Consider the following 288,358-nt stretch of genomic DNA (forward strand, 5'->3'; position numbering starts at 1 on the left):
ACCTTGCTGATAGAAGAAGATATGCCTGCGTGTTGCGGGAGGGAAATTACTGGAAGGAAATGTAGTCCAGGTTTGGAATCCGAAAGTCCCCCTTCATTGTAAGAGCAAAACATTAAAGAAGATTTTATGGCCAAAACAACAGCGATTCATTGTTGAATTTTAAACAAAGTAGGCGAGCCAAAATGAAATAATTCGGGTTTGCGTTTCACATCAAATTTGTGACATCTAGAGCTATTTTAGTGTGTGTATATATTTGTAGAAGATTTTAAATCTGGTTAGTTCATACAGCTAACATTCCATTTTAATTTCTAAGTAATATTTTCTACCCATACAGTTCTATTTTAATAGCTTTGATTCTAACTTCTTTATTTTTCATAAAATAAATCCCAGGCTCTGAGAAATACAGCTGACAACTAAAAATAAAGCGAATGTAAAAATTGTTGTCTACACTTGGGGGGAAAAACATCATAGATTTCCAGATAAAAGTGTGTGTGTTTATTAAAATCATTAAAAATAATCCTTACATGTGTATAAATCATGTAGTTCTCTATACATTTAGTTTGCTAAAGCTGCTTAAAATAGATTTTCAAGGCTTTTAGCACATAACAGCAATTGTAAAACCTCCCCCTAGAATTTTTTATTGAAGCTTTACTGAAATTCCAGTGTAGAAATATTCCATTATATGACTAAAGCTAACATACATCTGCTACTTATGAATATTCTATTATAATACACTTAAAAACTAGCAAGTCTATCAACTCCTACACTTGCTGTGGAAACAGGTGTTGAGATTTCACACTCATTTTAATCAAATTAGAAGCAGTTTATCTTTTGATTTTTGCTAAGTTAGCAAAACAATGAATTCAATGAGACTTCTGAGTAAGAATGACATAGTTAATTTATTAATCTAATTACAAAATTCAATGCTACACAACTAGATCTTTAAAAAGTAGGATGTAAAAAGTAAAGCACATACAAGCAGGGATTCAGATGTATTTATTTATCATAGAATCATAGAGTTGGAATAGACAAGGGCCATCGAGTCCAACCCCCTGCCAAGCAGGAAAACCCATCAGAGCACTCCTGACATATGGTTGTCAAGCCTCTGCTTAAAGACCTCCAAAGAAGGAGACTCCACCACACTCCTTGGCAGCAAATTCCACTGTCGAACAGCTCTTACTGTCAGGAAGTTCTTCCTAATGTTTAGGTGGAATCTTCTTTCTTGTAGTTTGGATCCATTGCTCCGTGTCCGCTTCTCTGGAGCAGCAGAAAACAACCTTGCTCCCTCCTCTATATGACATCCTTTTATATATTTGAACATGGCTATCATATCACCCCTTAACCTCCTCTTCTCCAGGCTAAACATGCCCAGCTCCCTTAGCCATTCCTCATAAGGCATCGTTTCCAGGCCTTTTACCATTTTGGTTGCCCTCCTCTGGACACTTTCCAGAGGAGGTATATAAGGTATATACATTTTTTTAAAAACTATTTTTAGTTGCCTCATTTAAAAGCATCATAATTATGGCATGCAAGTTGGCATTTAGTGTGATTTCAAAAATAATGAAGAAAAATTAAATTCTTTGAAACTTCCACAAGACTATGACTGCATATGACTCAACAAGAAAACAAAGTAAATTTTTGCTCACTTTTAAGTAAACAGGGGAAACGACCAGCATAAAACTCTGCATGGAATAAAACAACAAATGTTAAGCAACATTTTCATTTTTTTAAAGAGCTCACAGTTACTTTTGAAGCTTCAATAAAAATTAGATTTCTCAAAGGAACTTTTCCCCAGATCAACCAATCAGTGTGCAAATGCAAGGAGAATAAAGGGGCTCAAAACACACTGACATCCAAAGGCTTAGGAAGTGATAAATTTAAAACAGAAGAAACAGCCAATCAAAACCTTTTCATCACTACTAATAAAAAGTTAACAATTGTTGAAAATATTGTGTACATGTACATTGTCAGCTTTGTTGAAACAAAATACTTGAGAAAAACAGGAAATAAAAGGGTAAAAATAATTTAAAAATTATTGGCTTTGAAAGGTTGATTATAGTAAAGTTTTAGTTTGAGGAACATCTATTATCATTTATATACTACACTAAAAATATGAAATTTTAAAGAAAAAAGTGTATTTATATTATCTGTAAAAACGATTTAAAACTGATCTTTCACAACATGTGAAATAGTTATTTAGTAAGAGTTTGAACCCCTTAGGCTACAATTTCTCAAGTATGTAAAAAGATTTTAGTCCCTTAGGCTACAATTTCTCAAGTGTGTAAAAATATTTGAGTCCCCTGTGTTGGGACTTCTGAATTTTGAATCCCTCAGTTTCACTAAAGTACAAGATCACCAGCTTCTCTAAGATGTCTGACATCCTTACAGATCTTGTAGATTTTTAAAGAAACAAATTAACCCACAAAAAACTTAAGTTTAAAACATAAAGACCCACAAATAAACTTGAGGAATGAAAAAAGTTTTCTAATCATTATTATAAGAATAGCTTCAGGTACTGTAATTATATCTTATCTTACTATTTACTAATTATGGGCCACTATTCTTGCAACAAAGAGACTACAAAAATATTTTATATCAAGCAGAGGAAATAAAGGTTGGTTTTCTGCAACTATGTTTAAATTTAATCCATGTAGTGTGACACTAAGCAAATTTGCTGAAGTTTCAGTGTATTAATTGGAACTGATATCAATATGTATGCTTAGAATCACAGTGCTAGCAGAAGTGTATTTTTGCCCATCACTATTGCTTTTATCACACTCAGCCTGAAAAAGTTCATTTGCTATCAATAGAATCTTATAGATGTATTAATAAATGCACTACAGAAAACAATTGCAGATCTGCTAGGGAAAAATCCTGGTGCACTTCAGTACTGTACTTTATTTTGATAACTTGTGTTTTAGTTCAGTAATGGTCCAGTTTGAATGTTTACAGCTTCAACCTATAGTATCTTTAAACAACTGTCAGCTAGCACAACTTTTCACAAAATAAATGAAAATATTAAATAGCAGGTGAAATCATACTGACGCGTTGAAGTATAGAATTTTCCATCCCCAGTACCTATGAAACTCTCCCCTTTCCCAACATTTAAGGCAACAGCTTTTATCCCTTTGCAAACCACTAGAAAATTGCTGGGGGGTCTTTTGCTTAATAATGTTTTTTTAAAATTTGTTGTTCTACAAAACACATTTTAATGAGTATATGCAACTATGTAATGCAACCATGGTCATAACCACGATTACACAACCCTAGCCCTCTGATCCCAGCTATCAGAGGGGAAGAAATGAATGAACTGTCAAGGCTAAGTACAGATATTCTGTTCTGTAGCCTTTTTGAGGACCAGCAAAATGGAGCTCCTCAACCATCAGTGGTGCACAGACCTCACCCTGAAAATCTCTTAAGTAGCTTCTTTTTTTTTTACCTGAAAGAATCAAATATGTTCAATTCAGAAAAGTTGTAGAAAGCCCACGTTTCCCACAGCTGGAAAATTTATTACATAAGGAACTAAAATTGAGAAATTGGGAAGGGGTGCAGCACCTCCAGGTAAGTCAGGGAGATACTTCCTGCCTGAAGCGCTGGTGAGCTGCTGTCAATCAGCACAGACAATACGCAGTTAGATGGACCAGTGGCCTGACTCAGTACAATAAAGTTGATTTAAAACACTGGAAATTACATTTAGAGTAGAATATAAGTTAATGAACGTTTTGCTAAGAAGTCAAACACGGTCATTTCTCTCCAACACCGAAACTGCTACCTGTCACCTGCTTAATCTGTCATTTGATACACTGTTGCAAACTTTTAAGAGTTTTATTAGCATCATGGCATGTCCGGCTCCTCTCACCCTCCTAACCAACACGTGAAAAACTGCAGGTACAGGTATTAACAGGTTGCAAACGCTTTAAATATTTCCGCCAATATGATGCACCTTGGTGGTCCTAATAATAATTATAATCACACAAATCCGTAGGTTTTGCAATAAGCCGCCGCCGCTATTCCTCCGTCTTGCCCTTCTTTTTACTAGAATACAATCTCCCGCATAAGCGCTGCCCTCCTTACCGACCCAGCCTGGGCATCTTTTACTTGGAAGTAAGGCCCGCGGCGGACTTCAATGCCACTTACTCCCAAGTAAAGGCGCAGCTGCTTCTCGCCACGTTCCTGTCCGGGCCGCCGGGCGATGCCCGAGCCACAGGTCCGCCTCCCTCCTCCCGGCAGCTGAAGTTCTGCTGCGAGACGGAGCATCGCCGGGCGCGATCCCTGCAGCCGCCGGCGGACACCGGGAGCAACCAAGGCGGCGGCGCGGGGCTCCTCGGCTCGCTCTTCCGCAGCCTCGACCCGCCGGGCACCTGTTCCGAGCGCGGCCGCGGCGGCAGCAACGCTTCCTCCTCCCGCGCGGCTGGCCGGACTGCTGCGGCTGCGGTGGCGGCGGTAGGGCGGAGAGCAGCGGCGCCTGTGCGCGGCGCTGGGTCGGGCCCAGCGGAGCCGGGGCGGCCGCAGAGCAGGCCTGGCTGGGCAGCAGCCTGGGCCCTGGGCTGGCTGGGCCGCTGGGGCTCCGCCTCCTCCTCCGCCGCCTCCCCTGCAGACGAGCCGCGAGTCGTGGCAGGCGAGCGGGCGGCGCCACCTCGCGCGGGACCCGCCGCCCCGTCCTCTCCCTCCGCCTCTTCCGCCCGCGGCCTCGGAGCAGCCCGGGAGGCCCGCTTGGGCCTGGCGGCGGGCAGGCGCGCCTCCTCAGGCCGGGCGCTCCGGGGAAGGATGGAGGGCCCGCCCGGGGAAGAAGGGAAGAGCGAGACAGAGAGAGAATGGCTTCTCCGGGGCGCCCCCCCCCCCAACGCCCAGTTTGGCTTTGTTTGCGTGACGCGCCGGTCTGGCGAGGGAGGCGCTTCTCGGCTCCCGCCCCCCTCTCCGCCCCCCCCCCCCGCATTTGGGGTCAGGGGCAGCCGGGCAGCAAGATTGTCCATCGCCCCCCCCCCCCGCCCGCCCCCGTGCCGGCATCTTCCCGGCCTTTGGAAAAGCTGCTCAGCGTAGGGCATTCATCTCGCGTTTTAAAGTACTGCATTTGAAGAAGGCTTGTTGCCTTCTCCTCCTCCTTTTCCTTCTCCTCCCCGAATTTGTTTCTCTTGCTTTTCTTCATAGTCAGGTTGGTTACCTTTTCTCTATGCGTGCATTTTTAGTTTGTAAGCCTTTGTGCAGGGACTTGTGTTCATTGCATGTGAGCGGCTTGGGGAGCTGGTTTTGACTGCAGAGCAGGATACAAATGCTCTGAACAATGGATAAATAAATGAGTCGTGAGAATGTGGGACCCAAGGCTTGCCTCTCTCCACCGCACACACGCACACTTTCACCCCAGCAGGCAGTGAGAAACCATGCAGACATTTATAGGGCTTACTCTCTGTCCATGTGCTACCCATTCATGTCTGCGTATGCGTATGAGAGAGAGGTTCAAGTGGACATTGTCCTTCAGGCTCGTGGAAGAGGCAAAGCCTATTGTTGTAAACCAACTGGCAATAAATACTAAAAGATTCAGCAAGTAATAGAGCTTTTAAGCCATTCATCTTAAGGCACGTTAATATTTACTTACAATAACTTATAAAGCGAGGGTGGAGAATTCTTTTTTTCTCCTTTGGGAAAACAGCAAATAATAATTACTTTATTAAGTGTATTATAAGTTCTGAATTATAAATACATTAAGATACATATTGTAAGGGGGACACGGGTGGCGCTGTGGGTAAAAGCCTCAGCGCCTAGGGCTTGCCGATCGAAAGGTCGGCGGTTCGAATCCCCGCGGCGGGGTGCGCTCCCGTTGTTCGGTCCCAGCGCCTGCCAACCTAGCAGTTCGAAAGCACCCCTGGGTGCAAGTAGATAAATAGGGACCGCTTTCTAGCGGGAAGGTAAACTGCGTTTCCGTGTGCTGCGCTGGCTCGCCAGATGCAGCTTGTCACGCTTGCCACGTGACCCGGAAGTGTCTCCGGACAGCGCTGGCCCCCGGCCTCTTGAGTGAGATGGGCGCACAACCCTAGAGTCTGTCAAGACTGGCCCGTACGGGCAGGGGTACCTTTACCTTTTTACATATTGTAAAGCCTAGGAAGATAGTGGCATCTCCTGAAGCTCTGGCTAGTCATAGTCAGTTTAAGAATTGGATCCACTATCTAACAGGGGCAATTTTACTATATCCGTGAAGAGGGAATCAGGCGAAGACACACACATGCCTCATCGGGCAGGTCAAATATACAATCAAAGAGAAATATCCCCAATTATAAATCTGTTTTACATTGCCTGCCCCCTCCCCCATTCTCTCATTCCTCTATATACTCACACACTCTTTCAACTTAGCAGACTCTCTTAACTGCCTAAAGCATATTTCCTCAACTGTCTCAGAATACTGCTGTCAGTCACTTAAAGTTCTCCACCAACGTTCTAGTAGTAGCACATTACATGCAATTTTGCCCTTGTTTTCAGTTTTCCTAAGCATGCCCAGATATAGGTCTCTTTCTTCCTGTGTGCTGAGAAAGGAGCAGTTAACATGTCCATATAGTGGTGCTACCTTGGCCACATTTTGGATTGAGGATCTATATGGATGCATGGTCACAACTGGAAAATGATCAAAATGTAGTTTGAGCACAAATATATGGATTCTGATACCTAAAAGTTTGGAGAAGGTCAGGACACAAGCTAAATGTTGTATTTGCTCTGTAATTGCCACAAATGTTGGGTAGGCCAGCAGATCCTCTCTCATGAGTTTTGTTCCATCCATCAAGCTAGTAGCATCTACCATATTACGCTCTTTAATTTGGATTAGTTAACATGGAATAAATGTTATTGAGTCTGATTTTACCATCCCTGACACACATTATTATACACGTTAGGGTTCTTTCTCATGGTTGCTTAAGAACACAATAATTTCCTTGCTGGATACAACCAAATTGTCTACCCAGAGAGGTTCAGAGCATAAAGACATTGTTCCTCATTTCCCTTGGACATTCCCTTGGTTCAGTATGTATCTGAATCTGCTGGGTAATATTACATGAAATTAGGTTTGGAAACCATCCATTGTATGTTTCTCCATTTCAGCCAGTCCAGACCTTGCAGTATTGATGGTCACATGGTGGAGAACATCATAGAATAGAATCATAGAATCATAGAGTTGGAATAGACCACAAGGGCCATCGAGTCCAACCCCCTGCCAAGCAGGAAACACCATCAGAGCACTCCTGACATATGGTTGTCAAGCCTCTGCTTAAAGACCTCCAAAGAAGGAGATAGAAGTGTATCCCCAAATGTTATGTTCTGTAACATACAACACATAATACAGACAATATCCGTCCTGTTTTGAAAAGCTATAGGTTGCTTAACAGCCAAAGGCCTGATTGAAGAGGTAGGTTTCACCTGAAGTGTAAAGATATCTAGTAAATGGACCATGTGAGCCTCCCACAAATGAGGAACCACCACAGAAATAGCTATAATAACACTCATCATGTGCTAATAAATAAGCAAAATACCTCTCAGCATCTCCTACCTCTTGCATTACAAATCACTATCGGATATATTTGATTTGTATTATTAGCATGAAACAATGGGAAGAACCTGCTCTGTCTCTATCCCTAGAGGATCTTGGCATGTAGTCATAGAATCAGAATCATAGAGTTGGAAGGGACCATGAGGGTCATCTAATCCAACCAGAAACTGAACACACAGCCTCCCATTTAGTCCAAAACCACACCATGCCCTGCTTAGCTTTGCAAATGTGCCAGCGGTTTTGCTGCTGCACCACTAGGAGGACAGAAAGGGATGAACACACATCTCCAAGCCTAAAAGGGAGAAATATCTATTTTATTTGGGAAACTTGGATACATTCCTTCAATGATTGTTTCCAAAGGTGTTGGGATATATTTATTGGAGGAGTCTGTTCCTTTTTAAAAAAGTTTCCTACAGTTTCCTTCAAACACAATGGGGTAGTTCAAATTTCAGCATTAAATTTCAGAACTAAGCTGTTCTTAAACCAAGGTACCGCTGCAGTTTTGTTCCTAAACACCACATGGCCCCAAACCAGTTGCAGTGCTGAGTGCTTCTTTTCAGAATTCCAGCACCTCCATTCTTTCTTCTCTGTTCCTGGTGTTCCTCTGCTCCGTTTGGTATCCAGGGCCCACTGAAGGTGCTCCGTCCTTGTTTGCAAGTTTTTGGGGTTTCCCCCTCCATTCCAGCCTCCGCCCCCTGCCCCCATTTTGTATTTCTTGGTATGAATGCGCATAAGCTTTAATTTCTGTGATCATTCTTTGGTTTCATTCCTAGGAACACTTAAGAAGTGGTTATCCTTACCCTTTATGGTTTTTCTCTTCCCCCCCTTCCACTCCCCTTGGTTTATTTCCTTATTGTTATTGTCACATATATTGTATATTTATGCTGTGAACCACCCTAAGATCTACAGATGAAGGACGGTAAACAAATTTAAACCAATCAACCAACCTTCTGCCAGCATTTCTAAACATTCCATGCCATGGAGTTCTTATGGGGCCACCCCCTCCATTTTTATTTGGCAAAAATGTGAGACTCTGCAAACTTTGTGGCCTGCTAATGCCTCGCTCTTGTGGGTGAGTAGGTGGTGTGACTTTGACCTGGGACAAATTGAATCAGAATGCCGATAAAATGTTAGAATGAATCCCTGGCGTTTGTATACTACCTGAAGGTGCAATTGTGTGAGCTGAAATAAATAAATATTAGTATCAATGACAGGAATCTTTGCTCTGACTCTTGTTTCTTGTGCAGTTTAAAAAAGTGAAAGTTTAAGATGTCCAACCAGTCTGCATTCAAGTCAACAGCTTTTGGGGTGCCCTGGTTTTTCCTTATTGAAATATGGCAACCCTACTTCTGCATGCAACTGAGTGCGTAATTTGGCCTAGAAGGAGATCTGAGGGGGCTATTTAAGCAGTTTTACCTTTGCTGCAACTTGAGAGGAATGGGGGATTTTTGACTGGATGCTGGGAGCTGCTGCTTTTTCCCAGTGCAGCTCTCCAACCTGCAATAGAGGTATTACATTGAATACACAATCTTTCAGTCCAAGCTGCAATGTGTGGATAAAGGCAATGGATTTTATTCTTAGGTTGAGTTTTAGCTCAACTCTCAACTTGCAGCCGGGGTCTAATCCTTCTGGATAATGCTACTCAGAACCTGATCTTCAGACTACAATACAGAACTGCCATAAGTCACTCTCCTCCAGCCACAGCCCCTTCCAACCTGCAACGTGGAGAATGGACTGCACTTGCTTTGGAATTTTATTTGCAATGTTATCTTTAAATGTTTTTAAAAGAACAAAAACTAAGGTAGAAAAAGCAGGGACATTTGTTTTTGCTGCCACTTTTTTTGGCTATTTATTTATTTATTTATTTATATATTGCGGATGTGGATGGCACTACCCTGGCTACTTTTAAAACCTTGGCTTTCTCTATTGATTTCTATAGGCAGCTCTCACTTCTGCCCCTGGAGACATTAAAAATAGCTTCTCAGTGTGAATAAGGAAATGACCTCTCCAGAGATGAGATGGTACTCTCATCCCTCTTTGAGAGGCATCTCCTGGGGCTTTGAAATCGCCCAGGGAGCCTCAGCGGATAGGGAAGGCTCATCACTGCAGACCTGCTGAATGTGTTGGTGGCTGGAAGTACCTATCAGGGTGCTGGGCACAGGGGTGATAGCCAAAGTGCTCAAGTTCCCATCTATGCTGAGGCCAAGCTAAGTGCTTTCTGTGTATGCAGAGTGCCCTTTCCCCCATCGCAAGTTCCTTCCTGTGGGCTTTGAGTGTGGGCGACGTGAGACCCGAGAGCTACTATACCCACATCAGAACAAAATGCACTCTTCCCTTTCAGAAACTGGAAATATATTTAGAAATAAAACAGACTGTTTGTACTACCCTCTAGTGGTGACTCAAAGTCATTTGCGCTATTAAAAATATTACAACTCAAGTCTTTTTGCTTTTCCTGTTGAAAAGCAATCTCCAGCCCCAGCTTCACATTCTGTCAAGATTTCATAATAGCTCTGTTGTAGTTCCAGCTCCAGTTCCTCCTCTAGTTCCTTGCCTCCACTCACATGGAAAGGGCTTCCAGGGAGGGTGGCACAAGAAGGGCGCAACAGCCATGCACCCATGGGTGGAACCATGGGGGGGGGCAGGGAGGGGCAGCTGCCCCCCCTAAATAAAAAAAATCAATAAAAAATACATAGCAAACTGAGGTTCTCTGCCCCCTAACAAAAGGCCTGCCCTCCCTAACAAAAATCCTAGCTATGCCCATGCATGCATCCCTCAATCCCAGCTGGCGAGTCTGGGATCGAAGGGTGCACAGCTGCCACATCCCCATGCTGCCCCTCCCAAGCAGCCTTGCAAGGATGGGGTCCAGGGAGGGTGGCGCGAGAAGGTAAAACAACCATGTGTTGTCAGCTGACCGCCTACTCGGGGGGGAGCCTGGGCAGCCAACGTGGCACTTGGCAGGCTCAAAGCAGGCACCCCCATGCTAATGTGCCAGCCAGAGGCGTAGCTAGGGGGTGGGGGTCACTGGGCGCCACACCACGGGGGCCGGCACTTACCGTGGGGCCTGCAGCGTGCCTGAGCCACATGTCTCTCCTGGGAGCAATGTGGTGGCTTGGGCGCCTCCAGGCTCTGCACTGCCGGAAATGGCAGCGTGGGGCTTGCATCTGCCCACCGCCTCTCCCTCAGCCGCCCTACAGTTGAGGGGGAGGCAGTGGGGAGGCGCTGTGCAGTGTGCCTTGCTTTGTCACTACCGGGACTTGGGAGTTTCCCTGAGGTGGGCCTGTGGCAGATCTCTGTCTGAGTAGTGGGATCAGTTTTCAGAACTTGGACGAAGAAAGCAGGAAAACATTGATCCATCATGTGATTTGCACAGCTCACATGTGGGCAGTCTGTGACCTGGGGCCACAACCAGCCCACAATATCATTCCATGCAGCCTCCGGCCCTTCTGAAGAGGCCACGTACCTCCATCCTACCCCGATTCCTTCCTACCTGTTTGTTTCCTCCTTTTCTCAAGGCGTCTTAAAGTGTCCTTTCCTTTCCTCTATCATTTCAGAACAATTGGAAGGGGCAGCATTTTTGTGAACAATTTACGTCACAATCATGTCTCAATTGCACCATACCCTCCAACATCCTCCTGGTCAAAATTGGGATACTCATGTTTTTTGGTCCTGAGCTCTTGCAGGGGTCAGGTGACTCTCTCAAGAGTGCGAGAACAAAACACAAGAGTTTTTTGCCTCGGCCAGCTGATATGTACCACAGCACCAGGTGAAAAAGAGAGGACATGCTGGGATGACTTCCATAATTCTAGGATGTCCCACTTAAATTGGGACGGTTGAGAGGTATGTTTTACTGGTCATCGAAGCAGCTTCACTCCCAGCTGTTTGAGAACAAATTAATATCCTTCTCTCTGTGTGTGTGACATTAAAGTTCCTTCATTTCCAGTACAGTAGCTGTATTGATCTACTTTCTTTTTTAATACTCTTGAGCACGCAACCACAGAGTCATCCGCAACTGGACCAAACGGTCAGGGGTAACTTTACTTTACTTTAAGCTTATCTAAGAGTAATCCCATCAAACCCAGCCAGTCTTACTTCTAGATGTACATGGATGGGGTTGGGAATGTTTTGTTTATTTATTTCATAAAAGTTATACACTGCTTGATCATAAAAAACAAACAAACACAAAGTGATTTACAAAAAGGTAAAATAGTAAAATCAAGAAAAAATTACTATCCTACTTAAAAACATACAAAACTTAAAATACTGAAACAGATTAAAATTATCTCAACTTTCTAAGTATCTGGGTAGGCTTGTTCAAACAAGAACGCTTTAAGCAGGCAGAAGAAGAAGAAGAAGAAGAAGAAGAAGAAGAAGAAGAAGAAGAAGAAGAAGAAGAAGAAGAAGAAGATTTGATATCCCGCTTTATCACTACCTGAAGGAGTCTCAAAGCGGCTCACATTCTCCTTTCCCTTCCTCCCTCACAACAAACACTCTGTGAGGTGAGTGGGGCTGAGAGACTTCAGAGAAGTGTGACTGGCCCAAGGTCACCCAGCAGCTGCAGGTGGAGGAGCGGAGACTCGAACCCAGTTCACCAGATTATGAGGCTACTGCTCCTAACCACTACACCACACTGGCTCTCAGTACAGTGAGGGTGCCAGCTTGATTTCAATAGGCAGTGAGTTCCAAAGTGCAGGTGCTGCCACACCAAACAAGCATGTTCTTACAAATGCAGAACGTGTGGCCAATTCTGCTGATTGGAGCAGTTGTGTGGGCAGATGTGGGATAAGGCAATCTTGGTCCAAAGTTGTTAAGGGCTTCATATGCTAATAGTAACACCTTGAACTTGGCCCAGTAGCAAAACAGCAATGAGTGCAGATCTCTGAGCACAGGTGTTATATGGAGGCAAGGCCTCACTCCTGTCAGCAATGGCGCTGCAGCATTCTGCACTAGCTACAGCAAAGCTTTGCAAACTGTGTGTCGCGACACATTAGTGTGTCAGCCACAGTGTGTAGGTGTGTCACGTGAACGCTTCCCGCACTCCTCCCAGGGCTGGAAAAGGGTTAGTTTAACCTCTGGTTTGCTAGTAAAACTGAATTACTGTGTCGTGAAATGATGCGTGTCTAAAAAGTGTGTCACCAGCATGAAAAGTTTGGAAAGCTCAACTACATCCTCCAGATCAAGTGCAAGGGAAGCCCCACACAGAGAGCACTGCAGTAATCTAATCTTGAAGTAATGAGTGCATGAACTACTGTGGCCCAGGAATGATCATAGCTGTTGAACCAGTATGACTGCAGAGTGAAGCAGTCAAGGTGTCAATGGGGGACTGTGAAAAGTTGTAACTATTTGTGGACAACATCCCTGCAACATCCCTGCTAGACAGGTGTATTCAGCTCTGGCAGAAGAGAGGTGTGACCTCTCTATTTAGGCATGATGGAGGGCAAGAGAAACTGGGCAATCTTAAAGGGGCAGGCTAAGGTAAAGGTAAAGGTACCCCTGCCCGTACGGGCCAGTCTTGACAGACTGTAGGGTTGTGCGCCCATCTCACTTAAGAGGCTGGGGGCCAGCGCTGTCTGGAGACACTTCCGGGTCATGTGGCCAGTGTGACAAAGCTGCATCCGGCAAGCCAGCGCAGCACAAGGAACGCCGTTTACCTTCCCGCCAGTAAGTGGTCCCTATTTATCTACTTGCACCCGGGAGTGCTTTCGAACTGCTAGGTTGGCAGGCGCTAGGACTGAGCAACGGGAGCGCACCCCGCTGTGGGGATTCGAACCGTTGACCTTTCGATCGGCAAGCCCTAGGCGCTGAGGCTTTTACCCACAGCGCCACCCGCGTCCCATAAAGGGGCAGGCTAACGCAGAGCAAAACTGTGACACAAGCCCCACTTCAGTTATTTCACTGCAATATATTTTGAACCTCCTCACTCCCTTCCTGAAAACAAACACAGCAGATGTTTGAATCTGAAATGTAGAGTTGTGTCTGGAATGTGCTTGTTTCCTTCAAGTAGATGTCTTCAGCGTAGACGTCCTGCTGCTGTGTTCTGCACGTATTCTGCCTCTTGAAAATGGGTGGGGTTTCAGCAGAATTCCCACCCAGAAACACAGAACATATCCTGAGCAAGCCTTTCAGAGATAGCCAGTTTGGTGCTTCCAGTTGGTGGGGATTCCCACCTTTTCTGTTTATTCCTTATTTAAATTATTCAAAAATATGAGCAGCAACCAAGAAAATAATGCTTAATAATAAAGATTTTTTTAAATCGCCAAGTGTGTGACATTGATAATTATAATGTGCACAACTTTATAATGCAACCAAATATAAACCCTTTTGATATCACATTACATTTTTCTTTGTTTTGTATGCTGCAGGTTTCCATTCCGGACTGGAGAATACGGCGTCTTGTGAACTTAGGGAAAACACTTCTTATAGATCATTAGACAGCCCAATTTCATGGGTGTGCTTCCATGACTTTTCTCTTACTGACCCCATTTGTTTTTATATACAATAAAGTGATACCAATTAGCTGTTAACATGTCTGCTTTTCCCTCTTCAGGACCCAGCATTTTTGAGTAACTCTCATCCTTTTGCTCAGGAGCAAAGAAAACTGAAAGATGTGACCTTCAGCACTTTTTTTTAAAGGCATGACTGTACTTTTATAGCCATGTCAAGAAATGTGAGTCTTGCCACACATGAAGTTATCTTAATGAGAAAATTTGCAAAGATAATTGTGTGCATTATAACACAGCTCTGCACCCTCATAATTAATTATTAGATCAGGGTCTTTCTGTATGGTGGACGTGGATGTGTATTTTAATTAATTGAAAGGTTTTGAGTCATTGGAGGAGGGCAGTGTGGGTTCATTAATTTAGCTTATTTTTAGTTGATTTTTAGTTAATATTGTTTTACAGATTATAAATATAATATTGTTTTACAGATTATAAATACATTATTGATCTGTTAATCATATAATATGGCATGCTGTAAGTGTGATGTTCAGCTTATTTTTAGTTACTGGTTTGTTAAAAGTGTTTTATTGATTGCAATTGTTTTACTGATGATTTATGCTATACTTGTGTGGTGTTCTACTATCTTAGGTGGGGTTTTTTTAATTGTTTGCAAGCCGCTTTGGGATTCTGTTGGCACTTTTGCATGGCTGGAATGTGTCCTTGAGCAGCAATAATGCCTTTTATTGCCTGGATGGTGAGTTTTGTGTGCGTAGCAACCGCTGACCTTTGTGTGACTGGAGAGCGGCATAGAGAAATACAGTGACTCGAGCGGAATCTGCAAGCTTGGCTACCCGCGATGCTTGCCAGCCTCTTGTCTGCTTCTGCCTACTGAGAACAAGGCAAACATTGCTGGGTGAGTGGAGCAGCCGGAGCTGCGCAGACCAGCAGGGGAGCTGTCCAGCAAAATCCAGAGCTGAGTTAGCGAGGCTATGCAAGCAGCTTACCTGTTACAGAGCTGTCACAGTAGCAACTAACAGAAGCTCAGGGCTGCGTAGCAGTCGCAGCTCTTTCCCCAATGCGGCACCCTCAAGCGAGGAAGGGAAGCCTCAGGTTGCTAAAGGAACACTGCATTATTGGTGCTCAAGAAAACTCGGAAGTCTCAAATGAACAAGAACACTCTTGGTTTAAATTTAGGCAAGTTGGTTCATTTATTGCAAAAGGTATTATTAAACAGCAAGTAAATGAAAACTAATGCCATTTGAACACCTAGCACATAGTCTTAATGATAAAAGAGAGGTCACTCACGTTTATAAATATTTACAGAATTAGTCACAGATTATCTAATACTGTAGTTTTCAAACTTTTTTTCCCCCTGGGCCACACTTTCAGAATAAAAATTTGCTCATGTCACACCAGTTTTTTTTATTGATAAGAAATACATCAGAAAACAAAAAAGAAAGAACTCCTAGCAGTGCCTGTTTTATAACATAGAACACAGCTGCTTTAGAATATGATCATGGGACATTCAGAAAGTATAAAACAATGCAACTACAAAAGAACATTAATCATTCCCAAAATATAAATGAGCCTCTTACATATTTACCTTTAGTATGTATACAGACTCAATGTGAGATGTGAGCTTGCTTTTGCTGGGTAATCTTATTTATATTAGGTCTAATTTGAGACAAACAACACAAATAAACCTTTCTCTTTTCTGATCTTTCATATTTGTTAGAGTTGAAGATCCCTGTTCACAATACGTCGTGGAACAATATGCTGTTGAAGAAAAGTGTGTATGCTGTCCCCCCCCCCTCTGTGTAATATGTTGATACTATGTTTAAAAGTTTATTTGATTGTTTCTGCCAGTCTTGCCATCCTCTCCTGCTACACCCTTTGAGAACCACTGATCTAACAGGATTACAAAACTGTTGGGGAAAGTGTTTGGGTTATGGCCTGTTTATTGAGCATTTATCCTGATTTGTTTGTGGAGTTATCCAACACTTTCCATTGAATTTTCCTGTCACTTTCCCAATTACTAAAAGCTCAATCTTTTTTGAATGTGGTTTTCTTGTGCAAGATCTCAAAATTTCTCCAGAGAGTAGTTTAGGGACCAGAAGTTTATTTTGCTACCTGATCACACTTCTGCATAGACACTGGGGCTCTGCTGTGAAGCTGGCATTACTAAGTGATAAGGGATTTCCCTTACAGACCACTGTTGGGAAGTATTACACTATTCAGACACCTTTTAAACCCCTCAGATGAATTGGGATAATTTTAAAAAATGGATGGTAGCCAACTAAGTCATTCTCAGGGCAGGCCCACTGAAATCAGTGAACTCAAGTTAGTCAGGACTTCCTTAAGTTCACTGGCTTTAGTGGGTCTGCTCTGACTTTGACTTAGTCAGAAACAACCCCCTACCTTTTAAACTAGATTGGATCTCCAGGAGGTTCACCACTTGGCAATCCTTGATATATTGGATGTTAAGTTTGCTTGGATGAGATGCTAGCAGTGCTGCCAGCCTTTTCATTTCTCTGCACCTGTTCACATTCTGATCCCTGACTGTGGAGATCACTCAACCAATTGCCTTTTTGGGGGACCTAGTATTAGCTTTTTATTCTATGAAAAACAGGTTATCATGGTCAAAAAATTGAAGGCTATTTCAATTTAAAGTTTCCAGAAGGGTGTGTATGTTAATCTCTTGCAGCAAGGTCATCAAAGAGTATTGTGGCATCTTAAAAACTAACAAACATATTACCATGCCATAAGCTTTTGTGGACTGCAGTCAGTTTCATCAGTTCACACCACCAGGCACCTGCAGCTCAAAATAACGCTTCATACATCTGATGGATTGCAGTCCAAGAAAGCTGTATAAACGTGTAACGTTTTAGGTTCTGCAAAACTCCATGAAGTTTTTGGATTAAAAGTGTTTCACAATCAACTGGTACTATTAAACTACAACTTATGTACTTATAAATGTCTTACTCATCCTTCACCATAACATAAGGTCACTTACAGCAATAGAGAACAAAACCATAAAAACAGATTAAATGGTTGCATTTATAAAACAAGCAAAACTGTTCGAACAACAGCAAAAGAGATGGGTCCCACAAAACCAAATACTTTCAACATCAAAGGCCACGGTAAAGAGGGGTGCCTTCAGCCTATGGAGAACCTTGTGCCATGCAGGTGCTAGACACACCTTTGTGGGGAAGTGGTTCCGCAATTTAGGGGTTGCCACAGAGCAAGTCCTCTCCCTGATTTCCATTCCCCACATTTCTGAGTGTGGCAGAACTACCAAGAAAGCCCCATCTGGGTATCTTAACCCCTAAGAAGGTTGGTAGACAGTATTTCAGGTATTTGGGGCCTAAGTCATTTTAGGGCTTCATATTTTCACATAAGAGCATCAAAACAGATTCTGAAGCAATTAAGAAGTTACCTTTTCTTGGATCACTCCTGTTGATAGGATGATCTCTCAGCATCTTTCTCCCTTTGAATCTCTCTGAGGTCTTCATTCAGCAAGCAGAGATGTATGTTTCTTTTACTGCTGGCAGTGCTTCTAATCTAAATTCAACCTAAGTGTCTGGAGACCCAACCAAACCAGCAGAACCCTGCATTCCATTCTCGGTGTGGCTTGGTATGTTGAGCACTGGAATCGTTCTGAGACAAGGATGTCCCCATTTTGAGATATCCTAATAGTCAGAGGCTCTTGGGCAATGAAGGGAGGCAGTGCCAGCTTTCTCAGAAGCCAGTAGCATGCCTTGGCCTGTGTCCCTTTTGGGTGCTTCCAGGTTGGTGCTTCCTGTGGGATCAGGGTTCCTCATGCACAAATCTTTCTTCCTTCGGTTTTTATTTTGCAGAGTCCACATGACATTGCTGGCATCAGAATGCCAGCCTGCATCACCCCCTCCCCCTAAATCTGGGCTGGGCAGCCCAAGACATTTTGGCGCCTGAGGCAAATCACCAGGGAAGAAGGACTGAGCGAAGATCTACATCAAAGGCCATTGCAGGGGCACACACTCTGCACAGGCTCAGTGGAAGCAGCGCCCAGGAGGCAGCCCCCACAATTTCCTCCCTGGGAGTGGGAGGAGGCTGGCAGCATCTCCTAATCATTGAGCATGGGTGGGGTGGGGTGGGGGCAGTCTCCAAGGAGCACATCAGGGCTTCATGGTGGGCCTGGTCTGGGTTTACTCTTTCCAGGGGAACTCCCATAAACATTTTTTAAAAAGATAAAAATAAATAAGACCTGTTGCCAACCTCCCTTCGCGACAGGTTCAAGGCTGGTCCTCGAACTCCCAAAGTACCCCGCTGGGTTGTCATTCTCTGGTCGATCAGGACAGAAACCCAAGAGAATCTTCGCTCGCCCGCAACAGATGCGGACACGCGGGATCCTTTCTCGCGCGCTTGGAAGGAAAAGCCCCGCGCTGCCCACCTCGCCCCGCCAGCGGCTGCCTGCCGCCCCCTCCCGAGGCCTCTGCGGGGGCTGCCGAGCCGCGGAAGAGGCGCCCGCCGAGGAGAGACGGCGAAGGCTGGCCCGGACCCCGGGGGGCTCTCGCGCCGCCGGAGCAGCGACGTCCGCCGACCCCTGCGGGCTTCCCTACCTGGGCTTTCCTACCTGGCGGGGAGGTGTCCACCGAGGGGGCGCCCGCGGAATCCCCGCGGAGGGAGGCGCGCGCGGGGGGGGGGCTGGTGGGGCGGAGATGGGGTAGGCGCGCCCTCCGCCGCCTTGGCGCCCGGCTCTCGCTCCCCTGCCCCGCCGCCGCCCTCCTCCTCCTCCTCCTCCTCCTCCTCCTCTGGCGCGGGAGCCCCGAGGGCAGGGGCGTGGGATCCGCGGCCCCCTCGCCGCTGCTGGCCGGTCCCCCCCCATCTTACGCCGCTTCCGGTTCTGGCGCTGGAGCCGCGGCGGCGGCGGCGGCGTCCCCCCATGGCCTGGCCAGATGCGGCAGGTCTGCTGCTGCTGCCTCGCGGTGCGGCGCCTGGGCGGCGGCGGCGACGACCGACGGCTCAGTGCGGCAGCAGCGGCGGGGCGCGCAGGAGCAGCTGGGCGCGGCGCGGCAGCGGCTGGCGAGGAGGAGGAGGAGGAGCGGCGGCCTGGTGCGCGGGCGGCGGCTCCGGGGCTGCCTCGGCATGCGGCGGGCTGCGACGGCGGCGCCCGGCTTGTGCGTGCTGCTCTTCGGCGTGTCGCTGGCCTGCTACTCGCCCAGCCTGCGCTCGGTGCAGGACCAGGCGTACTCGGCGGCCGTGGTGCTGGAGGGCAAGGTGCAGGCGCTGCCCGCCTCCGCCGCCCCGACGGGCAACGGGAGCCGGGCCGAGGAGGGCGCCGAGGGCCCCCCGCCGCCGCCGCCGGGCATCCTGGTGAAGGTGCTGGACCTCTGGCCCCTCAACAGCGGCGGCCTGCAGCGGGAGCAGCTCATCCGCGTGGGCTCCGCGCCCGCGCCCTGCTCCAAAGTCAAGCGCAACCACCGCTACATCTTCTTCCTGGAGCCCACCGAGCAGCCGCTCGTCTTCAAGACCTCCTTCGCCCCGCTCGACACCAGCGGCAAGAACCTCAAGAAGGACGTGGGCCGCATCCTGTGCGCCGACTGCGGTGAGCCCTCGAGGGGGGCGTGTGGCCCAGGGAGGGGGCGGCAGGTGCCCGACGGCCCGGGAGGCTCCCTGCGCAAGGCCGGCTATTTCGGCGCTCCTCTGCAGTGCTGCATTGGCGAGCGGGGCGCAGGCTGGGAGGGCGCCCGGCGCCTGTCGGGGCCTCGGCCTTCTGGGAGGGGGCGCCCTGAACCCCGCTGCTGTGCTTGAGGGGGCGGGTCGGGGTGGAGAAGGAGGCCGGGGGCGCTGCTGCCCGCCTTGCCCCGGGCTCCCCTCTTGCCGCAGGCTGCGCTCCATTGTGTAAGGCATCGCCAGCAGCAACTTTCTTATGTAAACAACGCCCCCCCCCCCTCTGCTCCCCCATCCCTGGGTGTTAAATGGCTCCATTTGTTGCTTTGAGCCGCTTCTCATTTCTCCAGAGAAAACAGCTGGCCTGGGGCAGCCGGTGGCCCCGTCTTTTGCGGGGAAATCCTTTGCGCCGTCTTTCTTTCTGGGCGGAAAAGGGCGCTTCTTGGGGTGCGTGCTTCCGCTGCAGATGCTGGTTTGCCGCTCTGGAGTTGGTGTGGCCCCGGGTTTTGCAGATTTTATGCTGCATTTCACAGGAAAGTTTGGATCTTGTCAGGAACCACGTTTCTTTTGCTTGTGAGGCTGGCAGGGCAGATGCTGGCTCCTCTCACTGAAGAGCGAAGAGGTCTCCCTGCTGGGTGCGGGCGATTAAGGGGATACAACTAAGGTCTTGTTGCACCCCACCCCCTTAGGGTCAAGGAAGCGCCGGAGTTAGGGCCACAGCAGATGCTTAGATCCAGCCTGATGAGGTTTTTTAAGCAACCGGGCATTGTGGACTTCCACATTTGGTTAGATAGAACATCAGCACCGGTGGAGTGGGGCTTTAACCCCTTTCACTCCTTGCTTTTCCTTCTCTAACTCTGAAATGATGTCCTCTAGCTGATGCATTGCATGCCTGTGGCAGACAGAAACAGTTCCTAATGCAGATAATTTATAAACTGCAGAACATTAGAACGTTCTTCCCAAGTAAAAGCCCTCTGTGCTTTCCATAGCCTCCTTTTCATCCTAATTATTTTTGTGTGCTTCCCTTTAGGGGTTTTTCTTTTTTCAAGATAAAAAGTGTATATTTAAAATGATCATCTGGAAAATGAAGCAGTGGTTCATATTTGTATTTTTGGGTGGCCTGTTTTACTGTGTGGTTCCAGTAATGATTGTGGTGTGAGCTGACTGACCGTAGGTTGGCAGATTTTTCTGGACTATCTAACCCCAGAAGCTCAAGGCAGTTGAAATAACAGAAGCTCCTAAGTAATGGATTGTACAACTCGGTTACACTGACATATTCTAAAGCTATAAGTCTATGCATACTTAGTTGAGACGGTAAGCTCTACTGAACAAAGTGCGTCTTACTTCCACGTAAACATGCATTGGCTAGTTTGGATTGGATGGCTGATTTAGCTTCATTCTCTTTTAACCTAAGGATAATAGAGCATTATTCCAGTAAAGTAACGGGCTGGACTGTTTATGATTATTGCTGCTTCCTGAAATTTAACTATGACTTTTCAGTACTTATAACTAATATTGTTCAAAGTGATTAACACCCACAGTCTCCATAATTTCTCTCCCCTGAATATCTTTGCTATTATGAAATTTCAACATACACTCTCATGAATAATACAGAATTCCCCGGGGACAATCTTTATAACATAAAGAATGTATGAGCTAGCTGCTCTAATTGACAGCACATGGGCATTCATTGGGCTAATTGGATCATTTATTCATTAAGAGCATTGTAGCATGCCAGTCATACAGATGTATGAAATAAAAGTTCTCCTCACCCTTTTTCACCTATATACTTCCCGAGTTAGTACTTTGCCATACAAGAGAACTGATAATAGCAATTAAGATGGTTCTTCACTTAATAATGATTTTTAAAAGTTCCTTTGGAGTTTCAGTTGCCAGCAAGGAATGAAGGTGAATATTAATACCCCTTGCTTTTTCCTGTAAGACCTATTGCCGTCCTTAAGAGTCGTCAACAAGCTCATCACAGCCATCTGCCATTCCCACCCCCCTCTGAGTAATACCCCTCCCCACCTTCTCACTATATAGAAGGATCTGGCAACTTCTGTTTCAGTGTATCTGAAGAAGTGTGCATGCACACGAAAGCTCATACCAAGAACTAACTTAGTTGGTCTTTAAGGTGCTACTGGAAGGATTTTTTTTTGTTTTGACTATGGCAGACCAACACGGCTACCCATCTGCAACTATTAATACTCTGAAGCTGATGAATTGTCCATTAGAGACAGAAGTCATATATGTGAATGTTTCGGTTCCCAGATATAAGTTTTGGCTCTGGTTATCTGATTGTTTGGTTTTGCTCTCTGTGACAGAGAAGGAATGTTGAAGTCCAGCATTTCCCATCGGGATCTGTGGCAAGCTTTTATAACTGGAAATGGTTGAACTACAGCAGGTACCCTGAGAATAATCTTCACTCCTCTTTTCCCATGCTTCTGATTAGCTGAAAGTTTGGCATATCCCTCTGCTCATTCACAAAAATGCAGCAGATAAAATTAAGAAAGCCAGTGATAGATTAATTTAAGAGGACTAAAAATTGGGGGACGCACCACCAGCTAACATATTTTTTTCTCTTATATTAGGAAAAGGCCTCATCCTATGCATTTTTAAACTGAGAAATCACAAGTTAATTCTGTGAAAAGGGCTCAGTGTAAAAGGAAGTTTATTTCTGCACTTTAACGGTTTGAAGGAATGCCTTCTAGCTAAAACACTCTGTGGGGTTATCAGGAGCACTTTCTCAGCACAGCCATGGTGCAGATTACAACATCTTGCACTTCATTATAAGGTGAATTGCTGTAATGAGCTTCTTCTCTACCCTTGAACCAGTGGAGTGATGTTCACAGATGCCTATAATTCTGTCCTGCACGGGACTGGACCTCCTCAGAAGTCATGGGATGTAGGATACATTGCTCATTTGAACATTGTTCTGGATCCCACAATCTTCTTGTGCCAGGACGAAGACATGTTCTGCTATTATATTAAATGATGCCATTATAAAATAATTGGTGTATTTGGATGTTTTGAATGCCCACAGCTCTGCTTATAGTGTTAACCTATTTACTGTGCTGTCAACATTTATGGTCTCCTTTCTTGGCTGGGGCCTGAGGCTTTCACAGGTAACACTCAATGCAGGACCATGGTCAGCTCACCATGGAATGGGGTAGGGCCAGGCTGGCTGCAAGCAGAGCAGGACCATGGTCAGCTCAGTGTGGAGCTCAGAGTCATGGCACTCAAGAGCTAGTGTTCCTCAAGCAATCATCTGGAGTCAGTGGAGAGCTTTCCTCAGTCTCTGCTCTCCAGATGTTTTCTGCCCATGGTCAGAGATGATGGGAGTGGTAGCTAAAACAATGTGGAGAACACCTGGTTGGGAGAAGACTGTTTCAAGTAGTTTTGCTGTCAGATTGGTGTTTGAAGCCCCCCTTCCCCACGCTGGGGGAATTGTTGGTGCTTAAAATAGCTGTTCCCTGTTCCTCAGGTGCTGCCTCTTATAGAGCCGGGCAGGTCATTGCCCCTGGAGGTAGTGTGATAGGGAGCTGCCCCTGGGAAAGAGTTGGAGGAGAAAGGTACAGACTGCTTGCTATGGCTAGGCAGGTGAAGACATTGCTGGCTTCTGGGATTTTTTCTCTCCTGGAAGTTGCTAGGAGGCTTAGGGTCTTCTAGGGAACTTTCCAGGACCTTCCTCTGTTCCAACTCCTGGGCCATAGCATCATGAACTCTGCTATGTGCAGCCTTTGTGTCCAAAGTGTTGAGTAGTGCTCAAGCAAACTCACAAGAATCTTTATTGCCTGGGATTTTTCTTGTAAAATGTTACAAAGCAATGTTGAGCAGACCCCAGGGGAGATCATGTATTCCTAGAGAGAATTGGGGATGGGTAGTATAGTTTTGATCCAGGGCTAAGTCACCTTTTATGGTCTGGCTTCATTTCAGGTCCTAGACTATAGTATGTTACATTCGGCCATTCTGCTTCTTGTCTGTCACGGTGACATGCAGAGGGAAGGCATGCGTATTTGAGGTACATAGAGGTGATGCTATGTGCTTCTGCATTTTGTGCGCCAGTGATTTTTGTGCTCCAGGTTTGACAAGAGCCCCACAGGAAGGTCTCAGAAGATCTTGCTGGAACCCACAAGCCACTGTAGCCACTTCCCTTGACTTCTCAGGCTGCAAGGATGCCAGTGGGTGGCATTGACACATGCCACTTTGCCCCCATGATTGAGGGGGCTGTGCGATGTCAACACGCCAAGTGCACACGCCCTGTGGCATGCATGCATGACATCAGCATGCCCTGCGGCATGCTTGCACCATGTGTGCATGGCAGGGCATGTTGGCGTGTCATGCAGATGTCCTGTGGCTTGCGTGCGAGATACGCGCATGCCCCACGGCATGTTTGTACCACAGAACTTTGAGGTGGCCCAGCCCCTTCATTGAATTTTTTTTTTTTTTTGTCATGCATGCCTTTGCATGGGTGGGTGGGTGTGCCTGTAGAGTCGCCCCTTGCCGCCTGCCTCAGTCTGCCTCACGGACAAGCTAGGCCCGCTAGTGCTGCTTTCTCTGCCTGTGTTTGCATTGGTGGAAAAGTGGGGTTTGGAGGGGATGATACACTTGCAGATTATCTGTTGGCTGCAGGGTCTCTTTTTGCTTGGCTTGGTTTTGCTCTTACAGTTTTGTGGCGCCTCTTCCCTCCTCCCTCACCCACTCAGCAGCCTTTTGATTTAAGATGCTTTTGAAGCAGTCAGGAGAAACAATATATTGTTATCCCTGTATTTTTGAGATTATTGCTGCTGCTGGGGCATGTATATGTGGGCAGAGCTGTGAAGGGAGGGGGAGGGCTCTGTGAAGCCTTTCACAAACACACCTGTTTTCCAGTTTTAATTTTTGGGTGAAGGAGAGGGTAGTTTGCAAGGAGCTACCTGAATTCTTTCACATTTTACCTTTTTATTTCCTTCAGTGATGAGGGCGAGCGGACATTCAGAAGACAATCACACATGTGTCTTTAAAACTTTCCCCAAGGGATAAAAGAGAAATATAATGCACCTTTCATTCAAGGCACTGAAGGTGCTCTACAGAACCCCTCCCCCCTTCCCTGGTTCATTCTCATGACAACCTGTGAGGGAGGATGCGCCAAGAGAGCTTGACTGGCCCAAGATCACCCAGGGAGCTTCCTGGCTGAGGGGGCGGGGTTTGAAGCTGGGTCCCCCCAGTCCGAGTCCAGCACTCTAACCACTACACCACACTGGCTCTCAAAGGTATCCAAAGAAACCCTACAGATACTCTCTAAACTGCCCCTCCCTACCACTCTAGGGGGGAATTATTTGTGTCATCTTCAAGCCAGACACCGAGAGCAATGAAAATATTCAGAGAAGTGATGTGATAAAGTCACCCTGGACAATTAAAAAAAAAAAGGGGGGGGTGTTACATGTATACCTTGCGAGTCCCATTGCCTTCTAAGGGAGAGGCAGATGACAAAACACACAAGGAACTGTCTTCCTCTTTAATTGTGTTCTGCCAACATTGAAAACATTTATTTTTAAACAAACTGGGCTGCAGGCGAGGTGTGGGACAGCTTGATCACCATGCATTTGGGGGCCAGGATAGGGATTTAATGTCGCCCCCAAAGTGACAAGTTCACAGGGTTGTTGAACCTGTGCCCTCAGCAGCAACCCTTGGGCTCTCCCTTTAGTTGACAGGAGGAGCCTTGGGGAGCTGGCAACATGAAACGAGGCCATAAAAGCTGTGGTGGCAGCCAGCCAGGGCCGGCCCACCCAAGAGGCAAGCTGAGGGGACCGCTTTGTGGCAGGATCCACAGGGGCAGTGTTGATCTTCCCTTTTCCTTTGTTCCTGATATTGATATTCACCCCCCCCCCCTTCCCTGGTGGGGAAGGGGGAGTGTGCCATTTTGTGGCTTGCCTCAGGTGCCAAAATGTCTTTTGCTGGCCCTGCAACCAGCTGTGTTTGCCTCATGGATAGTTTGAAACAGATCAGGAGCTAACATATCAGAATAAATTTACAAAAGCCTACATGCCCAGGATACTTCATACTATATGAGAGGGAAAGTTTAGAAAGGTTAAAGTTTTGGAAGAATTGTGAAATGTATTAAATATTAGACCTTTTAGGAGTTGTGACTAATTCTGTGTGGAAATCTGTAGCCTGATGATGCCACCTATCCAGTCAGCAGAAATCTTTAACAATTCCTCTAGCCAGTTAATCAATTGAGCGTTACAGTCCTTTACTTCCCTCCACAACAATTACCCAAATCCTTTATGTTTTTAAATAATGCCTCTAGAGCCTGTTTTTGACTGGAAGCTCCTCCCTGGTTTCATGTTCTCCTGAAAGATTATTGTTCCTACTGGTACCAGAAATATCATTATCTGGAAATATTAATTTGTTGTAGGTGGCAACCCTCTGGAGAAGACTGGGGGGGGGGTGGAGGGAGGAGGAGAGGAAGAAGCTCTGTCACATCTACTGGTGTGATGTTGGATCTTGCCCAATATTTCACAGGCACCTCATGTAGCCATCCTCTAGGCCAGAGGTGGCCTGGCCATTTCTGGCCTGTGCTCCAAATTCCCCCTTGGGCAATGCTCCAGGGGCCTTTTGCCAGCAGAGAGTGTGGCCAGACCATACTTTCCCATGCACATAGACAACATGTGCTGGGCACACAGCCACCCCTCCTCAGATGATCACTTGAGCAAATGATTGATCAGATGCCTAAGGAGTTTTTCATCCCCATTTGGGTTCTAGTGTAGGAGAAGAGGCAATAACTGTGCCACTTTTTAATATATATTTACTATTACCCCACCTTTTTCCCTGACAGGGACTCAAGGCGGCTTACAGACAAAAATATCAGCAACTAAAAACATTGGGGAAATAAACAGTTATTTAAAACTATTAATTAAACATTGATTGAATTAAAACTATATAAAGTATTAAAAACACAAGGGTAATTACAATAAAAACAGCACAGCACTAGCCCTTTCATTAAAACTTTCTATGTGTGGTTCCAAAGACAAAGGTGAAATGCCCAACACGGGTTGGATTTTCCTTTTAAAAATATTTAATTTCTCTGAGTACATGCTTACATCAAAAATTAAAAGACAGTTACACAAGCAACTTCTGATTCCCAAGCTGACAGGTGAATAGCTAGGCCCTTCTTCTGACATGCTCCCTAAGTGTTAAAATTAGATCTGGTCCTTTTATCTTGACCTGCAGATATTTTTCCTCTTTAGAGCATGTCTAAAGTGTCAGTGATCTTGTTTATATATAATGCTAAACCATAGTTTAGTGTTATGTATGTGAGCCCCTAGAGCAGCTGCAAGGAGGTGGCTGTAAGCATTCATTTCTGTTCTCAACTAGCCACAACAGAGCTTTCCAAACTTTTCAAGTTGGTGACACAGTTTGTGGACATGTTTTGCAACACAATAATTCAGTTTTGCATCATTTCGCAACACAGTAATTCAGTTTTACTAGCAAACCAGAGGTTAGGAGAGCAGGGAATGTTTATGTGACACACCTGCACACTGCAGCTGACACACTAACGTGTTGCAACATACAGTTTGGAAAGTTCTGAGCCACAACATGACATTTTAACTGAACTGGGAAATGTGGTTAGAATAAACCAGGGCTTTTTTCCCCAGCCGGAACTCAGGTGGACGCTATTGGCATTTTAAGAGAACAAGGGAGGCATTCATGGTGAGTCCCGGCCCCTCTTTTTCTAGAAAAATAGCACTAGTTTAAACTGTGCTTTATCTGAACAAACCAGGGTCAGGAACTGTAGTTTGATCTTTGTTCAGATAACCATGGTTTAAATTAACTGCAGTGACGCTGAAGACGAAAGCTGATGCTTCCAATCTTGTGGTTGTGCTGGAAGAGGAGCAGGGAACACACAAATGGACACCCGGTAGCACTCTGCTGAGGGACAGCCTTCTCCGAGGGCAGAATAAACGGACTGCCCCAGGCAGCAGATGCTGAGGGCAGTGGTAGCCATCTCCCAGGCTGCTCCTTCTGAGCCCTCTAGCCGTTCTTACTTGTTGCTTGCCTGGGCTGCTTGGTTGCTTTGCCTGTCATGGAAAACAGCAGGCAATGCCCCTTGCTGAGTAAGCAGCCCTCCCTTCCCACCCCACCCCCTCCAGCAGGCCTTGCTCTGCTCACACAGTGCATTGTGATGCCACTGCATTGCAGCATTTGATGAAGCAGCAGCAAGCAGGGGCCAGGCAGTGCCTGGGTGTCTCACTCGTCACGGGGGGAGGAACAGGCTTCTCCCCTCTTGATGGGGTTGCCTGTTTCTAATTTGGTGGAAAGTTGTATTTTTTTTTATACATATAATCCTGTGCCAGGGATGTAGGCTTAGCTTCAGTCAGGGTGGATGAAGCAACTTAGTCCACTTCAAATCATAATTGCAAGGAAAAATAGCTTCCAATCTGATTGGCTGTTTCAAGCAGAAATACTGTAGGTTGGTCAGTTGGAGATTATTGGTTTGGCAGCACACTTTTCCTCTCTGTTGCTCTGGCCTCTCGGATTCCCTGTACTTCTGTGACATGTGGCTGTGGTTTCTGCCTCATGAGAGTTTGTAGGCAGGATTTCTGCTGAGACTAAATTTAACTTTCCTAGCAAATGCTGTCCATGTTGCAGATGGATGATGCACCGTAAATTGAGAAGTGGAAGGCCTTTTGTAGCACTGCGTATTATCTATATTGCTTTGCAAAAACTGTATTTTCATTGTATATTATTTGCTTTTATTAGAACTAGAAAACATGCTTTGTTAGAGAAAAATGACTGAGTTGAGTTTCCAGAACCTTCACATCAGCTACAGGTGAGAGAGATAGGAAAGACCAAAAGAAAAAAAACCTTCTGAAATATAAATGTTGCTTTGAAAAGAATTGGAAAAGTCTTCTTGACCTTTTTCAGAATGTGGAATATAGACAACTGAATAACAGCTTCTGAAAGACACAAAGTGACAGGGACCCAAGTGGAACAAAATAAAAAAAATTGGATAATTACAATACACATAGACAGCTAAAAATGAAAGCACATGTGGATATATGTGTATAAATTAAAGCATTACAAAACACAAATACAAAATTTTCCAAGCTGTAGCTGCTATATAACAAAACAAATAAGTTCTTCAACACTGCAGATAATAATTGATTCAGTCTCCAAGATTGCATCTCATTTCCTACTTGTTCTGATCAGATTGGATAATTGTTCATGAATGGCAGACATTAATCCCCAAGTTATGTTTGTACTGTACATCTATGCCAGGGGTCTGCAACCTTTAAGACAAAAAGAGCCACTTGGACCCGTTTCCGAAGAAAAAAAAAAGGGAGCCGCAAAACCATTGCGACATTTAAAGCATGTGTGCCGCTGCCCTCCGATCTGACAGCGGGCGGGAAGGTGACGTCGGGACGGTGCGTGACTAACGCACGCACCGCCCCCATGCAAAGTCACAGCCAGTACAGTGCCTGCCACAGTGGGGAGTGTCGGGGTGCACAATGCGCCTCCTCCCCTCGCTAGTATCTGCCCCGGAGCCACGGCAAAGGTGTAAAAGAGCCACATGTTGCTGACCCCTGATCTATGCAGTCCATTTTCTTCACTTGCCTGTTGCAGGAGTGAAGATCTTCAGTAGTTCTGTCTGGTTATGGTGATGGTTGCCTTGCAGTCACAAAAATGGGGTGACTACTTTTGCACTGTCACCTGTAACTGCTCTTGGTTCCAAAATGAGTGAAAACCAACCATGGCTGCAGCAACTGAAGTCTGGGGAACAGAACTGGAGTTTCAGGGAGGTTTGGCACGAGGAGGCAAGCCCTCCCCCTTCTATTTTGGCAAAAGCAAACTCAAAACCTGAATGCCAGTTCACCTTAGCATGCGGTTCTTGTCCTTTGGCAGCTGAATCAGCAGTATTGATGCTGGTGGTTTTTTGGTTTTTTTTGCTGTAAATTCATTGCTATACCGAAAGGAGCTGACAATGACTTGCTAAAAGATAGGGCATGCGGGGGGGGGGGGGGACATGGCAAAGAAGTGGATCTGGTTTGAACAATCTCCTCCTCCTGTCACTATGCAGACTTTAAAATGTAGTACATTATATTGAAAAGGGGTGCGGGTGGCACTGTGGGTTAAACCACTGAGCCTAGGGCTTGCCGATCGGAAGGTCGGTGGTTCGAATCCCCGCAACAGGGTGAGCTCCCGTTGCTCCTGCCAACTTAGCAGTTCAAAAGCACATCAAAGTGCAAGTAGATAAATAGGTACCGCTCCAGCGGGAAGGTAAACGGCGTTTCCGTGCGCTGCTCTGGTTCGCTAGAAGCGGCTTAGTCATGCTGGCCACATGACTCCCTCGGCCAATAAAGCGAGATGAGCGCCGCAACCCCAGAGTCGTCCGTGACTGGACCTAATGGTCAGGGTCCTTTACCTTTTACATTATATTGATACTGTCCTGCATCAACTTCTTGTCTTGCTGTGGAGATGATGGAAGTGTGACTTCCTGTATCTAGCTTTAATTTTGGAATCAGAGCAGTGCCATTAATAGATTAAGTAGTGGCATTACAGGCCCTCTTATATTCCTTCTTGACTTGGAGGAGCTAACGAGGTGAGGACCAGGCTGGATCTGGAAGGTTCTTCTCTGAGGAGCTGCTGTTCTGCATTTCGTCATGTGGAGCAGTGGTTAGCAGTTCTTCACAGAAGGTTCTTGACTGTGGGACTGTGCCTATGTCATTCACCACATGGGACCAAGGTCAGCAGTCCTTGACAATGGAGGATTCTGGAAGTCCTTTTGCTGTGGTGGTCTGTTTTGTCATGGTTGTCAGTGTCATTTTGATTTAAATACACTGTCCACAGTTTTCCTATCAGGACATATTCTCAGGATATTCAGACACCCATCTTTGACACCCAGGCAAATGAGAAGCATGTCTAGAAGGCCGTGGAGGTGTAGCCAGGTTTAGAGCCGCAGGCGGGACGCCACTCGTTAAGCCACACACATCCTAAGCCACTGACAGGAACTATCAAGAGAGACAAAGGGAAATAAAAACGTGGAAGAAATATGAGCTGACTCCTGCTCAAGCTGCACATTACAATCAGTTGTAGGATCCTTCCTCCACCCCATATTATTTATTCACTCGTATTTATTTAATGCATTTATACCTATTTTGCAGGGAATTCTGCCCTTGTGAGGAGGCTCGTAGAAAATGTTTAAAACATAAAAACACATTAGCAGAAAATAAGTAATAAAATACAAGCCCATAATTAAAAGCCATCACCACAGGCCAGTATAATAATATATAATGCAACTCAAAATATGAAAGCTTGAGGCAATTTCTTTTTCATGCACAGAAAATGGATTCAACATGGTCCTGCGCAATGCAGAACAAACTTTACAGTATGTGATGGACGTAAGAAGAAGAAAAGACTTGTGGGACTTGCAGTACAGTGTTGCATCTAGTTGGGCCTTTGTGTTTGTGCTCAATCTTGAGTCAGTTGGTTCTTCCCACTCACAGGACCTGCATTCTGTTCCTCTAATGTGCAGAGCTACTCTGGCAAGTTTTGCTTCTGGTAAAGAGGCAGGCTGGCATTTCACACATCAATTGGTGCCATGGAGAACCTTCTCTGTACAGTTTCAATTTTCCTATCAGCTACATGTCTCCTTTTCTTCTCCTTTCTCCACTTTCATTTCTTTAATTTTTTTTGTTTTCATTTAAAAAAAAGTTTTTATTTCATTTTAATACACCACATACAAAAAGAAAATATAAAGATACAAAAATATCCATCACCTCCTAACAGCTAAGAAAGAAAGAAGAAAATGAAAATAAAAAACAGCAACAACACCAATACATTGAATATTACTCACAATACATTTAACATAAAAATGACTTTTTCCTATAAAAAGCTGACTTCCCATCTACTCCTTACTTCTGTTTCTCATCCATTGTTCACTGCCATATTATAGCATATTTTGGCTTTAATGTTATTTATTCTATCCTAGGTTTTCTATCCTTTTCATTTCTTTAGTCCCCTGTTATCTCCTTTTGCACTTCCTTATGTCAGTCTTTGTGTGTTTATTTTTTCCCTGTCAAATCACATACTGATTGGCAGTGGCCTTTTGTTTTAAGAGCGCCTGAAAACAACCTCAGGGATCAAACAGCCCTTGTGTCCCAGCTGGATCACTGAGACCATCCGCAGGAGCATCGCTGGTGGTTCCCTGAGTTGGCCAGGCTCATTTGACAGCAACAAGAAACCAAGCCTGTGGTGTCATCAGCCCAGGCCTGTGCAATCCTCTGCCAAGAGAGATTCAGCAGGCGCCTTCTGTGCCAACTTTTAAACACCTGCTGGAAACATTTCTACTCTGCCAGGCCTAGACAGGCAATTAAGAGTACATCCTTCCACAATGGTTCATTGATGCCTGTATTTAACTTTTTTAATGGGTTTTAGTGTATGGTTTTATTTTATTGCTGTAAACTGCTTTGATTTTTTAAAAATGATGCAGTGGTATACAATTAAATTAATTAATTAATTAAGGCAGCAAGCTTAATGCACATGCCTGCTGATGTTGCTGTGCTGGGAAGGGTCGCAGTGCCACAGATTGACTCTCTTTGGGGGGGGGGCACACTGTGGGAATGGGCTTTGCTAGCTGCCAGTTCCATGACCCAGCTTGACCCTGGTTCCAGTTTCCACCCTACTGTTCATTCCAGCTGGATACCTTCCCAGCACTGACCCACATGGAAAAGAAAGGAGCTTGTGGAACGGAAGTGCCTGAACTAAAGGAACGAGGGGGCATGTGAGTCAGGATGGTGGAAGGAGCTGGGCCTTTGCACTCAGGCTGAGCCCTAACACTGGATGTTCAGATGCCGCGTGTAGAAGGGAGAGAACTCTGAAGTGACAGGGAAGTGATACTGAGACGGTATCTCAGCTGTGCTAAATGTTGTCATGGCAACCTGTGCCATGGAGGGTGGAGGCTTACATGATAGCAGCTTTTTCAGTACAGAAGCCTTGTCTGGGTTGACACACTGTTCCATTTCTCCACACCAGAACTCAACTTTTTAAAAGTTTGTAGAACAATGGATTACAGTCCATTCTTAGAGCACTCCTTACAATACAGTGGTACCTCCAGTTACGAACTCAACCCGAAACTGCTCATAACATGAGGCGCATTTTGCTAATGGCGCCTCCTGTTGCTGCTGCGCTGCCGGCACGCAACTTCCGTTTGCATTCTGGGGCAAAGGCCACAACCGGGAGCATCTACTTCTGAGTTAGCGGAGCTTGTAACCCCCAGCGTTCGCAAGGGGGACGGTACGTAACACAAGTTTCCACTGTACTGAAGACCGTTTCAGATGTTAAGGTCAGCAGAGGGGGCCTTCTTAGTAGTTCCTATGAAGTTTGGGGTGGCAGCAGCCCAGGAGAGCACATTCTGTGTGGCAGTCCCCAAGTTGTTTTCTCACTTCCACAACTTGGGGGAAGGCGCCCTTAATGTGCAGCTTTTGTAATATGTTGAAGACTACCCTTTTTAGGATAGTTTTGATACCTGAGAGATATATTTTCAGGACCCACCCTATTCCTGTTTCTAATGTTCAATTCTGCTGGTGTAGAGTGGGCACAGAATTTCAACACCTGGAACTGCCTCAATATAGCTGCCCACCTCCTTTGCTGGGCTCCGTTGAAAACAGCTTCTACAGGCAAATTAGGAAGTGACCTTTTCAGACAACAGAATGATTCTTCTTTTCTTATCTCTGCAACTGCAATCTCCTGGGTGATGTGAACACCATTAGGCAGTAAATGCACATGTGTACTCCATCCGTTTCCCTCCCTCCCACCCCCATTGTGTGGCCCCGGGTGCTGGCAACCCAAGCTATGCCACTGCCTGGGACTGCTGGTGAAAGGAAGGTAATACAAACACAAGCCACAGCCATAACCTCCTTCTTCCTCTTCCTCCTCTTATTGAAGATCATGGAACCATGGAATTGTAGAGTTGGAAGGGAGTCATTGAGAGTCATCTAGTCCAACCCCCTGCAGTGCAAGAATCTCAACTAAAGTATCAATGACAGATGGCCATCAAACCACTGCTTAAAAACCAAAGGAGAAGCCCCCACCTTCCAAGGGCAGTGGTGAATTTGAGTACTATAGTGCCCTGTGCAAGCCCAAAATTTGCCGCGCCCCTCCAGCCCTCATGTTGCCTTCTCAAATACAGGTAAGGAGGCATCCAGCTTTGGTAAGGAAGCGTAAGGGCTCTGGCAGGGTCCTAAAGCCCTCCACTTCCTTCCCAAAGCTGGGAAAGTGCTAACTAGGCTTTGGGAAGAATGAAGGAGGACTCTAGGACCCTGCCAGAGCCCTCACACCTTCCTTGCACTTTGCTTACCAGGCCCTCTCAGCACCCAATACATGCACACTGTTCACACAGCCCTAAATCTGTCCCTGCTGAGGGAGACAGTTCCACTGTTGAAAAGCTCTGACTGTCAGGAAATTCTTCCTGATGTTTAGTCAGAACCTCTTTTCTTGTAACATGGACCCACTGGCTCCAGCCCTACCTTCCAGAGCAGGAGAAAACAAGCTTGCGCCATCTTCCATGTGACAGCCCTTAAGGTATTTGTAGATGACTATCATATCTCCTCTTTTCCAGGCTAAACATACCCAACTCCTTCAAGTGCTCCTCATAAGGCTTACTTTCCAGACTCTGGATTATCTTGGTTGCCGTCCTCTGCACACGTTCCAGCTTGTCAACATCCTCTTAAATTGTGGTGCCCAAAACTGGACACAGTATTCCAGGTGTGGTCTGACCAAGGCAGAATAGAGTGGGACTATTACTTAACTTGATCTGGACACTGTAGCCTAGAATAGCATTAGCTCTTTTTTTGTTACAAGTATGGCAGCTTAGCTTCTAATTTCCTTAGAGAACTGATAGTTCAGGCTGAGCTGTCTTATTCAGGAGGAACCCAGAATAAAGGCTTCAGAAACATTCTGAAGTAAATAACTAATACAGAACGCTAAGAGTAACCAGTAGCTACAAACTGAGGGAGGTGAAAAAAATCCCCTGGTTGTTTTCCTGGGGGCCTTGTTCTCCCATTCTCAATTGTCTGCTCCTCCTTTTGCTTCCATGATGTAGCTGACAGAAACCCAAGCAGTCTTGGGTACTGTACTCAATGGAAGGTTGTCTGGGTAACACGGCTCATTCTCCTCCATTCCCCAGAAAAGAAGGAAATATGACTGAATGGTACACACTCTGTCCCTAGAGGAAGTGCAAAGTGTTTTTGTTGCACACTTTCAGATCATACATGTGTGCAAGTGCGTTTCACAGGTAAGGAACGGAGGGGAGGTTAGTTTCCTGCTGATGGAATATTTCAGCTGAAGCTTCTCTTTGGACACCCCAAGGTTATTGGCTTCCCAGTGAATAGGAAAGGCACTCTTCCCACACCAGCACTGTCACACAGCACTGAAGTTTCCCTTATTCAGTTTATGGCTTCTCTTTATCTTTCCTTTGTACACATGTGATGTTATGGTTCCCACATCCTGTGTTTTCTACCCTGAGATTCCTGAACAGGTGGGAATGTGCACAACATGTCCCCCATTTTGTAGACCGAACACATGCCTGCTCTTTGAGGGTTGCTTCTGCAAAGGGAAAATAAATGCAAAATGAAAATAGCCTTCTGGATCAGCTTTATTGTATGACATGCCCAGAGCAAGAACCAAACCAAGGGCTTTCCTCCCTGCAGCCGATTTGCGTTCAGTGACTTCGCTGCATGACAGACATGCCACCTCCTTAGCCCTGGCTTGAGTGCCTTACGTAGGAGAGTTCTTCTAATATGTTCCTTCCTGGCAGATTGTTGGGTCTGATGATTCTGTAGCCGCTCTTTCAGATTTGACCAGTATAAAATAAGCAACGCATAAGCGGCACACAAAACACTACCAAACCATTCTATGTTCTAAATCTTATATTAATAATCCAAAAATTGAGAGAGCTATGTACAAGATCTACTACAGAAGCCACAAACAGAAAACTCATTCAACTTGTGTCCAAAAGGAAGATTCAGTCTTTAAAGTTCCTTTAGCCAGGCTCCTGCAGATATCAACAAAGGTAAGTTTGATCAAACGAAGTGTCGGCGATGTTGCGCTCAAGGGTTAGATATCAACGAGGCTAAGTTTGATCAAACAAAGTGTCGGTGATGTTACGCACAAGAGTTAGACAGGGTGCCGGCGTTTGTCCCCTGTTTCGCCCATGAAGAGTCTCAGGCTTCTTCAGTAAAAACTCTCTCATGGTTTTGATATATTTATAAACATTCAAGTACATATATTACATTTCTTCTTAGATTAAGTTACAAAATTTAGTTTATTTCTTCAGGAAATTCTCCCTCAAGATTTTGGTGTGTTTACGTACATTCAACTTCATATGCTAAGTTCTTTCTTGACTTAAGCATATATTCATTTACTAAGCAAAATTTACTGTGTTTGGATCAGATATCAAATTTACTGTGTTTGGATCAGCTTATGTGCTGCTTATTTTATACTGGTCTACTATGAGAATTGGCAGCACAGGTTCATTTCTTTAGCTCTTTCAGATTTGGCATGTGCTTTCCATCCTGCTCCTAATATGAAGGGATGAAGTGACAGCTCTGAGGCTCACCTGTCAGGGTCTGCAAGGGCCCACCTGGTCCTGCATTTACCCGCAGGGCAAGGAAAAGAGCCTCTGCCCCTCGGCACTGATGTCCAACCTAGGCTGGCAGGCCCCAGCTCTTGCTGCTTCCATTCCTCCCTGCTTTCATAGATCTCTCCTTGTGCTAGGTAAAAAATAAGCCATTGAAGGAACTTGGCATGGGATGGCTGGAGTGGTATTCAGAGGACAAGGAGTTGCTCGGACAAGGTATTAAAAAGCAACACCTGACAATCAAATTGCTTTGCTGTACGGAGCAATCTGCTCAATGTTCTTTTGATTTTTTAGGTAAAGGGGGCAACTGAGCTAGGTCATTCGTGCCCTCTGGCTCAATTCTTGCCTCAGAGCAGGCACGAGTCTTGTTCCATTTTTGCAAGATTTTGCTGGGCTAACCACGGAAAAATGAAGCACACTTTAGAGAACTCTGCTCCGGCAACTTTCAGGTTTGTCTATAGTGATACATCATATTGGGGTGGGGGCATACTCTCCAAGTGTCCTGATTCTCCAGGGACAGTCCTAGAATTACAAAAGCCACCCCAGTTTCTGATTTAATCCCGGAATCTCCTGGTTTTCCCTTTTCCTCCCCTCCTCATCTTGATTAAAAGAGGTGGAGAGATGAGACACTCCAGCTCCTGTCCTTTTTGGAAACAGGAGACTTTGCTGTGTATAGGTGCAAAAACTGAGTCCTGTTTATACAAAAATAAAATACCTGCACCAAATGAAGGAAACGGTGAAACTGCCATACGAAGCCCTTCCTATAATTTTGAAGGAAAATGTAACCAATTCACTTTAAATTCTTCAGCAGCCAGCCATTTTTAAGGAAATGTGTGGAGTGTTTATTTTTTTATTGTAACTGGAGCCTTACACTACAAGCCTTTACCTGTCTACTCAGAAGTAAGTCCCACTGTATTCAATGGAGCTTACTCCCAGGTAACTGGGTAAAGACTGTGCAGCCTTACACTGTAATCCTAAGCATTTTTACGCAGAACTAAGTCCTACTGAGTTCAATAGGATTAACTCTCTGGTATATTCCTGATCATTCATATCGTTATCCCGTCTTTTTCCCTGACAGGGACTCAAGGCAGCTTACAGGTAAAATTTTGTTTCATTCCATCGATCTGTTGATAGTGTTGTACATGATCTCTCCCCTCACACATTTTCCCTTTACAACAACCCTGTGAGGTAGGTTAGGCAGGCAGGTGGTAATTGGATCAAGGTGAGCGATGTATGTGGGTACATGATGTCTATGTGCGTGGCAGATCAAACGCAGGAGAAGCTTCCTGATGGTAGAATAGAATGTCCCTATTTTCATCAGAGAAATGTTGGCAGGTATGGGTTGGGGACAAGGGTGTTTTGCCTTTTCGAAACTGCATTGGTGGTTATGAAATACTCTCCGCAGAAAGCCTTGCCTGGTGCCAAGCTTGATGTAGTTTTGTTGTCATGCCAAAGCCTTTTCATTCTCCCAGGCCTTTTAATTGTGAACTTCAATTTCTCATTATTATGGGATTTTATATCCTGCTCTGCCATCTACTGGTTTAACCTTTTATTGTTGTTGTTTTACATTTTCAACAGTGGTATTATTACATCTTTATCTGCATTGTAAAACTTCCGTAGGAGCTTTTTTTTTAAGGCAGTTTATATAAATATATTTCTAAATAAAATGCTCTGAAGTGGCTTGTCATCATAAAAATAATACTTGAATTATAACACAACAAAATGACTGTTCTGATTACGTATCAGCACTAGGTGGCAGTGTTGCGCTCACCCATTTTGACAAAGCTGGTTATCCTCCAACCAGTGTCCGCAGGGCGAACCCATTGGCTCTCCCATCTGCTCTCTCTGAAATAAATGGGAACAGGTTTGCCACACTGCAGAGTTTCTGTGTCTTCCCCCTCCTTTTTGAAGTGCCCCAGTTCACTTACAACATGAAGATACCATCAGTCAACAGCTATTTTAATTAAACTGTCTTCAGTTGGCTCTTCAGTTAGCCCAGTCCTATAATTAAAGGGAATTTAATAAACACTACAAAGCCTATTTAATTTTTCTGTCTCTGAAACTAAAGATGAACTTTCCCGACCTGCGATGAGCTGAGAAGCTGGCACCCCCCATTCCCACGTCTTGTTGCTTCTGCCGCCCCCCCCCCCCCCCGCCTCATGGAGCTCAGGTGGAAGTAGAGAAGCCTGTTGTTTTCCTCTTGCCCAGGGCTGTGGCTCTGGATGGCAGAAGTCAGGCGCAAGGCAAGGAGGGCGCGCAATGTTTTTCATTGCAGACATCCTCTTTACTCAGTCTGGCCCTGAGGGGTGCTTGCACTGAAACTTTCCCAGATTATCATGCCAGCCCAGATAGCCTCCCTTGTTGTGGCTGGGCTGCTTCTCTAGAAGGAAGGCCACATTTTCCAAGCACTGGATATGCTGAGGGGAGCTGTGACTCTGTTCACAGATAGGGCATCCATTGCTACCTGTAGATCAGGGGTCCCCAAACTAAGGTCCGCGGGCCATATAAGGCCCGAGGGACTCATTTATCCAGCCTGCGGCAACCCCCGCCGCCCACTAACGCTACCCTCTCTTACCGGCACTGCGCTGTGCGGCTGCCCACTTCTGGGTCAGAGGTGCACCAGAAATAGCTTGTGTGCATGCGCAAGTGTTATTTCCGGTGCATATCTGGGTCAGAGGAAGCCCGTGCACATGTGCACAAGCTATTTCTGGTGCTCCTCCGACCCAGAAGTGCGCCGGAAATAGTGTGTGCACACTCATATGGGCACGCCCTCCACCCCGCCCTCCGGCCCACCATACGATTGGTGCTGGAGACACCGGCCTGAGGTGCAGTAAGCTTGCTGACCCCTCCTGTAGATGCTATGCCCTGACATCTTGTCTGCAGAGGGAAGTGGCCAGAGACAGATTTAGGGGCACAGAGTCTTGGGGGTGTTGCCAAGGGTGCAACAAGTATACTTTAGAACAGAGCATGAGAGGAGCAGGGGGCAATGTTGGCGTCGCACAGGGGGCTGCTGAAATCTGAGACCCCAACATCTGTCACTTAAGTGGTTCCTTATTATCATAGAATCATAGAATCATAGAATCATAGAGTTGGAAGAGACCACAAGGGCCATCGAGTCCAACCCCCTGCCAAGCAGGAAACACCATCAGAGCACTCCTGACATATGGTTGTCAAGCCTCTGCTTAAAGACCTCCAAAGAAGGAGACTCCACCACACTCCTTGGCAGCAAATTCCACTGTCAAACAGCTCTTTCTGTCAGGAAGTTCTTCCTAATGTTTAGGTGGAATCTTCTTTCTTGTAGTTTGGATCCATTGCTCCGTGTCCGCTTCTCTGGAGCAGCAGAAAACAGCCTTTCTCCCTCCTCTATGTGACATCCTTTTATATATTTGAACATGGCTATCATATCACCCCTTAACCTCCTCTTCTCCAGGCTAAACATGCCCAGCTCCCTTAGCCGTTCCTCATAAGGCATCGTTTCCAGGCCTTTGACCATTTTGGTTGCCCTCCTCTGGACACGTTCCAGTTTGTCCGTGTCCTTCTTGAACTGTGGTGCCCAAAACTGGACACAGTACTCCAGGTGAGGTCTGACCAGAGCAGAATACAGTGGCACTATTACTTCCCTTGATCTAGATGCTATACTCCTATTGATGCAGCCCAGAATTGCATTGGCTTTTTTAGCTGCCGCGTCACACTGTTGGCTCATGTCAAGTTTGTGGTCAACCAAGACTCCTAGATCCTTTTCACATGTACTGCTCTCAAGCCAGGTGTCGCCCATCTTGTATTTTTGCCTCTCATTTTTTTTGCCCAAGTGCAATACTTTACATTTCTCCCTGTTAAAGTTCATCTTGTTTGTTTTGGCCCAGTTCGCTAATCTGTCAAGGTCGTTTTGAAGTGTGATCCTGTCCTCTGGGGTGTTAGCCACCCCTCCCAGTTTGGTGTCATCTGCAAATTTGATCAGGATGCCCTTGAGTCCATCATCCAAGTCGTTGATAAAGATGTTGAATAAGACCGGGCCCAAGACAGAACCCTGTGGCACCCCACTAGTCACTCTTCTCCAGGATGAAGAGGAACCATTGATGAGCACCCTTTGGGTTCGGTCAGTCAGCCAGTTACAAACCCACTGAGTGGTAGCATAGTCAAGACCGCATTTTACCAGCTTTTTTACAAGAATATCAGCACATATGAGATACAAGAATATTAGCACATATGTAGCTGCTTCTTGCGTCATAACATACATGCAGCCTCAAACCAATCGATCAGTTCAAGTTCTGTGGTTCTATTAAAAATAGACTCCTCAACTTTTTAAAAAAGACCCCTCTGTATCAGCGTGGTATGACTGATTCGGTGATTCTGTGTTAACACTACTAGAAATAAGAGTGCAGGTCTTCATACTATGCAGACATATGAAATCTTGATAGTTTCAAACCATAGTATCTTGAATAATCATTTTCAGGCTGCTTCTGGTCATCCACTCCCCAACTATGTTATTTTGTTTCCTCATTATTGTTCTTTTACACCTGTACCTGAGTTAGAGGAGGGAGGGGGCTGCCCTTTTTTCTTTTATTTTGGGGGCTGCATTGTTGTTCTGTTTGTTTTCTATGTGTTTTTTTCTTGATATTCAGTAGAGATCTCTCTTTAAAAAAAATAGACCCCTGCAATTACTGAAGAACAGTCCCTCGACTGTTTTGAGGTGTTTTGTTTCTTAGCTGAGTCAGTTGGGCTTCTTCTGGAGTCAGAATGTAGGGATGTCACCGATTTGTACCCACACCAAATAAAATTGAGACGAGACATTTGTCATAGTGCAGACTATGGGCTGTATTCAACCAAATAATTGTACAAGTGGAATGACTTCCACTTGTGCAATAGAACTCCCCACTCGCCTTGTCATTCCTACATCTGCTCCTCAGGGTTGGGAGAAAATCCAGAACCAGTTTTGGGTGGAGTGGGGGGGGCAGGCGAAGTCCCATTTCACAAAGCATATCATCCAGCATGCAGAGTTCAGGCGCCCCACCAACTCCTGTACCCGGCCATGTGGTTTTGTGTCTGCCACATCTGCAGTGCAGCTCAGTTCTCTACAGGGAGTCTACAGTATCTTCAAATCCTCAAGAACAGGAGGCTCCCATTTGTTTCCCCCCTCGCCCGAGAAATGCCAAGTTCTTCTGGCAGTTGGCCAGATTCCCTCCTTAGTGTTTGGCATTGCCAGTAGGTCCTGCAAATAATAATTTTTTAAACCCTCAAAGTAGCAGGCTCTGCTGCGTAAGACTGGCTCAGCTCTGTTCTGGAAAAACACGACAGTATGCCTTAAAAAATAATTAGAAATCTGTAATTTATTAATTGACAGATTCATCTGGTGATTAGTCAATTATTATTTTTCTTACCAAAGTTGCTATGTGTGTGTGTCCATATAGCAATATGTATCATGACACTTTATAAAGGAGATATCCAGTCCCCTCAAATACTGAAATGCTTGCTTTTGCATGAATTTCTTCCACTCACTCATTTGGTGTGAACCTGCAAGATTTCTCATTTTCTCAGCCTTCTGATCTTTGGAGAGATTATTGTTTTTTGTTTTTAGTCAGAAACTGGGCACCAGTCCTGTTGGCATTCTGGATAGCAGGCAGCAATAGTGAATGCCAATAGTGTTCTATTTCTTACTCAGTTTATTCATTTTTCATCGATGCACAATGCTTACTTTTAACTTCTGTCTCTACTACCTTTTATGTAAATATAAGATACTTTTATGATTTTGTTTTATTTTAAATGTGGCATCATTTGCTTAAATTGCACATTGACATACACCAAACACAGTTTTGCTATGTTTTTGCACATTGGATGCATCAGATCTCCGAAAACCATCACTAAAATTGTTAAGTAATATATCTTTGTAGACTAAAATTTTATTAACCAATATTTAATCTCCCTACTTCAGACCAGGAATGAGCAACATTTAGATCTTGGCCTGATTCCATTCAGGTGGGGGAGCCCAGAGGACAGAAGTAGGGGGAATTGGGGGAGGAGCCCAAACAGTGATGGAAGAATGTGTGTGAATGTGCAGGATGGGGGGGGGGAAGCCCTCTGGAAATAGACACCCGCCCCTCTCCAGTGGGGGTGGGAGAGAGAGGAGGGGTGTCAGAGAGGGGAAAGGGGGTGACAGGTCCCCACAATTGACTTTGTCTCTGCTCACTGCCAGGATGTGACCCCAACAGAGTATGCTCAAGGGAATGTAGCCCTCAGTGGATTCCACCCCCCACACCAAATTTAGACATTTAACATAAGGTTGCCAGATTTTTTTCAAAGAATCCAGGGACACTTTTTTTTTTGAAAAGAGAAAAAAAGGTTGTTTTTTTTTAAAAAGTTTTTTTAAATAAAAAACTTAAGAAGTAATATCCTTCCTCTGGGCCCCGGCCTGCTCTCTTGGAGCGCTAGCCACCATGGAGTAGGCTTGGGTTGTACCTGGGCTCAGCCACGTGTCCTTGCCCTCTTTTTTCTCCTTCCTCTTTCTCTCTCTTCCTTCTCCTCTCCTCCTTCTCTCTGTGTTGGCTCTGGGGTTTTCCTGGCCCCGGAGCACCACTGGGCAGTCGGCTGGGTGGCCGGTCGCTCTCGCTTCCGGCTCAATTTGGGTTGTGGGGGAGGGGGTCCAGCGGTTCCCCCTCGGCAGTGGCAGTGGCAGTCTCAGCAGCCCAGAACCAGCCTGGTAGTGCAGTTGGCTCTGGCTGGCTTCAGGAGCTGCTCGCTGCCATGGCGCCCGCCATTTTGCCTCACCGGAAGTCCCCACATGTATGATGTGTCTTGTGCCATTGAACCAATCACACAACATTCATTCCCTACTAGTAAATCTACAACACTTAAAATATAAATCCAGGGACATTAAATGAAATCCGGTGAAATTCTGGGGACGGATTTTGTCCGGGGACAGATTTGTAAATCCGGGGACTGTCCCCGAGAAATGGGGACGTCTGGTAACATGCAACTGCTTTGGATATGTGAGGACAAGGAGAGCCAGTAGGCCCTTTGGGCTTGACTTTGATCCAGAAAACAGTTCTGTGTAGGAAAGGTCCTGGAACACAGCATTTTCTGTGGCTGCATGTTAGATCTTCATGGCTCAAGATTTCCAAGAGATCTTCTTCAATTCACAGGGCTTTCTAAATGTGAAGCAATCCTCATAGTAATACATAGCTTTCCTTACTGTCTCACCTATAAGTAACAGTCATCCTAGCCTTGGAATTCAGGAAAGTTTCTCTCAGACATGTGCTGAGATGGCTGGTATCAGACACAGGTTGTAAACTAAATTTGGCAGGGGCCATAAACCTCTTTCTTTTAGGAAGACGAAGAGGCGTCTGGTGTCAGGCTGACACAAACCATTTGACTGGGAACCGATTCCATCCTCCATAGGCAGGTCCTTATAGCTGCATTAAAATACAGAATGGCTGATAACAGGCCCTGTTAATGTTTATTGGCACTTGGTTTTCCTTTGCACCTCTCCTCAGACAGATTTGGGGGTTTCCCCACTGGGTGCCATGAGCCTATCAGCAAGTTCAAGCTTGCATGGAGTGCAAGGTCTTTGCTACCCTTTGGAATGTGAAGCTCTAGTGACACAGCTTTAGCTCTGGCCTCCCTCATTCTGCAGACACTTTAATTTTTTGTTAATCAAGCCCCCTTTTCGGCTGGAGGGAAGTGTTTCAAATGGAAAGGGCCACTGAAAGAATTTTGCATGTCATACTACTGACTTCAGAATTTTCATTTCCCACTATATATGCATGGTTTGTTATTATAGAAATTCCCTCTGGCTCGGTTTGACAAGGAAGCAGGCAAAAAAAAGAAAAAATGGAGGGTAGTTAGAACTGAAATTAAGCCTGTTGACTGAGGGAGGGCAAAGAGCAGGGAAACTGGTTGTGCCATTTGCTAACCAGCCTGGGACTCTTGGTTCAGTTCCATGCTTCATTTTGGATAGCCACTGCCATACCTGGGAAATCACAAACCCTCAGTGCACCTCAATGTGAGGGTTATGGAGACTTTTCTCTTTGGGGTTGTCAAGGCAAAGCAGAAACACCCATAATCTGCTTGAGGCACATAAATTAATTAAATCTAAATTCAGATGACAGAAATGTAGGTATGGTTGGATCATAGCCTAGTGTCTGAAGACCATCTAGTCTAAGCAACAGGAATAAGAAATGGGGCTAAAGGAGCCTTTCAGATTTGGCTTCTAGAACTTCTACATATTGCAATAATGCTTGCATCATTTGCAATAAGGAAACTGCTCTGAAAGCTCTTATGGTGCCTACCAATCAGCATGTTTGATAAATGTGGACTTCTGGTGCTCATTAATGGTTTGGACAAGCAGTCAGCATAGCTCTGGAGGGGTCAGTAGAGTATTCTCCTTTCTGCAATGGACAACATTTCCATAAACCAATGGCAATTTGTTTTTGTCATTTATTAAATTGAATCAAAGTGCTGAAGTTATGCAGACCATAGCAAGTGTTTATATTGGACGGCATTCTGCAGATGCCTGAACCTACGGTTGTCAACTGTACAAGGAATTTTGCTTGAGTAAGAATTAGGATCAGAGCCTTCAAGGTTTTTCATGAACCTCTGACATACCTCTGAACTCTCCTGTTCATTTTTCTCTTCCTTCGCTATAGGCGGGTGTTAGATTGCTCAATAAAGCAAGATGTAACTGCCTTGATGAAAGGAACAGAACTTAGGATTTTAATATTATTCTTCCCTAATCTGTGCACTCAGTAGAAACAAAGCAAACTCAGTTTGGACAAAAATGTGGTGCTAGGTACAATAAGACATGTGCATGCTGATTGTTCTTTAATTTTGATATTCTAAGAAATAATTCTTACATTGATGGGGAGTTTCCACACCAGTATGGTATACTCCTGGTGGCTCTTGCACAGTGATTTCCTTGGGGTAGTTGCAACATGTCTGTAAGAAGCATTTTCTGCCACACATTTGTGGGGGCAGGTGGTCAGGATGGTGAAGGTGGCCTCAGAATTGAATGCGCTGGGTCCCCCTTCACAACCTCCAGCCCCAGCTATAGCTGGGAAGGGACACGTCCTTGTCAGAATTCTTTCCCAGTCATTCCAAAGCTGTTTCTCTTACAGTACTCAGTGAAGTGACTCCCCCTTGAAACATTCCCTCACAGCCTGCCATATTGTTTACTTCAGGCAGCTGCTACTGTCTCATAATGACCTATTTCAGAAGTGAGAGAATAAAACCTTCACGTTAAGAGGCATTGAGAACCTCTGGCTCAGTTAATCTCCCAAGCATGCCAATTAGCTCAGAAAGGGCAGGGGTTAAGCACATGTGTTTACACAGCACCTCCAAGAATTCTGTCCACATAGTCAAGTTGTACAAAGTGAAATGCATTCATGAAAACTTGATAAAAATGATCCAGAGTACCATCCAGAAGCAATTCACCCTGGAGTCCGAGACAGAATGAGCATAAGCAATTGATCTGCGAAATGTCATGCAAACTGCTCATACTGAGTACTGAACTCCTCAGGGGGCAGAATGTAACAAGCCTCCTCACCAGTTGAAGTAATTTGCAGAACAGATGTTGCGCAGAAGCAGCGATGGCAAAAACAGAAAAGGACCAGAGGATGGTCTTGCCACACCAACGCTCCGGCTGCCTTCCTTGCCGCTGCATCACTTTCAGCTCCCCAAAGAACCATGGAACTGACCATGGGCGTGGCCAGGATTTTTTTTTGGGGGGGCAGGCTTTTTGTGGGGGGGGGGGCAGAACCACAGTTTGCTATGTATTTTTATTGATTTTTATTAATTTAAGGGGACAGCTGCCCTTCCCTGCCCGCCCTTGGCTACGCCCATGGAATGGACTGACTGAACTTGAGTATGCAGGAGAGCATTTGGGAGTGATCTTGCCAACCACCCGGGTCATTTCTCTACCCTAGAGTTGGCCAGAGCTTCAGCAGAGCCCCCAGCCCAGGCAATGCGAAGCTTCATCAGTCTCCCAACCGAGTGGAAGTCATTTCATGTATTTGTCCATGAAAGGAACTATTTTAATTATTATCCAAATGGAGTCATTGAGGGGCAGGGAGAGGCAGCAATCCCATAGGATTGTTTCTAGCCTTTCCTGGCTCCCACTCATGGACAGTACTCAGACTCTCACCTTGGTTTTTGCCAAAAGCTTTATTCCAAAAATCACCACACCGCCCGAACATACACCAGGCTGCAGATTGCATAGATCAGGTTCAGATGTACATATAGTGCTCTAAGGTACATGGCTAGGGATGAATGAAGAGCGGCATGGGCAGAGCCATTCGCATGGTGATTGTCCCAAGCAGCAGGTGTTCCTGAGCATAGACTGGGTCTGCTGCTGCCATCACAGTCAACACTGTGATGGAGGAAGAGACAACGTGGCCCACTCATTGCCCGATTTGGTCTCAGGTGCCTCCCCAGGGAGTGCATCGCTGACAGGAGGCTGTGCTCAGGCAGCTCTTCCACCACAGTAGGAGCATTCAGTGGCAATGAGGTGGGAGCCCTCCAGAAAAGCCCACTTGGTCCATCCCCAGGTGAGCATCCAGGTGAGTGCCTTCCAGACCAGCAGGCTCCATGTTCTGGCCCCAATCCTCCCCAGCCTCTAACCAGCCCTGCCAAGAAGTCTTCATGACGCACAAACCTTTTATAAAAGAATGGAAATGGTTTCTTGAGTATTAACAAACAAATTGGAAACAGATAAGAAAATTGGCAGGATTGTTGCAATAACCTGCAGTTTTATAAGAGTATAGTTTTAAAGTAGATGAATGAGTAAGTTAAGTTAATTTGGAATATGCAGAAAATATAAAAAATAAATTTAAGGAACCGCAGAAAGAGGGGGAAGGAAGTTGAGTTTTGAAATGTTAAAATGATTGTAAAATTATTGAAATGTGTATAAACTGATAATAATAAAAAAGAAGTCTCTGTGACAAATGTATTTTCTACTTCAATAGTGATCCTGTTTGAGGTGCCAGGATGAAGGGTAGTATACAAATTTAACGAATAAATTAATTTTAAAATGTTACTGGCAGAAGTGCCTCTCCATTGCACAGGTGGCAAACCACCTGGATAGAAAGCAGCCACTTCTAACTGCATCTTTAACACGTGTAGGAATGTCATGGTAAGAGGCTTTGGGCATCTTCAAGCTTGCTGAAGGTGTCTCACTGCCTGCCTTGAGGAGAAAGCAGGTGCAGACCATGAAATAGTGTTACCGCCAAACGAAGAGGATTACAGAGCACATAATAACCAGGTGACAGGGGAAGGGGGAAATGGTGTGGAGAACCATCTGCAGCAGCTTCCTAATTTCTGTGGTTTTAAGCTTGTTTGATGTCATAATTGTATGCATTGAAACTGTTTAGTTAAGAGTTGTTAACATGTTGCTCTAGTTTTGAGAGTACAGCGGTACCTCTGGTTACAGACGCTTCAGGTTACAGACTCCGCTAACCCAGAAATAGTACCTTGGGTTAAGAACTTTGCTTCAGGATGAGAACAGAAATTGCACAGCAGTGGGATGCCCCATTAGCTAAAGTGGTGCTTCAGGTTAAGAACAGTTCCAGGTTAAGAACGGACCTCCAGAACGAATTAAGTTCTTAACCTGAGGTACCACTGTACTGAAGCCATTCCAGTTTAAAATCCTCATCAAGTAAAACGTTTACTGAAACAATGATTATTGAGCTGGGATAGCTCAGTCATTAGAGCATGTGAGTTAATCTTAGGGTTGTGGGTTCAACCCCACATTGGGCAACGGATTCCTGCTCTGCAGGGGGTTGGACTGGATGGCGCTCTTGGTCCCTCCCAACTCAACAATTCTGTGGTTCTGTGACTTCTCTTTGTGTGAATTCCTGGATTTCTGCTTCTTCTGGAAAACTGGTAGATCAGCCTTCCAACAGAGGGCCATGCTTCCTAAACACTGCACTCATGTGCTCAGAAGGCACCATTCCAGCATGTCAGAACCACCATGGCAAGGGAGTGTATTGGTGTGGAGAGGAAGTTCACCTTTTGGTTAGAGTCCTGCTGAAGAATGAAGCAGTGGGTTGGATAAGAGACAGTGCTCCTCTGCCCATTACCACTGTTTTCAGACACTTAACTCATGTTCTGTGGTGAGAAGAGCATCGCAGAATCTCAATTAAAGCATGCAAAGCATGAGGGTTTTTTTTTAGAGCAATGTACTGATGGAATGACTGAGTGCCACGTAAAAGAAAGCCTCCAAATTTCAAGCTCTTGTGCTGGCCATGGGTCATGGGAGGGAACCCCAGCTGCATGAACCGGAGACCACATGGGCCACAAGGTAGGTTAATTTGTTTTCTTATGGCTAAAGCCAGGAGTTCTTCAAAGTCCACCTCCCACCTCCACACTTAGATACCTTTGAAGATTTAAAAATAACATACAATATCAAGTTCTTACTCAAGATGCTTTTCTGTTCTGTCCACTGGCCAGTGTGAATTATTGCTCGGCTGCTTGACCTGTGCAACACCACCCCACGTTTTTCAGACTTTGCCACCATTCCCAAAGCGAAGTTGCTGGTGAACCTTCAGATGAATGTGGCGGAGCCAGCAAGTGAGGAGGAAGAGGAAGAGGAAGAGGAAGAGGAAGAGGAAGAGGAGGCCAACAATTCCCACCTGAGTGAAAATGATATTCATGTGAATGGAAATGGAGGTTTGTATGTAGCTGCCTTTGGACAGGTAGATGAAGATAATGCCTTTTGTAAAGGGAAGTTCTGTACTGTACACTGGTCCTTCACAAGTACATCATAGTGCAAAGCAACGATATGAAATACAAGCACTATTCAGTAGTAAATATCTTGACATATTTTTAGGTTATCAAGACCATGGGCTACAGAACTGAACGGAGCTGTGCAGACAGAGCCTCTAACAGGCGCACTAGAAGGAGTTCTGGCAACTGCTGTTGTCATGGAGAAAAACATGACTGAAATGTATGTGAGAATCATCAGAGACGCACCATTACACGCTCTGTTGCACCTACAAATTATGCTTATTAACTGATATTTTTCATTGTATTATAGTGATGAAGGTTTTTGATGTCATGGACTCTGCGTAAGGATATCTTGGAGCTGTGCGAAGATCTGAGCATTTTGGAGTCAAGATGGAGTTCAAGAGCAATAGACGGCTGTTGCAATTCTATTTCGTTCCAACTTGCGTACTACACAGTGTCCCGCAGTGCAGTTTTAATGCTGCTGCTTTCTACATCAAAGTGTGACTCTTTGACATCACCTGTTCCACAGGTGTGCCAAATAACAGCAGGTTTTATTTACAAAAATTGTAAGTGCTGTCTTACTGTTAATGTAGCAGTCATTAAAAATAGTCAACATTTGAGGGATTTTTTTATTTGAACCCCACTTTTTGATATGCATTGAACACATTTCTAAAAAACATTGCTGAAATGCTATCTATTGCTGTGGCATAAAATGGATTCCACAATGTTCTCCCTGGCACTAATGTCTAATTGTTTATTAGCACAATTTTAATAGTACAAAGCAAACCCCTCTACATCTCTTAGAGGACACATTGGGAGTCAAAAGTAAAATAAAAAAACAAACCAAAACATTAATCTGTCATCAAAACCCATTAGGAAGTACAGTTGTACCTTGGTTGTCAAACGGAATCTATTCTGGAAGTCGGTTCGACTCCCGGAACCGTTCAAAAACAATCGGAAGCCTCATCAGACATTTGGGTTCCAAAGAACGTTCGCCAACTGGAACACTCACTTCCAGGTTTGCAGCATTTGGGAGTCAAAACGTTTGAGTCACAAGTTTTTCAGGATCCAAGGCACGACTGTATCAAAATTCAAGTCCACAAGGTTCATAGCAGCCAGAAAGTTTTGTATGCTGCTGGTATATGCGTTTGTATTTCATCTTTGCTTACGTAAACAGCATTAATCAGATGTAGGTCATTTGTTAATTTTTCCAGCAAAGCAACTTGCCAAACCGTCTTGTACCAATTAGCTAACATGGCACCATTTAGAGGATTGAGCAATGTTCCGCCATTCAGACTGGAAAACAACAGCAAACAGAAATCCCCTGTTTATTTTTCTTCCCTTTTCTTGATTTTTAATGTAAAATTTTCTGTGCTTAAACAGAAATATTTATTTTAGAAAGGGAAGCTTAACTCCTGGAAGTTAATAATATGTACAAAGTTGATTATGATCAAAGTTTACTTTTTGTTTTCTATGAAACTAGAAACAAAAAATAAAAGAAACATTAGAATTTTCAAAAATAATTTATTATTATTAATATTTTTTTTATTATTGCAAGTTTACACATCGAGTGCAGACCTGAAATTAAAAGGAAACAAGCTCGCTCCCTCCTCCACGTGACGGCCCTTTAGATATTTGAAAATAGCTATCATATCTCCTCTCAGTCTCCTCTCTTCCAGGCTAAACATACCTAACTCCCTCAACCATTCCTCATAAGGCTTAGTTTCCAGACCCTTGATCATCTTGGTTGCCCTCCTCTGCACACATTCCATCTTGTCAACATCCTTAATTTGTGGTGCCCAGAATTGGACACAGTATTCCAAGTGTGGTCTAACCAAGGCAGAATAGAGCGGGACTATTCTGGACACTATACTCCTGTCGATGCAGCCTAGAATAGCATTAGCGATTGTGATTTTTATCTTATGAACTGCCCTGAGACCTCTGGGTATATACAAATGTAAATTTTCATCATCACACTGTTGACTCATGTTAAGCTTGTGGTCTTCTAAGACCACAAGATCCTTTTCACATGTACTACTAAGAAGACCTCATGTCTTCAAGATTATAAACACCATCTCCAACTCCTTGAAAGATTCCATCAACAGTGTCTCCGAAAATTTACTTGGGAAAACAGGCGAACTAATACCAGTATACTGGAAGAAGCAAAGATCACCAGTGTTGAAGCAATGATTCTTCGACATCAACTTTATTGGACTGGTCATGTTGTGTAGATGCCTGATTATCGTCTTCCAAAGCAACTACTCTATTTTGAACTTAAAAATGGAAAGCGTAATGGTCAACATAAGAGGTTTAAAGACTGTCTCAAGGCAAATTTTAAAAAACGTAGTATAAACACAAAAAAATGGGAAACACTGGCCTGCGAGTGCTCCAATTGGAGGACAGCCTTTACCAAAGGTGTCATGGGCTTTGAAGACATTCAAACTCAGGACGCAAGGGAGAAACATGCTAAGAGGAAGGCACGCTTGGCAAATCCACACTGTGATCAACTCCCACCCGGAAACCAATGTCCCCACTGTGGAAGGACGTGTGGATCCAGAATTGGCCTCCACAGTCACTTACGGACTCATTGTTAAAACCGTGTTTATGGAAGACAATCTTACTTGGCTTCAAGTGATCACCAAAGAAGAAGAAGAAGAAGAAGAAGAAGAATGGAAGAAGACACTCAATTTCTACAAATATATATTTATATACCAGTATTTATTGTTTTGGGCTCAGTTATTCATGTTTCTAATTTCTGCCTTGTGATAGGGAAATGCCAGATATGTTTTGAGACCTCAGCTAACTGCAAATTAATAGTGGCCCTGAGATATCAATGAGAGCAGGATGATGAGTTGCCTTCCAGGATACAGCCAACTTGCCCTTCCAGGCTGGTCTCTCACCACTTCCATCTTCAAACACAGTGAAGATCTTACCCACGTGGAACATGCAAGGTCAAATGCTGATAGCTAAGGAACATTGCTGTCTTGATGGACAGTTACCACATTTCTTTCTCATTTGTCTTGATTAATTAACAGCACACAGGAACAAGCAGGCTTCAAAACTTTCTTGTTGTTGGCTGGTCCCAAATTCGTAAATGACACAAAACTTCAGCTTTTATTTATTTAAATTTTTAGAATATACACCATACTTTTCACCACATGTCTCAAAGCAGCTTACAAAAAAGGAAACTTTAGTTTTCCTTGTCCAAAGCAAGGAAAAATGCGTTTTTGGGCAGGGTCAGTATTCCTCCCTCCTGGGTGAAGTCCTATCTGTCATGACTCTAATCCAGCAGCGTTTAGATGCTATTCTCAGCCTGGAATTTTTAAAAGCCTTTAAGTCCAATTCAACAAACTACGAACACTGCAAAGTAGAGAAGTTAGAATTATTTCTACCTTTTTGGATATATTTTTTTAAAGTTTTACGCTGTGGGAGAGTAAAAATGGGCAAACTGTTTTGGGGTACATGCTTGCAGCTGGTAGCTGGACAATTTTCTTCTTCTTATCTGCTGACCGTCACTGTTCTCTCCCACAATGCCCCCAGAATGAGGTTACTTCAAGGCACAGCAACATGGTCCCAAAGGGTTTTGAGGGGGAGATAAATGGTAAATATGCCCCTGAAACTGCTTGAAGACTCTGTCAGTACACCTTTCAACCAATGTCAGCGACTGGGCTCAATAACTGGTTCTGCCCCGACTGGGCTAGGCCACTGGAGCTCATTCAGAGACCTTCCAATCCTGGAAAACAGGTCTCAGTGCACTGGACTCACAACTGTGCATTGTGAGCACCAGACTCAGCAGAGTATAAATAACGCGGAAGCTAGCTGTGAAGCATAACTCCTTTTATTTCTAATTTGTTGTTGTTGTTTAGTCGTTTAGTTGTGTCCGACTCTTCATGACCCCCTGGACCAGAGCACGACAGGCACTTCTGTCTTCCACTGCCTCCCACAGTTTGGTCAAACTCGTGCTGGTAGCTTCGAGAACACTATCCAACCATCTCGTCCTCTGTCATCCCCTTCTCCTTGTGCCCTCCATCTTTCCCAACATCAGGATCTTTTCCAGGGAGTCTTCTCTTCTCATGAGGTGGCTAAAGTCTTGGAGCCTCAGCTTCATGATCTGTCCTTCCAGCGAGCACTCAGGGCTGATTTCCTTAAGAATGGATAGGTTTGATCTTCTTGCAGTCCATGGGACTCTCAAGAGTCTCCTCCAGCACCAGAATTCAAAAGCATCAATTTTTCGGCGATCAGCCTTCTTTATGGTCCAGCTCTCACTTCCATACATCATTACTGGGAAAACCATAGCTTTTACTATATGGACCTTTGTTGGCAAGGTGATGTCTCTACTATTTCTAATAGCTACTACAAACTAAAGAACTACCGGCTTGCATGAGTGTTACATCTCCCACTCAGCCATCTAGTCACTACATAGATAAGACTCTCTCCACACACAGAGTCAGGCAGGCAGTCAGGAGCGGAAGAGTAGAAGAGTAGTTTCTGCCTCCTCCTTTCTCAAAACATCAGATCAGGAGATTCTTGCAATGGGAGGGGATGAAAATATCAACACTCTCCACACCCCATTTGAGGCTTGAGTTCTATATTTAGTGTGGAAAATACCTATTAGATAGTTAATATTTTCACCTCCCAATCACATACTGACTCAATTTCAAAACTGCATCATTTTAGTAAAGACACTGGAAGAGATTCTTGCTACTACAGTACCAAACATTGCTGATACAGCAAAACCTTTGTGGATGCCTGTCAGGGCTGCCTCAGGTCCCAGCTCACAAGAGACCAACGCCAAGTCCAGTTTATATACAAAAATGTTTATTGAAGTTCATTGTACGCTCGGCAGCCGAGGCGCGCAGCCCCACGTCTGTTACGCTTAGACCGCTGAAGTCCCCTCTGAGTCAGTCCCTCCTCTGCACCAGTTTAAGAGGGCTGTGCTGCTCCACCTCTTCCTTTCCTTCCTTTTCCGCAGGGTCTTCCTGCCCCCTGGGGTTTCGCCCCTCCTGGATCCCCCTGACGCGGAATCCCCAGACAGCTCTTCCCCCCTCCTGCGTGCTTTGGGACCTGGCTCCTCCTCCGGGCTCCCTGTGCTTCCGCGCGCCTCCACATTTGAACTTGGCGCGCGTTCGCAACCTCTCACCTTCCTCTTGACAGTTACACTACTCCCTGCACTACTCCCCTCCCTTTCCGGGAGGATGTCTTGCTCCGATCTCCCCTCCCTCTCTGCTTTCGGACCTGCTTCTCCTGTCACTCTGGAATCTCCACCCCCTTCACTGCGCTCTGGCGGAGAAGCCGGTCCCGACTCCCAGCTCCCACTTTGGGTTCCCCCGCTGGTCCCCTGCTCCTGACGAGTCCCCCCTGTGACTCCCCTTGGCCTGACCACAGGCGCCCCCTTCTGGGAATCCTCCGACTCACTTGAAAGACTCATGGAATCCCTCAAGTCATCGTCATCCTCTTCCTCGCTGCCCTGGGATTCTCCCCCCTCGCTCTCTGTCTCCTCCCTCACCTGTGCCTCTGTCCCTGAACCCCTGACAATGCCATTCTCCTTTACATCACATTCTGTAGCAGTGAATGCCACTTTATGGCTACAAAATATGGTGAGGAGGACACCATGTAATGATGGATAAACTCCCCTTGGCTCAGTCTGAAATTGGCTTGGCACCCAGAATGTTGAAATATCTGTGACTTGTAACCAGAGTTGCCATGTTGACGGCATCCTTTCATTACATAATATTAAATTGTTCCTAAATGAAATAAAACAAATCCATCCTGGAAACGAATCAGAGCTCAGGCAGAGCTAAGCAAAGCTCCTTTGTCGTCACCAAGTGCGATCTTTTATAGGCTCCATAAAACTCCAGAGCACCAGAGGAAAGGGAGACGTGCAGCCCTCAAACTGACTGACCCCTAAGTGACTTACATTTTATACAAAGATATTTCATACGTACTCTCTGTCAGCCTTCCCTTTCTTCCAGACGTGCCTAGCCCTTTTCAGTCTGAGGGCTGCATGGTGGGCCTGGCCAATTCACATTCTAGCGCATGTGGAAAGGCAACACACACAGCCCTTCCATGCTCCCCAGGGCCACTGTGGTGTGCTTGCAGCAGTGCCCCTTCAGTCCCCTTTCCCTTTCATTTTAAAAGGGCAAAAGTCTTGGTCCTAAGCATTTTGCCTGGCCATCCTGCCTGACCCAGGCTACCTCCACTGCTCCTTTAAAGCTGCTAAAGGTTCCTTCTGGCTGCACTTAATTTTGTTTTCCTGGAACAGTCATATCACATCAAGCCTCACTGAGTGCCATGAGGAGGAAAATCACTTCCACTCCACTGTTCAGATGATGCCTCTAAAGAGGGCATCCTTTCCCTCACTATAAAGGTGCTGAGATGTTTAAATCTCTCTGCCCAGCCCAGCACTATGACGTGCTCTTCTTCTTCCTCCTCTTCTTCATGGAGGAGAGAACCTCTCACCTGCTCCGCTGTTTCCTGAATTGACTTGGAACAGGATGATTTCTTGGCTTATTAGGTGTGTGGTGGTGTACAGGTTGCTGCAAATGCACCGTGTCTCAGGACATGGAAGAGACAGTGGCATGGTTCACACGTAATGCTAAGCCAAACCATGGTTTATCTTGAATAAGCAAATGTGCGGGTTCCAGGCTGAAGGTGAGAGTGCAGTATTCCTCAGCCAGTCCTGCTGCCACCCCACTGCCTAGGGCGAAGTCGCGGCTTGGCTTGGAGACAGGTTTGAAGGTGATTTGCTAAACAACAGGCAGCAATACAGTAGTACCATTATGCAGGCTTACTTGGAAGTAACTTCCACAGAGTTCAATGAAACCTACTTCCAGTGGTATGCATATAATTACTAAGGAAGGCTGCTGTTGTGTTTCTGAGTGATGTCACCAAGACAACCAGTTTTAGGAACTGAGCATCACAGTCTGGAATGAAACTATGAAACTACATCAACTGTTCAAACGACCCACCTTGGCAGCGGATCAATGATAACTGTTTCACCGCCTTGCCTGCCGGGCAGACTTAAGCACAGAGACCTGATGAGGTTCCCTGTAGTTCTCTTTGGTTTAATTACCTAAATAACAGCGCACAACAGATGTTTGTGTGTAAAGTCTCTTGCCATTCTAATGGGGCAGCTGTGATATAATACAAGAGGGGGGCAGAGGCTTGGCTCCTCGGCTGGTGGACTTGGCTGAGCAGCCCGGATGTCACAGACAGGCTGAGGAGCAAAGGGGAGGTGAGTATCAGGGAGCCCAGTGTTGTGAAATGGTTAGGAAAGGTTAGGTAAAGCAGGGAGAGCCCTGGGGCAAAAAGGACAGCACTTTTAAACAAAGTCTGGCAGAGAACGCAGGGAGAGCTGCAAAAGGAGGAGCTGGTGGGTGGGTCAGGAGAAGCGGCCGGGGGGGGGGGAGGCTTCTGAAAAATATACCATTTACTTTAATTTCAGACTGATATTTTTGAAGCCACAAAAACACTTTGAGTGAATCATTTGTCACTGTATGTTGCATGCAATAGTATCTTGGGGACCCCTCTTGGATTCTGGGGTTGTTGTTTAGTCGTTTAGTCGTGTCCGACTCTTTGTGACCCCCTGGACCAGAACATGCCAGGCACCCCTGTCTTCCACTGCCTCCCGCAGTTTGGTCAAACTCATGCTGGTAGCTTCAAGAACACTGTCCCACCATCTCGTCCTCTGTCGTCCCCTTCTCCTTGTACCCTCCATCTTTCCCAACATCGGGGTCTTTTCCAGGGAGTCTTCTCTTCTCATGAGGTGGCCAAGGTATTGGAGCCTCAGCTTCAGGATGTTTTGATCTTCTTGCAGTCCATGGGACTCTCAAGAGTCTCCTCCAGCACCATAATCCACCTGGAGCAGGAACAGGCAAACCACTCCAGTATCCCTGCCAAGAAAATTCCATGGACTCTGGGGTAGAGGTTATAACTGAGGTTATAATTGAGGTCTTTTGACCAAGCTAACATGGGCAGGCTCAGCAGCCAGCATCGTTGCAGGAAGCACAACTGAATCTTAACAACTTTTTGGCAACACTGACATACCTGCTCTTGGGAGCTGCTCCAAATTTATGCTTAAATTTCTAATTGCACCTGTAGATCAGCCAAGCCTTGTGTTAACTCTTCCTGTGTAATTTTTATTGATGTTCCTTTGCTGGCGCCAGGCTGTCCCTGTTCCGCTAGGCTTAGATGATTCCTTCAGGAACCCAGCTTGGCAAGACATGGAGCATAATGAAATGCCCAAGGGACTCTGTAGCACTCTTGCTTGGGGAGGCGGAGCTGCTCTATGTGGGAGGCTCTGCTGCGGAAAAGAAGGGAGGATAAACCTGGGGAAGATGGAGCGAAAATCCTTGTTGTGCCTTTCTGCGTGCACTCCAGGGGTGGGAACAGTTTTCTGTCTCCCTTGACGTCTCTCTGGCTGTCAAGCATTAAGTGCAAAACACTGTATCCATGAAACATACACTCCTTTTTATGAGTTGCATGACTCCTTACTCAGAGGACCCCTGACTTCTAGGTGGCATCCTTAAAATAAAACTGTGTTCTGTGCAGTTCTGCAAAATTTATGCAGTATCTCCCACTCCAAACCCTTTTGGACATGTCATAATCTTCCTGAAAATGATGAAGGCTTCATTTATTTCAGTTTGCCTTCTCCATTTGCACTCATTTAAACAAAGATGAGTTGAAATCTAGGACACATCTTGCATCTAGGGGACAAAGAACTGCATGTCTGAGCAGAATGTCATCCTAGCTCCTCCCCTGGCAATAGCAGACCCTCCAAGTGTCCCTATTTTCCAGGGACAGTCCTGTATTTACAGAAGCCGTCCCAGTTTCTGATTCGGTCCTGGAATGTCCTGCTTTTCCTTAGGGTGTCCTTATTTTCATTGGAGAAATGTTGGAGGGTATGGTAGGATGTCCGTATTTTCATAGGAGAAGTGGGATGGGATGGAGTTATGTGACCCTCAAGTCAAGGAGATAAGCAACTACACAACATTTAGAAGACATCTGAAGGCAACTCAACACACATCCCTCTATTTCCTACTTAGAGTAGTTCTTTTACATTTATGTAGTTATGCATTTTGGGCAGTATCCAACTAACACGTTGTGTAAGTGCAAGTATTTATGCTTGTGCAACAGAGCACCCTCCCACCTTTTCATTCTCTCTAGCGTTCTGTGTCTTCCCCAAATCTGCTTGGGGTGTTGTGTTGGGGGAACTCCTAGAACAGATTTAGCAGGCATGCAGGGGAGGAAGAGAATTGCATCAGAGAAATACTTGCACTGGCGGGACCTATGAGTTGGGTACCTCTTTGTTTGTGTGCCACCTGCTTACCAGAAATTGTCGAGAAAAACAATATGTGTTGATTTACCAGATGTCATGCCAGAACTACTATACAATTATTTTATTTATTTTATTAATTCAGCAATATTGATGATTGTAGAAAAAATTCTAAGCAGTTTACAAGAAGTATTAAGATTATAAATAAAAAATTAAAAACTTTTAAAAATAATTAAAATTATCAGTAAAAGAGAATAAAACACACCAACATATATGTGTCTGGATAGGCTCGCTTAAATAAAAATGTTTTAAGCAGGCAGCAGAAACAGAACAGCAAAGGCACCTTCCTGATGTCAGTTCCTGTGTGTATGGGCTACCAGACCAAAATATCCATTTATTACAATTGTGTAGGATTGTGTAGCACTTGTAGCAGTGCCAGTTCCACAGTTAAACAATCCTGGGCACTGCAGTTTACCCCTCGCAGAGTTACAATGCCCGGCAACCCTTAACAAACAACAGTGCCCAGAATTCTTCAATGCAAAAAATGTGCTTTGAATGTGCTTTAAAGGTGTACACAGGTGTACACAGCTTAGATTTGGGTAGCCAACATCTGAGCTCTTGTGTGGAGGGACACTCTGCAATGATTGAAAGGCTTGAAGAATATTTTGACACTCAGATTGGTACCACCATGAGTTGTCATGCTCCGTAACAAAGTTGATGTTACTTAGCTGTCAGGCCTTCACAGTTATGGAGCATATGTATTTAGGCATAGCATTATGTGCTGTTTAATTACATAGCATTAAATGATGTTTTGCTTCTGGAACTCTCTCCTCAGAGATGGGACCAAGTATTTTTTAGAAATTTGCTTGTGTCTCATACTTTATTATTTATCCAGGGCTTTTCACCCACATTTAGGGATAAATTGTTCTTTAGGAGCCTGTTTTGCTGTTTTTAGTGGGCTGGGGCCCAGGTACTGCACAAGGCATATACAGCCTTTCCTCTTGTTGCCGTGTTGTTCGAAAGACTCTGTTGCAACTGTGAGCTAGGTCCATCTGTAGTAGGGTTGCCATATTTCAAAAATTAAAAACCAGGGCACCCTGAACGTTGCTGAACTTTTTTTAAAACACACACACACACAACACATGCAATTTTTTGATTGACTTGTCAATGATCCATGACAAAGCACCGCCTTTCAGAAATCCCCCCTGGACTGCGCCATAATCTTCAGTATCAAAGCATACATTTTCCAGAGTTCTCTGGAAAGAGCTCTGTGAGGGCAGTAGGGGTCTCCTAACATCTCTCAGAACCCTTAACAACTACAGCTCCCAGGATTCTTAGAGGGAAGCCAAGGCTATTCAAAGTGATATGATACTGCTTTAGAGATGGGGTACTGGACTCCAGCGTGATGATCACAGATGCTACAACTCACTTCTCTTGGCTTCTTTCCTTCCTTCCTTCTTTCCTTCCTTCCTAATATGCCATTAGTGGCAAGAAAACTGCTATCTATAATTGATTGTTTCTCCAGCCTCAGAATACATTTTTCCAAATATTCTTTTGTTATGAACTGTTGTAAGGAATGGAAGTACAAAACATGTACCAAAATACACCACAGTCCTAGTTTCTGACCCCGAATCTCCCTGTCCACAGCTCAGCCATTCTAGCCATGAAGCCACAAGGGAGATGAGCTGAAGGACGCCTTTCCTTTAGCTTGTCCTCTTCTTTCCTACTTGGATAAGTTAAGTGCTGGCATTGACAAGACTTGTTGACTATGGGGCATGTGGGGAGGGCACAGAGTCCATGATCCCTTTTTCTTGAAAAGTACTAAGCATTGCCAGAAACAATTTCCCCCCCAGACTTTTCCGCCACCATCAAAGAAGTTATTTCACAACTTATGTCAATCACAGCTTTTTCTCTTTGTTTGTTTGTGTGTGTAAACATTTGCTCCCCTGTTCTTCCTCCTAGAAACTTCTATATTCTTCCCCCACCCACTCCTGTGCCCCATTTTGACCTGCCTGTCCTTGTGCCAAGGACAAGACTCAGCCTTGCTCCAAGAGCCATATATCTTGCTTGAGTCAGGGCAGACCCAGGCAGCTGTTTCCCTGACCTGGGGAGGCATAGCCCAATGAAGGTTGAAAAGCCCCAGATCAAGCTACTCTTCTTGGAAAAGAACCAAGTCAAGGGGTGGGGTGAGGTGCTGGAACTTGGCTCAGATCTCAGGCTCGGGACTCGTTCTGGGAAGGGATTACTCGCGGATGGCACCCGTATGCTTGCGTAGCCTTACATGCCTTCATGTCAGGAGTATTATAAACATCCTTTTCCATGCCCCCCCCCCCATGTTTTGCTCTGGATGATGCTGGCTGAAGATGTCCACGGTGGGCTGGGTTCTTTCAAAGTAAGCTGGCTGGCGTTGCCAAACAGCTGCTTTGTGTCTGCAGCTCATTGGAGTAGCAGGACTTGTGCTTTCAGCGGCTGACAGGTCTTGGTTAACAACTCCCTTCTTCTTTTGTAAAAATGGGTTGCACAGCAGCAAGTTTAGGCATGACCCATATTTTGAAAGAGGGATTTTTTTTTGTTTCTCCTGCAGTTTCATGAGAAAATCCCACTCTGAGTCAATAAACATAGAGGCTTATTTTCTGCGCAAGGAGGCAGGAAGTTTGTGTTGTGTGGGTGTGTATGTATATAGAATATGGATGGGTACATCTGCATTGCAAAGGGTACTTACAGGGACCTCCAGGCTTACATAAAATTAATCTGGGATTATTTTTCTGAAAGATACACAGCACCTCAGTGTCCTGCCTCATCAGTACAATTGTGCTCTTTAAAGCAAATGTAATTTGGGTGCAGCACATAGACAAGGAATCACTTTTTAATACTGTATTTGTAACCTAGCCTTTTAAAAGGGGAGATTAATATTTATCTTCACAACAATGGATGGGACATTGGAATCTCTCCTTGTGTAGATGAGTAACCAGTTATCACCTATAAGTCCTATGTTTTTGAAATTTGGGGGAATGGCAACTCTACAGTTCTGACTCTATGACATGGCCAGGTCCCTAGCGTCTCTAGCTAAAATGGTCTCAGATATCAGGGTAGCGGGGAAATGCTGGATAGCTGCTGCTGGACAGTACAGACAATACCCAGCTAGATGAAATCATTGTTTGACTCGATATAAGGCAGTTCTCTTTGTACATACAAACTCAGGTCCTCAACATGGGTGTAGCCGGGGAGGGGGGGTGGCGGCAGGGGCAGCTGCCCCCCTAAATCAAGTAAATAAATTAAAATACTTAACTATAAGTAGAAATAATCAGAATATTTGAAATGTTTTGACAGATTTTTCTGAGCACTTGGGGTCAAAAGAAAGTAATCTAAAACAACTGTTGTTGAGACATTTCATTCTGAATCTGCTAGACAGAACCAGACAGAGGATGATGACAGGGGGGTGTTCTGCCCCCCCCCCCCCCGATAAATCCTGGCTACACCCATGGTCTCCAAGATCTAAATTCAGCACTGTCCCTGCTGACAACAAGGCCTAAAAATAAATGAAAATTTGAAAAAGAAGTCATGTATAGATTCCACCAAGTAATTAACTGTGTAAGAGCAATGCGATCAAAACCTGGCAGAAGATCTGATTTGAATCCCAGTAACTGCATACTAAAACAGCCACCAGCAAAGAAAGCTTGATAAAAACCACATGTTTCATCCCAGTGGTGATGCTAATCATGCTCATACATTGCTATTTTAGTGTCCAGAATGTTTCATGTTCGTCACACCAGTAATTTTATGACAGTTTTCCCCAACTCCCTGGATCCTTTTGACTGGAGCTCCTACCAGCCAAAGCCACCATAGCTATACTAGGGGGAGTTGATGGAGGCTGTAGCCCACAGCATCTGGGGGCTGCCAGGGTGGGGAGGGCTGCTTTATAAAAACCCAGTAATGAATATATGTTCATACATTTGCATAGAAGACTGCAGCCCAAGGTATCGTGCTAGGCATGTTCATGTCAAGGAATCTCCACTGCTCTCTCCATGTTTGTTTGGCAGTTGCAGCACCCTTAGAGTTGCCAGTTCTCAATGCTAAAAGTAAAACTAGAAGCTAGAGGAAAGGCTGTATATGCCTTGTGTGGCCTTTGGAACAGCAAGTACTTTGAAGCAAAGAACCTTCTCTGGGATCAGAGAGAGATGCTTACTCACAACAAGTGTGTATAGTATATACCGTAGTAGTATAAGTTTGTGTGTGCCAAGTAAAAGTGAACTCTGCTAAACAACTGTTTAAGCTAAACTGCTTGACTGAAGGTCATTTGAGGGTGAGGATCCTGCCCCATTGGTAAGGTCCAGTTCGGGAAGTGCAGTCACTGGGGGTATTGATCTGGAGGCCTTGAGCGCAGGAGGACTGTGGTGGTTGTACCCAGTTTCAGTGGTGACATGGTCCAGATCTGGCATCTATGCAGATTGTGCTATTTGCTCTTGGTTCCACTGACCTCCTGCTCTCCAGGTTGGTGTTGAAGTCATTGCTAGATGTCTGAGTCACGACACCAGTTGCCACACTGTAGCAGGTGCAAGAGCACAGGTGAGTTCAGGTGCACTCCCATGCTGCAAACCTGATCCCTCTGGGGAGTGAAACTGTCTAGAAGAGGCAAGTACACACCTCTTGAATTTTTAGGTGCTTAAAAATAAACATCAACTGAAACTCATGCATGCAGTTTCAACTGGATGATGCTTTGTATAGCTCTAGATTGGATTTGAAATCAATAGTGGCTTCTGTTGTTTCATAACATGAGCTTTCAAGAGTATTCTAAGCAAATCCAAAATTTGGCATCTCTGTAGAAAATAATGGTTTCAACAGCACCTGGCACTCCTGTTATCTTCTAGCATCCTGCATTCAAACTGGTAGTATGGCTGTTGATGAAAACCTACAAGCATGACTAAGCACTGAGATAACACTAGGTGCACCATCGGGGGGGGGGGCAGCTGAGGGGCCAAGCCCCCCCATTTTTTCAAGGATGGGGCAAGGACCCCTAATATCCTGCGGCCTGTGGCAGGCCTTCCCACTGCCCCATTGGGCCGACCTGTGGCAATGGCAGTCCCCACTGGGCTTTCCCATGGTCATGATGGGCCCTGTCTAGCCTCCCCACAGCTGTGGTGGGCCTCATGGCATCCTCCAGCCATGTGAGAGCACACACATGCATGCTGCCCCCCCAAGTTGGGTGGCACCTGGCACTTATGGAGAACACAGAACCTGTTAGGCATCCTGCAACTTTTGAAAATCTGCATATAAATGCATGAATGAAAACTCATTCTGTTTTGTGTGTGCTAACAGAATCATGATCACTAGCACCAATACAAGTCTGCCATGCCTTATAGATTCGTTTGCAGGCTACCTTATTTCTCCAAGACCTACAGTGGAGTGCTGGGACCACAACAGGGCAGGGAGGATGTGTTCTTACACCCCTAAGGCCCTCCAAAATAAATAGCCTCTTCTGTCAATAGGATGAAAAATGTAATCAAAACCTGATGGGAAAATTGAGAGCTTTGATACACTGAAGTCTGTTTGAATCCCTGTTCTCAAACTCGCATCACACCAGTCTAAATTTCTGCAGGGCCCTGTGCGAGGTGACTTAGCCCTGCCTTAAAACATGCTTGACACATCCTGCCCAAACAGCATGGTATTTAGAAAGGGAAAACAGAGCCCTAAAAGCACTTTCAGGTCCAAGTGAAGCACAATTAAGGTGTAAAAGGGCCTGCCTGTTACGTTCCTCTGCCACCCACACATAAATAGCTCCAAGGAGCATTTGGTCACATAACCACTAGGTTTGCAAAGGCCAGTTCTCATGTAGGAACATGCAGAAGAATTTGCATGAGGAAATTAGGCAACAAGCGATGAGGATCACCTTTGTTTTCCTGCTGCTGCTGCTGCTGAAGTCTGCCCTGCACTTCTACTCTAAGCCCTGCCAACTGTCCATTATGTGGAGCATCCGTAGTGAAGACAGAGATACAGAGAAGGCAGAGGAGACTGAACTTAAGAAAACACCTCTTTCTGACAGATTCACACTCAGATAAAGAGGGATGGCAAATACAAACAGAAGTGCAAAAAGAAAAACTAACTGCTAAAATAGTAAAGGTTCTATGCATAGGAGCCAACTCCTAGGGGCTGAGGTTCAGCCCCCCAATGAAATATTTGAGAGGGCTGCCCCCCCCAAGGTTGTTGGGCATTGCCACTCAGACTACATGTGCTGCATCTCATGATCAATTAGGCGGGGCGGGGCTTACCTGCCCCCCTATTTTATTCAAGTTCCAATGCAAATGGATGGTGAAGTTTGAGTACACAATCCTAAATCAGATGCTGACACTAGAGCTGTTCTCATCTTCCTGCATGTTTGGGACCTTTGTCTGTAAAAGTGTGTATGCAGTTTTTTGCAAAGTGGATCCCAATGACTGAAAACAGCTGCACAGATCTGAACCATTGTTCCTTATTACACTCACAGCTTGCTTAACTGTGCAACTTGAGTGACACTTGAGTCACTCCTATTTCTTTCTATGCCATTGATAATCTTCACAGACCTACTTTGAGATGCCTATCTGTAATTTATAATCTGTGACTTTCACTTCAAGACTGGAATTTCATTGATATCTGCAGCACCCTGTTACTGATTTTAGTCTGCACTGAAAAGGAGACACAGCAACCAAGAGTTTTGCAAGCTGCAACTTGTCTGATTCCCCAGCAGTGAGAGTTTTGTTATGAATGAACTGCATGTAATTGAATGGTACAGGATCATTAATTAGGTGTTGGTGCTAAATAATGAAACTACTTGAAAGATCCCAAGGGGTGCATGGGCAATAGTCCTTAGCCTTTCCAGTATGTACAAGAGAAAGCAACAGAGTCAAGTTTATGTAAAATAACATGGTCTCATGACGCATGGCTGTAAAAGTTTTTTTGCAGATAAAGTTGCTCAGATTCAGAAAGAGGTAGACTCCACCGTGGGAGCAGGACCGGGGCTGGAGAGTGCTAGAATCCTGTCTAGTCAAGTTGCATGGGATCAGTTCTAATCTGTTACCTCTGAGGATGTGGACAGGCTGATTGGACGAGTGAAACTGACCACTTGTCTCCTTGATCCTTACCCATCCTGGCTCATAAAAGGGAGCTGGGAAGGGCTGGGCGATGGGCTCTGCAGGGTGGTGAATGTTTCTCTCTGTGCGGGAGTCTTCCCAGACCCACTTAAAGAAGTGGTTATTAAACTTAATAACCCATCTTAAAAAAACCCATCTTTGGACCCGGCCAATATGGCCAGCTATTGCCCAGTCCCAAATCTTCCATTCTTGGACAAGATGATTGAGTGGGTGGTTGCTAAACAACTTCAGGCACACCTGGAGGATGCAGACCATTTGGATCCTTTCCATTTGGGATTCAGGCCTCATCATGGACTGAGAGTGCCTTGGTCGCGCTGGTGGATGATCTCCGGTGGGCTAGGAACAGAGGTGAGAGTTGTTTCCTAGTTCTGCTGGATCTCTCACTGGCCTTTGATACCATTGACCATGACATCCTTCTGGACCATCTAGAGGGGCTGGGAGCTGGGGGCACTGTTATGCAGTGATTCCGTTCCTTCCTCCTGGGCTGTGCCCAGAAAGTGGTGTGGGGGATGAGTGTTCAGACCCCTGGGCTTTCACCTGTGGGGTGCCTCAGGGTCCCATCCTTTCCCTAATGCTTTTCAACATCTACATGAAGCCACTGGGAGAGATTGTCAGGGGGGTTGGGCTGGGTGTTCAACAGTATGCGGATAATTCCCAGCTCTATTTCTCCTTCAAATCTGAACCAATGAGGGCAGTGAAGGTCCTGTGTGAGTGTTTGGAGGATGGATGGAGACTAACAGATTGAGGTCAAATCCTGACTAGACAGAAGTACTGTTTTGGGGGGACAGGGGGCAGGTGGGTGTGGAGGACTCCCTGGTTCTAAATGGGGTAACTGTGCCCCTGAAGGACCAGGTGCACAGCCTGGGAGTCATTTTGGACCCACAGCTGTCCATGAAGGCGCAGGTCAATTCTGTGTCCAGGGCAGCTGTCTACCAGCTCCATCTGCTATGCGGCTGAGACCCTACCTGCCTGTCACCAGAATGGTGCATGCTCTGGTTATCTCCCGCTTGGACTACTGCAATGTTATCTACGTGGGGCTACCTTTGAAGGTGACTCAGAAACTACAGCTAATTCAGAATGTGGCAGCTAGACTGGTGACTGGGAGTGGCCACTGGGACCATATAACATCGATCCTAAAGGATCCTCACTGGCTCCCAGACTTTTAGAAGACATCTGAAGGCAGGCCTGCATTGGGAGGTTGAAATATACACGGAGTCCTGTAGTGATTTCATGCTCTTTATTGCAGCTTGTAAAACAGTGAATGAATTGCCCCCCCCCCCCCACCTCAGGCTTTTATATGCATTATTTACACAATGAGTCCTGTCTGGTTGGCTGATTCTGCTTCCCTCCTGGAGCCTGATTGGTCTTTTCCTGCAGGCCAATCAGTTGTTGCATTCTAGGATCCTACTTGCCTAGTGTTCTAGGATCCAAGCTTAGTACATAACAGAGGTCTTTAATGCTTGGTGTTTTTATTATGTTTTTTTAATATGCTATAAGCTGCCCAGAGTGGCTGGGGAAACCCAGCCAGATAGGCAGGGTATAAATAATACAATTATTATTATTACATGACTCATGATATAGTGAACAAATTCTTCACCAGATTTGCATTAAAATGCAAAGGGAGTCAGGGATGCTGTAAATGTGTATAACTTGCACAGTAGAATGCACGTGTGTATTGTATACATATTGCAGCTTGGGTGAATTAGATTGAAAGAATAAGTTTCTGGAGTTCAAAGGCTTTATTCATGCAGGAACTGTTTATAGAATGAGTGGAGATGAGAGAAAGATATTGCCAGTATCTTGTCTGGAAAGAACACTGAAAAAATGGCTCCGCTTTTAGGGGTGGAGTTAAGTTAGACAAAGCAAAGACTACAAGCAAGTGCTGGCTAGATTGCTAGATAAGCAGTGTCCTCTTGTGGTTTAAATTAATTCATGCATGAACTACAAACTCAGATGAAAGAAATGCATTGACTTTACTCTAACATATGTAAGCTACTGGGAGACTGTTTTTGCATTTTCAAGATACAGCATGCAGCCACATGCAAATGTACAAAACCATTTTGACTAGAGGTTGCAGTAGGAGAGAAGCAGCATCTGTGGCATGGTGTACCTTTCACCCGCTGAGACTGATGTGTCACCTGCAAACCTCTTCCGGATAGATAGCCTTCTCATAGGTATCCATGCTGTGAAGGTCCAGATTGGACAACTGCAGTGCATTGTATGTGGGACTGCCTCTAAAATTGCCAGGAAACTGCAGTTTCACCCCAAATTCAGCTGTGATCAACTGGGACTGATCAACAGGAATATATTATGCTAGTTCTTCAACAGCTATGTTGGCTGCTGCGCCATTTCTGAGAAAATTTTAAATTGCTGGTGTTCGCCTTCAAAGCCCTGCATAGTTTGAGACTCAGGTATTGTTTATTTATTTATTAAATTTCTTTACTGCCCTTCATCTGAGCATCACAGGGTGGTTTACAGCATCCTTCAGGTATCTGCTCCCACCTGACAGGGCCCATTGCAGCTGCAGGAGGGCTCAACAAGACCCACTGTGGGCTTGAGAAGGCCTCCTTGAAAATTTTGGGGGGCCTCAGCCCCCCCCCCCATGGCATCCCTTCAGAAGATTATCCTTGCCAAGACAAGCTGTGTGAGAGGCAGGAGTTGCTAAGAGTCCACTGCAACAGCTGAAAGCTTGTTCCCATCTCCTAGCACTGCAGAGTCTCAAGTGATCAGCAACAGACACTAAATTCCTACCTAGAATTTTAGAATTCCTGCTCCCCTAATACAGACCTGGAAGTCAATGGAAAGGTGGTCAGGAGCTATTCAGGCTTTTTCAGAACTCAGAAAAGCACATACAGTAGAGGCATACTTTATCTCACCTGGCAAAGGTGCAGCTTGGATACATAAGGTGAGAGGAGACAAACCTGACTAACAGAATATGTTGAGGAAACCCACCCTTTGTCGAGGGGGAAATGTTCTTTGAAGTAGAAAGGTGTCACAACCCTATCTTGGTGAAAGATCAATCTTTTGAAATTCCAGTTCTAACAATGAATTAAGTTAATTTGCTGCTTAACCCGGAGGGGGGTCAGGGAGGGATGGGCTGGCTGAGCATTATTCACACCATCAGCAAATATTGCCATGGATACTGAGTCAGATGCCTGGAAGGAAAGCTTCTACTTGGTTATAAGCAAAAGTATAGAATAGGCGATACTAATTTCAGTTGATGTTGAGGAAAGATAGTGTACATTTACTACGGCAGGTTCAGAATGCTTATCCTTGCCTTATTAATCCAAGGAGAAAACCCACAGAGACAGGGCAGGTTTGGGGTTTTTTAAAATAGGTGCAGTGGTTTTGGCAAAGGGGCCCTATTCCAACAATTACTAGCTATCATGTCTAGCCAGAATTTACACTGACATGTGCTGACGGATTTTGTAGCAGAAGGCAAATTCATATGGTTTGGGCACCAGGTACCTTAAGGATGGCTTTCTCCCAAATGAACCTGCCTGCCAGGTGAGGTTATTATTAGCTGAGGGCAGCCTTCCTTGGGGCACGTTACCGGGCCCAAAGGACTGGCTGGTAGTGGTGGTGGAGGTGGAAGCTTCAAGTTGGTGGGGCTCCTCAGGGCAGCATTGACAGCAGCAGCAGCCCAGTCCCAGGCAGAAGGCCCTCTTACAGCAGTGGTGGCAGCTGTCAGCATCAGAATCCACTGCAGGACATTAAGGGTGTATGGGACGCGTGGAGAGGTGTGATGGGTGGTGGATGGATGGATGGATGGGAGGTCAATGTTCTCTAGAATGTTTTCTAATGCTTAACACTATGCACAGCTTAATATATCTGCAGGAAATTACCTATGTGCACACCCCTAAATTGAACATCCTACCCCCACCTGGAGATCCACTAGCCAGATACAGCAGTGTCGCTCCATATTTAATACTTCGGGGAACTAGTAAGGTCAAATGTTGATAATATTGTAACGCAGGAAATGTATACAGTTCACCCACCACTCTCCTCTGCGATGGACCACCCATCCCTGGAGATGGATAGATCCACATGGTTTCCAGAACTCCTTAGTGGGTTTTGTAGAAGATCAAGGCAACAGCTCTGTTGCTGCTCTAGTGGTGGTTTGGAACAGGAGGAGGACTAGGGTAATTGAGGGGATCATTTGATGGTGCCCTCTTCTCCCACCTCACAGGACTGTTCCAAAATGTCTCCCCCCAGTTTGCCCCGAGGCAGGGAAAGCTGTGTTGGTTGACCTTGCTTACGAAGTATGGTGAGTTTGGGAAGCTTCCTTCTTTGGAGGGGAGGGTGAGCAATGTACTTAGCCAACCCCATCAGCCAGTAAGAGCATGAGCTCTGCTGGCAGGGACATGACTAAGCAGGAGCTGCCCCCGAAATGCTCCACAAAGCGCATAATTATAACGTTTGGAGTCTGGGAATTAGTTTTGACCCAGCCCTGGGTTTTTTTGTTTTGTTTTTTACAAGCATGTTGCTGCACTGGGAGCTTTCTGTCAGTTTCACTTGCTGTGCAGGACCTGCCCCTTCCTGAACACAGAGGACCTTACAATGCCAGTGCATGCTTTCATAACCTCCAGGCTTGATTATTATAATGCACTCTACAGCCGGCTGTCCTTGAAGCTTCCCTTCGTGCAAATGCTGCTGCACACCTTATGGATGAGAGCCATCACAAACACATTCAGCTGGTTGTGTTCCAACGGCACTTACTGCATACAAATCGGATTTGATTCAAGGTGCTGATGCTCACCTATCTCTGGGTGATGCCTCTAGATTGTTCCCCTGTCAATCCCTCCTTCCCCAGGCCCTGCTTTGAATGCCAGCTTTACTCAGTGAGATGCAGGCTTTGGGGCTGTGTACATAGTCCTGTTTACTCTGCACCCAGTGCACTCCCACCACAGGTGAGTCGCAATCCTGCAATGTAGTTTCTTAAGAAATACTGTGTTTTGATGCCAATTTCCTCCATCCAGTTTTGATCTGATTTGAAAACGTAAGCCATAGGAAGACATCCATGCTCCCTCTCTGGTATGGACAGACTGTGGGCAACTCAGAAACAAATCAAGCCGTATTGGCGTGTACAGCAATGTGCAAATGTGATTTGAGACGCAGAGCAGGGTGGGGTGAATGACCTTCCTGCATTTTAAGCTGGTAAGGGGCACACTGCCTTTGAGTCAACTTCCCCAGGCTGTGGGGTGAAGGGCCCACAGAGCTTCACAATTTCCCATCACTACAGACCTTCCAGATGGGGTGCAAAACACACCCCTTCTTTGGGGCATTCAGGTCAGCTGGATAGTTTGCCTTTTCAGCGCTGTTTTTAAATTATTATTTTTTGGGTATCTGTTTCATTCATTTTGCCTTTTTCATGCTGCCTGAAAAAGGCAAACAAATTATTTTAATTATAAATGACAAACTGGAATATCAAGCGCCTGTATTTTCTGCAAGGCAACCCTCAGTACAGTATCGATAAGGAGGGGCAAAGTTTTGCATCTGGTGCGGTGGAGAGTGGCTGTGAAATGCTAGCGCCATTTTCTTTTTCCAGTTCGGCACCATTTCCTGGTTTGCTTTGGGCTAGGGAGACCATATGCACTACTTTGCAGGTAACAGCCGCCAATTTGAAAGGCTGTCAGAGAAAAAGACCCCTGTTTGTAGGGCTGTCTGCTCCAGGTCTGGTTTGAAGCGAAAGAAGCCTGGGCTGGGCTCGAAGGTTCCCTTCCACAGTTGGCACCTCTCCAGAGGACTGAGAAGGGGCAAAGGCCACTTTGCCATAGCCTTCCCACTACAGTGACTTGTATGCATTGAAATTACTGTATTCAGAATCTTAATTAATTATAATAAATTATACCTATACATACACATTTGCACCTCCAAATCTGTGTACTTTTTCACTATGTGTAAGTGGCCTCTTTATTTTAGGGGCCAGTAAATGAGACGCTCTTAGATTACGCAGAGAAAAGTTTATCACTTGAGGGAAAATGCCTGGGAGAAGAACCAAGAATGCGTTAAAAGGAAAGGCTGTTGTGGGACAGGTCTTCCTGCACTGAGGGCCCCCATTTTGGGAGAGGCCATTCAGAAATGTAATTGCTTCAGGGCACTTCCTATATCACCTGTGGGTCTTGTGTATATCATTCTGTGGCACACAGGCCATAGAAGGAACAGAGCATAGAGGGGAGCCCTGAGTTCTCGCTGCTTCCCCTATCTTTTTAAAAAATATATATATATTTATTAAAGTTTTCAAAATATTACAAAAAGAAAAAAGAAAAAGAGAAAATACAAAGTAAAAACAGTTCAATCTTTCCGTATCTTATCTTTCATTTGCTTGTTCCCCAGACCTCCTCACACCTCCCTTTTTTGTATTCCAGTTCAATTAGTTGGTTCAGCAAATCCTTTCCCTCTTTGTTTTTATCCTAATCTTTAATCTTAATATATTATAACTTTAGATTATCACCTGTTAATAATCCATTTTTTCATATTCCTTATAGCATTATAGCTAAAAACCACTTAACTTCTTATCCAACATCATTCTAACATTCATTAATTTTACAGTATTTCTGTAAGTAGACTTTAAACTTTTTCCAATCTTCTTCCACCGACTCTTCTCCCTGGTCTCGGATTCTGCCGGTCATTTCCACCAGTTCCATATAGTCCATCACCTTCATCTGCCATTCTTCCAGGGTGGGTAGATCTTGTGTCTTCCAATACTTTGCAATAAGTATTCTTGCTGCTGTTGTGGCATACATAAAGAAAGTTCTATCCTTCTTTGGCACCAATTGGCCGACGATGCCCAGGAGAAAGGCCTCTGGTTTCTTCAGAAAGGTATATTTAAATACCTTTTTCATTTCATTATATATCATCTCCCAGAAGGCCTTAATCTTTGGGCATGTCCACCAAAGGTGAAAGAATGTACCTTCAGTTTCTTTACATTTCCAACATTTATTATCGGGCAAATGATAGATTTTTGCAAGCTTGACTGGAGTCATGTACCACCTGTATATCATTTTCATAATATTCTCTCTTAAGGCTCGCCGCTTCCCCTATCAAACCTGCAGTATTTAAAGTGAGCCGCTCACGACACAGGAAGAGTTCCGACAGTGCTGGCCACCTAATTTCCCAGGCCCCCCAGGCCACAGAGCCCAGGCCCTATCCCCATGGGATCCTGCGGCCACTTAGGCTTGCTTCATTACTCCATTGTCAGTTCTTCTCTCTGCAGACCTTCGTTCCTTTTCAATTCCTTCACACCCAGCCCTGCCTGCCTGCCTGCCTGCCTGCGGTCCCTGGCACTTCTGTCAGACAGCTGGGGGATATGAATAGAAATAGTTAAAAACCGCACTTCTCCACCCAGAAGTGGGTGTTGCCTGTGTGAGAAAACAGTATAAGAACAGTAGGAAGTTTCAGCTGGTGAGAAAAACCTTGAAGCAGCACTGCTGGGGCATTTACATCTGGCAGGAGTTGCCTTTTCCTTGGGACTGTAAATATACTGCCTGTGCAGGATGTCCGAGAAGAAGAGGAAGGGCAGAGGAAGGGGCAGAAAGAACAAAGAAGGGGGGACAGAGGAAAAAGAAGCAGGCCCCACAGAAGGTACTTTCCATTTTTAGCACATTTTACTGCATCTGAACAAGAGAGCTTCTGAGCTAATGCAAATGTACCAAGATACGGTTTCTGTCTCCTTCAGAAATACATTCCTGAACTATTTAAAAATAGCAACAAAAAACTAATCTCAGCAGGAATCAAGGCAGGGTGTTTTCTGGAAATATCCATGGTCACGACTCATAAAGTGCTGATGTGCTGATTAGAACGTTTCATGCAAATAGGCTTTTTCTTGTGTAACATCCAGAAATTCCCTGGTGTAGCAGCCAAAGAAAAAGAGAGTGTTTTTGGGAGACAGAAGCAGTAACAGACCAAACATGACCCAAGTAACTACTGTTGTCAATGCAATTGTTTTCACAAACGATGTGCTTACTATAATTCTAAATGCTTTGGTGTAATCATTATAACTCCAGATTGTTCTGATCTGGTAATTTACTGGTGCTGCTATCAGATGTTGACTGTCAATTAGTGGGCTAAAGCGGCAAGAGGGTTGTGCGTTCACTGAACGTTTCCAGTGATGCAGAGAGAACAGTTGTGCAGTTTTAATGCTTCCTTTTTTGCCACAAAAAAGCAGAGCAACAGGTTGTATGGTTCAACAATGCCAGTTTATTTAGAAGGAAAATTTAAATTAGTAAAGATGCAGCAACAAGCCTCTCTCCATCTCTCGCCACACACTTGAGTGATGATTTCTTGAAGCAATGTATCTGTCTGCTGATCTATCAATCTAATCATCTGTCTACACACACAGAAAACAACAATATTATATTGGAATGGTGAAATAGTTTATTAATCTCCATTGTTGCTATATTTTTAACTTTCCATTCTTACAAATAGTTGCATTTGCAAGCACACATGGTCCTCCCTATTGTATCACAACATCTCTATGGTAGGTTTGGCTGAGAGAGAGTAACTGTCCTGGGATTACTGAGTAGGCTTCATGACTGAGCTGGGGCCATGAAGCAGTCATGCTCCTTGGGGTCTCAAATTTCAACAGCACCTTGTGTGATGAACCCCCTTTTTTCTAGAAGTAAAGTACTGGTTGTGGCATCCCCTGTGTCCCCCATCCCAGGCTTCAGGCTCAGTGTGACTAAACTGGTTGCGCTCCCCAAATCCGCCTCTGTACGAAGTTGGATCTTCCTCGTTTTGAGTTCAAGACTGTATCTGCCACACCGCACTGCCTCTCTATTTTATATTTCTAAGCTCTCATCAGGTCATGTCTTAGTGAGCTCCTGTATGAGCCCCTTTGCTTTAACTCCCAATGCATAGATGCCTTTAGACGGTTGCTCACGTCCACGTTCCTGCTCTTGTTTCACTGAGGCTGGAGAAGTGTAAGGGCAGTAATAGTAGCCAAATGGCATGTGCTATAGGAGAATAATAGACACACCTTAGCAGCTGTGAGTGTGAAATATGTGAAACCTCCCCCCAGTTCTCAGCCTCCCGCCCCCACATGGTGTTCATAAAACATCAAACTTCCAGAGCACTAGATTTTGTGTCATGCACTTCAGAATTCTGGGAGTGAGAATACTGTATTATGAATAATCTAAATGCCCTTTAGCAAAGGGAGGTGGTTTTTATTTTTAAAAAAAGAGGATCAGCAGCTGTGCTAATGCCTAAAGTGGAGGCAGAGAGCAGACATTTATCAGCTGCAGAGGTGACTGGATTAGATGAAGGGCAGCGTGCCATTCTTTGTCTCCAAAGGAGCTGTGCCTTCCCTCTGCAGGCATCAAGAGCGTGATTAGAAGGAAGAGACAACGAAACATCTAACTCTGGGTAAACTAGATATTTTAAAGGTGGGGAGCGCCTTCTTCTTCTTCTTCTTTTAAGGAGAACTACCTTGTTTTGCATTTTTAGAATTCTCAGTCCCCTCGAGTGTGCTGTTGTTTGATGAAAGTCCCTCTGCATGTGGATCATTTGGTAAAAAACAGATTATCTGCATTTATTTCCCTCTCCCCAGCATGAAAATATTTCTTTTCCTTGCCAAAGAGTGAACACCTGGAGGAGTGGAGAGTTTTGAAGGCTGCATATACAGGAGTGCAATAGGCACAAAAGGCCAAGCATCCCTGATCAGATATTCACAGAATATTGCCACCTCTAGCCCCCAACTAAAGCCACTCCAACCATGATCAATGATCTATAGTCCACTATGGACACTGAAACTCCCCCCTCACAGGCCTTGCTTGCAGACAGCCCCCTAAAGAAAGCTACTGATTAGCTGGTCACATGCCTAGGCCCATGTCGTCCGCATCTCTGCTTAGGCCATGCTGTCCCGGGACCTATTCATGTCAGTCACAACATCCAGCTCATAAATATGACTGTTTTTTCATTTACTTTCAACTCCACCATTTTATGATTCTTTGAACATTCAAAGAGGCCACAAGGCGCTTCTTCTGAGAGCCACATGCCAGTGGAGGGTAGCGCTTGTGGGGAAAGTGGGTGGGGCCAGTTGGAAAAGTGGGTGGAGCAATTGCATTTGACACACATTTCTCTATTCCCATTGACTGGTGAGGCTCGCTGACCTCCCGGAAAAGCAAAAAAATGACCTTTTCCTGTTAGGCAAAGATCATAAGTCGACCTGGATGATCGCCAGATTCTATGTTCAGATCTGTAGGCGCAGACCACCCTGCAACCCAAACTAGTTCATTAAGAAAATCCCCAAACTCGGTTCCATGGGTGACTCTGGGTCATCTCTCTGTGGTAGCTTCTCTTAAAGTTTTAAGTGACTCTACGCTTATCACATTTATAAATTTTAAATTTATTGTTGTACAGTACATTGTTTTAAATGTTTGCTTTCCTTCTGGGATTGTACCCCCAAGTGTGTTTTATAAGCTGGTCTCCGACCGTAATACATCTATCTATCTATCTATCTATCTATCTATCTATCTATCTATCATCTATCTATCTATCTATCTATCTATCATCTATCTATCTATCTATCATCTATCTATATCTATCTATCTATCTATCATCTATCTATCTATCTATCTATCTATCATCTATCATCTATCTATCTATCTATCTATCTATCTATCTATCTATCATCTATCTATCTATCTATCTATCTATCTATCTATCATCTATCTATCTATCTATCTATCATCTATCTATCATCTATCATCTATCTATCTATCATCTATCTATCTATCTATCTATCTATCATCTATCTATCTATCTATCAATCATCTATCTATCTATCTATCATCTATCTATCTCTATCTATCTATCTATCTATCTATCATCTATCTATCTATCTATCTATCTATCTATCTATCTATCTATCTATCATCATCTATCTATCTATCTATCTATCTATCTATCTATCTATCTATCTATATCTATCTCTATCATCTATCTATCTATCTATCTATCTATCTCTATCTATCTATCTATCTATCTATCTATCTATCTATCTATCTATCTATCTATCATCTATCTATCTATCATCTATCTATCTATCTATCATCTATCTCTATCTCTATCATCTATCTATCTATCATCTATCTATCTATCTATCATCTATCTATCTATCTATCATCTATCTATATCTATCTATCATCTATCCTCTACCCGGGCATTTTAAGCTTGTGCCAATCAAGGGCACATTCCAGCCAGGCAAAAGCACTCCAGCAGGATGTGAAACAGGGCCAGTGGCCTGGCGAGAAGGTGTGGGGGTGCTGAGCAGAGCCCTGAGGATCGGGTAGAATCACTGCAACAATTTTATATTTATTTAAGTTTTAAAATAATGATCGCTACCCTTATTTTTTCACTTCATTTGCTTCTAATCTCAGTGATTAAACACACACCCAAACACCAACCATATGTATGTATCTATGTATATGTACGTTATCTATCTGGTAACTTAGGATAGCACTTCTGATGAAATGGACTCCAGGCCCAGGCCCTCCCAAGTGTCCCTGTTTTCCAGGGACATCCTTGATTTAGAGAAGCCATCTCAGTTTCTGATATCATCCCAGAATGTCCTACTTTTCCTTAGGATAGCCAAATTTTCATTGGAGAAATGTTGGAAGGTATGGAATTATGCAACCCCCGAGCAGTCTGAAGGCTGTCCTGTGTAGGGAAGGCCTTTTTTTAAGGTTTAATGTTTTATTATGTTTTTATATATGCTGGAAGCTGCCCAGAGTGGCTGGGGCAACACAGTAAGATGTGTCGGGCATAAATAGTAAAATTATCAGTATGGAAAGGGACGTCCCTATTTTCACCAGAGAAATGTATGCAGTCCATGAAAACTTGCCCCATAAATGTGTTCGTCTTTAAGGCACCACAAGCTTAGTTAATTGTTTTTGTTTGCAGAAGATCTCTCCGATCCTTTTCAGGGAGAATATCCTTCAGCCTTTGCGTTATGTTGCTAGATTAACCAATGTGGTTTATACAGGTAACATGTTTAGTTCCCATCTTTTATTCTGTCACTTGGAGCAGGGCCCGCTTTCCTTTCTGGCTGACAGGCACTCGCGTTCTCTTCCTTGAGCAAAGCAGCCTTTTGATCTTTTTATGCCTGAAACAAAACTTAAAAATTACATCCTCCTGCTCTGAAGCTTCCTTTTTTTTTTGTTTAAGTGGCGCATACATTGTTTCATCATCATGTTATTTCATGGAAATGCTGGTGTAGCCTAATAACTGCTGGCTTTAATTTGAATGCTAGATGTTTAGTGCCTAGGAGCAAAGGTGTTCCATAGTTACTGTTATGTACTGAAGTTCTCACCCTGGGCCAGCAGGGGGATACTGTAGATAGTTATGCAAATGAAGGATCGAAAGTGACGTTCAGTGATTGGATAGTTTTAGAAAGTTGCAACAGTTACGTTGTTCTGGAGCTCTATATAAGCAGGCTGACTGAGCTCCTCAGTTCAGTTCTGTTCTGGCATCTGAATAAAGAAGAGCTGTTTGAAGAATCGCTGTGTTGTCTGATATGTTCACCCACAACTTAACAGTTACTGATAGACTTTTCCTCCATTGATTCCACCAACTCTTTTTGGTCCTTAAGAATAAAAAACTCCCAAATGCCTGTTGCTTTCAAGTTTGCCAGAACTTTTCATGTGCCTCATTTTGGAACATTTTGGCAGCGCCTAATAAAGGTGTTTCCTAACCCTTCCAACTGTACAATTCTATTATTATAACTGGGGATTCTGGAGTTTTGGTCATTTTAGTACTTCTTTGTATTGTTTTCCAGCTCTATTATACCCTTTTTGAGAGCAAAACTGTACATAGTGTTATGAGTTTGGGAGAGGGGAGTAGGCAGAGACCCGTCTGAACCCCGGATCCAGCAAGTGTTAAAAGCTCACCAAGCCTTCTAATTCTGGGAACTAGCCATACTAGCTTCCTGGTGAGAGGATGAGGGTTTAAGGGGCCTGGTGCGAGACGGCAATTGGGTTGGGTCCCCTCCCTCAAGTGAAAAAAACAGAGTTGAGTTCAGTGGCGTAGCGTGGGTTGTCAGCACCCGGGGCAAGGCAAGTAATTTGCGCCCCCTAACCCGTGGATTTGCGCCCCCTAACCCGTGGATTTGCTCTAACCCCAGATGTTGCGCCCGGTGCGGCCGGCCCCCCCTGCACCCCCACGCTACGCCACTGGTTGAGTTTGGCCAGTGAGGTGACCTAGATGTAAAGCAGCAAGTTGGAGAAAGAGAGTAAAAGCTGAGAGCAATGTTTGCTTTCGGTTTGAATCCAAGGCTGTGGCTGTGGAAGAAAAAAACCGTTCGGGGGTTTTAATGCTGCGAACCCCTCCATCACAGGCTCAGGTTGTAGATACGTGTAAATAAACCATATAGCATACAGACACCACAGCATCCGCTGTGCCACAGACTCTGAGTAAATGCCTGGAACCCCTGGAATCTCACACCACTCAGAGACTGGGCAACAATATTTCCCCATGTGATTCTATAATGGCATTGTGACAATGGCCGCATCATTTTCAAACAACTTCCTAAATCTGAACTATTTTCACTGCCACAGAACACTGAGTTTTTAAGTGAGCTTTCCACGATGACTGCAAGATCTCTTTTCTAAATGGCCACCACCAAACTAGTCCCCAAGCATGTCCACCTCTAAACTTCATCCAGAGTACTCTAGTAAAACAGAACCAAAAGCAAAGAACATTGCCTGGTGTTGTTAGCAAGATCAATATCTTATTTACCCTCATCCAGACAGATTTTTCATCTTCACTCTGGTGTGAATTTAACATTTATAGGAATGTGTATGTTAAATCCACAGCCTGTGGGAATGTAAGAATACAGCCTTGTTTAAACAAGACTGTGGGTGGTGATCTATCTTATGTGGTGTTATGTGGCATTTCCGTGTGCTCTGGCTTCCATCACGGTGTCCCGTTGTGCCAGAAGCGGTTTAGGCCTGCTGGCCACATTACCCGGAAAGCAGTCTATCGACAAACGCCGGCTTCCTCTGCCTGAAGCCAGATGAGCGCCGCACCCAATAGTCAATTTTGACTGGACTTCACCGCCCCGGGGTCCTTTACCTATTTACCTTTAAATATTTTCCAGGGAAAACATCATGCTTGGGGAAGTTGAAGACACTGATGCATTTTTGTACAAGCAAAAAATGGGTGTTTGCCTGTGCGCACACAGGCAAATTAAAAATGAATAAATCAGTATCTGAAGGGTGCAGCTAATAAGGAAATGAGCCAACCTTCTAGAGAGACAAGAGCTGATAATAATCACTCAAATACTTTTGAAGGGAGGAAATAGTGAAATGTGTTAGAAGTGGCATTTCTTAATCTAAGCAAATTGCCTGTACTTAGAGTGCTCTAGCTCCCATATTGTTGAGATTATTGTATTTTTGTTTAAATAGATCTTTTGCATTTTGTGTCATGAAATGGTGAGGTTTATTTTAATGGACAGTGCTTGTAAATTACAGTCCTCCTAGATTCGAACAAAACGCCAGACTGGTGGGCCATAATGCTCCGTGTGCTTTCAATGCTACCACCATTTTTTGTTTTTTTAAAAAAGCAAGAGGAAATATCTGCAAGAGTGCCTCCTCCCCTCCGTTGCCAGTCAGGATGTTATGATCTGCAGGAAAGGCTCCTGTTATTGTGCCAACTGCCTTGGAGGTGCTGGGAGGTGCCCAGGAGAGAACCTCTGTCATGCTCCTCCTCAGCGGGAGAACTCCCTTCCTGTGGAGACGCACCAGGTGCCACATCTTTACAGCTTCAGGCAGTTACTGAAGACACGCCTCTTTTCCTGGGCCTTGGGCAGTTAAACTATTGCTGCCAGGGCCTCCCTGTGGCTTGGTTGATATGAGTTGTATTTTGGAGTGGGGCTTTTGTTTTTATCTATTTGTATCTATTTGTATTGTATTTTCTTTTTCTGTAGCTTATGAAGGACAGGTAACAAATATAACTACAGTGGTACGCCGGATTCCTGGGCCTTGGGCAGTTAAACTATTGCTGCCAGTGCAATAGTTTAGGTTCAGGTTAATAGTTTAGGTTCAGGTTATAGTTCAGGTTATATACGCTTCAGGTTACAGATTCCGCTAACCCAGAAATAGTACCTTGGGTTAAGAACTTTGCTTCAGGATGAGAACAGAAATTGTGCTCTGGCGGCATGGCGGCAGCAGGAGGTCCCATTAGCTGAAGTGGTGCTTCAGGTTAAGAACAGTTTCAGGTTAAGAACTGACCTCTGGAAGTACTTAACCTGAGGTACCACTGTAATAATAATAATAATAACAACAACAATAGCAGTAGTAGTGTGTGTGTGTGTGTGTGTGTGAGAGAGAGAGAGAGAGAGAGAGAGAGAGGCTAAAGGTGCAACTGAAAAGGTTGGGCACAGCTGTTTTAGGATGAGTGGACATTACTACCTTTGCTCACATCCATCCTTTGCTGTTAAAATCACCATCACCATCATTTTTACTCCACCTTTTTCTCCAAGGAGCTGAAAGTGGTGTACATGGTTCTCCCCATCTCAATTAATCCTAACAACCCTGCGAGGTCGATTAGGCTTACGCTTGCATCTCCTTTTCCTTTCTACCCTTCTCATAATTTAGATTGTTAAGTTCCTTGGTGAAAGAACTAGCAACCAGTGCAGATCTCTGAGCCCGGGTTTTATATGCTAGCCAGGCCTCGCTCCTGCCAGCAATCATACTGCAGCATTCTGCACTAACTGCAGCTTCCGGATCAAGTGCAAGGGAGGCCTCAGATAGAGCGCCTTGCAGTATCCAGTCTTGAAGGAATGGCCCTAGCAGCTGAACCATGCCCTTTCCCAGGATACTCTATTTGTCTCCGGGAGACCTTTTTCTAAGTTTTCATTGAGCTGTTCCTCCTCCCCATCTTCCACCCTTTAGAGTGTTGTCTGGCCCTCTTTGGAAAAAGTTTGGACGCCACTGTTTTAGAGTGTAATAATGAAGAGCCCATAGTGGATAAAGTCTGTGGGAAGCGGACCAGGTTCAAAAAGCTGTCTGGGGCTGAAGCTCACTAAGGGAAGGCAGTCTGTGTTTTATCTCCTGCGTTTCACTAGAGTCTGAAGTACAGTAATCCCAGTCTAGGCTTCATACACAGTTTTGTGGGCTAGTGCCCGAGGCAATTGGATTTCTGGTGGGCTTTGCTCATGCCTAATGTGAATTAGAGTTTGTTCTGAATAAAATGGTTTAGGCATCCTTTGTGTAAACAAAAGAACACGTCTTACACATACCTTGCTCACCATCTTGAGCAAGACACTCAGCTTAACCTTCCCTGCAAGGTTGTTTGAAAGAATGAATAAATTAGAACCAGTGAAGGCGGTGAAGGTCCTGTGTGAGTGCCTGGAGGTGGTTGGAGGATGGATGGCGGATAACAGATTGAGGTTGAATCCTGACAAGACAGAAGTACTGTTTTTGGGGGACAGGGAGCGGGTTGGTGTGGGGGATTCCCTGGTCTTGAATGGGGTAACTGTGCCCCTGAAGGACCAGGTGCGCAGCCTGGGAGTCATTTTGGACTCACAGCTGTCCATGGAGGCGCAGGTTAACTCTGTGTCCAGGGCAGCTGTCTACCAACTCCACGCAGGCTAAGACCCTACCTGCCCGCGAACTGTCTCGCCAGAGTGGTGCATACTCTAGTTATCTCACGCTTGGACTACTGCAACGCGCTCTACGTGGGGCTACCTTTGAAGGTGACCCGGAAACTGCAATTAATCCAGAACACGGCAGCTAGACTGGTGACTGGGAGTGGCCGCCGGGACCACATAACACCGGTTCTGAGAGATCTGCATTGGCTCCCAGTACGTTTCCGAGCACAATTCAAAGTGTTGGTGCTGACCTTTAAAGCCCTAAACGGCCTCGGTCCTGTATACCTGAAGGAGCGTCTCCACCCCCATCGATCCAGCGCCGAGGGCCTTCTGGCGGTTCCCTCATTGCAAGAGGTGAGGCTACAGGGAACCAGACAGAGGGCCTTCTCGGTAGTGGCGCCCGCCCTGTGGAACGCCCTCCCATCAGATGTCAAAGAGATAAATAATTACCTGACATTCAGAAGACATCTTAAGGCAGCCCTGTTCAGGGAAGTTTTTAATATGTAACGCTGTACTGTTTCTAACACTGATTGGGAGCTGCCCAGAGTGGCTGGGGAAACTCAGCCAGATGGGTGGGGTATAAATAATAAATAATAATAATAATAATAATAATAATAATAATAATAATAATTATTATTATTATTATTATTATTATTATTATTATTATTATTATTAGGATTCATTCTAGTGTGATCCTTGAAAGTGTGAGAAACTACAGGAGACTTGTAAAGGCTCTTGTGGTTGTGTGCCTAATGTCTGGTGGGCCTTTGTGGGTCAAAGGAGACCGGCGCCTGTTGGAGAACCATTCTAGATGTGGCCCCGGGGCAGTTGCATTTGTTGTGCCCACATGTCTGCTCTGTTCCTGTATAAAGCAAGGGGGTAAGGGAGTTTCTAATGAAAACAAACAAAAGGGGCACACAGGTGATGGGAATACCATGAGAATGGAGCAGAAATGTGAATAAGCAAACATGCCCACATCTATCATGCCTAGATCCATCCTGATTTTCTGGTTGTTGCTCAAATGGCTCTTTGCTCCCCCCCCCCACCTCATTTGTTTCTTTAATTTCACAGCATTTATTTACATAGAACTTCAGAATGCCCAGATTGCTTCATATTCGTTTCCTTGTTGCATCCATTTCAACTGCTGTGGAAAGTAGGTCGGAATTATTATTTCCATAATGCAGATAGAAGAGGCAGGATGAGGCAGAATTGGCTGCCTTAGGACTCACTTCACGGCAGAGGCATGATTCAGATTCGGAAAGACTTCACTTTCTTTCTTAGCTACTGTGCAACTTAGCTCTCTAGAATCTTGAATTTGACTTAAGTGAGGCTGGAATGACAATGCCAGATTAGGCTTGAAGATTCCTCAGGGTACTGATGACAGGATTCAGAAGGTTAAAGGAGCTTTAAGATGATCTACACTTTTGTTGATCTTCTGATACCTGCATTATGGATTTCTTTTGCCTGCAGGCTGAATATGAGGAATGTAGCTACATTTTACTGTGAAGCGGAAATGATATTTTACTGTCAAGTTTTTACGATTCTGTACATGTGCCTGGACTAGAGTTTCCCTGACAAGCAAATTTAATCTCTAAAATAAAATTTCAGGTTGCTTCTAGTAGAAATTCTGCATCAGATACCAACCATGGATTCAGAACAATAAGGGGAACCTGCTCAAGATCCAGGAGTAGTCATTTGGGCTAAAAACTATTACATGAAAAGTATGGTAATAACATAGACCAGGCTTCCTCAAACTCGGCCCTCCAGATGTTTTTTGCCTACAACTCCCATGATCCCTAGCCAGCTGAACCAGTGGTCAGGGATGATGGGAATTGTAGTCTCAAAACATCTGGAGGGCCGAGTATGAGGAAGCCTGAGCTAGGATGTGTAGTGCCTGTTCCTTCTCTTGTGTTTGGGTGCTTCAGTGACCCATCTCACTGCTATCATGTAGGGGCTGGCAGGTGAAGGTGTATATGGCTGGAGCGTACCAAAGGATCAAGACTCTTTTCGGTTCATTGGAGAGATGCTTATGCCTCCCTGTTCAAAATCCACTGACCATTGTGTAGCAACCTTTTTTATTTTGGGAGAAGCACTGGAAGAATGTGGGAAGTCTACATGTCCCCTTGTTATTTTCCCAAGAGGAATAGGGAGCTTTGTCATTGGCAGAGATCTTTCCTTACATAGCTCTCACACAAGTTTCTAGTCCTGGTCATCGCTATGCAGGCTGACGGAATTTGGAAACAAATAGTTACAGAAGATGTTACGGCGCTGGTGAAGAGTTGGTTTGGCTTTGCTGCAACCAGATCAGTAGCAGCTAGTGGTAGGGGCATGTTTCAGCCTGATCACCTTCAAAAGTTGTTAGATAATTTATTAGATAATTTTTCATATTCTTTGGTTTGTTTTTGACGTTTGTTTTGTTATGTTATTGCTCACGGCTTTGGGCTTCCTTTTGGAAAAGCAGTGAACAAACATGAAATGAAAAGCTCGCTGAGTTCCTCTTTTTTTACATAATAGGGAAACTAACCTAAAAAGGAAAGCATGGGCTGGGATGAAGCAGATGGGTGCTGTTCAGAAGAAGTGAGTCAGCCATGGTATGCTTTGCCTCGGGCCCTGAGAAACAAAGGCAGGTCCGGAATAGGAGCATGTTGAGAACGTGGGTGCAACTGTTTGGATAGAAATGAGAAATAGGATCAGTCAGGTTTTTTTAAAAAAGCATTTCCTAACTGACATAGCAATCTTATACAGTAAGCCTGCAACTTACGCAACTTACGTGTGCACCTCTGAGCTTTATGCATGTGGCAGCAAATAAATAAATTGGAAGGGAGTGGAGCATCCAGAAATAATGGCTTTGGCAATCCTCCCTGCCATTTGAACCCAATGGGTTTTGACTTGACGCAATTTTGCCTTTAGGCAGGATCCCTGGAATGTAAACCCTGTGTAAGCTGCGGGCTTTGTGTACTGCCATCGCAACAGGGCCAGAGATAAACCCCTGTGACGTCACTGGACCGGGCACCATATCCAAAGTGCGCCAAGTTCAGGAGGTGGAAAATAGGAGAGTGGAAAATTCTTGTCTGCTGATGTTACTTTAAAGTTGCAATGTTTTGGCTTTTGGAGTGGTAGGATTCAGAGACAAAGGATATTTTTTTTTTGGGGGGGGGGGCGGAGCGGAGGATAAATGTTGGGTGCTTCCAGACTGTTGCTATTTGGGGGTGGGACTCAAATCACATACTGGCAAATTCAGTTTCTGCAATCAAAGTTGATTTGGAGCTCTTGAACAGGCAACCCAATTCTCCACAAAATTTGACTTTTTAAAATAAGAAAAGTGACACGGAAATGTACTAGAAAGTGTGCTTGATGCAACATCATAAATCATCTATGCAAACAAACAAATTAGAGTGAATATGCAATAAGCAGGTTATCTGGAAGCAACTTTCGTTCATTTTAAAGGACTTCTTTCCCTCACTTTCTCCTCTAGCTCCCTCTGCTGATTCTTGTTTACAATACTTTTCCTTCCTTCAGTTTCATGCCATTGCCACCTTTCCAGGCAGCATAGTCAGGTTTTGCTGGGAGTTTTCTCTTAAGGTAAGAACATAAACATAAGAGCATAAGGAGAGCCTGCTGGCCCACCTAGTCCAGCATCCTGTTCTCACAGTGGCCAACCAGAGGATGGTGGGAAACCAGCAAGCAGCACAGGAGCAAAAGAGCCCTCTCCCTTCCTGGCCTTATGTCAGAGCCCCTTGGTGCCAGGGCCGTTTCCATGACTAGCACTGCTAGCTGCTGCCCAGCCATCTCCAGATGACCCCTCACATGGCCCTGGGCTCAGGCTGGGATTCCAAGATTGTAAGATGATGCTTTGGAATTGCTCGCCTAGCAGGTATACTTAGCAAAAGCAGTTTAGTTTATTCAAAGACCTAATGAGGAGAATGGAAATGTCTGCCAGTAGTCATCAAGTGCTTCCCTTAGGAAATGAAAAAAAAGGGTCTCGTGGTTTCCTTGGCCTCTGCCAGCAGAGATCCGAGTGAGACGGTGCTGTTTTCCAAGGAAGTCTGGGCATCTTCACACAAAATGGAATATAAGCTGCCTAAAGCACGAAGCATATTAGACTCCATATTACGTTATGTATTTTATGGGAATTCAGAGTCCATAATTACCTGCTAATGGGTTCCAGCAGGACTGGGATATGTCTGGGTAAGTTTAATATCTAGCTATTCTCCCCTGTGAACTTAGACTGGATGTTTTGGCACATATGTTAATAGGAATGGAAGGAGGTGGCATTCATCCCGCACATGATGTACTCACTTCCTTCACTCAGACAAATAGAGAAGGTAGCTATCCATTCCTCCACCGACAGTCTTATCTGCAGAAACACTAGTTTCTGGACCCAAATGATACTGATTAAGTTAGACCCAGTGTGAAGGAAACCCTGTTCCAAAAATTTCCAAGTAAAGTTTTATTGGCCCTCTAGCTTAAATCTACACAGCAATCTATCTCAATGTATTATTATTATTATTATTATTATTATTATTATTATTATTATTATTATTTCCTTTGTGTTCTAGATGAAAAGGTATAAGCCAAAATGCGAACTCCCCTAAACAGCATGTGTGTGTCTGTGTAAAATCCCACCTTTTTCACTTCACTACAGGTTTACAAGTTTTGTGAAATTTCTCTTGACACATGAATTACCTCCCATTTGTAGTTTACATATCAAAAGAGAAGGCAACTTTGCGACCGAAGGATAAATTTCTCCATTGGCACACAGCCGTTATCTCAACGATTGAAGATGTGTTTCCTTGTTGAAGATGTGTTTCCTTGTAAGATATGTTACAATGGGAGCCTGCCGATTGTAAAACATGTCATGGTAGGGGCCCCCAACCTATATGGGCCAGTGGACACATTTCGAGGAAGTACAATTGGTGCCAGTCGCAAGATGACTGCCAAGGAGACATGGCATAACACAAAATGCTGCCACATCTAGAAGCAGAAACAGACACACAAGCACCAAATGGTGCAGGCCTGTCTCTCCATCAATGCTCAATCACAGAGAGCGCTTTCTGCCTCTCCTCTGTTGGGGACAGATGGAGGGGTAAGTGTCTGATCCTAGCGTCTAGTGAAATCTGGGCGTGTTTTCAAAGGGGATGTTCAATGTAGGAGAGGCTGAGCCAGTGGAAACAGAAACTGAGCAGGGAGAGAAAACACTCTCATGCACATTGAATTTTTGAGGAGATACTTACTTGGACCTTTTGTGGGCACCGTATTGGGGGCCCCTTTTGGATATGCTCATAGCCAGGGCTTCTTTTGAGGTGGCATGTTCCAGTATGCCATAACGCCAGCTCTTTTTTCCTTGCCTGCTGCCACGGCCGCTTCCCATGAGACACTTTGGCGCGACTCTTTTACAATAGCCAAAGCGCCTTCCAGGAAGGGGCTGCCAATCATAAAAAGATTGTGCCAGAGCAGTGGCAGTGGGGGGTGAGTGCGACCAGGCAAATGGCGGCGCGATGGGTGGGCGTGGTGCATGCCAGCACCTTTGTTCATAGAGATAAAGCACTGCTCATAGCATTCTTAACAGGCAATAATTCATAGACAAAATCTATTGACTGAGAAAGAGATTAAAATAATAAACTGCTTATCATTAGCAGAGAAAAGCGACGTTTGATAGCTGTTCTTCATTATGGATCAAATCTTTCATGCTTGCAGCTGCACATGAGTGTTCTGGATGTAGCAATAGGCTTCCAAATGGTTTCAGTGCATTTCAGTTGGGAACTATGCTCATTTCTAGGTATCATGTGTTGTTAATGGGGAACAATGCTAATATTGTTACAATGGAGAGAGAGAGAGAGAGAGAGAGAGAGAGAGAGAGAGAGAGAGAGGAGAACCACCTTCTCTTCATTTCTTTATAAGTGGATTGCAGTATCAGCTTTTATTTACCACTGTTGATTCACCCAGCCACTGCCACCAAATATCTGTACTATATTGCTTACGAATGCCTTATAGCTATATCCCAGTAGCATTAATTTAGATATAGTAAACCAGCCAGACATACTTTATAATTAAATAAAAGTAATGATATTTATTTATAGTAATTTATAAAGGTAAAATAAGATAAACATTCTACTTGAATTATCTACTGTCTCTTTAAAAGCTTGTACTTTGGTCAGTGGAATGGGCACTACTGCAGGTGCCACATAATACCTGTTCTGCATTAGTAAGAACTTGTTTGTTTAGTGTGGCAGTACTTAAACTTTGGAACTCCCTGCCTATTGATATCAAGCAGGTGCCTTCTCTGTATTTTTTGCTGTCGCTTGAGACTCAGGTGGTGTGGAGTGCCTTCCATCAGTTTGGGCTGGTGGCCCAGCTGTGCCCCATCTGTTGTTGTCTATGCTCTGGTAACCTTCAGGTTAGATTACTGCAACACATAGGGCTGTCTCCAAAGATGGTTCAGAAATTTGGCAGAATTTGGCAACCAGCTTGCTCATTGGAGCTAGACGGTTTGAGCAGATTACAACAATCCTGGCCAATTAGTTTCTGGGCCCAATTCAAAGTGCTGGTTTTGATCTATGAAGCCTTATAGAGCTCAGAGCTCAATACCTCAAGGACTGCCTCTCCCCATATAAACTGATCCTGTCACTGAGAGCATCATCAAAGGACCTTCTTTGTGTGTCTCCTCCGCAAGAAGTCCAGAGGGTGTCAACACAAGACTGGGCCTTTTCTACAGTGGCTCCCCATTTGTGGAAAGCCAAGGAGGTTTGTCTGGGACCTCCCTTACAGATATTTGGGGACCAGGCAAAAGTGTTTATCAGCAAGCCTCTGGCTGATGGAACACATAGCCTTTTAAATGTGTTTGTGGAGGGGGTTATTGGCTTGCTTTTGTATTTTTCTGTTGTGAACTACCCTGGGATCTTTTCAGGGCTTGCTGAAAACTTTCTTATTTAGGCAACCCCAGCCAGATGCTTAGAAATGCTGAAATGATTTTTAATATGTTTTGGTGTTTTAACTTTCTCTATGTTTTAAAGTATTGCTATTTTTTCTTGAGTTTATTGTTGTATCTTTTTATACGCTGCTTTGAGGTGGGTATAACACATCAAGCAGTGTATACATTTTATAAAATAAATAAAACAAAACAAAAGGTGATTGCTATTTTAAATGGCAGTTTGTTTTCAGTTCAACATATGTCTGATTTAGAAGCTCAGTTCCTAAATCTATTTAATTCATAGGGCAATTATCCTTATTCCCTCTATATCAGCCAGGACTTTTGCTGGCTGCCCTATGAGCAGAGACTTGCAGGCGGCTATCACTTTGCTCAGCTGCAGAAAATTCTGTGCTGAATTCTCCTCACTGTCCTTCTGTAGCCTCTCTACCAATCTTCCCCATAAGCCAGTGAGTCAGCTCTTTTGGGCAGGCTATACAGTCATACCTTGGATCCCAAACACCTTGGTACTTGGACGTTTTGGCTCCTGAATGCCACAAACCCGGAAGTGAGTGTTCCGGTTTGCGAACGTCCTTTGAAACCCGAATGTCTGACGGGACCTCCCTATTTATTTATTTTTGATTGGGTACATATGTGTGTTTGCCCCTCTTAATTTTAAAAGTTTTCAATTTATTGTGTAATTAGAAGCATTGTGGTCTTGTGGTTGAAATGCATGTGGTATATGAACAAACTTAGAAGCTTTAGAAAACTTAGTTCTGGTTTATGGTAGTGGATTTGGAGTTGTAGATGCTCAGAACTGTTGTTATGAGGCATAATAATAATTTCTTTTCTATAAGCCTTTTCTGCTAGGCTTTTTGAGTGCCTTCAAGCAAGAAATACCTGGGTCTCCATTTCAATGTGTGTTATAGATTCAAATAAAGGATATATCTCATTGTATCAAATAGCATGTGACTAGTAATTTGTGAGAAATTATAAAGGCTATTTACATAAACCTTCCACTCAGTTTGATAATAATCGTGTCCTTACTTACTTGGAAGTGAGCACCATTTAGCTGAAGGGGAGTCGCTGCTGAGCAAAGAGGCAGAGGATCCGGCTGCCTGGGTTGGCTCTGGACATTGAAAAGAGGACGCATGCGTGACTTGTGCTTCCTCTTTCCACAGTTCCACATAATGTCTAAAGTGGTGCCTCGTGCTTCTTCCCCAATAGGCCATCAGGTGAGACTCATTTTTGTGTGTTATTTTATGGTATTGTCTAGGAATGACTTTCAATCCATCTATTACTAATATAGCACAATGCTTTACATTGTGACATTTTAAAGTCTCTTTCCTGCCCTGAGCAGTTTCCAATCTAAATTTCAGCAGAAGGGAGGCAGCTGAGGGAGGGGTGCCCAGCAGAGGGAAGAGGGGGCAAGGATATCAGGAGGCTGCGCCTACAACCATGCACTTACACATACTTAGGCTTTATTTATTTAATTTGAACATTTATAAACTAGTCATAATTTTAAAAAATGGATTTGAGGGTAGTATACAAAGATTTTTTTTAAGATGCCAGAGTTCTGGCTTCTAAACCATTTTCAAGGAGAGCCTCAAGCATTTTATTATTAGTTCAACCTGGAGGTTAAAGGTAGAGGTACCCCTGCCCGTACGGGCCAGTCATGTCCGACTCTAGGGTTGTGCGCCCATCTCATTTAAGAGGCCGAGGGCCAGCATTGTCCGGGGACACTTCCTGGTCACGTGGCCAGCGTGACAAGCTGCTCTGGCGAGCCTGCACCAGCGCAGCACACGGAAACGCTGTTTACCTTCCCGCTAGAAAGCGGTACCTATTTATCTACTTGCACTTTTAGGGGTGCTTTCGAACTGCTAGGTGGGCAGGAGCTGGGACCGAAAGACAGGAGCTCACCCCGTTGCAGGGATTCGAACCGCCAACCATACGATCGGCAAGCCCTAGGCGCTGAGGATTTACCCACAGCGCCACCCGCGTCCCTTAGCGCCACCCGCGTCCCTTAACCTGGAGGTTACCAGAGCATGAATAATGGGGATCAGCCTATCTCTATTTGGGGGCAAAACTGCAGCTGATCCGACTGCACCTTGATCCAACTCTGGTCTCAATGACTTGGGGTTTCTTCTACCAACTTGGGTTGGCTCCAGTTGGTAAAAGGTACCCCATGTCATTGAGACCACTTGTATCTGAAGTGACAGAGTTGGATCAAGGAGCATCCCTAAGCTGTGTACCTGCTCCATTCAGAACAGTCAATACACCAACTATCTTACTGTGGAACCACAAACTCACAGTGCACCCATCTCATCAGGACTCAGCTTCAGTTTACTAACCCTTTCTCAATGCATTCCTGACTCCAGACAGCAGCTTATAGCTTAGCACTTTCACAGCAATGCTGATGATAAGAAAAAATAGAGCTGGGTGTTATAGGAGTGTGTATTGGTCTCACATTTTGCTGAGTACTTGTGCATTTTATTTTATTTTTAAAAAATCTTATCTGTTTATGAATTGCTTTGTTCTTTTTCCACCTTGTTCTTTGTTCTGGGTTCTGAGCCGCTCTCTATAAAATGAAGCTCTCTGTTGCTCTTTCACTATAACAGGGAATTTTAAAAACAACTATTACTTTCCACACTTTTGACCAAAGTGGGTTAAATTTACAGGCCCAGAGGTCTATATACCATTTTCATTTTCTGCCAGAATTATTTTCAGAATGACAGGTATTGTGGTTCTCCAGCAATTTCAGACTTTACCATTTTGGGGTAGGAACAAACAATAGGAATTGCAGGGGATGGGGAAAAGAGCAGGGATCCCACGGAAAGACTGGAATTGGGGAAAAGTCACACACATCCAGCAATGACCTTGCTACCCCAAAGACTATTGGTGGCGGTGGCAGCCTCTTCACTGATTTGGGGAGATATTGGGAAAGAGATCTTTAAATAATGACTTGCATAGGGAAGGGATGGTGCAAAAATCCCAAGGAAACACTGGGATGGGGGGAAATGTCACTCTGTAGCCCAAGTGTAGTTGGTGGGGTGGACAGGCTTCCGCCCCCCATGTTTTTTATGGAGATACAAGTTCCCCTCAGCCAGAGTGGGCTTCTTCCCCTCTCCCCACAGATTCTTGGGGATACAAAGAGGAGCTCTCTATGAACACACACAGAACCACATGACAAAAAGATACAGGCGTTAATACTTTCTCCAGATCACTGTGATTGGAGTGCCTTGGGAAATAATTCCCTATGATTAAAATCTAGACCTGTCTATCTCCACTACTTTTGTCTCAGCCTCTGGTCATTCCCCCAATCAGTTTGGTTTTCTTAGGAAAAAGTAACTTCTGTGTGTGTGTGTGTGTGTGTGTGTGTGTGTGAGGGGGAGAGAGAAAGCAGAAGCCATAGAAATACTTGGAAGCTGAGGGACTCAAAACTATTCATCCCCCCCTCCCTAAGGTTTCCTTCAATTTATAAGGAGGGACATAGTGGATTTAAAGACCCAACTAATCTTCATACTTGGTTGGTATGAAAAATGGACTTGCTTACTGCACAAATCAACTGGAGAAAAGTAGTTCTGAAAATCATTCTTCTTCTAAATACATTTTTCAAAGTGTATGTGCAGCTGTCTGCAGAAGTGTTGTCCCAGTCATCACTTTGGATGTGACACAGAAGTGTAGAAGGAGGATGAATCACACATGCATCATTTTTAGCACTTCCAGATAATGTCCAAAGCAGTTTGCAGAAGGGACATTGTAGAATATTCAAACCTTGTTTTTCTTAATCATTCCTCTCTCTCTCTGTGTGTGCATGTCCATGTGTGCATGTGTGTGTGTCCATGGAAGGAGCTGAAGGCAGCTTATTTCCTTTTCTATCCTGGTGTTTTTACACAAGTATCTCCCCTCCTATTGACACTACAATTGCCCATATTATGTAAGGAATTCCCATATTATGGGATGCCAGGCTTCAGTTCTGATTTGAGCCACTAAGCTGGGTCTCTCACACTCCGTGTAACCTATCTCATGAGGGTAAAGGAATGAGAATATGCATCTTTGAGTGTTTTGGAGAAAAAAAGTGGTATACTGATGTAAAGTAACAAGTAAGTAAATAATAAACTCAGATTGAGGTCTTTTGCAGCAGCCTTCATATGAAAAATTTAGTTAGAAACTTTGTAACCAAGGACCAATAACTCATTCCTATCAGTTTAGATGGAATGGTGATTTAAGTTTGAGAGCTCTTCTCTTTCCTTCTTTCTTTCAATATGTACATTTATATGTAACTGTATACAATGAGTACTGCTACTATTACTGATAAATGTAATCTACATATAAAAAAGGTAAAGGTAAAGGACCCCTGACAATATACTAATATCCAATTTATATGTATGTACAGTGGTACCTCAGTTTAAGAACAGTCCTGTTTACGAACGATTCAGTTTACGAACTCCTTAAAACCAGAAGTAGTGTCCCGGTTTGCGAACTTTACCTCAGTGTAAGAATGGAATCTGAATGGTGGAAGGGCACCAGCGGAGGGAGGCCTCATTAGGGAAAGCACGCCTCAGTTTAAGAACGGTTTTGGTTTAAGAATGGACTTCCGGAACAGATTAAGTTCATAAACTGAGGTACCACTGTACAGGAGTAATGAAGTGACTGGCTAATGTGCATAACAACCAGCCATTGTGCATTTTTCTGTGCCTCATGGAGAATGTACACATAATATGTCCATGAAGAGAGAATTGTGCAGCCTTCCCGGTCAATATACATAACTCTCCAACAAGCCTTGGGGAAAATGCATATCTGTACATCATTTTACACATTCAAGATACATAATCTCCAACAGGACAGGGGAAATCTGCTTATCTCAACAGGATTGTGTGCATTCTCCAGGCATCATTAGGATCTTTAGGTTAGCTGGAACAGGAAACTTGAATGGCAACTCATTGTTGCAACATATTTAACTGAGATGACTCTATAATTGTATAGGTCATAGCTGTTTTCATTTATAGGATTCCCATATATGGGAACTGGGACTGGAATCCTATACATAGCCCACCTGGGGTACGGTCCAGTTCTGGGCACCCAAATTTAAGAAGGATATTGACAAGCAGGAATGTGTGCAGATGAGACCAAGATGACCAAGGGTCTGGAAACCAAGCCTTGTGAGGGATGTTTGAGGGAGCTGGGGATGTTTAGCCTAGAGAAGAGGAGACTGAGAGAAGATAGGACAGCCATCTTCAGATAGCTAAAGGGCTGTCACATGGAAGATGGAACAAGCTTGTTTTCTCCTGGTTCAGAGGCTAGGACCTGAACCAATGGATTCAAGTTACAAGAAAAGAGATTCTGAATAAACAGCAGGAATAACTTTCTGACAGAGCTTTTAGACAGTAGAACAGACTCCCTCAGGAAGTGGTGGATTCTCCTTCCAAGGAGATGTTCAAGCAGAGGTTGCATGGGCATCTGTCATGTATGATCTAGTTGAGATTCCTGCATTTCAGGGGGGCTCAGGGTCCCTTCCAATTCTATGATTCTATGATTCTGTTGATTCTGTACCTTAGAGAAAGTCTCACTGAACTCGGTGTTACTTACTTCTAAGTAGACATAGGATTGCACAGTAAATGGACTGTCTAGGAAACAGGTCAAAACGGTGGGAAGTTTACTGAAATGTCAGGTTAGTGTGCTGTAGACCAGCTCAAAAATATTTGTTCATTTGACAGCTTTACCATCTGTCACATAGTTACTTTCAAAGAAATAATTAATGTTGGGTTTTTTTGGCGGGAGGAGGACTTTTTAGTCATTGGTGGTTTGGTACTTTTGCCACTTACAAAAACAATTAGGTAACTTATTTTGAAAGTATGAACTTAACTTTCAAATTGTAATGCAGTGGTACCTCGCAAGATGAATGCCTCGCAAGACGGAAAACTCGCAAGACGAAAGGGTTTTTGGTTTTTTGAGTTGCTTCACAAGATGAATTTCCCCATGGGCTTGCTTCGCAAGACGAAAACGTCTTGCAAGTTTGTTTCCTTTTTCTTAAAACCGTTAATACAGTTGCGACTTGACTTCGAGGAGCAACTCATAGCATGCGGTGTGGTAGCCTTTTTTGAGGTTTTTGAAGACTTTGGTGATTTTTGAAGCTTTTCCAAAACTTTTCTGAAACCGTGCTTCGCAAGACGAAAAATTCGCAAGACGAAAAAACTCGCAGAACGAATTAATTTCGTCTTGCGAGGCACCACTGTAAATTTACATGTAAATTATTCCCTGAACAAGCTTTTAACCTGGACTATTAGGGTCAACCAAGAATTGCACACTTTTTAAAAAGGGGGATGACATTCAATGTGCTGCCCATCCACGACTCCCAAGCCTACCCTGAGCCGTTGGCATTCCTCCCTTACCCCTTCGTTTTGACAGCTTGGGGAAGGCTTGGGAGTCGTGGGTGGGCAGTGTGCCAAATGACTTCCATGGGTGGCTCGCTTCGCCCCCAGCTGTAGAGCACGTTCACCGCTCCGGGCACCCAAGTGCCATGCCCCCCTCAGGAGCACGTCCGCCCTGAGCAGCACCCGCCGTGGGCAGTGTGGGCATATGCTCCGCCGCTGTCTGTTGCCCCTGTGAATCCAGCCTCCCAAGGTGGTCGCCTCACCTTGCCTCATGGGTTGGTCAGTTGAAATTCAATGTTGCTCTGTTACAGATGTTCTGTCTGCCCAAGCATTTCCGTTTGCCAGGTGGAACAATTCCCATTGCATGCTGTTCTGCAGGTTCTCCCAATGTCCCCAGGCTGGGGGAGGGGCATGCAGGGGGAAAGCCCTGTTGCGCAGAGCCTTGTGCAGGACTTCTGCTGATGGGGCTCCTTGGGTGAATCCTGCCCAATGGGTCTACTCTGAGCAGCAAGGTGGATACAACTCTGGTTTGGTTTTAGTTTCGGAAGAAGGCAACAATTAAGAGGAAGGCAACACCATAGTCATTTATAGCACTATTCACATTTAATGAATTGTGTAGGGTTAAAGGAAAAGTTATCATCATTTTTGACTAGGGCACCCAGTGAAATTTACTGGCAGATGAGAGGAAGCACATCTTCACACAGTGCCTAATTAATTTACAGCACTCACTCCACAAGCTTGGGTGGTTGTTTCTAGGCTTATCAGTGGTTCTAAGTCAGGATAGCTGAGGAGAGACCTCAACTCTCTCTGCATATCAAAATGAATGTGCATAGATACATGGAAGCAGCCTCTTTTGTTGTTCATTATGAAAGCAAATGCAAATCATCTGGATCATGCCTCTTCCTTGGACCGCATACCCTTTTTTGTCCTGAAAAAGAAAGCGCATCTTCTTGAGAACTCTGCATTCTTTCTGCTGGGCTGCTATCCCTTGGGCATTGTACATTATTTTTTGAGCTTTGTGGACGTGCTCAGGGCTGTTGCTAAAATATCTGTGTTTGTATTGATTATTTGGTAGGCTTCTGAATCTGCGCTGCTCAAACAGGAACTTACATAAGATTTCGTATTTCCCAGGGTAGTTGTTTTCAGACAGACTGAGCTGGCTTTTGCCTGCACTGAGCTTTTGGGTTTCACAGATTCTTCTTCAGGACATTGAACAAAGCAAAAAATAAATAAAAATAATAATACCTAAAACATATATTTTTTAAAAAAGCATGATGTGGACCCTGCCTGAAGTTTGCTGCTGCTGATAAATATAAGATGATTTCCATCCTTGATACAGTTCAATGTGTCGTAGCAAAAATATGTTTAATTTAATTCCTATATTTATGTATGTTTTTATACTAAAACAGTCCCTAAGTCGTTTATAAAATTAACAAAGATTATAAAGCATTCAGAAAAATGCATACATTAGTGAAAATAACAAAAATGTATTAGGGAGAATTGCTTGGAAAGCTTGCATGTTTGGCAAGAATGGATAAAATGTGTGTATTAAGGAGAAATTCACACTGAAATGCTGACGAGAACTTTTAAAGATAAAGAAATTGAAAATTGATGTGGAATTGTGGAGAACTGAATTTAAGATTGGAAGAATGATTAACAGAGAAACCAAAATTGTCAGATTCATCCATCCCTACCACTAAGAGATAGACAATACACAGAAATTATGTCTTACATCTGCACAAATCATACTGTGCCTACCCTTCTCTAATATCACTAATTCCATACCCCCCTGTACCTCATACACATCCGTAAACACTCCATCTATTTAATCACTCCAATATTCATTCTCTCTCCAATATCTTGTGCTCTGTCACCAAACCACTATCACCAGCCAGTTCTTCCACTCCACTCTAAAATATGCTGCAAAACACCAGGAGACAGTGGAGGAATTCACTTACAGAACCATATAAAGTATCAAGACAAATTTCTCCCCATCCATCACACAGATGTACTATATGCACCCCGGAGCTCCTTCCTCTCCTCCAGGAGAGCCCTCAGGCACCTCAACCCATCACAGCAAACAGCTAAACTGTGGGATAAATGCTGGCCCCAGACATGGGGGGGCTTTAAAAGAGAAGTGGACAAATTCTTGGAGGAATTTGCCTCTGAATGTCAGTTGCTGGGAATCACAGGCGGGATGAGAACCGTTGTGCTCCAGTCCTGCTTTCAAGTTCCCCACGGAGGCCTCTGCTTGGCTCCTGTCAGAACAGGATGCTGGACTAGGTGAACTAGATGCTGGATCCAGCAGCCTCTTCTTATGCTCTTATCCTTTTTAAAAACCCACTCTCAAGATATCCTCCCAGGAGTTCTGCAGTCTAAGGTATATTGACATTTCTGCCATTTTTATCTACTGTACGTTTTGGAACTTTTAAATACTTCCAGTATGTATTTTTATCATTTTGAAATTATTTTGTAGTGATTTTTAACTATCTTAGGGAGGGTGAGACAACCAAGGCACAATTTGAATTCTAAGAATCTGACACTGTGATTGCCACTCCGAAAATATTTTGATGTATGGTGGCCTTTAAGTCTGGTAATATCTTGAAGCTTAAATACTGAATTTGGCAAGACATAGGGGAGAGAGAATGCATGAACAAAATTTCCCTCATTTGGTCTCACTGTTGCTCCTCCTTCTAAAAAAAAAAGCAGGCTAAGCAATTTGTTTTGTAAGAATATATCTTATGCAATGCAGAATAAATAAGAGGAAGCTCATGCTAAGATAACTGACATCAATAGCACGATTATTGACTTTTGACACGCTCTTTGGCATTAAGACAAATGAGGTCTCCATAATTTCAAAAGAATTTTTATTAGTGAAGTTTTATTAGCGAAGAGTAACTATCAGGAAGCTTGCTATAAGCATCCTTTCATTATGTGGCAGTGGCAGGTTGGTTGAGGAACATTTGAATTTGTGCATCCTTTCCTGGTGCATAGTTAGCTAAATTGCTACAAAAGCACCCAGTAAAGGTCATAGGCACAGCAGCCGCCACTGATACCTGATGGTCTGGACTGTTTCTCTGGTGATGTTGTAAAGAGGCATCTAATTACCTAATTGCTGGATTTCTGCACTCTTGCGACCCAGAGCCCTCCTTGTTTATCCTCTTTCGCAGGCTGACTTTCCTTTTGGGCTCCTTTCTGCTATTGTTCAGTATGGAACACTGTCATTTGGAAAAGCCGAATGACCTTCTCCATTCCCAGTTACTTTCTCTACGGAGATGTGCTTTAGCATTTTCCCACTTGGCAGCAGCAAAGCTACTATATGGTACGTTCCCAGAATGAATAGGCAGGCACATGAGCATTAAAAAAAACCCTGCAGTGATTGTAGCTGAACTGAGAGGAAGAGAGTCCTCCTCCCCATCTCTCCCCTTCCTGTAGCCAAATGCTACCATTCAGATCTGCACAGGCTGTGCAATCAACAGCATGTCTGCCAACAGCAGCAGAGGTAAGAGAGAGAACGCAGCGCAGGAGATTGTGGCAGCAGCAACGCCAGAACGAGGGCAGGAATCCTTCTCGGAGAAAGCCCTGCCTGAGTTGATGCTGCTTCCCAGTTGGATGTGATGTGCATTTGTGTCTTTTGCGCATTTGGGGAGGAATGAGTGCTGTCATCCATGCTTAAGGAGAGTGGGGAGGTACCGGAATGAAAATGTGCAGCAGGAGTCAGGGATGGGAAGTGCTGTAGAGCCTGAAACTCCAGCATCTTTTTATGCCAAATGCAAAAAGTATGAAATGCAGCTGTCCTTCTGTGCTTTGACATTTGGGGTGGGGAGAACCTCCCCTTGTTAAGGATGACTTGTAGTTCCTTACAGTAGCTGCTCATGAAATGAAGCCTTTAATAAATCCAAAGACTTAGTGGTCAAGAGCAAGACTTCTCTTGTTGGTTTCTAACACCATACGCGGCTGGAGAGATCCAGTGGCGATCTTAATAGGGCTGCTTTTTCTCTCTCTTTCCAGCTGTCCGTCCAAAGCTCAAGAAATTGAAGAGCTTGAATGTGGAAGTGGGAGCAAAAGTTTCTATGAAATGCGAGGCAAGTGCTGGAAATCCCCAGCCATCCTACAAATGGTTCAAAGATGGCAGAGAACTGAAGAAAAGCAAAGATATCCGCATAAAATATGGGAATGGAAAGTAAGTACATAACTGCTTCTTTTCACCCTAAAAAATGAAAAAGATTTAATGTTCATATAAATGTCATCTTACACCTCCATTATTTAGGGAAAAAACCTGGGTTAGCTAGATGATTTTTAAATAGTAGTGATCAGGCTGAAGTCTGTTACTTTGGTGAAAGAAATGCATTCACAACATGCTCAGACATGCTTGTTCTTATTAATGTCAGTGTTTTAGGGCTCAGATTCAGCATTTGTAGCATTCTAGAGCTCAGAAAGAAGTTTATCCAAGCTGAACCTGTTGCTATATATTGAGAAATACCAGTTTTCCTATAGTTTGCTACATTATGGAAGTTCTAGAGCAAGAAAGGTCAACTAAGGAAATATTTTTAATCACATCCCTTAGAAGTGGCGATTAAGCTGCAAGGAAGATGGCATAAATTGTTCATTAGAACAAAACTGAACTGTAAGTCTGACATTTGCTCCTGGTGTTTAACAATAGCCTTCTAAAAGCATGGTAAAGCCATCTGATATTGGCAAAACTTTGTGTGGTGTGTCAGTTTGGGGACAAAAATAGCAAAGGGGAGCCAGCTCCATACATACAAATACATCTTCCTTGATATTGTTTTTGATGTGTTTAGCCCTTGACTAATTATAGAATCAGAACAGTAGAGTTTGAAGGGACCCTGATGGTCACTGGGTTCAACTCCCTGCAAAGCAGGAATCTCAACGAAAGCATCCATGGCAGATGGCCATCCCACCTCTGCTTAAAAACCTCCAAGGAAGGAGAGTCCACTGCCTCCCAAGGGAGACCATTCCACTGTTGAGCCGTTCTTAATGTCAGAAAGTTTTTCCTATAAGAAGAAAAAGGGGGGGAAAAGTTTTTTACCTGACGTTTAGTCAGAATCTCCTTTCTTATAACTTGAAGCCATTGGTTCGAGTCCTATCCTCCAGAGCAGGAGAAAACAAGCTTGCTCCATCTTCCATGTGAGATATTTTAAGGTGGCTATCATGTCTCCTCTCAGTCTCCTCTTTTCCAGACCCTGGATCATTTTGGTTGCCCTCCTCTGCATACATTGGAGCTTGTCAATATTCTTCTTAAATTGTGGTGCCCAGAACTGAACACAGTACTCCAGGTGTGGCCTGACTATGGGCGTAGCTAGGATTTTTGTTGGGGGAGAGGCCTTTTGTTCAGGGGTGGGGCAGAACCTCAGTTTGCTATGTATTCTTATTGATTGGGGGGCAGCCGTCCCTCCCTGCCCCCCTTTGGCTATGCCCATGGGTCTGACCAAGGCAGAATAGAGTAGTACTGTTACATCCCTTGATCTGGACACTATACTTCTGTTGATGTAGCCTAGAATAGCGTTAACTTTTTTTGCTGCTGCATCACACTGTTGACTCATGTTAACCTTGTGGTCCACCAAGACTCCTAGACGTTTTTCACATATGCTGCTAGTAAGCCAGGTGTTCCCCATCTTATAACGTGCATCTGGTTCTTCCTACCTAAGTGCAGAACCTTACATTTGTCCCTATTGAAATTCATTTTGTTAGCTTGCACCCAATTTTCCCACCTGTTAAAGTCATTTTGAATTTCAATTCAGTCTTGGTGCTCTTTATACCTATATTCCCCACAAACATGGGCCACATGTCATCAGGAATATTATTTCCTGACGATATCACAGTATATCTAGTCATCACTCTGTTACTTGATACACATTCACAGTTACTTCTTCTTTTAGGAGCACATGCTGTGGGCACTTGCATGGTGACCCCACAGTAAGCTAACATTTTCATGGCTGACTTAGAACAATGGGTTCTCAACTCCTGCCCTCAAAAGCCTCTCTTCTGCTTGAGTTACACTGACAACATCTTTAATACATGGACCCATGAATGGGAAGCACTTGAGAAGTTCCATCAGGAGTTCAGCTACTTTTAGCCTGACTGAGCCTAAAATACTGCGCACTGCCTTTTGGGCAGTGCTGTTCAATGGATATGTGTGCACCACCTTATGTCTGAAACCTATTGCCCACTAGACATATATTTCTTTCTTCTGGCTTCTACCCAAAGCATACCACAAAATCCTTAGTCTACAGCCAAGCCCTAAAATACAGTCAAATCTGTTATGACTTGTCAAAGGGAGACTCACAACCGATGGATTTACACCAGGCATTTCTTAGACCCAGCAAATGAAGTGCGGAAGCAGGATTGATGGCCCAGCAATGACCTACTACTTGAAAGAAGAGAAAGTTACAAAACACCACTTGTCACCTATAGCTCCTAGCTAAAGTATCATTAGTGACCTACAGCCTGTTCTAGAAAGTGGTGCTTCATTCTCACAGACTTCGGGTGACAGGCCTGATCTTAGCTACAGCCACCTCCCACAACCTCCAGCAACAACAGGCTTCATAATGGAGACACAAAAGGTCCTCCTACAGGAAAACCAGAGACCATCGTTTCCACCCAAGCACACTATTACAAGACCTAATCATGTCAGCCTCGAGATTCATTCATCTGCTCATCTTCACCTGTCTTTCTGCATTCTGCATAGGACAAACTGGTTAAGCATAAAAGAATAAATAAACACAGATTTCACATAAAAAGCGGCAATACTCAGAAACAAAAAGGAAAACATTTCAACCTATCAGGACACTCTGGAACTGGCCTTAAGGCTCTGATTCTTGAACAAAGGAACTTGAAAGGAAAGCTAGAGTATTACAGCTTATCAAGAGATTCAGTTCTATTATCTGTGTCCTTAATAGGGATCACACCACAGGGGCTAATTAGCTGACCAAGGCTACTCCGAAGATACTTTTGCTAATATCACACTGTGAATGGTCATTGTCATTATTTTTACATTTACACTTTTGCATTTCATTTCACTTTGATCTCATGGCTCTCTCTCTCTCGCTTGCTATCTCTCTCTCTCTCTCTTTCTCTCCACCCAGCATTCCATACATCCAGTAAAGTAGCACTGTAAAAGCTTATACCACAATAAATTTGTCAGGCTTTAAGGTGTCACAAGTCTCTTTGTTGTTTATAATATATTCTGGTTTGTAGATTTCATCCTGCACTTGATATCTACATTTATTCAGTTGAAGAAAACAAGATATGTAATTGGATGTGACCCTGAAACTATCAATAATAATTCTACATCCAATACCTTAATTAATTCAGACAATTAATATGGTTAGCTATTGTCTTGGAATTTGTTCCAAATCGTTGCAGATAAAACATTTTCAGGGAAACCAAACTGCTTGTTTACAAAGCTATTGTACTACCAACTTAACTGTGTGCTTGTGAAACATGGATCACTTATAAACTCCATCTCCAACTCCTCGAAAGATTCCATCAACAGTGTCTCTGAAAATTTTTGCATATACTTGGGAAGACAGGCAAACTAATGTCAGTATCGTCTTCCAAAGCAACTACTTTATTCCCAACTTAAGAATGGAAAGCGTAATGCCAGTGGACAACAAAAGAAGTTTAAAGATGCTCTCAAGGCAAATCTAAAAATAAGTACTATAAACACTGGGAAACACTGGCCTATGAGCACTCCAGTTGGAGAATAGCCTCTACCAAAGGCATCATGGACTTTGAAGAAGAAAGGAACTCAGGACGAAAGGGAGAAATGAGCTAAGAGGAAGGCACATTTGGCAAACCCTCCCTGTGATCAACTCCCGCCTGGAAATTTATGTCCCCACTGTGGAAGGACGTGTGGATCCAGAATTGGGCTCCATTGTCACTTACGGACACACCGTTAAGACGGTGTTCATGGAAAACAATCTTATTTGGCTACAAATGATCGCCTTCTTGGCTACAAGAAGAAGATGTGGGCTGTCAGACATTCGTACAAAGTATCTTGAAATTTCTTGGGCTTTATGAAATCTGGCTTTTGCTCAACACACTGTTCCACCTTCCCACTCAAAGTGAAATTGGGACTGGAAATATGAAGCAGCCCCACACATGCTCTGCTAATTGGATTACCAATATGTTTGTGATATCAGCTGCTCTCCTGCTTTCTTTCCTTACACATACCCCCATCATGAAAAACGGCAGCCTGTGTTTTGGTTGCTGTCTCACAGTGTTGTCCTTCCATAATGTCTCACCATACCTTGAATGGGATACCTGGGATCAAGCAACAGGAGTTGTCTGCCACCATCATGTCCTGACTGTGTGGCTTCCAAAGGCATTCTGCAAACAGAATCTTGAACTGGGTGGATATTTCTAGTCTAGCAGAGTCTTTAAAAACAACACAGTTTTTGTCAACCATAATTATGTACTAGCTAGAATAGTGGCAGTCATGAAATTTTGACCATTGCCTATTACAAATGCTTGCCTGAAGTTCTGTTAACTGAAAACTTAAAATAGTGGTTTTTAAGGCCAGTATTAGTGACATTTTAAGGCCAGTTTGTGGCGAATGCCACATGTTATTTAAGACCCGTGTGCTTTCATATTGAGCAGCCTTCTCTGTTTCCCATTCCTCAAGCCAAGTGAGTTTAACATCCCCTCCAGTAATGATGTGCCGTAATGGAACTGAGTACAGTGTTCTTCAGAAAGTAGCAATTACCTGTTTGTCAAATCTTCTCCTTTCCCATCAATTTACCACTTGCACAGCTTCCTGGCGCCACTGGGCAGGGGAGTTGTCCTTTTCAATGAACGTTTGCCGGAGTAGAGGGGGAAACTCCTTACTTGTGAGCTGCATGTTCTGTCACTAATTAGCAGCAGGCAGAGGCAAGCCTGTCTTGCTCAGAACAGAAGGAGGTTTGGGGAGGAAGATATTTTCTTCTGCTCAGTTTAGCAGGAATTACCGTATTTTTCGCTCTATAACACGCACCTGACCATAACACGCACATCGTTTTTAGAGGAGGAAAACAAGGGAAAAAACATTCTGAATGAAACAGTGGATGTATCATTTTTGTGCTTCATGCTGTGGCCACAGACATGTGATCTGATGGTGAATTTGGGGTGACCCAATGCAAAGATCCTGAGGATCCATGTGGATCCATGCTTTGTAACCACGTTTTTGCACCATTGCAGCCCCAGGCAACAGTGGGTGCGTGCTTTTTTTGGTGCAGGCTGTAGCCATGGACATGCTATGTGATCTGATGGTGAATTTGGGGTGACCCAATGCAAAGATCCTGAGGATCCATGTGGATCCATGCTTTTTAACCACGTGTTTGCACCATTGCAGCCCCAGGCAACAGTGGGTGCGTGATTTTTTTGGTGCAGGCTGTAGCCATGGACATGCTATGTGATCTGATGGTGAATTTGGGGTGACCCAATGCAAAGATCCTGAGGATCCATGTGGATCCATGCTTTGTAACCATGTTTTTGCACCATTGCAGCCCCAGGCAACAGTGGGTGCGTGCTTTTTTTGGTGCAGGCTGTAGCCATGGACATGCTATGTGATCTGATGGTGAATTTGGGGTGACCCAATGCAAAGATCCTGAGGATCCATGTGGATCCATGCTTTTTAACCATGTGTTTGCACCATTGCAGCCCCAGGCAACAGTGGGTGCGTGATTTTTTTGGTGCAGGCTGTAGCCATGGACATGCTATGTGATCTGATGGTGAATTTGGGGTGACCCAATGCAAAGATCCTGAGGATCCATGTGGATCCATGCTTTTTAACCACGTTTTTGCACCATTGCAGCCCCAGGCAACAGTGGGTGCGTGATTTTTTTGGTGCAGGCTGTAGCCATGGACATGCTATGTGATCTGATGGTGAATTTGGGGTGACCCAATGCAAAGATCCTGAGGATCCATGTTGATCTATGCTTTGTAACCACATTTTAAGTGGGGAGCGAAGGAAAAACAAAGAAGGGACATGAGAGGGGTGTGCAGAGAAGCAGCTGGCTAAGAATGCTGGAGAGGGATTTAACGGGTGGGAGGCAAAAGTTCCCCCCCAAGCCAGCCATCTCTCTCTCTCTCTCTCTCTCTCTCTCTCTCTCTCTCTCTTTCTCCCTCTCCCTCCCCCCCTCTCCCTCTCCCTCCCCCACTCTCTCTCCCTCTCCCCCAGCAGTACCGGAGCACAGAGACGACACTTTCCCCTCTGCTTGGCTGGAGGGGAGGGGCTTTCCCTGCTCTTTGTTCCGTTTCAGCAATCACAGCAACGAAACAGAGGAGGGTGGGCAGTAAGACCCTGAGGCAGAATACAGGAAAGCTGCCACTTCCTCTTTTCAGGTTTCCCTTCTCCGTGACTCGCGATTTGACTTTTGCTTGATTTTTTGGCTCCAGGGGCCACACATTCGCTCCATAACACGCACAGACATTTCCCCTTCCTTTTTAGGAGAAAAAATCTACGTGTTATAGAGGGAAAAATACGGTATTATGTTATTACATTATTGCTCAAATCTTTTGCCATCTTATTCACATTGTAATTAGCAGAATACAATGTGAATAAGGTAGCAAAAGAGTTGAGCAATAATGCAATAACTTAATAACTCCTCTGTCCTTGAGTACCAGCATAGTTTCAATGATTAGTACAGCGAGAAAGGAATCCTTACTATCTGAACCCGACATTAGCAAATTTGAGTTATATACATTCACTGTATGCCCTCCCTACAAAGCTCAAGCCAGTTGAACCAGGACTCCCTCTTAACCAGACTAATTATTAGAGATTTGTTCTGTACACAGTTAACAAATCTGATTGTTTTCATTTTAACTGCCATTTTTTCAGAGGTGAATTTTTCATCCATATTTAGTCCATTCCTTTTTGTTTTTCCATTGACTCCAATGGGATACCCAGCCAGTCTCCTTGGGTGTTTTCCACCCAAATTGCTATTGTAGAACTGCAGCTAATCAAAGAAGGGGCATTGAGTTTGGATGGATGCATTGTCTCAGGGCATGGCAAATCTCTTCATGGTTGTGTTCCAGATTATTCCCATTTCCCTTCCTACCTAGCTGCCCCCCACTTTGGTCAGTCTCTTTCTCTCATACCCCCAACCCTTATCCCATTCATTTCCTCCTCATGTTCTTTTGGTTGTTTGCTGTTGACTGGCAATGGTTTTCCCTTCCTTATGGCACTAGCATTAAAGAGGTGGTAAAATCTGCTAACTTTCCCTGTTGCCCTGTTGAGTCACAGTGACATTTGGACCATTGGGATGAGGGACACAGCGACCGTTCCCTTCCTTCTGTTATATAAAATTCACCGGGTGTTAAAAGTCAGACAAAAAACAACAACAAAACCAGAACAGAAGTCATATTTATTTTATGCACAAATGAAACAGAAACCTTCTGAAATCACAGGCAAATTGCTGTAAAGCATTATTAGGGATAGAAATGTCAAGCATGTAGAACAGCAGGACTTGTGAAAAATCAGCATGGTTTCTGCAAAGAGGAGTCTTGACTCACCAATGTTTTTGAATGCTTGGAGTGAACACAATTTGACAGACATTATATACTTAACTATATACATGTTTTGACCATTTATTTCCTTTTAAAAGTTCTGATGAATTGTTCGGATAGCTCTTATTTTTGTTTTAAACTGATCGTATTCGTAATAGAGGGAAATAAGCAGTGGAGCTCACCAAGGGTCTTTCTGGGAACTGGTTCTGTATAGCAGGTTCAGTTTACATATTACCACCAGGACCTGCAGTCAGTCAGTTGGAAGACCAGAAGTCAGAGATGAGTTTGTAGCTCAGGTAGAGCCAAAGTCAAGGACCAGGAAGTTGAGGGCCAACCAGAGAGGCCAGAGGCAAGAATATACTCAGGTCAGCTAAGAGTCAAGGTCCAGAGCAGTGAACAGAAATTCCTGCCCTCTAGAAGCTGCTGTTGTGAAGTTTTCCAAATTTGGTCCTACATTCACAAGTTTGTAAATGCATCAAATCCCAGAGCCCTAGTCAAGCATTAGGTTTACTTGCTTTCAGATGCTGGCTCCACTTCTGATCTTTGTGCACTCAGCATTCTCAAGTGGGATTTTGTGTTTAGTTGCATGCTTAAAATCCCCTTCAAACCTGCATGCTGAGTGCATGAAGGCTGGCAGTGCAGCCATCAACAGTGGGGATGATGGCAGGTGGGAGAGGTATATATGACCCATTCTTTGAATGCAAATAGACCTTAAGGACATCACCAACAAGTATGTTATGTAGAATTCTGATTCCAGAGTTTGAAGCGCCCTGATGTCTCTGGACACAGCTTAATGGCTTTCTCCTCTCTGTGTCTCACTCCTATTTGTTTGTTTGTTTACTTTGCAGAAAAAATTCCAGATTGCAATTCAATAAAGTGAAAGTAGAAGATGCAGGTGAATACACTTGTGAAGCCGAGAATGTGCTGGGCAGAGACACCGTCCGGGGCAGTCTGAATGTGAAAAGTGGTAAGTTGCAGAGTTGAGCCAAAATGATCTATTTAGTTTAAGTTTTGCTGTTGCTATTGTTGAAGGGGAAACATTTGAAATTCCTCATGGTATTTTATTCCTTGAAGCTCATGAGACCTGGGAACAAGAGAGAAGCACTCTCTCTGAACATCTCTGAGCCTGACCAGATCTGTGAAGCTTCCCAGCCTAACTGAGCTAACTAAACCTGGATATAGTCACACATAGTGGCCTGGACTTGGATAAAAACCAAGAAACACTTTTGATCTCCATTTGATTTTTATTAGCTGTTTGATGCAGCTATTGACTTGAAAATCCAAACTGAAAGAAGTTCTGCTCAGCCCTAGTTCTAAGGTTCCTGTTTCTTTGCACCTACTTGGTGGTTGTTGCCTTTAATTCCTTCTTCACATAGAGGGGGCCATAAGAAGATCCTGGCTGCTGGATCAGGCCAAAGGCCCAACTGCTTGAGCCTCCTGCTCTCACCCTGGCCAGCCAGATGCCCATGGGGGGGGGCCGCCAGCAGAGCCTGGGTGCAACTGGACTTTCCTCACTTGTGATTCCCAGCCGCTGGCATTCAGAGACATGCTGCCTTTGACAGTGGAGGGAGAACACAGCCCTTGAGGCAGAAGCCATGGATAACCTGATCTGCCATGAATTGGTCCAGTCCTCTTCAAAGTCATCCAAGTTGGTGACCACCATTACCTATTCTGAGAATGAATTGTGCAGTCTAAATGTGCTCTGCATGAAGAAGTGCTTTCCTCACAGGGAAGTTCCCCCATCCCCTTCATCTTTTAGGTTGCATTTTATGAATCTTTTGGGGTGAGCTGACCAGAACTGGACACAGCATTCCAAATGTGGTTGCATTAAAGATTTGAATAACAGCATAATGATGTTGCCAGCTTTATCTTTTAGTCCTTGATTTCTAGTATGGAATTCACCTTTTTCTCAACTGCCACACACTGGGTCAAAGTCTTCACTACGACCCCCAAGTCTTGTTCCTGGTCAGCCACGACCAGTGCAGACCCCATGAGGGGTTTCTCCCCTCCTTAATGTGCATCACTTTACACTTGCTTATATTGCAAGCTTATATTGAATTGCATTTCACATTTTATTGTCCATTCAAAATAACTTTTTGCTTTAACCTCCCTGAAGAATTTGGTATCATCAGTAAACTTAGCTACCCTAAACTTAGCTTATCGCTGTCTCTAGATCACTTATGAGCAAGCTAAAAAAAACCAGGTTCCAGTATCAACTGTGGGAGGTCTCTACGCCCTTCCATTGGGAGAACTGTCCTCTTATTCCTCTTATTCTGTGCATCACATTTCTTAGCCAGTTACTGATCTGTGAGAGGACCTCTCCTCTTACTCCACTGTCACAAAGATTGGGTGCCACCCCCACTCTCTGCTGAGTGGTAGCAAGATTCTGGGGGGTTCCAGGCGCTCACCCAGAGTTTGTGCTCTTTTGGAGAGTTGAAGATGCTGTGGGGACTGTCACAGCTTTAAGCAATATGTTTTTTTTCACCTATTTACACCTTCTGTCTGCATGGAGGAAGTCCAGATCTTACAGCATGGTCTTCTCAAACAGGGCTTGCTCCCCCCTAGCAGTGCAACCCTGGAGTCAAAGTAATCTCTCCCAGCCAGCCTTCAGCCAGCTTGCCCAAGATGGATCTCTCCCTTTGTTCTCTCCTTCTTCTTCCCAGCACACCTTGCTAAAGACTCTCTTTTCCTGTCATCTCTCACATACCCCATCACCTTAGCAATTTCTGCCTTCCCAAGATTCCCCTTAGATGGTTCATCAACGCTTTTTGCCATCTTAATGCCTCTATCCAAGGTGAGGTCCTGGCTTGGGAAGGAAGCTTAGCCTGCATTTTTCCACTGGCCTGCAATCTTCCCTTCAATACTCCAAATAATCAATATCCTACCATTTATTAATTTTTAGGGGGGTCCCCCCAAATCTATGACACCATAACTGCTAAGCTTATACAGGAGTCTTTTGTGGGGTACTTAGTCATAAGACTTTTGAAAATCTAAATACACAATGTCAACTGGATCACCTCTGTCTATATGCTTGTTGACACTCTCACAGGTGTCCAAAGATACATACATTAAAAGCATCTTGTACCGCTTTAACAGTTATGACTTCTCCCAAATAATCCTCAGAACTGTAGGTTACTAATGGAATTGTAGGGGTCTCTTAACATCTATTAGCACAGCTCCATGATTCTTTGGGAGAAGCCATGACTGTTAAAGTGATATAAGAGTGCTTTAAATATATGGTCTGGGTGTACCTTTAACAAGGTTTTCTATCAGTTTTCCAGGAACAGACATCAAAACTCGAACTTTTCAGGTTCCTGCCCCCAGATCCTTCTTTAAAAGTTGTTGTTACATTGGTCACTTTCAAGTCCTCAGCTGATCTTTTAGGGACAAGTTACGTGTTGTTGTTTTTTAAGAAGACCAGCAATTTAACATTTGAGTTGTTTAAGGACTCTCAAGTGGAGACTTAAGATTACATTAAAATGAAGCCTGAATCAGTTATGAAACAGGAAACTGAGGGGAGGGGCTCTTGTTCCAGCAAGACATGCTTTTCATAGTGAAAAGAAGTCACAAGCAAATAAGAAAGGAAGATTTATATTTACATTTTGCGCTAGTGAAATTCCAAAACATTTTGGGCTATACAGTGATTATATAAGTTGAACTTATGTTGTGGGCCAAGCGCCATCATCCTTTTCATGAGGGCATAAAACTTTTCTCAGACCTCATGACCCCCAGCCCTTATCCTGGGGTGTGGTGGGTTAGTACGTCTGACTGTTAACCAGAAGGTTGATAGTTTGAGTCTACCCAGGGACAGCTGTGGACAGGATTCCTGCCTTGCAGGGGGTCGGACTAGATGATCCTTGGGTCCCTTCCAACTTTACAGTTCCATGATTCTATGAGTCCGAGATCTAGCTGTGGCGGCACCAGCATGCACAAGTCCAGTATTGCTCTCTCCCCTTTTCTGCAGCCCCCTTTGAGCACACACTCCGTGTGGATATATATTATGAGATCTTTAAGATGAATACAATCTTAAGAGCAAGCCTCTCAGCTTGTTCAGTTATACTTCATGCTGTTTGAGATAATTAGCAAAGATTTGAGTCCAGGACACTTCCTTGCAGTACATATAAGATTTAATAGCTCTGCCATACATTTGGAGATCCAGCCTAATCCTTTGGTGAAGGATCTCCAGCTGAGATCCAAATGAGGCTTACTCCCTAGTAAGTGTGATTTGGAACGGAGACAGCATCAGAGAATGGAGCCTAATAATTATAATACAGTGGTACCTTGGGTTACATATGCCTCAGGTTACATACGCTTCAGGTTACAGACTCTGCTAACCCAGAAATATTACCTCGGGTTAAGAACTTTGCTTCAGGATGAGAACAGAAATCGTGCTCCGGCGGCGCGGCAGCAGCGGGAGGCCCCTTTAGCTAAAGTGGTGCTTCAGGTTAAGAACAGTTTCAGGTTAAGAACAGACCTCCGGAACGAATTAAGTACTTAACCCGAGGTACCACTGTATTAAGAAGTCTGTGAGAAAAGTGGACGGGTGTTAGTTTTTCATCAGCGCTCCTGCCCAGTTTTATTCATCTCATTTTTAAAAAATAAAAATAATTTTATTAATTTAGATTTTCAAGATGGCCTACAAAAGAGAACCATAAGACACACACAGAGAGAGAGAAGAGCAAAGAAGCTGCCTTGGAATTGTTCACCCCTCACACAAACACTCCCGGCAGGCCTTACATTTTAAATCTTTCCTAGCATTGGAAGTAAAGCTGCTTACTCAGAAGTAAATCCAATTGATGTTTTCCCTTAGCAAGTGTGCTTTGGGTCACAGGCTGGGGGGTAGGAAAAACTATTTGCCTTTCTAAGCTCCTTTTACTGTCTTAACTGCACCTTAGTAGTTTTGGTGAGGCTGGATTTTACCACAGATCTCTGTGTTAAGCACATTGCCTGGTTTTAGCTTTGCCATGCATTCTTTAACCTACTTCCTTTGGCGACTTCCATCATCTTATTTATGTTCAGTGTATATTGAAATATACAGACCATCATTTTTCCTCAGTCACCTTTAAGTCTTTTATGGCTTATTGCCTGCCAGAGAGTACATTATATGGGACCACTTTTAACCTCAACCATGCCATATTATTTTATTCTGCTCTTTTAGATTTTGCTGGTTTTCATCTTCTGTTTGTATGTTTGAACTGTGTTATTGGTTGGTTTAAAGGTGGAGTAGAAATCTCCATAACAAATAAAGTAATAACTGTGTGGCCACAGGCCATGGGTGGCTCTTTTAAAACATTTCATTCTCACAGCAACTTAGCCCAAGAAGTACAAATGGCAAAACGAGCATTTAATGTGTGTGTTTTTTCTTCCCCCAGTCACTACAACTCTCTCCTCTGGGCCTGGACACACTAGACAATGCAATGAAACAGTCAAGTCCTATTGCGTCAACGGTGGCGTGTGCTACTACATTGAAGGCATAAATCAGCTGTCCTGCAGGTAAGTGAACAGATATCTTTTTTTCCTACACAAAATAACCTTTGGAATCCAAGAGGGTAAGTGCTCTGTGCAAGAGGACAAGGTGTGACATTGCCTGATGGTCCCTTGGCAATGACTAAGAAGAGGAGCAGGCTTAGCTAAAGGCTGTGTCTGTGGCGCCAGGCCATTTCCCCCATTATCCTCAGTGTCTTATGCACCATCAGCACTATAACAAAAGTGCACCTAGGCTGGATGTAAAAGCAGCATCTCTCTCTTTCTCTCCCCACTCCCTTCTTTCTCTGTCTGCTGTCTTCCAGATTCAGGTAGGTAGCCGTGTTGGTCTGACGCAGTTGAAATAAAATAAAATTAAAAAATTGTCCAATAGCACCTTTTAGACCAACTAAGTTTGTTCTGGTATAAGCTTTCGTGTGCATGCTTATAGCAGAACAAACTTAGTTGGTGTATAAGGTGCTACTGGACAATTTTTAATTTTTTAATTTTTTTATTTTGACTGCTGTCTTCCAGTTTCTTCCAGTTGCAGGGAAGGATCACCCATTCCACTTTTCTTCACAATTTAGAATCAATATTTCGTGGTGCAGTTTGGGAATTTTAGAGTGTGAACTTAATTGCTTTAACCCAGCAACCCCCCTTTAGATGGGTATATTTACTTTAAAATGGGATAAGCAAGCCCTACTGGGTTTGGGGGCCCTCCTGCCGCGTGGGGCCCTGGAATTCTGCCCCAACACCTCCACTGTCATCTCTTCCAGGGTAAAAAGCCTGGATGTTACCGGTAATAGGCCAGTGTCTACCATTATGCCAAAGATGCCATCAGTCAGCAAAAAGGAATGCATTTCATACTTTTCCATTTCTAGTGGTCCAAAGTGAAATAAATAATCATTTAGTAAAAGCAGAGCTTCATTTTCTGGTTGCAGAGAGTGAAAATCGCATAATTTGGAGGGCTCTGTGAGAAGAAATTATAGATACAGTATTTGCCTATAAATGACTACTTGCTATAAGGCAAGTAGGAATTGAAAACTGGGAATTTTGTGTGGCTTCTAAAGGTTGCCTAATATAGACCTTATCACAGGAAAGGAATGTTTTTTTCATTGCTAGTTTCCAATGGTAATGGGTCTATAATACACAACCAACATCATGGGTATTCTGAAGAGAAGGATTGTTGAGAGAAAGGACTGTGGAGATTGCGGTTGGAATCCTATGCACACTTTCCCAGGTATAAGCCTCACAGAATACAGTGTGACTGTACTTCCAAGCAAACATGCATAGAATTGCCCTGTGAGCCACCTGGAAAGCTGACAGGTTGCAATCCTTTGGCAGGACATTAATCAGGATGGTTGTTTCTGCTTGTTGTACCGGGATGGACAGTTTTCCCTCAGTTACTGGGATGGTCACCTCCAAACTTTGCCTCCATTCATGTTTGTGGCATCCTCCATTTCCATAGCAGACAAGACAATTCCACATGCCTTTTCAACATGTCAAGAAATACTTTTGGTTATCTAAGCCATCTCACTACCATGAAGCAGTGCCGATGCAGTTGTAGGCGGTTCTGCCAGCTTTAAGTATGTGTGTATATATATATATATATATATATATATATATATATATATATATAATGTAATTACAGTGTGCAAAATCTAGATGCCACAACTGGCTGCGTATTTCAGCCCATGCAAACTACGGAACTGGGTGCCTGTATAGACCTGAAAACCATCGCTTTGTGGCGGAGCTGGTGCTATCATGAGGTATAGCTAAATTGGTAGAGTGTGAGACTCTTAATCTCAGGGTTGTGGCTTTGAACCCTGTGCTGGCCAAAAGATTCCTGCTTTGCAGGGGTTGGACTAGAAGACCCTTGTCGTCCCTTCCAACACTACAATTCTATGATTCTAAACAGGTGCAAATATTTAGTAGACTAGTCAGCTTGCTATAGCTTCCTCACCACCTTGAAAAACTAAGCCTGCACAGTCCTTCCTTGCCTATTGGTTTGGAGGGAGAAGAGGGAGAAGGGTCTGAGCAGTTGCTGGAGGAGAGAGGAAGAAAAATAGGCAGGTACCTAGGGTTGCCATGCGTCTGGAATTTCCTGGGCATAACCGGAAGCAGTGTCCAGGCAGAAATTGGCAAAAATGTCTGGTAAAATCCGGACGTATGGCAAGCCATGTCAGCAGTGTCGTTTTTGCCAATACTCCTAAAAAACAGTTCAGAAAGCTCAACAACTTTTCACTTACTGAAATATGGCAACCCTACTAACTGCATCACTGTTCTATCATCCTCCTGTTTGCTTCCTGGCTTGTCTGAGAGAGAGTCTTTTGGGGTTCCTCTCAATTTGGGGAGACTGTGCTCATTTGTGATCCAGTCAAAAGGTGTTTGTGTTTGCTTCAGTTGGGACAGAGAGAGAAACTGAAGGAAGCTGGATTAATTTCTGTGCTGGTGTATGTGGGAAAGGCTCTTTGCATGAGGACTGGGCTGAAGTAGTAAAACAAAATAAGGTAGAACAAAATATTTTGGGGACCAGAAATGAACGTGTGTAGTGTGTGCAGGAGAGAGAAAACTTGTAACACTACTGCATTTTTAATCAGATGTCTATTTTTGGAATCCTGCTCTCTTACTCCGTTTATATATCTTACAGAAGGCAAAGAAATGCTAGGTATTTTATTTTATTTTTATTATTGTATCTTAAGATACATTTCTTCCTGGGAATTAGTAATTTGGGGATTTTCCCTAAGTACACAGTTCAGAAATTTTGGGATTCAGTCTCTTTAGTTTTGTGTTCCTTTTTGTTGTTTGCAGTTGGTACTAGGTAGTTGTGCTCAGCTCAGCTCAGCTCTGGAAGAAGATTATCCTTGGCTCTGATAACATTTTCAACTCCATTTGACTACCTGCTTGTGGAATTACTATTATTTTTATTACACATTTTTATCTCCTCTTTCCTCCAAGGAGCTCAGTGCAGCTTACAAGGTTCTTCCCCTTTCCCCATTTTATGTTCACAGAAGCTGTAGGAATTAGGTTAGGCTGGGGGACAAATAAGCTTCATGGCTGAGATTTGAACCTTGGTCTCTCCCCATTCCTAGTCCTTTGGGAAGAGGAGGCAGGTGACATAGTAACGTAGATGGTGATGTTTGCTCTCCCTATTGCTCTGAAACAAAGTTATTTCTTCAAAGCCAGCTCTGGGCACATTCACTAACCAATCTTTGCAAATTGCTAAATTCTTTGCCACAATGTTCATCTCATGGCAGGAAGAGCTATAACTCAGATTTACTCAAGCTAAATACAGACACTTGCTCTGCAAGTAGTGTGACTCAGTGTCCCCATTTTAGGAAGAATTTTCTGTAGATGTGCTAAGGCTAAGCAGAGAAGGTCCAGCTCACTAGCCAGATCCAATTTCCCACCCTTGGCCTTTTCATTAACATTACATTTTCTTGCGCTCTCTCTCCCTCTCTCTCAACTTATTTCGGATTTATAGACATTATTACCTAGTAGGAGTGGCCTAATCCAGGGGTCTGCAACCTTTAAGACAAAAAGAGCCACTTGGGCCCGTTTCCGAAGAAAAAAAAACTGGGAGCCACAAAACTCGTCATTATAAAAATAACTTTTTTGTCACTTTTTTATTATTTCTTTGTTTGACCCCTCAGAATTACTCCTCCTCATAGAAATAAACATTAAATTAACAAGTTACATTTTTTTTGGTGTGTGTTCTTCACTCCCCTTCAAAACAGTGACCAGCGTACATGCCCCCTTTCAATGCAGTGACCAGCGTACATGCCCCTTACAATGTAACGGGCGGGCGGGCGAGAAGGTGACGTCGGGACGGTGCGTGACTAATGCACGCACCGCCCCCATGCGACGTCACAGCCAGTACAGCGCCCGCCACAGTGGGGAGTGTCGGGGCGCACAATGCGCCTCCTCCCCTCACTAGTATCCGCCCCGGAGCCGCAGCAAAGGTGTAAAAGAGCCACATGTGGCTCTGGAGCCGCGGGTTGCTGACCCCTGCCGTAGTCTGTTTCGCTGCCTGCAGTGAAATGGGAAGATGCAGCAGCATTCACTGAATGATCCCAGTTTTGTTGGGAACGCTGAATAAATCAGGAATCAAGAATCATAAATCAGAAGATATTGTCCTCACTTTGACTTTTTGTTTTTGGTGATATCATCATGAAGCTGACTGTGTTGTGATGTCACCCTAATCATCGCATGATTCCTGATTGGCTGGGATTCACCATGTGATCCAGGAAGGTTGTATAATCAGAAGGGATAAGTGATGTCAAAGCAAAAGTATCTGGTAGAAAACAAGACACTGACTAGGACTGGAAGAAAAGGAGAATATTTTCACAATCAGCATTGTGGGGGAGGATACTTCTATCCCTGTCCTCCAGAACCCATATTTCTGGCCTAAAATTTAAAACAGAATAATATTTATCACAATTTTACTCCATATACCCATGGATTTTTAGCAGAGATCACCAAAAGAGAGAAATTCTGACAGGATATTTTAGCCAAACAGACTTCTTGCTGAAATACATTTGACTTTCTTCCAATGTGTATCAGCTGTTTGGTGAAACAATTGTGGCAGACGTGCTGACTGATGGCAAAGTAGCTTTCTTCATACTAACTGGGCACCTGAAATACAAGATAGGATTGAGGTATGGAGCTGGCTTTCTCCCTGAGACAAGAATATATGAAGAAAGATAAGAGTTCTGTGACACTGAATGGACATGGTTGGCTTTCACTGAATAACTGTAGCTCATCTTTCAGGGACGGTTCTTGGCCACTGTTTGAGGAATGAATGTTGATCTCTTTCCTTACCCATCCCCCTACTACATCCTTCCCTTTCTTGCTTCCTGTCCATAGCTATTGCTATAGTATCTATTATAAAATTTGGAAAAATCCTGAAAAATAATAAATTCAATATTTTCCGTTTATGATGTAAGAGAAATGAAATATTAGAAGGTTTGGAACTGGATCGTAGAAGATAGAGTTTGGGGATAGTTGCTGTTCCTTAGAGGCTGAGACTGCTTTGGGGTTGAGCTCCCTGCCTGTTAGCTGCTTAACTTACATAAAATAGACAACTGTTACAAAAATACCATAAGTCTCTATTGCTGTATTACCCAAAGTAAGCTACCAATGCAATTGTATACATGCCTACTCTAACTGTTGGTCCCACTGGGTTCAATGGGGCTTACTCCAAGGTAAGTGGGTATAAGATTGCAGCCTAAGTGGCTTTCTAAAACTCAAACTCCCCACCAGTTGGAGAAAGAAACTTGGAAACACCCAAATATTCCATTTGCTATTTCTCTAAAATTAAGGAATAATATTGCTCCACAAATAGATTTGTGGGAAAGGCATAAAACATGACTGGCTTTATAAAAACTAACATTCCATCCATCCAAGTATCTTTATTGTTGTTGTTGTTGTTAATTAGACTTACCAACTACCTGAATGCCCACCTTCCGTTATGCTAATTGGCCTCTATGGAGCAGTTGGCTGCCTGGGGGTGGGGGTGTCACTGATGAGTTGTCAATAGCCTCAAATCATGTTGCCATGGATTTCCTTGTAGGCCACAGGCAACATCTTGGATTTTGAACGACCTGGGATACTCTTAAAGTAAAATTGCCATCAAACTTCCTTCTAAAACAAAATTCAAAATTAATTTCATTAACTTTTTTTGAACAAAAATAATTTCAGTTTTCAAATGTCTCCTAGCAGGTTCCATATATGTCTCTTGTCTGGATTTCCCCTAAAGAGACAGAACAGCCAAGGAATTAAAAACAAAGGCACTCAGTTGTAGCAATGCAGACGCAGCATTATTTCATAATCTGATTCCCCCAATCAGGATCTGATACAACCATAATCAGAAACAGGGCAAAATTACTGTAGATAATTTACAGAACAACAACAAAGGGAAAAAAGCAAAGGGAAGAGAAAAAGACACACTCTGCAACCATCCTGGAATAAGGAAGCCGTCCCAGCTTCTGATAGGAACCCGGAATGTCTTGTTTTTTGGTCCTGCTCTCTGGGGTGAGTCAGCTGGCTTGCACCAGTGCCAGACCAAAAGATGCTCATTTTTAGGTTCCACACGCTCGCATGATTCACCTGTCTCCCACAAGACTTCGGGACCAAAAAACAAGCGTCCTGATTTTTCTCAGTGGGATGTTGGAGGGTATGGAAAGAGAGGTTGTGTCCCAAGGGGCTTATAGGAAAAACAAATGTTTGGGGGGGTGAGTGAGAAGCAAGGATAACCAAACGACCAAGAATAGTGAGAAATGGAAGAAGTGAATAAATGAGATGCACATGAGCAAGTGATATCTGTTTTGGCTTTGTTTCACTGGAGGATGAGGACTGAGGCAGTAAACCAAGTGCTTCAAAGAAGATGTGGATTTTTTAAGAAGAGTCTGAAGGAGGGATGAGTAAAAAATCTTGTGATTCCTCTGATCCTCAAGAGTCTTGTCCTCCTGATCATGTGTCTAGTCAAGTTTCAACTGTTGGCTTTACAGCACCCTTTTCTCCCTTGGTCTTGCTCTCCAAATTGCTCTGATCAGTCGCCAGTACATTGGGGAATGGACTGCAGGTATATAACATCTGGGATTATATGTCTGCACTGATTCTGGTGAATAGGTTCTCACTTCCCATTTCTCACATACTATCACAGTTGCTTTGTCTAGGGATGCAAGATGAACTTCATATCTTGAAAATGAAGCTGTTAATTTAGTTCAGGGAGCCCTTAACGTGCATTTGAGATTTCTTAGAGCTAGAATAATATAAGAGAACCTCCTTCCTTATAACAGTAATCAAAGATCAGTTTTTCAAAGCCAAATTCTATTGTTTCACTGGAGTGACAGCACAGGGATTCTCTGCCAGAATGGTTTGTGACTAGAACTTGAATATGCACTAAATTTTGCATGCTATTAAATAAAAAATATTGTTTTGCTCCTTCCAGGTTATCTTTTGCCCAGATTCTGTATTATGCAGATCAGAGACTTCTGTATTTCCTATACAATCTAAATAATAACCTTTAAAAAACTAGTTTGTACACAAATGATCAAAACAAATGGGAATATGAGAAAAATATTCAGGAATCTTCAGCAATATTTGACTTTATATATTAATTGGTTTAAGAAAGGAGAAATTAATTTGGACCAAAAGCATAATGGCTAACAACATAATTCCTCACTTGATGAAGGAAAAGTTTGCAGAGATGTTTTTCTAAATGTGAGGCCAATGCCTTTATAAAATAATTGCTTCCCCAATTGCTGCTTCTTCCCCAGATTGTGCTAATGGGGACTAGAGCTTGATTTCTCCAGGTGGAAATAAATTCATAGCTAGAGTTTGTTTGTCACTGATTGGAGTTGACTCTGCCAATATGAACCTGGGGAAAACAATATGAGGGAGCAGCATCTGAATCAGGAAAGTCCATGCGAGGCCCAGACTGATGCCCAGATACAGTGGTGGGTTGCATGAGGGAAAATAAGTTGGCAAGGCAGAGCCTCTGAGGGTGAGTGGTTACCGTGCCTCAGATATAGGCCAGCTGCCTGCCCTGGATGGGGTTGTATTCCTCTGAAGGAGCAGCTGTGTAATTGGGCATCGCTCCTGGATCCAACTCTGTTGTTAGGGACACCTTCCACTAGAAGTGCAGAAGCAGTGACTGTTCTTCTGATGGGATGGCTTGATCACAGTAGTTCAAGCACTGGCAATTTCAAGATTGAATTATTATGATGCACTATGTGTGGGGCATCTCTTGTGGTCGGTACGGAAGCTGCAGTTTCTGCAGAATGCTGTAGCTCGATTACTGACAGGAGTAAGATCTGGCCAGGAGCAGTGGTGCTGCAACAGGGGGCGGTGTGTGTGTGTGTGTGTGTGTGTGTGTGTGTGTGCTTCGCCCCGGGTGCCATGTCTGGGGGGGTGACAAGAAGGCACCCCATGGGGGCTTGTCCCGCTGCGGCGGCGTGAGCAGCCATCGCGCCGCTGCAGCTGCATGTGGAGGATCCTCTGTTCGTGGCTGCAGCTGCAAGCAGAGGATCCCAGCGCAGTCAGCAAACCGCTATGTACAGTGCATGTGCAGTGTCGTATGCATGCACTGTATGTAGCGATGCCGCACATGCAATGTACAGCGCGGTTTGCCACCGGTGCCGCTCGAACGCCATACGGACGGTGGTGGGATCCCTCCATTGTCGCTATAGCCACATGTAAAGGATCCCAGCACTGTCCATATGGCACCGGAGCAGCGCCACCGGCAAACCACTATGTACAGCGCATGTGCGGCATCGCTACGCACGGCGCATGCGTCATATGTAGTGATGCCGGACATGCGCCCTATGTAGCGACGCCCGCCCTGGGTGTCACAACGCCTTTGTTCTCCCCTGGCCAGGAGATTACATCTGTGCTTAAAGATCTACACTGGCTGCTGATTTGCTAGGAGCCAAAGCTCAAGGTCTTACATATAAAGCCCTTAATAGCTTGGGACCAGTTTACCTGAAGCGTGTGCCTCACTCAGATCTATGAAACTTGGACTCTTGCAAGGACTGCACCATACAATGTTCACTCTACATCTGCAGGAAGGTCAGCGTTCAGTTTGGTCCTCTGGACCTTCCCACCTTCATTATGCTGTTGTATACAGCTGCTAAAACCCATTTTGTTTTGGCAAGTCTATTTGGACATGTAAATGAGCTATGAATACCTGTTTTAAAGTTTTGCTGATTTTTATTTTTATATGGATAATTGTTTTATTCTCTTCTATGGTACACCACTTGAGGATTCTTTAATAAAGCAGCCAGCTTGTACATTATTCTAAATAAAAAGAAATATGGGATGGCTTACTACAGTGTAAACACTCTCTGAAAGGCAGAGAAAGACAAACAATTATCCTGTGTGCTATGAACTGTTACATCCAAACAGTACAGAAATGACAACTATTGCATAGAAAGTGACTTCAGTCCCTTTCCCCCCTCACGGAACTACAATTCCATTAGTCAGTCCCTCTTCCCAGGGAATTCTGGGAATTGTGAGTGGAAAGGAGGTCTCTTTACAACTCTCAGCAGCCTTAACACACTACACTTCCCAGGATTCTCTGGGGGAAGCTGTGACTGTTTAAAGTGTATGATTTTGCTTTAAATGTATAGTGAAGATGAAGCCTTAGAAGTAAATCCAGCATGATTTTTCTGGGCATTCTGGGTTTAAAAGTACCAGGTACATGCAGCTTTGCCCACTAGGTGAACTGGTGATGTTAGCTTCGTTCCTTTCCAGTGCTTGTCCAAGGATTGCCTTTTAGGTTATTCCAGAGCTATGCATTGCAATCCTGTGCATATTTACTTAGAAGTAAATCTTCCTAATTTCAATGGGACAGTTCCCTAGATAGAATGCACAGGACTGCAGCCTTGTGGTTAGAAGATGTGTATAGTCAAAACACAGGTATTCCCCTCCGACCATGTTGTAAGAGCATTCTCCTCCTCATTTGCTCACTTTGGGTTAAAGAAGATGACCTTTTGTTTTGCTAGATAGTGTCTTTTTGAAGAGGTGCCTTTAGATTTGTTTTCCTAGTCGGCATAACTTATTTTCACTTACTTATAGTTTCCATAGCCAGCTAATTATATTGACAGGTTGAAATTAGCATCAAACAATCTGAACAAGATACTGACAGTCCCAGAGATCATGACTGTATCACACATAAGGAAGAATGATGAAAAATTGGGAACAGCACCACAACACCACTTCTTGCCCCAATACAACACATTTAGAAATGGGGGGTTATTCAGATCCCTAGGCATGGACTAGTGGGCCTTCTCTTTTTTTCTCAGGGCTGAAACCAGTTGCCCCCAAGGAGGCCTGTGCAGAGCTGGGGGTAGCTGGGTACACTTGCCCCAGGCTTCGGAGGGCTGAACTGTCTGGACTCCCCCACCAGGGGCCTGCCAGGCTTACGCTGTCCCGCCCTGGGCTTCAGACAAGCTCTGCCTGGACCTGCCCTCTAGCTTGCATATAAATTAGAAGAATAAAGCCTTCAGAAAGCACGGGGAGGGAATGGAACAATTGCACAGAAAAGGAGCTAGGCAGCCCCCATTTGACACTGCAAAGATTAGATCAAGGTGCCTTACATTAGATGCTTTCATTTTTTTAATTCATCGCTGTGCACTTTTATTTCTAACCCTAGCCTCAAGGATGATGCCAGCCTTGTTCTGTGATTTGTCCCCTTTTCCTCCTCCAGATGTCCAAATGGATTCTTCGGACAGAGATGTTTGGAGAAACAGCCTTTGCGATTGTACATGCCAGATCCTAAGCAAAGTATGTTTGAAGAAAAAAATTGCACCATACTACTTATAATCTCCTGGGTACAGCGCTGGATTTAGAATGGCATAGTGAGGGTGTTCTTTTGAGTTAAGATCTGGGTTAAGGTTTAGGGTTGCAGGTAAGGGACCAACCCCAGGCGCACCAGAGGAGAAATCTCGAAAGGGAGCGGATTTGGCAGCAGAAAGAGCCTCGTTTCAGTCTGTTTGGATGTCATGCTATCTTGTTTCTCTCTCTTTCTGGTTTTCTTTCTTTTGTTAGGTGTCCGAACGAATTCACAGGGGACCAGTGTCAGAACTTCGCAATGGCCAGCTTCTCCAGTATGTCTCTTTCCACTTCTCTCTTTCTCTGTTTTATCATAGCACACTGTGTGACACCTTTAAAGCAGCTCTTTTCTGAATAGGAACCTTCACTTTCCTGCTTTGTGCTTCAGTTGTTATTGCTCCTGATTCTAATCTGAACAGAACTCACCACTGATGTATAGTTCAGGCAAAATCTAAATGCAGCAAGGAATGAGGCTGTGTACGCATTGTCATTTATTCTGGGCTCCAGTGTGCTCCTGAATCTGTGCACAGGCGATATTACCCACAATGTAGAGCTGTCCTGTAGTTGGTTGAGAAATAATGCTGTTTGATGCATTTGGTCTCAACACAGCTTAAATCTGAAAGCAAAACTTAAGCCACATTCACTTCACATTTCAGCTGAGGTGTCTGTGTTTGTGAGAGCAGTTGCGCATGTGTGTGCTTCATGAATAGTCATTTGGGGAAAAGTTACCGGGGCTGGGAAAACAATGCAGGTTAATTGAGTGAATACATCCCTACTTCGCCTCACATGTGCACAACAAAATGCAAAAGCAACTTGAAACACAGTAGGAAGGAAGCAACTGCAGCACGTTTTAAGCTGCTAATGCGTACATAGCCTGAGTCCAGTTAATCTGTGAGCTGCCCTGAAAGTGTCCAGCCTGCAAGGAGGTCATTAGTTCATTATGTCACAAAGCATAATGCAAGGGGATCGCTCTTCTTGTCCTCAGAGCTATAACAATATGGCAATTAGATGAAGATTGCACCTAAGTCTGAACTTGAAAAACAAGTCCAGTTTTATTCTAAGGGCACTCTATGATGGCAACAGAGGAAGTGACTGCAGCTAAAAAGACATGGAGAGAACCAAAGTTCTCTGCTGCCATCAAATGACCCTATAATGTGTCAGCCTTGCCAATCTGAGGACTATATGGTGCCATTTTGTATCAAGACAATGACACTATTAGTAACCCAACCTGGAGCCACACCTGTGTTGAGCCATCTGTTCCCAAATGCCTGGCAGCTAGCGTAAATCCCTTGTGCCAGCGTGGAGACCCTGCAGCTCAGTAACCACTGAGCAGCGATCCACAGAACCAGGACATCCTGTTATTTGCTTTCCCAGAAGTGTTGCTCACTATGAAATACGGGTGGGTGGCTGCTTTTTTACACAAGTTTGAAAAAAAATTGGAAGTCTTTGCTTTCAGACCCAAATTTGATATTATAGTTGATACCAAAAAGTTGGGAAATATAGGTAACAACAAAAACAAATTTTGAAAAAAGCATGTTTTGGACCTTCCAATTTCACCTCTGCTGGATTTGCTGCTCAATGCCTTAAATGGCACTGCAGCCTATCACAATGTGCCTTGCATGGTAAAATGAGGACTAAGTGGAAGGGTAGCAATGGCTATAAAGGGAGGATGGCTGGTGAGCATAGTGCCTGCTGCACAAGCTTGTGTATTGACTTCTACACGAGGAAGTGCACTTTGGAATATTGGTATCGGGTTTCAGGATGTGGCCTCTGCCCTCCCCCCATTTTCACTACTAGTGGTTTTTAGTGAATTGGGGGGATATAAATGTTTAAATAAATGATATTTTCTGCATACATGGCTAATTTCATTGCAATGCAACCTTCTTTGAACAAATGATGCTTAAGAACAGTGATGCTCTTGCTTTTAAGAGCTTAGGATAGGAATTCCGGCCATATAAGTCCTACACTCTGTCATAAAGAGTATTCAATAATCTGAGCCTTACGAGGTTTTGTAAACTATAAACTAAAACAAAACAAACACAAAACCCAATACAATAGTTTTAAAGTTCCAACAGAATACTTCCACTCGTGCAAGTAAACACGAGTCTAAACATATGCATGTTTAGTTGGTACAGTAGTCATATGCAGGACTATTTTTTCCTAAATTCCGCGGCAGTTTAGCTCAATGGGGGAGCATCTGCTTTGCATGGAGAAGGTTCCAGGTCCAGTCTTTGGCATTCCTAGGTAGGGCTGGGAAACCCTCCCCTCTGGAAACCCTGGGGGCCCTGCTAATGCCAGTCACGGCAGACAAACCTGATGGATCCAGGGTCTAACACTGTGCACAATCTCAGTCCGGGGAGACTGGGAAGGTTTTAAATGAAAAATCAGGAGAATAATTTTTCTCTTACTTGGCCAGCCCAGAAGGAAAAGCGGAAGCTTTGGAAAAATCAACTTTTTATAAGAGGAAAATGAAAGATCCCTAAATGAGAGGGAGCCCTATTTACCGTATTTTTTGCTCTATAAGACTCACTTTTTCCCTCCTAAAAAGTAAGGGGAAATGTATGTGCGTCTTATGGAGCGAATGCAGGCTGAGCAGCTCTGATGGTGTTTCCTGCTTGGCAGGGGGTTGGACTCGATGGCCCTGGTGGTCTCTTCCAACTCTATGATTCTATGATTCTATGATCCCAGAAGCTAGAACAGCAAGAGGGATTGCTGCTTTCGCTGCACAGCGATCCCTCTTGCTGTTCTGGCTTCTGGGATTCAGAATATTTTTTTTCTTGTTGTCCTCCTCCAAAAACTAGGTGCGTCTTGTGGTCTGGTGCGTCTTATAGAGCAAAAAATACGGTAAATGAACAATTGCCCTCACCAGAAAAAACTTAGACTCTCAGTTGTGAGTGAAACTGAGGGGCGGGGATTAAGACTTTGTCCCCTTTCAAGTTACAGACAGGAGTAGCATTCCATTTATTTATTTGTTTTGTAATGCAAAGCTAAAGAGGAGTTTGCTGAAATGCAGGAGCAACGGTAAAAGTAACATTTCCATGGCAGTTTCTTTCATACAGCAATTTCCAGAACACTGTTAGAGGTTTTCTAATATTATACAGGATGCAGGAAAATAAAATTTGTGGATTATGTGAGAGGAAACATAAATCCAAAATATTACTTGAAGGGGGGCAAGAATGAACCTTGATTGTTCTCTAAACCTTGGACAACCATTTCATTTAATGATTGTTTTATGAAACTGCTTTGCAATCTTTGTTTCAACACGAAGCCTCGGTTTACGGAACTGTAGCTCAAGGAAAGCATTAGTTAACAGTTACTTCAAAATATTTTTAAGAGGTGATCTAGTGCAACATCTTTCTAGAAGTGTTCAGTAGAAATGTAAATCAGAACGAAATAAAAGGAGCAAGCAGGTAAAATAAAAAGCCTCTTTCCTTCACATATCAGTTAACATAGACTATAATGAGGCCAGAGGCCTCAGGTAGGTTTAATAGACTTGGGGGTGGAGAATCTTATGAAGAAAAGGAGGGCCATATTTGAGTTTCCTTAGACCACAATCTGACTAGTTTACACACCTACCTGGAGAAGGCTAGGACTGCATTCCATAAAACAGTTCATTTTAGGACACCCTTGTTTTCATCAGAGAAATGTTGGAGGGTATGCATTTAGCTATTGCATATCTTCTGTGTAACAGTGACCAAGCCTTTATTTTTATCATGGCCCACATAGTGCAAAGAAGAGCCAGAAGATGCTATCTTTAGGCATGCATAGTCTAGAGAGGGTGGTGGGTTCTTTAAAATCATATTGTGGGAAACCTGGGCTCAAAAGAGGGCTTTTGCATTCCAGCCATGTACCTCCAAATGCTTCCTTGTTAAAATTCAAAAATCACAATTTCCTTATGGTTGCCTCAGTTTCTCATATTAAGCCCCCAAACAGCTGTTTCTCTAGCACTGCAGTGTGTTTGTTAGGTTAAAAGGTGTCAAATACAGAGACCAATTAGTACAGTAGATTAAAAATAGGGCTCTTTGTTGGAAAGATCAGTTAACAATATAAAATACAAGAAGACATTCCTAAGAAATTATCTAACCCATAGAGGTAGGGCCCAAACCTTGATAGATTCAGAGTTTAAAGTCAAATAAGGACATAAGAAGCAAATGACAAGCCTCCATACCTTTAAAGCATATTTAATCAGAAAACAGCAAGAGCAGACTAGAAATTATCTCCAGCAGCAAAATCTCCAAAGAAGCCAATAGAATCTGTAAATGATTTTCCCACTGCTGGTCTAACCAGTTCCCCTCCAGTGTGTTTGTAGGCAAATTGGGCAGCGATCAGCTAAGCAGCAGGGGAAGTGGTAGTTATCTTCAGGTAGATCATGTCCTCCCTCAAAGAGGGCACGTGTTGCGGTGAGACCTGGAGACCGACCTTCTGTGTTGTAGGTGTGTAAGATCAGATAGCCACAAGACCTGATTGGTAGGTCCCTTGATGTTGGGTTTAATCTGGCCAATGGAGCGCAGACCAAACGGATCAAGGGACCTATATATATCCATACACGTGACCCAGAGTTTCCTTTTTCAGCTTGTGCATTTGGAACACCAGCCCACCTCTCCCTACTTTTAGGGCATTTTTTGCGATTGACCTTGCTATGCCGTCGTGTGTCGTCTGTCATTGGGACAGGGGCACATCAGGAATTTTCCCCACTTGGCTGATTGGCTGTTGCCATTTGGGTTTCACCTGCCGCGTAGCAAATCATCACAACTTGTAAGGTTGTGGATAGACACTCTATCAGGTGATAGGGATGGGAGAACGGTCTCGCCATCCCTATGTGAAGGGTATTCTGTTAAAGGAATCCAGAGACTCAACTGGTTTGGTCAACCCAGGGGAGCATCTGGAGGGTGAACATAGTCTGTTCCTGGCTTCTTGCCTACCCAGGTGTTCACCCTAGGCTGACCTATGCTGGTGCCCTGGGTCAGCGCTGCTTGCAAGAGTACAGGGAGCTAGTTGAACCAGAGCCTTATGCAACCACTCACTTTCTGTAATCAATAAAGTTGTGGCCTAAATTCTGCCAAAACCAAAACTAAAATTTGAGTCAAATGTGTCTTTATTTAGGGGGGAGGTATCTGGGCCTGAGCACGCAAAAGCAAACACCTTACTCTTCATGAGTGAAGCTCCTATACAAATAGCAAGATGTTCCTGGGTAACTGGGCCCTGAGAACGGAGGTCTTCCACATGAGTCTCATCTGTTAAGTGCTAGGAAAGATGACTGGGGCTGAGAAAAGAAGATAATGTGAAGGATAAGTTTTTAGTGAGCAGAATAACTGAGTTTGTACAATGCATTGAATAGTTATGTGGCACAGACAACTTTCCAGCGTATGGGTGAATTTGTTAGCAGATTAAATTTTCTTTTAATCTGAGGAGGGGTTGATTCCATAATTTATTTATATTTTGAAAAAAGAAATTCACAGAATTATGTAAGCCCTCTGAAGGAAGGTGACAAAATTTAACTTCAGTAATAGCTGTAATTTGTTGAAAGCATTTCACACACATTGCCTGAGTAATTTTCACATCAAACCTATATGTGGTAGGCCATTTTATTATTAGTCCTGTATGATCCCTCTTTTAGTATTGACTTCAGAGTTGTCGAATAGGCCAGGAAGTGTGCCAGGCTTCCCATCCAGTCTGTTATTGTTAAAATGAAGGGGAGGGTCTTAAAGCCGAGGAAGAACAGCTTGCAGCAGTGCTGGCTTTTATCGTAGATGGAAAATGGAGTGAATCTGTGGCAGAGATCTGAAAACAAAAACCAGCAGAAATTACTTGAGGAAGGGAACCAAGTCACCATATGGATTTCTTTGCGGTAATTTAGCGTATCAAAAGCAATGTCAAATCTTAAAGATAGGAAATGGAGACATATATGACTTGAGTAATGTACAGTGGTGCCTCGCAAGACGAAATTAATCCGTTCCACGAGTCTCTTTGTCTTGCGGTTTTTTCGTCTTGCGAAGCACGGTTATTAGCGGCTTAGCGGCTATTAGTGGCTTAGCGGCTATTAACGGCTTAGCAGCTATTAATGGCTTAGCGGCTTTAAGAAAAAGGAAACAAACTCACAAGAACTCGCAAGACGTTTCATCTTGCGAAGCAATCCCATAGGGAGATTCGTCTTGCGGAACGACTCAAAAAACGGAAAACCCTTTCGTCTAGCGAGTTTTTCATCTTGCGAGGCATTCGTCTTGCGGGGCACCACTGTAATCTTGCTCTCACATGCACATAGCATCTTTCCCCCCCTCTTCCACCATGAAGTAGCAGCAGCAGCCGCCCCTCCCTCCTCCCCTATCTTGACTGTGTCCTGGTTGGTGGGTCAGGGGTTTCCCTTCCACACCGTTCTTCTCATAGGCAGCTGGCTCACTGATTCTTATAACATTACTATTATATTATTATACATTAATACAGATCCATTTTGTAAAGTGCCAAGTACATTGTTTCATAGGCAAAAATAAAAAGGTCCCTGCCTCCAAGGAACTCTAGGCTCTAAAGGATCCTCTGAAGTTTCCAGTGTATGTCATTATAATGTCATTATAATGGAAATGTTCCAGACAGGGGTGGAGCTGTGATGGTCTTCCTATGAGGATGCCCTACTAGAGAGGTTTCCTCTTTCCTCAGGCTGTATCCCAGGGCCTTGTGGTATTGGCTCCCTATTGAAGAATTGTGTAACTCACTTGTTTGGTTTTTCTGCAGTCTGAATGTATCCTCAGACCATGTTTTTCAAACTTTGAGTTAGGGTCAAACCTTCTTGAATTGGGATTCTTTTTCTCTTTTAAAAAAACCCCAAACAGCAGCAATTTTGTGAAGAGGGTCTAGGCTTCCTCAAACTCAGCCCTCCAGATGTTTTGAGACTACAGTTCCTATCATCCCTGACCACTGGTCCTGCTAGCTAGGGATCATGGGAATTGTAGGCCAAAAACATCTGGAGGGCAGAGTTTGAGGAAGCCTGGAACCGTTAACCACTCCTGCACATGCCAATAGTTCAAATCATTATTCCTCCATTACCCACCCAACCCCATGACTGTTGTTAATTTTTAAAAGAAAGAGAATCCCTAGTATGGGACTCAAATATTTGCTTAACATCACTATCACTTCTGGTTTGATACTTAGACTTTTGTGTTTGCTTTTAAGGTTGTTTTAAAAAATACATCATTCTTCATCTCCCTGCACTTTAAAACTTGGGAAGTTCCCTATGGCCAGTTGTCAGAGAAGACATGGAATGGTTAAAAGACCCTGATCAGCCAAAAAGAAGAGGAAAACATCAGATATCAATAAGCATCCCAGGAGTTTTATGCAAATAGCCTGGGTCACAATCTGTAGAAGCCTGAAGGGAGATGGCTGATGCTCAAGATGCTGCTGAGATTTTAGCTTACCCAAAGGCAGGAGCTTGCTTGTGGTGGCCCCATCTTAATTGATATGATTACCAAGTGTAAACCTTGGGGCTTCAACAAAATGGCCAGCATTTACTCTCTCTGTCCCCTTGCCCCAGGTTTTCCTTAACATTCAAACTGAAGAAGAGTTCTGGAGAACTCAAAGGTTTGCCCACTGTGATTATTGGATTTGCTAATCAGCTGAAATTACTGTGTATGACTTTTATGTCTCCTGTGTGCTGGGGAGTCAATGCAGTCTTATTGGCCACTAACAGAATTTAAATTTTAAAAAACAAGCCTTCAGTCAGGAATAGGATGGGGAATAAAATGGATTCAGTTTGCTTTTAAAGTGTTTATCAAATTTGCCCTTTCCAAAACATCGTAGGAACTGAAACACAGCCATCCATCAAAATTCTCATTTATATGAAATATGCCATGTAGTTCTCCAACCAAACAACATTCACAAATATGTACACGTATTTGTGAACAAAGTGCACATAAACGTTATATTTGTGAAAATAACATACAAAAGGTCCATCAAGTTAGATAAAATTGCTTGCAAAAATTTGTACATTAGTCAAAACTGCATGTTAAAATGTGTTGGACTAAAATGCTGTGTTGCACTAAAATGCTGAAGAATTTTCAAACCTAAAAGAAAATCACAAATTGCAGCAGAAATGTGGAAATATGAATTTAAGACTGAAAAAATGAAAAATTGAGAGAACTGAGATTGATAGATTCTTCCATCCCTAGTCAGGAACATTGAATCTGTACTTTCATATCCTCTACTTTCTTTTCCTTTCTCCATTTTCTGTATAGGTTGAGTTATTATGCACAAATAATATTAGACTATACTTTTTATTCTTTCCTTTCGGCAATAATTATATTTCTGGGCATAATTAATTGCCCTTTTTAATTTCTCCTGTTGTGTGGATAATGCAAACTGCTATCCCAAACCATTAATGTTTATAAGAGATAACACTATTTCTTTAATGATTCTTGGTGTTCATAAATGATTTCTTAATTTAGTGCAGACTGTGGAAAATGCCTTACAGCTTGATCTTAACCACATTCACTTGGAAGTAAATTGATTTCAAGAGGACTTACTTTGAAGTAAATGCATTTAAGATTCAGCTGAAAATGTCTTGCATAAATTTCATTTCATTGCAAATGTAACGGTATGTCCTGTTATGCTTCAGTCCTTCAGAAGTTGTCCATTTAAGCTGCAGTCCTGTACATGCTTACCTGAGCGGAAGTCACATTGAACTCAATGGGACTTACTTTTGAGTAGACATGCATAGGATTGTATTGTTACTGCTATATATTGTCATATATGGCAGTAAAAAAGGGTTGTATACATGTGCAAATCTACTACCTCAATGTTGCAACAATAGTGAGAAGGAAAGATCTCTTTAGCAAGAATACACCTATACTTAAATAAAAGTATATGTGATAAATGCCTATTCTAAAATCAAATTCCAGGTGCCAATAGACTTGCTTGCTTTTGAAAAAGCCCTTATTAATTACCATTGCAGATCTATCTAGGCATTCTTTTATATGGAATGTTTTAAAAGTAAACTGGTGGTGACAGTTCTGTATGCTCTGATGCTTCTCTTGTGATTTTGAAAGCTGATGTATAAATATTTGGTAATCTCTCCTACCAACCTGTTTCTCTTTTCTCCTTTCCTTCTCTGTTCTCTTTCTGCACTGGCAGAGCACCTTGGATTAGAATTAAAGGGTATGGACTCAACCATTCATTTGTTAACCAGATACCATTACGAGCTGCTGACAGTCCTTCATATTGTATTTTGATAGCTTCAGTGGGATGCTTTTAAAAATCAGCTGTTCTGTTCCTTGTTCTGGCACAAATTGGGCCAAACATAATACCTAAAATTACACTAAAGGAATTGAATCCTAAATAATCTGCATGGGTTTATTGCAGCACTTTCCCCATTCGCCTTAGTGGGAAACACGTCTACCTCAGGTGACATTAGTCGGCTGCAGAGACTGGTCTTTGTCACTTTTCACTTCTGTGCTGCATTATGTTTGGATGTAAACTGAAAAATTGATCGTGTCATTCTGGAAAACCATCAGCTTGTATAGTGGGAGCAGTGGACAAACATTCCAGTAAGGAAAAGGTTGGTGTGAAAGAAATTAGGAAGTTGCAGCAATTCTACAAAGCTACCCTGGCTCTGAAAAAATAAACATGGAAAAGTCTGCTTTTATTTTCCCCTCTGCCTCACCCCATTATATTTCCTTGTTCGTTTGGAAGGAATCAATTTAAAATGATAGAGCTAGGTAGGTCAGGAGGAATCTTTGACTTTCCCGATGTTGCTGAACTACAATTCCCACTGAAGATGGCCAGTGGCCAGGGATTATGGAAGTTGTAGTTCAACAACATCTGGAGGACCAAAGGATCCCCATCTCTGAGGGAGGCATATGTTGAAATGTAAGGCCCATAGCAGCTCGGTCCTATTTCACCAACACTAGCGCTAGGTTTAGATGAGTTCCCCAACAGCTGTTCTGAACATGACACAAAATAAAGTAAAACCCTGAGGTGGTAGGTTTCTGGGCTGTACCACTTCCAATTTCAAGTAGAGGGTATATTTAGCCTTAAAAAAATACACAATTCACTGCATATACTGGATTTAAGGCCAAACTACATGTTTAAGAAGGGACACGGGTGGCGCTGTGGGTTAAACCACAGAGCCTAGGACTTGCCGATCAGAAGGTCGGCATTTCGAATCCCCGCAACGGGGTGAGCTCCCGTTGCTCAGTCCCTGCTCCTGCCAACCTAGCAGTTCGAAAGCACGTCAAAGTGCAAGTAGATAAATAGGTACCGCTCTGGCGGGAAGGTAAACGGCGTTTCCATGCGCTGCTCTGGTTCGCCAGAAGCAGCTTAGTCATGACCCGGAAGCTGTACGTCGCAACCACAGAGTCGGTCACAACTGGACCTAATGGCCAGGGGTCCCTTTACCTTTACCTTACATGTTTAAGAGAGATTTATGAAGGGCTCTTCTAACATACATTTTCTGCTGGTTGTGTGTAGTAGCAGGCCAAGGAGGATTGGGTCCAAACAGTGGCACTGGGGAAGAGAATAGCCAACCTTTTTTCCCTCTGAACAGTTTTTGTCATCTAAATTGCTCCCAGGTCCTCTTTGCTGAGTGGAAAAATACAGATAGAATACACTTTGGGTCTTAACACCTTAGACAGAAAGTGATGCTGAACCTTTCTCTCCAGTATGCTAGTTTCCTATGTGGAAGGAGAATTTTGTATGGGGAAATGTCCAAAATCTCCCTCATCTCCAAGTGGTACAGGCCAGAATTCTACCACCCCTGCCCACCATAGGAGTGGCCTTCACAGAGCGCATGGTGGAATAGTGTGAAAGCATTTACTGGACATGCCCTTTAAAGATTGAGTGTTCCATGTTAATGAGAACTGCACATTCAACTGGAAAATCAGGATTCCCAGCTGTACATGCATAGAGACCCTTTCTCACTAATGCTTGATGCTGGGTTGTCACTGCTGGGTGTGTTTTGCCTATGTGTGGTGGCATTCATTGAATGCAAGAGGGGTTAGTTTGAAACCCACCCACCCTTCCCCTCCGCTTATTCTGCATCATGTGTAGAATGACTCTTGGGAAGAAGTACATGATCCCATTGCCAGAGGGACTGCGCTGGGGTCTGAATGTATAAAAAGCTAAACTTGGAGCATTATCAGCAGTTTCTGTAGGAGGCTATAAAGCCATCCCTGATTATTATCAGCCCTGTAGTCTAACCAATGATCTGCTTCCTGCTTCTTTCCCCATTCACACAATATAATAGCAAAACAGCTTGTTGTGTTGCCACACTGCTGTAGTAATTTCCAAGAAGAAACAATTTCCCACGCTTAAACTTAACAAACAGAAAAATGTGCTCACACGTATTCATCCCAAACATCTCCCTCTGAGTATCCTCCTTGTTTTCTATGTTCTACTAGCTTCAAGTGAGGTTTATGAGGCTGGTTTAAAAACAAACAAACAAATCCTTCCACATATGTCAGGGCAGGGAACCTCCCAGTTTGGCGCATGAGGCTGTTTCCCCCCAAATGATACCCTCTGGCCTCATATCTGATGTCTTTTCCCATGGGGAACTCAGTTGCACAGATGGCATCCCTGGCTCGGTTGGCCTTGGGAAGAGGTGAGGACAAGGCAGGGCGAAGCAGCGATACCCAAACACCCAGCAAACCACCTGGCTATCAGGTGCTTGGGTGGTGTTGGCCAAGGGACCTTGATAGGCAGCTGAGTCATACCTGTGCTTAATGGACATGGCGGTTATAGGACGCACCCTCAAGTCCCCTTCCTTCTGCCTTGCAGCTGTTCTAAATCCCTGCTCCACAGGTTTTCACATATTTCCTCCTCCTCTTGGCTATGTACGAATGAAGCCAGTGAAAAATTATAAAAGCAGAAGAATATAGAAAGGGACTTACTATAACATCAGGTGTCTTAGGAAAAGCACATGTCTTTCAAGCCTCAATGACAGTGAAAACCAGATGCTTGTGTTCAGAGAAAGCTTATAATAATACTTTCACTTGTATGAAGCATGGAACTTCGTCCACAGTGCTTGGTTATCATTTACCCACACAATCAGTTTGCAGGACAGCCTATCTAGGAAAGAGAGGCAAGTGCTTTCCAGAAGGAGGGTATTTATAGCACTAGAGAGCCTTGGAACCCCCCCCCCCCAGCCTATTCCTGTGTGGAGTGTTTGTCCATGTTTCCAAATTACTACTGAATCTTGCAAAATTTCATACTGATAGCACCAAATGGACCTGTGTGAATTCATTAACCACAGTACATTCTCATCAGGTTCTTCTTTGTGGTGGGAATAGTAATAATAATAGTTCACAGGGAACAGCTACCTCCCACCCCATACCATCTGCTGACAAGAATGCTGTAATTGAAGGGGAAATGTGCCTACTTATGTATCAGAACATAATTGTCAATTATCAGGAGATCCACTTCTGTGAAGAAACAAACTTTATGTAGAAAGTGGCCTTGAATTGACAGTGCTCCTGAATCAAAAACACTTTGAAATGACATTTGGAATTGAGGATTTTTGACATCCCTACTTAGCTAAAACTTGTGTTGCTTTTTAAAAAATGTATTTCTTTCTAGGCTCACTGTTATGCAAGAAATATATTTTGCCATCCTGCCTCTTCTTTTCAGCCTCCCCCCCCCGCCAAGCCATGTGTGTACCTGTAATGCTCCGTGGGTGACATTTCTTCACATGCACGTGATTTCCTCTTAACAAATTATCGCACAAGATAATTTGTTATTTTTAAAAAATCACATTCTAGCACATGCATGTAAGAGTTACTGGACCCTGGCTCAAATTTCTTACAATTTAAGTGGAATTTCGAGTTGCTGTTTACATTGCCTCATATTCTCACTGTACAAACCTGTATAAGTTTACATGTTATAAATTGTTCATTAGCTAATTATTTTTGCTGAACATTAAGGTCTCTAATTTCAAATGAAACTTTGTGATTCCAAAGTATTGTCACTACACAGTAATAGATATAACAACAAATGAGATTTGCAGCACAGGCCTAGACATGTCTACTCAGAAGTAAGCTCCACTGAGTTGAAGGAGACTTACTCCTCCGTGATTTGTATAGGATTGCGGGTGCTGCCATCAAATGTTTGATGTTGCAAATGGATGAAGACAGAATTTTTATGCAGGTCTCAAATGGTGGATTGATCAGCTCATACTTGCAGCCACATTTCATGTCAGAGATTAGGATTTCATGTGAGAGAAATAAGATTATGGAGAAAATTATTACCTTGATAGTTTTGCTCCTCCAGATAGTTAACAATTCAATGTTGAATTCAAGAAAATTCCTAATAAATCTTGGTGAGGACTTAATTCTATCACTAGGAAGAATTATATTCACCAATCTCAGAATCAACATTTGAGGTTTCCTCTTTCTTTCTTTCTTTCTTTCTTTCTTTCTTTCTTTCTTTCACATCCTGCCTTATAGGAAACAGATCCTCCCACGGCAGTTCACAATAAACATCAACTTATGTTGTTGTTGCTGCTGCTGTTTTTTAAAAACCTCACAACCAAGAAACAATATAAAACTATTAAAAGCTATCAGGATCCTTCCCAACCAGGCAGCTGGTGGTAGAAAAGCCTTGTGGTGGTGAGATCAGAGGGGGGTAATCCCAGTTGGAGCAGATCTGAGGTTGTGGTCATGGAATTTATTTTATTTTGAAGCAAAGTTAAAAGAACAAGATCACTAAAGAAATAAACTCACAGATAAATTATTGTATTAAATCTGGCTACTTTTGCAGAGTACCAAGATTCATGGGTACAGCACTCAATAGCAACACTCTATCATAGTAAGACTTGTTAGCTATTTGTTGTAGCTGTGAAGAACAAATTTTCAAACTTTTAGAAATTACGCTAAATACAGTGAACCGTGTACCAATATAAAAGTCTTCAGTGTGCGCTTTCTCTCTCTCTCTATATATATATGTGAAACTTCTTCCATCTAGGCAGTCTCAGCAGAGGGTTGTTCAGGGAAGGGGTGTTTAAATGTGCAGCATGAGTAACAGACTGAAAAATTTCCTGATGGGCAGCCTTTCTGTTTCTTGCAGCAAAACATGTTCAAGGCTGGTTCAAATCCTCTAGTTTCTGGTGAAAGCAATGTGAATCTTAGGTCTTCTTTAAATTGGTAGATGCCAAGGTTGGGGCAGCCTGATACCAGTTCAGATTTCTGGTGTCTATGATATAAAGTCAAAGGAGATGCTCTGCATTCTAAAACCATCGTCTGCAGTACGTTCATATGCCTGTCTAATATTGGAAAGTGCTGAAAATTTAGGTGCGGCTCAGCAGCCCGGGCTCTTGCTGAGATTTCAAATTAAAATGTGGGAGTGGCCTGTATACTCTTCAAGAGAATTGGATCCCCCCCCCAATATATTTAGTTCGCTAGTTAATTCACAGACCACTTCATATTTCAGCAGAAATCTCTAAGCAGTTCACGTATCACAAAAAAGGGGTACAGTGGTACCTTGATTTATGAACTTAATCCGTTCCGGAAGTCCGTTCTTAAACCAAAGCATTCTTAAACCAAGGCATGTTTTCCCATAGCAGCGGGGGACTCAATTTACAAATGGAACACACTCAACAGGAAGTGGAACATGTTCTGCTTCCAAGGCAAAATTCACAAACCAAAACACCTACTTCCAGGTTTGCAGCGTTCTTAATCCAAGTTGTTCATAAACTAAGCTGTTCTTAAACCAAGGTGCCACTGTATTGGTATAAGAAATCAGTAGCTGAAGGTGGCACTACTCACCTGACCTCTCTCTGGCTGAGTCGCTGCTGTATTCAGGGATGGCAAGCAGGCAGGGTGAGGCCAACGTGGTACAAACACCATGGCAGGAGCAATGGGTTGGCTCCAGCAGCGCATTTGCACTGCACCAACCTCTCTGCCACCTCTCTGCCCCTCCCCACCCTGGTTCTCAGCAGGAACTCAGCTGGAGAGAGGACAGTTGCGGTGACACAGCCCCTCCCCCAACATTCAAAAGGAAACTCTGATGAAACTCTGATGATACTACCGTATTTTTCGTCCTATAGGGCGCACCGGCCCATAGGACGCACCTCGGGTTTTTTTTGGGGGGGGGGAATGAATAAAAAAAAATATTCCCCCCCCAGCCGCGGCTGCCCCCCCAAGCCTTGCGGACACTCGCCCGAAGCAGGCTGCCGCCCCAAGCCTTGCACGCCCGGCGGGACCTCCGCAAGGCTTGCGGACACTCGCCCGAAGCACGGGGAGCCCTCCGGAGGGCGCCCTGTGCTTCGGGCTGCAGGCTACTGCCCGCAAGCCTTGTGAGCCCGCGGGAACTCCCCCGGGCTCGCAAGGCTTACGGATAGCTTCCTGAAGCCTGGAGAGCGAGAGGGGTCCGTGCGCACTGATGCCTCTCGCTCTCCAGGCTTCAGCGAAAGCCTGCATTCGCCCCATAGGACGCACACACATTTCCCCTTCATTTTTGGAGGGGAAAAAGTGCGTCCTATGGGGCGAAAAATACGGTATATGCCTCATAATTATTCCACCTACAGCTCATCTTTGTAGCATAGATCTTTTCCGATCACAAACCAGGCAGAGAGGAAGGGTTTGGGGACTGGCATGTACAAACTGGTGAAAAGGCACTTGCTTTCCCTGTTTCCAGCTTTGCATGTCCTGAGTATAGAGAGATACTCTAACATCTCAAGTGAGAAAAAGGCTTCTCATCTTACTGATAGTCAGTGGGATTTGCCCATTTAAGCCGCTTTGAGCTAGAGTTATAATAGCACATTCCCATTTTGAAAAGCAAGGTGTGGGTTTGAGGGCCTAATGTGTGCCTGCAAATCCTGACAGCCAAAGTATAAACCTCCTGAGTGCTTATATACTGGAAAGGTAACACAGTAGTCAAGCCATAGAATCCGCAGGTATATTCACACCTGAGGCTGAAAGTGAAGTGCCCTTCAGTTCTCTGGCATCAACATGAATAGCAGGAGAGAGGCTAAAAGGCGCTTTAAGCCTGATATTTGAAAACACTCTTTTTAAGGCTAGGTTTGATACCCACTTTTTGGAGTGGAATTTAAGCTGTAAATTGCTTAGGACGTCTTATGTGATCATCACATAGGTCATTACTGAAATTTCCTTCCTGGTCCTAAAGTGGGAATGATTTTTTCTTTCACCATTTGTCAGGCAGTAGATGCCAGCAGTGACAGATGATAAGAATCTCTGGTTTTGGTGCCTTCCTTTCTGAGTAAAGGCCAGATCCTGATCCATCCAGCACCTCTACTTGGTTGGATGACACAGAGGACTCTGGGAACTAAGAGAGGGAACTGTTGTTTTTTTGTTTTTGTTTTTTTTTTTGCTAAAGGGAGGAGTTATGTAGAACACCCGGTCAGTTTTCAGATTCCAGCAAGCCCAAAAGTAAAATGAAACCACCACTTCACAGAGAACAATCTCTTCTACACAAGATGCCTGCATTGGTGATAATGCTTCATTTTAAGCTTCTTAATCCCTCGCAGGATTACTGACAGCCCCTTCTTAAGACATGTGTTGGCTTGCAAAATACGTTGGATGGCAAACATCAACAGAACAACACAGAGCACAGCAGGGATTTGCCAGTGCAGCCATGGTACATCAGCTGCACCAGCAAATTCATATTGCATCACAAATGTTAAAAGTAGGACAAAATGAAAAATGAAAAGAAGGAATGCATCTGAGCATTTGCTATATGCACCGCCACAGAAGGCACAGAACTCATAATACATTTGATTGCTATTCTTAAATGAACGGTGAAAGAAGTGAACATGAGTAAGTAAAAGGTGAGAATAGGTATAAATGCTCCATTCTTGCTGCCTGCAACATTTAGACTGCAATCCTATGCATGCCTACTCCAAAGTAAACCTACCGAGGTAAACAGGGTGTGTTTGGATTGCTGCCTGATTGCACTGTAGCACACCTTTTAGGCATAGCTGTCAACCTTCCCTTTTTTTTGCGGGAAATTCCCTTATTCCAGTTTCCCGCTGCTTCCCGCTGCTATCCCGGATTGTTAGTATCTTGTAGACTGTCCCCAGGACAGGTGAGGTTGCTGATCCCTTGTTTTCGAGGCTGCTGATCCCTTATTTTCAAATCTGAAAGTTGACAGCTATGCTTTTAGGGCAGGTTATTTCATTTATTGGTTCAAATTTGACAGCATTGCAAAAGCTTACCTTTCATACTTTAAAGTGCATTGCTCCTTTATTCCTATAGCTGTGTTCAAATAGAGGAGCTTAGACTCTTATTGTGGAATAAATCAGAAGTTCATGGGCAGTGACCCCTCCACACATTAGCCTCCTTGTTAGTTCATACCACTTTTTTGTGAAGTAGCTGTAAAAGTGAAGTAGAATTCATATGGGCTGAAAAGTTACTCTAAGGATGTGAAAGAATTGAATTGATTTGTAAGACTCTAAAATAAGGGCCTGATAAAAATTTATGCACAGGTATGTGCAACAAACTTCAGCTGCTGGTTTGGTTGCAACCCCCCCAAACAAACAAACAAACAAACCCCCCAAAGGGATCATTTTCAGTGGGTGATGAAAGGGTTAAGCAGTCCTCCCTCCTCCTGCTTCTGTGCTCTAAGTTGTCACTTCCTAAAGCAGCTTTTCTGCAACAAAAGCAGCCATGAGAGTTTTGTGACACTTGTTTGCCCATAACATTTGATTAGGCCTTCAGACAGAGCTTTTCATGCCAGACAAGATAACTGCCTTAAATTAGAAAGTATGTATGCATATACAAAAAGACAAAAGTGTGTGTGTGTGTGTGTGTGTGTGTGTGTGTGTGTGTGTATCTGTTTCTAACTCTATAAACCAAAATATTCCATATACCTAAAATATGTGATTACTGCTTATAGTGAATTATTTGGCGCAGACTATGAACCATGCCTTCATGGATTTTTATAATTTATATTGCCTTATCTGCAGTCATTCCTTACTCAGACCCTCCATTCCCAGGGAGACTATTCAGTCTCTCACCCCATCCAATTCAGGGCCTGATTTGGTGATCTGGATCCAGCCCTGATTAATTTTGGATCAATCTGAGCCCAGTGCAACCTGATCTGGGACTGGAAATCAAAACCTTGTGTTCATGTTCACTTAAACTCTGAAATCAAAATGGCCATTACTTTTTTTTTCTCTCCACGTAGGTGTATGACTTTGGGAGACATGGTAGCCTCCCAAGAGAGGATTAGCCTTGCCAAATTTCAGAAAAGTCATTTTCTGCTTGTGTTTAAGTTTGTATTCCCCCCCCCAAAAAAAAGAAACTAATTTTATTAAGACTGTACTGCACTGATATATGTAATATTACCCAGTATGTGTGCTGCTTGCTCACTGACTGTGTAGAATGAAGTCACAAGACTTAGACACAAACACAGAAGACTAAGTATTAATACAGAAAACAGAACACAGCTGTAAATAAAATGCAAACCTAACCTTAAAAACTAGGGCCAAAATTTGGGGTAGCGGGGAAAGCAATTGGTTATTTTGTGGAAGGCTGGGAAAGGATGGGAGACAAATAGGTATGAGAGATGCTAAGCCAACACTTCAGCTGGTGGAGGAGCTGCAACAAGCAAGCCGTTGGCACTCTACTCTCGTATAAAATGCCCCAATGAGAGAGACACAGTTGTTGAAGAACCTCATTTCAGACAACATGGAGGGAGATACGCCAAACAAACAAACAAACAAACAAACAAACAAACAAACAAACAAACAAGCATGACTGGCATTAGAGACCATATCTACCATTTCTAGGAAATTTGGTGACTGAGTGGATGTGAGACATTGTTAGACCTGGCCTCTAAGAAAATTATATTCCAGGTTTGCTTCTCTGTTGTTTCTCAGTGGGTGAACCTGCATCTAAACGCCACCTGTTCACTCAGTTGTAGTCCCCCATTCCTTCCCTGGTTTCCTTCCCTCTCCCAGCCTTTAACCAGGTGCACCTCTGCTCCAATTGACCTGACAGGCTCACAACACTGGGCTACACCTTCATGGTGGCCATATGCTACTCTAAGCCTGCCTCCGCCCAGCAAAATGTGTATACTAACAGGGTCGACATAACCCATGCTTTCTCAGTCCTACCCTCTGCAATATGAGCATAATAATGATGGCCTTTTTTGCATTGGCATTAGCCCAGTAATTTTTTTTAATGTTTACTAACTCAGAAAAATAATTTTTGTATGAAATAAGATATGAGTCAGAAAGATCTTTGCCGCTGCCTTTGTCTTTGAGCTACTACACCTCAACCACAGCAACACTACAATTCTGGATAGCAGAATTGCTTTCTGTGGGGCAGCAATTGCTTCCCCACCATTAAAGACTATCAGAAAAGTCTTAAGAGCAAATCAAGATGTTCCTGTTTTGAAGACTATATAATTCATGTTTTATTCAAACCTTTCCTTTGTCTTATCGGCTAGATCTTCTTTCCTAAAAGTCAGTTATTGCCGACACTTCATTCATTGACCAAAAGTACTGAAACGCGGGAGCAGGCTAGTCTGTCATAAAAACCAATGGGCGAGAATAGTGCCTGCAGATGGTGTCTCATATCTCGTGTCCCTCAAGTGCTAGAGACAAAATTTAAAAAAAGGAAAAGAAAGCTGAGAAACTGGAGATTGTGGCTTATTCAGGGGAGTGTGGGCAATTGCCCTCCCTGTCTTCCCTGCAGACACCCATGCAGGCAACCCATTTTCCCCCAGCAAGTAATCACTTCCAACCATTGGTTCATCTGCACAGCTTCTGATAGCAGAGAGGCTGGGTCTAGACACATCAAAGAAGCATTTCAGTTAAACGCGTTGTAAATTTAAACAGGGAAATCTGGTAGAGAAAAACGGGACTCCACAATGTTATATTGCATATACAACGCATATAAATTGCTTCTTCTTTACCAATCTAGCTGAGTCCTGGATGCTCTCATACTCCTCTGCTGTTCTTAGAGGCTCCAGTAGCCAAAAGATACACAGTGGTTCCGTTTCTCTTCCACTGTCTTCTGGTTAGTCGTGTGCGCTCTGTGACTTCTAAATGCTACCAGAGTTAAGAGATGTTGGACTATAATACGGGGCTCAGAGCGAAGTGTATGTAGATATATATTTCCTTTGGCCACTTTACCAACAAAAAATGAAACTCATCAAGTGTTTCCACTGTGGGTGTACATGAATTTTCCGCAGTATTGAAGGACATTTGTGAGTATGAAAAGACGCCACTGACATAGTGCCTAAAAAGAGAAAAGAAACAAAGTAGATCAATATATATACAATGTGCATATTGTTTTATGTGTTATATTTATTATTTTATGTAGACATAATTACATAATTTAAACAACTGCAATACATTTCATCATAGTGGGGAAGGATGACCATGTGACCTGAATGCCGGCTTACTCCGCTGTTCAGGTGCTAAGCGTTGATGGGCAACTTCAAGGCCCCTCCTTTCTCTTCTCAGGGTTGTTTATCTTTAAACCAGACTCGGACCAGATAGCCCTTCTAATAGAGAGGTTCTTCAAATGCAAGACCGCTCTCTCTAAAGTAGGACACATGACCACTCTATGAACATGAGACCTCTGTGAGACGGAAGAACTGCCAAGCTCTTGCTTCAATGCTGTCATGCATCGGGTATTCTACAAATAGTTGTTCAAAAAATAAGTAGGTTTGTGGGATTATTAGAAAACATGGGAGAGATGTCTTGGAAAGAAAAAGGAACCCAGTGTGAATTGTTTTTTATTGGATTTGATTCACATAGACAGGAAATAGTAAAAGCAAAGGTTTGGAGAGAAGTAGAATATCTACACCTAATGTTGGGTTAGGAGTACAGATTTTAGTGTATAAATCAGGAAAAGAGCCTATTGTGTTCCAATCTCCTAGTGAGAGGCTTGGTATATTCAGAATTCACATTTTTAAACTGATATGTTTTTAACCGCTCATTGTTTTTATGTCATTTGCAGAAGCTGAGGAGCTGTATCAGAAGAGAGTTCTAACCATAACTGGGATTTGTGTTGCATTGCTTGTTGTGGGAATAGTGTGTGTGGTAGCCTACTGTAAAACCAAGTGAGTGACCTTTATTAATAGTGAAGAGAGCTTTTATAATGCATGGACAGTTTATGCCGTTCTTAAAGTTCCAATTGTTACCAGCCCTAATTACTGTTGTGTGTAACCTGAGCTCTGAGTGGCGTCACCGCAGGGATTCCAGGACTTACCCAAGGATCAGTTTCACTGGACACATAGGGTTTTATTTACGCCTATATGCAACCTTACTAAGCTTTAGGGAGGAAAAGGAAGGGAGTGGGTCTACTGTTTTCAACAACTGTAACATGCAGTTCCAGAGTGCTTTCAGATAGTGCTTTCAGCATAGCTACATGGGAGGAGGCTAGAGCAGTGTCCACTCGCCAGGACAGGCATGGGGCCGAGTGAGGCGGAAGTGAGGTCATGGGAGCTCTGGGTTCTTGTTGTCGGTCCCACAAGTGGGTGGATGCTTCCACCCACTGGGAGCTCTCTCCACCTCATTGCCACCTTGCTCCACTTCCATTCCTCAGGGATCAGCACCAGTGCTGCTACTCTGATACCCTCAGGCGCCAGTGTTGCCACCCATGGTAAGTTACATTGTTAACAATTTTAGAAATATAGGCAAAAAACTGTTGAAGTGTGAATTAGAAGATCTTTAAAGAAAACAAAACAAAAAAAATGATAAAGTGGTGCAAACCAGAACAGTAATAGTGAAAGTTTACTGAAGTGTAGATATTATTATTATTATTATTATTATTATTATTATTATTATTATTAACTAATTATTACTATTTTTTCATCTGCTTTATCTTGCTCAAGGCAACCCAAAGTGATTTACAACCAAACAAAAAACCCCACATAGAGACATTGAAACCATATGTAAGCCAATAGGCTCCCTCTCTCAATACATCAATGCACACACTGAAAACCATGCCTTAGTCTAACGAGAACAACAAGGCAGGAGAGTAGTGCTAAGAACAATTCCCAGCTGAAGTAATTGTACTACTGTTCTCTTCATGCATCTCCAGTGTCTTACCTAATCTGATAAAGTTCCCATATGCAAACTGCAAAGATTGAGCGCAAGGAAAAATTCTCTAATTGCCAGCCGCTTGTCCAAAGGGGGACCCTGTCTTCCTTGGCACAAGAATGCAGTAACAAGAGCTGACCATTGTCAAGCTTTGTATTTCCCTTTTTTAAAAAATGTTGATTTCATTTTCAAAGGTTTACATACTTTGCCATCAACAATACGTTTAATTTTTCCATTGACTTCCCATCCCTCCCACCATGATGTTCTATGTTTATCTTTTAATGCTGTATATTTTAACTCATGACACTCCATATATACATCCTAAGTTAATGTCTTTCTACTGTTGCTCATATTTCAAATCCTACTAGCATTTTCATTCAATTACAATAGTCCTTTAGATATTCTACAAAAGGTTTCCAATCCTCAAAGAACATTTCGTCATTTTATTCCCCTATTCGGATATGAATATCTTTTCAGGATGAAGGCAAGCGTCAGTAAAATGTATTAATCTGTTTAACTCTTTAGAAAACAGAGAAATCAAATGCATAACCATTTGCGGCAAAATATGTGTCCAGCCCATCAGAACAGAAACCTTGCAAATGGCCCTAGTCACCCCCGGCTGGACCCTGAGGAAATTCAGATGGCTGATGTAAGTAGAGTTTTTTTAAAAAAAATTCAGGGTGTGGGAACCTCTGAAATGTCAATGGGGGAGGGGATAGATCAAGGACAGAGAAGGAAATGGTCATTTCCTCCTCCTCCTGCTCTCCCCCCCCCTTCTATTTCTATTTCCCTTCTTCACTTTCTCCCTCTTTTCCCTCCCTTGGCTTTTCCAGAGGCAGTTCATGTAGTAGTTTATTTTTATTGGTGGGGCTCCCAGCTGCTGCACTGAGAGCTGCTGTATGTCAGGAAGGGGGAAAAGGACACTGAGAGACAAAGGCACAGAGGCTGCTACTTCAAGTCCCTGCAGGTGCATAGCAGCCGAGTGGGCAAGCAGCAGCCCAGATGGTCTACAAACACACCTGGTGTGTTGCCCAGGGATGGGGGAGAACTTTCATTGCATTTAGAGGCGGATCCATCGAATTCACACTTTCTAGAACAACCTGAGAACCAAAACACAGAACCTTCCTTCAAAATTGGCAATTAACTGAATGTTGTGATGTATTTCTCCAATCAAACAGTGTTTACAAATACGCATATATTCACAGTAAGGTTTGCATTAAGAAAGGAGCCTGTTAGTGGAAATAACATAAAAATGCATCGTATTAGGGCAAAGCGCTTGCAAAAGTGTGCACATTATGTAAAACCGCATTTTTAAAAGTCGGTTTGGGGAAACTCACACAAAAATGCCAAATAATTTTCATTGCTGTGGAAATGTGGAGAACTGAATTTAAGATTGGGAAAAAATGAGATACGGAGATCACTGAAATTTGCAGATCCTTCCATCCTTTGTGCTGCCCACTTTGACAGCCACAGTGTGTCTCCAGGCTGCCCCCCCCCCCACTGCCTTGCAATGCCTTCCAGTAAGGATTACGGGGGGGGGGGGGGGGGGCTTCGTCATGCAGCAGCCCCCACCCTTTGGCTCAATTAATTGGAGGATTCCGGTTTGCTATTATAGTTGTTTCTTTTAAAGATTGCAAGTTCATCTTACTGCTTTTTCTCATATGCAGCCCTGTCCTGGGCTTAAAGGCTGGGTAGGAATTAAACAGGATAATAAGTGTTATCTTCATTTGGGGAGATGAGCATCTGTGCATTTCAGCTGGTGCTATTTGGTGTGTGGAAAGGGGTTTCATTCCTCACTGGCTTAGTATTTTGGCAAGACTTAAACGTCTCTAAAGAGATTGGTTTTCTGCTCGGGTGATGCAACTTTTGCTCTTATATGCAGGTTGTCTCCTCCGGTGATATGTGTTGCTCTGCATCTTTCGTGTTCTGTGCTTTGCTGCTGGGGAGATGCCAGCCCAGAGATTAGCATCACAAGGTCATAAGCTTTTAAAAGCAATCATAAGCAGCACTTCCAGGCAGGCTAATTGTTTTGGAGGTTCTGAAATTGAAGAACAAAAGTCAAGCATATTTAGGGCGATCTGAATTGGCTGGCCTAATTCTTATCCTCTGTAAATGGAAGCATAATGTAGTATGGTTTATAACAAGCCTATAAATAAAACAATGTTTTCAGCTTAAAATTGATGACAGATAATTTGTGACTTTCCGCCCAGTATATGTCGAAAAACGTTCCTGCTACTGAGCATGTCATACGAAGGGAAACGGAGACCACTTTTTCAGGGAGCCATTCCTGCTCACCATCCCACCCGTGCTCCACAGGGACTCCGAATTCAAGGCAAAGGTACTTCACACCCCAGCTTCAAAACTCAGTTTGGTCTCAACTTACCTGTATAGTGATCTGTGCATATGCAGACATCTGGGAGTGCAGAAAAGCCCTTCAGTTAATGGCATGATGGAAATGTTCCTTGCGGGCCTGTGGCCTCATTTGCAACAGTTTAGTTTCAGTAATTGACTTTTGCTTGTGCCTGTGACATTTTGCACCTCCCTCATGCTAGCAGGGTCCTCTTATCTTTCTAGAGACAGGCAGTCAGGAAGGAAGGGGTGAGCAGCCTCTGTCTCTCTCTCAAAATCAGTTTTGCCCCTTTGAGTGTTTCTGTCCAGCTCTGAGCGGGTTTGAGCAGTCAGAAGGAGTGGTGAAAGGGGTGAGGTGGGTCCCCCAACAAAATGCTCCACATGGAACTTTGTGCTCTTAACCCCTGCATGCCCATGTATAAGTAGAAACACAGGGCACAGCTGCATTCATTACCAGCCTCTTTCTAGCCCATCCTCTTTCTCCAAGAAGCTTAGAGCTGCATACCTGGGGTTAGCCCATTTTATTCTCTCACAAGTCAAGCCTGCTAAGTAATTTGTGTGGATCCATGCAGTATGAGGCTTCTGGGAGGGATCCAAAGTCACTTGCTCTGGTTTGATCCGTAGACATGGAAGCCACACTTGGAGCTTGGAGCAGACGGAAAGCCTGACTTCGGACTGTCAGTCTGGGATTATGCTGTCTTCAGTGGGGACCAGCAATTGCAACAGCCCTGCCTGTGTGGAGGCTCGCGCTCGGAGGGAGGCTGCCTATGCCAGTGAGGAGCAGAGGAGGCCCATGATGCAATACAGAGACTCCGTGGATTCCCTTCGAGACTCGCCCCATAGTGAGAGGTCTCGTTTTCTGCTGTTATTCTCGCTTGCTGTTCCCACTTGCTTGTCAGTATGGATGGAGTTTCACAGACCTGAAATGCAGAGAAAAGTCTCCCCTCACACAATGTCCAGTCTCCCTCATGAAACAGTGAGAGAGAAGGAGGGGGATGGTGAGAGCTTTGAGCATCAATTCCAGAGTCAAGATGAATAAGCTGAGTTAAAAGGTTTTTTTGTTTTTGTTTTGCAACACACACACACACACACACACACACACACACACACTAAAAGGCCATGTGGCATAATGGCTAAGGGCTCGTCCACACTTACTTTTGCTCTGCATTTCTAGGTCTGGGCTTTCCAGGTCTGTGTCCGACAGTTTTGTTTGTTTGCCCCACTGCTTTCCCTGCAAAAACCTTGCTGCTTAATGCTGAATTGGAGTAAATGGCATTCTGCGGAAAACTTGAATTGCCATTTGCTCTGATTCAGCAATAAAGAGCAGGTTTTCCTAGGGAAAGCAGTGGGATGACAAGGACAACAACACTTGGACATAGACCGGGAAAGTGAAGACCTGTGCCTAGAAAGTGTGGCGCAAAAGGTAAATGTGAATGAGCCCCAAGAGTCTGGATTAGGAGGCCCAGGGTTAAAATTTGTCATAAATCCACTAGATAGCTGTAATCTGTTCCAGCCTCACCATATGCAACCTGGGGGAAACAGCACTGACTTGCTCTGCAGGTCTGCTGCTGTTGCAGAATCACAACAATATAATCTAGGTGAAGTGGTTTGCATGCTGTAAAGCACCACTGTGATCAAAGCTTGCCCCAAACCAGGAGCTTGCCATGTGCTTAGTTCTTTGACTCTTAACACATCTTCCTCACTGATCTCTTTCCCATTTCCTCCAATGATGCCACGTGACTTCCATCTTAGGCTCACACAGAACTGGAAACTGAACAGTGTGAGCCAGTGTGGTGTAGTGGTTAAGAGCGGTAGTCTTGCAATCTGGGGAACCGGGTTCGCGTCTCCACTCCTCCACATGCAGCTGCTGGGTGACCTTGGGCCAGTCACACTTCTTTGAAGTCTCTTAGCCCCACTCACCTCACAGAGTGTTTGTTGTGGGGGAGGAAGGGAAAGGAGAATGTTAGCTGCTTTGAGACTCCTTCGGGTAGTGATAAAGCGGGATATCAAATCCAAACTCTTCTTCTTCTTCTTCAAATGACAGCAACAGCCAGGCACCATTACTTTCTTCAGCTGTGTCCTCAAAAATGCTAGAGAACATACTGCTGTAATGAACTACATTGTGGTTAATCCACATCCGACAGAAACAATGTTGGGGATTAAACTGCAGTGATGTGCACACTTGAGTAAAACCTAGAGAACCTACTGTACTTTCAATAAACACACATAGCAACCCACCCCATGGGATAAAGAGGCTACGATAATAGGAAGGACATTTAAGTAGAGGAGAGAGGCAGGTTTGGGTTTTAAATGCACCAGATAGTGGTCAGCAAAATAACACAATTCACAATGAGAAAGTAGAAATGGTTGATTTTCTTGGTCTGAGCATAAGTACAAGTTGCTTGGGAAAAGTGATTGCAAGGGTCTGATCTCCGACAATAGGCGGCAGCAGATGCTTCGAGGAAATAAATAACATAATTTTACTATCATTTCCCCCAGAGCTTGTTATGTAGTGTTTTGTCCTCATGATTTTGAAATGTTCCTTGTTAGGAAGATCATCTTGCATTGTTTCAGATACAGTACATGTTTAGGAGTACTCTCATTTTAACTCAAGAAAACCACCATTTTATAGTTCGAATTGGGGGAAAGAAATACAATAAATGGACAAAAGTACAAAGATTCACAAAATGTTTAGGGGTATGCATACCCCTGCGTCCCCTCAGGAAAAAAAGCACTGAATTATACGATTGTTACTTGTTGCTTGTTCACCTTGACTTTGGGGTTTTACCTTGCATACACAAGTGGGGTTAGGTTTTCAGCCTTAATCTGCCTCCCACTGTAAAATTTAAAAATCACTGAACTGTTTCGCTCGTAATTGTTCTTTTCACATGTAAAGAAGTGATCCCATTTGTTTCCTGTGGGTGTTATCTGTGCTCCTAAGTTAAGGTCTGAGCCTCTAACTGAAAAAATGCACCCCTTATTGTTCTGAACCCCATGACCATTCCCACCTTGCTCCTGTGGGTGTGGTAATTCTTCCCAGTCCCCGGGACGTTGACTGCCTCCTTGCCACCTCTTTCTATCTCATTGTAAACAAAACACACAAACAGGAAAAAATATTTCTGTGCAAGTTGGGCTATTAGAAAGCATTAACTCAGCCTGGATTTAAAGTTGTGTGCTAAAGGGGGGGGGGGGGAGAGCTCTTCATTGTGACCCTTCGGCTTGATCCCAATGCCGTTGTTTCTTCTTCCAGGTACGTATCTGCCTTGACCACCCCAGCACGCCTGTCGCCGGTTGACTTCCATTGCTCCGTATCAGCCCACATGCCCACCTTTGAGATCACTTCTCCTAATTCAGCTCATGCAGTCTCTCTGCCTCCTGCAGCATCCATTAGCTTCCAGGTGGAGGAACAGCAGCCATTGCTCCGAAGGTACCAGATCCCTTCCCAAGATATGCAAAGGTATGAGAGTTACTACCAAAGAAGGAGCTACCTGAACGAGAGCACGGGGAGCTTGCCCTCCAGTCCCTTCCGCATCACGGAGGACGACGAATATGAGACGACACACGAGTACATCTCTGTGCTAGATCAGCCAAAGAGAGCGGGCAGCAACAACAGGCGGTGGAGAAAATCGAAACTGAATGGGCACCTGTCACACAGGGGCAAAATGCTGAGAGACTCCTTTTCCGTGAGCAGCGCCTCGTACAGTGAATCTGATGAGGAGCTGGTGGCCGAGAGCACGCCTTTCCTAAGTATGAGAAACATGGAGGCAATGGACCCCGATTCACCCCCTCTCTATCGCCTGGCCGATAGCAGGACTTACTATTCCTTCGACAGATGCAACACACAGGGAGGGAACCAAGTGACACATAACAGCAGATCCCGCCAAGATTCAGCACCACCTTAGAGGCCACTCCGACTCTCCCTCATGCCCACTCCCATGAACACACCAGGACTGAGGAAGCGGGGAGGAATAACAGAAAAGACAAATTTTTATTTTATATATAAAAAAGAAAAAAATATGAAATGTTTTATTTTCATTTTAGCAATGATGTCTTATAATAGCTAATGGCAAAGACCTTTTTATAAGGAATCTCTATTTATACGTAACATCTTGATTTACAGCTTCTGAGAAAAGAAGAAATCAACAAAAAAAAATTAAAGAGATGGGCCAATTTTTGACTACTTACAAATCATTAAAAAACAAAATTCGTGGTGCCTTTTGCTGTACGCTAATGCCAGAGTCCACAGTGAAAATTACGTTTAAGCATTCTTGAGATCATAAGCTTTATGTTTAGGACAACTTGTTATGGAATATTTTAATAAGCACTTTTCCATTTGAACACAAACACCCTTTTAAATTGCTTGATATCTGGATGTTGGTAATCTAGTGCTTTTAAAGTGTTGCGCACACATACACTTTCTCTTTTGTGCTCTCTCTCTCTCTCTCTCTCACTCACACTCACACACACACACACACACACACACACACACCATATGTGTCAATGTTTCCATAAGTCCCTTTCCCTTTCAGGGAAAATAATATGTACTGGTAATTACGTTTTTAAATACAAGATAAGTAGGAAGTGAATAAAGCACACAGTAGCAACAGCCCTTACAATATATCACTTAGTCTAAACAGATCCATGAGCAAGGGGAAACCAGATAATCAAACAAATTAAATACTTCAAAGCAGTGTGGTTAAATAGGACTACTGCAAGAAATGCTGATTCTGAGATCTGCTTCAGCCCTGCTACTGAGCACAAGCGCTAGCTCTTCATCGGTGACTCTGAGCATCTGCTGTCTGTTCTTCAGAGCCAAAAAGGTGCAGCCCAGATTCTGATGCTAGCTTGGTCATAAAACAAACGAGGAAGGTTCAGGGGCTGTTGATGACGTGTGCACACCTATTTTAAAAGCCCAAAGTGAGCTAAGAATCTCCTGAAGTACATCACCCGAGCACTAGCTGTCTCCTCCTCCTCCTTGTCCCAAGTAGCGTCACCAGCATGCTGGCTCTTGCCGCTACCTCTCCCCCCAGAAAGAAACATAATAAATGCCACTATCAGTGTGCCCTGTTTTGTAAAGACGGTTGTTATTGTAACGTTCTAGCGTTTCATAATGACTTTCTTAAAAATAGCTATCTACATATTTTAGCAAGCCGCACGGCATCCCATCGTGTCACTAGCAGCTCTGAGACAACTTCTTTGTACAGCTGGCAAGAAAACTCCCATGACAGAGAGAGATCCCTTCTTTCCTTTCCGTTCCTCGTGGGGCCCTCCAGTTTACATCCTAGCCTGCCTCTTTTCTTTTTCTCTTTTGACTTCTGCATGTCCTTTGCATTTCAGATACTGTAGATTGGATGCATGGAGAAGCTGTGACTGAGAAGATTAAAATACAATTGCCAGTGTATTTCTTTTAACTTTTAGCAATAAAGTACTTTAAACCCTTTGTTCCTCATCCACAACAGGGTCCAATAGAAACGCTGCTAATTTGTCATAAAGATGATTGTAAAAAACAAAACAAAAAAATTGCTCTGGATTGTCTGAATGTCAGAACTCTTGACTGTTTAACACTTGAACTTTTTTAATATTATAAATAAAAGTAAGAAATGACTACCAAGATTCTAAAATCAATTTCACAGTCAGCGGTGAGAGAGAAAATGAAAGACTGGGAGCCATTATAGGAGGTCTCAATTGGATCTAGACTAAAGTTCTCTGATTTGCAATAGCAGACCTGGCCTAATCACCATCCCGTTCCTTCAGTGAAATTGCTCTGACCTGGGCTGTCAAAGCCAATTCTGACTAGGGATGGAAGGATCTATCAATTTCAGATCTCTCAGTTTTTCATGTTTCCAATCCTGAATTCAGTTCTCCACAATTTGCAGGAATGTGTGATTTATTTTTTTTAAAGCACATTTTCATTTTAGTGTGAATTTCTCCTAATAAACACATTTTATACACAATTTTGACTGTTGTACACATTTTTGCAAGCAATTCCCCTTAATAAAATGCATTTTGTTAGTGAAAATATTAATTTTAACAACAACAATAGTAATTCTGTGTACACTTTCTTGTAATATATCATAAAAAAAATATTAGTTGGTTGGAGAATTGCATTGCAAAATTCAGATAAGTGCAAATTTCAAAGGATTTCAGTTCACATATTGTTCCAGAAAGTGTGAATTTGAAGGTTTAGGCTTCCGACATGTACCAAATTGAATCTCCCCTCCATCCCTGGTTCTGACACACCAATAATTTGTCCCAAATTGGCATAAAGTTGCAATTGCATTAATGCTGCAATCCTGTGCAAATTTCCTCTGAAAAAAATAGCATAGGATTTGAATGCACCTGCCATTTTATTGTTTGTTCAGCCAGTTCTTTTTTTAAAAAATTGGGTTTTGCAAAATGAATAGCCTCACTTTTTATATTTTACAAATACTAAGCTTAAACTACAAAAGAAAATAAATACCCCTACTCCCTCCAACCATCAAACATGGAAAGTCATTGTTCAAATGCCCATGTCATACAGGTAAGTATATTGATGTCTGGATAGCTGAGATGTCATGAGCCTCAGGAAGTCCATATTTCCTTTTCTGGTGTAGGTTCAGCCTTTGAACAGGAGAAAACTTACAAAAATCTATTCTCAAATCACACTCTGAATCATGATTTTGCAATAAAATGCAGTTCTGTCTAGACTCCAATAAGGTACTGAAGCTCCATTGAGTTTCATCAACAGGGAGCCTTGTTGCTCACACTGGGTAAAAGACACAGGAGCCGGCACTGACCTCAGATGATGCTGTGCTGAAAATAATGCGTTTTGCAGGTTGGAGTACAAGGCTCGGGACCTAGTGGGTAGAAGTGGGTGATACCTATCCAGACAGTAAACTGCTGAGTGTGTTGAAATGGCAGCTATTTTGTCATAACTACAACCAGATCCATCATGAAATTAAACGTTTGAAAGATGAGTTTTGTTTTGAGTAGTTTACTAGTGCTGCATACGCCAGCAGCAAAATGTCTGTTTGTGTCTGCTCTTCCTTGCTCTGAGCACAGAGTGCCTTTTCTTAAATCTGCGAAATGTTGGACAGCATGGAAGTGGTGCAGCAGCAGGCGCAGCCCTAATAGCCATTTTTGGTATCCCATTCCCCTTTTGGCATTTTGTAAAAAGATGGACAGGTACATTGGGGTTTATTCTAGATTTATTGAGATTTTATGTAACTTCTGCTTTCCTTTGCGTGAAACATCATACGCAGATTCATTCACCAAAGAGCCCATAAAGTTATTTTAATGTTTTCATGCATTTCTACATAGGTTTTATTACACCTACCTAATAAAACAGATTTCTTATCTGCATCTGCCTGATTTCTTTAACATATTGCCTTATTTTTTTATATAACTGCCAAGAGTCTAGTTTTCACAAAAGCTTTGTAAGCGTTTTTCTTTGCTGTGATACAACAAGCATTTGCAGATTGCTTGGGCAATTAAACCAAATAAACACTTAGGAATGCCCACAACAATAAGAAGCCAGCAATTATTACATACAGAAATAAAAATGATTGCGTACAGAGTCTAGCCAGGCTCCAGTAATCTCTCTCACACTCCTGAGGGGAAATGGCGCAGGTGAGCATGGCTCCTAAAACAGCCTTAGAAGACGGCTACATTGGGGCACAGGGCGAAGGGAAGCCTGGAAGGAAAGGAGGCTGCTCCAAAAACCTGCTTGGATTTCATGGAGTCAGAGAATTGCAGAGTTGGACAGAGAGTTGGACCAGGGTCACCTGGTCCAACTCTCTGCAATGCAGGACTCTCTTGGCCAACACAGAGCTTGAAGTCATGGCTCTGAGATTATGTGTCTACCAAGAGCTGCACAACGACACCATCTCACTCCATGGGCTTTCGCAGGGTGTGTGTGAGAGAGGCAGAGGGCAGTTGCCAATAGGCAGTGCAACCTTTGCTGATGTCACATGACCCCCATGTGACTCCTTGCGCCTGGGGTTGGGACATATTCTATTACTTCAGTGGCTAGCGGGGGATGAAGTTGAGTATTTGCAGGCTGCAGAGGAGACTCTCAGTCTCCAGTATGAACATGGAACGCAATGGAGTCTGAATTTGGGACACGGATGGCGCTGTGGTCTAAACCACAGAGCCTAGGGCTTGCCGATCAGAAGGTCGGTGGTTCGAATCCCCGCGACGGGGTGAGCTCCTGTTGCTCAGTCCTTGCTCCTTCCAACCTAGCAGTTTGAAAGCAGGTCAAAGTGCAAGTAGATAAATAGGTACCACTCCAGCGGGAAGGTAAACGGCATTTCAGTGCGCTGCTCTGGTTCGCCAGAAGCGGCATAGTCATGCTGGCCACATGACCCGGAAGCTGTACGCCGGATCCCTCGGCCAATAAAGTGAGATGAGCGCCGCAACCCCAGAGTCGGCCATGACTGGACCTAACGGTCAGGGGTCCCTTTACAATATGTAAGCTACCATATTTTTCCGTGTATAAGAAAATATTTTCCCCCAATTTTTTTAAGTTTAAAATTGGGGGTCGTCTTATACACGGAATGTTGCAATTAAATATATAAATAAATACATGCCACCATCCATATCCTCAGTGGCGTAGCGTGGGGGGTGCAGGGGGGGCCGGCCGCACCGGGCGCAACATCTGGGGTTAGGGCAAATCCATGGGTTAGGGGGCGCAAATCCACAGGTTAGGGGGCGCAAATCCACGGGTTAGGGGGCGCAAATTACTTGCCTTGCCCCGGGTGCTGACAACCCACACTACGCCGCTGCATATCCTCCCCCCCTCCCCAGTCTCCCCTCACTATTGGCCTCATGACAAACCCTGGTCTGGTACTCTCCTCCCCCAGCAGCCCCCACTCCGGACATTGTCCCTTCCACCCAGTTCCCTCAGCCGCCCCTGGCTACCCAGACCCCTCATTCCCCAAGCGCACTCACTCAGGCAGCTCTGGCAGTCACAGCTCCTCAATCAGCGTTTGCATCTGCCGCGTTCGTGGAATAAATACGGTACATACTGTAAATACTGGGACAAAAGTGCAACACACAGGCAGGAGAGATGGAGCTGCAGCTACAGTGGAGTTACACTGAGCTGACAGGGGCAGCCGCCATTACACAGCTTGCCTCACTGTTTAAATATATGGTACTAAATATACAGGTGTTTTGAATATTTAATAAAATATTAAAGTTGTTCTGTTTGGTGTTTAAAATATTTATTTCTTAATTTGGGACTCAAAAAATAGAGATTGTCTTACACATGGGGGCATCTTATACACAGAAAAATACGGTATTTCCCGGTGGGGGGGCAGTTTATGAATGTTTGCCAAGTTTTGTTGTTGTTGTTACTTGTGACATTAGCCATTGTGGGAGGAAGGCCTGAATAGTCCCACCTTTTCATTCTCATCATCCATTCTGAGTTTGTTGGAGTCACATTAGATATGGCAGTTGCCTTTTATAGAGAGAACATAGCTAACAGCTCACCAAGTCTCATGAGCAATGAGGAGGTGGGCAATTCAGTTAATCCCCCCCCCACACTCCTTGTTTTTCCTCCGCCACTCTCCCTCCATCCTCACATTTCTCAGGAAGCCTAGAGCCTCCGTCAGAACAAAGGGAAGGGGATGAATAGCTTAGCAGAGTTCTTGGGCAAACTTGTACATGGTTGTAGCTTCAGCCAGACAGCCCCTAAATGGCTAACAGACATTTTCATTCTATCTCTTTTCACATCTCTGACATGATGTGTGAGATGCCCAGATAATTGTTTGTTCCTGCAATTGTGGGTTTTTCCCCTTTGGGTGCTCTGGGGGAGCAATGTAATTGGCTTGTCCCACTGGCTCAGCAGGTGTACACTTGTGGGTGCCTAGCTGGGTGTGTAAGGAGCTCCAGTTTCCTTGGTGCCAGGAAGTCTGGGGAAAAGGGCTTGCAGTAAGATGACTTTCCAGGGCCCTGCAGCTAGCCAAGACCAAGAAAGCACACCTTTTTCCCAGGATGGAAGGGAAGGTAGGAAAAGTGGGTGCATTTTGGACTCGCAGCTGTCCATGGAGGCGCAGGTCAAGTCTGTGTCCAGGGCAGCTGTTTACCAGCTCCACCTGGTATGCAGGCTGAGACCCTATCTGCCTGCGGACTGTCTCACCAGAGTGGTGCATGCTCTGGTTATCTCCCGCTTGGACTACTGCCATGCGCTCTATGTGGGGCTACCTTTGAAGGTGACCCAGAAACTACAGCTAATTCAGAATGTGGCAGCTAGACTGGTGACTGAGAGCGGACGCCGAGACCATATAACACCGGTCTTGAAAGACCTACACTGGCTCCCAGTATGTTTCCGAGCACAATTCAAAGTGTTGGTGCTGACCTTCAAAGCCCTAAATGACCAGTATACCTGAAGGAGCATCTACACCCCCATCGTTCTGCCCGGATGCTGAGGTCCAGCTCCGAGGGCCTTCTGGCGGTTCCCTCACTGCGAGAAGCCAAATTACAGGGAACCAGTAAGAGGGCCTTCTCGGTGGTGGCTCCCGCCCTGTGGAACGCCCTCCCACCAGATGTCAAAGAGAACAAAAACTACCAGACTTTTAGAAGACATCTGAAGGCAGCCCAGTTTAGGGAAGCTTTTAATGTTTGATGCATTACTGTATTTTAATATTTTGTTGGAAGCCGCCCAGAGTGACTGGGGAAGCCCAGCCAGATGGGGGGGTATAAATTGTTGTTGTTGTTGTTGTTGTTGTTGTTGTTGTTGTTGTTGTTGTTGTTGTTGTTGTTACTACTACTACTACTACTACTACAACCAAACTGCGGGAGGCAGTGGAGGACAGGAGTGACTGGCATGCTGTGGTCCATGGGGTCACAAAGAGTTGGACACGACTAAACAACTAAACAACAACAACAATAATAAAGAATCTAAGAAGGAAGAAATGTTCATGTGATGGTAGTCAGGGAAAAGTGGGAATTCAGTGGTCAAGGTCATGACCAGATGGAATCTGAGTTTGTGCTATCTTGGGAGCCTGAGAATTTGGGTAAGAAAACTAAAGTTGGAGGGTCTTCCCAACCCTAACCCTAAGTAATAATACTGTAACAGTAATAATCATTTATTACCCGCTATGGGAGGAGGGTATATGATAGTGTTCTTGTACATATTTGTAACTTGCACCAGCCTGTTGTTCTTTCTAAACTCTGAAGTGGAGATGAAATACCCGGAAAACTGTTTCAACAATCCACATCTCTTTGCAGGCTAAATGGAAAGGAATGATCCAGGGGACTCTTTCTGGGCTGGGGTTCCTCAGCCCACCCGAAAGAAAGAAATGTGCAGTTTCCTCCACTGTGGATAATCTCTCTCTCTGTGTGTGGGTATCGTTTCTGCTGAGTTGTTGAAAGTCATCAGAAAGAGGACCAGGTAGAGCTTTGGATTAATCCATTTTATTAACAGGTTCATCATCATTTGTACACGATTCTTAGTTCATCATTTCAAATAAAACTATCAAACTGTACAAAAACAAAGAGATTTAAAAAGGGGGTGGCAAAACAGGATGGTGGCTTCCCCAGTGGTACGAAACATGGAAACTCAATAATTTATAAATTCTCAAAAGCTGTGAGAATCCAAACAAATCTCTTTATTATCTTCATCTTAAAAAGCTGCAAAAATAGAAACTGTAAATTACTGTAATTAGCAGCCACAAGATCCTTTAAAACTGGAACTTGATTAACTGTGAGCATGTCTAGAAAAGAAGATGAAAATGAGTCAATCAGTAAATAAAGTGCTGAAGGCCTTGAAAACGCAGCGGAGTCACTTCTACCACAGCAAGAAAGGAACAGAAGCACAACATCCCACTGAGCGAGTATATTTATGCTTACAGCAAAATGGAATATGTACAGCTATCTGTGATGAGCAGCTCGGTCCCCCACCCTCCCCACGCATGTCGCTTAGCTTGCAGTTGCCTGAATGCCCATGAAGTAGAAGCAGAAGGGAAGGGGCACAGGAGAAGAAGCAAGAGAAAATTCCCTATTTACGGTGGCTGAGTGCGCGGCAAGAGCAGAGCCTGCACTGCAGCACAGCCAGCTGGGATTCAGCTACAGAAGAGAAAAATGTCCATTAAGCTACTAAATGTTCAAAACGTTACTTAGCACTGCTAAGATCCCTGTATAGCAAAGTTATTTTCTTCCTGTCCGCCTTTTGGGCACTCTTACCTTTACAAGGTTATATATTGGACACCAAGTTTTAAAACTGTACGTACATTTTGGCAGTAGAGCAGATAATGTAGTTATTGCAATACATGGGCCACTCATTGAGTTCTGGTGATAGCATCTGATTTTACATGTTCACCCAGTTACCTGTAGAAATGCTGCCCATTGATTCTGTTTATCTGCTGTCCTAGTATTTCTTGACTTGTATATTGTAAGGACTGTGGCACGGCAGCACCACTGGTAGTAGTTAAAGTAGTTAAAGGAACAGATTTGGTCGTGTCTCCGTGTTGCTACAGCACTGCAGCAGTTGCTCAGTGGAAAATCCAGCTGTTTACAAGGAAACACAGCTGGCAAAAGAACATCCCAATCCTTGTATGGAAAACTTGTCCATTTATTGCATGCACAGTAAAGGGAAATGTCGACAGTGATAACCAGTGCAGACAGTCTATGATCCTGAAATACTTAAGCACCAGAAGAGAAGCTCCTTTGAATTCTTTCTGCTGTAGTATTTGCATTATGTACTTAATGCACACCCAAGAAACTATTGTGCTCATAAGTTTCAGTTGAGGAGGACAAGATACCACTTTCTGGTTACTTTAACCTATTGGTTACCTGACGTGTTCTGGTCTGTCATGTCTTTCTCTGCTTTGCTGTTTGCCACAGGCAACTGCCCTTGGCTAATGGAAGGGCTGGAGTAAGTCTTCCTCAAGGAAATGTCTTCAGCTTCCATTGTGAATAGGTTGGCTTCTATTTTTTCCAGATCATCTGTCCCGGCCTTTATCTTTGCACACAGAAGATTGATGTATGTCTCATAGCGGCTTTTCTGTGAAGGACAATGAAACAGACCAAAAAGCCTGAGAGAGAAAGTCAGGAATGACCAGAACAATAGATAGAGAGACAAGTGCTGGGGATTTCTGTTTGTGACCAGGAGGATGTGTTTGCTTCAAGGACGGGTAAGCTGTAGGTAAGGGAGCGACTACAGGACCCTAATCTGGTTCATCACATCACATGAATTGACATATAAATCTGCTCCATCCCACGTTTATCTGAATAATTTTTGGGAAACTTCTTTAAAAATCCACATAAATTTAATTCTTTTTTTAAAAAAGAAAGTTAAAGGAGGTGGTTTAAGAGTTCTCTCTCTTCCCTGTTCCCCTTTCTTCTTCCTTTTTACACCTACCAGCCCTGGTTTCTGCCACAGCAACTCCCTGAGAGCAAGGACACAGCATGTCCCATCATGCGCAGGAGCAATTGCAGTGTGTTTTCCAACACAGGCAGCAGCAGGAGCAGCATGCCAGCTTCTTTGATGGTATGGAAGGACTAGTGATGGGGGAAATGGCTTCCAGCTTGAGCTTCCATTAGTGTACTTTAGAAGTGGACTTACTCTTATGTGCATATTTTCTATCAAAATATGCATTTTGAAATACATTTTGGTACATTTTTGAACTGAGCTTTTGAAGGGGAGCTAAGTCTGGATCCATGCCAGGATTAGTCCAGGAAGGGTGGCTCAGATCCCTTCATCTTGAAATACACAAATACTTAATTCCTCAAGCATCATTACATGCACTTGGGCTCCTGGCCAATGAATTCTGCGAGGACAGAGAAGGTGTACCTCTTTTGGACAAGCCAAAAACAAAGAACGGCAGAAGTTCAGAAAACCCAATAAAATACAACTTCAGCAGAAGACCTACTGAGAATGGATAACACCTTGAGCTCATGCATTGTGTAGAAATCACATGGGCAGGCGCTATGCCCTGAATGCCTCACTTCAGGTGGATAATAACTTTGTTTATCTCAACAGTTTGAGGAACTTCCTAAAGATCCCATACTCATATCAACAAAGAACCTTATTTATAGTGTTTTACAGGTATAAAGCTACTTGGGAGACGTGCAATTAAGTCTAATCAGGATAATTACACAGGGAACCGAGTCTTTTGACTACCGGGAAGATATTGTAGGCTGAGAGAGAGAGAGAGAGAGAGAGAGAGAGAGAGAGAGAGAGAGATGCTTAGAGGTTTGCTTCGTGTGCTTCATTTCTGCACTAGGAAACCATGTTTAGGGCCTTACAAAAATATGTTCCCTGGGAGAGCATCCCAGGCACCATCAGGTATTGCTCATGCTCCATCTGAGGGCGGAAAGAGGAAGTCAGAGCTCAGAGAGGAAGATCTGGCCCAAGTGGGTTCCCCACCACCACCACTGCAAAGCCTTCTGTTCCCATTGCTTCACTGATGCTGGAGCTCAGACATTTGTAGAGCCTGACAAGGGTGTGGCAGGGACCTATCTAGTCCTTCAACACGCCCCCAAACCAGCGGGGAGACTGTGCAAGCTGACAGGGTGCATTTCCCACCCATTGTTTCCAGTGGGTAGAATGATGGAAAGTGCCTAGGAATGTATATGTGACCCTGCAATTCTACTTCAGCCCTGGTGTCATGAGCCCTGCAGGACACTGGAACTGGTGACTCATTTGCCTCCAGTTCTCCCTCCTGCCATCTGGTTGGACTGCTCCCTAAAAGCCAGAAAGAGATTATGAGCCCACCCATGCTTCCCCAGGCATTCTCTCCAGGTTTACCCTATCTTCGTCCCACAGATCATTTGTCACCTGGAAAGCCTCACCTCAAATATTAAGTAATGCTCTTTCAGGCGATATTCTTCAGCCTCTTTGGACTTGAGGCCTTTCACTACCGGGTGTAGTTTATGCTCCGTTAACTCATCTGCAACTTGCCTCATTTTATTCTCATGAGACTGCAGCTGCTCCTCCTGGAAGGCGAGGAGGAAGAGAGACTGAGTCAAGTTCTTGTATACAAATACAAAGGGATTTACCAGAATTCAGACTTTGCACTTTTTCTGGAGACATATAGTTGGAACAGACCTGGCCAGAGTCACACATGCCTTTGTTAAAAAGTTACAACTCGATTCTCACATGGAACTGCCTTTGAAGAATGACCAGATGCAAACTGCTCCAGCTGAAATTTTTTATTGTGCTACTGAGTTGATCATGTGACCACGTCGTTACATTGACTTCATATGTCCGTTTCCAGCACAATTCAAAGTGACCGTTGTTACCTTTGAAGCCCTGAATGGGTTGGGATCATTGTAGCGGAGGCTGCCCGTCCACCCAGGTCCTCAGGCTTTTCTATATCCTGCCACCAGCAAGGGTTCAGTTAGTGAGTACATGTCAGATTGACCTCTCTGCAGTGGTTTCTGGACTCTGGAAGTCCCTGCCCCAGGGGTTCTACCTGGCCTGCTCTGTGAGGCAAGAACTTTTATTTCAACAAAGCCCATGGGCTTAGCTGGTTTCTGGGTGGTCTCTCAAACTGGATTCTTTCTTCTGCTCATTTTAGTTTGTGTATTTTTAATTGTGTTGATTGTATGCTGCAGAAATATTTTTGGAAATATTAGATATGGATTTAGAATGAATATTTAAATAAAGAAATAACATAAACAAACATGGTGGAATGTAATGGGTGGTCTATCACCACTAACAAGGTGGTCAAAATGTCAAAGTTGCCACAAGGGCATCACTCTAAGGGTGAAAGGGTAGCTGTGGGAAGATCCTGTCTCCCTCTTGTGGACTTGGAGGACTTGAAGAGGAAGCAAGAATGACACCACATGCCTCTTCCCTTTAACAAGAGTGGACAAATGTGGCAGACAGGTCAGGAAGGGTGAGGACAGAGGGCAGGCAGTTTGTTTTATCCAAATTGCAATCTTGCTTCATTCTACCACTATAAGTGTGTGTGATCCTCAATGACTGTGCTAATGTCGTGAAGAAATTAAGAAAAAATGGGCCAAGATGAAGACTTATGCATACATTCAGCACTCAGTTGGATGGCTTTCTGCCATATATGTACATACACACGCTTTTTCCTTTTTCATTTTACCTGACACAGCTTGGTTGTTGAAGATGGCAAGAGAGGACGGCAGAATTTTTTCATGGAGCAAATAGCAGCTGGAAATGCAGGGGCAGAAAAAATGGCAGCCACCAAGTTTATTCTCAGAATCCAGGACAGCATTTCTCCTTTGCTTCTGTGGAGACCAGGCAGGGTTGAAGGAAGAGGACCATTACACACAAGAGCAGCAGAGGCAGGATGTGTCAGAAGTGGGGAGGGAGAGAGACGGAGAACACACATGCCAATATGATAAAAGTGAAGGGAGACTCAATACATTTCTCTTCCCACTAAGCAGCCTTTCTGAACTGCTGGGTGTGCATTGAAGCCTTTGCTAATGACTTGAGATCCAACCAGTCTGGGGCCAGATTATCTGAAAGAATGCCTGATTCAATATAGACCTGCCTACCCACTTTAATTGTAGCAGAGGAGGTTCTCTGGTCATCCCGCTTCCTGTGGGAATCCATTACATGACCACCAGGAAGAGGGTCTTCTCTGCATCCACTTTGTGAATTTAAGGTAAATTAAGGGGGTTGGAAGCCCAAGTGCAGTTTCCAAAATAGGGACCCCCCTTCTCCCCAGAAGGAAGGCATGAAATAAGGTGCCATACAAAAGTCTTGTGGTATCTTAAAGATTAACATGTTTACAATGGCATAAGCTTTCCCCTCGGTCACCCCTGTTTTTGCACCAAGAGGTTAGGTTAAACCTTCCCATTTCATCTAACAATGTCATAGAGATGTAAACCAGACAAGAACCTTCATCCAGAATCAATCATCTCTTGGTTTACGTGGCTAGTGGAATGCTTGGTGGACAGTTGCTAGTGCCAGTTAAGTAGCCACGTCTGCAGGAGGCCTCAGAATAGGGATATAGACTGCTTGCGTCTTCTGAAGGCAATTGCCATAGCTGTATGCAAAATAGTTGGCCATGGGTCTTAGAATACAGAGGCAAAACCAAGAGAGCCCTTCCACAGCCAATAGTACATGGGGGGGGGGGCTTACTTGGAGGTGGTCAGATCTTTCACTATTGGAGGGTGGGGTGGGAGGCACATATTTGAGAAAGGGAGAGAAAGAGATAGATCACACCCATATCTTATTATTCCAAAGAACTCAGTACATTACACAGTTTCCCCAGAAGCTTACAAGGCCATACCTGCTTAGCTTCTGCAGTAAAACAGAGACATGTTCCTTTAGGTAATAAGGAGCTATAATGCCAACTAAGCAGTGATGTCCTGTTATCTAATTCTGCCTTTAATAAGAAATACAATGAGACAAGGTACTTATGAATAAGCCCCCTTGAGATGAGGACTTTCGTAACGTCTCCCATGATGTGGAGAATGGCTGGGCAATCTCCACTTGGCCGGGTGAAAGGACAAGAGTAATCCCTCATGGGCTCTGTTGGAACACTTACGGTGCTTGGAAGAGGAACACTCTCCAGTCTGCAGTCTTCAGCTTCAGCACATTGGATTTTTTGCTATAATCGGAGGCTTTTGTGGCTAAGGCATGGTGAATGCGGATGGCATTCTTTAGATCTACTTCAGAAAGATCTTTGTCAGGTTTGTATTCATCCTGTGAAGGAGAAGAGAGATAACAGTAATAGCAACTCAGATAGAATCATGCTGGAAGGGACTCACTAGCTTTCCAAAACTGTTCCAGGCAGGTGTTTATCCTGTTTCTACTTAAACACACACACATACACATCTCAAATGAAGAAAATAAAAGACAGAAGAGATTAATCAAATGCCACCCACTAGTTGGCAATATTAGTCTCACAGGAAAGGGTAGAAGGAACGGTGGCTTTGATTCAAAGAACCATGAGGGGCATGAGTTTGTTAGCACTGCTCTGTGAATTATTGTTCAAGAATAACGTTTGTGCTATGTTGCATCTTGAGTTGCATCATATTATTAGAAACATGAAGCATGATACAGGTTGTAGTGTTTAAGGGTTTGGTGTATTTAGGCAAGTGAAGTCCGCTGGGATCGGGACCCATGTTGTTATATAAAATCAATGAGGTGTTGCAGAGAGAAAACACGGGTGGCTGTGCACTGCAGATTTAGTAGACGCGATGATCAACGTTTTGCCCGACACATGAGCAGACAGTTGCATCAGTGCCAGCAATACACAAATCCTTTGTTAGCCCAGAGTTAGGAGTATGACTTAACAGAAATGTGCACCACACAGGACAAATCCTTTTCCTTCAATAAACTTTATTGTTACAGGCCAGTGAACAATTGTGCTCTATACAAATGGAAGTAGCTTTTGTGACACAGCTCTCCTGTTTGACACCCCCTAGTGCCATTGACATCAGTGCCTGTGTCCACGCACACACTTGCTCTTCTCCTCCTCTGTCATGTTCCAGGGGACTCTTGCCTGGCCCTGACACATGGCGGTCCAGGAGGTTCTGCACCAACCCCTGGTGCACTGATCCATGACCCTCTCTCACTCTGCATGGGCTCTTCGTCAATGCCAGCCATTTCCCTCGTGGTGGTTGTGGCAGTTTCTTACATGGGTTCTCCCCCACAAAAGTTAACTGGTGTTTTCCTTAGACCCCTCAGCTCCTGTCCTCAATTGTGCATAGATCCACTAACATTCAGAAGTCCAGTCCACATAGCCTTGTACACTTGTATGGTTGTTTGATGCAGTTGGTGAACTCCTGGCAGATGGACCTCATCATGCTAATGTTCTTCTCAATCTGCCTTTTTCTGGGCCCACACATCCATAATGATATATGGGTGGTGTTGGGCATCTTTCAGCAGGTGGGCAGCGCATGCTGTATGCCTCAAGGGATGGCAAGGGATGCTTCTGGTGGTAGTGACACATAGACATTTCTTGTCCTCCTACTATTGGTGGTTACACCTAAGGCAGAAAGAATAATAGAAAAGATCAAACATGACACAGCCAGCTGGCATCCATACATTTTCTGAAATACATATACACTTACAAAATTCATCTACACAAACAGCCCACTTATATGGTGATTCTCAGGTACAATGTGCTGATAACTTACATTTCATCAAACAGGTTGTCAGTTCAGAGAAGTCCTTGAAGTCTTTGTGGTCATGCCTAAAGTTTGAGGTGTCTTATCTGTGCATTGAATGACAGAAATATATCTGTAATACTCAGTACATAGATCAAGGAAATTATGCTAAATAGAAAACAATTAAAGCCAACCAACCATCAGATGAATAATTGTCATTATGTCATTAAGAGGAACTCCCACTGCAAAGTTTTTGCCAGGCTTCTGGAAAGAAAGTGTAGTACACACACAGAGTATGGAATTACTTGTAGAAATACACACTGCCATATTAATAGATGGTTGTTAAGCATTGCTAGAGAAAACTGACACCTGACCTCTCTGAAGGCCAACCAGAGGATCCCTTCCACAGTAATCTCTGAGAAATGGGGAGAAAAGCGTGACTCCAGGCAAAATTAAAGCAGAAACATTTGAAAGCATTTCCCAATCATGAGTGATGTTTTCCACATGGTGGAAATGTGTAATGGTGTCAAAGAAATAATGGAGGATTTTTTTAATCATTTGATAAGGATTCTAAGCTATTCTATGAAATTCTGTAGGGCAGAATAATAAAGTACTAGACTTATATTTTAGTCCTTTATATGCTTGCAAAAACGTAGAGATAATCAGCACCACCTTAAAGAATAGGTTGGTAAACTGTTCGACTTTGCAGCAATGGCTAAGTTGACACATTTCCTGGATTTTGGGAAGGAGAAGAAAGACAAGACAATAGCTTGATTAGATTGCAAAAAATTTATTAAATATAATGAAAGATGGGTTAATATCAAATATGAGTTATGGTTTTTGCGATGTTCTAATAATAATTATTTACAATAGCTAATAATGTAGCTTAAGATATAATAGGTATGCTGGCTTCTGCAGAGAATTCTTATTAACTATAAATGTAATATCAATTTGGGCTGTTTTTAAAAGAAATCCCATCTACCATGAGTGATTAATGTTTATGTGAACCTTGAAAAGAGTGGATCTACTTTTTATCTGCAGTAGTATTTGTAAAACATATTTAACACATATGTGAAAAGTGTTCAGTTGGTTTTTTCCAGCTATCTTTGTTTTCAGGTTGTTCATAAATGTGCTGTTATGAAATTGTACAGACTTTAATTTTATATATTGGGGTTTCCATTTCCAGCTGTGAACTTGTAGAGTCGCTCCCCTGAGCTCTCCAAAGCCCCCCCTCAAATTGGAGATAATGGGGGATAGCAGAGGATAGTCTCCCTCTTAATGCCTCTGATGAAATTTGTTCTGTCCCATTTCTGCAATAGTGTGTGTGTGTGTGTGTGTGTGTGTGTGTGTGTATTAGCAACAACTGTGGTGCTTTTATCCCCTGCTCCCCAATATCCTTTAAAGAGATAAAAGCTGCTTGAAGCATCTAAGAAGTGTGAATTGCATGTGTGCACTTTGAAAACTCTGGTCCCAAGAGCCTCTGAGTCATTGTGAGATGGGGGAATGATGTGCTGACTTGGCACTGTACGGGGTGGGGGGGGGGGAGAGACTGCCTCGTACACCTATGGCAGCAGTCATCCTCTTTGTGTGTACCATGCAAAGCATGTCCGACTCATCATCCAAATCACATGACTCATGGGAATTAGACGTGTTGTGTGGAGGGCAGATATTTTTCCTTCAGGAAGTACTTTGTTTTTTTTTATAATAAATTTTTATTAGTTTTCCATAAATAAAGAATAAACAAAACAAAAACATAGACATAAACAAACAAAAACATGACTTCCCCATACCACCCCTTTTCTGCATTCTTGTTTCAAGATTTTTCAGCAACCCTCTGATCATAACTTAAATATATTTCATGTATTTAACTTCAGTTAGTTATTAATACAACTGTAGTTCTTTATCTCTTATAACTCTGAGCCCCTAATTTTCCAAATTACAACAGTTTTTAAGATAAACTTTAAATTTGTTCCAATCTTCATCCACCGCCTCTTTCCCCCGGTCTCGAATTCTGCCAGTCATCTCTGCCAGTCCCATATAGTCGATCACCTTCGTCTGCCATTCTTCCAACGTGGGTAAATCTTGCGTCTTCCAATACTTTGCTAAAAGAATTCTTGCTGCTGTGGTGGCGTACATAAAAAATGTCCTATCCTTCTTTGGCACCATTTGGCCCACCATACCCAAGAGAAAGGCCTCTGGTTTTTTAACAAACGTTCTCTTCAGAACTTTTTTTATTTCATTATAGATCATTTCCCAGAAAGCCTTAATCTTCGGGCAGGTCCACCAAAGGTGATAGAAGGTTCCCTCCGTTTCCCTGCACTTCCAACACTTGTTATTGGGCAAATGATAGATCTTTGCTAACTTAGCAGGAGTCATGTACCACCTGTAGATCATTTTCATAATGTTTTCTTTTAAGGCATTGCATGCCGTAAATTTAACACCAGTGGTCCATAACTGCTCCCAGTCTGCAAATTCAATGTCATGCCCAATGTCCTGTGCCCATTTAATCATATTAGATTTCACCATTTCATCTTGAGTATTCCATTTCAACAGCAAGTTGTACATTCTTGACAAATTTTTAGTATTGGGTTCTAACAGTTCTGTTTCTAATTTTGACTTCTCCACCTGGAAGCCTTTCTTTCTGTCCTGTTTAAATACTTCATTTATCTGTCGATAATGTAACCAATCTCTCACCTTAAATTTCAGTTTCTCAAAACTCTGCAATTTTACATTTTCACCATCTTGTTCTATAATTTCACAATATTTAGGCCAATTAGAACCCATATTCAATTTTTTCACCTCTTTTGCTTCCATTGGTGACAACCACCTGGGGGTTTTACTTTCAAACAGGTCTTTATACTTAATCCAAACATTATACAGAGCTTTCCTCACCATATGGTTCTTAAAACCTTTATGCAATTTTACCTTGTCATACCATATATATGCATGCCAACCAAATCTGTTGTCAAATCCTTCAAGGTCCAAAATGTCTGTATTCTCGAGGAGCAGCCAATCTTTCAACCAGCAAAACGCTGCTGATTCATAGTAGAGTCTTAAGTCCGGCAGGGCAAAACCCCCTCTATCTTTCGCATCTGTTAATGTCTTAAATTTTATTCTAGGCTTTTTGCCCTGCCAAACAAATTTCGATATGTCTTTCTGCCACCTCTTGAAACAGTCCATCTTGTCTATTATTTGTAATGTCTGAAACAGAAATAACATTCTAGGCAATACATTCATTTTGATAACAGCAATTCTGCCTAACAAGGAAAGTTTCAGCCTTGACCATATGTCTAAATCTTTCTTAACTTCTGTCCAACATTTATCATAATTATCTTTAAAAAGATTCACATTTTTCGATGTCAAATTCACCCCCAGGTACTTCACTTTTTTTGCTATCTCCAAACCTGTTTCATTCTGGAATGTCTCTTTTTCTTCATTTGTTAGGTTTTTTTCCAATACTTTAGTTTTTTGTTTGTTCAGCTTTAATCCTGCAACTTGACCAAATATCTCGATCAGTTCTAAAACTCTTTTTGTACTAGTGATTGGCTGTTGCAAAGTCAAAACTAGGTCATCTGCAAATGCCCTTAATTTATACTCTTTCACTCCGACCTGAATTCCTTTAACCAACTGGTCCTTTCTAATCATATTTAACAAAACCTCCAGAACTAGTATAAAAAGTAGGGGGGAAATAGGACATCCCTGTCGTGTTCCTTTCTCTATGGCTATCTCTTCCGTTACCACATTGTTCACAATTAGCTTTGCCTTCTGCTCAGAATAAATTGCACCTATACCATTTTCAAAACCTTGGCCTACCCCCATCCCTTGGAGATTCTTTTTCATAAAACTCCAACAAATATTGTCAAAGGCTTTCTCCGCGTCCACAAAAATCAAAACCGCTTTTCTGTTAATGTTCATTTCCAACAGTTCCACAATGTCTATTATGTTCCTCACATTGTCAGACATGTGTCTACCCGGGAGAAAGCCAGATTGATCCTTATGAATCTCACCTGTCAATACTTTCTTCAGTCTTTTTGCTAAAATGTCTGCAAAAATTTTGTAATCCACATTTAATAATGATATCGGGCGGTAGTTCTTAACCTGGTTCTTTTCAGTCTCGGTCTTTGGTATAAGTGAGATAAAAGCCTCTTTCCACGTTTCAGGTGCCTTTTTCCCCTCCAATATTTCATTGCAAACTTCTTTTAGTGGTTGCACTAGACCTTCTCTCAAAGCTTTATAATATCTAGCCGTCAGTCCGTCTGGTCCTGGAGACTTTCCCAGTTGTGCCTTTTGAATGGCCTCCTCTATTTCCTGTTCTGTTATTTTCTCATTCAAAATCAACTTGCCCTGTTCTGGAATTTTCGGTAGTCCATAATTTTTAAGAAATTCTTCTATTTCTTGTTCATTTACTGGCCCTTGTGTGTATAATTTCCTAAAAAAACTTTGGAAACAGTTACTTATCTCATTTGGCTTATGAACATTCTTTCCCTCTATCTCCAAACAAGTAACTGTGTTCAATTTTTGTCTCTTTTTCAATTGCCATGCAAGGAGCTTCCCACACTTATCCGCAGACTCAAAAGTCCTTTGTCTCATTTGTTTAATTTTCCATTCTATCTCTTGGTTTGTCAGTTCCATATATTGCGTCTGATAATATTTTATTTCTCTCAAAATTTCTTGAGACTTTGGTTTTGACCTCAGTTTCTTTTCTCCTTCCTTCATTTTTTCTAAAATTCTTTCTTTCCTTTCATTTTGCTTTTTCCTCTTGATTGAATTCTGTTGTATCAGGAAGCCTCTCATCACGGCTTTACTTGCGTCCCAAATTGTTCTTTTTTCCACATCTGTTCTCAAATTTATCTCGAAGTAATCTTTCAATGTCTTTAGGGCCTTTATACAGAATTGTTCATCTCTAAATAGGGAGTCATTCATTCTCCATCTAAAGGATCCAGTTGTTGTCATTTTCATTTCCATCTTTACGGCATTATGGTCGGAGCAGGTTTTTGGGCAGATTTCTACTTTTTTAATCTTTGTAGCCATCACACTAGATACCCAGATTTGGTCGATTCTCGTCCATGTCATTTTAGATTCCGAGAAAAAAGTTCCCTCTCTCTCGAGAGGATTCTTTGTTCTCCAAATATCAATCAAGTCCATATTTTCCGTCATCTCGAAGAAAGTCTTTGGTAATCTTCCTTCTTTAGATATTGTCTGTCTTTGTGCCTTGTCCATGTTTGTAGAAACCACTCCGTTCATGTCCCCCATCATTATTATTTTGCAGTCGAGATAATCTAGTAAGGTCTCATGCAACTTCTTAAAAAATTCTGCCTTCCCATCATTTGGTGCATATACTCCAATTATCAAATATTTTTCCCCCTGGATCTGTACTTCAATTGCCAGGTATCTTCCTTCTTCATCCTTAAATTTTAACTTTGGGTCCAATTTTTCCTTTGCATAAATCACTACTCCTCTCTTTTTTACTTTATCGGAAGATATGAATTCTTGTCCCAGTCTTTTGTTCACCAACAATTTCCTGTGTGCTCTAGTTATGTGAGTTTCCTGTAGACATATCAGATCCAGTTGTTCCCTTTTCAAAATGTGGAAAACCTGTCGTTTTTTTCTGGGATGGTTCAAACCGTTGCAATTCCAGCTTAGAAGTTGCAGAGACATTTTGTTTGTTAGATGTTTGATCCTCCGACTGCTCCAAGTTTTTCTTCCTCTTCAGTTGGCAGTTGTGGTAGTCCAAATGATAGATTTGCAATGTCTGTTAGCCCTCCTCCTTCTGGTGTTAATCCTTGACCTTCTCCTGCCGGATCCACCGTACCTTTCTGTAGGTCCTCTAGGTTTCTCTCCAAAAAGTGCTCTTTCTCTTGTACTGTTCTTATTCTTACTTTCTTCCCTTTGTAGTTAAAGGACAACCCCTGTGGGAATTCCCACCTGAAAGGTATGAAGTTCTTCCTCAGCAAATTGGCAAGATCTCTATAAAAGGTCCTCACTTCCAAGATGTATTTAGGGATGTCCTTAAAGATTTGGACTTGAATGTTTCCAATCACCAAAGCTTTTTGATAATGAAGGTTCAGTATCTTGTCTCTTTCCTCTTTGGTTCTAAAGGTGATCAGACAATCCCTTGACTTCTTGCTTTGCTTTCTACCAAGTCTGAAAGCAGTTGTTATCCCCACTTCATCTTCCTCCAGATCTTCTTGCCAATTTTCCAGAATTGCCTCTGTGAGAAATTCCGCCAGATTGTCCTCTTCTTTCTCTGGAACCTGTCTAAATTTCAGATTTCGTTCTTTCCGTTGTAATTCCAGTAAGGAGAGGGCCGCTTCATGCTCATTCACCTTTTTCTCAATCGGCACAAGTCTTTCCTGTGTCTCACCTGCAACAGATTTTGCACTCTCTGCAATTTTCCTTGTTTCTGAAGATTCCTGAATCAGTCTATTTATAGATTCTGTATTTGTTGCCACTGATGTGGTATTCAAATCCAATCTTGCTGTAAGTTCTGTCAATTTCTTTGAATTTTCTGCTGATTGCTTTGTTAAGGCCTCAAGGGATTGATTTATTTTAAGCAGTGCCTGTGTCATAGGTTCCATTGATGCTGCTGTCCCAGTGTCTGGTGCAGGCACTGTGTTGCCAGAGATTGAGCCTCTTTTCTTTTGTGTTAGTTTAGCTTTAGATCTGGTTCTTATCTCCTCTGCCGTGCCACTCATATCCCAAGGCCGTTCTCACAGGAAAAACTTGCAATGGAAAATCCCAGTGTTAGTCAGTTACTTTACAATTTTTCCCTCTTAGCCCTCAAGAGGGAGCAGTTAAAAGTTTCCAAGTTAGAAACAACAAAGAGACAGAAAGCCGGATGTAGAAAATCTCAAGTCCACCATTAAAGTTGTAAAACTTTTTCTCCAATTTAAATTTGGTTAGTCCAATATCAGTAACAAAGTCCCATTTAAATCTTAAATGTCTTAAAATTTTTCCACCATTTAAGGTATAGTCTATATCCACTTCAAAGTTATTTTAAAGAACAGTTTTCCCGGTGTTAAATCCTGGCAGGTCGTCCCGGGGATCAGAGCAGTGAAAAACTTTGTTTCCCTTTAAATTAAAAGTATCTTCGCAAGACTGTCTTTTTTCCCCCTTCTCCTGCCAATCTGGAGGGGAGAGATACTTTTGACAGCTCAGGTTTGACAGTTCGCAACTAAGTCTCTAATAACTGCAGCGAGGTCTTTCGTTGCTTTAAATTCCTGCAGTCCGGGGGGGGCAGACTTCCTTATTTTTTGCCCTCCCGTTTTCAGCCAAATTTTCAATTTTTAAAGGTTCCTAATTTTTCCCTTCTTACTCACGGGAATCCAGTCCAGATTTTCTTTTCAGGAAGGAATCGGCGCTCTCCGCTAATGGCGACGCGGCTTCACTCCGCAGGCTGGGTAGCGACTCTCAGCACCGCGCTCACTCCCGATGCCGCTCCGGAGCCTTTAAAAAGGCTCTTTCACAGTACCGGGGGGCGCAAAGGTGCCCACCGAGTCTCCTTGCTCTCAGGCTTCCGCGCCTGAGATTTTAGGGGTCCCCCGCTCGCCGTAGCGGGTAAGACCCGAACTTGCGGAGCAGTCCTTCTCCGGAGCTCGGAGGTAGGACCGCCATTAAGCGCTGGCACCGACCGGAAGTCTCCCTTCAGGAAGTACTTTGTTGCAGGAATGTTGCATTTTGCCAGCATTTGCTAACTGAGGAATATAATTGTGTAAGTCTCACGGGGACCTACTGTATGGTGCCGAAGGCATCAACAGTAGTGTCGTTTTCCCAAAATGCCTGCATCAATTAAAACTTTTTTGCTAATGATTATTTTAATCTCTTCTAAAAGTCATCTCTCCTCTGCTGTGACGGGAGTTTAAATTAAATATTGTGACACTTAAGACTGAAAGCATATGTCTAATCTTTCAAACCAGGCACGACACACATGAATGACAACAGCCTCTCCCCATCGGGGTGAGCTTTCCTTTACATTACTTTCAGTTCTCTGAAGGATGTGGGCTTTCCCTCTTCAGCGCTGAAGCGCCAGTTTTGCAAGGTTCCAGCCTAACTTTCAGAAAATATACCTCGCAGCACTCAGGCAGGGGGCTACAGGGGGCTGAGAAGGCTTGCAAACAGCAGCAACTGCCGGGTTGCTGGAAGGAAGTGGTAGAGAGCAAAGAAGAAGAGAAATAATGGCTGCTCTGCTGAAGATGAGTGATGAGCCTGGTCACTGAAAATCAGCTGCGTCCTTTAATTCTTCATTTTAAGTGCACAAAAACGTTCAAAAGAAACACTTTTTGAAGGGTCCATTTTCCTATGACATCTGCTATCTCATCCCCCCACAAAGGGAAAAAGGCTTACCTTAGGAAATAGGGTCAAGGTAGCAAGTGCCATAGGGCCCCATCAAAGATGGAACAGCCTACTGCCCCCACCCTCCATTTGAGAAGTGAGCGACGCTCTCCATGCAAATTTCCCAGGATCCCCAACGGCAAGAGATATTTCCAGTGCTGCTGCCTGGTAGCGTCACTCGCTTAACTTTCTTCTGGAAAGGAAGACAGACCTGGCAAGCTACTCCATCTTCTCAGAGGCTTCCCCATGACCTGGCCTGTCTCCCCCTTCACCCCTTCACCAATTCCTCTTGGAATGGAGCAGAAGGCATCAGAGAGCTCAGGAATATGAGCAGAACCGAGGTGGGAGAACCGTTCACAGCAAGCTGTGACCACTTTGTTTTTTACCACAGCCCACCTGTGATTACCCACCCTTTATTGTCACAAGTATCTGGCTCATAATATTGCGAAACAGGATGCTGGACTAGATGGGGCCCTCAGTGTACTCCAATATATGCTGAATTCATTATCTATGGTGTTTGTTTTAAGTGAAAATCCTCGCACTGTGGAGAGTTAACTTGGTGGGATCTTACAGAACTCTCAGAGTGTTAAACATACCTTTTGCAAATACAAGATGGTTCCTTTAAGAACAGCATAAAATTTCTTCCACCCTCTTCTTCCTCTGGGAGCTGAAAAACATATAATTCTGTTGATTACAGCGTTAATACGAGACATCACAGCAGATCCACAGAAATACAATTTTTGAACTAATCCACAAAAGACTGCAATTATGATGGAGTGAGGGGGGCAATACAGCGAAGTGGTTATCAATAGAAATAGGAGAGAAATGTAATCTAGTTCATTTTTAAAACTGAATTTAATATATTTGCACTTTCTGAAACAACGTGAGAGCCAAAATGCACTTAGCTGACTTTTGTGGTGCAGTTCTCCCAACCACCAGTGTTTAGGAAAATGAAAATTGGGCAAAAGTATGCATAAAAGCAAACATAGTGTAAATAACATAAAAATGCATTATATTAGGAGAAATTGCTTGCAAAAATGTCAAACTGCATAAAAATACATTGGTTAAAGTAAAAATCCATGCTAAAATGCTGAAGAAATATCATGATTTTTTAAAACACACACACACACACACACACACACACACACACACACATCGCTGCAGAAACATGAGGCATTTTAAGGAAAACTGCCATCATCAGCCTTGGCAAAGCTCTTCCCATTAGTTCATTTGTGGCCTGTTTATGCGCATAAGGACCTGTTTATTTCACACCCAGCAATGGTGTGAAAGTCACTTTCCAATGGCTTCTTCTCATGCTACTCCAGGAACACTGGTGGGAATGGTTTTGAGGAATTCCAGTAATTGCTTCCACCTAAGCATTGTCTCATCCAGAGAGAGAGGCATTTACATTGCAAGGAACCATACAAACAAATCCCAAAGTTACCAGTGTGGTGTAAGGAGAAGCCATGGAGAAGGGACTCCCATGCTATCACCAGTAGCTAAAACAACCCTGGGAAAATATGAAGGGTGATGCATCCCATGCTTCCTTGTTGTAGCCCATGCGCGCATCAGCGAAAAGCCAGACTCTCTCCTTGAGCACAACCTTTTCAACAAGCGTCTCTGCCACTCTACTGCGCATCTCTTGCCCTTGTCGCTGGACCCCCTTCAATACGTACTTCTCTTCCCATCCATGTCCGCATGGGTTTTCCGAGTGAGGATGCCATGCTTGTAGGTTACAGCATTCTGGGCCTGTGGGACATCCAGAAATGGATTGCTGCCATCAACTATCCTTGCCATTTTCTTTGTGCTGGCACCAAATTTATCATCCACCAGTTCTGACAAAGACTTTCTGAGCTCATCTTCATCACTTGGAAATAAAGCGAAATAGAGAAGTTAAGCAACTAAGACGGAGATGTGGGGGGGGGGTTCCCTTTGAAAACAGGTGGGTGGGTGGGCAGGAAGCAGTGTGTGTTTGTAGGGGGGCGGGAAGAAGTCTATATTGGCATTAATGGCTGTTGCTCTGAAGTCATCACTTATGTCTAAAGGAGTGTCTCTACCCCCATCATTCAGCCCGGACACTGAGGTCCAGTTCCGATGGCCTTCTGGCGGTTCCCTCTTTGTGAGAAGTGAGGTTATAGGGGACCAGGCAGAGGACCCTGTGGAACATTTTCCTATCAGAAGTCAAGGAATAATAACAACTATCTGACATTTAGAAGGCATCTGAAGGTAGCCGTGGAGAGGGAAGTGTGGTGTGTTACTGTTGTTCCCTGTTTGGAGAAGTTTTTAATGTTTGGTGTTTTATCGTACCATATTGGCCTGAATATAAGCCACACTTTCCCCCCAAATTCCAATTGTGAAAAGTTAAAGTGTGGCTTATATTCGCAACCTTACGGTATTGCTGCTGAAACAGCTGCCCACGAGGGCCGTTGGGGGTGCGGGACAACGGCGCCCGTCCCAACCGCATCTCCAACCCTCCCCCAAGCCACCGTAAGGAAGGGGAAAGGAGGGGAGGCCATCAGCAAAGCAGCCCAGGAGCGCAGGGCAACAGCGCACAGCCTGCCTGCCGCTCCTAGTCATCCCCCGGTGCCGGCTTGGGGTGGTAGTGCCAGGAGTGCCGGGAGGCAGTAGTGTTGGGAGGTGGGTGCGCAGTGTGCTCGGAACCAAGCGCCAGCCACCACCCCGCACCCTGTTCAGGACAGTAGTGCCAGGAGGGGGCCACACCCGCAAATGAGCCTTGAATTTTAAAGGTGTGGCTTATTTGTGGGTGCATCTTATATTCGGGCCAATACGGTATTTTTAATATTCTGTTGGGAGCCACCGAGAGTGGCTGGGGAAACCCAGCCAGATGGGCGGGGTATAAATAAGTTCTTCTTGTTGTAATTTGTTGGAAGCTGCCTAGAGTGGCTGGGGCGCCCTAAGATGGGCAGGAAATTAACAACAACAACAACAACAACTTGGGAAATGACTCCTGACTCTTAGGAGACAGGACAAATGTTCTCCATCTGTTTGCACATCAGCTGCAATCCAAAACTACACCCAGAAAAAGTATTAGTAAAGGTAAAGGGATCCCTGACCATTAGGTCCAGTCGTGACTGACTCTGGGGTTGCGATGCTCATCTTGCTCTATAGGCCGAAGGAGCCGGCGTACAGCTTCCGGGTCATGTGGCCAGCATGACTAAGCCGTTTCTGGCGAACCAGAGCAGCGCACGGAAACGCCGTTTACCTTCCCACCAGAGCGGTACCTATTTATCTACTTGCACATTGACGTGATTTCGAACTGCTAGGTTGGCAGGAGCAGGGACCGAGCAATGGGAGATCACCCCGTTGCGGGGATTCGAACCACCTACCTTCTGATTGGCAAGCCCTAGGCTCTGTGGTTTAACCCACAGCGCCACCCGCATCCTACAGAGAAAGTACTGCTAGGGGGCAAAAGCCAACCATCTCCATGGGTCCCTTGAGGCAAGAGTCTGCCCTATGGTGGTGGGGTTTTGCTCCCCAACAATGGCTTTGCTTTTCTGGGCACAACCTCAGAAAGCAGCCCTTGGTAAGCCCTCACTATGTCAGTGTGGACATGACCAGGGGGTTGTATTCAGAGTAGCTATCTCTCAGTGAAACTGCAGTTTCTATAAAATTTCACCTTTCTTGTTGAGCCGATGTGACAGGAATCACTAGGGAGACCAAACTAGTAGTAGTAGTAGTAGTAGTAGTAATAGTGAAAATATTTAGCCATCAAAAGATTACTAAATACTTAGACTGTATCTTTGATCTACAGGTGCAGGTTCTCTTTAGACAAACATGGATTTCACTTGGCTTTCAATTAAAAGGATGAGCAAAACAATCGAAGCTCATTTCAGGTGTCTTGTCAGATAAAGAAATGCTTTGTAAAACATTACTGTTGTTGTTGTTGTTGTTGTTGTTGTTGTCGTCGTCATTCTTTAATCCTCCCCCTCCCCCACCCCTACCCTGAGAGGGAGGGGTTTTTTTGCCCTTGGGACAGAGGGACTGGTGGGAAAGGGAGAGTAATTCTGAGTGTTTATATCCAAAACTAAAAACAAAACAGAAATCCAACAAGGATTATAAAGCAAACAGGAAAGATTTTGGAAAATCCCAATTAATTTTCAAGGTAAGTTGGAGGGGGCTTGCACATCTCTATTTAAAAAATGTAGTGCTCAGTCTGACTCAGTTCCTCTCTGCAACTTTTTATCACTTGGAGAAGTGGGAAGTGCATTCACACTATAGTTCTACAAAGATTCAGGAACAGTAAGGTTGTGTGGCCTCTTCCATGTCTGTGCTCCTTCGCTGCTGAGATGAACAGCAGCAGCCTCCTCAAGAGAAAGCGCTGCAACAGAAGTATATCTTATGGCTAATGCACATATTGTGTACTATCTGGCAGAAAAGCATATCTGACAGCAGAGAGATAACCAGAGCATGAAGGTAGCACTACCATCTGCTGGGAAATCTCTCTGCTTAGATGTTGAAATGTCCTAGATAGTGTCCTATTTTATCATCAGTTTACACCAAAGGGTGTCAGTTCTGGAAATCATATACCTGTCTTTCAAGGCTAATGAGTTCGTCACCTGCCTTGGGTATTTTTGAATGGTGTTTCTCCTCTTCCTTCCTTCCTTCCTTCCTGCATGCATTTATTTATTCAACCAGATGCTCAGATGCACTTTCTTTGAACTCACTTATATAACACTTCCCCCAAATGCTAGTGTTTTACACACAGCCAAATGGAGATAGACAGCTAGCTCCCTCCAGTGGATCTTTTAAATTAATGTTTCAGTGAGATGTATACTGCCCCTCTCTCTCTCTCTCTCTCTCTCTCTCTCTCTCTCTCTCTCTCTCTCTCTCTGAAGTAAAACTGACTTTAGCAAAAGACTATATTTTGATGATCCCACCAAAAAAACACAACACCTTTCTCAAGTGCTCTGAATACTTGAAACTACAAAAACCTGCAAAACCTTCCTGAAAAATGCCATCAGCTGGGCATGTATTTCCTCAGAAAACCAGGCGACAAGCAAATTTAAGCTTTTTTTAGACGCAACCTGTACAAATTGTTGTGACCTACCGAGCCATCTATTAGACTGGCAAGGAGAATGATCATATGCCCCATTTTACAGTCACAGGCAATAATGTGTTTATTAAACTCCTGGTGGGCTACCAGACCTGGCTGGTGGATGGCTGTTCATTTAATGGGTCAGAAATAAGGATGCTGGCCATTGGGTTGGGGTGTGACCCAGTTTGTTCAGAAATTTGGGACAGCCTCATAAAAACCAAGGAGCAAAGCCATGCACCCTGCCAGCTGCTGTTTCTTTTTTTACAGTTGGTGAATTCAGGTTGTTGTGCTAAATTCCCTCAACTGCTGGCCCCACAAATCTGTCACAATAGTTTCATTTTAAAAGTTGGCAACCCTAGTCCTAAATTGTGCAGGCCTGCTTTCGGTGCTATTAAAAAGACTAGAACTTGATTTTGCCTTAAAAGATCATTATGTAAAAGCCGAACACAAATCCCTGTGATGTAATACTAAGGCTATATATAGATGACTTTTTTTCTAGTCAGATTGCTGATTGACCCATTTTCTTCCTATGGCAAATGTCCCTGCTGCTGTTTGAGTGGCTGTTACAACCAGCCGATTAGATAATGACTGTAATCTAACTAAATATGATATGCGGTGCTTCCCCCTCCAAAACAATGTGAGTGCCATATCTTCACGATATTTGGCACTTTCAGAAGGAAATAAAAAACACTTTACAGTATCCTTCTCCACAACTGTACTCAAGCGGTCCTTTAAAATGAGGTGGCAGGGGTGGGGGTGGGGGGTGGGATAGTGACCAAGCACGATTGTTCCAACAACCTGCATTTCTTCAACATGTTGTTCATTATTTGCTCCCCGTTCTCTGCCCCCCCACCCCATCTCAAACATAAACAATAACCCCCATCTCCTGCTTTTTGTTCCCAGCATGCAAAGCTGAAATTCCTGCAGCAAGACTTCTCTTCCCAACATTTGCCTGATTTTTGCAGTACATCTACAGAACGGGGTTCAAGTGGTGATAGTGCCATGTGGGGGGGGGGGGCAGCTATAGCCAGCCTGCGAAGCAAATCATCTCACAGCATAGAAATGATTCTGAGGCAGGGAAGGCGCAATCCCATGTATTGCATTGCTGGACAGGAGGGGGAAATCCAGCTCTTAAATGGGCTTTTAACGTTTTAAAAATACACTCTACATGCCTGACGCTATTAATTCACCCTTGCATTTAAATCTAATCAAACAGAGAATGTGAACTGAATAGTCAGGAATTTTATTTTTGTTTTGAAATACTCATTTTGGTTGAGGGAGAATGATTAAGTAAATTGTACTCGGATTACTCAAAACAAGTTTTTCTATTAGTTTTGTGCAAACGTTTCCCAAATACTCCATTTGACTTTTGTCTTCAGCAATGACCTCCAGAAGAGTGCTTATAAAGGATGCTGTCCTGGAGGGATCAGCAGTTTGCATACAGGAAAAAACCACACTGCTTGCCTTTGCAGCACTGCATCAAGAGCAGCTGCCATAGCAGAAGGAGAACCTGAGGGAGATTCACGTTGTTCCCTAGAATGCTCACACGATGGAAGCCACCATCTTACGTGCTTGTGGGCCTGTGACTCTTCATTCAGTACAGAGTTACATGTGATCGAAGATGGTGGTACCCATAGTGTAGACTCTCTGCAGGACACTTTGGATGGTCCTTGGAGATACTGTCATTAAAAACATAGCTGAAAAGGTCAATAGGAGTGCAGGGAGGAAATTGCTAGTAACCCCGCCCCCCCCGAAAAACAACAACTCAGTTCTGCTAGTGCAGGGGTGCTAACATGGTGCCCTTCAGATATTTTGGACTCTAATCTCCATCAGCCCCAGTCAGCATGGTCAATGGTCAGGGATCATGGGAGAGATAGGCAGGCTTCCACTGCAATGTTTCATAAATAAGATGAGCTGCTTCTTCAGAGGCTCCCTTTAATTTCTTCACAATACAGTGTGAACTGATTTTAGTGGGGAGATGTAAAGAGGATGCAGAACCCAAAACAGCTAGTGTAGAGCAAGCAGCAACGCATTGCAGAAAGACCAATGGGACACGAAATCATAAAAAATGTCAACAAATGAAGCAATAAGCAACTAAATATAATAGCAGATCAGAGCAGGTTAAAATGATACTGTATATGAGTGAATTTTTAAAAAAGTACAGCTCCTTGCATCTGCGTTGTGCTAACAGCTGACATGTGGGGTGGATTTCTGTGGCCCAAAATACAAGGGGCTGGATCCAGGGTGTCAGTTCTGCAAATGGAAAGGCCAACTTCCTCTTTGCCCTGAAGCTCCTCGTGTCACAAATGGTCAAGGGGACAGTCTCCGGATTTATAAATCTGTCCCCAGACAAAATCCGTCCCTGGAATGTTCCCGGATTTCATTTAATGTCCCCGGATCTATATTTTAAGAGTTGTAGATTTATTAGTAGGGAATGAATGTTGCGTGATTGGTTCAATGGCACAAGACACATCATATGGGGACTTCTGGCGAGGCAAAATGGCAGGCTCCATGGCAGCAAGCAGCTCCTGAAGCCAGCCAGAGACAACTGCGCTACCAGGCTGGCTGCGGGCTGCTGAGGCTGCCGCTGCTGCCACCACTGCCGAGGGGGAACCAGGGACACCCAGTGTGCCAACTGGGGGAACCGCTGATACCCCCCTCCCATGACCCAAATTGAGTCGGGCACAAGAATGCCTGGCCACGCAGCCAACTGCCCGGCGGTGCTCCGGGGCTTGGAAAACGCCACTGAAGAGGAGAGGTAGGAGAGTACCAGGAGGGCAAGGGCACGTGGCCAAGCCCAGGCCCAATCCGAGCCTACTCCATGGCAGCTAGCGCTCCAAGAGAGCAGGCCGGTGCCCAGATTAAGGCAGCGCGACAGAGGAGACCACAGAAGAGAATATATTACTTCTTAATTTTTTTTTAAAAAATAACTTTTTTAAAATAACTTTTTTTTCTCTTTTTAAAAAAAATTGTCCCTGGATTCTTTGAAAAAATCTGGTAACCTTAGTCAAGGGTGTCCTGCTGTAGGCAAACTGGATTCAACCCACTGATTCAGCTCCCCTGCCAAAGTTGCCTGCTTTTTCAAACCCCCCTGTCCTTCCCATTCAGCAGAGAACAAAGGAAGCTGCTCCAAAGAGGAAGCTCTTTGCTCTAGTATACATTCCCTGTAGGTGGCAGTGCCTCTGACAACCTCTTCTACTGTCTACCTCATACCGTTCAAGATGTCGATTACTGAAACTGTTTTCTGTCTTGGACAAATTCTAAGATACATTAATCCTTTTTACAAAGGCATATTATAAAACACTTCAAAACATACTTACATAGCCCATTCTAGCTTTTCATTTTTTATTGAGTTATACAGTGCCTGCAACAAGAACACAAAGTCAGCTCTTAGTAGGTTCTCATAAAATGATTCCCATCTGTGGACGGTGCCCATATCAACCATTATTAAATCTGCGTATAATGGTGAAATGTTGTCATAGCTATATTCTATCCCTGACTGATCATAGGAAATGAGCTTGTCCATCTTCATTTTTAATCAAATTATTTGAACAATAAAGGAATAGTTGTTGTTTCTTCTTGGCTTGGTCACACCTGGAGGCATTTGCAAAACTTGTAAGTAATAGCATAAGGAGAGCGCTGCTGGATTAGACCAAGGCCCAGCTAGTCCAGAGTCCTCTTCCCGCACCAGTGGCGTAGCGTGGGTTGTCAGCACCCGGGGCAAGGCAAGTAATTTGCGCCCCCTAACCCATGGATTTGCGCCCCCTAACCCGTGGATTTGCGCCCCCTAACCCATGGATTTGCCCTAACCCCAGATGTTGCGCCCGGTGCAGCCAGCCCCCCCCCTGCACCCCCCACGCTACGCCACTGTCCCACACTGGCCAGCCAGACTCCTGCAAACAGGACCCATCACAGAACAAGGGAACCTTTCACAGCCCTAGGGCTACATCCGCTTTGGGGCTACCTTCTGCCCTGTCTGCCTCAGCCAGCATGGCTAGTGGTCAGGGATGATGGGATTTGGAGTGCAGCAATATCTGGAAGGGCCAGGGAACTGCCTGTTCAAATTCTCTCATATAAGCAATGCTTCATCTTTGAAGACGCTTAGTGCATCAGACGCAGAAGCCTGGGCTTTAATCTTTCCCCCTTTCATGTTAGCTTTCCAAAGGCAGAGAGTTTTGGCATTCAATTGTGCCATCCCCCAGCTGCAATCTGAAGTGGGGCAGCCTCAAGGAGGTGTAACTACATGTATTTATTTTCTGATCATGACATATAGAAGAGCATCTCTAAGAATGTGAAATAATCACAGCATAGATAGTGGAGCAGAGGCTAGAGTCCCGTCCCCCCAATTCATTCTTATTGCATGCATGTTCAGCAACATAATGGAACTTATGTTCCACAGACACTTGGAATTTCCTGCAATAACACTACACCCCATTTCTCCCCTACTTTCCTTTACTAGATATAGGATTACCTTCAACAGATCTTTTGCAAAATCCTTCCCATCATTCAGCCTGTCCAGATTTGCTGTAAACTGTTGGCAGGACATCTTTTTCCCAATATTCTGCAATGCAGAAGAACAGATACTTTATTTCCCCCATAAGTTTTTAATGCTACAGGCAATATGTTGTTGTTTAGTCGTTTAGTCATGTCCGACTCTTCGTGACCCCATGGACCAGAGCACGCCAGGCACATCTGTCCTCCACTACCTCCCGCAGTTTGGTCTATATATATATATATACACATATATATATATGCAGGTTTTGGTGTCCTCGGGTGTCTTCCCATGTAAAAGTTGGGGTGTCTAGGCGACGTTTCGACGAGGTCTCACTCGTCATCTTCAGGCTGGTGCTTTCGGCTTCTTGTTATTGGAACAGAGCAGGATCTCAGTGTTTGAGTTCCTATAAATACTGTTGAGGAGGTGTGGTGTATAGCCTCCAATGTTCTGGGCAGAGAGGAAGTTCCCAGGCTAGTGTGCCTTTTCTTCTTTTGTTCCTTAATTACTTGAGGGATATCTTGAGTGATTTCTTGAGTGATATCCTGAGTACCACTTAGGTGGGTCATTAGGTGTGGATTAGTTGCTAAAGCCTTAGTGTCTTGACCTCTTGAACTTTGTGGAGAGTTTTTCTGAGAAGATGGCTGTACTGCACTTAGTTGTGCTCTGGCTTGGCTTCGTGTATAGGGGCGAGTTGTGGTTTTGTGGTCTGTGTCAGCCAGATCTGTGTAGGGATTGACCCACCTAAGTGGTACTCAGGATATCACTCAAGAAATCACTCAAGATATCCCTCAAGTAATTAAGGAACAAAAGAAGAAAAGGCACACTAGCCTGGGAACTTCCTCTCTGCCCAGAACATTGGAGGCTATACACCACACCTCCTCAACAGTATTTATAGGAACTCAAACACTGAGATCCTGCTCTGTTCCAATAACAAGAAGCCGAAAGCACCAGCCTGAAGATGACGAGTGAGACCTCGTCGAAACGTCGCCTAGACACCCCAACTTTTACACGGGAAGACACCCGAGGACACCAAAACCTGCATTCCTGTACCCGTGAAAATCTACGAAAGCATATATATATATATATATATATATATATATATATATATATATACACACACACACACACATATGGAGATAAATGAAGTAAACATATGTCAAATGTACTCTTTCTTTGTAGCCCAAAGTAGAGCAGTGCCAAAGAAAGAAAATGGAATGTTTTCCTTGCATAAACTGCCAGGCTTTGACTGAACCAGGTAATCAGTGTTTGCCTATGAATGTGAAATGAAATGAATAAGGCACTCTGCTGTGAACACCCAGGCTGGGCTATGGTCTCCAGTCTTGCTGCAGGGCTTTTTTGTTTTTTTTGCAGGGGGGGGGGGGGGGGAGAAACTGGGGAATTGTTTCCCCATTGTCATCTCACTGGCTTTTTCTTTCCAGGAAACCTGTTTGAAATGTGTGCGTTAATGTGTGACATTGGAGTTGTATTGTGGGGCACCTGATAAGAAAAACAGAATAAAAACAAACAAACAAACAAACAAACAAACAAACAAACAAAAACTGAGTCCAAGGGTGACTTGCACAGGTTCAACCTATCAGTTCTGAATTATGAATGATTGTCAAAGCCAGATTCTCCTCTCCTTGCCACATCTGACACAATGGCTGCTCCTGCACGGTCCCTGGTCCCATAGCTTTTTGGTTGAGCAAGGTTGTGCGATTTATCTACAATACTAATATCGCACCTCTTGCTAGGGCAGGGGCATCGTTATGAAAAATTAGCCTATTAAAATGCAATACTTCCTAATCAATGGATTCAAAGACGTGGATGTTGCTGAGAGTGGCATGGGAACAATCATGAGACCTGCAGACCCAGTTTGCACATCACAGTAAGCCAAACTATGAAACTGTGAAAGAGAGGGCATGATGGTGCATGCTGCTCCCATTGCGCCCACCCGGCTGGAAGGGGGGAAAGAAAAGACAGACTTAGGTTTATGGGCCACGTTGGTAGGTGTTGCTTTCCTTATTAACACATATATTTTACAATTCCAAGTACCCAAAATGTGCAGAAATGTAGTGCAAATTGTAACGACTGCACTTACCACCTGAGAAAGGGTTAAAGAGCAATAATAAGAGGATCCCGGAGCAGAAGAGAAAGAGAAAGGAGGAGAGAGGAAAGAAGAAATTAATGTCACCATAGCCATTGAGAGTTTACAGCTCTGAGATGCTGCCTTCCAAATACTTATCCTCACTGAACTTGCTGTATTTACCACACCATTTCACCTGCAGAAGAATTTGGGACTTTGAAATTTGATTTCCTGCCCAATTCTCCTCCTCCTTTCTCAGTGGTAACTTAGGCCTGGTTCTCACAAGCAGCAGGTAAACCTCTTTGGCTACTGAACCATTTTAGTTCTGACTGGAGTTGCAGATTTACATGACTGAATGTTCCTCCACAGACAGAAAATAAAATCTGCACACAGGAAACAGGCATGTCAGAGAGAAGAAAGTTCCAAGAAGCAGCTCTCCATGACATTTCTATTTGCAGGTAAATTGTTGCGTGGGGAAGCATGTTGTTACTTGAGCCCCTTGCTCACTTCTGAAGTGGAACAGGGGGGAAATCAGTTCCCCGTGCCATCCAGGTCCTTTTCATGCATTCCTTTGGTACAATCCCCCCTCACTCTCCTCCATGCAGTGAGTGTATTCATGGAAAGATGTGTCAGAAGACCTCTGCTGCTTGTAAAAAGTGGGCCTTAGAGACAGAAAACAGAGACAAGCATGCAACTGGGTTTGGGTTAACCGGAGCCTGTTCGTTTTGTCAAACAACAGTGTAAATGTTCCCTTTAAATGTGCTTAACTTTAAATAAGGGGACGTGGGTGGCACTGTGCTCTAAACCACAGAGCCTCTTGGGCTTGCCCATCAGAAGGTTGGCGGTTCGAATCCCCGCGACGGGGTGAGCTCCCGTTGCTTGGTCCCAGCTCCTGCCAACCTAGCAGTTCAAAAGCATGCCAGTGCAAGTAGGTAAGGTAAGGTAAACAGCATTTCCGTGCGCTGCTCTGGTTCTGGGTTTCCGTTGCACCAGAAGCGTTGCGCACATGACCCAGAAAAACTGTCTGCGGACAAACACCGGCTACCTCAGCCTGTAAAGCGAGATGAGCACTGCAACCCCAGAGTCGTCTGCGACTGGACTTAACTGTCAGGGGTCCTTTACCTTTATCTTTTTAACTTTAAATATGCTTAACTGGCGTACCTAACTCACTATGCTGACTGGCAGCTCCTTTCCACAGCTGCAGACAAGTGTCTTTCTCAGAAGTTGTTAGGGATTGTACCTTGGACAAACAAAGCTTGTGGTCTACCATGGAGCTACAGGACTTCAACCTAAAAGGATGAGTGCTACTGTCCGAATCAATGTAAGTTGCAGTGTTATTTTCTAAGCAATCAGCAATGCAGCAATCAGAACAAAGCAGCGGGGTGCACATTTATCTAATTACGCAAATCACAAACATAAATACTTCTTCTGAAAATAAACTCTTATACATGCTTATCTTAGTTTGCCCTACACAATCCCAGATGGATGAGACTTGAAGGAAGAGGCTTCCATTGCTACATACTCTCCAACATATCGCAGAGGACAATCGGGATGATTGTCTTTTGGGTCTGCGCTCTTGTGGGAGCCAAAATGGGACATCCCAAGATCCAGTCAGAAGCAGGGGTGGCTTCTGTAATTCTGGGATGTGGGACAGTTGAGAGGTATGTTGCTGGAGGCAGCAATTTTGCTGCATATAGAGCACGGAATTGAATGCCCTTCCCTGCCATTGTCTACTACTGCCATGACATCGGTTTTCAAAGGCATTTTCCAGATAGCAACAAATCTAGCTGGAGAGCAAGAGCACAAGGTATGTCTTCTTCTGAAAATACTTACATGGCCGTGCAGATCTGTGTTGAGCAGCATCAGGGCACAAGTGAGTGTGTGGATTCCATCTGGAAGATGCAAGTACGGTAATTTAGCCTCTTTCTAAATTGCACTAACAACTAGATATATTCAGCATATTGTGGTCCTTGCCCTCACAAGGCAGGGGAACATTCAAAAAGCCAAGAACAAAATTTGAGAAGGCCAGCTTCATTTGGCTCCAAATTAAGATATTGTTCTACTTCCGCAACAGCCTCACTCCCACTTACTTTTCATCCTAATAACTATTTAGCTATTTGAATTAAATGCAGTTATTAAGCAGGTGGAATTATTCCAGGAAACCGTCTAGTCTTTCCTTTCAGTTTGCTTAAAAAGCAAAACTTACCATTATAAAGCTCATTTCAAGGGTTCAAAGTGCTGCTCTCAGGAATATGTACAAAGATCCTAAATAGGCCAGTCCAGTATTAATATTCTCCTGTGGTGCAGTTAGATAATTTTAGGCTCTTATTGATGGAGGGGCGACTCCTCTTCAGATAGTAATGTGCATTTAATGCACTGCGTTATTTCAAAATGCGGGAAGCCAGTTATTCTGTTTTTGGAAGCCCTTCTGCTCATTCTGCCAAACTCTGCATGTTTTCTGTTAACTTTTAAGGGAGATTTCACTGGCAAGCCTCTCAAAAAGCTAGTTATGGCAAGGTGCTATGTGGGGCAAAAGGCCTAGTTCTGAACATAAGGTGGTGTTACCTTCAGATGTGCTCTCTTCTGGGTTGCATTGGCAATATCGGTGTGAGAAATGGATGAGGACCCGTTCCCGTTCCTGTGTCTCTCCCATCAAGGGGAAGGCTTTTAGGAATGTTCTAGACATGGAAAGGTAAGAAAGTTAGGAAATAAATTGTAAGTAGATCAAAAGTTGCTGATCATAGGCTGTGAGATACCTAAAATGGATGTGGCTCTGGGACTTCTAAAGTCATAGTTTACTGTTTATTATTATACTATTCATTATAAATGTTAAATCTCCACGTAGCTGAGCATGCCAACACCATACCTGGTTTGGGATGAAAAAAGGCACAGGACTGAGGCTTTCGGCGTCACTAACCATGGTGACCTCTGGGAGCAGCCCTGCACAATGGGGATTTGGGGCACAGTGGGTCTGCCCCTACCTAGGAACTGCGTCTGACTACCCAGACGTGGAGACAGTTCACATGTGTTGATCTTGCTTTAGCTTTCCAGTGATTTGAATTATCTTTTGAATGTTTTTAGTGGTCCTTTATTGATGCCTTAAAAGTTTTATTCTTTTTGTAAACTACCTGGTGGTTTTATTACAATCAAACAGTATATAAATCTTGTTAGGTGAAGGAATGAATGAATAAATGAATGAATGAATCTATCTGACTTGATTCACAACTCCTGGACTAACATGTGAAAGGGGGGAAACTTCATATCTTGATACAGTTCATTGCTTTAAAGAAGGCATTACAGAATGCATTACAAATGCATATATTCAGATAAAATGCATCTAGAAATGTGTACATTGATAAATAAAATATTATTTAAGTATGAAATGTTATGCAGATTTTATTTTTAAAATGCATATTAATCCAGAAATAGAATAAATTTATGAATGAGCAAATGTGAAATTGAGAAGAACCAGAACCAGACCCATCTGTCCATCTCTGCCTCTGCCTAAACATTCCTATTGCAATCCAGAAGGACTGTGGGCTCTGGTTATGTGAGTGCCATGGATACTTGTCAGATTAAACCTGGAATGCCACTTATAACAACTAGCACAACTCTTCTCACTGCTTCCCATTTTGTGTGCCTTCGTAACCTTAAATAATTGGTTTTATAGCCTGTGCAACCCTGAGGAGTTGAGGTGGACACCAAAGGCAGGAAGTTTCCAGCAAAACAAGGGGAAAATGTTTCTATGTTATAAGAATATAATTAAAATTCCTTCTGTCTTTGCCAGCCTGAGACCCAGGGAGGGGCCACAGCACATGCTTTGTGTGCCGAAGGCCCAGTTCAATCTGCACCTACAGTTTAAAGGATCTGATTGCACATGATGGAAAAGACCATAGGCTGAGGATTTGGAGAACTATGGCTGCCAGTCAGTGCTCGCCCACACCTTGCTTATCCCATGCCTAGAAAGCACGGGTCCAAGAGGTTTCCCACTTGTCCTGTGCTTTCTGTCCAAGCGGTATTCTGTTTGCCCCACTGCTTTCCCCAGGAAAACCCTCTTTTACCGCTGAATTGTAACAAACGTCCATCTGTGGAAAACCTGATTGACATTTGCCTCAATTCGGCTGGAAAGTGTGGGTTTCTCTGGGTGGGGGTGGGGGGAGGTGCTGAACAAGCAGAAGTGTGGACAAGCACTCAGAGTTTTACTATTTTTATTGTTATTTATTAAATTTGTACCCCACCCTATACCCACAGGACTCAGGACGAGAAGGGTCTAAATGGGCAAACAACCTGGTAAAAGGCAGCTTCGTATGTCCCTATGACCCAAAAAGTCTTACAACACATCTGGAAGATGGTTAGGTTTATACTCCCAAGTGTGACTCTCTAGTGAGAGAAAGTCTCTCCTCATGTTCTTGCTGTCTTCATCTGTTGCACAAACTGTAAAAACAAGCTCCTAATCTCAGATGTTGCAAAGGGATCTGCGAGTGGAGATGTCTCCAAAGCACATGGAAGCTCTTCAGAGCCATGTAGTTTAAAGCCACCTTCTGGAATTGTATCTGGAAGGGAACAAGGAGCCAATGCGGACATCCTAGTACAGGCGTGATGTGCTCCCAGCAGCTTTCATTCATCAGATGGTGTGGGGCTGTACTGAGTGCAGCTGAAGCTTCCAGGCAGTCTCATTTGGCAGTTCAACACAGCAATTTTGAAAATATTTAGAAGCTAAGAAGGGAAATGCTCTCCCAGATATAGAAACAGTCTGACCTGCTATTTCAGTGGGGAAATGTATGCTTGTATTAGATGACATCCAAATATACAGAAAGTAACCATTTGGACCAAGCCCAGCACCTAGCAGGAGGAAGAAGGGAGAAGCGCAATGCACAGCAGAGAGAAACAGATGGGAATGGAGACTGAGAAGAAATGTACTCTGGCTAAACAGGCTGGGTGTCCTAAATGAAAGGACTCGAAGTCTGAAACGGAATCTGACTAAATGTTGTGGAGAATCATGTATACTGAAACCAGATGTCTTTTTGCAGGGGGTGGAGCTGCTTTGTGAAGGGCTTTTCCCAGTGAGGAAATGTATTCCTACCGCTCTTCTCCTGCTGGAACTACCCTCTACTGGCAAACATACATTTGGAACCTCCGTGAGAAATCACTCTTAAGTGACTTTTCTCTTTTGAAAGAGCTATCAGGCTATCCTCACACATATTTGCTCATAATGTTTCATAAAACCCTAAGAATTTTCAAAGGGAACAGAAAGGTAACAAAAAAGGCAATGCTAATTGTTAAGTTGTGGGTGAACATATCAGACGACACAGCGATTCTTCAAACAGCTCTTGTTTATTCACAGGCCAGAACAGAACTGAACTGAACTGAAGAGTTCAGTCAGCCTGCTTATATAGAGCTCCAGTACAACGTAACTGTAACAATTTTCTAAAACTATCCAATCACTGAATGTCACTTTCGATCCCTTATTTGCATAACTATCTACAGTATCCCCCTGCTGGCCCAGGGTGAGAACTTCAGTACATAACACTAATCTTCAGTTTTGATCGTTATTTCAGTGGGGCAACATATGAGCCAGCGCTGGGACTTCTGTTGATCCAAACAGCCCTTTCCTACTTCCCAGCCTTCATACAAAACTCAAGGCTCCCTGCCTGCAGATGGGAAGTGAAAGCATCACAATATGAAACTGTGTTATTGTGACACTCGGCCCGCCACCCAGTCGCCTGCCCTTTATCTGATGACCCAAAATGCGGCTGATAAAACTAACCTATTTAAAGGCAGCATTTGTAAACAAAGAGGAATCCAGACATAAGAGACATGCAGTCGAGTTGAAAGTGCTTGATTTTTGTTAGACTCCTGAGATGTCTGAAATTAAACGATGGTAACAGAAATGGGTGGTGTGGGGCCTTACCTCTAACTCACGCATTCGAGATCCCTGCCCTTGCAGCTCACCTGAGTGCTTTATCCAAGGTCAGTCCAGTGAAGTCAAAGAAACGGAGATATTCTTCTGCTACCAGTTTGCTAAATTCATTACTGTAATTAAAGAGGCCACAGTCAGTGTACTTCTGCATACTCTTCACCAGAGAATCTAATTCCATAATCCACTGAACATGGGTTTGTCCCAGCACATCCTCCATCTGTAGTGAAATTGATCCAGCCAAATATAAGCTCTTTCCAGTCCCATTGGTTTTCAACTGCAGAGCCAAGCCATCCCACTGGACTGAAAAATATCCATGCTCCAAGTTCACTATGTAAATGTATGTATTTTTGACTCATTGTGTGACTTGGACATCCTTCCCCCTTTTAATGTTTGCTTCATTATTGCATTAATGAAGCAGACACTAGAATTCTCAGTGACCGGTGAATAGCAGTTATTAAACGAACTGTCAGGACTTGGGAGCTAGGCAGGAGAACTGCTAGCAATGAAGGCTTTATACAGACCAAAGAACCGGAGCTGATGTGGTAAGCAAGGATATGGAATATTTTGTTGCAATAATGGTAACTCTCACAACAAGCTTGCCTGGGTAAATTACCAGATTTTGTTCTCATTTCTGGTGCCACTCACTGGTGCAGGTTGAAATCCGCCACATCCAGATTGCTCTTTGCACATATCTACCGGCACTGATTTGTTGCAATAAATGAATTTTCAGATGGGTAGGTCTTGCAGCAAAAAGAACAGAGTCTTATGGCACCTGATAGACTGTTGTCTTTCTGTCTACCTGGTAGACTGTCGTCTATGACGGCATTCTGCCCGGATGCTGAGGTCCAGCACCGAGGGCCTTCTGGCGGTTCCCTCATTGCGAGAAGCAAAGCTACAGGGAACCAGGCAGAGGGCCTTCTTGGTAGTGGCGCCTGCCCTGTGGAACGCCCTCCCAGCAGATGTCAAAGCGATAAACAACTACCTGACATTCAGAAGACATCTTAAGGCAGCCCTGTTCAGGGAAGTTTTTAACGTGTGATATTTTACTGTATTTGTGGTTTTTATGGAAGCCGCCCAGAGTGGCTGGGGAGGCCCAGCCTGATGGGCGGGGTATAAATAATAAATTATTATTATTATTATTATTATTATTATTATTATTATTATTATTATTATTATTATGAAAGCTTACGTTTTAGTTTTTAAGGTGTCCCATCACTGTTGCTTTTAACAAATGCATTTATTAGTATATATTCAATTCATATGGAGAAGCAATATATGTAACAAAAGCACATTAATTTCCACAACTTCCCAGCATTGCTGGTGAGTGTGGGATTTACCAGTAAGTGATAGAGATGAGAGTAAAAGTGAGTCATTTGTTGCCATACTAAATGCCTGTGAATAATCAAAGCATCTTGACCACTGTTCCCCAGGCTATGCCAAGCAAACAAGAAGAACAAAAAGAAAACATTGTGATTGATGGGAGTGTGTTTTTACATGAAACTCCAATTCACATGTTATGTATACTTGAAATCATGTTTGTTAATTCCTGCCGCAGCTCTAGTATTCCAACAGGAGTAAGAATAAAAGTAACTAAAAGTCTTTTAAAAAATCTTCCCAAAGAAAAAAAATTAACATTCCTTTGAGTTATTAAATTTTCATATTGCCTTTCTGAAACAGCATAAATGCTGGAACAATAATTCTCCTAGGATATTTATTCATATAGCATAATGGGTTATCCAGGCCAGCTCTCTCAAGACCACCATGGGGATTATGGTCAGGAGGACAACAGTACATTCCTAGGCAGGGTGGGGCTGGTATCCAGTCTGCCCTTTTTGGGATTCCCAACCTCATAGATGTTCAGAGTGACACCCTTGCCTGTCCTCCCTAAAGAGTTTGTATCCAGACATAAGCACCCCACTGGTTCTCTCTCTACATCAAACTGCTGAGTGGGGTCAGCCAGAGTTTTGGAGTGTATCGTCAGCAATATGCTGATGACACACAGCTCTTCTGTGACCCTCTGATGAAGGCTCTTGGGCCAGAATTAGCCAACCCTGGATCAAGCCATCTCATTTACCAGTCATATTGTGAAGTGTTTAAAGACAAGCAGTAAAAGCAGAAAGAAATTAGGCTTAGAAAGCACAAGCACAGCAGAGATGTCTCTGCTGCAGAACAAGGCGATATACTTTTCTCCTTGATCTAGTCATTTGGCATCTTTTGGTCATCTCGTGAGCAGCTCAGTTGCTATATTTCCCTTTCCAGAGAGCAACTAGAGAAAGTCATGATGGGAACCGATGTCTGCAGGGAAATCAGGACCGGCCAACCCCTGAGGCAGGCTGAAACAGCCACCTTGGGTGGCAGAATCGTACCGGGCAGTGCCCCCATGAGTGCCCCACCTGCCCCTGCTGCCACTGGGAAGAAGAAGAGTTTGGATTTGATATCCCGCTTTATCACTACCCAAAGAAGTCTCAAAGCGGCTAACATTCTCCTTTCCCTTCCTCCCCCACAACAAACACTCTGTGAGGTGAGTGGGGCTGAGAGACTTCAGAGAAGTGTGACTGGCCCAAGGTCACCCAGCAGCTGCATGTGGAGGAGAGGAGACATGAACCCACTTCACCAAATTACAAGTCCACCGCTCTTAACCACTACACCACACTGGCTCTGGGGTCTACTGGGGTTGTGTGGCTGCAGCTTCTTCTGTTGAGATCTGTGTGACCCCAGTAAGCGAGGCTGGGGTGAGGAGGCAGAACCTTCCTGTTTCACCTCAGGTGGCCCAGGGGGTGGGGACACCCCTGAGGAAAATTCCCTGGAGAAGTGGAGACCAAGAGGATATAAGGTAGCCATCTTCTAATATATCAAGGGCTGTCACATCAAAAAGGAGCAAGCCAAACTAACAGCTCCAAGTTACAAGAAAGGAGATTCTGGTGAAACATCAAGAAGAGCTTTCTGACAGCAAGAGCTGTTTGTCAGTGGAATGGTCTCCCTTGGGAGGTTGTGGGCTCTCCTTCCTGGGAGGTGTTTAAGGAGAGGTTGGATGGCCATCTATCATGGATGCTTTAGATGAGATTCCTGCATTGCAGGGTATTGGGCTTGGTGATAATACTTCTCCTTTACATCTGCAGGTGAGGCAGTGGATGAGCTAGACTGTTGCCTTGCTTTGGTAATGGACTGGAAGAGAGCCAACAAACTGAAGCTGAATCCAAATAAGACTATGGCACTATCAGTGGGCAGTTGCCTAGACCTGAAGGAGTGGGAATGCAGCTTGGGGGTCCTTCAGGATCCTTTGCTGTTGCTTGAGCCTCAGGTGGTCTCTGTGGCACTGATTGCCTTCCATCAGCCTCAGCTGGTGGCCTTGCTGCACCCCTATCTGGACAGGGACACCCTAACTTCTGTTGTCTATGCTCTGGAAGCCTCTCTAGATTAAATTACTGCAACATGTTATATGTGAGACTGCCTCTGAAGCTGGTTCAGAAACTTCAGCGGGTGTAGGAATCAGCAGCCAGGGTGCTCATCGGGGAAGACTGCTTCTGCTGCAACTGTATGGGCTGCCAAGTCTGGGCCCAAGAGACACTGCTGGTTTTAAACAATCTATTAAACTATTGGGGTTATTGGGTTTGCCTGTTGCTCTATTGTGTATTTTTGCATTTTTATACGGTAAACCACCCTGTGCTCCTCAGATGAAGGGCTGTATAGAAAGGTGGAGTTTATATTTGAAGACTTGAACTGGCCCTAGTAGATTTGAAATCTCTACCCAGTTCACCAAATTACAAGTCCACCGCTCTTAACCACTACACCACACTGGCTCTGGGGTCTACTGGGGTCCTTTTTAAGCATCAATCCTTTGCTTGTCTCTGGGGAATGCTTCCCCAGCCCTCTTCCCCATCATCTCTCTCCTTCCTCTCTTTAAACTTTAAATTAGAAACAAAAATGGAAAGCAGGAACACAATGTCAGGAGAAGCTGTCACTTAGAAAATCAGGTTCCTCTTTTTTCAGCAAATGAGGTCAATGTGCCCTTCGGGAGACATTGTAATAAAGCTATTTTCATGCTGTTTGGGACTTTAAATTAGTAGGTGCCCCTTCTCTCAGAAACAAGTGTTCTGATGGGAAACTGCCCCATGTAGTTTCAAGACATACATTTGAGTGCAAAATATATTTAAATGTGAATGCTAATATTGTGGGATGGGGACAAGAACTATTGACCCTTTTCAGATTTGCCATACAGCAAGCCTTAAGAGCAGAAGTACAACAAGAAACATGGGCTCAGTTTCCCCACATAATAAAATATTAGAGAGAGGGAGGGAGGGAAGACACAAGATTTGCCCACTCTGGAAGAATGGCAGATGCAACTGATAGACTACCGGTATATGGAATTGGCAGAAATGACTGGCAGAATCCGAGACCTGGGAGAAGAGTTAGTGGAAGAGGACTGGAAGAAATTTAAAGACTACTTGCAAAAGTATTGTAAATTGTATGAATGCTAGAAGGATGCGGGATAAAAAGATAATATGGTATTAGTGATATAGTTGAAAGGAGTATGTAAAAAATGGTTTACAGAACAAAGGTGAAGTCAGAATAATATTATGTCAAACTTAAATAACATGAAAAAATGGGGGAAAATTGGAGGCATAACAGTTGAAATGTATAATATGAAACAAGATTTGAAAGAAGGTGAGGTATTGCTGAATAAGATTGTGTAAAAGGGAACACAGAAAAGGGAGATGTGAGGGAGTCTGGAAGGAAGATTATGAGAACAATATCTAAGAAACTGGTCTTTTTTCTATGGTTTTTTTATGTCTTTTTTCTTTTGTTTTTTTCTATTGTGCTTTTCTGTTTTTTGGATAGAAGGTGATGGTGTGTTTTTTCTTTTTTTGTACCCTGTTTTGTGAAGCTTGTTTTATTGTTTGAAACTTTAATAAATATCTTTTTTAAAAAAAAAGAGAGGGAGGGAGAGAGGGAGGGAGTGGTGCTGATTTGAAGCAAGCCCTGAAAGACACACTCTGTCTCTAATCTCTGACCGCAGTTTACTGTTGGTGGAAGTTGACTCTATAGGTGCTCAGGGGAAAGGTGCATATGCATGTGTCCCAGGGCTAAGACCTCAAATGGAAAAGATTCCAAGATAAAGCCTTGCGTGAGCCCTGACACAATTAAACCCTCTGCAAAGGGGTGAAGCTTTCCATGGAAGAACTGAATTTGGGGAAACTTAAACTTTTTTTTTTTTACTGTGGAGATTGTCTAGAATAATAATGGTGGTGGAGAAATGTTAGCGGGAAACCTTTTATGTTATAAATTCAACAAAGTTTCTCCATACCTTTTTCAACCACTGTTTCTCCAATCTGCTGCTGCTTGGGTGATTTTTATTTAAAAAAGTTTTTCTACAGCCACTCAGAAACCACATAGAGAGCATGGCAATGTCACATTGCAACCAGAGGTGGCTATGTTTTTCAACAGAGTAGATCCACTGAAACTAATTGTCAGAGCTGGCTCCAGGTCCCAGCTCACAGAGGACCAACGCTAGCCGGCAGTAATGTACAAAAGTCTTTATTGAAGTACAGTTTCCATTTCCAAACCGGAGCGCCCCAGCTCTACGTCTTAGAGGCTAGACCGGCGAAGCTCCATCTGAGTCTCCACCCCCTGTACACCAACTCAAGACTCTAACCTTACTCCACCTCTTCCGTTTCTCCTTTCTCCTCTGGGTCCTTCTGCCCCCCGGGGTCTCCTCCTTTCTGGACTCTTCTGACGCTGACGCTGACCCCCCTGACTCCTCCCCCTCTTTTCGGCGGGCTTTGGGACCTGGCTCTCTATCCGGGCTGCCAACTGCGCCACCCTCCTGTACATTTGAACTTGGCGCGCGCGCGCGCCCAGCCTTCAACCTTCCTCTTGACCGTTTCCTCGCTCCCCGATGGAGGCGTGGCCAATCCTGACTCATGTCCTCCCGCTGGCGTTGAGCCGCCTACTCCCGATCCCTGGGACTCCTCCCCCCTACTGCGCTCTGGTGGGGAAGCTGGTCCTGATTTCCAACTGCTGCTCTCTGAGTCCCCTCTGGTCCCTTCTTCCTGGGGTGTCCCCCTCGGCACCCCCCTTGCTCTGACCATGGGAGCCCCTTTCTGTGAATCTTCCGATTCGCTGGAAAGACTCAGAGACCTCGGACCGCTGTCATCGCTAACATTTCCTTCGGATTCCTCCCCCTCGCTCTCTATTTCCTCCCTTTCCTGTGCCTCTGCTCCTGAGCCCCTGACACTAATGAACATTTATTTATTTAGTTAATTTATTGCATGTATACACTACCTTCATATTCCAAGGATCTCAAGGTGGTTTACATGCTTCTTCTCCTCCCCATTTCATCCTCACAACAGCCCTGTGAGGTGGGTTAGGATAGGAGGTGGTGACTGGCCCAAGGTCACCTACTGCACTTCATGGTTGAGGGCAGATTCAAACCCTGCTCTCCAAGATCCTCGTCCAGTACTCTAACCATCCCACCACTGGCTCTCCTAACATGACTCGGTTAAGTCCATTAATTTCAGTGGGTCTCCTCTGAGTATACTGTCTCTCTCCCACTCTGGCCACACTGCATTGGCTATTTAGTAGGCATGACTAGTTGGGACAAGGTGGGTAAGGACGCACATTCAGATCAATCAAATGGGGATCTTTTTCACCCATGTTGCATTTCCTTCAGTGAGCATCTCCATCCACATTTTATGTGCAACTGGATCAGGGTAAGGGAACTGAGTTGCTCCAATTGCTACAAAAGCAGGGGCATCTTCTCTCTTCCTCTTCACTTCCAGACCTTTGCAAACGTTTTCATATTCTGTGGCAAATTACGGTAAAGGGGGGGCACCCCTTTCATGAAAACACCCCTCCCCCTTTGGCTCTGCACTTATCCTGGTTCTTTGATGATGGCACTTACTTCTTTCCCAGCTGGCGGGCTACGTCACAGTGCTTGAAACCTTCAAGGTGATAAAGGCGTTTGGCCAGTCTCTTGGCAGCCGCGTTGTCTGCCTTGCAGCCATTGACAAGGGTGTCTGTGCTTCCCTGGTCAAGTTGTTCTGTGCTGCCCATATCAGAGTCTGAGTCAGAAAGGGCATCTTTTATGCTGGCATCACTGCAAGGGCAAAACAACAACGCACAGCTAAATAAGCAAAAGTTTAACAGGGTAGTGAAGCTATCAGGCATAACAATACCCCCATCAATTAAACCATGTTGTTTTTACAAAGTACTATATTTTTGCCCCAAATCTACATTGATAAGTTGTTCAAAAAGATATGAGAGTAGTTTTCCACAAGCGGATGCCACATTGGCAGACACTGGTTTTTTTCTTACATTTCTTACATGTTATATGTTCGGATCATCAAAACAGGATTTTTCTGCCTTATCTTAAAACATGGGTCAGCAACCTTATTCAGCCACCATCCCTCAGACCATGTGGTGGGCCAGACTATATTTGGGGGGGGGGGGGTGAACGAATTCCTATGCCCCACAAATAACCCAGAGATGCATTTTAAATAAAAAGACACATTTTACTCATGTAAAAACACGCTGATTCCTGGACCGTCCGCGGGCCGGATTGAGAAGGCGAATGGGCCGCATCCGGCCCCCAGGACTTAGGCTGCCTACCCCTGTCTTAAAATGCCTGATGAGGACCTCAGCATTCCACATATAGGATGTTTGGAATACAGGGGTCACACTTCACAATATACCAGGATTTGGGGTAAGTCAGGAGCACAGCTTCAGTCTGTACAAAACAGTTCAAACGATATGTAACCATTGTCTCTGTGGTCTCTCAAGAGGCCAAAGATCATCAATTAAGACTTCCAGATTAATGAGTTGATAGGATAGTTTTATTATGAAGACAGCTGTTGAGAGTTAACATATGTTAGGATTCATACTACTTTAACAGGTTGCCTTCAGGTACAAAACATACGCACTATGGGCAGAATCCGAGACCAGGGAAGAGAGACGGCGGAAGAAGATTGGAAGAAGTTCAAGGACTATCTTAAGAAACATTGTAAAATTATTGAATGTTAGAACGATGTTGGTTTAGAAATTAAGTGGTTACTAGCTGTAATGATTATGTAATTAAAAAAAGAAAGGTTAAAAATCAAATAGAAATTAGGGGAGGGATTTGCTGAATTAAATAATTAGAGATTGGAATACAGAAAGGGGAGGTATGAGGAGGTCGGGAAAGTAAGTTATAAGAAAATAAGGGAATGAAATTATACTTGTTTTGTTTGTGTTTTTGTTTGTAATCCTGTTTTTCTTTTTGTATAATTTTTGAAAATTTAATAAATATCTTTTTTAAAAAAACATACGCACTATGAGTATGGAACACTCAAGTATATTTTTTATAAACGATCGCTTAAAATACATGGAAAGAGATGAGCAGCAACGGGCTGAACTGTCGCTTCCATGCAGAGCAGAAACACAACCGTCTCAACATGCTGCCTTTGTCTACCTGAGCACAGATTCTAGTGTGACAATGTTCAGAAGCAGCCTTTAGACCCGAATGTTTAAGGCCCTTTTAGGCTGCTATGATTAGAAACCTGTGCTCTGATCTTGACACATTTATAGATATGTCCTCCTTTCCGTACATCTTATTTATTCCATACATCTGGGATTTAACCTGGTTTCTGTCTGGGGACTGTGCACTGGCCTTATAGCACCTTTAGAATATATGGCATTTTGCAAATGAAAAAAGAAAAAAAATGTACCTATCCTAAAGAACTTCAATATAACTTTACTGTAAGATAAAGATGTAGCCTTTTTATGGTTGCTTACTGAAAACTAACATTTTTAATTAACATTTTAAATAGAAAATACAGAAAAACATGAAATCCCATAACAACTTATATTTTAAAAAATATCTCTTATTGCAGTAGCAATAAAACTACACCTTTCCTTTTAAGATGTATGCAGAATTCTCTTTCCTTGTGTAATTTTGAGTACATTATATAAATTCATAAGCTTATATAGAACTGTAATATTCCATATTTTATCTATTTTATATAATTTATTTTATATTCCTTTTTTTCCAGTGGAATCAAACTGTTGTTACAAATGTTTGCAGTTAACACTTTTGCTGCCATTCAATAGCTACTGTCATTTAATACTAGAATCATAGCCATCATCTGTTGGTTTTAGGCACCCATCCTTTAGCCCAAACCCCACACAATATGCAACTCCTCTGGCTTCAAAACCAATGGTGTGCCTGAACAGAATCATACAAAGACCCCCAAATGCTACAAACACCCCAAATATCAAATCATAGAAGCGCAGGGTGTAAAAATCTGATTTCTGCCACTGCAAGCTGCCTGCCCTCTCAGCACTGCTACAGTTGTAATTTCTTCAACTTTAGACTATGAATTGTACGGAACATGACATGACCTGCTCTTCCCACCCCGCCAGATCTGCAATATACTTCACACCCATCAAGCTTTCTCACCTCTATATAGAACTGGCCAAGGAGAGCTACGTGACCAAACATATATCGGCCATACCATGCCATAGTCCCTGATTCTGAAGTGGTGTCCCTATGTCGCCAAGAAGAAAGCCTCTTAAAAAAATTCTTTTGTACATAGTGCATCAAGGAGTAGGGCTTAATAAAAGCAAGCCCGACATTACCTAGGGAATGATATTGTGCTAATGGGGGGATTGGTTGGTGGGAGACTGACTATATTGGCTGGCGATGGGGAGAGAAAGCAACATTGACTTCCCTGCCTTGGGGACTTTCTTGCTTCTGGAGGGCAGAAAGAAGACAAGCCCTCTGTGGGGTGTAAAGGAAGCCCCTGGCCAACGTGGACTGGGGCTGGTGAGGGATTTCCTCCCAATGCAAACAAGCTGCTTCAGAAAAGGGGCTTCCCTAAGCACTGTAAGGTAAAAAGGGAAAGGACCCCTGGAGGGTTAAGTCCAGTCAAAGGCGATTATGGGGTGCGGCGCTCATCTCACAGTGGAGAAAACGATGACAATTGTCCTCCCTGCTTGTAGCGATCTTGGCAACTATCGGTGCCCACAGTAAACTAGATAATCACTAACTCCCTAAAAACTTGCACATCAGGTGCAAATTAAGGCATTTGATATCACATCTAGCAGAATTCCTGAAGGTAGAGAGCATTTTCTAAAGCTGAATGAACAAGAGGTGGAGTCCATAGAAAGAAACCCAGATAATATATTTCCATCATTTATCTCTTCCCTCCTTCTCTCTCCTAGAGTAAAAACTAAGACTGTAAAGTCCTTGAGTCGCATGCTGCCTTTCCTTCCCGACTCTGCTTTCTTAAGCACTGAGGCAATATATAAATAATTAGGGTTGTTGACCAATTAATGCAATTTAAAGTGCAAACCTATATTCAGAAATAAGTACCATTAAGTTTAATGGGCTTTGCTCCCAGGTATGTGGGTATAGGATTGCCACTTCAGTTTATTAATAATGCAATTAATTAATTAATTAATTAATTAATTAATTATTAATAATACAATTAATAATCTGTCTTTAGGAATATATCTGCATGTCATCAGAATCTCAGTACAAGTGCCTTCTGAAGATACTTATGAAAATGTGATAACAATTTAATAAACAAAATCTATGCATCACTCTCTTCAGTCAAATTTAGCATCCAACAATTAATAAAGCCTGCAGCTCTATAAATATCGCAACAACATCAAGAATGTGAAATAAAGCTGAGTTTTCAAGTGATTCATTAGTGAATAATTGGTTAAAACAGCACAGTTAATCAACTGCAAATATCCAACTTATTGACAGCTGTTAGTATAAGAGGATCATTTTACCTGATTGAATTAATAAGCCTTGTGGCATCTTCTTCTGGTCTCTCCATGTGGTACCCATTTGGGATGTTTTTCAGAGATACCCTGCTCAGCACATTTTCGGACCGGCTGCTGGTGATGGAATGCTTCAGGGGGCTCCCAGAGTCACCATCTATCGCCCCGGCCATTGCGTCTTCCTGCTTATCTGTTCTTGTGGGCTCCAGGACTTCCTTCCCGTGAGCAAGGAGTTTCTGTTCTAAAAGTTCAGAGCTTTCCTTAGTTCTTTGCTGAATAAGAGGTGTGAGTGGAGCTTCAAAGCTAACACAGCTGTCTGTCTCATCTGTCAGTGAGAGCACATCCAAGGAATCCAGACTGCTATAGTATGTACCCTTCATGAGGTCAGATTCAACAATTTTTTCAAAGGTAGAACTGAATCCGTCCCTGATGTCTTTGAATGCAAAATCTTCCCTGTCATCATCACTGCAACTTAGCTTGCATTCTGCACCAGTGAAGCTGAAATGAAATCATACCACTCAACAATAAAGAAGTTGCACTCACTGAATGTCATTTTTTTCAGAGATAGTATAATTTGTGAATTGGCTTTCAAGAGTAGAGATGCAAATCACAGAATATAGGAAAGCTTTTGCACCTGATCCTAGAATATAACTTTTGCAATAATCTAGTCAACCACTGTAGCACAAGATGCTCTCTAAGACCAGAAAATGTCTAACAGCCTGGTATTTTCTTAGACACCTCCATGACATGCTGAAGAGGCAAAATGTTTTTGCGTTAATTTTTAAATCAAGAAAAGCAGTTTGCTTCTTTAGCAGAGAAAGGGGTGGAATGAGAACTTCAAAGAATGATAAATTCTTTGATAAGTAGAAGGATGATAAATAGAACCAAGAAGACAGAATCTGGCTCCAAAATGGGAAACATTTGAGCAAGGCTGCAAGAAGCTTCTGACATACAAGACATACTGCACAACTCCTCTGATAATTAATTCCTTTGTGTCTGGGTTTTGTGTCAAAGAGGTAACACAGTCACAGAATCCTGGGGCTGGCTCAGGCTATTCAGGTGAGAAATCTGAATCAGCCCACCCACCACCCAAGGAAGTTTACTTGCCTAGGAATTCCTGTTGGAGAAGGCAGAGGGAACAACCCCAGGGGATGGCTCCAAGTTGGAGCGCCAGCCCTTTAAATAAAAAGCTGACACACTGGGGAAAGGAGGAACAAAAGGGGCAGCAAAGGAAGGCAACCTCTGAGCCAGCGGCAGCCTTGAAAATGTTTATTTGGTAGTGGCATTCCCAAACCCAGGTCCCAGCTTAAGGCAGCTTTCAGGAGAAACTCAAAGGCATACACACTAATCTGAGTATCAAATGAATGGACGACATTTCTGTTACCTTATCTGTTCTTCTCCATCCTCCGGATCAAACAGCTCTGCAACATCCTGCTGTAGATGCAACCCTGCATTGCTGAGTGTCTCGCTGAATAGCACCGTGTTCTTTTCCAAAGCAGCAGCCCCAGTCCTCGGAGTGGTTTGAGTCTGTGTCAGAGCTTCCCCCTTGCTGTCAAAATCTCTCTGTTCTCCAGACTCAGACTCTGTGTGTAACCCATTTGTCAGCACCAGGCTGCTGATACTGTCCCTGGCACTTCCGGACTGTTCTTGCTGCCCCCTTCCCTGCTGCAGAGCCTGCTCCCTCCTTGTGTCTGCTGCTGCTCCCTGATGTTGGATTGCATTCTCCGCACAGGAACCCTGATCTGTGCCTTTGCACATTGATCTGGGTGGCTCGTCAGCATTGTTCCGGATGCTGGATGTGATGCCAGGGGTTTCTGCTGGCTCTGTTGGCCACTTGCTCTCATTCGAGAGGACTGTGGCTAGCTGCATGCTTGAGGGATGTGGCTCATTATATGCTGCCGGTGATTGTGAAAATGGAATATTTCCATTCATGTTCTGTTGGTTCTGGCTTGACTAGTTGATTTGAATATTGCCTACAAAGAGAGAGAGAGAGAGAGAGAGAGAGAGAGAGAGAGAGAGAGAGAGAGAACATCAGAATCTCAACTGATTAATCTTTAAAATTAAACGACAGTTAAATGATGATAAGGCTTATTAAAACCTGGCATCTCCAGCCAAAAGAAAACCCAAGCACCAAGCACTGTATTGGCACATGTCCACCTTTCTCTCCCTTCCTGCCCTTGATTCCATTGCTCCCCTAACTCCTAAGGCTTTAAACAAAAGCATCATACTGTGTAAAGTGCCTTGTCCATTGGTGGTCCTACATAAATAATTCAGCTGAAAGTATCACATTATGTGGTGTTGGTAAAGCATGGTGAGCTAGCATGGTAAAGTGCTAGTGGGTCACTCTGTATATTTGGATCACAACAGCTTTACTTCTACGACCAGAGAATTGTACTTAGTAGAATAGTTCATAATGCACTAGCATCTCTTATGTTAGTGTGTTTATACTCGCCCTTTTGGCTGGGTTTCCCAGCCACTCTGGACAGCTTACAGCACATATAAAAACCTAGTAAAATGTCAAACATTAAAAACTTCACAACTCCAGGTGTCTTCTAAAAGTTTTTTTATCTCCTTGACATCTGATGGGAGGCTGCTCCACACCTTATGCTTTGAACTGAACTGTGTGGGCTCTTCTTAACCATGAACTGGGAAATGCTGACAACTAGAGAGCATGCAGACTGTTACGTTCTGCTGGACTACTATCACGTGTGGCAAAATCCAAACTCTTCTTCTTCCCTTGCAGTTAAAAGTGGAATTCTTTATTTACAGCACCTCCTGCCCTAAAGACTCAAGGCAGATTATGGCAATTTCACTCTGGCAGCGTTTATAGTCTTGGCATATGAGAGAATATTTGTAATTTCCGTAACACCTTAAACTACAGCAAAAATGTGCAAATTTGCAGTTTTGTTCCTGCTGACAAGTTAGTTATAAATATCTTTCTCAGTGCAAGAGTAACACCTTTTGCTTCCCATGAATACTGCTGAGATGTATCACACCAGTAGGGTGATTGGAAATGTGAATTTACTGGTGTGTAATGAGGAAATTTCATTTAGATTCAAGGAGGGCTTTTACTGGCTGGAACCAAAAGAAGGACCATACTTTTGGTATACATACTGTTTTGAGGTGTTTTTTGGGGGGGGTGAGGTGGGGGTAGGCTGTATGCCTGAGTCTTATATCCAACAAGGATCCAATTGCTGGAATAGGCATACAAGTTTCTTGCTAATGGCCCCTAAGCATGGGTCATTAGATACCAAAAGAAATGGCTCTCTGCCAGAGGACAAATGGGGGAGCCCCCTCCCTCAACTGTCAAAGCTAGAGTAGAGATGTGTGAACTAGAAGCAGGAAGCAGGCTGGGCAGCTGAGAGACAGAGGACTCGGCTACCCTAGAAAAGAAAAAGCGCTTTATATGAGTTACAAGACTGTGACACCAGATGGCACTGTGGAGTCCCGTCGTTTGCCAATGGGATTTCCCTTTAAGAAGTTTACAACACGTTTAACAGAATCATGTTATTTTTGCTGTGTCTAGATCCAGCCAGAGTGAGGCCTGATTTCTGCTGGAATTGAACAATATTAACTACCTGTAAGAAAGAACTGGTGTGACAACCATAGAGAGAATATGGGGCACAACACAAACTGAGAAATAAGAGGTAAAGCCAAGACTTTATGTTCGGGATTCATGAGTACTCTGTAGTTTGCTCCAAAAGAAGCTGATCTTTTGAAGGTGCTCAGTTTGAGCTGCTACAACTTACCTGACACCTTTCTTACCTTCTCTTCCAATCATCCCCCCAATCTAACAACTTACCTTTGGGGCAGGGTCAGATGGCAGCAGAGGTAGCAGTGGGCACTTCAAGGACCCTGGGATGGGCTTAGAGGACTACAAGTGCTCTGCTGGGGCTTGCAAGCATCTGCCACCACTCCAGTTTTTGAGTTTGGGGGTCAGTGAAGGGGATGGCGGCTGTAGAGGCAAGATTTACATGAACAGAGCTGTGCTTGCCTTGACCCTGGTTTTTTTGAGTGCCCTGTTTGAATGAACATAACATCCCTACTTTTATGCCTGGCTGTCTTAGGTGATGGCAATGTCATCAAGGAGATGGAAATGGAAATGGAGTGAGTAGTTTAGTTCAGTAGTTAGACCTATTCATTCATTTTAAAGCAACATCTCTTCCTACAAATTTATGGAACACAGTTGCTCCTCATGTCCTCACTTTCAGCTTGCCTCAAGAGAAGGATGGGTTTATCACCATCTCATGCGGCGCTCATCTCGCTTTACTGGCCAAGGGAGCTGGTGTACAGCTTCCGGGTCATGTGGCCAGCATGACTAAGCCGCTTCTGGCAAACCAGAGCAGTGCACAGAAATGCTGTTTACCTTCCCGCTATAAAGCGGTACCTATTGATCTACTTGCACTTTGACGTGCTTTCAAACTGCTAGGTGGGCAGGAGCAGGGACCGAGCAACAGGAGCTCACCCCGTTGCAGGGATTTGAACCACCGACCTTCTGATTGGCAAGTCCTAGGCTCTGTGGTTCAACGCACAGCGCCACCAGCGTCCCATCTCATAGAACCCTATAATTGTAGAGTTGGAGAGTTGAAAGGGACCCTGAGGGTCATCTAGCCCAATGCAGGAATTTCAACCTCAACATGCTGGAAACTGAACTGTTCGTGTTTCATCAAAGCCTTCCTCACTTTGATTATGCTCCAAATCTTCTAAGATTGTCATACATTTTGTCACCTGAACATGATATATTGGTTTTATATCAGTGCTGTTAAAAACTACAGAGTTTGGTCTTTTTCTTTCTCTCCAATTTTCAAACACAGAGACACTTGAACATCTAAACAAGAGTTCTCAAGAACAATATTATAAATCGTTTTCACTAATTTGTGTATTTTTGTTAACCCTAGTAAAAGGTCTTGCATTTTCTTCTTTACTGGCCCAACACAACTTTTGTCTAACATACACTTCATCCACAACAAATCACCTGCTGATCTATATCTATTATCTGCTATGTTCTTTGCTGTCTCTTATTTTTCTCCTGTGTAAAAGATTGCTGCACATCAATAACATGGCAACTCCCACAGGAAAGCATTCCAGAACATTTCTACCAGTTCTTCCCATCCCCGTTTTGCCTTGTGGTCAAATTGGGTCAGCTCTGCTACTTTTTCATTATTGTGATCAGGACATGGCAAGAACATCCACCAAAGAAGCAGGAATTTGGCCTTGCTTTGCTTGTAATTGGAAACAAGACTGTTGTTGCTTTAGGAGCCTGATTTGGTACCAGACCAGTTTTTCATTAAAACTGAATAGGCAGCAAAAAGGATTTACTTGGTAATTTTATTGCTGGGCTCTTGGAAGGATTCCCACTGCTGGTCTGGACGTTGCACTAGAGCAGGTGGCAGGGATGACTTTGAGTTCTGATCTTGTTAGCAGTGAAATGGGAGGAGGCTGCAAGGACAGTAAAAGCCTTTCTTTCAAAGACTTCTTCATCAAGCCCTTAAATTCTCCTTCTTCTGGCAATGGAATGTCATTTGTTCCTTGCTAGAAAGGACAACATCATCAACAGCAGCAAAGTAGAATCCATAGGTACAAAATCAATAGGGATTACTCAGAGAACAGAATTACCTATTGAAGATTACAAGTTGAATTTGGGATGATATTATTATTATTATTATTATTATTATTAGTATTAGTATTAGTATTAGTATTAGTATTATCATCATTATCATCACCATCATCAACATCATTACTACTACTACTACTACTACTACTACTATTACATTCCTTCCTTCCCTGACAGGACTCAAGGTAGCTTACAGATAAAATAAGAGTAGCTAAAAACTTAAAGCTTAAAGTTAAAGCTATGGTTTTCCCAGTAGTGATGTATGGAAGTGAGAACTGATGTATGGGAGAAGGCTGATCGCCGAAGAATTGATGCTTTTGAACTATGGTGCTGGAGGAGACTCTTGAGAGTCCCATGGACTGCAAGAAGAACAAACCTCTCCATTCTTAAGGAAATTAGCCCTGAGTGCTCACTGGAAGGACAGATCGTGAAGCTGAGGCTCCAATACTTTGGCCACCTCATGAGAAGAGAAGACTCCCTGGAAAAGACCCTGATGTTGGGAAAGATGGAGGGCGCAAGGAGAAGGGGGCGACAGAGGGCGAGATGGTTGGACAGTGTTCTCGAAGCTACCAGCATGAGTTTGACCAAACTGCTGGAGGCAGTGGAAGACAGAGGTGCCTGGCGTGCTCTGGTCCATGGGGTCACGAAGAGTCGGACACAACTAAACGACTAAACAACAAGCTAAAAACTTAGGGAAAAACAATAACTTAAAAACAATTAAACATCCACATGCACTGCTGGCTCCCCTGTGACACACGTGCTATTTTTAATAACAATTTTATTGAAAGTTTTTAAAAAAACATTAAACAATAAAACTCAAAGTCATTTATAAGAAAATATGAAACACAATTGTATAGGGGAAAGAAAAAGAAAGAAGAATAGATAAAGACTAACTTAAAAGACAATTTATCACATGCATGTTGTGCCTATACATGTATCCACATATAGCAAGGCAGATCCCCCCAGTTCTCACCTGGGTGCCTCCCTCTTCGCCCAGTCTCCCCCTCTGAGAGATCCTTCCTGCCCTGTCTTTCTTGCAGGTACCTCCCACCTCCACATGTCCCCTTCCTGTGTGTGTCCTCCTTGATTTGTAATAAAGGAATCTTGATATAAAAGATACCAAAATATATAAAAAGAAAAAGGAATTCCCGCCTCACTGTCTGACAGTCATCTATAACAACTATTCTGAATATTAAACATATGCACTCCAGAATAAAATCCAGCCAGTTTCCCCTTCAGCAAGATGCCAATTCCCTAGATTCCCAAGTTGAGCCCTAAAATTTTAACCACTCAGACAGCACAATATGACCCTTATAATAATTTTCTAATAATCCAAATTAGCATTCCTCCAGTTTCTATATCCAATTTCTTATAAAGCCTCTTTAAAACAGTTCCAACAAATCTCAGCCAAGTCATGATCCAATTCCTCTCTGCTGGAAGTTCCCATACCTCCCCAACAGAACTTTCTGGCACCTCCATCGAGTCATCCACAACCACTCCCAGTTCATGATCGCACAGTCCACTTGTTCTACTTTTTGCCTTATCTCTTGGGTCTCCTGTTTAGTTTCTTCTTCCCCCTCCCTCACCATGTAATTCCAATATCTCTCATCCTCCTTGTCCATTCTCCAGCGCTGCTACAAGCTGCTCAAGGGTGGAGGCCGGCAGGGGTGGCCATGGGATGCTCTCTCGCAGCTGCCACTGCTGCCACTGCTCAGGACCAGCTCCAGCTTCTCCTCCTCCCTGAGCTCAGTGGCGCTGGTGGGAGAAATGGGGACATTCCAGGATCAAATCAGAAGCTGGGATGATTTTCGTAATTCCAGGACTGTCCCTGGAAAATAGGACACTTGGAGGCTATGCTCTCCTGCTGTAAATATTCCCACCTGCTGGTCCATGAAGCTAACTAATAAGTCATGGACGCCTGGAAGAGGCAGGTGGGTGAAGGTTAAGCTATGTGTGATAGCTACTTTCACACATACCAACTTACAATTTTCAAAGATCCCTATTGGCAAAATATTTATTTTAAAATCCAGTCAATGCCTATAGGGTGGGGGGAGAGGCCATCAGTTTCAGAACAATTTCTTGTCATAAAATTGCTGTGTCTGACCTTGGACATCTTACTGTCCTTCGTCTTCCCATCTATGTCAAAGAGATTCTTTTTGTACTTGCTAGCTGAGTTGTTGCAATCTGTCAATTAAGACAGATTGGGTTGTTTCCCGTCCCTCTTTGTAGGCCCAGATGTAAAAGGAAGAAGCGGTGTGAGATATTCACAGTCCCCTTACAGAGATATTCATAGCTTTTTATCCACCTTCATTTTTTGTGTTGCTCTGTGAGGTTCCTCTCCTTGAATCCTTCCTCTTTTGCCCTTTCTATCTTCAAATCCCTGTCTGCTTCCCTTGTTTTGTTGTCTTCTAGCTACTCTTCCACCACTCTGTTCCAGGGGTACATACTCCATGGATTCAGTGACTACTTATCCCCCAGATCCTACTACTGAGAGAGCCAGTGTGGTGTAGTGGTTAAGAGCGGTGGACTCGTAATCTGGTGAACCGGGTTCGCATCTCCGCTCCTCCACATGCAGCTGCTGGGTGACCTTGGGCTAGTCACACTTCTTTGAAGTCTCTCAGCCCCACTCACCTCACAGAGTGTTTGTTGTAGAGGAGGAAGGGAAAGGAGAATGTTAGCTGCTTTGAGACTCCTTCAGGTAGTGATAAACCGGGATATCAAATCCAAACTCTTCTTCTCTTCCATCCCTTAGATCACATACAGCTAAGATATTCAGTGGTGCTTAGTAACTTAAAACTAAATTTTCCTGGTTTGAGACGCCTACTTCCATCAGAAAAAGACTTTTAAGTTTAGGGTTGCCATACATCTGGAATTTCCTGGACATATTAGGAACACTGCTCAACAACTTTTCACTGTTTGAAATTCAGCAACTCTATTTTCAGTTCCTTTACAGGACCTGCACTGTTAATCAACATGCTATCACTGCAAAGTGTGCAGTTAGTTGTAGCATTCAAGAATTGCTCTTGCAGAGAAACCACTCATGGCTCCTTTGCAAAATACTCCTTAGAGCAAAGATGGGGAGCTTGTGACCTTCCAGATGTTGGACTACAACTCCCATCATCCTGACCATTGTACACACTGGCGGGGGCTGATGGAAGTTGGGAGTCCAACAACATATAGGAGATCAACAATTCCCCATCCCTGCTCTAGAAACACATTCATAAAAGGTATTGACTTCTACTGAATTGGGCCATTGGCTCATTTAGCTCAGTATTATTTATCTACACTGAGCAGCAAAAAGCTTTCCAGGGTTTCAGTCAAGGGTCCTATATAAAATAAGTTGGGGAAAATCAGGCTCCAAACTGCTCCATATGGAGTTGCAGACACGGCATTTTGAGGTTTTGGGGAAGGTGGCTCAATTGTCCCCTTTCCATGCCCACTACTTCCTCAATGATTGCATTTCTTTTCCAGGTTGTAACTATTTTCAGTGCACTCTAGAATGGTGAAGCTTTTCTGTTTTCTTTAATCTCTCAGATTTGCACAAAACCAGAAAACAGCACAAGCAAATCTTTTGTACACTTCTTGGGTCTAATTCAAATGGAGGGAAAGTGGATTAACAGCTAAATGATGTTCAAATGTAGAGAAGCCCATAGTCTTCTGCACAACTGTAAAGGCAAGTAATGGCTTGTGACTGCAGAGATACAATGATGAGAGTATTTGAAGTAAGGAAGGGCGTTTCTACAGGTCAGTGAGTCATGGCTTGGCTCTGGCTACCTAGCAGGCCTCAGAGGTACCAAGTTCCAACCAACATTGGGGGGCACCATGTGTGCAACCCCAGCCCCTCAAGATTGGGGGGGGGGGGTGAAGACACCTCAGCTCTATGGAGTTGGCGCCTATGGCGGGACTGCAGCTGAGGTGACGTTTGAACCCAGGACTTTCCAGGTCATAACTTGAACTCTTAAGTAAGGCTGGACTGAATGCTGTTAGATGGGGACAGGGTTATATCCAACACTGGTTCACCACAGCAGGGGTGCCCCATCCAGGACTGGCCCAAGTCATTATGCCATCTAAGGTGAACCACAAAATGATGCCCCTCCCCACAGGAAGAAGTGGTGAGTGAAGATCTACATAGGAATAAGGAGGGGATAAAGTTTTGCATCAGGATCAAGGGAGAAGGGAAGCTCTACACTGGGAACAAGGTGGGGAATCAAATCAACCTTACTCAACAGTTGAAATGGGAATCAAAGGCTGTTGCGAAGTTGGGGAGGGGCCTGCTCTGAATGTTGCTGGGGGGGTGCAGAGCCCACAAGACCCCAGTGGGCCAGCGCTGGCACCACCTCATGCAACATATCTGAAAAAGCTCAGGCCTCTTCTTAGCTATTATGCAGCTTTGTTATGCGGGAAGTCTAGTTGTGAATAGCTGAGATGTGTGAATAGAGATAAAATTAAGAAAGAGAAAGAAGAGGTGCAGTTTATTGAATATCATTCTTATATGGAATCACAAAGCCAAGCTAAGTCACAGGTCAATTTATGCAAGGTGATGAATGAACCAAGTTGCATTTTGTGGTCAAGGCTTCCCAGCAATGGAGGCTCTCAATTCCAAGCCAAGAAACAAAGTGGCTGGAAATGACTGAGCTTTGTGGAGCTCTTCTAAATTAAATGTAATTTGGAATGCAGTTCCAAGTATAATTATCCACTGAAAGGGATGGGTCATGTCAGGAAGTTAAAGAATGGTTGCTCTGGCAGCAAACTTCATATGACGCCTGGAAACAGGAGGAGGGTTCTGGCAGGCATGCCGTGGACACGGAAGAGATGCCCAGAGAGGGCTCCTGTGCCTTTAAACAATAAGGGCTCCCAGGGGATTGGTAACAGTGGCCTTCAGGCCAAAAAAGGTTAGGAGGGGGAAATCCAGCCTTCAACCAAAGCAACAGTATAAGGGTGGAGGGGTGCTTCCGGTGATGCCTCCCTTTCCATGGGATTTTTACAATTTAGGGTCTAGAGGTAGAAGCCCTGATATGATCAGTGAGAGGGGAAATGAAACAAATCCGTTCCTAGGAGAGATGAAAACCAAATCCTCTATGAAGGAGGGAAGGATGAAACAAGCCCTGGACCACACTGATCCAGATTCTCTGTAGGGAGACTCCCTCTCACCGCAGAATGTGAGCGGCTGAACTGGTGGACCTGAGTGTTTGTCCCTCACCCACTCTGTTAGTGGCACCTCCACCCCTTGTGCGAAATGAGGGGCACCAGGGCAGAAGGATGCTGGCAAGGTGAGAGGAAAAGATCTGGCTCTGCTGAGGTCTCCCTTCACCTCTCTTTCTGTTTCTGGGCTACTGGCAGCCCCTACAGGATGGGGCACAATGGTAGCCCTAATTCTTTTGTTTCACATTTATTTATACATCCATTTAAATGTCTCTCACCTCTCTTTCCTTTTTTAAAATAAAAATGGCTAATAATAAAATGACAATAATCTATGGTTGCCATATTTCAAAAAGTATTAACCAGGACACCCCGAAAGTTGTTGGCCTTTTTTTTAGACGTCTTTGAAATCCGCCTTTGAAATCCTGGCAATGTCCAGGAAAATTAAGACTTCTGGCAGCCTTAAATAATCAAAACAACCATTGCATCAACAACATAGTGAACATAGTGGTGCAAGTGGAAAATGTAGACCAGTCAGTGTCTGAAAATGCAATGTCTTGACTTGGCAGAGAAATTAAACTGGAGATAAAGCCATGACCGAAAAGGCCCTGCTCCTTCTGCGCATCTACTGCGCCTGAATCAATGGCGGAAGCTGGAGCAGGCTCTCTTCTGTTGCTCAGAGTGCATGGAGTGGAGGGTGGGCCTTAGGGAAGAAGCAGTCCTTCAGATACCTAAATCCCAAGCTATTTAGGGTTTCAAAGGTAAGAACTGGCACCTTTAATTGAGGCCAGAAACAGATGGGTAGCCAATGGAGATCAAAGATAGAGTAATACGCTCCATCTAGCCAACACCAGAAAATCTACCAGTGGCACTGTGCACCAGTAGAAGTTTCCAGGCACTTCTCAAGCGCAACACTAGGGAGAATATTTTACAGTATTCCAGGCTAGAGGTTACTTAAACTTAGATGGATATAGGCAGGTCTGTTTTCTCCAGAATATAATTCAGCTAGCTGAAGCTGATCAACCAAAAGCAGTGTCAGATCCAAGAGTACCCAAGCTACAAACCTGCATCTTCAGGGAGAGTGCAGGCTATAGACCTATCCCTGGACCAACTCGTAACAAGAGTGTTTCTATCTTAACTGGATTAAGTTTCACTTTGATCACCCATATCCAGTCCCTCACTGTTCCAAGTTTCTACCACTTCCCTATAATCTTATAAATATGAGGTACACTTGACTATCACTAACATGCTGACATAAGTGCCGGATCCAGAAGGGCCCTGGGTGTTCTAGACCCCACAAAATTCCTGCTGAGGGAGCTGGGCACCCACAAATTATGGCGGCAGATGCCCAGGGCACACGTGTCTGACATGAGCACACCTGGTGGCATGGGGTGGGTGGGTGCTGACGTCACTCCTGCACACCGCCGGGTGTGCTGACATCACCACACTTGTCCCCATGGGGTGTGGTCCTGGGCCCCCAGGGTCACGAGGGCAAGCCAGCACTGCTGAATGCTGGTCAGTCCAAATATATGAATAATTTCACTCAGTGGTTTTGTCTGGATGATTTGAAAAAAGGCTGAGCAGAGTCACACTCACTCTCTCTGTCTCCTGATGCAATTGTCCCCAAGGCTAATGTTGACCCACAACTGGGCCAGAAACCACGGAAAGAGATCTAGATGGAAAGGTCCAAGGTAATTTTTCCATAGAGTGTGTACTGCTGCTGGTTTCAGTACAGTTGAAGGTATTGCTGTCCATGTAGACAGGCCCAACCAGGTTATCTTAATTTATTAATTTGTAGGGACAAGGGTCAAGCACACACATGATCAGCCTCATCTCTGAATGAATCCTGTTCACATACTCAACTAGTATCCAGCTAGAGTGCAGATTGGCACCTGACCTATCATGAAAACATAAAACACCATCTTAGGTGGATTGCTTGGCCACAACTCAGGGGTCTGCTAGCAAATTATTTTTCCTAGTCTTGCAGATATTACTTACATTAAAATGTCCTTCCTAACACAATCCTTTTGCCATTCCATTGTATTTGACATGCTGCTGACAGGATAGAAACATTAAAAATAAAGGTTGAAATTGTATTTTACAGAGACAATGGAGATGCCCTCCTACGGCATTTCTCAGATGCCTTCAAATTACACATTCATTGTATGAGCACATAATGAGACCAGATTAAATCATAGGCAAAATTTGTGTGCCTATATAAAGAGGAGTCTGGTGGAGTTCTAGCTACAACAGAAGCATAACATGTCTGTGACATGAAACTGAATGCATTTCTTGAACAACATGAATACAGTTTTCAGGAAAAATCCTTTGTAGCGCATTTTGCCTTAGGCAGGAGAAATTCTGCCGTATACATTATTCATTTCCTTCAGTAGCTGACACATTTCCTTTTACCACTTGCAAAATGTCACAGTCTGGTTTGTAAAGGTGAAACGAGCAGATACTGAATCTGTACTGTTAAGATTCAGAGAAGGGTGGGTGGGTGGGTGGAATTGGACTCAAGTATGGCTAAAGCAATTAAAATATTCTTTTGTTACAAAATAATACATCTGCATTGCTGCTTGTAGAGACATCTCTTAAAGATGTATTTGAATACCAGCCCTATAGCTGCAGAACTGCCCTTCCTGTGTCATCTCCATTTCCAGTCTGACAAAAAAATAACAGCCAGATGTAAATGTTAATGTAGCAATTAAAATTATGATGTGATGTCAAAGCAGCCACATCCATTTAAGATCATAACCCTTTAAATCCTGCAAAATTGCACTGGATCTTTCTAAAGTGGGGGGAACCTGTAACTTAGCACAGCCTTTTTTAATGCACTAGACTAAAACAACACACACACACACACACACACACACACACACACACCCCACTACCACAGATCAGGGTGCAGCATCAGAATCTTCCATGGTCCAGCTGCAGTCATATTGCTTCACCTTCCCTGCACATCTCCATGACAACCATGTAATTTGGATGCTATACTACTGAACTGATGCTGAAATACAGTTGTGCTATAAAATACAGAATGCATCAGAGTTCTTGTAAAGGAAGACAGCCCTATTCATGATGGCTGGTAACTTAAGATTTATTGGGTGTGGGTGTTTTTAAAAAAAACAAAGCTGTTAAAGTGATTTGATTGTGTGTTTTAAATTGTTACCCACCCAGAGCCTTTGAGGACAGAGTGCGCTAAGCAGCCACATAATTACATGAACATAATTTCCAGGCTTCCTTCCCAGAATTCAGATATATAAATAATAATTAATCTCATCCCTGGATGATTCAAGGATTGTGAAATCAATTAGAATGAAATACAATTGTGCTTGATTAGGACAATAATCTTCACATTCCACATTCTCTCTCTAGGAACACACTCAGGAAATGCTTACCTCGGGACCCAAGGATGCAAACTGGAGACATCAAGAGATAAATCAAATCCTAGTGGTTGCAGCTTTAAGCTAATACATCACATACGAATGACCATAACACTAACAAAATGCCATTCCAAGAAGAATATTGCATAGGATGCCACAGAGATGCACGGATATAGGATGAAAATGAACACACTGCGATTCTACTTACCAGAGCTAAAAGGTTTCCCTCACAAGCGCAGCTTGTTTCCCCCTCAACAATCCATGCAAAATCGCCAGCAGCTACATAGAAGGAGACATTCCAGCCCCATGCCTTCTCAGACTTCCCTTTATTGTCTCCCCCCTCACCCCTTGCAATGGGTTACGCCTCCCCAGCTTTCCTTCAGGTGTCAAAAGATTGCTAGGAAGCAGGTTGCAGGAAAGAAGGGAGGGGAGAAAGAGGAGGGGGTCGAGAGAGGAGCCTGAGCAGGAATGATGGAGCCTGCCTTCAGCGAAAGAGCAGGGGAGAGACCTGATGCTCAAGCCGTTGGATGAATGTCTGCCGAAAGGCCAGCTAACACTTTAGAAAGAAGATGCTCCAGCCACTGTGAGCAAATTGCTAAGCATATTTAACATTTTCCTCAAAGATCTGAGAGCTGGCACTGCCTTCTGCTAGCCAATCAGATACATTGAAACTGGACCTTGGAAATCCCTGCCAAACAGGCAGGCTGTCTTTAAGAAAATGGGATGCATACAAACCAACAACCTCAATAAAACTCCCAAGAATATCTTAAGATGGCCTTTCCATCCTCTTTCCTACCCACCCTAACCACAAAAGAAAGCTTTCATTTAGCTTTTAAGGCTTTGTTTTCCCTTTGTGTTGCTGTTTCCTGTTAGGTTGTCTTTGTGAGCTGAACTGCGAACCTTTTCACCTGTTTTTGAACACAGAACATTCATGTCCGGAGCATTTTCATCTGCACAAGATGCTGTGCATGCTAATATTTTGCCTCACCTTGCGTACAGGGAAGAGAAAAGGAAGTCACAGGAAGCATCCCAGACTGTGTGAATTGTGTCTTCATTGTAGTATGCATGAAATGTGCACACTGAGAGTGACACTGGACTGGAGAAGACTTTTTCCAACAGATAGAAAGGAACAGAGTCCTGAACGTGAGCACAGCAGAGGAGCAAAACACTTCAGAACACAGTTTTGCTTCTTCAAAGTATTTCTTTATCAATGGCTCCATTTTGTCTTATCTCGACCTCAAAGTCAATTGGCTCAGCTGGATGGGATATTAAGGAATAGGGTCAATTTGGGCAGATTTTGTTATGTGTGAAAACATTTAGATGGTCTCTTCTTCTTCTTCTTCTTCTTCTTCTTCTTCTTCTTCTTCTTCATCATCATCATCATCATCTGAAGTGACCTTTGAGTTATCAGAGGTCTTAGAGGCTTCCAAGTCACCCTATCTGTACCTCCCAGGCCTTTGGGCTTGTCCAAACTGCTGCTTGTCCCATGCCTAAAAAGCATGGGTCCGAGTGGTTTTCCACTTGTCATGCACTTTCTAGGCATGAGTGGCTTTGCCTTTGCCCCACCACTTTCCCCCAGAACACCTGCTCTTTAGTGCTAATCGGAACAAACAGCAATCTGCAGAAAACCCAACAGCCATTCAGTGCTTAACTGCAGGTTTTCTTGGGGCAAATGGAGGCATGAATAACCCCTTCCACTTCATGTGGGAGTAAGTAGTGAGAGACACCCTCCCGACATCCATCCCACCCCCACCCTTTGGCCCTCCATTCCAGCCTTGGCACTTTCTCTTCCTCATTTCCTCGTTTTCAAGTTGCAGCATGCATTCTGTTTATATTAAAACCATTCTCATATATTTGAGGAAAGAATGCATAACAACTGCTGAATGGATATTTTTTTCTCACTAGAAAACCTTGGTCTCAGATGGCAGCGGTCATGACCTCGAATGCACCGTGTGGCAGCATATCTATCCACAGGCCCACTGTGGAAACCACTGAGGCAGGGGCCAAGAATTGGGAATGGCATACATATGTGAAGTATTGGCATGTCAAAGATTGTCTGTATGGGCTTTGTTTCACACCCAGAAACCTGATCAGTGAAGAGATGATCTCAAGAACCAATTTTGAAGAATCACAGTTTGGAAATCCTCTTATATAGTCATTCATTCATTCATTCATAATAAAATCCATAACATTGTCCCTAGAATACTATTTATTTATTTATTTATTTATTTATTTATTTATTTATTTAGTTAGTTAGTTAGTTAGTTAGTTAGTCAGTCAGTCAGTCAGTAACTGAGTCATGCTTTGGGGGGACAGGGGGCAGGTTGGTGTGGGGGACTCCCTGGTCCTGAACAGGGTAACCATGCCCCTGAAGAACCAGGTGTGCAGCCTGGTTAGTCATTTTGGACAGCTGTTCATGGAGGCACAGGTCAGTTCTGTGTCCAGGGCAGCTGTCTACTAGCTCCATCTGGTACACCGGCTAAGACCCTATCTGCCTGCAGACTGTCTTGCCAGAGTGGTGCATGCTCTAGTTATCTCCCACTTGGACTACTGCAATGTACTCTGTGGATGGTGACTCAAAAACTACAACTAATCCAGAATGTGGCAGCTAGACTGGTGACTGGGAGCAGCTACTGGGACCATATAACATCAATCCTAAAGGATCTTCACTGGCTCCCAGAAGGTTTTCCAGCACAATTCAAAGTGTTGGTGCTAACCTTTAAAGCCCTATACATCTGAATAAGTGTCTCCACCCGAATTGTTCTGCCTGAACACTGAAGTCCAGTTCCAAGGGCCTTCTGGTGGTTCCCTCACTGCGAGAAGTGAAGTTACAGGAACCAGGCAGGGGGCCTTCTCAGCAGCGGCACCCTCCCTGTGGAACACCCTCCCATCAGATGTCAAGGAGATAAAGAACTAAACAACTTTTAGAAGGCATCTGAAGGCAGCCCTGTATTGGGAAGTTTTTTAATGTTTGATGTTATATTATGTTTTTATATGTGTTTTTATATTTGTTAGGGCAACCCAGCCAGATGGGTAAGGTATAAATAATAAAGTTGTTGTTTTTCTCTTGAATAAAATATTCTCAAGAGAGTAGAGTAGAAATTAGGCTTGTCTGCCCCTTTACGCTGAGGCCAGAGAACTAAGCTGGTGTCTCACTCTCAACACCACCTGTTCAACTGTAAGCATTAATGCACATGTCTTCTCACCATTTACTAATGTTGTGAATAATCACTATGCTTATTTTTATTGTAAATTGCCCTGCGACCCTCGGATGAAAGGTGGTGTAGAAATTAAATAATATATATAAATTAAATTTACACACACACACACACATAATTTAATATATATATAATTTAATAGCCACTGATGCCAATCGTAGATACATTTTCTGTTTGGATGTTTTTTCCCCAAATCACAATCAAAAATGCCGTCACACAACAGTTACAGATTCCGTTTTGCTCAATTCAAGAACACAAAGCTCCTTCTCCACTGCAAACGCAGCCATTTTGCCTGATTAGTCACATGATGCGCACTATCTCCTATGCCCGGAAACTACAACTAATCCAGAATGCGGCAGCTAGACTGGTGACTGGGAGCGGCCGCCGAGACCACATAACACCAGTCTTGAAAGACCTACACTGGCTCCCAGTACGTTTCCGAGCACAATTCAAAGTGTTGGTGCTGACCTTGAAAGCCCTAAACGGCCTCGGCCCAGTATACCTGAAGGAGCATCTCCACCCCCATTGTTCTGCTCGGACACTGAGGTCCAGCGCCGAGGGCCTTCTGGCGGTTCCCTCATTGTGAGAAGCAAAGCTACAGGGAACCAGACAGAGGGCCTTCTTGGTGGTGGCACCCGCCCTGTGGAATGCCCTCCCACCAGATGTCAAAGAGATAAACAACTACCTGACATTCAGAATACATCTGAAGGTAGCCCTGTTCAGGGAAGTTTTTAATGTGTGACATCTTAGTGTATTTTTGGTCTTTGTGGAAGCCGTCCAGAGTCCCTGGGGAAACCCAGCCAGATGGGCGGGGTACAATAAATTTATTATTATTATTATTATTATTATTATTATTATTATTATTATTATATCACTTCCCTCAGTAACAGAACCAGGGGTGGAGGAAGGGGGGCGGTTCACCCTGGGTGTCACCACTGAGGGGGTGACTAAATGCCGGGCGGCACTCACTGTGGGACCTGCAGCGCGCCTGAGCCATGCCTCTCTCCTGGGAGTGATGCAGTGGCTTGGGCACACACAGGCTCTGCACTGCCCAAACGGTCCGCCCGCTGCCTCCCCCCAGCTGTAGGGTGGCTGAGTGGGAGGAGGCAGGCAGACTCCTCAGAGGCCCCGCAGTGCGCCCTGCCCCTATGGGCGGCTTGCCCTGCCCGCCACTGAGCGGAACACAAACTTTATAAGTACATCTACCTCACGGTTCGCAGTTGTGGTCCGTGTTATCGCTTGTTACTGTCTTACAGCATCTGGAAGCTGTATACTTCATTATGTATCACCCTGTTTATTTCTTTTATACTGTACTTTAATTGAATTGTCACATACTCTTGCTTTTCCATTCCATTACCATTTCACCCCACAGCTTACAATGTTTTCTTTAGACCTGTGTGTGTACATATATTCCTGTAAACTGACGATAACAATTCATGCGTCTGATGAAGCGGGCTGCAGTGAACAAAAGTTTATGCCCTAATAAATGAGTTGGTCTTTAAGATGACACAAGACTCTTCATTGCTGCATCTTAAACTGGATTCACAGCTGTAGTCGAGTCATTGTACTAAAAGAATATGACAAATAAAGTCCTGGATATGAGGCCTCTGTGGGACCAACAGCCTGGACAGTGAAAGGAGTTTGTGCAGAAAGGGAAATGGGGAGTAGGCTTCGGGTAAACGGTTGAAGTTCAACTTGAATAAATTAATTCTTCAAAAAATCTGTTATCATTTTGCTCCAGTAGTCTGGTTTCTTTGTTTCATTTTAAATATGTAATTTTTGGTTGGTGTTTAACCTCCTTCATAAATATTGCTTTCAGAACCAATCTCTTGGGGTTATTAAAGCCATTTCAAAGCACCCATTTGCTCTTTCCATTTTCAGCTGTTGTGACCACCAGGCAGGCAGCATATCACTAGAATACCTGACATGGGACTTCAGTATGGTTCAGGATGTAGATGCATACAGATTTTCTGAAAGTACAAATGAACAAATGGGGAACAGCAAGGTTGTGCTTCACGCCTGATCCCACTCATACATTATCTCATTTACATGTGTATATTCAGGTGGTGTTAAGCTCCCTCTCTGCAAAACAAGAGTATTGATCAGGTAAAAGGCGCCTAGGCACACACAAGCCTATGGAAACAGAAAATGTGAAGAGATTGAAAAGGGGACCAGTGGGTCCAATTCCCTCTCCAAGGTCTCTAGTTTTATTCCACTGGTGTGATGATAATGGATAATGTCAAGAATGACTTAATGGATAATGTCAAGAATGACTTTATTGTTGTTATCCACAGCCACTAAATGCAGGAGCAGTATAAATGACTTAGAAGAAGGAGTGAGAAAATTAACCTCAGACTGATGGGCCTGGGAGAACCTCCTGGAGAGCAACAGTCACAAAAAACTGTTCAGCATTATCAATGGTTTGTGCACAACAGGATCTGGTTTCCACAAATAAGCATGATTGGTTGGCCAATGACTTTGGTATGCCGAGAGTAAAGAATAGCTATAATTAATGATTCAGGTGAATCCTAAAATAATAAGCAAGTCCATAATAGTGCATGCAAATATGGTGTCTGCAGTACCAAGGACATTCAAGGAGAAGAAGAAACTCCAGGGAACTCAAAAGATTGAGGGGGTCAAATAAGCGCCAAACTCAGTGCAAGGGAGGGCAAAACATGCCACACATTCCAATTGAACATGCATTGTTGTTGTAACTAGGGATGGAAGGATGTGCCGAGTTTGGATCTCTCAGTTTCTCATTTCCCCCAGTCTTAAATGCACTTCTCCATATTTCTGCAGCAATTTGTGATTTATTTATTTTCAAGTCCTCATGAAAAATCATCAACATTTTAGTGTGCAGCTCACCTAATAAACACATTTTGGTATGCAGTTTTGACTAATGCACTATTTATTTCCACTAACATGTACATTTTAGTGCAAACTTTTCCCTAATGTATGCATTTTTTGTTGGAGAACCTCATTGCAAAATTTGAAAAGTGTGAATTTCATAGAATAGCTGTGTTTCTCACGCTGTTTCGGGAAATTTGATAGTTTCAACTATAAATGCTAATCAAATCAATTTTCTCCCTTGTCTCTAGTAGTCACTAACAGGTTTACTCAGAAGTAAACTCTGATGGACTCAATTCCACTGAAAGCAATGAGGCTTAATTTAGGTGGGACGCATATGTTCTGTTGGTTTCAGTAGGATGTTGCCACAGCTTATATTAGCTAGAAACATGTCCCCTGGACAGTACACTTAGACTGCAATCCTAACCACACTTACTTGGGAGTAATTCCATAGCACTTACTCTTTAATAGACAAGGTTAGGACTGCACTGTTAAGGTAGAATATGAGAACAGAGCAGCAGAAACAGAAGCAGCACTGCTTAAAGGCCATGTAGGTAAAATCCATATCCTTATAGTCTGGCACTCAGAGGTTATCCCTCCTCCTTTGCTCCCTATTATTTCTCTGTTTAATTTTTATATACGTAACCAATGAAAATATAATGGCTATTGAAGCACAGAATTTTGAATTGTTACTGGTATTATTTGCCTGTGTTCACCAACCTAAATATCCTGTGGTATTGTACACCATACAGTAATTATAATTGCTCTGGCATTCATTCTCATAACTCTGTCTACAAGTTAAAAATGATATTACATTATTTTATCTTATTTAATTGTTATATGTTCATATGCAACCAAATATGTATGTCTATGCAAATGTATTTATATTATTTAGAATTAAAAAATCAATAAAATATATTTCAAAAATCCATATCCTACTGTGCTGTTTATTAGAAATAAAAAGTGCATGCACTTTTTGCAATGAATCAAGACACAGTTTCTGAATGCCAGATGATTACCCTACTGCCATAATGTTTGTGTTTCTCATTGGAAACTTCCCCATGACAGAGAATGACAAGCAAAATTATTCAGGTGGAGCAAACAGTGTTGGCTTTAGGGAGCAAACAGATCACACAGGCCTTTAATTTGAGAAGACAAGCTGAATGGTTTAATGATGGAGATGGGCTGCATTCATTATCCTTAGGTCCCCTTTGTAGGAGAGACAATGAAGAATATGCACAACTCAATTTGCATCTAAGGCTGCTTCCACACTAGCCCTTTCTTCTGGAATTGCTGCCCTTTGCTCACCCACATTCTGAGAGTCCAGCCCCGGCCCCCCAAAACCCCCAACAAAACTTGATTGTGAAATTGTTGCAGTCCAGTGTTTTCTGTTTTGTTGTCCTGTATTTTCCCAGATCAAATTTGTCTTGACTTTTTGGGGAGAGCGGGGAAAGGGAACACCAACCTGTCTAGTATGCACAGGCAAAGAACTGTTGAAGCTTTTTAGGGCTCCTGCGTCTTTAATGAAACATTTCCTGTTTGCAGGTCCTGCTCAGGTTATTGTTTGAATATTAAGGAAATTATAAATGTAAATATCTTTCTTGCTATGTGACAGATACAACAGGAAGTGCATATGGGTTAAGAATATATAGAAAGCACAAAAAGGTGAATCAGAAATCAAAAGTATGTGTGAAGTTAGATGATGTGTTGTTGGTTAATGTGCAGTTGTCATTGAGGTACTGTTCTTGTTTGTTTGTATTGTTTTATGTAAATAGTTTTGCTATAAAGTTAAATAAAAAAATTAAAAGGTTATTGCTTCCTATTGATAGCAGTTGATGTGATGAATTGCCCCACTTTTGCCCACTGAAAAATCCTCTCCAAAATGCCAGTTCCCATGGTTGGTGGTGGGTTTCTGGGCTTCTTCCCTCTTTTTACACAAACATGGTTCCATTCCACTATAAAAGAAAACGGAAACAAGAATGCCAGGGCCCTTGACAGGAAATTATGCACAGAGGACTTCTTTTGCCACTGGGAAGATGTCCCGTGAGGCATCTCCTGTGCTTCCTATGCCCGGCACCTTCTCTCCTTTCCCAAAGATAGGAACGTTTGAGTTGGATGGAGGGGGAACGGTAGGTGTGGAGGATGGGAGCACAAGTCCCATTTTCAGCTTGGTTCAGCTTGAGGGAGAGCTGGACCAAACTCAGAATAGGCTTAACTGGTCACGTCCCCCCACCACATTTTTACCCTACCCCATCAATTTCAAATACTTGCTCCATTTGTATGAAGAGTGTCTGCTTTTTCCCCAGTCAAAAATGTCTGTGTTCTCCGGATGATGACCCTGAGTTATTCCTCACCATGTTCAGAAGCAAGAAACAAGAGATCAGTGAAAAGACCACAGGTCAGTGGCGTAGTATGGTGGCAGTGGGGCACAGGGGTTTTTGCACCAGGTGCAAAATTTTAGGGGCACAAAATACAGCTGCAAGCTTCTGTTGCTGGGCTCCGTTGAAAAATGCTTTTCCATGCAGACTAGGAAGTGACCTCTCCAGACAATGGAACATTTCGCATTTTCTCTTCTCTGTGGCTGCAATCTCCTAGGTGACGTGGAAACCATTAGGCAGTTGAATGCGCATCCGTACTCCATCCGTTTCCCTCTCACTCAGCGCCTCCAGACAACCCCAGGTGCTGGCAACCCATGCTATGCCACTGTTACAGATATATCGGTTCCTACCTGGATTCTTTAATCAATAAGGCTTGTCTGTTTTTTCAGGTTATACACTGTTAACATGGGGTTTTTCCTTTAGCAGTAGCTCTCATGTGACTGGCTGATTGCGAGTCCTCCTGCTGCTGCAGCAGCTGCCATGGGCTGAGGGCTGCTTCCCCTCCGCGGCAGGAGAAGGAGGAAGCAAAGGAGCCGCCGTGTTTCTGACTTGTGCGACTGAGCAACGCCTGGGTGTCATGTGCAACATCACATCCAGGTGTCGTACGATGCCCAGACGAATATTGAGGGGGCCCAGCCCCTCAACAAATATTGGAGGGTGGCTCAAAAGGGTTCAGCCCCTAGGAGTCAGTGCTCCTACTTGTATGAAATGCACTTGTCAAAACTAGCTAAAAACCAGTTCAAACTTGCTGACTTCCAGGGAGAGTTAAAAATACTGATGAATCAGAACTGGATTTCAACCAGGAATTAAAATGGTTCAGTTCTCTGGTTCAGACACAGAATTCCTTATGTTGAATGCCATCAAGTTTGGACTCATGTAGACTCCTATTTAAGCTTTGGCCTTTCAATTAAGCAATTGGAAGTAATGTACTGTAGTGGATTGCAGAGAGCTTTACCGTTTCCCAGCCTCCAGTCTCTACCACCAGGTGTGACGTAAGAAAGATGATAACTCCCGTACCTGAGACCAGAGAGGCCTAGGGCTCATCCAGACTTCCTTTTGTGCCACTTTTCTAGGCTCAAAAGCTCAGTGTCCAAGTGCTCCTCACCCCCACCCCACCTACTTTCCCCAGAAAAAATCACAAATGGTAATCTGGGTTTTCTGTGGAATGTTGTTTGCTCCGAATCAGCAGCAAGGAGCAGGTTTTAATGGGGAAAGAGTCAGGGCAAGACAAGTGCTCAGACATGGAGCTTTAAAGAGCAAAGCTGTGTCTTAAAATGTGGCAAAAAAGGAAGATGAGGCCTTACTTTCAAGGAAGCTTTCAAGAAGCTTTGTCTGGTGCCCTCAGCTCCAGTGTCTTTTATAGCCAGAAGAAGAACTTTCCCCTCAGCTGGTACAGAATGTAGTGGCAAAGGCCAATGTGGATGTGAGGATTCCCGGCATTCACTTAAAGAGGCAGAGGCAGGTCTCAGAGGCTCATGAGACTCATCATGCCAGTTGCATTCTCTTCAATGCCCAACAGAAGTGGCATTGCTACAGTTAACAGCTGGTTTGGAAGGTATATGGATTCCTACAGCTCATGATGCTTCCTCAACCTCGGCCCTCCAGATGTTTTGAGACTACAATTCCCATCATCCCTGACCACTGGTCCTGCTAGCTAGGGATCATGGGAGTTGTAGGCCAAAAATATCTGGAGGGCCAAGGTTGAGGAAGCCTGTATTACATCTATTGAACATGACAAAGAGAAGAATAAAATAATCAATTAGAGCAGTTTCAAACAGCCACTTAAAACATCCAGGGAATAAGTAAAATCAAAGATAAACTAAAAACATGACAACTTTCTGCATGTCTGGATAGACATGCCTAAACAAAAATGCTTTTAGCGGGCACTGAAAAGAGAAGGGTGAAGGCGTCAACAGGCAGGGAGTTCCAGAGGGCAGCTGCTGCCACACTAAAAGCTAGGCTTCCTACAAATGCGGAATGGCTATCATGTGACCTGTGTAACAATGCCAGTTCCACAGTTTGAAGTGGTCAAAGGGGCATTTTATTTACTATTGTATTATTAAATTTCTGTACCATCCTTCATCTGAGGATTACAGGGCCGTTTACAATTTAAAAACACAAAAATACGTAACATATTAAGAAACAAAGCAGGCGATCTCGCAGGTTGTTAAGAACTGTATATACTATTATGGTATATGTTTTCATGGATTACAGTTCCCTTCATCAGATGCAAGGTGCTGTTTTCTCCTCTGTTCTTTGTGGATTAGACCCTTTTAGTCCTTTGGAAGGGTCTTTGGCCCCATCTAGTGTCCACACTCTGAACTGGTACATCTCGCACCTTTCTGCTGTCTCACGCTGCAGCTAACAGGGGCCTGTGAAAATCTGAGGGAAGTCTTTCCCTGAAGGAAACCGCAGGCTACGCTGGGGGTTGGGAATACTATTCCTGCACTTCCACAGGATCCTGATCTCACAGCAAGGAAGCTTCCGCTTCCAAGGCACAGCAGGCGGAACAATACTGGGGATGAGTAACTGATATTGGGGAGGGCCTGGCTAGTAGGAATCACAACAACGAGGCACATCCTGTGTGGCAGGATGGAAACATGGCTTCGACTCAGAACTAACTGTAGAGTTGGAAGGAACCCAGAGGGTCATCTAGTCCAACCCCCTGCGATGCAGAATCTTAACACACTGTCCCCCATCCAGACCAGACCCTGCTGAGCTCTGCAAATGGGATCTGATTACTTTCCACAAACAAGAAACTATGTGCATGCCACCTTCAGGTTTCTCACATCTGCAGTAAGGTCATGCATGGGGAAACTAGGGTGACCAAACATCATTCCCCGTGTAAATTGGTACGGAAGCTGTACTACCCAGGACAGGATGGGGTTGTGCAGAGTTGTTAAGGCAGCAGAGAGCATTGTTGGCTGCCCACTCTCCACCTTAGAGCAGATTTATGCCACAAGGTGCCATAGGAAGGCACCGGACATAGTAAAAGATCCATCGCATCCTGGTCACTGTCTCTTCGAGCTCCTGCCGTCGGGACGGAGATACAGGACGATGAAGACAAGAACGAGCCGTCTTAAGAACAGCTTCTTCTCCAGAGCGATCTCGGCCCTGAATGGGAAGCCTGGACTTTGAAAGTCATCTAATCTTCCTTGCTGTATTATACTGTATTGTTTTAATTAGTGTTTTTATAGTTGTTTTGATTTTGTGTGGAGTGCCCTACCTGGGTGGATGGAGCAGCCAAGTAATTTCGTTGTCCCCGAGAGGGGGCAATGACAATAAAGATATTATTATTATTATTATTATTATTATTATTATTATTATTATTATTATTATTAAAATCCACGTGTCTTCACGACAGGTGGCGGAGTGAGGAGAGGAGACAGCAACAGGGATCAGTCTTTCTTTCGTATCGGTGTTTTCGTTGCCCACAAATGCATATGCTTCGCCAACCTGCATCTCAGTGTGGCCTCGGGTCAAGCAGTCTTCGTAGGCTTGGGGGCTCCTACTGATTCCCACCCTGAGTCTTTCTAAATTCTTCTATTGGGACAAATCCTCTGCAAGTTTTGGGGGTGGGTCTGAATGACCTTGCAGTGTCTTTTTATAGCCCCCCCCCCCAGCTTTAAAAGTAGTATAGGAACTGGACTGGCAAGTACCATGCTTGTGCCTGAGTTAATGGATGGTTATCAACTCAATTGGTAACTTGTGAATGGTCCAGAAAAGTGGGAAGACCATTCACCGTTTTGTCCTGGGCAAAGGGAAGGGCTGAGTGAATTGGCCTTGGGGTGAATTGCCTGCCTGACACAAGGGTTGCAGATGTTGACTGCTGTCTAGGTCAGTGTTTCCCAACCTTTTTTGGGCAAAGGCACACTTGTTTCATGAAAAAAATCTCGAGGCACACCACCATTAGAAAATGTTTAAAAAATTAACTCTGTGCCTATATTGACTATATATAAACTTTTACTTATGTAAAAATAAAAATAAAAAAATAGTAACAGCATAGAAGGTAATGGTTAGGCCCTCTTCCAAATATGCTGGGTTTTTATTTGCAGGGACTGTTCTACATGGGAAAGCATTCAGCACTGTCATTCTCCCATCAGCTATCTGAATTGGTACTATTCTGGGTCAACTTACTCTGCTGCATGTGTAGATGAAAATGGCACCAAGTGTGGGGGAGGGGGCAGAACAGGTTTCAGATACAGGATATCAAGCATACACGTACTTCAGATTGATCTGGTTGCTTGCTTTGCAAGTTTTCATTTCCCAAATGACTGCCTTGGCAAGCGCAATACCTACCAGGCTCAAGGCCGGTCTCGCACTGCCGCTTCCCGCGCTCTCAAGGACCCGAGAGGAGGAAGGCGTGAAGGGAATCCCGAATACCTGGGCCTAAGCCATCCAGGGCTTTAAAACTTAATTTTGAACTGGGCTCAGAAATGAACATGAAGGCAGTGCAGCTGTTCCCTATGACTGGAAGCCAACGCACACAGTCCAGGCTCCCATCAATAGTCTGGCTGCAGCATGCCAAACACTTAGCAGTTTCAATCCTGTGTTGAGCATGCTACAGTCATCCAAACATGGCATCGCTAAGGCACAAATGGCCAGATCAGCCATTTCAAGGGGCAGATGCAATGGGCACACCAACCTAACTTGCTCAGAAGCACTCCTAGCTGCAGCAACCACCTGAGCATCCAGATTTAAAACCGAGTCTAGGAGGATGGCTAACCCCATTCAAGACAGGTCGCATTCTGGTCCCTGGACTGGCCATTCAACTTGACCAGGAGCATGGAAGACCTTTGCCATCTCTGGATTGCGTTTCCATTGACTTGTCCACCCACAGACTTGTGCTGCCTCGGAGCAGATGCACAGGGAGGCAGGCACTGCCTGTTGACCTCCCCATTGAGAGCCATCAGTGGGCTTGGTGGTGGCTATGTTCCACTTCCACCTCTGAATACCAGTTAAACTCCAGTCCTGCTTGTGGGCTTCCCAGAAGAGACATCTGGTTGGCCAACGTGGTCTGAACTAGATGGGTCCCCCTTGGCCAGATCCAGCAGCAGGGAGCATTTTTAATGTTCTGAAACTGACTCTGAAAGTGGGTGCAGAGTAGGGCCATTGTGCTTAAATTAATGACCAGTGGCCTGGTCTTGGGTCTGGGGACTTCGCTGTTCCCAGGTCCCAATGGGTCAAATAGCAGGGAGCTCAGATAAGGAGCAGGTGCAGGTTTGCCCCACAACCACAAGATGGGAGAGCGGTAGAGCCAGTTTTCCTTTGCTTTGAACTAAAGGCACCCTTTATCAAAGTTCTTTTTCCTTAGGCACTGGTGTGTGTTGTCTTGAACTATACACTATTAATATACCTATTCCAGTATGATTTTAAATAAAAATAGAAGAAGAAATAATAATGATTTTTTTAAAAAGATGACGAGATGGGCTTCCAGGCAGACTGGAGCTCCAACGGGGAGGAGACAGGAGCCTGTCCCAACAGAGCAGAGCAGAAGCAAATGTTGCCTCCCCCCGCCCTGCCGCCGCACTCAGGAGTCGGAGGATACGGAGCTGCAGTTTGGACAGCAGCAGTTTCTTCCTTGCAAGGGAGCCCCAGCGGCACTGCGGGTGCGGGTGGCCAGGATGTCCTGCTGGGGCCCCGAGCTGCTGCAGTTGCTCCCGGGGAGGGGGCTAGTCCTCCGGGCCCGGAGAAAGCCGGTGTGCTGGCGCGGGGAGGGGGCGGTATTTCGTAGCCAGGCTCCCGCAGCCAAGTTGCTGGCAGGCGCCCACTTTGCTCCAGCCACCCAGATGCCGGCGCGGTCCTCTTCGGGGTGGGAGGCGCCCCTGCTTTGCGGTGTAGCACACCGCCCGCCCCGCTCGGCTCCCTCCACCCCACTCTGCGCAGCTGAACCGGCAGCAGCTTCGCCTCTCCCTGCCCAGCCCGGGCGCGCCGCCTGCAGCAGGACCTGCGCCGGGTCCCCGCTCTCCACTCGCCTCCGCCTTTCCCTTCCCCGCCTGCCGGCCCCGCTACCTACCCACCAGGGCGACCCCCAGCCAGCCCCTGGCCCCGCCGCCCGCGCCCCCGGCCATCTCCTCGCCAGCTGCAGCGCCGCAGTGGCCTCTTCTTCCGGCCCGAGCGAGCGAGCGGCGTCCCAAGTGTGGCTCTTGCTCCGCCGCTGCCTGCCCTCGCTGCCAGCCTCTGCGGCTCTCTCGGTCTCCAAAAGTTGCCGCGCGCGCGACCCGCCCCCTCGAGCAGCCGCGCCTGGGAGGCTCCGAGGGGCGGAGGCAGCCGGCTCCGAGCTCGGCTTGGCGGGACCGCCTCCTCCGCAGCGAGCCCTGGACTGGACCGAGCGAGCAGAAAGCCTCTTTGCCCGGCCACGGCACACCAGGCAACGTCTCGCGGCACACTTGTGTGCCGCGGAACACCGGTTGGGAAACACTGGTCTAGGTAGCCTGTTGATTGTGCTGGGGGGAACTGAGGAAGGCTGAGTTTGGAACAAACTTGCCCCTAAAATAAAGGTGAAGGTGAACAAATTATGAGCATTTAAATGGGGGAGAGGTAGAAACAAGGCATTGAGAGTGCAGGATAGCAACTCAGAGAGGCCAAAGCACCATGAGTTAAGATACAAGTACAAAAAACCTTTAGACAGAGGATGGATATGTGTGTTTATATGGTAATGAATAAGCCAAAACAGGTGAGCTGGAGTGCTTGGTCACAGAAGACAGCATAGATTGAGAGCTCATCCACACTTGCCATTTGCTGGGCACAGATCTGCACTTTAAAGCTCTGGATCCTAGCGCTCCTTGCCCTGCCCATCTCTTTCCCCAAGAAAACCCGCTCTTTAACCCTGAATCAGAACAGCAGTTCAGGTTCCCCGTAGATTGATGGTCACTCCAGTTCAACGGCAAAGAGCAGATCTTCATGGGGAAAGCGCCAGGGCAACAACAACAAGAGATTTGGACACGGCACTTTAAAGCGTGAACTTGTGACTAGAAAAGGAAGGCACAAAAGGAAGTCTGGATGAGCTCTCCGTGGGCATAATAGAAACCTGGGTGGAATCTACACACATATAAAAAATGTTCTGAAAATGCTTTTTTTTAAAGCATTTTTTAAAATACGTTTACTTTTCCATGGCTCACTATCTAGTGTTACATTGTATGTTGCACTTAAAACACACTTAACGGATTTATTTGCAGCTGTTTAGCTGAGTCCCTGATGGAATGGAGAGAACTAGAGAGATCCTGTCCTATCTATGAACTTTTCGCAGGTATGCTGTAGGTGGTGCACATCAGAGAGGACATGGTCATATCCACATGATACCCTTAAAGCATACTTGGGCTACTTCTTGGCTTCCCCCCAAAGAATCCTGGGAAATGTAGTTTGTTAAGGCAGCTGGCAATTGTATCCCTGTGAGGGGTAAACTACAGTTCCCAGGGTTCTTTGAGGGAAGCAATGACTGCTAAAATGGCATAAATAAAGTAGCCACTGTCCTGCAGTGGGCAGAGCGGTTAAAACCTCTCCACTCAGCCCAGGGCCCTGATGGACACTGGCACTGAACCCAGCAGGGCCCAGGGGCCCACCATTGCAAGCCACCCACCGCCACCTTACCTCTGGTACTCTGGCACCATGCTGGCAACTGGGCCACAGAATGGGCCTCCACCATGGGGCCTCCACTGAGGCCAAGGACATGCTTCTGGTGGGCATCTGTGGCCGCAGCAGGAACCAACAGAAGACTCGCAATGGAGGTGCAGTCCCTGGCCCATTCAGTGCCGTGGCGCCACAGTACATGCCCCACCTCATGCAGTCATGACATCGCGATGTCACATGACGTCATGACATCACGATGTGCAAGCTGGGCGCTCACAGTCTGGGGCTCAAGTCAGCACCATTGCTGATGGGGTTGCAGATTGCCCCTTCCTGTTAAACAGATTGATCATTTGATGAATGGGGAAGAGGAAGTAGCCCCCTCCTCTGCGTGAATCAGCTGGGAAGAGGGGCCTTGTAAATGTATTTAGCATGAAAATGAATACCGCACAAATAAGCAAATCAGTTAATATCAGGTGAAGTGGAAATTATAGAAAAATAATCAGTCATAAAATCTGACGACAGGATTGCTATTTTGCATCACGTAACAAATCAGATTGTGATGCATCCTGAGTCTCTCCCTGCGTTTTTCACTCCACCTCTTTTTCGTCTTTGCTTGCTTGCTTGAGCAGACAGGCGACCTTCCGATTTTGCTAATGGCTGGGGCCCGGGAGGAGGATGCTAAACAAAGATCTTCACATTCCTATTAGTCCAGGGCTACAAAGGCCTCTTCTGAGATCCTCTTTCCGGAGATGGAAATGAAGGGGGTCGGTATCTGTGCACAGAGCACCACAGGATGTTTTTCCTCTCACCAACAGGCAACTGTGATCCTCATGCGCAGTGCAAACATCTGATAGGCAAGACACATTCTTAGCCTTTTCCTTTTGGGTAAGAGCAGTTGCTAAGCGACAGCATCCCTTGGGAGTCGGTGGTGCCAGCGTGCTGATCCCATTATGTCAGCGAGAGGGGATGAAACCACCCTGCAGCTTTAGGTAGAGATGCCAGGGAGGATGACAGAGAGGAGGGGAAACAGCCTGGGCCATGAGACACAGTGCTGAGACAAAGACCATCCTTCGGAGTCACTTGCGGGGTCCCTGCTTCCCTGATCTGAAAGAGGACGAGGAATCAAATGAGTCTTGTGAGGAGATGGAGGGAGGAATGGACTAAGATCCACCCACAAGACCATTGAACAGAAAGGGTCAACAGCAACTGTGTGCAAATGAAGTCAAGAGCCACACAGCCCACCATAATGTCCAGGAAGCAATAGCAGTGATGCAATGCAAAGTACATGTGTGTAAATACACACAAGCCAATGTGGTATAGTGGTTAGAATGCCTGACTAGAACCCGGGAGACTTGGGTTCAAATCCCCACTCAACCATGAAGCTCACTGGTTGACACTCTCAGTCTAACCCAGGCACCCCCAACCTTTGGCCCTCCAGATGTTTTGGACTACAGTTCCCATCATCCCTGGCCATGGTCCTGTTAGCTAGGGATCATGGGAGTTGTAGGCCAAAACATCTGGAGGGCTGCAGGTTTGGGGTGCCTGGTCTAACCTACCTCACAAGGCTGTTAGGGAGATTCAGGGAGGAGGAGGAAGGGACCTATGTAAATCACCTCAAGCTCCATGAGGAAAGGTGGGATATAAATTTAATAAAGAAAGAGATGAATGACATGTGTGTGGGCTGTGGGCAGGAGTCACTCAACACGGATAAGAACAGGCTGCATTGTTACAAAAAGTGGACTCTGTCAGGACATGGCGTGGAATATTGTGTCTCATTTGCGCCATGGGGCAATTGCAAGACCAGGTGGAGCTATTTATCTGCTCCATCAGCAATGTCACCAGGCAAGCCTCACCATTTGCCATAACTCCAGGTTGCTCTTTGGCTGTAGGAGTGCAGCAATGCTTGCCTGGTCACATGACTGCCATTGCTTACAGATTCTGACCTTTTATTGCTTCCTGTTGACCACATCTGAGTTTTCCTTTTTTGTTGTTGTTGTTAATGTGCATGTGGATCACACAGGTCCATTTTTTCTTTGCATACTTATGTACAAGTTCATCCACACACAAACCCAGTTCATCATCAAATCCATGTGGTCCAACTGTGAGCATGCCAAAGAACATTGTGAGGGTGGGTTTTCTAAATGTGCGTGGTGACCTTTGGCTGGGTGCCATTTATCACCTCATCTTCCTGTTGGGAAGGTCTCCTCCTGGGATGCTGGTCAGGCTGACCAGGCACACAGCCAAACCCACAGTTTTGCAACTCTAGTATACTGGGAAATGTGTTGTTGTTTTTTTAATGGCCACAACCACAGATAAACAAATGGCTGCCCACAATGGACTTCAGTTTTCCAGAACGTATGGTGAGCAGGGAAGTAATGCTTGAGAGGAGGGGACAACAGCACTCAGGGTGAATATATCCCATCAACCACCACCCACTACTGTGGACAGGAAACATCAAGGGATATTTTGGAGGCATAAAATTGAAAGCACTCATCTGTGGACAAACGTGCAGAAATGCCCTCACCGAAACAGCAACCCAGATATGCAGGAATACCCTAATTGTGGAAACAAAAAAAATTCCTTCCAGTAGCACCTTAAAGACCAACTAAGTTAGTTCTTGGTATGAGCTTTCGTGTGCATGCACACTTCTTCAGATACACTGAAACAGAAGTTGCCAGATCCTTCTATATAGTGAGAAGGTGGGGAGGGGTATTACTCAGAAGGGTGGTGGGAATGGGTGATTGGCAGATAGCTGTGATGAGCCTGTTGACGACTCTTGACGACTGCAATAGGTCCTAATTGTGGAAACAGCCTACTTGCTTGCCTGCACCTCCTCCTTTGCAAACCTCCATCAAAACAACCTCCTCTGTTTGAGCTCCTGCTAAAGAAGTCACCCCTGGCCCACACCGTCCATTCCACACTGTGTGTTGTTTCATTTGATCCCCTGGTCCCCTGACCTACCTGGCAGGTGGACAGTGTGCCGAGACGAAGTTCCAAGCCCAGAGGCCAATTCACACAAGCAAAGTCCAGAGAGCAGGAAATGCAGTCCAGGGTCAGTCCAAGTAAGCCAAGACAGGATACAGGCCAGAGTCAATCCCAAAGTACAGACCCATGAAGCTCTAAGGAGAATCCCAGGCGAGGTCCCTCAGTGTGGGCAGTTGATCAAACACAGCACCTCAGCTCTGCTGCCTTCTGGCACTGGGTCTGCTGGGCCATATGACCTTCACCTGCTCCCAGCTTGCCCCAGCTGAGGAATTACATGCCCCCTTCCCCACCCATCCAGCTAGTGAACTAGGCCACAGGCCTGGCCTGCCTCTTCTTCTTGAAGTGCCCCACACACTCTTCCCTTTGTCTCGGGACCTGCCATTTTTGTGGGGGTGGGGGCCTCTTTAGTGCTGGCAAGGGGGTCCCGCTGCTCAGCCATCATCCTCTGTCACCCCGTGAGTACTACCTACACCAACCTCTCCTTCCCCATCTGCAGCTTGGTCTCGTGTGACCCCCAGTTGCACCCCTCACTGGGATCCTCTTCCTCCTCTTCCTCCTCCCTGAAGTCCTGCCAGTTCATGACAATTTGTTTGCAGGGACATTATTTTAAAAATAGATCAAAGATCAGCTGCCCTTCTTCATGGGAGGGAGCCTGTACATCCCCAACCTTCCATATTTTTAATAATGCAGTCTTGAGCACTTCCAGGCTGTCACTAATTTTGGGTGGGATTCAATCACATAACGGCAAAATGAGGTTTTGAGCTGGAGTGTGAACTGAATCGAATTGCTCCTCCATTCTTAGCTGAGGGGGAAGCAGAAGTAGGGACTGTCGTGGCAACAGTGAACACTCATGGAAACATCACCAGGCACATGACAGACTCCCCACCCAAAAATGTTCTAGTGAGTTTCCACACCAGGCATGCCAACTCCATACCCTCCAACATTTCTCTGATGAAAATAGGGATATCAATAATAACAACAACAATTGTACTATTTATACCCCGCCCACTCTGGGCAGCTTCAAACATATATAAAAGGGGCTGCCTTTAGATGCCTTCTAAAGGTTGTATAGTTACTTATCTCCTTGGTTTGGGGTTTGCATAACTCCATAGCCTCCAATATTTCTCTGATGAAAATAGGGACGTCCTAAGGAAAAGCAGGACATTCCTGGATCAAATCAGAAACCAAGATGGCTTTTGTAAATCCGGGACTGTCCCTGAAAACTTGGAGGGTCTGCAACTATAGGGGGGTGAAGGTGTTGTCAGCCCCCTCAATATTCCTTAGCAGGGGGCTCGGCCCCCCAAATATTGAGGGGGCAGAGGAGCTGAGCAGAGCAGGGCAGCATCAGCGGAAGGAGACACTGCAGGGACTGGCATGTCCTGCTCACACTGGCTGCGTAGCGTCTCCTGACATCGCACAGGCAAATACAGTCTTCCGCTAGGCTGTGCCCGTCCGGCCTGCACAGCGTTGGAAGACGTTGTGATGTCACATGATGTGTGGAAGTATAATGGATTACTTTTGCAGTAGAGGAAAACCTGCATTAAATGTAGCAGAAATGTGGACCTGCATTTTGATTGCTATGTCATGTGGAGAATGCAAAAAAATATGTACGCCTGAGCAGTGCCGGTTCCACTATAAAGTCCCACCCAGAAGTAGATTGCTTCATATGGGTGAAAGTGGTTGTCAAGGTAACCAGGTCTCAAGCCCTTAAAGTTTTACAGGTTAACACCAGAAATTTAAATTGACTCCCAAAACAAACAGAAAACCAATGCAGTTGATAGAGGATCACCAACATATTCTCTGGTCGCCCCACAGCAAACAACTTTCTAACCTCTGCAGTTTGTACCAGCTGTAGTTTCTGGATTGTCTTTAAAAGCAGCTCCACAGAAAGAGCAAACTGTGGTCTTGGTCCTTGGGGGGGGGGAGGGGGCAAATCCATCTAGACTGGATTGACAGAACCTCTAACCAACAGTCTTTCCATCTTGTCTCGACTGAGTTTCAGTTTTTGTCACCCAGTCTATCAAAGCTGAGTCCAAACCTGCTGCCTTGATAGAAATACGATGCAGAGTGTCATCTGCAATCCTGCTGGCTCTTCAGCTGAGACCTCCTGAGCAATTATCCTAGCAGTTTCTTGTCCATGCTAAAAAGCACAGAAAGCAAGATGCTTCCTCGTGGCAGACAGCTTGCCACAGGGGAGAGCACCACTTTCTGGGAGCAACTCTCCAGAATGGAGCACAGCCCCTGAAAAAGAGGGCCTTCGTCCCACCAAGGGGGATTCTATGACTGATGATATCAAAATCTGCTGAGAAGGTCAGCAGAATCAGGAGACTCATCTGCCCCTGCCCAACCACCCCATCCGTGGGTCTAGAGCAACAAGTGTGATTTAGTTCCAGAGCCAAATCTGGAACCCTAAGTAGATTTCAATCCTCCATCTAATCTGTCCGTGTCCACAGGCTGATCAAACGGAAAGGTAACCATAGCAACCTGACCAGACAGAGCTATAGCTGCATCCGTCTCCGATTCTGCTATTACTGTGACATCCAAGCTGGGAAGGAGTCAAGTGGTTTTCTTTTCTTTTTCCTTTCCTTTTGGCAAAGAGGTCATAGCAGAACAGGCTTTCCTCATTCTCCTTAATCTGACCCCACAAAGAAGAAAGGGGCTGTAATTACCAAGTTCCTCTCTCCTTTCCCCGCCCCTCTCCTTTTTATATTGCTATTTGCTCTTGCTGCGACCTTTGGAGAAGGTGCTCAGAGGAAAGCAGTCTGCCACTTCTTTCCTTGACCTTTGCGCACCTTGCCTCATGATATCCAGCAGGAGAGGGATGGCCAGCTGGGTCCAAGAAGCTACTTAAGTCTCCACTTCGGGTATGGAACAACTTCTTCTTCTTCTTTGGAGATCCCTCATAGCCGAGTAAGATTGTCTTCCATAAACACGGTTTTAACAATTAGTCCATAAGTGACTGTGGAAGCCAATTCTGGATCCACACGTCCTTCCACAGTGGGGACATTGGTTTCTGGGTGGGAGTTGATCACGGTGTGGGTTTGCCAAGTGTGCCTTCCTCCTAGCACATTTCTCCCTTGCGTCCTGAGTTCAAGTGTCTTCAAAGCCCATGACACCTTTGGTAAAGGCTGTTCTCCAACTGGAGCGCTCGCAGGCCAGTGTTTCCCAGTTGTCAGTGTTTATACTACATTTTTTTAGATTTGCCTTGAGACAGTCTTTAAACCTCTTTTGTTGACCACCAGCATTACGGTTTCCATTTTTAAGTTCGGAATAGAGTAGTTGCTTTGGAAGACGATCATCAGGCATCCGCACAACATGACCAGTCCAATAAAGTTGATGTTGAACAATCAGTGCTTCAACACCGGTGATCTTTGCTTCTTCCAGTACACTGGTATTAGTTCGCCTGTCTTCCCAAGTGATGTATAAAAAGTTTTAGAGACACCGTTGATTGAATCTTTCGAGGAGTTGGAGATTGCGTTTGTAAGTGGTCCATGTTTCACAAGCATATAGTAAGGTTGGTAGTACAATAGCTTTGTAAACAAGCATTTTGGTTTCCCTGCAAATGTCGCAGTCCTCAAACACTCTGCACTTCAATCGGGAGAAAGCCGCACTTGCACAGCTCAGGCGATGCTGGATTTCGGCATCAATGTAGCCCCTTGTGGAAAGATAATAATAATAATAATAATAATAATAATAATAATAATAATAATAATAATAATAATATCTTTATTGTCATTGCCCCCTCTCGGGGACAACGAAATTACTCCTACCTAAGATAACTGCTTAGGTAGGAGAAGTGATCAACATTTTCCAATGTTACACCACTGAGTTGGTATTTGTGGCGCTGCAGAGGGGTTCTATGCAGAGGTAGTATGGAACTACCTAAGGAGTCTCACCCAGCATAATACAGTATAGGCCACTCCGAAGAAAACCCCCCTTGGCTCTGGCCACTCACAAATATCCCTTTCCCTTGGCTCAGGCTGTGCGGCTGCACAACTTGGATAAGACTTGGCAACAGCACAGTGCCATCTTCAGCGAGACAGACATCTTAGGTTTGTTGTTGTTTAGTCATTTAGTCGTGTCCGACTCTTCGTGACCCCATGGACCAGAGCACACCAGGCACTCCTGTCTTCATCTTAGGCTTAGATCTACTCATTTCGACTTTGATCCCTTGGACACCAGTCCCACCAGCTCCCTCCTCTGCAGAAAAGTTTACATTGCACCGAGCAGTCCAGCACTCAGCAGGGCGTTCTTGCACATCCCATGAAAGTGATGTGTTCTTAGGGGGTGGCCAGGGGGTTCTGCTCCTGATCTTTTGCACTGGGCCCCAGATCTCTTGCTCCTTTGCATTTTGTTCTGTGTTGCTGAGGATGCTTCGAGACTCAGGAGCAAAGTGAGACGCCAACCTCTCAGCATCTAATTCTCTCAGAGACTGGAATTTGCATTGGTACACAGCATATATACAACTGTGATGCAGGCGAAGGGTGAGCTCACTCAGGCTGCAATACACAGCGGCAACGGGGAACTCTTGGCCATTTCTAAGTGGCTCCCATTCCAGCACAAAGGATCCTTTCCACGAGAGTGCCCAGAAAAATGAGGGGGAGGATTTATGTCGGGGTTGGCAAACTAAGGCCCAGGGCCAGATCAGGCCCAGTTGCCTTCAGTGTCCGGCCTGCGGACTGTCTGTGGATCGGCGTGGGGATTCTGTTCATTTGGGCTGCACCATTTTTCCCCCTGCACCATTCCACCCCCCCTCTCCCTCACACACACTGTGGCGGCGCCTCCTCCCTCCCTCCTCCTGGCTTCTCCCCGCCCTGCCTAGAGGAGGAAGGGGGCTGGGCTAAGCTGGCTGAGCCCCATTTTAAGCAGCCCCTCTCTGGAGCCAGCCCTTTTGCGCCGCTCATCTTCCCACCGCCACTGCCACCCTGGTCTCCTGTGGGCCAGAGAGCGGAGAAGACAAGCTTACTTTGCCTACCCACGAGAAGCAGCAGTGGTGGCAGCAGTGGTGGCGGCAACCCCTGGGAAGGTAAGCAACCCCCCCCCAGTGCCGCTTCTCCGGCCCACCACAAGGTCTGAGGGACAGTGGATCAGCCCGCGGTTAAATTTTTTTGCTGACCCCTGATTTAGGTAATGCTAGAGCCCAGCACTGAGTGCTGTGTCCACAGTCTTCAACAAACCCAGTGCTGTGTCTCCGTTGCCCTGCCTTGCCTGCAAGAGAGCTGAATCGGGTTTGCGGATCTAATCAATATTGACCATGTGTAGTGCAAATGGAAATGTGCATGACCTCCCGTCACCTGGATCAGGGACAACCTGCCCACCTCTGGATCATTATCTAGCTGAGATTCTTGCAGTGGGGTTGGACTAGATGACCCGTTGGGTCCCTTCTAACTCCACAATTCTATGCTTCTATGGAAGCATTAGGGGGTGGCCTGAACAGGAGGCAGGCAGTACTGAAGTCACCAAGAATCAGTTTAACAGGAGGGCTGATTACAGCAGAGGATATTCTTGTTAGGTTTCAAAGTTGAATGCTTTGTCTTGTGGGGCCCGTGTAGAACCTGCAGTCAACTTGGGGGCACCTGAGCCTTGGAGGGGGGCACTGAGGTGGAATTGTAGAAGACTTGGTTTGACTCTTTACATCCAGGTATTACAGAGTCATATGCTGCCACCATGTGGTCTTTTGTGGTGATGCAATAGCTACTGTAGCTCACATTCTTTTTCGTGCTTTTACTTTGAAAAATAAAACTCAAGGCTTTGTTTCAACTGATCAGTTCTCTGCCAAAGCGGTTCTGTGGAATACCACTGGATTTGCAGAAGTCTTCTCATCACCAATTCCACTGAAAGCTGCTGTTGTCGGATGAGCAACTGGGTTGGTAACAAGGTCTAGTAGCTTGGCTATGCTAACGGCGTTTCCAGCTGTATTTTAGGAACAAAATAATTCATTATATAAGGACTCAGTTTTGTTGGGTGACGCTGTTCTAGTAGGGGAAACATTGATCCCTGTCCACCTCTTCACATGCTCTTGTCTGGCCTTTCAATATGCTCTTTCAAAGGGAGCTTCAATGTGCTCAAAGTCTGTAAAGGTTATATATTTGGATAAAGAAATAATGAAACTGTCAGTTTTATTCTTTCCTTATAATTCCTAACACTGGCTTTAATGTTCAGATTGTTTCAACTATTGCACTACATTCAAATGATCTCCCCCCCCCCCCCCCCATGATCCAGGGTTTGGTTACAGTCTTGGATATGTAAAGCCAAACTCACCAAAGTTCTGTTGCCACCCAGTCTGGAGATACAGTCTTGGAGATCTACACAGCATGTTTGGGATTTCAGAATCCCATATTTGAATGTGATATGCAAATATGTGATATACACATGAGCTGGAGTCATTGTCCACCGTGCTCCAGATCATTCTCTATTAGAATCACAGAACTGTAGAGTTTGGAGGCCCCAGAAGTGTCATCTAGTCCAACTCTCTGCAATGCAGGAATCCTTTCCCCCCCCCCAACCTGGGGCTTGAACCCACAGCCCTGAGATGAAGAGTTCCATGCTCTATGGACTGAGCTATCCCATGGTCATCACATTTTCTGCTAAGTACATCCTTGAAGGAAACCATGGTGAAAACTGTCCATTGCTAGCTGTCTATGGCCTGCCACCCTCTCCCACCCAGTCACCCCTGGCACTGTGCCTTCTTCATTCTGACTGTCAGAAAGTCAGGTCTGTCAAAGAAGAGAAGCCAATATGGCTGCCCTCAGGCCTCCGTGCATTCCCGCTTCTGTCCTTCCTTATCCTTTTGGTACTGCTGCCTGCCACCTGTGAATGCAGGACTGTGGACTTACTAATACAGAAAGCTCTGAGCAGTTTGGGAGCAGCTTGCTTGCAGGATCGCCCTGGCCACACTGGACTGCTTGGATGTGTGGAACTTGCACTTCTCCAAGGGCCACATAATGTTTGTTCTGCATCTGTTTCTTTCCATGTGGCAGCGCCTATACTTAGGTCCCTGCTAAAATTATGTTTTTTCCAGCAAGTCTTGCCCAGACACATTATGCAGTTAAGCATACTTGTTTTTAATATTTGCTGATTATATCTCTACATCATGGATCACTGTCTTATATTGTTTAAAGCACACTGTTCGGTTGCATTGGGGTAGAGTATTAAACAGTTTATACATTTTTCTAAGTTAAATAAATAATTAAGTGGCAGCCATTCAGTTTCTGGAAAAGCTAGGATTCTTGAATTTTGACTTTGCAAACTCCCATCCACTCAACTACTGCTGCCAAGCACCGATGAAGAACTAGGAGGGCTGATCCTGCGCCCGGTATTTACCGAAAAACAGGTGTGATTGCCACCAGCACACTTGAACTCTCCTGCTGCAGATGTTTCATGCAGATGTTGAGCATCAGGTGAGATGATGGCACAGGTGAGGGCTTTGAAGAATTCTGTAGCCCAGCTCCCACTGGGTCTGGGGAACAAATCCTCTAACATGAGCCCTTGAAGTAGGGTTGCCATATCTTGAAGAGCAAAAAGAGGACAGCCCGAGCCAGGGAAAGAGGCACATGGGTGCGCAGGGCTGCCGCCTCCACACCTGCATGCCTCTTTCCCTGGCTCGGGCTGGCAGAGGCTGTGGCATGCAGAGCAGCCCAAGCCCCAGCCACCCAAACCGGAGCCCAAAAAAACTGGACATTTGCTTAAAAATGTAAAAATCTGCCTGGATGAGCATGTTGGCCCCCCCCCAAAAGAGAACATGTCCAGGTTTTCTCAGACACATGCAACACTACTTGAAGTTGTCCCATGAGGAAAGACCAGAGGGAGGGGAAGGTTGTACCCTGCCTGCCATACTTTGGAGGCAGCATAGTAGGACCTGTTTACTACATTTGTTCTGTGCCTTCCTCAACAAGTTCAGGCTGTCACATTCTGCAGATTTTCCTGATATCTCCAAAGCTGGCCTAAAGTTTCCACTGTGAACTTATTAGTGGAACTTCAAAGGGTCTGGGGAGGGTGCCAAGGAAGGATAGAACTTTTTTATGTATGCAACATCAGCAGCAAGAATACTTATCGTGAAGTATTGGAAGACACAAGATTTACCCACCCAGGAAGAATGGCAGATGAAGTTGATGGACTACATGGAATTGGTGGAAATGACTGGCAGAATCCGAGACCAGGGAGAAGAGTCGGTGGAAGAAGACTGGGAAAAGTTTAAAGACTATCTACAGAAATATTGTAAAATTAATGAATGTTAGAAAAATGTTGGAATGAAGTTATATGGCTTTAGTAGAAATGTTATAAGGAACTAGGTATAAAATTAATAGAGTATTAAAGGAAAAAATAAGGTTAGAATGTGTTAAGATAATTATAGGATAGAAAACAGAGGAAGATGGAAAGGAATTGCTGAAACAATTAACAGAAGTGGAATACAAAAAGGGAGGTGTGAGGAGGTCGTTGAAATAAGTGAATGAAAGATAAGATATTGAAATTGTTTGATGTTGATTTGATGTTGTTCGATGTTGTTTGATGTGTTGTTTGTTTTGTTTTGTTAGTTTAATGTGTTAAGTGTTATGTAGTGTTTTGGTATTGTATTTTTTTCTTTTTTGTACTGTTTAAATTGTTGGAAAAGTAATAAATATTATTTTTTTTTAAAAAAAAACAAAGGGTCTGGGGAGGAACAAGAGGAGGGCAGGGGGGTGGGGAAAGAATTAGGAGACTTCCAACGGGATGGCGAGAGTTATTGGGGGGAAAGCAGCAGTGACAAACTCCTCCATTTTTAGGGGGGAGGAGCTTCTCTAGCCCTTCCCAGGGCCCCCCCCATCACCTGCGCTGAGAGACCAGTTCCATCAGGCTCCTCCCTCTCTCATCATGCAGCAACCTTCCCCCAACTGTTCATTATAAGCACTACAGTGGTACCTCAGGTTAAGAACTTAATTCATTCTGGAGGTCTGTTCTTAACCTGAAACTGTTCTTAACCTGAAGCACCACTTTAGCTAATGGGGCCTCCCGCTGTTGCCGCGGTGTGGCAGCGCAATTTCTGTTCTCATCCTGAAGCAAAGTTCTTAACTCAAGGTACTATTTCTGGGTTAGCGAAGTCTGTAACCTGAAGTGTCTATAACCTGAGGTACCACTGTACTATGGATCTTTCAGAATTGGCTCCAGAGTTTCCTTGTTTTCCTCTTCCTTCCTCGCCTCTCTTTCCTGCTGTGTGGCATCTTTTAGACTGCAAGCCTTTGGGCAGAGATGAGCCATTTTATTGATCTTGCTAATGAGGTTTTGTCTAAAGAGCAGGGTAAAAACACACACCTTAAATAAATATATAAAAATTAGCGCCCCCCCCCCCCAGGAATGCTCCCCCCATTGGTGACAATTGCACTCTCTCTCTCTCTCTCTCTCTCTCTCTCTCTCTCTCTCTCTCTCTCACACACACACACACACACACACACACACACACACACACCCTTAAACTGTAGGTGATTGGTAGCTCTTCTTCATTGTGGAATAAATGTACCATGGTAATACTTCCTTTCTTGAATATCCTGGGTATAATGTTGGTTCTTCACAGGGGTTCAAAGATGCCAGGACCTTTTGCTACTAAATCCGCAGCCTTTTCTGACAGCAGCTTTTGCACCTTCCTCCTAGGGCTGCAAGCTGCTGGTGGCAGGTCTCTTGCTTATGATCTGAAGCTTCCCTGCTTAAATTTGCATCCGTTCACGTACCATTTCTTCAAGCTGTCCTAGATCAAACAGCACCCTCATTCAGACTGCAGTCTCATCCATGTCACATAATCAATTCCCTAGCCCAAATGGCAGCGGTGGTTCTCTTTTTTTATGAGCCATACCTTGGGACATAATTAAGGCAATTAATCAAACTTTTACATTGGTAGGTGTCCCTTCATTTGTCCACTGGCTGCCTGAAGTGCCTTTCGGCTGCACAGTTTTAATCCTCCTCCTGGATCCTGGAGTATAGGACTGGAAACATGGAAGCTGGGGCAGCCAATGTTCCTCCCACTATTGTTGCATGAGCTTACCAGGTTCTGGGGAAAGGTGGAAAGGTAACCCTTAAACACCACCCGGAAACCCAAATGTTGGGTGCAGCAGAACTGAAACAAGCACAGCCTCTCGCACTCTTCACCTTGCCCAGTTGACCATTGGGTCCTTATATCTCTGTGCCACCAGAAGCAGCTTTAAGGGCAGGCTCAGAAAAGTTAGGAAATCCAAGAACAAGGTTAGGCAGGGCAAATGGGATCTGGAAGACAAGATATTTCAATGCATTGTCATGCCTCGAGAGTGCTTTATTTTGCTAAGTTAAAAAAATTAAGTTTATATACTGCTTCATTATAACATAACCTCTGTGCTATTTGCATGAAACAGTAAAGATAAACAGGTAAATCAGCAATAAACTGAAAAGGAATCAAAACATGTCAGCATCTACATGTCTGGATAGCCTTGCCTTAAACAGAAATTATTTTGCTTTGTATTTGTATTTAATGATGCTTTCATTAATACTGTGTTTCAATACACCACCACAAACCCAGCAATGCCTCGCATATTTTGCACCATTACAATTGCCAAAAAGTGTCCTTTTAACTCAGCATGTTGCCCACCAATTTATTGATGAGGCTACTGGGTTGCTGTGGATCTTTTTGAGAGCGGAAGAGAGAATGAGCTCTTTGTTTTCATCATGAAACAAAATGGAGAATGCACGGTTCTTTTTTTCCTTGCAGTGCCACACAAGGATGGACCCCAAATTTGCTTTCTGCAGGAGAGCATCACCCTGGATTTCCTCCTGCGATCCCTTCTGGAGGAAGGCCCCACTCCATGCCCAACAGGGGGCTTGGGCCACGGAAATGCGGGCTGGGGAAACGGCTCCGGCCTCTGCAGTCTGGCAAAGAAGCAGGGCTGAAACCGGTGTCTGCCTGAGACCGGCTGCTGCTCTGCTTGGCCTGACCCGAGGAAAGTTAAAAATAGGAAGGTCACTGCGGGGCTGATGAAACCGCCTGACAGCAGCACTGGGCGAAGGCTGGAACTAATATCTCTCCCCTATTAGTATTCTAGCAGCTGCCGTGTGACGCAGCAGAGAAGCGTCGCCTTCATAAACTTAATGAGGAGAGGAGACGAAAGCCCTGAGCGTGGGACATCCGTGCCTCTGGCTCAGGTGCCGGCTTCTTCCTCCTCCTCTCCGCCTCTCTCCCAACTCTGCAGCTGGCCATGCGGCACTTTGCAGCCTATCACAGCCCTTCCTGGGGAAAAGCTGCTCCGCCTGATTGGCACTGCCACCGGCTCCACAAAGGTTAATTGATGCTCGAACACTCCAGAAGTCCCACCGTCAGCACTCTGCCGGCTCCGTCTTCCCTGCCAGGAAGTTTTCTCTCCTGATAACCTCTCCCCCACCCGCCCCACCTCCCCTGAGCTCTGCCACCAGCAGATGCTTCCCCGCTCGGCGCTTCTGAAAGGCAACAGGTTGGCAGGCCCTTCTCCTCCTGGGCAGCGGGGTTCTCCCAGCAGCAGCAACTGCTGCCTCCTGTCAGCCTGGAATCACCCTTCTTTGTTTCCATGCCTCGTCTTCAGCAGCAGCAGGAGAAATGAAGCTTTCGCTTTTCTTCCCCTCTCTTTGTCCCCATACATACGAAATGCTGAGGGCTAGAACCAAGGACCCAGGGGGAGAGAGAGAATGAGAGAGAGAGAGAGAGAGAGAGAGAGAGAGAGAGAGAGAGAGAGAGAGAGAGAGAGAGATGCACGCACGCACGCACACTCAGAAGAGTTATACACACAAGTTCATTCATGTGAAGCTTGCATTCTCCATGCACAGGTGCATGTTCCTGGCTGCTACTGGAAAGCCCCTCCCTTTTTGCCAAATCCAACTCCCAGGTTGGGCTCCTATGTGTGGCTTGGTCCTGGGATGCTGATCCCTATAATGGAAACTTAATGCCCCTTGCTTCTACTATCAGGTGCCCAAATGCACTGTTTTCCGACACCAGTGCGTCTTGGGTACCAAAGGGTGGGTGGCCTGTGGTCAAGTTGGAGTACAGCTGTTGCCCAGTTCATGTAGCTGCCTCTCTGCCAGAACGCCTCAGCCCTGCTCCCTTGCCACCCACATATCCAGCACAAGCTGCCTGGAAAGGGGCAGAGATGCGGGAGGCTTTTGCTACTGTGCCGATTTTCCATAGAGCAGCCTCATAAGCAAGAATATGGAGCCCCCTGGCAGGGGCAAAAGCAGCTGGGAGAGATTTTGGAGAGGAAAACAGCTGGCAAGAGGGCAGGCTAAGTACAAAGTGCCCCAGCATGCACAGTGCAGTCCTTAGCAAACTAGTTTATGTATGCATATCTATCTAAGGCAATTTTAAGACATGCTAAAGCATATCAAATTTAAAAGGCTGATGCTGAAGGAATAATCCTTCTGATAACAAGAACAACATGCAATGGTCGCTTGACTCGTTAAAACCACTGTTTATTGTACCCTGAAATAAAGAGCAAAGCAAAGGTGCTGTTTTCCTTTTAATGAAATGCTTGCAGCCACCTCTTGGATTCCTTGAAGCTATCAGTTGCAGAGCATTTGTTGTGATTACTTTCCATTTTAATAGCTAATCACAGGAACAGTCAAGTAGTCAAGAATTCTTCAAATAATTCAAGGTGAAGAAACATCGCAGCCCAGAATACGCTGAGGTCATATAAAGACTCCAACAAATGCTACTTACTGCAACCCTTATGGGGCAGTTGTGTGGTGCAGTTTTTGATGGGCAATCATATGCCTGAATCACATGAAAACTCTCCAGACATATCGGGGAGAAGGCTAAGTTACCTGGTCAGAAGGACCTCCTTCCCTGGGCAGTTTTTGTTTTGTGTGAAAACTTTGCTTTAAAGCAGAAGCATTAGAAATATCGGGTGCTGACTTGTTCCCCTCTGACCCTGGACCATCGAGCTCAGTCTTGTCTACATCGACTGGCAAAGGTCCTCCAAGGTTTCAGGCAGGGAGACTTTCCCAGCAGCCCTAACTGTAAAGGTAAAGGGACCCCTGACCATTAGGTCCAGTCGTGACCGACTCTGGGGTTGCGGCGCTCATCTCGCTTTATTGGCCGAGGGAGCTGGCATACAGCTTCCGGGTCATGTGGCCAGCAGGACTAAGCCGCTTCTGGCGAACCAGAGTAGGGGCCAGGAATTGAAGCTGCAGCCTTCAAGCATGGTATGCCCCACACCCACCTGAAATCTGAAATGGTGCAGCCCTGCAAACTCTCCTACTAGTGTGCGCAGAAACTGCTCTCAAGGGTCAGACTCTTTGCACTGGCATGAACCATTATTATTACAGTAAATAAAAGAAACATTGCACATTGCAGCCTCGGGGGGCCTAAAGGTTTAACCATTTCCTTGCATACCACAGTCCTGGTGAAAATCTCCCTCCACCAGGAGAGAAGCTCTCACAGTTCAGTTTGGCCCCATCCTTGTGCACTAGGGACCTGCGCCTTATGCCCCATCTCCTATGGGGGGGGGCTGGGGGAGGGATGTTATGTGGAGTCTGACTCTCTGTAGTGGCTGTCTGGAAGCCACTATGGGCCAGAATTTGAGCTTCTGGTTTTGGTGCTGTAGCTTTCATGCCAATCCATGCCTGCAATCATGAAACCTTTAGACTTCTCTAAGGTTTTCCAAATAACTCTGAACTTCTCAGCCACAACCTACCTGCCAATCAAAAGGTAAAAGGCTGTCAAAGGGGTGTCAAATGTCTCATGAGACAACTGCGGCCAATTCCCATTTATGAAACAATTAGAGTCACCCAAATCTTGAGTCCCATTGATTTCAATGGCAGAAGCAAAGGATGCATTTAGCAATGCAATCTGATATGCACCTACTCAGAATTTAAGTCCCACTAAGTTCAATGGGGCTTACTTCAAGGCAAATGGGTATAGGATTGCACCTTAATTCTCTCCCGTTGAAATCAATGGGACTTAATTTCCCCTCTTGGTTTCTGAATATTTAGCATCCTGAGAAGCTTGGTGTTTTAGAAGCTTGGCTGCATAAGAAGAAGGAATATTAGAAACTTGGACTGCATCTTCAAAGGCTGATTAGGCTTTAGGAAAATCTCCAGAGGGAGACCATAAAGCAAGGAGGACGGAGGCTGACAGCTGGAGCACAGCAAGCAGGCGCACCGCTGGGAGAACAGCCAAGCCAGCCTCTCTCCAGCGCCCACAGCCTTGCTCTGAAGTAACACAATATGGTTTCATGGTGATCCCATTTCTGCCTGACGAACACTTCTCTGAAACCTGAGGACTTGCACACTCCCACCACAGCTTGCTCCTGCTCCTGCTGAGAAGATCTCATGCATTTTTTATCCTTGCCAAAGTGGTGCTTCCCATGGGCGCAGACAGGGGACAGGGGGGCAGCTGCCCCCATCAAGTAAATAAATAAATAAATAATACTTAACTAACTGACCATTCACATCACAGATAGCTCGGTTCTGCCCCCCCCAACATAAATGCTGTCCCTGCCCATGGTGCTGGGGGCACTGCAACCACCCCAACCCACTGGATGCTGGTGATCTGGCTGGTGGCTACTCTCCTCTTTCAGGGCAAGGCTGCCCAGCTCCAAGCACGATGGGTTTCTTGGCAATGTTTCCGTCTGGGGATGAAATGAATGTTGGTCACAGAGCAGCCTGTGTTGAGAGAGTGACGGGGTGACACACATCAAATTGCTCCTTCTGCACATTTATGTAGCATCTGATTCCATCAGGCCATGAGGTCTTTCTGGACCCCCTGCCCGCTTCTGGGTTTTTACAGTAATTCCACTCCTACTAGGTGGAACAATAACATGGTGCAGGGACACTGTAGTTTGACACCCTGTCAGCTGTGTTAGGATGTCCCAAAAGGTTCTGAATCTATATTGTCCTCCCTGCTGTTCAACATGCAGGACATGTCGGGAGTTGGGTGTCACCCATATGCTGATAACACCAGTTCTGTCTCTCATTTACACCAGACTCAGGTCTGCTTCAGAGCACCTTGCTGCTGGAAAATGGGTGACTAACCTGTGACCTACAGGCAGGTAGGTCTCTGGCACCTTCACATGATTTCTGGTGGCCCTGTTGAGGGCTATCTCAGTGATTGCACCCAATTGTGGAATTACCTCCCTCTGCATACTTATTTATTGATCTATAGGGTACTGTTCTTGCTGTTCTTCCTGTTGCTCCTGCTGTTCCTGTTTTTATCTGCTGCTGTCCTCTTCTCTCTCTCTCTCTCTCTCTCTCTCTCTCTCTCTCTCTCTCTCTCTGTCTCTGTCTCTCTCTCTCTCTCTCTCTCTCTCTCTCTCTCTCTCTCTGGCTCATCCACACTTCTGTTGTCCTGCTCCTTTTAAATGTCAATGGGGTTTTCTGCGGATTGGCATTTGCTCTGATTCCGCAGTAAAGAGTGGGTTTGTGGTGGGGCGAACTGCTTGGTAGGCACAAGCAGAAGTCTGGACGAGCCCCCTCTCTCCCTCTTCCACCACCTCTTCTCTCTCCTTTGCTCTAACAGACTTTGTTAACGGCCATGAGGAGTAGGCAAGTAAATAAAACACACCCTAGGAACACCATCCTGGTTTCTCCCACATCAAAAATAACGGGGACTGGCTGCTGCACTACCTCTAAAAACCCCAGACTAAAACAAGCACACAAACAAACAAAAATCCCACCACAAATCAGGTGCATCACCAGGATCAAGTGCAGTCAGATCCTAACTGTACAAGACACGCAGTGTTATGGCGGAAGTGGACTGCACTGCTTCAGATTGCAACTGGAGGTGCTGTTTTTGAAAATTTCTCCATGTAAAATCTAAGGGTGTGCAGTTCTGACCCTCCTCCTAGATGACTCCACAGAGAGAAGAGATCGAGAGCCACCACAATGATTGGTCTAGAGGATGACCAGTTAATGACAATTAGATATAAAAACACATGGGAAGCTTAGATAGGTGAGCAGGATGGAAAAGACATCACATCCTGGGGTTCCCTGGTTTCTTATCTGAGGTTCCTCAATGAAAGTATCATTGATCTTGGGCCTACAATTTCTTGAAAGACATCTAGCTTGCTATTTTCTAAGAGTCACCCATGGCCTTCTTCTCTGTGTGAATTGTTCATGCCCAAGAATTCTCTGTTGTGTGTATAAGTGCCATAGTGCTATTGGAAGGGGGGAAAGTGTGAAACTGTCAGAACTAGGGAGTTGTGGTGTGTGGTGTTCAGTCCGAAGACAGCAAATGGACATGTGTAAGACTGCAGTCAATGGAAAGAGTTGGGGATGGATGAGAGAGGAGAGATTAAATTCTTCTCCATCTGCTATCCAGAATGGGGAGTGCACTAGATCTTTGTCCTGCAGAATACAATTTATTGACATAACTTTGACCAGAAACATTCTGTAAACATTTGCAAATTCAAAGACACTGCTTGCTTTTGAAGGTGGACTTCATGGCACAATAAGACAAGCGCTTGGTCTCTCTTGGAGGACAGAAATGGGAAGACCCCTACAGTGCAATGGCAACATTAAAAATCGCACCTGACTTGTGTTGACAAAAAGCTGCTCAAATAATAACTCCAGTTCTTCTACTGCGCTGCAAACAGTATTTGGCAAGCGAGCCATCTTAGAATGACGCTGGCCCATAAATTGTCAGAAACGTATAGACAGCCTTGACAAGCCTTGGAGGAGAACGGCACTGAAGAAATTGTGATCTGGAGAATGCTGCATTTCTGCAGTTCATTTGCAGTGCTAGGAGGGGTGGGTTGGTGTGAAAGCCGTTGCAGAGTGTTGTAGCAAAAGCAGAAGGCACAAAGAATGAGGTGTTGGCTGAGCTGCTTCTTGCAGCATGACTTTGGCTTCACAGCTGGATGCCAGTAGAATGAAAGCATTGCAGGCGCAGCCCCACTGGGGGGAAGGCAGAACCATCTGAAAGGGGGGGGGTGGCTGGTTAAGATCTCCAGTGGTTTGAAGAGTGAGGCTTCAATGAACTATTATGCAAAATAGTAACCACTGAAAAATACTTCATGCAAAATCAGAGAAATTATGTAAATTTCATTTCTTGACTCTGTGTAATTTATGCAAGGTATGCATATCCAGCTTTTCTTGATGTAGAAACAAGATTGCCTTGAGTACCTAATTTTAAAACCCCTCTGTGGCTCTTCTGCTGCCACCAGGACTCTAGAACGAGAGAGGGAAGGAGACTGTGAGTCCAAAGCTCCACTGAAGTCATGCCTCTAGAGGCCCTTCCCTTGAGTCACGGATTTGTGAAATATGGTGGTGAATACTCAGTAGCTGGGAGGCTCAGGAGCTCTCTGCTCATTGCTGGAAAAACTGGTCCTTAGTTGAAGATCCTTGACTCAGTTAAGCCAGGTGGACCCCAATAACCTCTGCCCAGTTTGTTCCTTTTCTGCCTGTTAACGTCCTGTGTGATTCTTTTGTGCTCCTGCTTCCATTCCTCTTTCTTTTCTGCCTGACCTACTTAATTCAGAATATAAGCGTGGGATTCATATATGACACTGTGAAAACAGACCCAAGGGGTTGTGAAATACATCTGGAGTGTGTGTCTACTAGCCAGCTCAGCTTGAGAGGACGCTCCTGGTGGATACTGCTTTTCTGTCCATGTATTTGACTTTGAATGACGGCAGTGAAGGTGTCTGCTGATTCTGGACGTCAGTGAGCTTTCACACAGGGGCCCCCTGGCTCCATATTCCCAAACTCTCCAACACATCAACACAATTTGGGACACAATTTTTTCAGACACTATCTTCCCATTTTTTCTTGTGAGAACAACGGCAGCCATTTTTGAAGCCATGATCTTGCATGATTTTGTGCCGCAATTGCCCCTGAAAAATGCTTTTTCTGGGCATGGTGCCAAAAATGCAAGTTTTGGGTGCCATGCAAGATCATGGCCATAAAACAAGCACTTTTGGGGGGGAATTGTGGTGAAGAATCACGAGAGATCATGGCATCCAAAATGGCCATCATTTTCTCGCAAGAAAAAAACAGGGTGTCCCTGTTTTTCCAGGACACTTGCAGGGTATGTATCCTATAGATTCAACTACCCACTGTGGCTACTGAGGCCCTGGTGGTTTCATGAAGTCCTGGTCTTCAGATTTCAAAGCCTGATCAGCCACAAATGTCACGGGGCCATCTTGGATTCTTGCCAAAACATCAAGGATTGTTGTGAAGGTAAAACAGGAATAAGTCCCCTTTTACACCACCTTGGTCTCCTTGTGGAGGAAACAGAACAAATGTGCAACCAACTTTAAACTTAGTGAAAAGGCTGGGAAGAAATGCTTTGGTTCTTATTTCCTTAAGATTTCACTATGTAAAATCCGGTCATGTTTTAGCACAAATGAGGGAAGGCAGAAAATCTTCTCTCTTCAGGAGATTTGGGACACTGCTAAAATTTCAGCCATCTGTGATTGGCCCTTGGACCGTCATAGCCAATTTATTCTGCAGCCAAAGTTGTTCAGCCATCTGCTCAGGTGGAACAGCTTCCAGTATCTATTCCCTGCAGTGTTCCTCTGAGGGCAGGTGGATGTTTTCTCCCTCCAGTACAACAGCATTGCTATTTCCACACAGAAAAGCAGCCCACTCTCACTACCCTGCCCAGGGAAGTCTGCTGACTCCAGTGCAACCTGACCTTGAATTTTAAGCAGTTGATCAGGAAAGCACGGATACTGCCTCCACCAAGAAAGACTCAAGCTTTCAAACATCTTCACTGCAGGGTTGCTAATGAGACAGAGTTTTAAGCTGTGTTCATTTGCATTTTTGAATGTTAAAACCACATTCATTTGAGGGAGAGTAAGAAACATGGGACCAAACTTTGGCAGGCATAATAACTACAGCTGATCCACATGTTTACTATTGTGTTACACATTATAGCCATCCTGACCAAGATTTGTATTCTGCAATGTGCCTGCTTGCAACTACATCACAGTCAGTCACAAAATAACCATGGGCTACTAACTAATATGCTGAGATTTTTCTTTCACTGTGAGCTACTGAAAGCCAAAATGAGGAGGAACCTTTGGCTGTGTTCAACTCCTGGCCAGCGCGCCTGTCATTTCGGCTATGCTCCGCACAGGTCTTTCTGTGCATGCATTCTTTCCCCTTCCATAAACTTGGGGGGGGATGCTAATTTTGCACAATGGCACCCATGCGCACTTGCAGCTTTTGATAAATGTTTATGAGTTTGCTTGGAAAAGGTGGTTGAAGTGAGGGTGGGGAATCTTGAGATAGGATTTGCAAGTGATTGGTCTCTAATATGAACTTCTGCTAAAACAAAGTAGTGGAGTATTTACAGTCGCTCCCCCCCCCCCCGATGTTTTGGACCATGGCTCTCTTCATTCCCATTGGCCATGCTGGCTGGGGCTGTGAAGAGTTTCAGTCCAAAACATCTGATGGCACCAAGTTGGGGAAAGGCAGATTCAGAGAATATCTCGAACAAATTCAACATCAAAATGTGCTGTCGAAAATTTGGAAGAGAATGTTTGAGGGCAGATTCAGCTCTGATTAAATGCAGCACCATGAATTGTGCCTTGAACTGGCAGCCTGTGTAGTTAAGTTTCTAGGCACATGATGAACATGTTTGTGTCTTCTTGCACACATAAAGAGGTGTGCAAAAAGGTATGTGCATCAGCTGAAGCTTCCCAAAGGTTGTCAAGGACAGCCCCACACAGAATGCATTGCAGTTATGAGGACATAAATTCTCAAACCACCAATTAAAAGCAACAAATACAGCCTAAATCTGGCTCAGTGGCATATTAGCAGCTCCTAAAGCATCGGTGTTCTATGGCTCCCCCCAGGTTGCAGCATTCTGCAATGGCTGTGGCTTCCTGACCCTCATTAAGAGCAGTTCCACATAGCATGCACGGCAGTAATCCGCATGTGAGGTGACCAGATTGTGGTGGGTAGGGTGAAAAAGGCAAATTCTATGTTAAGGATCATTAGGAAATGGTTTTAAAATAAAATGCCGATACGATAAGGCTGTTATAAAAATCTATAATGCGACAGCCTTTGGAATCCTGGTACAGTTCTGGTCTCTGCACCTTTATGTGACCTCTGAGGCCATTTTGTTTAGGGGCAAAAGGTGAAGGGAGTCATGTGTAAAATATGCATGGGGAGGAGAAAGCAGGCAGAGAGCTTTTCTCCCTGTGGTGTTGGGACCAATGGAGTCATACAGGAAAGCTGAATGATAAGAGATTCAGGAGAAAAGCAGGTACCATTTCACAAGGTACATACCGTAATTGAAGAACAGGAATGGCTGCCACAAGGTGTGGTGATGCCCATCAACTTAAGGTAAAGGTAAAGGTACCCCTGCCCGTACGGGCCAGTCTTGCCAGACTCTGGGGTTGTGCGCCCATCTCACTCAAGAGGCCGGGGGCCAGCGCTGTCCGGAGACACTTCCAGGTCACGTGGCCAGCGTGACATCACTGCTCTGGCGAGCCAGAGCCGCACACGGAAACGCCGTTTACCTTCCCGCTAGAAAGCTGTCCCTATTTATCTACTTGCACCCGGGGGTACTTTCGAACTGCTAGGTTGGCAGGCGCTGGGACCGAATAACACCCCGCCGCGGGGATTCGAACCGCCGACCTTTCGATCGGCAAGCCCTAGGCGCTGAGGCTTTTACCCACAGCGCCACCCGCGTCCCCTAGCCCATCAACTTAGATGGCTTTAAAAGGACATTTGAAAAATAACAGTTGATGCAACTATTAGAGGCCATTAGTCATGACAATGATGGCTATAAAGTGCCTCCAGGATCTGAGGCCTCTGATTGCCAATCACTGGGAAGCCACCGTGAGAGAGGACTCTTGTCCCTCCACCCTGCTTGCAAGATTCCCACTGTTCTTGCTAGGTATTTGTGTGAAATTTCAGCAGGAAACAATCTCAGTATTTATAAATTGTCAGTGATGTGGTGAGCACCCCTATCACTGGAGACCTATTTTTGCATTTTAATCTAAGAGACTAGTGAACAGGGCAGTGGCTGAAGCATAGCCTCTGGTTTTAACAGTGGCTATCCGTGGATTGCCAGTGCCCGGGGCAAGGCAAATATCCTTGGAACCACCCACATTTATAGGCTGGAACAAAGGGACAATAGCTTGGCGACCTACCTGAGTGGTGTCCCACGTGCTTTGAGCACGATGGAGATTGGGTCAGGGGATTGGTCAGGAGTGGGTATATTTCCGAAGTGGGTGCAGAAGGTGCTCCAGCAAGCAACCGTCACCCAAATCTGATCCTCAGTCCACTCATGCATTTCGGGAGATTTTCTGTGTGAGGGGAAGGGCGCACTATTATTATTACTTTGTTGGGCTTTTTTCCAGGCAAAACTCACCAGAACTCAGTTCTGGCACCTCTCAGGTGGGTGCCATTGCCATTATAAGAGAACAAGGGAGGCATTCATGGTGAGTTTTGGCACCTCTTTTTCTAGAAAAAAACAACACTGCTACTTTCTTTCTTTTTTAAATTTGTGCCCCTAATAATTTTGTGCCCAGGGCAGCTGCCCCTGTTACTCTGCCCATGCTACAAGACTGGATTTTAGACAGGGACAACAGAGAACATTTCCTTAAAAGGTTGAGCGGTTATCTTTTCACATCTGGAGATTGTCGGGCTGTGCTGCTTGAATATGAAACCCCAAAGCAATTATCTTCCAAAGCGTGCTTATGAAATAAGTTGGCCCATCTTTCCAACTTAAAAGTCAATGCTCTTCATCAGAGGTTTTGATCCTGTCTCTCCCCACCTCCACCTACCAGGAACACCAGGAACCACTGTGGGAGAACCCAGGCCCTGCTGAAGCAGCTAATGGACATGGGACAGAAAATGCAGGGCGACTGGGCCCTGAGATACCGAAAGAATAAGGCCCCACCATCAGCAGCATCAGCAGCTGGAGTGCCTACCTGAAATGCTTTCCTCTCTGGGCTGCAGGAAAAACAACTGCAATCACTCTGCACAAACAGCCAGCAAAAGCAGCCATTAACCACAGACTGACACATCATCTCATTAGAGGACAGAGGTTTCCGCAACGCCAGGCTCCGCTGCTGTCTCAGCTCTCCAGATATCCCTGGAGGTAAAAGCCTGGTGAGGACGGGAGTAGTAAAAGCACGGTTTGAAATGAGAGCAGGATTCCTTGTGCAACTATGACAAAGGAGCCATTGGAAACAGCCAGATAGCATTGCATCCAGATTCTTAAAGTTGGAAAGGTATTTTTGGAGGCAATTTGGAGGAAAGGAATCATGCATTCTCACGAATAGTCCTGTCACAATGCCTAAGATGAGAGGGGAAGTTGGTGCCTCCTGTACTTGTGTTGATCTATAGCACAGCCCTGCTCCTCCGGAGGCACCAAGTTGCAGGATTATGACCATGATGTAATTGTATATAGGTGTAAGAACCAGCCATGCCATTTTACACAAATAGCAAGTGAGATTCTCTTTTTCCACGCAATAAGGAATAAGTCTTGAGACAACTCAGGGTTTCTCCACATTTGAGTGCTATTTACCTGCTAATCCAGTTTCCCCCCACTTGAATTACACCAGAGTAGTCCACAAATTAGCTGTGTGTTGACTGTTGCCCTGCTGAATTGCATTGCATCTGGCGTGCTCCCACAGCCAGTTTGGAAAGAAGTGGTATACACACGACATGAGCCACAATTCATATCTATCCTGTTGTCTCTTATGCAATGCTTTGTTTTGATGTGTTTCCCCTCCCAAAGCCGCTTCTATCTGAATTCAGGAAAATAACAGCCTTGTAGCATTTTTAACTGGTAATGTGTACCCAGCCCCAGTCTGTATGACTTATCCCAGGAATATTCCCATCAAGGGGGGAGTTTCTATACAATGACAGAGAAGCCCTCACAAACATGAGGAAACTCTTGTGTGACTGGCTAAGTCCCTGTGGCTACTGAGTGTTACCACACAGACACGTCTCTTTATTGCCAAGACCAGCCTTAAAATGTTGATAATGCATCTCTCTCTGTCCAACAGTCAGACTCCCCAGACTGACAAATCGCTCAAAGGAACAGGGCAACTGGATGTTCAAAGGGGAAGAAGTATGAGGAAGTCAAATATGGCAGTAAGAACAAAATTGTTCCCCAAGTGCTGTGAAGAACGTCAGGAGGGAATTACTCAGCTGTCTGCTATGGGGTCGCAAGGTGGTTTCATCACCAAGAAGGAAGAGTGCCCCCCCACACACACACACACCAGCATTGCAGAAAAGAGTACGACATGTTCATAATGGTGGTGGGGGGGGGGGGAGAGATTGCAATGTCATTAGAGCATGGGAACAATGATTCATGGCAACCACTGATATACTTTTCAAGCAGCTGGTGAAAAACGCTTGGCCTTTCAAAATGCTAATATGAAAGCCCTAATATTATGTCACCAGACAGCCATTCCTAGTCAAAGCAGTGCTTGTTTGTTTATTTGAAAGGGGAAGGCAAATCTACCCAAACTCTAAGCAGAACAGCACTTTCTCCTGGTGGGCAGGTGGCCCTCAGGCAACCAAAGGTCCCAGTGACTCCACATCTGAACCCACAGACGCCTTGGCCTAATTCACAGGGGCGTACCTGGGGGTCGGACAGGTTGGTTCCCTCCAAGGACACATGCCCAGCAGGGTGCAAAAATCACACTGCTTCTTGCAGAGCCTTCAAGTGTCCCTGTTTTCAAGGGGCAGTTCTGGATTGAGTCACAGAAGCCATCCTGGTTTCTGATTTCATCCTGGAATATCCCACTTTCCTTTAGGATGTCCCTATTATCATCAGAGAAATATTGGAGAGCGTGGAGTTATGCAATGTCTGAGCCAAGGAGATAAGTAGCTAGACAGACTTTAGAAGATCTCTGAAGGCAGCCCTGTAATAGGGAACTTTTTTTAAAGTTTAATGTTTTAATATGTTTTTATATATGCTGGAAGCCACCCACAGTGACTGTGATAACACATTCAGATGATGATGATGATGACGACGACAACAACAACAACACATCCCTATTTTCACCAGAGAAATGTTGGAGGGTATGTTCTTGGCTCCCCCTGGGCTGGTTCCTGGGCAGAAAGGGTTTTTCTGGGATGAAGCGAAACAGAGGCGGAAGAGTCTCAGCCTCTCTTGCACGTGGGCTGGAGGCTTTTCATTGGAGGAGTCGAAGGAGGGGCGGTGTGTGCTTTACCTGCCACCAAGCATTCTGGTAGCTATGGCAGACCCTACTGCTCATCTGCTCTGGAGCTCTGGGGGCCATGCCACAGCCCGGAAGAGAAGATCAAGGCGTTGAAGCTGAAACTGCTGAGTTCTGCTGCGCCCCTTTTCTGGATTGCATGATTTGAAACGCCCTCCCTTTTCTTTTTCTCTGAACCTGTGACACTGTGTTCTTCTGAGTCAGACCATTGGTCCTTCCAGCCCTGCATGCCAGCTTTGATTAGCAGAGGTCTCTTCCCAGCCCTGCAGAGATCCTTTTGCTGGGAGATCGTGGGACCTTCTAAACCAACGCCCTGCCCACTGGGCTATATGGCCTCTCCTAGTAGTTCACTTCCTTGAGATTTTTCTCTCAGGGTCCCCCTCCCCAGCTTCATCAACCTCTCTCTGTCTCTTCTTCTGATGCAGAAGAGCTAAGGATGTCCTGACCTAAGAAGCACCACTGGACGCAGGGGGGCCTACTTGCAAGTAAGCATGCATAGGATGGCAGTTTGCACTCTCTCTCTCTCTCTCCACATATCCACATAAACAGACACATACTCTACAAATATGATGTGCGCAGAGGCTGGTGTAGTGGAGTTGCTGAGACTGTGAACAATGAGCGGAGAAGCTGCAGTTGAGGATCATAACACTGGCCTGCCTTACAGGAGTGTTGTTAGAATTGCTAAAAATAACGGCTATGAAATGCTTTGAACACTATGATTGCACGGCATGCATGGCGAATGATGTTTGCAAACTTGATGAATCCCATATACATGTCTAATCAGAAGTAAGTCTTGTTGTTTTCAATGAAGCTTACTCCCAAGTAAGTGTGAATACAACTGAGCCCAATTTGGGGAAAATCTGAGAGGAATTATACTAATATGGTTGTCTGATATGGTCAAATCAGCTATGTCAGGCATGAGACAGTAAGATCTTTCCCTGAACATTCAGGGTAAATTACTGATAGATTTTACTCTCTCTTCTCCCAGGTTAGATTAGTTGGTGAGTGGAGTGAGGGGCAGAAGGCATTTCTCTGTCTCATTTGGTTTGTTTCACTGAACCTCTTCATCCTGAAGGCATCTCTGGTACTCAATGGTGCAGTGGTCTAAACCACTGAGCCTAGGACTTGCCGATCAGAAGGTTGGTGGTTCAAATCCCCGCAACAGGGTGAGCTTCCGTTGTTCAGTCCCAGCTCCTGCCAACCTAGCAGTTCGAAAGCACGTCAAAGTGCAAGTAGATAAATAACGTACCGCTCCAGCGGGAAGGTCAATGGCGTCTACGTGCGCTGCTCTGGTTCACCAGAAGCGGCTTAGTCGTGCTGGCCACATGACCCGGAAGCTGTACGCCGGCTCCCTCGGCCAATAAAGCGAGATGAGCGCCGCAACCCCAGAGTCATTCACGACTGGACTTAACCGTCAGGGGTCCTTTACCTTTACCTATAGTTTAGGTATGGCATCCCATAGGAAAAATATACACTCAGACAACTAAAATACATACATAAGAATGCATTTTTTAAAATCCCCAACCAGCTATAATGCCGTGTCAGAATCAACCTTTCTGTTGGGCACTAAACACCATCATTCCGCAAAAGCTTCAGTAAACAAATAGGTCTTCAAATGGTGCCTGAGTGTTGAAAACCACAAATGGTTTTTCAAGGGAAGGGGTTCTGTAGTCAGGGTGCCACCACAGAGGAGGCCCCACCCCATGTCCCTAAACAACGAATTCTAGCAGGGACATCAAATTTGTCTATTTGTTTGTTTATTATTTGTTTATTCTTAATATTTATATTATTTATTATTTAGACCATTAAATTACATGGAACATTTAATCCATGAAATTAAAGCATTCACAACCAAATCGACAGTAATTAATTGCATTTTAGCAGTAATTTTTAGATAAATAATGTGGCTGTTGCAGTAAAGTGGTTTTTTTCAGGGGGGGGTGCCAATACAGCTTCTTGCCAGGAGCACAGGGGCCCTAAGTATGCCTCTGCTAATTCATAATAAATCTCCAAGACATAGGTGCCAACTTGAATAAAATATTGGGGGTGGGGGGAGGTAAGCCCCACACCCCATAATCAGTCACATGATGCAGTGCACGCACACCAGTTGAATGGCAATGCCCATCAAGAGAAGCTCAAGTGGCTGGAGGTTCTCTCCTTTCCAGAAACCCTTCCTTTTCCTTCAAGGTTTATTCCATTTATTCCCTGCCCTCCCTTTCACCTCCGATGGCTTCTTGCTATTTTTAACCATTTACGTATTTTCTCTGGCTTTCACACAAGGCTCTCCTTCTTCCCCACCTGAAAACATTCCTGCAACATTTCTCCTTGGTGAGTCATTCCTGCCATTGTTCTCAGATGGGTTCCTGAACTGTGGTGCCTCTTCTTCTCCACCTGCTTTCTCTGAAATGACCTAGGGGTGGAAAGTTTGGCCAGTGCTCCCAAGTGGAGCACTGCAGGAAGAAGGCTTCTTGTCTTGAAAACTGGGGACTGGGCTGCATAGACACTTCAGCACCAAAACCATTCCAGAAATCATTGGCATTGCGTGGCTCAGATGTGCACCAGTGTGCAGCTGATGTTGAAATGGCCTGTGCAAAAAGCGCTCATGTGAACATGTCATTACAGAAGGAGGCATAATGGCCCATATTCATTGCTAGCTGCAAAAAGAAAGAAAAAAAGTGGTATTGGACCAAACCAGGGGCTGACAGGATGCAGCATTTGAATAAATGTCCTGACTGTGTGGATGACGTTCCTGGCATATTAATGCCACTTGCTTGAGCCATGGCTGTGGTTGTGCGCGCAGGCAGCTCTCGATCTCTGAATGAATGCTCTGTTTTCCTCATTTGATGAAGCAGCCTCCCAATGTTTACTATCCGAGGCCCTGGAAATGCATTTGTTTGCTTTATGGGACTGAACGAAAAGGAAGAAATGCTTGCATGATGTGAAAAGAGCTCGATGCTGTGCATGCACAAGGTTTTCTGCCCAACAGTCTAGGCAGGGCGGGGAAGCTATACTTGTTCTGAATATGAGTTGTACTTCCTTGCATATGTACAGATTGAACAAATGGGTTCATTGTGCGATGTGTGAATGAGAAGAGTAGGGTCCTTCTTGCATCTCACTACATGCAGAATGGTCTTGTAGTTGCAGCTACATGCTTGATGAGAGACTTGTATAGATAGAAGCTGCAGATTGGTCAGAAGATGCCAGCTAAAATTTATATACTTATGAGGGTCTTTAAAAATGCTAGGGCTTTGTCTGACTGAAGGGAACACTGCAAAGGTGTTTTCCTTCTGGATTTTGGAAATCTGAAGAAATGATTCCACAGTGTGAGAAGCAGGTTAAAGTCTGGTACCAAGTGGATCCTAAAGCAAGAGACTGGACAAACTTTTATTTTTTAAGGGAAAGAGTGCAGTCTGTGGTCCAGCAGGATTCTCAACCAGTTGAAAAGGAATGCTATATTCAGTGGGAGGTTTTCTAAAAAAAATGTTTAGGGGTACTCTCATTTTCCTACTTATATTGAAATGTTGCCCCTCAATGAGGCCAAACTTAGATTCACAAAATGCATCTCCCCAGAAAAAAAGCACTGGGTATATTATTGACCATCTGCAAAGTATATTATTGACCATCTGCTAGGACTAAGTCCATACACAAGAAGCATACAAATAAATTTTTGTATAATTCTTGTTAAAACTCCAGACCGGAAGGGAGGAAAGGACCTTGGAAGGTCTGTCGTGTGAGCGGATGTCTGCTCATGCAGTGTTGGGTATCACCCTTCATCTTTAATCTGCAGCTAGGCTTCCTCAGCCTGGTGCCCTACATATGTTTTGGACTACAACTCCCATCTGCCCCGGTGGCCAGCACAGCCAATGGCCAAGGCTGCTAACCCAAAACATCTGGAGTGCTCCAGACTGTGGAAGCATGTTTTAGGGATGCAGGTGTACTTGTAATGATTGCAAAGATGGATGGTTTTTGTGAGATAAATTTTCATATGTATATGATTAAGCAAGACAAACAGAGTATTTTTTTTTTAAGGGATGCTCTCTCCTTTATGCAAGCTCCTCTGGAGATCGTTTTCATTGTGTCCCAGAGGAAAGGGGTTCTTATGTTGCTCACGCCATTGTCCTTAAAGTAATTTTGGAGAGTTTTCAAGAGACTCTTTCTAGTTAATTGGTTTGTGGTTAAGATGGGGGCTAAAGGACCATGATGGGGGTGGTTTGTGTTTCCTTTTCTATTTTGAGGGTAGCTTCTACTGGGGCATGATCTGTGATTTTAATGTTTCTAACGTTTGTTGCTTCTACCAAGGGGATCAGGCTTTGTGTAAAGACGAACAGAGTAGATGTACTTTAGCTAATCATAGAATCATAGAGTTGGAAGAGACCACAAGGGCCATCGAGTCCAACCCCCTGCCAAGCAGGAAACACCATCAAAGCACTCCTGACATATGGTTGTCAAGCCTCTGCTTAAAGACCTCCAAAGAAGGAGACTCCACCACACTCCTTGGCAGCAAATTCCACTGTCGAACAGCTCTTACTGTCAGGAAGTTCTCCCTAATGTTTAGCTGGAATCTTCTTTCTTGTAGTTTGGACCCATTGTTCTGTGTCCGCTTCTCTGGAGCAGCAGAAAACAACCTTTCTCCCTCCTCTATATAACATCCTTTTATATATTTGAACATGGCTATCATATCACCCCTTAACCTCCTCTTCTCCAGGCTAAACATGCCCAGCTCCCTTAGCCGTTCCTCATAAGGCATCGTTTCCAGGCCTTTGACCATTTTGGTTGCCCTTCTCTGGACACGTTCCAGTTTGTCAGTATCCTTCTTGAACTGTCAGATGTTCTGACTGGCTCACTTGTTCAGCAGCCTATAGCCATAGGCACAAAGCAGGTCTGGTCCTACTTTTGCTCCTAAAATACATAATACTGGTGCTAAGTACATAAAGTATCCGAAGGCAGACAAGAAGGTGCCTACAATGAAACTTGACAAAGCGGTCTCTGTACATAGCAGTGGTTACTTTTTGAAACTGTAGTGGATTGACTTCTTTCTTGTGCCATCTGGGTTCCACCTCCTTCCAGAGTAGCTGAAACCAAATGATTCAGAAGCACTTAAAAAAAAACACAACCCAGCTATTCTTAGGGTCATGTTTTTCTCCCAGAAGGCTGAGGAACTTTTTAAAGGAGCTTGGAGACCCATTGTGGGAGTCAGGGATGCACCACTGGGGGACATTAACAAACCATCCATCTTCTTCCCTCAAGTCATTCCTTGATGGGCAACATCCACTGATTTCAGCACCATCTTCTCAGAGAATTGAGAGGAGTGCTTTTGACCTACTACTGAAGCTCTTTATTCTGGACACCTCCTGTGAATGAAATTGGCTAAAGCCAGGTGGTCCTAGTAATTTCACTCACAGTAGGAGCTACAGGTAAAATTCTTCCATGTGCAACCAAAAGGTGCTGTTCTGAACTTCCCAGCTGAAGCTTGGGAAAGCAAAGAAGGGAGACGCATGGTCAAGAAGGGGACAGGGACTTGAAGAAGAAAAAGAAGGAAATATAATAAGTTTGAGCATGGCAAATGTCCACAAGTAAATATTGTTTTAAACAAAAAAACCACCCTATTTTTTTGCTGCTGTGGTGCCATTTTTCTTTTGATTTTGGTTTCTTCAAATGGGGACAGTACACCATATGATGATGTCTTACACTGCATAGCTATTTTCCATGGTTATATCACAATTCAGGGAGAGGGCAGGAAGCCTAGTCCCCTATTGCTCTGGCCCCTGTTAAACCATCTCACAAATTGCTAACAGATGTGGGGGTCGTGTTTTTCACAGCTTGAAACACCAAAGTAGCCTCACTCATCTTCTCTGGTAGCTCAGATCCCCTTGGTTTTGATCTTTGGGGTTCTTTCCTCTTGCCTAACTGGGAAGTTTGGTAAAATAAAGGCAGATAGCAGCAAATTAGCTCCAAAAACTTCACAGTGCAGTTGCTGCAGAATTTTCTGTTGTATTTGCTTCTGCTAGATCTGCCCCAAACTTCTGGAGGAGAGGAGTGGTGGCGGCTGCACCCAAATGCCATCTTTAAGTCTTAAATGCTGTTAGGATTATAAGCGAGGGATGGGGGTACATCCAGGTTGCAAGAATTTCAGTCCAATTGTTTGTCCAGTTGAAGAAGTGGGCCATACAATATTTCCAAAATACCACCAGAGCACCTCAGAGAGTGAGGCTAGGCATCTTCCATTATTAAGGAAAATGGGGTAGATGTGAGCACACCTGAGAAGGCTTACACAGCCTGCCCTGAAGTCAGCCCCCTCCTCTGGGGAGAGTTCGCTGCACTCCTCAGACTGGCCCCTTGCCTGATTTTGCATTCTTAAGCTTTTACATGCAGTTAAGGGTTTGTCCTCCAATTCTGAAGGTGGGGAAAAGATACATCCAGATTTCCCCAGAGATGTCCTTTTTTTCAGGCTTAGGTGGATTTTTGGAATTCTCCAAAATGTCCGGGTTGTTGTCAGTGGCGTAGCGTGGGTTGTCAGCACCCGGGGCAAGGCAAGTAATTTGTGCCCCCTAACCCATGGATTTGCGCCCCCTAACCCTAACCCCCAGATGTTGCGCCCGGTGCGGCCGGCCCCCCCTGCACCCCCGACGCTACGCCACTGGTTGTTGTTGTTTGTCTGTCTTGTGCCCTGACTCCTTGTGCTCCCGAGTGAGGCGAGGTGGGGGGGGGGGCTCCCGCTTTGCCTGGCCGGCCTGCCTTGCCTCTCTTTCTGGCTCCTCCTTCCCATCCCTTTCCCCCTCTGCAGGAGCTGCCTGCTGGGCAGTGAGGGGCTGGTGGTGGCCGGGCCTAGGCTGTGCTGTGCTAGGGGCAGACCCAGAAGGGGAGGGGAGGGGAGGGGAGGGAAGCAAGGCGAGGCCAGGGACTAAGGCAGTGGCTCCCTCCCTCTCAATTCCCCCCCTCCTGCTCCTGCTCCCTCCTTCCTTCTTTTCCTTCCTCCCCCCTCAGATATATAAGCCTATTTTCCACCCCATCGCCCAGTTTATGTGATCCGGAACTCCTATATTATTCCCTGCCATCGTTCTGTGTGAAAAAGTTTCTATAAGATACCCCTCCTCTGCACCTGACCCCACCCCCCCACCCCCCGTGCTTCTAGTTTTTCTCTTGGGTGTCTTCCTTTTTGCTCTTCAAAATATGACAGCCCTAGAAAAGGCCATATCATCCAGCTTGGGGGGGGGGGCAATAAAGGACATTCCCACAGGATCCCTGCTTATTTCCTGATCCTGCCTTGGTTCTTTGGTGCTCCAGTCTTCACCATGCCATGTCATGAATTATGGCAACCCATGACGGAAATGTTGGCGAATTTCAATCGAAATAGCTCAAAAACTCTTTCCTTTCCTTTTTAGTTATGGGCAAAACTTTTTTTTAAAAAAAAAAGTTCAACAACATTGCAAAAAAAACTCAATAACTTTTGAAATATGGCAACCCTAAACTATCTATCATCTATCTATCATCTATCTATCTATCTATCATCTATCTATCTATCATCTATCTATCTATCTATCTATCTATCTATCTATCTATCTATCTATCTATCTATCCATCTATCTATCTATCTATCTATCATCTATCATCTATCTATCTATCTTTGTACAGAGAAAACCTGGCAATCATTACATCAGCTTCACCAAACAGGAACTGTGTGCTTATGTTTTTTGTGCTTGCAAATGTTTCATTTTTCAGACATTTTGTCTTTGGAGCTGCTTTCCTGGTTTCTGTGGGGCTTATGAAACTGCATGTGTCGTGATCAAGCATGGAAGGAAGAGGCGGGATCCTTCTTCTTGACTTTAAAAACAAACACCATGACATAGGATCCGGTACTAAGGTTGCTAAAAGGAAGCAATCTTTAAAAAGAACTTGCAATGAGCACTGGGGGGGGGATAGGTTTTCTGGACATCTCTCCCAAAGCTATCTGAGGAGGTGTCTGATGTTCTGCACATGGACATAGGGACTGATCTGGTTCTGTTCTTCACACTCAGGGCTCATTCAGATGTTTCTGGAGCTGATGTGGAAGCCACTTCATGGTGGTGGAGACCATCCTGCTCCAAATGTAATATAGAAAGGTCCGCATAGGTCTCTTTCCACGATGGCATTGCGCTTCCTCAGTGGTGTGGAGGACATTCTAGATGTACAGAAGTGTCCTTTATCAGCCCCACTGAGTTTCAGATTAGGAACTTCTTCCCAGGTGGGGTCATCTTAAGCACAACCAATCTTTAGTCTCCAGTAATTCTGGGCTCATCTACATGGGAGTTTAATGTGGGTTTGAAGTTGCTTGTGCTGCATTAAAAATGAAAATGAATCAGCAGGTGCAGGAGGCAGGAAAGGAAAAGGGGGGGGGGATAAGAAGAAAAATACTTGCTCACTCTCCACATCCCTTTCCCACAAAACCAATATCCCCTCAGCCATGTGTGCTTGTGTGTGAAATGTACTGTTTATTTTCTTCTCTAAGCCACACTGACAGCTTGCTATGGTGTGTGGTTTTTTCCAGGCAGGGTCATTCTGGAGATAAGGTGGGCCCAACCGTCTCCTGCCTGGTGGTTCTTCTCGTTTCTGAGTGGCAGTAGAAGAAGCCTAGTCTTTCCTCTCTTGGCCAGCCTTTCATGTGCGGGGGGGGGGGGGGGGGCTTGACAAGAGGTAAACATTCGCCTGCATTCCAAAGTGTTTTGTCCCAACAAGTCAATGGCACAAGATTCCTTTGAAAGTGTTGGCCTGCCTTAGACTTGCCATATGTCAGGGAAATTCCTGGCATGTCCTGGTTTTTAGGTGTAAAAATGGTGTCAGGGGAATTTTGTCATGGAAAACCTGGATATATGGCAACATGATGGAAAAAGCAGTGGAAAGAGCTCCAAAAGCTTAAAATCAACAAGATCAACAACTTTGCGGGTGTCAGGAATTTTACTTTTTGAAATATGGCAACCCTAAAAGGCCCTTGATGTTGCATCAAAACATCAGGAAAAAATACAAAGGAAAGTAGATGTTTTCAAGAGGCACTATTGCAAAAGACAAATTTTTTGTGTGACAAAATCTGTGAAAAAGGAATAGCCACGCTGCAAAATGGACAGAATAGGCTAGATACTAAAAATACTCTAGAATCCATTTACTGTGGTGATAAAAACAGTATCACTGAGGAGATACAGTGCAAAGAATAACCACAAGGAGGCAGTAAAAACTGCAAACATCCTAAGAGAAGCCTTTCAAATTTGCTTTTTGTAGCATGCCCAGTGTCCCAGTGCAGAGGGACCTTTTGGGGGGAGTGGATGATGACATGCTCATGGCAGGGCAAGGATGAGATCATGCTAAAAGCCACACGGGGTCAAGAGCCAAACCTGGAGCAGACATATCACGACCAGTTCTGCAATAAGGAGTAGGTCGTTCTGCACAAGGGCCTGTGCTCACTCTAGCTGTGGATGCAGGGAGCACATTCTGTCACAATTGCTGGAATGTGGAAGTTCAGTTTCCTCCTGAACCTCTTCCAGCGAGAGAAGCATCTGTGCTCTGGAACTCCCTGCCTATTGACAAATTGTTTCAGACACTTGTTAAAAAGCTTTTTATTTCAGCAAGCTCAACCCGATGTCTCATTTAGTAACCTACGCTTATTTTAAAAGTTTTACTTATCAGTAGTTTATTGATAATTATCTTATGCATGCTTGCTGTTTAACAGTTTTGTGCGGTTCAGCTGTGTTTCATCAATAATTTTATTATGTTGACTTTTTCAGAGAGTTTTGTGGTTATGCAGTCTATAAATATTTCTAACTAAAATAAATGGACGTCTTTCTCATCTTGTACATTTATATGTAAGTAAAACTAAGAAACCATTTGCTGTCAATGTGTACTGCATCCAGTTTATACAAAACAAGACCCTCAAATTAAAGGAATTTTCAAAGCTGTTGTAACAACAAAGCGGAAAAACCACTATTGAATGTCTGAGTCTTTCACTTTTGCGGCTTTTAGAAAACAAATTCAGGTTTGGGCACATTTATTGCACACAGCCCAGCCATCCTCCCTCGAGGCTGTGCTGCTGAAAGTAAATCACGTTTCCCCAGGACTTGTGTGTGCTATAGTCTGCAGCTGAGAAATTGCAGCTCTATGTTGTGAGAAGCCACTGCTGCAGAAGACATCTCAGCCAGGACGGCACAGGGCCTCCTTCTGGCCATCCCACAGCCATGCGCCTCCAGGATGCTGCCTCCTGCCTCCACTGCCACCGAGTGGCGCGTATTGGCATGGGAGGCCTCCTTCCCATGGGCATTTCACGGGGCGGGGGCCTACAACTGCCACCATGAGCTGCCCCTGAGGGAGAGCAAATGCTCATTCAGACTTCTTTTGTGCCGCGTTTCTAAGCCCAGGCCCATGCTTTAAAGCTCCGTGTCTGAGCACTTTGCCCCAGCATTTCCCCCATCAAACCCTCTCTTTACTGTGTAAAACAATTCCACAGAAAACCCAAATTGCCATTTGTTCCAATTCAGTGTTAAAAAGTGGTTTTCCCTGGTAAGTGTGGGTGAGTTCCAAGACTTTCTCCTCCAGTGGCAGCGCATGGGGTGGGAGCCTTGGGCCGGCCTGGATAGCGAACTTGGGCTCCTGGAATTATTGGGGAGCCCAAGTGAGCAGCAGGTCTGGAGATGCCATACTTTCAAATACATGAATATGAAATTAAACCCGTGATGAGAGGGGCTGAACGTCACCTTTCCCTGCTGTCATAAGAAACATACTTAAGAAACAAAACTCAGGATTTAAAGGTCCCTCAAAAGTGATTCGTTTCAACCAACAGCTTGATACAATTTTGCATGTTGACACACATTGGGTGAGTTGTGGGCCTCGTGTACAGCTAAACACAGATAGCGCAAGGAGGAGGAGCCTGTGCTGGAGTTGTTGTGCCCAGTGTGAAGGACGGGTGGCTGAGCCTGTCCACCGCCTGCTTGCCTCTTCCGCTCCTGGTGATTCTCACATGCGCTGCCAGAAGAGGGGACTGCGCTGTGTTTTGGTCAGGGACGCTTCCCCCTGTTGTACACGAAAGAAGGGGAACCTAAACATTAATTTATCTCCATGCTGCTCTAGCGACAGCTCAGAAAGGACATGATGGCAGGGGCAGAAAGCCCTTTTTGTTTGGCCATTCTCTTGTGCTAGACTTCTTCCAATGAAGCTGGCAAGAGTAGCCCTTTAAGTTCAGCGGAAGAACAGAAATGCAGGCCCGTCTCACAATTAAGCACAGCATCAAACTGAGAAAGGATCAATTGAGCCTAGAGGAGAAAGCTCCCCATGTGACAGATTCCAGAAAGTACGTGATACACCATGCCCAGAGCTAGTACATGCCTGCTGTGCTTCCCAGTACATGATTAATTTGACTCAGGGCAGCAGGGCTGCAGGCAAGGAATCTGCAGCACAGGCTGGAAAGTTTTAACTCTTGGAAGGCTGGATGCGCAGCTGAACAGGAAGCAGAAACAAAGGCAGGCAGGCAGGAGGGAAGGAAGGAAGGAAGGAAGGAGATTTTTTAGATTTTTGAATGATCGTATCTCTGGGATTGGGGATGGAAACAAGCCCCCCCCCCCCCAAAAAAAGATGCACAATCTATTTTCCTGACAGCAGTTTTGCCCTTCCCTTCCCCAAAGTGGTCTCTCTCTCTCTCTCTCTCTCTCTCTCTCTCTCTCTCTCCCCCTTTGCTTTGAACAAAGGAGGAGTGAGCGACTGACCATTGTGCCTTTTTGGATGACTCTCTCATTTTAATTCAAGTTGCCATTGTCTGTCCTCCAGCACTTCCTTGTTTTCTCACTGTGGGTGTAAGCAGGCAGTGGCAGGGGGTGGGGGTGGGGGCGGGGGCGGGCGGGCAGGGGGGGTTGGTGTTCCTCCATCTACTTGCCTCGCTTTATAGCCATGGACAGATTAGATATAATTCATATTTTAGCCTCTTTAATTGAAGGAGGAAGAGCAATTTGGCAGTGTTCCTCTAAGGCAGATTGATGGAGCTACAGCACCAAGCGGAGACCGTGAAGTCAGAGTGGAGCAAATGTGTTTATGCTCCCGTTTCTTCAACTAAATGTTACCCTGTGGTTGCAGGCAGTACTCGCCCTGGTGGCTTCTCCCCTCCTGCAATATGCTCCTAGGACGGGGCAAGTGCAGGGTTGGTGTGTCCTTCATCCTTCCCTTGACAGTCATTTTTATTCTGAAACTACACTAAAGACATCCCCCCCCCCACTAGAGGCTCCAGACCTATGAAGAAAACACAGGACTGGAACCCAGTTAGTAGGGTGGGTGAGTAGGAGCAGAGATTTCTGGGAAGAGACTTTCAGGAGAACAACCAGTGTGGGAAGGTGGAAGCAAATTTTCCTGCTCCAATAGTGATACTGAAGCTGCTTCTCCCAGGACCCCACATTTGAGTGCTTGAGAATCCACCTTCTGGTGACCCACCCAAATGAGCAGCAAAGACGCAGCATTGGGACAGGAAGGAGACAGTTCCCACAACCAAAATCTTGGGCCTCTCTAGATGGTTGGATGCCACAGATTCGCTTCCAGAGCAGCCTGGAAGAAGGTGGTGTCCCATTTGCCAATAGACCAGCTGCAGGACCAGATGGTGGTAGTCATAAAAGAAATATGGAAACTGCCTCAGGGAGGGGGCCTCTTCCTGTAGCTCTCATTCCTGTGCCAAGGTGGCATTTCAGGGCCATGCCAATGTCACCAATGCCTGGTGGGCAGCTGGCCAGGTACAATGGCCGGGTGATAAAAGGGCAAATAAATCTGCAGCAACCCAAACCACTCGCCCAGATGTGGTCTGAGACCTTTCCCCATAACAGATAATGGCCTACATGCCTTCAAAACAGTCCAAGAGAGCCTCTCTGAGATTGGATCAATCTGCAGGACAGCCACTCCTGAAGCCTAAGAAGACCTGTGGAAAGTGAGGCTGGAGGGGCATATAGATGGCAAATAATAACATGTCACCCACCCTTTGTTGTATTTGGTTTTCCTTATTGAAACTGTTGCTTTCCTTCACAAAAACCCCAAAGTATTTCCTAAGGTGGGGTCCCAAATTTGCTTCAAATTTCATTTTACATGGAATTTCTGTTGAAACTCTAATAGATAACCAGAGATACAACATATCTCTGTGAAATCCCATATCCAAGCTGCCAAGGCACTGAGCTGGCATCTCCTAAAGTGGTCATTTCTGCCTCAGAACACAACTGACAATAAACAAAATTCATAATGAATACAAGACCATTTAAAAAGTGGTGGTGACTGATGAAGACTTATGTCCGTGGTGGCGAGCATGGTGTCCGCTCTCCTGACCTCAGATGTTGTGGTTGCTGCCATGATGGCGGTTTCAAGTGAAGGCCCTCCAATGTTCCAGAGTGATCACAGAAGACAACCCCTCTCCCTGCCTTCTGTACCCCTCCAAAAAATGTGCAGATATTTCGGCCTCTAGGGAGCTGGACGTCCTATAGCTCCCGACTCTTCCCTCTGGAAGAAGCGATTGGTGAAGGCTCCAGGGGGACAATTATGTGGAACACCAGTTCACCCAGGCTTCAGGTGGTGCTGCAGAAGTGGGCTCCAGGCAACCAGGACCAGGTAGGGCCAGATCTTTTAGTCCCTCAGGCCCTTCACGCACTCACCTTAAAAGTCCCGCTGTGTCAGAAGCCACTGGAAGATCTGAAAATTCCACCCAAACATAAATGCATCCAAGCACGTTTCCTTGTGCCATCTCTGACCCTCACATGGTGTGCTGTCAAGGGAGACCCATGAGGTAGCCCACGTTGCAGGGGACTATGACCTCCAGTTCTCTTCCCATGGTAATTATAGCTAGGGCTTTTTTTCAGCCAGAACTCACCAGAAATAATTTCCGGCACCTCTCAGGCAGGCGACATTGCCATTCTAAGAGAACGAGGAAGGTGGTCATGGTGAGTTCTAACACCTCTTTTTCTAGAAAGATAACACTCCTTACAGCCGGCTCAGAAGCCATTTGGGGGTATGATTGTGAAACTAATATGTTTTTTGTCGCAAAGTACATCATTTCCTAAATTACAGTGAATTCATCTGCCAGTTGGTTATCCTTTACTTTTGGATAAATCCTTGGCCATCTGCTTAGGATGTTAAGATCTGGAACAATTTGGTGCCATCGACAACTCTTTGTCTTAAGTCACAGTGGCTGCCAAGCTATAAAATGGCTGCCAGAATCCCAGCAGATCACTACAGTGAGCAATGACCAGAGTACTATAAGAAATAATGGGTTTGTCTATGGCTGCTGCATGTATCCCTGACTGTGCCTGCCCTTTATCTCACTGCAAGGCTCCGCGGGGCCTTCCTTCTCGCAGTGTCAGTGGTCGCTAGAGGATGTCTGGCAGGCAGCACAGGGCAGAGAACGAGAGACAGGCAATAAGTCAGAGCCAAGTAAGTAGTCCCCAAGTCGGGTAGATGTGAAAAGGGGTCTCGAGGGTCAGGAAAATGCAGCAGCCGAAGAATATGGATTGCAACCAGGCAACTTCCTCACAAAACTAGCTCAGTCTAAGGAGGTGCAGGTAGATGCAGAGGGGGGGGGGAGCAGCATTGCTTTTGGAGCCTGAGGGCTGGCTGGCTCCCCTCATCACACAGAACACCCAGATCCTAGTTCCTGGGTTAAATTTCTAGCTGGGTTTAATGTTGAAAAGTTTAGAATAGGGAACCAGTGTCTGCTCCCTGCAGGGTGATTACCTGTGTAGGGAACGCACCTCATATTAGGACCACAACCCATTTTAAAAATGTTTTCCTCGTGGCTCAGTGGCAGCACATGTGCTATGCGTACTGCATGTCCCTGGTTCCATCTCGTTAAAAGGATCAATGGGAAAGGCATGTGCCGGGGGCCGGTCAGAGGTGACAATAGGTTATTGTTATAATATATTTATTTGTACTCTGCCCGTTTTCCTGGCAGGGACTCAAGGCAGCTTACAGATAAAACAGGAAGAGCTAAAAACATTTTTAAAAAATCATTAAAAACCACTTAAACATTCATAGAATTAAAACTATATATAAATATAAAATATCTATTAAAAATGTACAGGTAATGTCCATAAAAACAGCACAGCACCAGGCCTTTCATTAAGAGCAGTCATACTCAGTGGGTGAGTGGTCTGCCCTGGCCCAAGGGAGCTGCTCTTGCAGGAGACTCTATTTACCATCAGGACATTTTGGTAAACTTCAACAACATTGTTCGAAATAAATGCCCAAACCAAAATACTTGGATTTAAACCTTACCCTTTTTTTAAGGGGTGGAGGAATAATAGAGGTGGCAATTTAACCCGATCAGCTCCAAAGCTAGCGTTGCCAGGCACCCTACTTTGCAGAGGGCAATTCTCTGTTTTGAAGGTCTGTCTGAGGACAGTCCTCTGTTTGGAGGTCTCCTCCGTTGGAAGACTATCCAGCTGAAATTTGGTTTAAAGGTGAAAACTCTAAAACGGAAAAGCAGGGCCCATCAATAGTTAGCACACAAGTCACCTGCTCTCTGCCCCACTGGGTGGAGAGCTGGATTGTAGTTCCATTCACATTATAATAATAATTTCTGGGTGTGTGTCTATACAGAAAAATTGCCATATGCAAGTCAAAGGCAATTTTGTATCCTCTTTTTTGGTGATGCTAACCCTCTTTTTCTTTTCTTTTCCTTGGCAATGACCAGCCTGCCAAAAGGCCAGATGGAGCAGATATTCTTCGAAAAGCCAGGGTGCCATGTTTTTACACTGCTATAGAAATCCCTGCTTCCCAGTTCCAACTTTTGCTGCAATGAATCCTCTCACCTCCTGAGAGGAAGGTGCTTGAGGATGCAGGATACAGCAGTAAACCAGCTTCAAGAATTCCTGGAAGCAACTGATTATCAGGACCTATTTCAGTCTGGCTTCAAGCCTGTTTTGGGGAGAGAAATGCTCTTGATCACCCTAGTAGATTGCCTTCTCCAGGAACTAAAAAGGAGTATTTACCTTTTTTCATGATTCCAGACCTGCCCCACTCTCCCAATTCAAAATGGGGGGTGGGAGAGCAGGCAGGCCGGAGAGAGACTTTTTATTTTGTTTGTTCCAGTGTCGTGTCCTGGTTAGAGTGTTGCACTGGGACCTGGTTGCTCAGGGTTCACTCAGCCATGAAGCTCACCTGGGCCAGTCACTGCCTCTCAGCCTAACCTACTTCAGAGGCAAAACAAACAAACAAAAAAATTCCTTCCAGTAGCACCTTAAAGACCAACTAAGTTAGTTCTTGGGGGACGCGGGTGGCGCTGTGGGTAAAAGCCTCAGCGCCTAGGGCTTGCCGATCGAAAGGTCAGCGGTTCGAATCCCCGCGGCGGGGTGCGCTCCCGTTGTTCGGTCCCAGCGCCTGCCAACCTAGCAGTTCGAAAGTACCCCCGGGTGCAAGTAGATAAATAGGGACCGCTTACCAGCGGGAAGGTAAACGGCGTTTCCGTGTGCGGCTCTGGCTCGCCAGATGCAGCTTGTCACACTGGCCACGTGACCCGGAAGTGTCTGCGGACAGCGCTGGCCCCCGGCCTATAGAGTGAGATGGGCGCACAACCCTAGAGTCTGGCAAGACTGGCCCGTACGGGCAGGGGTACCTTTACCTTTACCTTAAGTTAGTTCTTGGTATGAGCTTTCGTGTGCATGTGTGTATCTGAAGAAGTGTGCATGCACACGAAAGCTCATACCAAGAACTAACTTAGTTGGTCTTTAAGGTGCTACTGGAAGGAATTTTTTTTGTTTTGACTACGGCAGACCAACACGGCTACCTATCTGTAACTACTTCAGAGGGTTGTTGTGGGGATTAAGTGTGGAGGGGGGAGCTCCTTGGAGAAAAAGGTAAACGCTAAACATAATTTAATTTAATTTATCAGTATTGTATTTATATCCATTCTACCTTTACTTTATGCCATAGTTTTACACTTCTTTACATTGAATTGCATTTGTAATTTCAGTGTCTGTTCACTCAATTTTGAGCCTGTTGTTGTTGTTTTCGTTGTTGTTGTTCTAGTGACCCTGAACAACTTAATATCATCAGCAAACTTGCCCCCTTCACTTCTTACTCCTAACTAGGTCACTGATGAACACATTAAAAAGCACAGGACCAAACACCCAATCTTGGGGGTCTCCACTTTCTACATCTCTCCATTCATTTATCTGCCTGTTGAACAGACCTGGCCAGGGCGGGAGATTCTCCCTGCAATTTATTATTTTGTTAGCATTTCTTCTGGACACTTAACAGCTGGTTCTCAAAGAACAGGACAAAGTGACTGAGTTGGAGAAGATGAAGAGAGTATTTTGAGAAGACCTTCAGGGTCCTACTCCCATGCCCATTGCCTGATGAAAATAGAGGTGTCCCCTCCAACATTTCTCCAGTGTAAATAGAAACATCCTAAGGAAAAGCGGAGTAGATGGGGATTTCCAAATTGCTTTTAGTTGTTGCAGCCAGTTATCCACTTTTGCTGGCTTTGAGTTTTCCACAGGTAAATAAGCAAGGATAATGGTATTACATGAGAATATGTAACTGTAATTACATGTCTTTGGAACTTGCTCATTCCTGCATTTTGTGTGCACATGCGCTTCTGGCGAAAGGGGATATACAGATTGTCAAACAAATGATGCTGTACGCATATTTTTACTACACAAGGATCCTTTCAGGGTGGGACGGCTCTTGTGTGCAACAGCTTATCTTTCTGTATGTCTGCAGAAAGGGTGACTTCAGATTCCAAATATCAGGTTGAAAGAGGTTAAGTTGCATTTTAGGTGTTATGAAAATTACGGGGGGGGGCACATATTTAAAGTTGTTAAATGTTACAAATTTTATGCTTGAATGTATCCTTTCGACTTGACAGCTCAGGGAAGATACCTAGCTTTATAAATCATATAAAATCAACCCCTTTGCCAATTTCCTCCATTCCAACGCCATTTTGCCCTTGGAGAAATGACTCTTTTCCCTGCCACCTCCTGCCATAATCCCTCAAGTGTGAGGACATGCACACCCACCCCATCCAGGGAAGTGCCCAGGGGTGACAATTGCTGAGCAGTTAGTTTCCAAAAGCCCATCACCGGACTTGCCCCAGGGTATGGACGTGCAAAGGGAGCTCTATTGTCCTTTGATGGTGGGTACTTGAGAGGTGCCTGGACATGTTTTGCCTTTGCTAATCTTGTATCAAGAACTTGTCTGGAGATGTTTGCCAAGGTTGAACTAGCATAACCCCTCCTCTTTTGTGATATGTCCATGATGTAAAGATGTAAAGATGATGTATCAATGATGCTGTACGAACTATTCTGGGATACTGTGGGAAGTTTTAAAAGACAATGTCACCCCATTCCTTACTCCTGTGGGGACCTGTTGCACAACAATAAAGATCATGGTCTACTGACCACTGTTTTGCGCCAAATTACATGGCTGGAATTTCCTTCTTTTACTGAACGCATGGACCCACGGGGGACTTGTACCCCAATGAACTGGGCTATTGAGTAGTCTCTTGCGCCAGAATTTTCCTCATCATAGGCACGTACTTATCTACATCAATGACTGTTAGAGCTTTGTTCCCATTTTGCAGAGGATGAGTTCAAAAATAGAGGCTAGTGACTTGCCTAAAGCAGGCATAGGCAAATTCGGCCCTCCAGATGTTTTGGGACTACAACTCCCACCATCCCTAGCTAACAGGACCAGTGGTCAGGGATGATGGGTGTTGTAGTCCCAAAACATCTGGAGGGCCGCGTTTGCCTATGCCTGGCCTAAGGAGATCAGCAGATAACAGAGAATAGAACTAAAGCAACTGCTGTACCCCAATGGAAACTTAAAAGGAGACCAGCCATCTGAAACAAGCCAAGCTTGTTTTGTGGGATTGGTTTCATTTTCCTGAGCCTTATCCTGAGCTTGCTTGGGAGAGTTCTCACCATCATTAATCAGATGTCATTCACCCAAGAGGTCTTAGACCTGAAATTGCTGATCTGTTATCAAAGATATGCAGTGTCATTAAAATTAGTCTCCTCGCCATTTAATTTGAGGGACCCAGGAGGACTCTGTTCTAACTTCCCTCCCAGGATGCAAAACATTTCTAAAGCTAAAAAGGGAAAACAAACATAGGACAAGCCTTGCTGAGGATGAATCGGCATGACTTCTGCACAGGAAAGCCCTGCCTCACCAACCTTTTCAGAGTATCAGTGGATATAGCAATTGTAGTGATAGTAATGTTTTTAACGTTTTAAGGTTCTGTTGTTATTGTGAGCTGCTTTGAGCTCAACATTTCCTGGGAAAGTGGGATACAAATATTAAATCAAATCAAAAAAATTAGTTAAAGAAACATGGAGGCTGGGCTCCTGACCTGTGTAAACTTAGAAGTTGTGGGTAGAAAAAATAGGTCTTCTTATAGATTGGTAATTTGGTAGAGAAGAGGGAAGCATTGAATATTAAGTTGTCGTGGTGGAAGGGAAGTAGGTAGCGGGGTCCCCTAAAGCTTTTCATTAAGTCCCTCACCAAAGACTTCTGAGTATGTGTAGCATTCACTGGAAGAGGACCGGCCTGCTTATGGAGCAGGAAGCAGAGCGTAGGAATAAATGGAGGGTTTGTAAGAAGTGCGTCCACCAAAGATCAGTCTTGGACTTGTGCTTTGTCACTTGTGCACAAATGGTAGTATGAACAAAAAAGACAGGCATTAAAATGGCAAATGTGATTCAATGTAGCTAAGTGAAAGTGATTTGCAGTCTATTAATCCTAACTTTACATATACACTGGTAGGGGCTGAACTGGCTGTGACCCACTAAGAAAGGGTTCTTGGAAACATGGGGTGCTCTCAAACTAGATGTTTACTCTGGAATGGTCACCGTTTGTCAACTCAGTTTTTACAAGTCTTCTACACAACATGGTAATCTTGCTTTTTCATTCCTTTTGAGAGCTCACAAAATCCAACCTTCTTTGGGTGTGGGTGTGCACATATTCTCATGCTGTGATTTGCTAGGATCTTAGAAACAATTAGACTTGAAACTGAAATGAAAATTTGTTGTTGTTGTTGTTTAGTCGTTTAGTCATGTCCGCCTCTTCGTGACCCCCTGGACCAGAGCACGCCAGGCACTCCTGTCTTCCACTGCCTCCCGCAGTTTGGTCAAACTCATGCTGGTAGCTTCAAGAACACTGTCCAACCATCTCGTCCTCTGTCGTCCCCTTCTCCTTGTGCCCTCAATCTTTCCCAACATCAGGGTCTTTTCCAGGGAGTCTTCTCTTCTCATGAGGTGGCCAAAGTATTGGAGTCTCAGCTTCAGGATCTGTCCTTCCAGTGAGCACACAGGGCTGGTTTCCTTCAGAATGGAGAGGTTTGATGAAAATTAAATAAGTAAAAAAGTGAGTAACCAAGCAAGTATCATAAATAACCCTGTCCTGTCCCATGGATTTCAGTAAATCAAAAAGCCTGTGCTATTTCTTTGCGGATTAATATTTGCAGCTCCCTTTGAATTACCATTCAAGAGTTCACTTCCAAACTCTTTCCTCAAATCCAATTTTCTTGCCTTAACATTTTATCCCCTGGTTGTAAAGGTCAAACAGAAGGTAGCAAATGTGGACAAAGGGGTCCCTTTGGGGTGTCCATACCTGGGCAGTGTAAGGCCCTCCGAGTCCCTTTCCCATTTTTAGTTGCTACCTGGCCTCTCACAGGGTGCATGGTTGCTAATCTGAATAACTGCAGTACATGGATTGCTTTATAAAGGAAAAAACTATCTATCATCTATCTATCATCTATCTATCTATCTATCTATCTATCTATCTATCTATCATCTATCTATATCTATCTATCTATCTATCTATCTATCTATCTATCATCTATCTATCATCTATCTATCATCTATCTATCATCTATCTATCATCTATCTATCTATCTATCTATCTATCTATCTATCTATCTATCTGTCTGTCTATGCTTTCTGCTATGCTCCTAGAGTGAAATTCTCTTCTCAACAATCTGGATTTTAGTAGAATTGACACAGTGCCTGGTTTTCGACTGCTCTTTCACAGCAGGAGAGAATTTTACCCTTGCTAGGAACAAAGGAATTGTCATCGTGGAACAAAGTAATGTCCAATGTAGGCTGACATCCTGCTTCTGGCAATGGCCTCTGTGAAAGAAAATAATATAATGGGCTGGTGGTTTATAGATGGTAAAAACACAGATTTGCACCATGGACGGAAGCATGTTTTCCTGACCTTCGCCACCTAAGCATTTTCTCAGTGGCAAATGGCCACAAGAAATCCTGAACCCTGTTGCTGGAATCCCATCCAGCAGAAGTACTTTCTCTGCCCTTAAGCAGAATTCCCTCCCTTAAAATGACCTCAGTCTTACGCATGTTTACATGTATCCAACTTCCATTGTGATTATAAAGCGGGTGAATTGCTTTGAAGATTGCAATTTATTTCTTGAGAAGTTTCACAGAGTGAAACGACTGCATAAGACAAGGATTTCAATGGGTCAAAAGAGATGGTCAAATCTTCAGGGGTTTTTCTGACATATATTTAAAGCATTTTTTGTTCTAGTGTTTGAACATTGCTGAAATGGGAAGGTTTTTAAAAGTGGAATTAAAATGTTAAATTCAAAATGTGAATTCTGACACTTGAAAGTTCATTTGGAATTTCTACCAATTTTGTTTAAATATTTTTGCATATATATTCCAGATAGAGTGCAGGAAATTCTGGTGCTACTTAAAAGTAGGGATTGGGGGGTAGGAATAACTGTACAACTTCACAAATGTAAGGAAGTCCATGGTTCCTGTATTGGGAGTGGTGCTATTTGACTTATTCATAAATCGTCTGGAGTCTGGGATGAAGAATGAAGCAGATTGGAAGATGTCACTGAATTATTCAGGATAGTTAAATCCCAAATGGAACTGAGAAAGGATCTCTCCAAACTCGGTGAATGGGTAACGGAATGACAGGTGAGATCCACTGTAGGTAAGGGGAACGTTAGCTCTACAAACACTATAATTTGGGGTCACCCAGTGAAGCTTGCACTTGTTCAGGAGAAACAGGAAGAATATGTAAAGAGGAACTCATTTATGGAATTAATTGGCACATACTACTGAGGTGACCGCAATCATAAAAGGTAAAGGACCCCTGACAGTTAAGTCCAGTCGTGAATGACTCTGGGGTTGCAGCGCTCATCTCACTTTACAGGCCAAGGGAGCTGGCATTTCTCCACAGACAGTTTTTCCGGGTCATGTGGCCAGCATGACTAAGCCGCTTCTGGCAAAACCAGAGCAGCACACGGAAACGTCGTTACCTTCCCGCCTATTTATCTACTTGCACATTGATGTGCTTTCGAACTGCTAGGTTGGCAGGAGCAGGAACCGAGCAACGGGAGCTCTCCCCGTCGCGGGGATACAAACCACCGACCTTCGAATCGGCAAGCTCTAAACTCAGTGGTTTAGACTACAGCTCCACCCGTGTCCCTCCGACCACAATCATAAAGTAAAGGTAAAGGGACCCCTGACCATTAGGTACAATCGTGACCAACTCTGGAGTTGCGGCGCTCATCTCGCTTTATTGGCCGTGGGAGCTGGCATACAGCTTCCGGGTCATGTGGCCAGCATGACTAAGCTGCTTCTGGCGAACCAGAGCAGCTCACGGAAATGCCATTTACCTTCCCACCAGAAGGTACCTTACCTTTACCTATTTATCTACTTGTACTGCGTGCTTTCGAACTGCTAGGTTGGCAGGAGCTGGGACCGAGCAATGGGAGCTCACCCCGTCGCGGGGATTCGAACCGCTGACCTTCTGATTGGCAAGTCCTAGGCTCTGTGGTTTAACTCACAGCGCCACCCGCGTCAATCATAGATGACTTTAAAAACATGTTAAACAGCTACATAGAGGATAGGTCTAACCATGGCTATTAGATATAATAGAGGAATTGGAATCAAACTTCCTATTTGAGGCCTAAAGCATAATTGGGAGTAGTTTTTTCTTTGAATGTTTGAGCATGTAATTCCCTTTGTAAATTAACAGACAACTCACATGTTTTCCCTCAACAGTTTGCTCTTCTCACACCCACAGGTTAGAGGTATTTGCATAAAGAGTGGCAGTTGCATGAACTTCTATGGTTGGAATTTTAATCTCATAACTATAAAGCAATGCAGACCGGTGCAAAAAAAATGGCCACTTGAGATGTGCCCTGAAGTGGCAGTGATTCAGCAGAAAAGAGATCTTGGGGTTGTGGATCAATGAAAATGTAGAGTTAGTGTGCAGCAGCTGTGAAAAGGGTGGATTCCATGTTAGGGGTTGTTGGGGAAAAGATTGAATATAAACTGTTCATATAATACCATTATACCAATCTGTGTTGTGGACTAGCTGGATGCAGAAGAGTGGTGGGAGGCACCAGCTGGGGAACCCCCAAGAGACGAAGGCTCAAAGCCTGGGGATGGGTGGTGGGATGACAATGAGTGGTCAGAGGGAGAAGAGGGAGCAGACTGGGAGGAGGAGGTGTCGGGAGATGAAGAGGTAACAGGGTTTTGTGAGGAGGAGACTGTGACAGAGAACAGTCCAGAAGCAGAGGCAGAGGCTGGAAAGGAGGGGGGCAAGATGTGGAGATCAAACAGGTGGCTGAAGACGCCAGGGAGGCTTCCCCTCCTGCTGCAACCAGCTCCCCTCTCCCCTAGTCTCCCAGAACCAGAAGGCGTATGAAGAGGGTGCAGCAGAGACAGATGCGTCAACTGAGTCTCAGATTGCATGGCTTGGGAAGGAACCAGGGGAGGAGGAGACTTAGGCAACTGTGGGAAGGTGGGGACTTTCTGTCCACACGACTGCCTTATTGAAGCAAGATGTACTGGGAAGAGTTGCTGTGCTCCCTAGACCTGATCTCCTGAGCTGCTTGTTTCTTTGAATAAAGAGTCAACTTCACGAACGCTGTGAGAGTTATTACTGACCTTCTCCTGGCAAGACCACACTTGCAATATTGTGTATAGTTCTGGTCACCAGCAAGGAGGATAAGTCTCAGAAACTGGCAACTAAAATTATTAAAGGGTTGGAGCAAATCCCCTCTGTGGAAAGATTACAACATTTGGGAATTTTTAGTTTGGGGGGGCGGAAATGAGTAAGGGCTAAAATGCTAGAGGTGCATGAAATTATATCTGCTGTGGCAAAGGTGGCCAGAAAGAAGCTTTTCTCCCTCTCTTATACTACTAGAACTTGGGTCCATCCATTGACGCTCCATGTTGGAATATTCAGGGCACACAATAGAATATACTTCTACACTGCATTTGGTTAAACTCTGGAATTCAGCATCTCAGGAAGCAGTGGTGCCTACCAACCTGGATTACTCTAAATGCATGGCAGAGATGGCCATCAATGGCTCCTTGCCCTGATAGCTGCGCTTGGCCTCCCCAGTTGGAGGCAGCATGAACCCGTTGCTGAGCATCACAAGCAGGGAGATGGCCATTGCCCTCATGTCCTGTTTGTGGGCTTCCCACAAGTCTTTGCCCCTCTGAGAAAAACGTACAGGATGTGGTGGGCCTTTGGCATGATCCAATAAGGTTCTTCCCACAAGTAAGCTTGAATTTGCTGCAAGCCGTAGGTGCGTGAGAAAGAGGACTCTGCTTATATGGTCCTAGTGTTTGTGCAGGCAGAGGGTTATAAAATAACTATTTGGCTGCCACTGTCAAGAGATGACTGAATTTGGAAGAAAAGGGATTGATTGGCGACACCTTGGAGATAATGACTGGCAGGAACTGAATCCCTGGGTGGAAGCTCCATCTTGGCCGTGTTCATGCCGTGGGGTGCTAAAGCTGATCATTAGAAACAGAAGCTGATTCTGTTTGTCTGGCCTTACCTTAATTTCTTCAGGTCAGTAAATTAAATAATTTTTCCCCCTTCTCTGACCCCTAGCTCCCCACACATCCTCTTCTCGGGGTGTTACTGCACACTTCCGAATGAGCCAAGTTTTAAATCACCTGGCCTCCCTCTCCATGTTCCAGATCAACAAGACCCAGCTTTCTTTGCACCAGCTCAATTGTGCTCATGGGGGAAGGATTCTTTCAGGATTTTGGATGAAAAAGAGTCCCCCAATTTAGCAATTAGAGGGTTAAGTTTTCCCCGGTCTCGCTGCATTAACTGGAAAGGAATGAAGTGTCAGGCATGTTCTCGCCCCAGCAGGCTGTTAGAAAGCGAGTCCCCTCTCTCCACACACGCACACCTCCCACTGCTGCAACCAAATTATTTTCAATCCTCCAGAGACCCAGGATGCCAGACAAAATCTGCAGTGTGAATCTGATTCATTGCAAAAGGATGCAGATGTAATATCCCCCGCCTTTTTCCCTTCCTCTTCTGTGGTTCATGCTGGACTTCCTGCCCTCAAATTCATGCCACACCTTCAGTGTTTAGAGGTCTGCAGCCCAGCCACCCACCCACCCCCACCCGCCCGCCACGCTGTCTTCCCAAACACAGAGCTCAAGCTCACATCTCAGACAAGGAGCCCCCCTCAACCTGCTAATTAGTGCACAGCACAGAAGTAAATAGGTATGACTGGTGGTAATTTCCTGGCTGAAGAGGTAATTATTTGTCTTCAAAACAACCCCTGAAAGGTGAAATAGGAAACTAAATTCAAAGAGGTTTCCTTGTTGTCACTAAGCGGGACTGAAAAGTGGTTTGAAATTCCTCTCTTTTTTTTATTTATAGTGCACGGTATCCATGGAAACCAACTGAGGAGGTCATGGTAGCTAGGCGTCCGTCTCACCCTGCTTGGGGAATTATGGTTTCACAGTGGCAGGCAGCCATGGAAGAAAGTGGATTCTCAGTTCCTTGCAAACAGTTCCCCACAACCATGAACCTTTAATTTTTGCTCATAAATCTCCTCTGAGACCTTAAAATGAAGAGAATTCTTTCCACTGGCCCCAGAGAGAACAGCGCTGAGTAAATACGTGGAGGTCCAAGTTTAACTGTCGCGTCTGCTACCTCATGCTCCCTTCAACTGTTTGTTTTTTTAAAATCATGGTGTTTGTTTAGTAGTTTCTCTTCAGTTATAAAACTGACACGAACTGATCCACAGGGCCGCAGTGACTGGTTCATATGCCATGCGAATTCCATGTGAAATTTAACTTAACATCTTGAACTGGAGAAAGCTGGAGTGAGGCAGGCATTCCCAATAAATTCTTCCACAGTTTACTTCCAGGTGCTTTGCATTCAGTTTTTATTCACCTCCCACCCCCCTTACAGATCCCATTTCACCAAACAGAAACTGTCTCTTTGCCAGAAAAAGAGGGACTCAAAATATGAGAAATGTCCTTCCGGAGGTGAAACAGTCAACATAGTTAAGTGGAATGAGAGATAATGAACTGAAGCTCCATCTAGACAAGACAAATATATTGATGCTAGGTGCTTCTTCTGTGTTCAGTCCTCAGTGGGTTGAACTTGCACACACCTTAAATAATCCATTTTTTTATCTGGGCGCAGTTAGATCTCATTTTATCGCTAGATGCCAAGTGGCACAAAGTACCTTCTACCAGCTGTAACTGGTGCACCAGCTCCTGAACTGAGACAGGTAGTACTTTGCTAGCCATGTTCTCATAGCCTCCAGACTAGAGCACAGCAATAGGTTGCATGTGGGGCTGCCTCTGAGTCACAGAATTGTAGAGTTGGAAGGGACCTCGAGGGTCATCTAGTCCAACCCCCTACAATGCAGGAATCCTGCCACAGCCATTCCTGGGTGGGCTCAAACCACCAACTTTCAGACACACTGATGACCCATTGTGCCACCTGGCACTCAGTCTTTGACCTTTTTGGCATCCAGCAAATGTTTTATTTAGGTAAAAAGGTAAAGGTACCCCTGCCCGTACGGGCCAGTCTTGACAGACTCTAGGGTTGTGCGCCCATCTCACTCAAGAGGCCGGGGGCCAGCGCTGTCCGGAGACACTTCCGGATCATGTGGCCAGCGTGACATCGCTGCTCTGGCGAGCCAGCGCAGCACACGGAAACGCTGTTTACCTTCCCACTGGTAAGCGGTCCCTATTTATCTACTTGCACCTGGGGGTGCTTTCGAACTGCTAGGTTGGCAGGCGCTGGGACCGAGCTTACCTGGGTTTTAAAAAACTTTTTAATGTAGTTGCCATTCCCCTCCCTCCTTTTAAACTCTACTACTGCTTTTAGACTGTATTGTGATTTGTTCGTCATTTATTGTTTCGTTGTTTTTCCCCCAATTACAAATTGCCCTGAGAGTTCTTAATTGAACTGAAAATGGAATTATAACATTCTAAATAGATGGATAGATAGCTAAGTAAGTAGACAGACAAGACAGACAGATGGACGGACGGACAGATGGATGGATGGAAACTCTTCAATAGTTAGGTTGACCAAAACCAATTTAGCACCCCTGCCTTTTATTCTGCATATAATATATAATGACACTGGCAGATACATTTCCATACTAAAACAACACAGGGACAACTTAGGAAAAAAAAACATGCCAAATGGTGGATTTTGAACTTTCCAAACATGGTTTGCCCCCCCCCCCCCCAAAAGTGCATCATCCTGAAAAAGGAAATATCAACAAAAGGTCAAGAGGTTTTTTTTAAAAAGCGAATGGGGGAGAGAGAGCCCAAAGTTTTCCTCATGAGACTTGTGAACCATTTAGCAACCAGAGTGCCAAACCTGCAGTGTCTGCCATGTTTTACTACCTGAGATTCAGAAGGCACTTCAGCCACATCATTCCCCATGTAAAGACAGTGGGTAACGGGGACTTAGGCATCTTCATGGGGAGCTAATTCAGTGAAGGTTCAGATCCTGCAGGAGAATGCCTGGACTGCGTGAGCCCTTTGCACCCTCTTTGACTGCAGCTCCACTGCCCGCGCTACCACCAGCATGTCATCTTTTCTGTCACCACAAATGATGTAATGTTTGTTTGTTGCATTTATACCCCAATTTTTTCTCCAAGCAGCTCAAGGGGTCTACATGGCTTTCCCCTTCCTCATTTAATCTCCGCAAGAACCCTGTGAGGTAGGTTAGGCTGAGATGCAGCAACTGGCTCGAGGCCACTCGCTGAGCTTTGTGGTCTCCCAGGGCCTAGTCTGACACTCTGAGCACCACACCAGCTCACAACGCATCTTGCCGTCGCCACTGCACTTTGCCTGAAGTGCAGCTTGAAACCAGCTTTCCTTCCCTGCTCAGCGTTCATGGGCTATTTGAGGAAAGCCCAAAAGAATTCCAGTAGGATCTGACTCTGTCTTTGAAAACACGCAGAGAAACCCCATCCAAAGGGAAAGTGCAAAGTGTGCCTTGCAGCGGAAGCAAAACATGTCAAGTGACAATGCGGGGGGGGGGGGGGGGAGCCTGGAGAGACCCTGCAGAAAACCAAGAGGCAGGGAAGCCCAGCAGCCCTTTTCAAGGAAGCAAAGCGACTGCTGCTGCGCTGCCCCTCCCTGCAGCAACGTTTGATCACTTCAGGAAATATTTCAGAACTGCGCTGAAATGGGATGATTTAATCAGTGGCGTAGCGTGGGTTGTCAGCACCCGGGGCAAGGCAAGTAATTTGTGCCCCCTAACCCGTGGGTGAGCCAGGTAGGGGCAGAGAGCTGCGAGTGCGAGCGAGCGCCCCCAGATGTTGCGCCCGGTGCGGCCGGGCCCCCCTGC

At 44.5% G+C, this 288,358-nt stretch overlaps 2 protein-coding genes and 1 long non-coding RNA gene across 6 annotated transcripts; 2 read left to right on the forward strand and 1 right to left on the reverse strand.

Annotated features, from left to right (window-relative positions):
* Nucleotides 1-19,075: 19,075 nt before the first annotated feature.
* On the forward strand, nt 19,076-152,458 carry NRG2 (neuregulin 2). Of its 4 annotated transcripts, none has more exons than XM_028738263.2 (11): nt 19,076-19,549; nt 99,222-99,393; nt 107,567-107,685; nt 112,091-112,211; nt 122,733-122,791; nt 131,634-131,657; nt 143,420-143,522; nt 145,030-145,153; nt 146,715-146,842; nt 147,478-147,702; nt 150,104-152,458. In XM_028738263.2, the coding sequence occupies exons 1-11, from the start codon at nt 19,090-19,092 to the stop codon at nt 150,753-150,755; spliced, it is 2,187 nt and encodes a 728-aa protein (XP_028594096.2). In that variant the 5' UTR covers nt 19,076-19,089; the 3' UTR covers nt 150,756-152,458. The 4 variants fall into 4 exon arrangements, with proteins under 4 accessions (XP_028594096.2, XP_028594097.2, XP_028594098.2 ...); XM_077933525.1 differs by lacking the exon at nt 19,076-19,549 and adding an exon at nt 72,737-72,925; XM_028738264.2 differs by lacking the exons at nt 122,733-122,791; nt 131,634-131,657 and adding an exon at nt 122,392-122,468.
* Nucleotides 47,989-49,568, forward strand: LOC114601166 (uncharacterized). Its single transcript, XR_013394071.1, has 3 exons — nt 47,989-48,886; nt 49,047-49,163; nt 49,254-49,568. It is a non-coding gene; the product is annotated as an uncharacterized LOC114601166 (long non-coding RNA).
* Nucleotides 152,459-159,150: 6,692 nt separating the features above from the next.
* On the reverse strand, nt 159,151-217,341 carry PSD2 (pleckstrin and Sec7 domain containing 2). Its single transcript, XM_077933526.1, has 15 exons — nt 216,870-217,341; nt 203,904-204,492; nt 202,529-203,017; nt 198,657-198,851; nt 191,788-191,868; nt 188,401-188,513; nt 187,669-187,727; nt 183,729-183,818; nt 182,578-182,621; nt 175,878-176,068; nt 174,798-174,868; nt 164,304-164,461; nt 162,891-163,035; nt 161,626-161,769; nt 159,151-159,835 (listed from the first exon to the last, which is right to left on the reverse strand). The coding sequence occupies exons 2-15, from the start codon at nt 204,449-204,451 to the stop codon at nt 159,614-159,616; spliced, it is 2,550 nt and encodes an 849-aa protein (XP_077789652.1). The 5' UTR covers nt 204,452-204,492; nt 216,870-217,341; the 3' UTR covers nt 159,151-159,613.
* Between the last annotated feature and the right edge of the window lie 71,017 nt (nt 217,342-288,358).

Source organism: Podarcis muralis, chromosome 8 (assembly GCF_964188315.1).
Source record: "Podarcis muralis chromosome 8, rPodMur119.hap1.1, whole genome shotgun sequence".
Lineage (NCBI taxonomy): Eukaryota > Metazoa > Chordata > Lepidosauria > Squamata > Lacertidae > Podarcis > Podarcis muralis.

What these genes read in the sequence shown, in the direction of transcription:
- NRG2 (XM_028738263.2), top strand. Translation starts at nt 19,090, where the DNA reads ATGCGGCGGGCTGCGACGGCGGCGCCCGGCTTGTGCGTGCTGCTCTTC. An exon ending in CAGTCTGAATGTGAAAAGTG is followed by an intron (nt 107,686 to 112,090) that starts GTAAGTTGCAGA and finishes TTCTTCCCCCAG; the next exon opens with TCACTACAACTCTCTCCTCT. An exon ending in GACTCGCCCCATAGTGAGAG is followed by an intron (nt 147,703 to 150,103) that starts GTCTCGTTTTCT and finishes TTCTTCTTCCAG; the next exon opens with GTACGTATCTGCCTTGACCA.
- PSD2 (XM_077933526.1), bottom strand. Translation starts at nt 204,451, where the DNA reads ATGAATGGAAATATTCCATTTTCACAATCACCGGCAGCATATAATGAG. An exon ending in AGGCTTATTAATTCAATCAG is followed by an intron (nt 198,852 to 202,528) that starts GTAAAATGATCC and finishes TTGCCCTTGCAG; the next exon opens with TGATGCCAGCATAAAAGATG. An exon ending in AGAAGAGAGCACATCTGAAG is followed by an intron (nt 187,728 to 188,400) that starts GTAACACCACCT and finishes TGCATCTTCCAG; the next exon opens with ATGGAATCCACACACTCACT.